Source organism: Patella vulgata, chromosome 6, assembly GCF_932274485.2.
Source record: "Patella vulgata chromosome 6, xgPatVulg1.2, whole genome shotgun sequence".
Classification (NCBI taxonomy): domain Eukaryota; kingdom Metazoa; phylum Mollusca; class Gastropoda; family Patellidae; genus Patella; species Patella vulgata.
In genome coordinates this window covers 22,718,294-23,006,651 of record NC_065884.2, presented here as the reverse complement: position 1 = coordinate 23,006,651, position 288,358 = coordinate 22,718,294, and the positions used below count along the sequence as shown (strand labels likewise).

Sequence of the window (288,358 nt, the reverse complement as noted above, 5' to 3'; positions counted from 1 at the left end):
TCAATGATATTTCCCTTTTTATGAGACTGAAACCAAGCATGCATTTCTAAAGATTGGTTGAATAGAGATACCTAGACCGCTAACACGCCAGTCGATATAAATTTGAATTTAGATTAATTATTGTTAATATTATTGAGTTAAAATACATAATATGTAACGTCACCCTTTGATGTTTGCGTACCATTATTTCAAATAATGGTAAGGGTAATGCGCCAAGCGTACATTATTTAAACTAGCTTAAATTTTAGACTCGCGTGACGTATTTTATTGCAAAGCACGTGCGAGTGTCTGTATCTTTAGTTGTTTAATTGTCTCGAGCTTAAGACATTGCATAATATATAGAAACAACAACTCCGAACTGGTGTCATAATGTCTCGCGCTCGACCATTAAAACATACCAACAGACAGACGGGTGGTCGGTGGAATAGGCATGCTTCACATCAATATCAAACCTAAATTGCACCAAATTTAATTTCATAAATGATAAAAACAATTAATTTATTCTTTCAGGTTTTTTTTAATAACTTCCGGGACTATGTGTCCGCATGCGCTTTAATAAATACAAAACACAATTTCCACGCTTTAAAAAAAAAATACAAAACACACATAAAATACATATAAAATAAAAATGTAAAATAAATAAATTATAATACAACCAAGACTATCGTAAATTACAATCTGATTAAAATACAGATCTATATTTCGTTTCGTTTCTTTTTATACTTTCGATGTAGTGGAAGTTCGCGTCGGGTTTCATACGAGCGGTTTTTGACCTTATGACGTCAGACTTTTGATTAACTAATCAGCTTTGATGTTTCTACTACATGGCCTACACTACATGAAGATCTGACCGGTTGTAGTGGAAGGTCGCGTCAGATGTCACACAAGTGGCTTTTGACCCTATGACGTCAGACATTTGATTAATCAATCTGCGTTGATGTTTCTAGCGGGTTACCCACAGTTCCGTGCACCTCACGCCAAAAACTCGGGGTAACAGAACGCTTCATTGACTGATTCCTCACGTGGGTAATTTAACAACTCTTCCAGATCCTAGTGTAGTAAAGACAAGTAAAACGAAATTTTGAACTATAAAAAACGAAACGAAATAGGATCTGTGATTTAATCAGATTGCGTAAATTATTAATACTTCATCTCGTGGTTCCTCCTTGTCAGTGGTGAGCCTGTCAAGGGACAACGTATAGTTGTTCGGATGGGACGAAAAAACCGAGGTTCCCTGTACACATTGCCGTGCACGTAAAATATCCCTTGGCAGTTCCCTGTATACATTGTCATGCACGTAAAAGATCCCTTGGCAGTTGGAATTCGATATAAGAGTAGGCCGTAGCGCCGCTGTCGGAGCAGAACAGTAGGACGTTAAACCACATTTCATTTAATTGTATCTCAATTTACGTTCCCACATAAAACTTGCAACAGACTGGACCATTTGTGTTACGGTGGGTTTCCCCGTCGAGATCTGGTCGAAATCATTCCATTAGTTGATTTGTATGACTGACAGTAGATCAACCTGGGGTGGTGGGTGGTAAACAGACTAAAAAGGTTTGGATCTTAAACAGATCCCTGTGGTACTCCTTTCCGTTTTGTGATATATACTGTAAGCACACTGATGATATACATGTAGTTCTATCAAACAAAGTATTTAGATAGATAAACAACGAAGGTTTGATAATGAGAGAGAGAGAGAGAGAGAGCGAGAGGGGGGGAGAGAGAGAGCGAGAGAGAGAGATTCTGACATAATTATCTAACTAAAATATTTGTAGGTAATTATTTCAGAATAAATATAAATAGCGAAGTAAGTAATGGATGGATGAGCTTGAATGTACCGGTTGATGATAGTTGCATACCTTGATAGATACATACATTGATTGCTTCACTGGTCAAATGTGTAATATTTCAAAGGTCTTTGAAGTGCGAGATAATAAGGGGGGTATTAAAGTCAGGGGGAGATAGGTTAACGTCCGTTCGACACAAACTAGGTCATTTGGGGACTAACATATGGTTGAATTTTATTTCAATAATTCGCTTGCTCGTAGGGGTTTTTATCACTGGGAGGAAACCGGCGGACCCGTAGAAAACCCACTAGGTTGAACAGGCGACCCTACTCCTTGTCACGTACAACCGGGGAATCGAAAACATGCCAGTTGACTCAATGACGACTTTATGATACAGCGGGCACGCGCAAATCATTCGGTCCCCCCCCCCCCCGCGAATGGCCTTTGATCACGATTAAGATTTATCCTTTTGCGTAACATGGTATTTTACTTGTTGTCTTTCCAAATGCATGTACCGTAAACATTGAGGCAAGGATTACAACATTCTTAATATCTGCAGCTGTAGTTTAAAGGGGGGATTTGGTGGGTTCTTGGCAAACCTGGCTATATGGTGGAGGAGCATCAGTTGGAATGTCGGAGTTACAATGTTGAGGATAGGAGCTCAGCTGGTATTGCCCTGCATAGGCGCCAGTTACAGATTGCTGTGACTGGTATTGTCCCTGTGGAGGAGGGTACTGGCTTAGTGGAGGATACTGGCCAGATGGGTGATATGGCCCAGGTGGTGGGTATTGCCCAGGCTGGCCAGATGGGTGATATGGCCCAGGTGGTGGGTATTGCCCAGGCTGGCCAGATGGGTGATATGGCCCAGGTGGTGGATATTGTCCGGTCGGGGGATACTGTCCTGGTGGTGGGTACTGTCCTGGTTGTTGATACTGATACGGTACAGGTTGCTGATTAGGATAAGCAAGATAACTTTGTGGTGGTGGTGCTTGTCCTTGTGGCGGGTAAACTGTCTGTGTTGGCTGCATTGGTACACTTTCATTAGTCTGTAAATAGTTATTATAACACTTCAGATGAATGATAAATAAAATATATTAAAACAAGTTATTCATTACATTGTTGAAACAATAGGGGGTGGGTTTTCGGGTTGTTTTTTTTTAATTTTACAAATATTTGTTATTCATTATCCGTTAGTTAATAGTAAGTGCAGGGGGACTGCACCACACATAATTACACAAAACAAAATTACGGATAAGACACAATATACAGAAATCACAAAGGTACATATCAGATTAAGTGAATGGATCTCGGGGCTAGCCGTAAGCGTCCACTGCGCTATACAGTCCCGAGCCTGTAGTGATACAGATATCACCCAAAATTGAAAAGACAAACAATCAGGAATATAACCCAGAGAAAAAACATAAGGGACTGGTTAAAGTTAATCCAAGAGAAGACTGTTTGTTCATTGGCTGAATTTTAAAATTTTAAATTCAATGTACGTGTATAACAACTTCATAGAAGTTAGTATTAATAAGAAACTGAAGACAGTGGGACAACTGTGCAGTCTCTACACAAAACGTGATGAAATACAAAACGGAAACTGTAGAATTTCCTACAGCAAACAATATCAAAACCAGCGGCTGCCAGGCAGAATACGCCCACATTTTCGAGAGATGGATAGAGAACAAGCTAAAAAGAAAGTGATTTTTCCTACAATCAGGGGCCATAATTCAGGAAGTTACAGTCCGATATGCGCGAATATCGAAAGGAACCGAGATCTTTGGGTTATAAACTTACATTTCAAGTTTCAACAAAATCGGATAAAAATTGTGACCTATATAGGGTCCACAACCTTGAAATACCCAATTTTTACGCTATTTGAGAACGAAGGGCAGCCATTTTGTCTGTCAATTTTGGGCCGATTTTCATGAAATTCAAACTCAGTCGTCCTTAGGGTGTAACGGTGATATAATAATACGTTTTTTTAAATCGGATAAAAATTATGACCTCTATAGGGTCCACAAGCTAAAAACGCGATTTTTCGTACAATCACGGGCCATAATTCAGGAAATTACAATTCGATATGCGCAAATATCGACAGGAACCGAAATCTTTGGGTTATAAACTTACATTTCAAGTTTCAACAAAATCGGATAAAAATTGTGACCTCTATAGGGTCCACAACCTTGATATACCATATTTTTAAGCTATTTGAGATCGAGGGGCGGCCATTTTGTCTGTCATTTTTGGGCCGATTTTCACGAAATTCGAACTTAGCCGTCCTTAGGGTGTAACGGTGATATAATAATACGTTTTTTAAATCGGATAAAAATTATGACCTCTATAGGGTCCACAAGCTAAAAACGCGATTTTTCGTACAATCAGGGGCCATAATTCAGGAAGTTACGGTCCGATAAGCGCGAATATCGAAAGGAACCGAGATCTTTCGGTTATAAACTTACATTTCAAGTTTCAACAAAATCGGATAAAAATTGTGACCTCTATGGGGTCCACAAGCCAAAAACGTGATTTTTCGTAAAAACAGGCGCCATAATCCATGAAGTTTCGATCCGATACATCCCAATATCGAAAGCAGCTGAGATCTTTTGGAGATACACCTATATTTCAGGTTTCGTTAAAATTGGATAAGAATTGTGACCTGTAGAGTGTCCACAAACAAATTGTGGACGGACGGACGGACGGACGGACGGACGTCCGGACGGACAGGGGAGACGACAATATCCGTCCACATGAAAATATGGGTGTATAAAAACGTGATTTTCGTACTATCAGGAAGTTTCGGTCCGATATGCGCCAATATAGAATAGGACCGAAATCTTTGGATTTTAGATATACATGTACATTTTAAGTTTCATCAAAATCGGATATAATTGTGACATCTAAAGTGTCCACAAACTAAAGTCACGATTTTTCGAAAATCAGGGGTCATAATCCACGAAGTTACGATCCGATACATATCAATATCGAAAGGAACCGAGATCTTTTGAATATAAGCTTCGTTTCTTGGTCTTGATGACTGCCCAAACATCAACTTTATCAATCTCAACATTTCATATATACAATGATTTCAATGATCTGTTCTGCCTCTTTCGCCAATTTATCATTGTTTGTTTTTTTATGGTAAAATGTTGTTTTTAGATGCGGGTAGTAACGTTATCAACGCTCTAGACTCTGTGTAGTATGAAGTTGTAACTCTTCATTATGACATTCATACTGATCTCCTTTATCTTTTAATTCTTCCGTTGTTATCGGAATGACTTTGATCGGCTTGCAATCACCATGGTAGATATTGTTATCTGTTTGAAATACCGTACAGTCACTATTATTTCGTCGATTCCAATTACTTTCAATCGCTCCATTCCATTTCAAAACTGGTTTTTAAAGCTGTATTGCTGTTTGAAGTTCTGCAAGTGAGACAATGGCACCGCCAGGAACGTCGGAACGTCTGGGAAAATTAGCGGCAACATTGCATTTACTCCAAACGCGATTTCTGGTCATACCTGTGGCATTATATAGTCCGTGGTCTGGTGTTGCCTTCCATGGCTGATATTCTTGTACATTAGAACTGGTATCTCTATAGGTAGGTGAACTGGTTTAAATTTCCGAATAACCCGTTGAAGTTCTTCGAGACTAAGAAAGGCGCCATCGGGTGTGTTTTGACTTTTTGGAAAAGAGTTTCTATTACGCCGAACCTCCAAAGATGCACCAACATCCTGATAATTGTACTGTTGATTTTGAATTCCGTTTCCAACGGCGTTTTCCAAAATTGCTTCATATTATGAAAATAAGAATCGCCCATAGAATAATAATAATTCTTGGACATGTTTTTATAAATGCACGGTGGTACGATTATCTGTCATATGAAGATCAATCTGTAAGATGCTGGAATTGTCAGACTACGACTATCTGTCATATCAAGATCATTCTGTAAGATGCTGGAATTGTCAGACACCACCAATTGTCGAGAATCTGATAATAGAGAAAACCGCATATTAGGAATTTTAAAAAGCGTCAGATTTTCGTGACATTTGACTGAAGAAAATTAATTATCTAATCTTACTTTATTAAAAGTCAGATATGTCTAATTTTTTGACATAGAACTTTCTAGTTAGGGGTCTAGGCTGAAATCTGCAAACATTTGTTATGTTCGCCATAAAGGAGAAACTGAAATCTGCTGCAATCAAACATTTTTTTTATGGTGTCGTAAAGGAGGAATTGTATAAATATGTCTGTGTCTTCTATCTGAACCGATCTATTTCACTCTCACTGATTTTTATGTATTTACCCAATCTAAATGTTCTTTAATCTTGGCGGATGAGAGTTTAGGCCTACTCTTTCCGTAACATTAATATGCAAGAAGTAAAAACATTTTGTAGTTCTAGTCTGCCAATTTTGAAAGCAAATATATGTACAAATGTTTAAAAATAAGATCATGAATTTATTCATGTCTAGTAGGTTAATATTCATCTACTAGTAACATCAATGCTGATTGGTTAATCAAATGTCTGACGTCGTATGACCTCTGACGCGACCTATCGTTACAACCGGTAAGATCTACTTGTAGTGTAGTCTGGAGGTTGGGTGTTTTGGCTGAGAAAGTTCATCCAGATTTTCCGGCGTGGTTCCCCCTGGACGGAGGGCCTGACAAGGATAGCTGTCTAGTCCTTCGAATGATACGAAAAACCGAGGTCCCGTGTATACATTGAAATGCACGTAAAAGATCACTTGGCAGTTGGAATTCGATATAAGAGTAGGCGATGGTGGTGCTGCTGCCCGGGCAAAATTTCCCTCATAGCACACTGTATGGATTATGCCCATCTTCATTAGCCCAGCATAGGAGCAGAACAGTAGGACGTTAAACCCCAATTCATTTCATTTCATTTCTTGTAGTGTAGGCCATCGAAAGTATATAAAAAAAGAAACGAAATATAGATCTGTATTTTAATCAGATTGTAATTAACTTGAACCGTTCAATAAATTTGTGAAATCTTTAATAAAGCTACGTTTTCTGAAAAAGAAAAATTTGTGTGGATATTCTTAGAAAATTGATTATCATTATGTTATTTTGATTGTATGACGTTATCACATTGTTTACGTCATAATGTCCTATTATAGTCGAAGAAAACTTAATTTATGACAAATATTTTGTTTATCTTGTCGCTAATTTTAAGTGTAGATATCGTTTAGGAAAGCTCATTTGACCATCTTATCACTAATTTCGACAAGGTTCCTGTTTCTAACTAGCCAAACAGTCCTAGAAGCGACTTTTAAAACAATTAGATCACGCTGCAGCTTCTGCATTATCATTAAAATACGTCAATCTTTTAGAATAAAAGCCACGGTGGTTCAGTGAGTAAGACGTTAGCTCGCTAATCTGGTGGTCCTGTGTTCGATCTCTGTGTTGACCGAGAAAGTTCATCAGGATTTTCTGGCGTGGTTCCCCCTTGCTAGTGGTGCAGGACAGAGGGACTGGAAAAGGACAAGATAACTATATAGGAGGGGTCGACATATTTACATATTTGAAAAAAAATAAATTATGTTTTTGTGACTAATAATAATAGGTTAATGATATTAATACCATTAGAAAGACAAAGTATATATTTTCATTACATAATGTGTAGGTTCAATTTTTTTTTCAGGATATGTTCCAAATGTTCACCTTTCTGTTTATTCACTAACAACATCTTATAATGTCTGGAAAATTGTAAAAGATGTCTCAAAAAGTTTCTTCTGTTACTTTCTCTCTAGGAAGAGTAGAATAACCCCTTAAAGGATTCCCATAAAAAATATATGTGGGGATCAAAGCAGGAAAATGTGTTGGGTCATTTATTTTCAATTTTCGGGAGGTCTTCAATTTCCAAATTGCTTCCTACACTGTTTAAGGGGTTTTCTTTGATAGTGACTGTAGAATCTATCACAGATCACTGTTACAGTCCCTTTTATTGATGTTAAAATAAATAAATTAAACAGAACTATAGGTTGATATGGTGCTTTATTGTGACTCAAGAAAATGGCCCAATACAACTCCAATACAACAATGATTACATTATGCACTAAAAACAATGTTCATATAACATAGTTTAACATTGATGAGATGATACCCAAATAAATAGCTTGAAATTTCAAATATTCTTAACTCCCAAGACATGGCAGAAAATACATATAAAAATTCAGACCTTTGTAAAATTCATTATAGATCTGAATACACTAGGCAAGCTTTTATCCAAATCAGATACAAGAGTAATGTAGGGTGTCGACATCTCTGCCTTATACGAGTCTTGTCTACTATGATTTTTTTTATTTTTAAGTCAGATCAACTTTTAATAGTGCAACCATATTTTCTATATTCAGTCTTATTTTTAAGCAATTCTTCTTTTTAAATTTCTTTTATTGATAATTTTTATACTTTGTCTTAGATTTTACAACTTGAATTAAAACAGAAAATGCATTATCCTGTGCATGAAAATGACCAGCTTGACTGAAAGATATTTGAGGAGAATTATATACATACAGTAAATCAGTCATAATGTGTATTTCCCAATATAGTTATATGGCACTCTAGAAAAAAAAAACTGCCAGAAAAATGTAGAAAAAGATTTTGATTTGAATAAAATGGTAGTTTTGAAGATTTATGAAATTAAATATTTTGAAGGTATGAGGTACTTGTTTTCTAAAAATGTTGATATTATAATAATGTATATCATAAGTATATTACATAGTGACTATAAATGATCAGATAATCTAAGAACATAATTTAATATATATCACATATCATAATATAATAGTTTTTAAAAATGTATTGTTCAAAAATAATATGTCTACACTAAGAAGCAATGCTTAATTTATAACAATATTATATTTCAATATAAATACTACAAAAAATTGCACTCTTTTGTCCAAGTTCTTCATGATTTCCACCTATTAACAAAGAGAGATCTAGAAAAAAAATGACAAACTATTTCAGTAGGAGCAGAGGACATTAATAGACCATTCTACTTTTATCTTAGATTTATTCAGTGACATAAATTAATGTATAATGTATAAGATTGTAATTCAACTGACACTTGTTTGCAAGTCTTTAAAAAGTTTTCATACCTTGAACAAAAACCAACATACATTGTCGCAATGAAACATGCAGCCACTAGCAGCGAAATTGTCCAAGCATACAGATTTCAGACTTGGTCATGATTAAGTTTGTATGGTGCTAAAGGGGAATAACTCTGAAAGTTATTATTAAAGTCTAGAATATCAACAGGTAACCAGCATAAATTTCAGGAATATAGGTTTAATAATTGCAGATTATACAGTTCTAACAACAACATTTTGTAGTAAAAGAGGTTATTATCAAAAAATGTTGAGAATCAATAGATTTCTTCATTTTAGTAAGATCAGTGATTCTCAACCAGTGAGATCTTCCCAAGTGTGCTGCGAAATTTTTAACGGCACACTAAGAAAATGCGAAAAACCATGTGATCCCAATTTAGTATTCACTGATGTCTACTGATAAGTTCTTAGCTGTGTTTTCTTTATTTAGTTTGAGTCATTCTACGTGTCTATGACTAGTCTGTGTCTACGGTTGTATGCGGTCTATGACTTGCCATGTTTTTATTTTTCAAAATTCAAATATTTTTCATATATATTTAGCCAGGTGTGCCGCAATTTTTTCATGTGTTCCAAGGTGTGACGTTGGCAAATAAAGGTTGAGAACCACTGCAGTAAGATAGACAACATATATCAATTGTTGCCTATATTGTGCTAACAACAAGAAATGTGAATTACAGACCAATGGACAGAGACGGTCGACGGCAATATAAAGTGTGGGTGTTTAATCATATAAGCTGCTAACACTCTTAATTTTGTGTCTTGTTCTATCAAAATATATGTGGAAACATTTCCTTACATTAAATATTTTCTTAATTCCATCAACAAATTTTTGTTTATGTATATATTTTTAAATTAATATATAATCACTGATTAAAAATAATATTTCATTTTTCTTTCAATACATTTTATATATGTATGTTGGAATTGATACAAATTTTATATTTTATTTACAATTATATTGTGTCATGAAATATATAAATTGTAGAATGTTTGTATGTATTGTGATGAATAGAATTTTTAATGATACTATAGAATATCTAATTATTATCAGAAACTTTTTAAGATGTGTATATTCAATATACACATATAACTCATGACCCATTTAATAATACACCAATAGACCTACATATGTTTTGAAAATATCTTGTTGTCTACTTTGGGCTATATTTTGGTTTGATATTTTTTTTCCATGTAATATATATTTAACTCTTTTCTTCCGAATTCAATATGTTCAATAACAGACATACGTAATAGATGATTATTTAAAAAGATTATCAAAAGGCAAACAGTTGCGCTGCAAAAGGTTCTGGGACCATTTGTTTTGGGACATACCAAGCAGAGCATTAAAATAAAATTTACAGAATAATAAAGAGGACATTATTCATGTTAAATGTCATCATTCTCATTCCCGGTCCCTGTGATCTGGCAACCCATCTAATCTCCAATCTTATTGTTTGTTACTGTATTCATATATCTAACTATGCATAATGCATTGAATTCTTGTTATCTGTTATTTAATTTTCCTTATCAAATAATGTTTAGAAAGAAAAGAAAAATCTGATAATAGATATATGACACATATATCTAGAAAAGTGGTTTTACATTAAAAAGGGTTTTATTATATAAAGACCTTCCAAACAAAATAGCATGTGGACATTGACAAAACTACTATCTGTTACGAAATTGTGTGTTTTAAATTTGTATTTAAGTTTATAAACACAGAACAATCCAGTATAATTTAATTAATAAATAAACCAAATAAGCACACAAACTGTAAAGAGTGCACTTATTGATTCACCTCTTGAAAATGGAATCCTTCCTTTGAGAAAATGATCTATTCTGGACTTTGAAAAACACCCCTTTCATATTATAACTCCTGTCATTATTTGATTTAAGCAATGATAAACCTGCTCAATTCAGATTAGAATAGCATTCTTCCAAAAGTGCACCAATTCAATTGGTAATTTTTAGTTTAAGATTTCAGAAAGGGTTTACAGCCATTTTGTTTGGTAGGTACTAATATCCATCAATCAGCCAATAACTGTATAATAAAAATATATATATATATTCATTTAAATACAACATAACAAAGCCGACTTCAATAAGCTAACAACAATAATCAACAACACATTTTATCATTTCACAAGGCAAAAACTTGGATAAAACATTTAATAATCTTAATAACGACACAAAAATAATATTATTATAATGCCATCTGAATTGTCTTTAGGGAATATAGAGTTTCTGCGTATGTATGTGTGTATGATAGCGCTTTTCATATTGTATGATGAAATTCGTGTATAACAATATCAGTGTAAGAAGTTTGTACATCAGAATATAAATGATTAATTGAAATTTGATATGTATGATTTGACAAAAATGAAAGTTGACCAACCAGGTATAATATACAAAGTCCATATAACAACATAACCATTAAAAAGATTTACACCTAACTTTTGAATGATACTTTGACAACAAATTCATTTTAAGTTGAAAGTTTATAACAGGATGAGTGAGTTTTTGGCAACGATTGCGTATAGATATTTTAACTGAATAAAAGTTTTTGAAGAACACATGGGTGTTTAAACTAGCGTCATTCACAGTGTAAACGATAAAACAACCATCTTTCTTCTTGATAACAACAAGTAAACAAAACATAAACCACATTATTATTCTGCCTGCTCAACAAGTTTCTTTTTCTCTTTCTGTTTAAAGCTTCCGGTTCTATTTTTGGGTGGCAAGTTATTAGCTGAGGAGTGTCGCATACGGTTGCCGTTGGCAATATTTTTGTCGGAATTATGATTGTCTTTATCAGTTGGGGAATGCATGCTGCTGACACTCAGGCTTGACATGGAGCTTGAGAGGTTTAAATTAGATGAGATTCCAAGGTTGCTTGGATAGGGGTTAAGAATGTCAAGGTCATCACCAGGGAGACACGATTCCACCATCATGGCCTTTTCCAGACAATTGACAAATAACTGAGGTGTATCACTACTACCAGCATTCTGAAATTACAGAAAAAAATTGTCACTAAATAAACACAGACAAAAAAAATGCACTTCATAAAAACATTGCTTTTAATTTTTTTTTCATTTTTATAAAATTTTCTTTACAAAATCAATTTTAATAAGAAATACCTTAGTAAATGTTCCTGCAAATCTCCATAAACCACCAAACCCAATACCTAAATGAATGAAAAGCAAATTAAAAGAAATTTATCAACAATAAAATTGAAAATATTATCAGATATATTTACACTCAACTATATACAGCTTTACATTCCAGAAGTGTAGATATATGCTCAGACAAGTGTTAGAGAGTAATAGAATGAATGAAGATCGGAGAGAGTAATATAATTTAGATCATTGCTGCATTTAATTCCCTTTTGGCAAAGTATGAACAATTGCAGACGAACCCTCTAAATGAGTTATGTAATCTTTGTAACTGTTTTGGCAATCCTTTCCTAATGACTCACTATTTTTTAGCTGAAACCTTCATACAAAGTAAGTTTTTCGTATAAGGCGCTTTGATTTGCATACTTAAACTCCTCCTTAATAAAAAAAAAAAGAGAAATATTAGGGAATCTTACTTTGTAAATAAGAGAGAGATTGTGTGGCATCTTCACAGGCTATCATGTTTTGTATAATACTCTGTACCGCATTTAATATAGCCTGATCATGACACAGCGATAATACATTATTAATTTTAGCATCCAATAAACTGTGACTGAAAAACAAAAATAATAAATATTATCAAGTAAATAACAACACTCGACAACAAAAATGTAACACTGTACAAATGAAATGGAGTTTCACGTTCTAGTTTTCTTCACCAACTGGGGTAATGAACACAGGCTTACGCCATACATTGTACCATGGGGAAATATTTTCTGGGCATTGGGGGTACAGCGTACTCTTATTTCAAATGTGAAGAGTTTCTTTTACTTGCACACCAATATGTGCCTTTCGAACAACTATACGTTATCCCTTGCCAGGCGCTCCGTCCTGCACTACTGACAAAGAGGGAATCACACTGGAAAATCCTGATGAACATGGGACATCCACAGCTCATAGATACTATACAATTTGCATATTATACTACATTCCTCTTTTAACAAGCAATAACACTACCTGTGCAGCATTATCCCAGAAAACAAGCAACAGTGAGGCTGATGTCCCCTCCCGAAATAAATAGATAACACATTAATTAATTGCATGTTTATCATTTTTAAAAGTATTGAACAATCAAAATGATTATCAACTATACACTAAGTTTCATCACTGTCTATCAGATAGAATCAAAGTCAAAGAAATTGCTTAGCTCTGCTTAGGTTTAGCGGGAAATGTTAATCATTGAACTCAGTTAAGACATTCACCTAATATCAAGTTTAAACATACTACCTCAATTAAAAGCAGAGTTGTTATGTTCCAGAGTCTTGACCAATTAAAGATACATTATGGGAGATTCGATAACGAGTTGGCAGTTCTCACTATAATAGTTAAAATCTAGATAACGTAATGGCAATTTGCTGAAAATTTCATTCAAATTGATCCACTATGAACCGAGAAAGACCTGCAATAGACAGATTTAGCTCTTGCATAATGTATGTTTAAATTCCTCATTGCTCCTTAGCCTTTTAAGCAGAAAATTCTCATCAAACTTAGTCAAGGTAATGATATAATGAATCTATACTCAGAGTTTCATAGCTCTCACCTAATTATAACCAAAGTTATCATGCCCAAAAGCATCAACCAATCAAATTGCTTATCTCTGCTTACAGTTAGCAGACAATGTTCATCATCCAACTACATCAAGACATCCACCTAATAAACACCTACTCCAAGTTTGAACATTCTAGCTCAATTAGAACAAGAGTTATTGTGTCCCAAGGAGTGTGACGGACAGACAGACGAACCCATTTTAATAGTCCCCTGTTTTCTTCGAAAGGTGGGGACAACTAATTCTTTATATTTAAAGTCTTATAATGTCAAGAAAGACCAATGCGTATTGAGTTCGATTTGTGGTTGTATATGTATAATTTTGGATATATATGTATAATTATATATTATTCAATACATGTGTATACTAACATGACTGGAAAAACACGAGGGAACACAACAGAAGCTTCTGCTAAATATTCATATAAAATTCTAGTTTCATTTTCATCTGTTGTATTTCTAACAAGGGTAGCCTAAAATAAAATAGAATTATAAAACAGGTCAAGAACATATAAATCACACTATGATATTGGGTAGTAATTGGACATTTGTTAACAAATAACATTTTAAATGTTTTCAATTCGTTAAACAATAAATGTAAAAATTCTGATATTTCAGAATTCCAAATATTTGATGTTTTTCCTATTCAAAATGATACAGTGGAATCTGTCACATTCGGCTTCTGAATAGAGAGAGAGAAATGGGGTTTTAACATCCACTCAACACAAACTAGGTCATTTTGGAACTAACATGTGGCTCAATTTTATTTCAATAATTCGCTTGTGCGTTGTGGTCTTTAGCAGTGGGAGGAAACTGGAGGACCCGATTTTTTTTTCTCCTTCTTACGTCAATGTGCAATGTTTTGAATAGTCGGTATTTGGAATATTACACATTATGACATCAATTAGCGGTCCCGTCACACAAACTGCATTCAATTTACATTCTACAATTTGACCGTTAATCAGTGGGTGCTAACCTACAAAAGATTGACAAGCAATAACCAATTATTCATGAGATTAAAACCCTGTCATGAGATTAAAACCAAGTCAGTATTTGCTGATTACCATGGTAATTAAGATGTCTCAAAAGTCGTCTGAAAACATTCTCAATGTTTTAACTAGTGCACACATGCATTCTGTATCTCTGTTGACAATCTCAACAGATTTTCTCGCACGTGTTCAAGATAGGTTGCCAGGAAATGAAACATACGCCCACAGCAGCTAAATCGTCCAAGCACTCGACAAAGGTCGCATATTTATTCATTTGTAGGTAATCGAAGGCATTTACAAGACCATTTCATACATATCAGATTATAAATTTTGTCGTTTGAGGGTTCAAAAGGTTATGCAAACTGAAAAACAGGCCTTAAAGTAACTAAGTCTCTAACTCAATATCATCCAAAGTCTTACACTTTGAAAACAGGAATTATTTGTCAATTCAAATCAACATTGATGTTGTGATCTTACCGGGAAAAGGTAGGCTTCTGATATCCAATATTTAAGACAAAATAAACATTTTACCATTGGTACACGAATCGTGTAACATAGTGCGTTTTAGTGTCATTTGTAACAAGTGACCAGAAAGAACGAGGCTAGACATATTCCATAACTCCTGTCAAACGGTGACACCACATCTTATCTGGAGAGCATGCGCAATAGACTGGAATAACCAGACGCTAGAAATTGAGACTCATTATTATATGCGTTGCGACCCATTAGGGTCAATTTCTAGGTCCCAAATATTAACGATTTAGCTCCTTTAAGTAATTAGTAATAGTCTTACTAATTCAGAGTGAAACAAGTGCCATCTAGAAGTAATGGATGGAAATTGCTGAAATTCAATAGGATTCTTCCTTTCATACAGATTGCAAGATGATAACTTTTGTTGATAGAGAATTCATTGGGTTCAACAAAGTGAAACAAGGGGCATGACTCTAGACACAATTAACGGAAATTGCTGAAATTCAATAGGATTCTTCATTTTACTAATTTAAAGGATGCACATAAATTTCATACAGATCGGATGATAATTTTTGTCATTAGAACGTTCACAAGGTGCAATAAAGTGAAACAAGGCCCATAACTCCAAAAGAAATCAACGGAAATTATTGAAATTAAATATGTTTTTTCATCTCAATAAAGTAAACAACATATATTAATTTCAAAACAATCAAATGATAAATGTAGAGTGTTCACTAGAAAGTGTGGATGATGGACTAGCAGCACGATGGATCGTCGGATGGATGGACAGGGGTGACAGCAATATACAACCACATTTCTATGTGGGTGTATAAAAATGGATTTTAATCACTGCAGATCTTTGTCTTTGAATTTGGATGTATGACTGCACAAATAATATCTTTTATAAAATTACGCCAACTATATTTAGCATTATCTCGTAGATCATTATATGTGCTGTACTGATGTCAAACTGTCGGCGACATGCAATTCCAAAATTGGTCATCGATCTATTGTGTACATTCTGGTATTGAGTATTACATCAAACTGTGTAATACTGCATATTTTAATGATCTCCTACGATGTCGGAAGTGACAGATTCCACAGTTTCTCTTTTTTTACTTACTAAGACAGTTAAAACCAAAGCTTGGGTAGGGTAATCATTGAGAACTTCAGGGTCTAAAAGGACATTATTTTCATTGGACACTGAACTGCGACCACTTCGGGGTTGGGGAATAACTTTTGCTGTTTCTATTTTTTTAGTTCCAGGAGTGGGAACAGAACTACTTCGCACTTTAAATGGTGGTCGGGAATTAGGTTCTGAGTCTAAACTTCTCCAAAATTTTGGACTGCTCGCCTGTAAAAAAAGATATATTACTTTTATGAACAGTGAGAATAAAATTAGCATAAGAGTTATTAATATTATTAAACAAAATATTATCTGTAAACACTACTCTAGTACTATCAAAAATTCATTAACCATGCATGTATTGCTATTGTAGTACAATGTGTATGTATATGAATGCATTATAAAGCAATTGTTATGTGAATTCTTTTATGGATCCTACATAAAACTATGATCACTTGTGAGTAATTTTATAACTTTGTATGCGTTGTCTAACAGATAAACCTGTAGCTTTATCTAGAATTTACATTTAACTGTACAATAACATCATTCTGGTTCTCAGACAATCCTTCAAAACATTGGATGGATCAGGGAGGTCTTTACTTTGTCAAACGATCATCTGGTTATCTCATCATCTGTTTATTCATACTGTTAACATAATTACTAATTCCTGTGTTACATATCTTCACTGTGCAAGTTATGACTTTCAATAACCTTTGTCCGGGTTTTGTAGTCGGGAAATATGAACATGCAGTAATCAATGAGGATGCTTTTATCAAGTTGACCTATTTTTGTGACACAGTGGTTTCTGAAAACCAGGATTTTTTATTTTGTATGGCCTTACAAAGAAAAGGAAATATTAAAGGGTGTATAGCTCTATTCTTTTGTACCTTAAAGGGACAATAACACTCTTGCTGGCTTGAAAGCTCCAGAAAATAAATAATATCTCTATCTAAGTACTAGATGTTTAAGTGTCCTACCTGTTGTGTAAATTATCCATTACATCCTATTTTACTTGTCCAGAGGGTTCGAAAGTATTTTAAATCGAAGTTTCATTTGAAAAGGTTTACGTTAGACGTTTCAAACCATTATGTTGAATTTTTCAAATTTTTTAAATAAGGTGTGTTAAGATGAAATTTGTATCATCAATTAATTGAAATATTCTAAAATAGTACAATTTGTTGACCAGAATAAAGATTGGGACATATTATTCAGTTACAACAAGAGTGGTATTGAGCCTTTAAAATAGACGAAAATGTGTCACAAAGTACATTTTAATGTAATATGAATATACATAAACTGATTTACCTTCAATTTTTAAGGTTTTTTTATTGTCATTTGCAACTGGTTAGTCCAGTCTAAAAGTTTATCTTTTTGTCGTTAATGGATCTGCCATTTTTAATTACTTCTGCATTGATCTGAGGAATACATTTTGCTTTGTTCATCAAGCCGTCTCATTATAAATGCTGATTGAGACCTTTGAGAACCCAATGAAGGGAAGATGTTCATTGTGTTGTTAATATTGAATATAACTAGCCCATATTTTCACAGTAAGATAACCATGAATATTGATTGAACTGGACCAATTCTGAAGTTTAATTCGTGTTTTTAATGCCGAATATAAGGGATAATACTGAGTTAGAGCTGTACATCCTTTTAAGTTTCTGTGTATAGTTTCAAGACACATGTGAGATGGTTGAGTAATTCTTTGAAAATTTTTAATAAAATACTTGAAATGAATTAAACTTAAACAAAAAATGTTACTACACTTTTTACATATAATCACAATATGGACAATATAAAAACAAAAGCATTATAAAATATGGGTATGGAAAGAAATGGTACTTGGAAGCCTTTCAGAGTAAGACTAGAATAATCATATTTGTTGGTTTAGGGCAAAACTTATAATTTTGTTTGAATTCAAACAATTACTGTGCATAATTAACAATCTCAATATTAATTAATTGTATATCTATAACTTAACCATCATGGAAGCAATGGCTTTAACCTTAAAATGGTGATCTCAAGATAATATGACAACTATATCCTATCACTATCAGTAAAATGATTGTAATTCTGGTCAATATTTATCCCACAATCGCCGTGCTATCAATAAGATGATATCTATCCCACAATTGCAGTGCTATCAATAAGATGATATTTATCATACAATTGCAGTGCTATCAATAAGATGATATTTACCAAAGACTTGCAGTTCTATCAATATGATGATATTAATTATAGGCTGGCACTCCAATATGATACCTATCCTAGAATGACAGTCCTGTAAATCAGTTTTTAAATCTAGATATATAGAGGGGGTGATAATAATTTTAGGATGGCGCTCCTATATACAATATTTATCCTAGAATGGTAGTCCTATACAACATCTATTCAGAATTGCAGTCCTGCCAGTAAGATGGTATTTATCTCATGGTGGCAATCCTATACATCAGTATATCCTATAGATATGGTGATATTAATTCTAGGATGACAGTCCTATCAATAAAATATTTATCCTAGAATGATAGTCGTATAAAATGGCAGTTCCATCTACATCTACCCTAGAATTTGTTTTATCAGTAAGCTAGTAATTATCCAAGGATGGTAATCCTATTAACCAGCCTATAACTTTGATCATAGGACAAAAGATGATAATTTACTTTAGGACAATCTCCTAACTAAGGCAATATTGACATCAGGATCTGTAACTAAGACGGTGATCTTTATCATTATATGGCCACCCTATCAGAAGGTATATTAATGAAAAGATGATGATGCGTATCAAAATAGAATGATATTCAGGATGACATTTAGAGCTTTCACATTTATTCTTAAAGATCCAAATAAATTGGTTTAATCCAGGACATGTTTCAGGCTACAGCCCTTCATCAACTGGTACAAAATAAATAATCCCTCTGGGGGGTATATAAAGACAGGATTTTTAGTGTGTAATTATATCCTCTTGATATAAACTACAAAGAAACCTTACACAGTTCTTCTACAATTACCTAGTAACTTTTCTATGGTGCAAAAAAAAAAGAACAGCTAACAAATTGTAACTGCATTAACATTTGAATTACACTAGACCTATGCTTCAATAATCATATACAGATGCATATAATAACTTACCAACTGAAAGAAAATATATAAAGAAAGAAAGTGCTTCAATCAATGATAATGAGTAGTGCAGTTTTAATATGAAGCTATTTTTTTCAGGAAGGTGTATTAGTGCAAGGTTGATATCTATTGGATCATACAGATACAGGGATATTTAAAGTGACACTATGCAAATGAAAATATCAGTGACCAGATTTAAAAATTAATACCGCTTTTGTATCAAATAATTCAAATTCTGTACTGACATAAAATATCTTTAACTAAGCTTATAAAAATAACAACCATGACTCGTCTTAAGATATATATACTGACTTTAACTTTGAGTCTGTTAATATACTGTGTTTTACTTTCGGGAACTGAATGTATTTTGATAAATATTTTCCAGAAAATTAAACAATTGTATATTAAAAATAGTAGATATATTTTGAGGGCACTGGACATAGTGTCACTTTTTAGATAAAAAGTATAAAGGATTTAAGGATCTACCAACAATAGATGAATTTTAAAATATTGAAGACATATAGCCCATAAACCAACAAATAAAACATAAACTAGTACTACCTGACTCTGACTAACTTGAGCACCTTTCTGTAATTTGGCCGAATTGACAGCATTTTGATCTAAATGGTCCCAACTTTTCTGTCGTCGAGGAGTGTTGGTTGGAGGTGGTAGGACCTGTGAAGGTGTAGGTCCTGCAGGAGGCGTAATAGGAGATGTGCCTTGAGCAGCATTATTTACCTCAGCATTAAGACTGTCATTTGATGTGGATTCTGAGATCATGTAATTTGGTGTGCGATGTTTTAAATGACATCGACTTCTGACTTCTTCTGACACGGACACAAGCGCTGTAAAATAAAATTACCAAAACAACAATTAATTCTGTTCATTTACTTTTATTTTAATTTTTCTTTGAATTTATATTTTAAAATGTTGCAATTGAACTGCAGTCTAAGCATGAAAAGTTAGTTTTCCTTTCAATTTAATAACTTTCCCTGTGTTGGCTATTAGAAACAATTTTCCCCGAGAAGTAGGAATTGGGCTTGGCAAATCTTGGTACATGATTATCACATTAATACATAGAAACTTTTTAGACAAACCTGTGGGCAAGACATATTACACATAAGACACAGCAAGCAACAAACCATAAAAGGCATTGTTTTTGTCTCTCTTTTGTTCGTTCAGTGTAATGCACACAGTAACACATTTTAGTTGCATTTTTTTGCTCATATTTTTTGATATAGACAGATTTCACTCAGAGTCATAGCACACCACATGGCATAGGCTGGTCTTCATTATTAGCCTTGCTGGTACAGAAAAATCAAAGCCCATTTCATTTCATTTATAATGGATTTTTTTACATTAAATGGCTTTTAACCCATTGTAATTTGACACACAGAAAAGGCTTGTGAAGTTGTGTTAACAGTGTATAAAATGGAATCAAAGATTGTATAAAATGGAATCAAAGATTGTATAAAATGGAATCAAAGATTGTATAAAATGGAATCAAAGATTGTATAAAATGGAATCAAAGAATTAGGGAAACAAAATGAAACTACATGTACTTTACAAATGATACTATATCATTGGTCCAAATTCAGAATTTGTTCATTCCAATAACAGCATCCCTCTACAGAATGCCAGCTTGTGTAGTAAATGAGAAGGGTAAAAACCTACCTGCTAAATATGGTACAGTATGTATGGTAACAACAAATTTATCTCTATTTGTATGTTTAACAGTGATATTTAACAGTTGATGTAGAACACGAATAGTACGAGATACAGTAGTAGCTGATGGATGACGAAAACCTACAAATACAATTATTTATAACCTAAATATTATACTAGGAATAGTAAAGATAAGAATGTTAATCTAACTAACAGCTCATTTTCAATTGATATATATCTCAATAATTCTAAACATATATTTCAATCAAAACTATAATGATGAGAAAAGACTGTTCGTCGAAAATAACTTGTTGATTATCTAATTCAGTATTCATGATAGTATGCAAGTTAATTGATATTATTTTTTACATATATATGTAAAAGAAAATAAATACATTTTCCACAAAAAAAATTTGTGTGTAAATTTTATATACCTTTGAGTAAATGTCCGACTAGAGCAAAGTTAAAGTTATTAATAAAGCCAAGACCCATGTCATGGTCTAATTGTTTGAAGTGCCATTCCAGAGGTTCTCTTATACCCATAACACATTCTTCTAAACTCTGAAAATATACAAAACACATAATTTTTGAGTTCAAGATTCCAAATTGATACAAATATACTCAAGAAGATTGATTAGAACAACTTTGTGAGAGGCTACCACAATAATATAATTGTATAAAGCATTTATGATATAGTGAACTCAAACTTCAACATCAGGTTATGGTGAATATACTCATGATAAATCATGACATACCATAGTTGGCAAGAAATCATTGACGAAAATTTAACATTATGTGGCTACAAGAAATCAAGCTTTCAAGGATAACAAGATGACTAGTCATCAACATCCCGCGCCCTTGCACTTGTTTGGAAGAAATAAGGAAAAATAACTTCTTTATGCTATTGGTAATGTATACATGTAGCTGTTTGTATTGTTACAAATTTTTGAGCCAATCAATGAAAGAATAGTACATTTGCCAATACCCAAATAACCTAGAACAGGAATCATATATCCTATAATTTATGCAATGTATCATTACGATTGTACTGCAGACATTTACGCTGGCATGTAAATGATTTAGTACAATCCTCACATTTATTCATCTTTCTTCCTCTCTGTAACAGTAATAAATGTACATGTATACAAGCAAGGTTTTTAAAATTAATGATGAATAGTTGAACAGGGTTCCTGCGGCTTCGTCAAACATTTTTTCAAGGATATTCAAGGATAAATATACGTCAAATTCAAGGATTTTCAAGGACATTTTTTAGCCTAAAGTTACAATTTTTCATCTTAAAAATAACCAAAACATTACAACTATCGTTATAAAACTTCTAATCTAAACGGGATTTTCATATCAACTTACTATTATTACCAATTTGAAACAAAATTAAGGATCTCAACTGAAATTCAAGGATATTTTCCTATTTCCGCGAAAATTCAAGGATATTCAAGACCTTGAAAATGAAATTTTAAATTTAAGGATATTCAAGGATTTTCAAGGCCCGCGGGAACCCTGTTGAATGTGTATTTAAATGAGTTTTATGAGTAAATGATTTACTGATGAGAAAATGGTTTATGAAAGCATAACAATGAAGTGGTAAAATATAGATATTCAAGTAACAATTATACAAAAAAGTGAACTTAACAAAATACAATATGTTGATCATGTTAGACTTTCGTAAAGTAAATAATGAGTGAATCATATACTATAACTGAAAAAAAATTGGTATTACAGGTGCACATAATGTAAGTTCTACATCCTCTTATTTTGAATTTCTCAGATTTGATAATTTTATGTGTTTCCAGAAATTCCTAAATAGCAAAAGGCACAACTAATGTAATAGGTTGATGTGTGTACAAAGTTTCAGAAAAATATCTTGAATAGTTTATGAGATATGCTCCGGAAACAAAATTGTACACCAAAAACTAAGTCAAATTTGTTTCCATGGAAACACACAAAATATCAATCCCATAAATTCCTAAATAGCAAAATGCACAACTACTGTAATAGGTAGATGTCTGTACAAAGTTTCAAAAAGATATCTTGAACGGTTTATGAGATATGCTCCGGAAACAAAATTATACACCAAAAACTAAGTCAATTTGTTTCCATGGAAACACAAAAAAATATAAATCCCAGAAATTCCTAAATAGCAAAAGGCACAACTACTGTAATAGGTTGATATGTGTGCAAAGTTTCAGAAAGATATCTTGAACGGTTTATGAGATATGCTCCGGAAACGAAATTAGACCGGACAGACGGACGTCCGGACGGACAGACCGACGGACGGACGAACCCCGTTTCAATATCCCTCCCTAACTTCGTTCGGCGCGGGATAAATATTCCAAGGTATCTACTGCCCTTGTGATTAAAAGTTATGATGATTATTTACCTGATGTTCAAACAATCCGATGTTATCTAATGTATGCAGATTCTGTTCTAATAATGATAAACCAGCAGCATACAGAGATACTTCGTCTAACTGTAATACAGATATAGCTACCCAAAACAAAAACCTGTGTATAGGAGAATCCTGAAAATACAATTGAGAGTTAGTATTTAACAAGATGTTGCCATGCAAATGAAATGAAATGAAATGGAGTTTAACATCCTACTGTTCTGCTCCTAAACTGGGCTAATGAAGATGGGCATATGCCATACAGTGTGCGATGAGAGAAATTTTGCAGCGGGACTACGGCCTACTCTTATATCGAATTCCAACTGCCAAGGGATCTTTTACGTGCATGCCAATGTGTACACGGGACCTTGTTTTTTTGTCCCATCGGTTTTTTGTCCTGCATCACTGACAAGGGGAAACCACGCCGGAAAATCTGGAATAACTTTCTCAACCAATGCAGGGATCGAACACCTGACCTCCAGGCTAGGAGCCAGCGTCTTACCCACTTAGCCACCTTGATCCCCCTGTTGCCATGCAAGATACACTACATTTTACAAAATATGGAGAAGACAAGCCAAAAAATGAGAGTGATTTTTGTACAATCAGGGGCCATAATCCAGGAAGTTCCGGTCCGATATGCACCAATATCGAAAGGAACCAAGATCTTTTGGATGTAAACATAAGCTTATATTTTAAGTTTCATCAAAATTGGATAAAATTTTTGACTTCTAGAGGTCAACAACCTTGGTATAACAAACTTTTACACTATTTGTGTACATGGAGCAGCCATTTTGTCGGGCAGTTTCGGGCGGATTTTCACGAAACTCGAATTCAACCATCATTAGGATGTAACGGTGATATATTTTATTTGCATATGAGGAGTGGCTTCGAACTCAACTGTCATTATGGTGTAACAGGGGCACTAATCCAGGAAGTTACAGTCCGATATATGCCAATTTCGAAAAGAACCAAAATTTTTGGGAGATAAACCTTATTTCAAGTTTCGTCAAAATCAGATAAAATTTGAGACCTGTAGAGTGTTAGCAACTCAACACATGACAGTCGTGTAGATGGATGAAGACTATATTTCTATCAATCTAAATATCTAAAATGTAGAACTTACTGATCTAAGTAAAGGTTGTAATCTTGTTAAACACATCACTACAGCTTCTATTAATGTCAGATCTGTATAAGATTCTAAAGCCTGAAACCATTTGTTAAAATATTATTCATAATGCCAACACTTTAAATCTTCAATATTATATTCATAGTACTGCCAACCAATGGTATCATCTAATAGACCTGTCAAATTTCCTATGTGCTGAGCCCATTTACTTTGCTGAATTCAACTTTATATTTTGTATTTAGGCCTGTGGTTTTGATCGATTTTGCATGATATGTATATCCTAATCCATCTGAATAACCACCAAGACATTTATTATTTAGAAACATCCCACTAGTCAAACTTGTACAGGGTCTGTCATTTCTTAGTAAGGAAAATTAAGAAATGAATATAAATATTTTTACATCAATCTATACTGACCTTCATCATTATTTTGAGTAATTGTTTTATTTCGGAGTCTGTAACAGTTTTACTGATACAGCCTAATACTATAATAGCTCGAGGCTGTAGTGCTGGGTTATACTGGAATGCAAATCTACAAAACAAATATATCATATTCATTTCAATTCAAATTTGAAATAGAGATTCTCAAATGGCCATTCATATATTAAAGCGGCATTATAGAAGATTAGATAAAGAGCTATAATAGTTTAAAGATAGGTTGCCAGGCAACGAAACATACACCCACATGTGTTGTCGCATATTTTTACTTTTGTTGATAATGAAACACTTATAATACACTAAAATCTGATTAAGAGTAACAACTCATTAAAGATACATTATGGGAGATTAGTTAAAGAGCTGGCAATTCTCACTATAATAGTTAAAAACTAGATAATGTAAAGGCAATTTGCTGAAAATTTCAGTCAAATTGGTCCACTGTGATCCAAGATTTTAGCGATTGAATATTGAGGCTAGCCTCAATCATCATTACTAAAGTCGGTAGGATAAAAAACATAGTCTCGATTATTCGCTTTTTGATTTAATTATGAATGGAAATCGAACAGCAAATCGGAATGTAATCCAATAAACATCACAGGCTAGCGATGCATTCGAGAGTTGATCATGGTATGGATAAGTTAATTAATGTCTAATTAATAATTTAGATAACATTTCAGGCCTAATGAAAGACCTGCAATAGGCAGATTTAGCTCTTGCATAATGTATGTTTAAGTAATTATCAGAAAATCATTAAAATTTGTTTGGCCCATGCTAATGTTTAGTATACAAAACATTTAATACCATGGATTTAGCTGTTCAAGTTACCAAAAATCATTGAAAATCAATATACTTGTTCATCTCAAGACCTTAAACTCTGTGCATCATTCAAAACAATTATATATATATTATGATAACTATGGATTGGTCTCTAAAGCATCCACAAGATTTTTCAAAGTGATCAAGGGCCATAACTCTGGCAGTAATTATCGGAAATCGTTGAAAATCAATAGGATTCTTCATTTCACTAATCTAAATAATGCATACAAATTCATACAGATAGGATGAGAAGTTTTGTCATTAGAGTGTTCACAGGGTTCTACAAAGTGAAAGGGCCATAACTCTTAGACATAATTAACGGAAATTGCTGAAATTCAATAGGATTCTAATTTTAATAATGCATACAAATTTCATAAAGATTGGATGATAACTTTTGTCGTTACAGCCTTCAACAAAGTGAAACAAGAGCCATAACTCTAGACATAATTTACGGAAATTGCTGAAATTCAACAGGCTTCTTCGTTTCAATAATGTAAAGGTTGCTCTTCAGTTTGATACAGATCGAATGATAATTTTAGTCGTTAGAGCATTCACAAGGTGCAAAAAGTGAAAAAAGGGGCCATAACTCAAGAAGAAATTAACGGAAATTATTGAAATTAAATAGGCTTCTTCATCTCACTAATATAAACAACATATATCAATTTCAAAACAATCAGATGATAAATGTAGTCTGTTCACAAGAAATTGTGGACGACGGACAGGGGCGACGACAAAACACTGTAGCCTCGATTGTCATTGTTACAGTTGTTATGATAATAAACAAAGTCTTGATTATCCATTTTTACGGTTAACTATTTGAACATAGCCATACAGTGTGCTATGAGGGAAATTTTGCCCAGACAACGGTGCTACAGCCTACTCTTATATCGAATTCCAACTGTCAAGGGATCATTTATGTGCATGCCAATGAATGTGTACACAGGAACGACTAGACAGCTGTCCTTGTCAGGCCCTCCCGCCCTGCACCACTGACACGGGGAAACCACACCGGAAAATCTCGATGAACTTTCTCGGCCAACACCGAGATAGACCAGCGACCCACAGGCTAGCACGCTTGTTTCCACAGTGGCTCCCCTTATCAATAAATAAATTACAGAATACAAGTAATATTTTACCTCTTGGCGAGGTCAGTCCATTGTTGTAACCAATCACATTGTGGTATATCTTTCATGCAGGCCTGTTAAATAGTAAGAAAAGAGAGTTACCGAAAAATAATATCAGCAAATAATTATATTCAATTTTACTTGTTTGGTTTAAAACTCAAGAAGAGAGGCTTGGCTAAGTTTTTTGGTCTAGTGTCTTTATCTGCCTCATGTAACTGGTCTTTAATTCTTACCTCCATTATTTCTAGCAGGGCATCAGAAATAGCTTCTAATGAACTCAGATGCATCTTCTCATTTTCAGGAGGTGCCATGGTAAAAGAACGGTCTCCTGGGCGATAACTGGTACGGAAAGCACTGACGGCAGCAGATTTTACTTTACTGATGCCAAATAACTGATAAAATTTAGGTAATGAGAATTCAGCCAAACTCAGTTTGAGAATTTGAAGGGTACTTTCTGAAAACAAGAAACGTTAAACCTAAGTAACTGACATAACAATTCCTTAAATCAAATAACATAATACAGCTTTAATCACCTTTACAGTTTTATGAACTAGCAATCTGATTAAAATACAGATCTATATTTTGATCCTTTTTTTTTTAAAACTTTCGATGGCCTCTACTACATGAATATATGACCAGCTGTAGTGGGAGGTCGCGTCAGGGGTCATAGAAGTGGCTTTGGACCCTATGACCTCAGACATTGATAAATCCATCAGTGTTGGTGTTTTTAGTGGCTTACCCACAGTTCCATGCACAGCATGCCAAGAACTGTTTCATTGGCTAATTCCTCACATCAAGCAGAATGCCTGTTATATAACAACTCTTCCAGATCCTAGTGTTGTGAAGACAAGTAAAATGAAATTTTGAACTATAAAAAAACATAACAAAATAGGATCTGTGTTTTAATCAGATTGATGAACTAGCAAAATTAATTCTCTATATTATTACATGATTTCTGAGTCTGAATGAAATACACACAGATATGTAGATTCAGTACATTTATAAATACATACCACTGAAATGTAGCTGAGCACATGTACATAGAGAATGAATAATATTTATAACCAGACCATGATGTGAAGCTCTCAATGATAATGGGCCAGTAGATACTAATAATGTTACAATATGGAATAAAAATGGTAAATGACTAGCAACTGAAAGAGAAAGGAAAAATATATGTAAGATTTATAATATTTATAGGATTGCTCTGATGCCTACTTTGTTGATTTAGTTTTGAAAGTTTAAAGTAGATCTAAAATTAATACTCTATACAAAGTTTCATTTACAAAGCATTTCACATCATAATTTTATAATTATTTTTTTGTAAATTTAGCAGAGACCTGTTAGTGCCAAGTAACGGTCATTATATGCGTTTTGCAAACCCTGTTACAAAATCATTTCATTATTCATATCGTCTTTGGGGTAGCTATGATATACTTACCATCAAGTGAATTATTAAATGACAACATAAGTAGATATCTGGCTAAGATGGCAATATCGTCCCACATCAGATGTTGTTCTAATGTAAGTGTTGGAGATGTACACGTCTTGTCTATCAACTAAAAACAAAAAACTTGTATTACTATAAAGACTATTACTGTAACCCACATAGTAAATACATTGAAATAAATAGGTCAATTGATCTATTTTAGAGGTTGCTATTAGTATATTCGATTTCATGACTCCATCTTTATGGGATGTGAATTTAAATTCAAGCTATATTTTTGTATAAAAGGAATTAAATTTGATGAAACAATCATAAGATATAATTTCTTAATGTATACTTACACGACACAATCTACCAATGACTTTCCTTGATACAAGTTGAACATTAGCAGATGTCAATGCTACAGCTGTGTCAGCCATTATTTCTGCTTGTATTGAACCTAGACCTCCGGTAACACTTCTCTGTAGTATAAAGATAAATTATATAGTAGCCTTTGAGAACTTTCATACCAAGTGTGAGGAAACTTATGTTCAAGAAGCAGCATTCCAACATAACCCTTTTTTATGCATCATGTATACACTGTCAATCTCAAAAGGAAACCATGCTTTTTCCATCTAATCCGGATAACTAGATACCTTTCTTGTCAATGTCGAGGACAGCACTCTTGACAAGGCAGAGCAAGATTGAAATTTCTCAACCAAGATATGAAACTTGAATGTTTCTGACTATAAGCAATTATTATCATATAAGGTGATACTATATAAGCTAATTGTAATTGATCACCAACCTTTATAAAACTATCTAACACCATGTCCAAGAGATCTGCTATCTGTCCAATGTTACCCCATATTTTAGCCTGGATAGACGGGTACATCTCTACTTCTTCTATTGTCATGGTGATGAGTTTATCAAGGATGAGCGCAACCTTCTGACGTTTATTTTCATCATTGTGTTTACAGAATCTATCAATAAAAGATTAATATCAAGTTATTTCCTGTTACATCTACTTCTATAAATACACAATCTAAGGTAAGTGAAATAGGATCAAGTAAAACCTGGACAAATATATCGTATATATCTTTATTTTTTTAATTATCCTGTGCCCAGGTTTGTTAAGTTTTAAAGTATTAAACCAGGGAACTCGGAGAGACTTGTCAAAATTAGGCAGTGACTTTTCTTTCGGAACTAAAATCTTCAGTACAAGACAGAACGGGCACAACAAGCATGCACTTATATTTAGGTTCTTGTAGATTACCAGGTAATTATGACTTAACACGCTTACAACTGTGCCTAATTAATCCAATTACAATTGAAAAATGTTAGTTTACCTGGTTAAATTTGGTAACCATGGTGTAATATACTCTAAACACAAATGCTTCATTTCAATGTTAGAATTACCAAAACCTTGTATACATTCTTCCAGAAACTCTAGTGTTAAATGTGGTTCTTTTTCTGCTAATTTAAAACTGATAGATTTGATGAAAATGGTATTATTAGCAGGAATACAGAGACCTGAAAACAAAATGAAAACTGTCATCCACAAAGTAATTCTGTCATATTAAAGTATACTTTTTAATTTTCTGATCACAAAAGACAGTGCCACAGCCAATATTATTATGGCAAACTATTTCAGTCATTTTTTTAAAAAAAACTTAGGAAATAATTATGCACTGCCAATCTGTGAATAAATATTGTTCAGAAAAAAAAAATGCCAATCTAAGGAACCAGATATTTGTTTTTCAATCCATCTCAAAGACAGCCTGCCAGGAGCGGGTTAGTAAAATGTGAAAATCTGTTTTGGATATACTACAGATTGACATTAAAAAATAATAACCCTCTTAATCGCAACACGAAATTATCATGACCGGCTGTAACTGTACTAAAATCAATCAACAGCCGTGATGGGATTTTGCCCGTATATTCCGGACATGTCCGACGCTATTTTCTGAACTTCCAAAATTGTCCGACCGGGAATATGTGCAATCAGACATCAAGATATGGTGAATAATATTCAAAATTCCAAAATTAATATATTGTACTGAGTGTATAACTACCACTCAACCCGATTATCGTTAATAATAGGCTGGATTGATTAGGTAATTAAGTGATTATTGTATTTATCGTGTTATACTGTCTATACACCCACCTTGATTAACTATTTAATCTGCCATGATTGACTGGCTTAATCTTTTATCGGACAATTCATCAATCTAATCTTAAACAGATGTCATTGCTTCTCCTTTGTCGGGCTATTCATCAATCCAATAACAGCGATTAGAATTTTAATCACAGCATGTATAAACTAGTCTTAGATGTCACATATCATTAGAGTACATGTATATAACACCCCAAATCAATGGATAGTCATTTTGGCTACGATATCTTTTACGTCTTTTAAGGCTCCATATAGAAATTCTCATCAACAGTGGCACTTTCCAGCAATCTCCATTGCCGAACGAAAATCGCTTACAAGCCAGTGCTTACGATGAAGCTATGTGCTTTGAGTCACGTACGCCATACGCTGAAGGAAGCTTAATTAAGTAGTTACGGATCGGCAAACTTTCCTTCTATCGTATTACGAAAACACATAATTTTATAGGAATATTACTGACAAAAATTTGAACACCACACGGGAATTAAATATGAAAAATAGCGAGGTGTTTCTATTTTAATTACGCGCGGATTTGAATATTTTGTTGACGTTAAGAAAACGATTCTTATTCCGGAAGTTCTGCATTCATTTGCTGCCGTATAAACAAAGACACGTAATGCATACTATTGTGAATTTGATGCCGAAGCAGGAGTTTGTAGGAATGTTACTGAGTTAAATTTAATTACCGTACTGGAATTAAATATGAAAAATAGCGAGGTTCACCTATTTTTATTACGTACGACATTTGAATATTTTGTTGACAAGTGATTGACACGTTCGATTGTCGAACGAAAATCGCTTACGGGACAGTGCTTACTATAAAGCTATGTGCTATGAGTCACGTACGCCATACGCTGAAGGAATGTTACTGACATATATTTGATTACTGTACGGGAATTAAATATGAAAAATAGCGAGATTCACCTATTGTTATTACGTATGGCATTTAAATATTTTGTTGACACATGATTTTTAATTGTGGTATGAATCCGTCTGTTTATATATCGATAAGAGTTATGCCCCTTTATTTTCGGTAAAATGTCCGACAAGGAAAATTTTGAAATCCCATCACTGATCAACAGCCTACAAGTCAGGTTGTTTCAAGGAAACAAACTATAATCATATTCAATATTGCAAACAATATTATTAAACTGTTAAACATACCATTGGTTTCCAACAGCTGACCATCTATTTTTAGATCAAATGTCTGAGTTAAAGCACAGAGCAGATTGTACGCAGCTGATCGTAAACTTGGATCAGAGCTACCTAAATTTAACAACGCCTGAAATGAAAACACATTGATAAAATAAAATGTTTGTACCTCATTTAATCTGTCAGTTTGAATTAATAATCAGAAATAGATAATTCAAGTACCAGTAATGTTGAGATAAGATGTTATTTTTTTTTAAAATATTGATCGTGTAGCTAATAATTTTACATGTAAGTATATGTAATGTACATACCACATTGAGAAGTGTGCCTGGAACATCTTTAGGTCTTATCTTTGTATGGACAGTAACAGTATCCTAAAAAGCAAAACCACAAGTTTTTATAAAATGATACAGTTTTAATTCGGTTAAGATTTCCACAATTTGCTTGATAATAAGACAAATATATAGAAAATATACATATTTTCCGATTCTTGCAGCTTTAAACAAGATTTCCAGCTATACATGATTACAAAAATGGTGTACTTACTGGTTGAGATAGTTCCCATCTGGTTCTAATATGTATAATAGCTTGTACTATATTATCACAGTCATTATGGATAAATGATAACGGACCACTTTCATTAGCTATCGTTAATGTAAACTGGTTATCATCTACAAGGCAAACCTATAATACATACAAAACATATCGAATTTATAACATCAAATTATTAAGCATTCTGGTTGTATCTAATGAATTAAATCAACACTATATTTCAGTCATTTTGTGGTTAAAAATGTTAAGATACAATTTCAAATCCAATACACCAGAACTTCACGTGTTGGAGCCCCCCCGATACACATATTGAATGAACATTTCACCAACACAATACTTTGTTTATTTTGCAACTAATAAGGTAACTAATAAGAAATTTGCTGTTAACTTTCTATGAATTCCAGCAGTCATGGTTTCATTTATGTGCACAGCAATCGGTACACAAAGAACCCTGTTGTTGGTTTTATGTGATCTGACTTCCTTGTCATCCGAAACAAATGAGAACCAAGCTTGAAAATGTCCAGTTGGTATATCTTGGTAAATGTGTGGATAAGAATTAAGGACAATCTAGTCATACAGTACACAACAAACCGGCATACTGACAGACATTTTAGTGAACTGTACCATAGTCTCAATTCACATGAATCATACCAAACAATATCTCAAGAAAAGAACAAATTTATATTAAAAAATAACAAAATAACAACTCACCTCTTCAATTTCAGCAGCATAATAAACATCATTTAACAATACATTGTGGTTTAAAACTCGACTTTTTTCTGATGATGTTACTTGAATGGCATTTGGGCCAACCTAAAAGACAAACACATGCAAATCTTCATCAATATACAAAGTAAATGGAATTAAAGATTTATGTTAAAATTTCAACAGTTTAATTTTATTTGATTGTCCAATTTTGTAAGAAGAAAGAGAAATTCATTCTAAAATTCACAGGTTTTCAAGTCAAAATGCTTTCCGTGTTTAATTTTCCATATCTGAAATTGAGTTCATTTCTTTCTTTTACTAGGGTTGTGGTTTTATAACTCATTTTTGAAATAGGACTGTGGTTTTATAACTAATTTCTTAGTACAGTAATACGATTACCTTAATAGCAACTTTGGTATCTTTATGGGAGAGTTTAAGCGCATTATTAAAGACACGAAGATCTTCTTCCAATGCCACTGTAGGCCCAGGTAGTTTCTGATGATCTATATCAACATATTCTTGTAGTTTAGCAGGATGATCAATAAATATCAACTTACGATTATTCTGAAAAATTTAATACAAAACATAGTCTTTATCGTAAGTCAAAGAACATTGAAAATACTATTTGATTTGATATATTATGCTTTAACTGAACAGAAATAAACAGAAGTAAACAATTATTTGCAAAAATGATATCACACTATTGTTGAACAACATTTGATACTATAGTATATACCAGGGATCTCATTACAGTTATATCTATAAGTATTGATTTGATATTTATTTTGTGCAATGTCTATTTTCTGTCATGTCCGCAGGTTTATCTTGTAGATTTTTGTTTTACGTGCAGTGCGATCCTCCTGCACTTACTATTAGAAGCAATTGTCTAACCATTTTCAGGTAAATAAAAGGTTGACAAAGTGAGAGCCCTGCTATAAACTAATAACAACCACATTTAAAATTGGTTGTTTTTCTTTGATGTCTACAATTGGTCTATTTTCGTCTATGCCGTCACTTCCTGTCTTGCATACATTTCACAATCACACTTACTCTTAAAGGACTTAAGATTCTATCATGATATTTTGTATATTCTCGAACCCAGGAATTACAATTATAGATGTAAGCTGCCACAATATTCTGATACACACTTTCCGGCATAACTACAAACCATTTGGTCAAGAACTCAGTCTGAAAATAGATTATCTTTATTCATTTACTAGATATTTACATAACCAAAGTTTTTGCTAACATTAACGATAGACTGCAGTTAATTGAACATGCATCCAATCAGATTGAAGTATGGCATTGATATCAGTTCACTGTAAATGATGTTATTGTGTTTCAAAGAATGTGATGCAACCACTACATGACCAATATAATGGTCGTCTGCTCTTGTTAAAAGGAGAATGAGATAAATGGGATTTAACATCCACTAGACACAGGTTCAGTTATTGCAAGACTATAACATATTCAATTCTAGATCCCAGAGAAACCCACACAAGCTTATGATTTCTGACTCAATGACAGAACTTATGATCTAAAGTGCATGTCTTAAACCATACAGCCACTCTTGCGAAAGGGCAGAAAATAATAAATAAATCAAAATGACTTACCCTAAATCTATTCTCAGAACATGTATGAGTAAAATCTAAGACCAGTTCAAATGGTTTATGTAAAAATGGTTTTAATGTTAATAGAACATGGTATATTAAGACATCTCCATTAATCTCACCAACTCTATAATAGAACAATAGCATAACAAAATAAATATCAAATGTAGATCATTTTGTGACACTTCATCCAAACATAGGGGCTTGTCAGACCCCCTTCTTGCCCACCAGTAGCAAAGCAGTCCATGCTTAACCTAAAATCACTGTAAACAAATCCCACAGGAAAATAACTCTGCAAAATGTTCCAATGAGGAATCCCACAAGGTTTCAAATTTACAATACAAAAGTTGTGAAATTTGATAGTATTCTTTCTTATGCCAGAATGAACAATCATAGGTAACAGAGGGAAATAACTCGGAAATTATTATAAGAAATCTTTTAAAATCAATAGAGTTATGATCAGTTGTTTAGCTTAGCTGCTGGTGGGCATGTATTGTTGGTTGGCAGCCTATGATTAAATGGCCAAAAATAAAATTTTAAGAATTTTAAGTGTTGGGTTTTTTTAAGGGTGACAATCTGGCTTTGTTCAAAATTTCATTTTTTATGTAACGTACATACAGATAAACCCAGTTGAACTAAAATCAGTAAGCAAACTGACAAAACAAAATTTAATCATGAAAATCTTGTCCCACTACTTATCAAAAAAAGAAAGTTTAGTTTCTTTATGTTATTAGATTCATTCAATTAAGGCATTTCTTTTAACTTTGTTTTTAAACTTTCTGACAGACTTAAAGTAGCTAAGTCTCTAACTCAATATCATCCAAAGTCTTCCACATTGAATACATGAATTATTTGTCAATTTAAATCAACATTGATGTTCTGGTCTTACCGGGAATATGGGCTTCTGATATCAAATATTTAAAACAAAATAAACATTTTACAATTGGTACCCGAATCGTGTACCAGGGCCATTTGTAATAAGGGACTCGAAGAACGAGGATAGACATATTCCACAAGTCATGTCAAACGGTGGCATCATCTTATCTGGTGAGCATGCACAATATATACTTTCGATGTAGACTGGAATAACCAGACACTACAGATTGCCATTCGATTGAGATTTGAAATTAAGAGTAAACAGTCCTTCATGTTTAAGGGGAGCTTTTGCTCCTGCTCCTCTCGACGCACGTCGGCTTTCCTTCGAAGGAGTCATTAAAGACTCCTGCAAATTAGCTAAATCGCTAATAAACTACTTTCAGTTTTTGTTTACTTTTAAATTGCATACATTCAAGGTATCAGGAGCTTTTTATGGCTCCTGCACAATTTTATAAACATGAAGGACTGGAGTAAAAAACAGAAACGATTTAATTTAAATCAGTTTATATACATTCATATTACATTATTATATATGTTGCAAACTATTTGTGTCAATTTCTAGGTCCCAAATATTAGGGATTTAGCTCCTTTAATATTTGAATTCAGTATGACTGAGAGAAGAAAATAAACTGATACAGTTTTGTTAAACTTACTTGTATCTACGAGCGATGTAATAAAATACAGGATTGCCTGATTTACTGGTACCAGCTTGATAAAATATATGTAGATTCTTTAACGATTTAAACTCGTCTTTCTCATGCATGTTTTGTTTCAACATTATTTCTTCAAATTTAGTACTTGTCATATCCATACTACTCCATCTGAAAAACATTTTAATTTACTTTAAAAATCTGAACAATTTTACAGGTCTCCATTTAAGACTTCTTCTACACACTTTGTTAAATGCAGACCTAATCAACTTAAATAAATAAAAACCACACAAACACCTGTACACCACACAAAATGAAGATGTAATGCCAATGACAGGGGTCAAAATATGAAATTTGAGGTTAATGTGTAATGAAAAGAAATGATATTTATCTAATTATCTTAAAAGAAATTAGTTGGTTTTATATAGAAATGAAAGTAATGGTAAGAGATCCTTTATACCTACTAGGGTAAACTAGTTTACTATAAGCTTGATTAAATAAGCTGGAAAGGAAAATATATTCAGCAAGTGGTTATATTTTATTTCCCGCCACCATATTGCAAATACCCTATTTCAAAATAACGCATTTCCAATTTCAAGTTTCTTCAATGGAACTACATTTTTTCAGGAATTTAAACCAATCAAAATAATAAAATGAAATGAAATTGGGTTTAACGTCCTACTGTTCGCTAGTATTATGAAATAATGGTATTCACAATTATAGATTTAAGTACAGTGCTTACTGTGAATCTAGAGGCCTATGTTCTGGAGGTCCAAGATATGCCAACAAGGTGGCCATTTTGTCAAAAGGCCGTCTGCCTACTGCTTTATGATCCCTGAAATTAAATACATTGCTCAGAACTGGTCAATGAAAAATATAATGGCTCCTTAAATAAGTAAAGAAATTGTTCTTAAAGGATTTTTTAATATTCCATAATTTAGATTATTTATTCTAGAACTAGATTCCAACCACAAAAAGATGTCATGAAGTTTTAGTCATTAACATTTTACTTCATTTTATTTAAATTTTGGAAAAAAGTGAAATATGGTAATATAGTAAATAGCGAGCACAATAAACATGTTTAAAATACCATTCACCATTTATTTAATATTTGCATAAAAGAATAAGCAAAATATAAATAAAATCACAACATGAACACTAAAATAACAATAAAAAACACCACACACCAAATATGTCATCAACTTAGAAACTTGTCACATTATACAGTTTATGAAGTCAGATTTCAATAGAATTACAAGACAATATTGCTGTCCACGAATTAAACATGATTGCAGATATAATTTTAAATTAATGATCTTTGCTTTGGTTGCTCCGTAACATCTGCATGTAGGTGGCTTAAACATAGAAATCAGTTATTATTATGGATTAAGTCGAGAGTGACAACAGGTATAAATTTGTCATTCAGTTTTCTTATAATTCCTCTAAGGGGATGTTTAATGGTCAGTCCAGAATGTTCTGAAGTGCAATCGAGTAATCACTATTTTGGAGATTGAGAGAATTGAATTTTGGAATGTTCAATCATGTATCACCAATGACAATTCAGTTTTTTAAGTTTGAACCCAAATATCAACCGATAGAAACAAAACGATAGAAGTGTATGAAAATGTTGAAGAAAAAAACGTCAGTGCATCATCAATTTGGCTACTTTTGGTCCATCTTGTGATATTTTCATGACAGCACAAAACTGACCAAGTGTAGGTGATGTACATGTTTTCAAAAGTTTCTGAATTTGCCGCAATTGTTCTTGGTGTGGATATTTGGATTCAAACTAATATTTTCTGACAGTCTCAGAGGAATTATAAAGACAGCTAAAAGTCGACTGTGTATCTATTATCGTTCTTCACTAGTACGAATAACTAGTTACTTAAATAAGCACATTGTGTATGACATCTGATAGTACACTGTTAAATTAACCAAAAAGACAGACTTGAGATGTGTTCAAATTGTAAAATGTGCAAAAGTCTACAGAATAGCCCTTGTGAATAAACATTCAAAGAATAAGTAGATACATACAGGGAAGATTTGTTTTAATACAGGATTTAAATTATAACAATTTGTTTTGATTATTAATTTAATACCATAAACATACCAAATACAAATGTGAACGTGCCTCATGTTCTAAAAACAATAGGCGGCGAATGAACCTCAATCAAGAACTGTACAAATTAGATTGATTTAAAGTAAAATGGAAATACAATTTTCGTTTTAAAAAGATGAAAACTATCTGTTCTGTAGTGTTTGTGAACAATCTCTTTTCACTTTGATTGTGGAGAACATGAAGCATTTAGGTTTGTAAGAATTTAAACTTACATCATCACAGATATTTTTTTCATTTTATTGTTTTTACAATATCTTACATAATTCAATATTATGATAAATTAAAACTTATGTGCCAACATGCAAGAAATGAAAGATTGAATGTGGGACTTTGTCAGTAAAGTTTCACCTTTTTAATTTTAAGGTATAAACAATTAAGGATTTAAACTACTCTAATTCTCAATAAAAGGTTCCAATTTTCCGAAAAAAATCAAGTTCTAACTATTTGTCAATTCAATGTTAAAATCTATATATTGTATGGAGATCTTACTGGGGAACCTCTCCATATCTTTGCATTATGTGCTTAGAAATGAATTTCTAGCAGAACATAGATCTCCATTATCACAACGTTTTAAATACTTTTTCAAACTGCATATGCACATTTGTACTTCTACTATATAATAACTTATCCAAATTTTTTATCTTTGTTGCTTTTTAAGTGTACAATTTCAACACTACTGTTCTACAAAGTATGAGTCATGTATAAGAAAGATATAGTTATCAAGAAATGCATGTTTGACTAACAACCCCACAAGACATGACAAAAACCTTAAGAGAAGTATGAATCTGGAAGTCAAGCATAAGCATCCATTGCACATTACTGTCCCGGGTTCTCAAACTCGAGTCAAAGTCATAGTGCTGTAAACAACCCATAGTCGACAGAATCCCACTGACAAAGATTAAATTAGAAGGATTAGTATTAATAAATATTAAAAAGATATTAGTATCTATATAGACTAGGATACATACAACAATATCTAACCATACATTAATATATATTTATACATATATATATATATCTATATATTTAACTACACAGATAGAAGACGGTTAGTATACATACAGACGCGGAGGACCATCCCCGGCCTCGCACACAAAGTTTTCTGTGTGTACCTCCAAACTACAAGATAAAGATAACATCCATCTAATACAGTTGTTCTTTAATATAAAATACTACAACTAATGCACAATAGGAAAGCATTTGTAAAGCTGTAACTCTGTTTTTACTTCCGTCTGAAAATAATTGTTTTCATTGTTTCGTAAGTTCCAGTTCTAGCTTGTTGACAAAAACAATAAGGTAAATAATTAAAAGTTGTGTTTCCAGTGGAGTACTGAATGGAATATGTAAAACATCAATCTTCGTTCAAATACAGGAAGTAATTTCATGAAAGGTAAATAATAAAAAGTTGTGTTTCCAGTTGAGTACTGAATGGAATATGTAACACATCAATCTACGTTCAGATACAGGAAGTAATTTCATGAAATGTCTATAATCTAAAAGAATTCAGTATGTAACAGGACATCTGTCTTAATTGATAAGGTTTCCATCTGTCTGGTCTGATGTGCTATATAATTATTCTGATGTGCTATCTAATTACGTCTGATGTGCTATCTAATTATGTCTGGTGTAATCTAATTATGTCTAATGTGTAATCTAATTATGTCTGATGTGTAATCAAATTACATCTGATGTGTAATCTAATTATGTCTGATATGCTATTTAATTACATAGTCATAGCTAGCTGATGTCCAAACACTTTTAGCTTTGTTAATTTGGCTCCAACTAATTATACAATTATTAGTGGCAAAATTAATAAATCAAACTGCATCCATCTCACACCATAATACATGTATGTAAATCTATTACATATTTTTATGACTCAATTTCAACTTTCATCAAAAATACAACTACAATTTTTGTTATTATAGTAAAATATCAACGCACTTTGATCAGGATAATAACTTATTAGCTTTCACAGATTTTACAAGATTTCATTAATTTATTAAGGGGAATAACTCAGAATCTTAAGACCGAAATCTATAATTGTTTTCCCACCAATCAAGATAATGTACAACATATACTAGCTCTAAAATTGTTGCCATAAATCCTGCAGGGCAAGTTTAACGTTTAAAACAAAACCACTATGAGTTCTCTACCTCATGCTTTAATAGCCAATATGTGAACAGAAAGTAACTCTTCAAAACTGATTTGAAATTTAATAAGTTACTTCCTAATATTTCAATAAACAATTCTGAGGTTTTAAAATATCTGTATTACATTCACAAGATTTCTTCATAAATTTGAAAGTAAATCTATGACCAAATTTTTGTTATTTTTGATGGTTGTCTTCCTTATAGGTCAATTGGTAAAGATCTGTAGGAGTGGACACAAGAAATAGTGGATGAAGAATATGACAACTTTATCCATATTCAATGTGGGCATATAAAAACAGGATAATAACTATTATAATGTTAGCTAAAATTGTGGACTACAGACCGACAGGCAGGAGTTACAGCTACATTTAAAGCTATATTTTGAAAAAAAAAAAAAAATTTTTTATTTCATCCATTAGGTTATACAGAAAGCAGAGGAAGTTAAGCTGCAAAAACTAAAACCCAGCAACCACCCCATATCATGCGTGATTGTAACTCGTAATTATCAAGCCAACAATGAGACTGATTTCCCCTGCCGAAATCCCAAAATAAATAGAAGACACATATTAATTAATTGCACATTTATCTTTTTCAAAAGTATCAAGCAATCAAACTGATTATCTATACTTAGTCTAAGCATAATATGTTCACGATCAAACTCAGTCAAGGTTTTGAAGTACCTGGTAGTGAAACTATACACTAAGTTTCATCACTTTCCATAAGTTAGAATCAAAGTTGCTTAGCTCTGCTTAGCTTTAGCGGGAAATGTTAAAGATACTCTCCCACATACAAACTGTGAGATTTGATGATATATTTGGACTAAAACCATATTCAAACTATTTAATCTATCAAAAATTTGATTCAAATCCCTCTCAAAACTTTGAATTCCCAGAGAGATACCTCAATAAACTGTTGTTAGCAACCATGTATGTCACCTAACTTCATTGAGGGAGGGTCCATTTTGCAGAATGTATTTTTCATTACTTACTGTCCATTTACCATACATATTGAGGCCTAAGTAAATTTTTAATTATTTTCTGTCAACTTCTTTTTCTACCGTTTAGTTGCAGAGTCTGTTATACTTTTACACCCGTCAATGTTCCAAAACCGCCTAACCATTTGATCAAGAATTAACAACTGCTCCCTTAGTCAAGCTAGCAAACAATAACCTGGCAGACAACAGTCGGGTTACCAGATACATGTACCCTGACATTTTTGCTCAGTGCTTGCCCCATAGGCATTTTTCGGGTAATCCAGTATTTTTCTAGTAAGACTCGGTGTCTATACTTTCCATATCAGGGGCGGATCTAGGAATTTTGAAAAGGGGGGGGCGCCTTAAAATGAGGGCACTGACCGCAGAGACGCGACACGCCGCTGAGAGGGGGGTGTGGGGGCCCAAGAAAATTATCCGTCATTTCCTTGCATCTGTAGCCATTCCAAGAGCTATTTGGGTGATATTTTCGTCTAAGTAAATGTTCTGAAATCGTTGAAAATAGCCTTAAAATCGAGCAAAAAAGCCAGTTGAACATGCGACTCGAAAATTGTCAAGGCGAACGAGGCATTATGATGGGGAAAAAAATGAATTTATTCCCTAGCCACTTCACTATTTAAGCTTTGTAACTTGTACTGTCCACACATGAAACGGTGCTACATCAAGTTGCACTCATACGCGTCGGTGATGGACATGAGTGTATACGCCGCCGATTCCACAAGATGTCTGTCTATAGTCCCTCTATAGGATTAGGGTACCGTCAGCTAAACAACAAGAAATCGTTTGAAAGTGGAAGCATTAATTAGACCAGACTGGTGTGTTTGAGTCGATGGTTTGAGTCATTTAGGATCCCTGCAACGGGTTGGGAACGGACATATTTGGGTCTGAGAAAAGGCACTTTCAGCAGTAAAAAAGGGCACTGTCGAAAATTAGGGGGGGCGCGCCCCCCCCTTGAATCCGTCTCTGCATATATAGGGCTACCAAATTTGCCATACTTTTATTGGAAATAACCACCCATAAATACTTTCAAGACAATGTATCTTTAATCATTGAACCCAGTCAAGACATTCACCTAATGAACATCTACATCAAGTTTTGACCAATCAAATTGTTTATTGTTACTTAACCTAACCAAAAAATTAACATCATCAAACTTGGTCAAGGTATTGATATAATGAATATTATACTCGAAGTTCCGTTGCTCTCACCCAATTAGAACAAAAGTTATCGTGTTCCAAAATCTCAACTAATCAAATTGCTTATTTCTGCTTAGCCTTAGTGGAAAATGAGCATGATCGAACTCTGTCAAGGCATTCACCTAATAGACACCTACACTAAGTATCAATAGAGTTATTGTGTTCCAAAGTCTCAACCAATCAGACTGAAGTCTCTACTTTGCCTAAGTAGAAAATGCTCAGCATCGAACTATACATGAAGTTTCACCACTAAATCAGAATCAAAGTTTCTGAGCTCCAATGTCTTGACCAATCAAATTGCTTATTTTATCACTCTGTTTACCCCGAGCTGAAAATGCTCATTATCGAACTTAGTCAAGGTATTGATGTGATGAAACTATACACCAAGTTTCATCACGCTCACATAATTAAAACCAAAGTTATCATGTCCCAAAGTATTAACTAATCAAATTACTTATCTCTGCTTACCCTAAACAGAAAATGTTCATCTATGCACTCAATCAAGGCATTCACCTAATGAACGCTTACATCAATTTTGAATATTCTACCTCAATTAGAATGAGAGTTATTGTGTTCCAAAGTCTCGACCAATCAAATTGCTTATCGCTCTGCTTACCCTGAGCAGAAAATGCTCATTATCAAACTTTGCCAAGGTAGACAGACAGATCCATTTTAATAGTCCCCTGCTTTCTTCGAAAGGCTGGGGACAATAAAATTGTTGCTGTAACAATGTGGTAATAAATAAGGCATTTGATATTTGTAGTAAGTTTATGTTAGATCATAAATCCACCTGGGTCTTATAAAAAGAACATGGTTTGATCTGTTGTAACACATGTAAGGTTTATCATTAACCAATTAATAATGCATAACATAAGAACTTGGATAAAACAAGCCAACAGTGAGGCTGATGTCCCCCGCCGAAATACCAAAATAAATAGATGACACATATTAATTAATTGCACGTTTATCTTTTACAAAAGTATCAAGCAATCAAACTAATTATCAACTATACACTAAGTTTCATCACTCTATCAGATAGTATCATCCTAACGAACATCAACATCAGGTTTAAACATTCTACCTCAATTAAAAGCAGAGTTGTTATCTTGCAAAGTCTTGACCAATCAAATTGCTTATCGCTCTGCTTACCCTCAGAAGAAAATGTTCATTATCGAACTTAGTCAAAGTATTGATGCGGTAAAACTATACACCAAGTTTCACCACTCTCACATAATTATAACTAAAGTTATCGGGTCCCAAAGCATCAATCAATCAAATTGCTTATCTCTGCTTACCCTAAGCAGAAAATGCTTATCTTCGAACCCCATCATGGCATTGACCTAATAAACACCTACACCAAGTTTGAAAATTCTACCTCAATTAGAAGGAAAGTTATTGTGTCCCAAAGTATCAACAAATCAAATTGCTTATCGCACAGACGGACGGACGGACAGACAGACGGACGAACCCATTTTAATAGTCCCCTGCTTTCTTCGAAAGGCAGGGGGCAATAAAAATATAGTTCTTTCCATGTTTTTAAGGAAGTGACCTCTTTGCACCAAAAATTATTAATTAAATTAATTCTGATCCTGGTTAGAATTCCCAATTGATTAGATTGGAGTAGTGACAGAGAGTGTACGAGACAGGTTATGTTTATTCACTCTACTTATTGCACTGTATGTTTTCCTACATTAAAAATTCTAACTATGTTATTTGATTAAACGAATGTTGAGACACAATTGATCTTTTTTTTAACTGTCCAGAACTAAAATAAGTAAACAGACTGACTTTCTGCTGAAATAAAAACATAATTGTATAGAGCATATTCATCACTATTCACTTAAAAAAAAGAATGCACTTTACACTTCATTTTGACATTATTAAAGAGGTCCCGTTCCTTAAATACATGTATCAACAGCTGTGCAGGTTTAAAGTCATGTTGGCACACTGATCACATACTTACCGCTTGAAAAACAGAGAAAACAGAATTGGAAGTGATGAATGATTTGACATGTACATATACATTGTAGCACCTCATATCAGCATACACTGTTACAATTTTTATTCATGCACAGTTTAAGGCATACTCTGAGGATGTGCATTGACCTGTTGATATAACTCCTCAGTGTGAACATACAAGGTTAGTTGCAAGAGCAAGCAACTTTAATAAATATATATAGGCCAGTAGAAAATTGTTTTATGGATAATGTATAGATTTTCTAAAATAATATAACTATCAACTAAAGCTGTATTTCTTTGGAACCAATTCCTCATTTTGCTCAGATCTTGTCTACACTTTTTTTAAATTCTGTTATTGAATCAATACCCATTGGCTTACAATACCATTTGGAAGCCAAGAGACACTTTTCTTGTCAGACCAGATAAGAAGGGACCTGGTTTTCAAATTGAGGGTATTAACTATTATAGCCATGTTTTATGAAGCTTGTCGCAAAATAAATACAGCTTTATGCATGTAGAATTAATAAAGGCTTTAGAATTACTAATAAGGAAAGTAGGAAGGCATCTAAAATAGGTTGATGATAGGTCAAATGTTACAGAAAAATGTTACATTTGAAACATGTACATTTTGGAGGTTCCTTTTATAAATGGCCTGAAATCTTTTATAAATCATCAATTCTTTTTTTTTTCTTTGCTATATTCAACTTTGACAAGACTTTAACATAACCTTTATAAAAGAAAGCTCAAATTACATGCATGATAGTTCTGCTTCTCTGCCTAATTAAACTTATGAAATATGAATCTGCATCAGAAAAAAAAGCTAAATGTTGGAAAGGAACACACACACACACACAAAATATCAACCTTATAATTATGACAATTCTGAATGTTAAGCATTCACTAAAGATATCTGCAACAATTATTTAATTCTTTTTACATAATATATCACTATAGGTCTTTTGTCTCAACTTCTAAAACAATATTCATTTTTTTTCTGATGGAAATAGAGTAAATCCCCCTACCTGCTACTAGATAAATAGTCTCCAATTTTCTCCTGATTATTCCACAGAAGTCTGTGTAAAGCTAAAACATTGGCATCATTTATAAAAGAAAGGCTGTGATTTCCTGTATCTAATGTTTCGCAGTCTGAGGCTATTTCTGTAAAAAACCTGTAAAATATGTAAAAGAATTTGAATTTAACTCAACTATGACACAGCTTATGTTTGAAATTTGATAGATGACAATAATATGCCATTCAAACAAATGTATACCCAAAATCTTATATAGTCTTTTGATTTCTATGAAAAAATAAAAGTGTCAACTTTTTATATAGATATTTTTACAGAGATGGAATCTTGCTTAGTAAAAATGTCTGTATCTTGAGATTGGATTGTTTGGAAAACTTGTTCTTTAATATTTTCACAATTTTTTAATAACAATTGATTGACTTACCGTCTACCTGCATCAAAATTACTCTTTAAAAATTCATTAAAGGCTGTCATATGTTGTTCTTTGGTAAATTGAAGATGATTGGCTATATTCTGCATTATCTTACACATCAATGTTAGACCTCGCTTCATTCTGGGTGTAGGTTCTTCTTCTACGATATTTGACTCGTAGGGTGACACTAGTATAATAATATTACATTCCATATAAATATTTTGTAAACGAAACAAAACATACACTACTATATTATATTTCTGTCAGTATTTAAAACATCTACATTTCGAAAATTACCATAAATATATATTGTGAAATATTTTAAATATTTTTGCTTTGTAAGCTACATAATATGTTAAAGATTCTTAAAATAGTCTAATCTCTATATTTTTCCCATGCAAAGAGGTAGAGTCCTGTACTATTTTCTATTGAAATTTCCAAGAAAAACGAGAAAATCATGCACAAGAAAGTTCATTTTGAAGTCTGAAATTGCCATTTTTAACATAAATGGTTTAAGTCTTTTATAATATTAATATTTAAATTGCATGGCAAAGAGGGAAACTAATCTTGGTTAGGTAAAGCGAATTAAGGAATTTCTTTAATGGTTAGCACAAGCGTTAGAATTCAAACTTCATTGTTCAACGACTAGCTCTTAGATATCTAAAATACAGCATTCATGTTAATGTTTCCATTCTTTTTAATATGCAAGTATTGGACTGTGACGTACGTAAATTCTCTTTAAGATCAAGATTAATGTAGAGCACACACAGTCGACAGCATGCTGACAGATTTGATAAGTATCACAATTTTTCCTTTCATGTGTTGGCTGTGAAAAATACTTCAAGTAAGACAAATCAATTACAAAATTAAAATTAATAAAAAGAAAATGGCACAAAGCAAAACAAAAATAAAATAACGTAGAATAAAGTCTCGCAGACAGTTACCTATGGCAGGATTGATGAAGCGTAAGAAAATAACAGTGCCAATTACAGTCCACACACTGTCGGCACTACTTTGTTGAAAGCGTTGAGTGACAACCTGGTACAGTGTATGACACATACTTCGTAATTTGGGTGGAAACCTGACAAATATTGAAATTATTCAGTCTTACTGTGGCCATGGATTGCAAGTCAATCAATTCATGATATGGTATACATGCATTCTTCTCTACTACACTTCACTATCCCTCGATATTCTGCATTAAATTCAAGTTTTATAACTCAACCAAACATGTATATTAATATTAGCCATGTAAAGGATTTGTTCAATTGAAGCATCCTATACATGTACATCCCAGATCTATATTTTTATTAACCTAGATTCTATAATGTTCCTCTTTATATTCTCTGGGTACATGTGTAACTGACTGCTCTTCGGGACCAATATGATTGAACTCAATGTGACTAAACTCAATCATCAGCTGGATTGTATTTTTTAACACAGCAAGTTATAATACAACAGAACAGTAAGTACAGCTTGCAACCATCGACTAGAAATAATAACTGAAACAAGAGACACTAGGTGATTCATGACGGTGGTGAAATGTAGTAGAGATAGATCTGTTGATGAAAACTAAACTATTTTTCATGAAACATGCTGGTTTCAAGAGGCAGCCATCTTGCTGTAAATTCATAATCATTTAAAAAGCAAAAGTTAGATCTATGGTGAATTAGGATGAAGCATAGAATATGTATACATTTAAGTATGTATTTACCATCAATTATCATTAATATACAAGTGTTTCATAACAAACAACTAAAAATATGGTTGAGCTTAGTATTTTTCGAGTAATAATAAAATATTCTTAAACTTTAGAAAACATACCACAATCGAAAAGAGCAGATGAAACATTACGTAAAGAAAGAAATAAAGTTCACAAAGTCACTTAATCATAAAGCAAATGAACGACATATCTAATGTAATAAAAGTTTGGGGGTTTTTTAAGTGAGAAAATTTATGAATCACTTGTAAGAATAGAGAATTCCTATAGATGTAATGATTCAGATTTTAACTCTACACGTTTAAATTTAATTTGATCGAAACCAAGATTTACATGAACATTTCAGTATGAAATTTTGTTTAATGCCAAATTAAATCTAAAAATGCTTACTGAGCATTTTCAAGATCCAAATAAAAAATACTGAAACTCCATCTAAAATATTATTGCATCTCTAAGAACAACCATATGATAAATAAGTGAAGCAGAATATAATGATGAAAGCAATGAGAGTGAATTAGGGCCAATAGTCTACATTCTTTCTGCTTTATTGCAGAGCAGGTTTGGTTACCTAGCGCTGGGTTGAAAAAACGCAGAAAAATAACAGTTCCTGTTGCCGTGATAGCTGTACTCTCTGGTGGAAATCGTAAGCTGATAACCTGATTGACACAATGGCACATGGTGCGGAGTTTGGCTGGAAATCTATGTAAATGGGTTCAATTTAAAACAAACAAATATTCTTTTTTTAACATCGTAATTAGACTGTTAGTGAAGTTTGCTAGTGTAATTAGAGACCTAGTGCTGCTCTGCACTGTCTTTTTCGCATTCAACTGAATTTTTAAAGTTGCAATGTCTGCATCCAATAAGATGCGGTATAAATACTTGATCAATGATATCTAATTATAATTAAATAACAGTAAATGGAAAATATAGTAAAGCTTATTGTTCGATATAAATATATTTGATGATGTAATGGTTAAAAGCTGACACAGATTCCAAAAATTATATAAAGAAAAACAACTTAAACAGCCATTATGCAAGAGCTAAATCTGCCTATTGCAGGTCTTTCTTTAGGCCTTAATTTTTATATTAACATGACAAGACTATAATCAACTCTTGATGCCATCTGATGGGTCAAATTTTAAACAGATTTGAATCCGATCAGCCATTCAACAACTGTTGATGATCAACCATAAAAATGGATAACCGAGACTTTGTTTATTATCATAACAACGGTAACAATGACAATCAAGGCTACAGTCTTAGTGAAATAAGGTTTTCTCGTTTCAGGGTGAAATAATTTGACTGAGATTTTCCACATATTCTCTTTATATTATCTATTTTTAACTATTATAGTGATAACTGTCAGCTCTTTATCTAATCTTCCAAAATGCTGCTTTAATATAGAAATAATCATAACAACTAGGTTAACTTTTTCATGAAATGTAATCAACTTATCTAATCTTAATATATAGCAAATAATTTCTTAGGACTCAAATAATTATTAAAACTGATACAATAAAAGAAATGTTTGTCTTACTTTGGTGCTGAATCAACAATAGCATTAAAAACTTTCTGTGTAACAAGCAATAAGTTTGCTTTATTTTCATCTATATTTTCACCAGTTTCCAATCTAGAATATATAGACATTTAAACTGCAATAAGCGACTTTAATATTTTGCATTAAAGTACTTATACTTCATATCTCTCACATAATTTTTCATAATTAATAATTACCACAAAATAGTAGTATTAATACATGTACTTGTAGTTCTCAAGAGAAGACACTATAAAAATAAAATGGTATCTTTGGGACATTCTGGAAAAAATGATTATTCAATTTCAATGTCCCTTTGAATGATGTCAAGATGCAGGATTATAAGCCTGGAACTCAAATGTCAGAACTGCCACAGAGTGCTGATTCGGTGGTACAAGCTCAGTTATTTGATGGAAATTTGATCTGAATATCCATAGTTAATGAATGGCTATGACAACAACCTGGATATATAAAACAAGAAGAGGTAATATCCTTCTTGCAGAATGAACTGTGGTCATGGACTAAAACAACTATGAAATACAAAATAAATGGGGAGATGAGTTATAGATTTCAACATTTATATATTTCATTAAAAATAAATGCAGTTTACATACCGTGCTGGATCAATCTCATATATTGTTCTATGTTCAGCATCTAACATAAACATTTCCATTATTAACGGCTGTAGTAACTCACGCAAATAATTCTGGCCATAGAATCGGAAACAATACGCCATGATTTTACTGGCTAGACTGTTACCTCTAAACAATGTCTGCATACAATCAGCTATTTCAACCTGAAATAAGACCAAACAAAATCTGAGAGGGTGATTGGAAAATTATCATGTTTAAAATGTCATTATTTTCCATAATCTGCTTTCTTCAAGGAGTGTGTGTGTGTGTGTTTTTTTTTTAAATTGAAGTTAAATGAAAAATGAAATGGGGTTTAACATCCTACTGTTCTGTTCCTAACCTGAGCTAATACGCCATACAGTGTGTTATGAGGGAAATTTTGCCCGGGCAGCGGCGCTACGGCCTACTCTGATATCGAATTCCAACTGCCAAGGGATTTTTTACATGCACGCCAATGTGTACACGGGACCTCGGTTTTTCGTCAAATCAGAATGACTAGACAGCTGTCCTTGTCAGGCCCTCCATCATGCATCACTGACAAGGGGAAACCACGCCGGAAAATCTGAATGAACTTTCGTGGCTAATGCAGGGATCGAACACCGACCTCCAGCCTAGCGAGTCAGCGTCTTACCCACTTAGCCATGGGAGTTAAATGTAAATACATGCGCAAATGAGTTCTATCAGTGCCTTCAATAATAATAATACTGGTAGCACATATTTAGAGATGCCAAGTACCTACACATAACAATTAATGGAGTCAATGGGGAAATCTTTAGTGATCTGTGTCCTGTCTGTGTGTGATAAGGCTGTCACTGATATGCCTTAGTTTTGAAAATATGAAGATTAAATTCTCAGAAAATATGAATAAAATAGTTTGGCTACAGAAAAGCTAAAAAAAGTTAATTAAAAAAAAAAAATCAAAGTTTTGAAGAAAAATTGTGATTTTACTGCAAATTTCTCAATTTTCAATTTTTATTGAATTTTTAACAGTAAGTAAAATATTCTAATGCCCAATGTTGGCTTATTCAGTCTCAGAAAGCACAGATAAAGTGAACAGTATTGAAATTTCACCAAATTTTGTCTAAAGATCAGGAATATTCACAAAAAATCTTGAGATTCCCCCCATTTCGATGTAGAAATTAATATTTTCATGACTACTAAAATGAGTCAAAATGTCTAAAAATGCCCATATTTTCTTTGCTAATATAACTTAGATGGGATCTACATGTTTGTCAGGTTTAGAAATAGCTCCAGCTTTCCTACAGAAAATTGAAAATTGGTAACACTGAGTTAATAATGTACAGCAGATGGGTTTGTACAAAATGTTCAAAACAGGGGTTGGCTCAATTTTGCCACTATTTTACCCAGAATAAGCATTTTTTTCTTCTTTGAAACATTAAATTCTTGCATTTCCTTCATGTAGGAAGCAATATCCCAGCCTTTCTAGACATTTTTTACTCCATCATTCTGTTTAGAGAGGCAATAAATGCCCCACCCCACCCTTTTCTATTAATGTGTTTTGAGGGATTTAAATGCACCTGTGTTGACATGTAAATGATCTTAATTGGAATTTGTGGTTGAATTACAGCTAAGAATGTTATTTTTCACCCCAAAATATTTTTTTTGTGCATTTCAAGGATTTCTAACCCTTATTTGTTCAGAGTCAAACGTAGAACCCTGAGGCATTTCAGGCCAATGAGACCAGACCCAGATATAAAACTGGTGTAGATGTGTAAATGTCAGTTTAATGTTCAATATTTTCTTATGTTGCCTATAAAACAATAAAATGTTAATTTTTCTCCTTTTCAGGCCTCTTTTTATGTTGTCAACTCTGTCATGACTACTTTTTTAACTTCTTTTTTCAGGAAATTAATGTAAAGTTCCAGACATCTTGCTTCAGCACAAGGATTGCAATACAAATTTGTAACATGCCTCTGAGGTTTGAGATGTTGGAAACATTGAAATATTCCCAAATTTGTGAAAATTGTGTATTCTGTGACCCTTCTGTTAGAGAGGGGTGATCATAGACCAAATATGGCATTTTTTTCATTCATCAAGGCCTATTTTTAACCATAATTCATATTTATTGCACCTATTTTAGTTTATATGTGCATATGTTAGCCAGGGATGGTAAAACATAGCTGTTAGACAGATTCCTTTGGTAATGTAAGTTCTGCAACCATAGATTAGATTAATTCAATCAGTATCATGTTCAGGGGGTAGGCATGCATTTTTTCTGTTTGCATATTGTCCACAGATTCTAAAAATATATTTCTTGTCCGTCCGGATATTTAAAAAAGTGGAAAATTATTGGTATTTTGAGAGATGCTACATGTAAATTTTGTACATTTTTCATCACATGGCAGTAAAAAATTATATTTTTGAAAAAAATTCCATATTATGAGTGTTTTCTATGTAGTTTCTTTGTAACTTGTCTAATTTTTTCACAGAACTCAGATACTGCCTTTAATAAGAAAGATTTTTAAATTTTAGCACAAAAGGCCTATGGACCTGAGATGCACCAGTGTACATAAAGCAGCATGTGTACTTAAAGGGCCATCATTTTTACAGTTATTCTTTGATTTTGATTTTCTTTCACCGGCATGTTGCCAGAACACATGGGAAGGAAATAAAAAGGGCCTTTTGGTGATACCTGAAGTTTCACCCCTATATAGGACACAGATCACCAAATATTCCTACGGCGTCACCCACGAAACAAGGGCCAAAGCTATTTTTAGTCTTCCTCTCCCTTTTCCTTTTTCCCCCTTTTGCATGGCGATTTTTGTTGACTTTTTGGTGTAGAATCGAGGAAAAGGGTTTGAAAATACATTTTCTGCCAGGTTTTGGTGAATATTCATAATTTTGATGCGGAAGGTTACAAGAGTTGAGAGGTTGGTTAGGTTGAAATGTAGGGCCTGAAATTGCATGTTTACTTGTCTCTACTTCCAGCTTGTGTATCTCAAGTTTTTCATGAAGAACCTCATACGTGCTTTTGGGCAAGTGGTTGCCACCTGTTGCTCCATCTGTGGTAGAAAGCGTTCTACCCAACGAAAATTTGGGAAAAAGTTAGAGCCGGTCTAAGATACGAGAATTAACATTGGAGTCAATGGGGAAATCTTTAGTGATCTGTGTCCATATAAGTCATGCGAGACGGGAGTTATCTGCCCCTGTCGACTCTTCACTGTAATATATAGATTGAAGTTAATAAAAACAGACACATACTCCGGAGTGTGCTTGTTGAAGTACGAACATGTCTTGTGTTAATATATAGGGGGGTTTGAGATATGAATATGACCGTCCATCCACGTGCTGATATATAGAAGGCATCTAGAAGGTAGTGATCCCAACACAACAATAAGTGAAATATTCTAGTCCAGTACATTTTTATAGAATGAAATTTTCAAAGTAACTACCGAATCAATTTCATTCAATTTTGAACATTGGTTATAACCTACTGAAATAAGTCTGGAAATTGAAGATATCACTCGAATAGCCAATGAATGAAAAATGACTCGAATTTATGTAATAACTTGCCTCTTTCATAAACATATTCCACAGCAACTGATACAGAAGTCTTTTAGCATCAAACAAATTCACAAACACACGAGCTAACTCATCCTGTAAATAAAAAATATATATATATATATATATATATATATCAAAGCTATCCTCAAATAGAATGTCTTCCCAGGCTCTCATTTTCAAAAAAATCCATTTTCCATGAAAAATGACAAAACTAAGGCAACACAAATAAAATAAGTTGTTTCTCGGGCACCGCCCGCACGCAAAATTGGTTGCGCGTGCGGCCTATTTATTAGGCTTGATGAAAAATAAAAAATATGTAACGCCCGCCCGAACATCGATAAGCAAGTCATAAAAAATATATGCCGCATGTATCTACATGCCCCATACGTGAATATCCATTCAATTGTATTAAACTGATTCAGATGTAAACGCTCATTTACGGGTCTTTTTTATTGATATCGAAAGAACCTCCATTTTTGTATCACGTGATTTTAATTACCTCCCCTTGTGAACTAGAATTTGATTCGTGTTAAACACCGAAAGTCATTGACAACAATGCAATGTATTTCAATCATTCGATCTTAATCGGCTCATTATTGCCGGCTTCAGTCGGTCCATGTTTGAAAAAATCCTACTTATAAAACAATGAATCGTAGAACAGGTTAATTATTATAACTTGTGGCTACGAATACGATACGATGATAGTCACCATACCTTAGTCAGAATCTGGGTCATTAGCACATTTAACGGTAGTTTTGATAATCCGGAAAATAATTATTGGATTACACATTTGATGGTTTTACTGACGAGTTGTTAGTTAAATTTAAATAGTCATTCGATATAAACCCCAGATAGAACACCGAATATCCTGAGAAACACACCGAATAACCTGAGAAACAGTCATTTCCCGAATCCCGATGACATGTGACATGCATTGGTTGGAATTAGGTCAATCATTATAAACCAGCGATACTAGATTTAGATCGAAGTGTCGTTTATCGTGATGATTATTTTTGATACACATGCTGTCAGAAGCTTACTCTTTAAAATATTGTCGTTATTATGGGCGGCTATTAATAGTCGTACGGAATTTTATTTTAAACCAATTTCAATTATGGTTGTCACCATTACCATTAGTAAGCTAGTACAATACGTGAATTAAATATGGAAAAATATTTTCCTTTCAGTCAGTGTACAGTGTTTGAGTAGACTTGATTTTTGGGTTTATGTTCTAAGTATGTTTAATATATAACTGAAAGCAAAACCGTAGACAAGTAATGACTTTCTCATTAAAAAAAAATAAAAAAATACAAGGCCGCCCTCCCGCCCCAACAATTTTCAACAATAGCCAAATTTTATTTTGCACCATCCTCTAGCCAGAAATGAGGTAAAAAAAAAAATAAACCGCCCTCCCCCCCTACAGTTTCAGCTGTCAGTTGCCCGAGAAACAAGACATTTATTTTGTGTAGCCTAATATGATGAATGTAAAAGATCATCACACAAACACACACACTGTATTGAAAGGAATTTTTTTGTTCAAGTTTGATTTGAAATTATATATATATCTAAAGAGCATCAAGTTTTTTAGTTTATAATGAGAAAGCTATTTATCTCGCGTAGATTTTTATGTTTATCATACATATTTCTTTGAGTTGTAGAAATAGACTTTTTTTTAGTTTATACTAAAACAGCCAATTATCTGACAGATTTATTTGTATCTCATAATATACGTATTTCTTTGAGCTAAAGAAATAATGCTGTTCTGTTTAGCAATTACTGACACTTTGCTAAATATTTGAGAACTTTATTTCTACATACCATTTGTGAATTAGAAACTACAGTAGCTAAAGCCATTGCAATTGGCAATTCTCCTTTATCTCCTATCATTGTAACTAACTCCACTAATCTTTCAAATCTATCGGCTAATGCGGTTTCTGCTAATGTTTCAAACTCTGTTCCTTGTTGTAAAATCTTGGTTAAAACTTCCATGAAAGCTGCTCGTGTCTGGGGATCTTTGTGATATCCCAAGGCTGTAAATATAAAGATTGCAGAACTTTGGTAAAATTAGCATCATTAATTATACAGTATTCCTGTCAATCGATATATCAAAAGCAAAATTTCTCAGAGCAACGGCACCCCCATGTTACAACCAAAGTCTGCATTATTGCAAAGTCTTGGTAAATATTTAAACATACATTATGCAAGAGCTAAATCTGCCTATTTCAGGTCTTTCTTTAGGCCTGATATGTTATCTAAATTATTAATTAGACATTAATTAACCTATCCAGACCATAATCAGTTCTAGATGGCATCGTTAGCCTGCGATCTTTAGTGGATTATGAGCCGATTTACTGCATAACTTTCCTTCTCGATTTAATGATTAAATGGATAATCGAGACTATGCTGTTTATCGTACTGACTTTAGTAATGATGATCAAGGCTAGCCGGAAATTTCAACCGCTTAATTCTCGGTTCATAGTGGATCAATTTAAATGGAATTTTCAGCAAATTGCCTTTACATTATCTAGTTTTTAACTATTATAGTGAGAACTGCCAACTTGTTATCGAATGTCCCATAATGTATCTTTAAGTGTTTTATTATGATACCTACCTATAGAATGCATGAGACCACTATCTATATTAGCATTGAGTAGATTAGACATAGCCTGAACAGTACAATTTCTTAATACACTTAAGTTAGACATGCTTCTTTTTCTATTTGGATCTAAAGCTTTATCTTGTTCCTCTTCTGAACAATCATTTAGTAGATTCATAAATAATGTCAGATACCTGAAATAGATTATTGCACAATTATAATCTAACACATTCAAAATATAGAAAATCATCAATAAATATTCTAAACATTTACAAAGAAAGCTGTTTATTTTTCCTTCTAAAATCGGGATTGGTATTTCATCACTTTATTGAAAACAACTTTAAATATATTAATTTTGTCCATGTCATAATACGCATACCTTACAATGTTATAAAACTGTTGTACTTACTTTAAGAAAAGTTGTGATTTAGCCTCCATGAGATCACCTCTATCACTTTCTTCTGGTTGTAATGGTAGACCTGCTAACAATGCAGCTACAGCTTCCATACTAGCTTGATCTAAATCTCTATAAATATATACACAGACAATTTGACTGGGGGGGCGGTGGTGGTTGGTGCCCAAAAAATGTAGTTAGGTTCTTAGTATGTTACATAATAATAATAAATTTGCTGTTAATTTGGACACATTCAAGAACGCAATATTTTTTTATACAACTTTTACAAATTACAATTGTGTGCCCAAATTTTCCCAGCATTTGGTGCCCAAAATGGGGGGCGGCCGTCCCCCCAGCTCGCACGCCTATGTTTGAGGTACCTTAACAAGAACCCTGTTCCAATTAGTTAAAGCAATGACGAAAATTAATAAAACATATCAACCATCTCATCAGGTGGCGGACATAATATGATAGCTGATAATGAGTTTATTTTAACAAGGGAGCCATGCTGGGTCACTAACCAGGCTTTTAGGGGGTTCCATCCAGTTGTTAGCCTAGAAAGTTCCACAGGATTTTCCAGCATGTTTCTCCTTGTCAGTGGTGCAGGATTGAGAGCTTTGCAAGGACAACATCTAGTTGTTCCGATGGGATGGGGAAACCTGTGGTGTGCACATAAAAGAACCCTTGAAATTTAGAATTTGAAATTAGTGTAGGCTGTAGTGCCACTGTCTGGGCAAAATTTCACCAATATCTCACTGTATGCTAGTTTTTATTAACCAAGTTGGTGCAGAAAAGTAGGATGCTAAACCACATTTCATTTCACTTATTTCTATAAACTTTATTGACATACCTGGACATACTACAGATATCACCCTGTATATTAACTTGATGTGAATTACCCATAATCCAATCTGTTAAATATTCTACCAATTTATTTCTAAACTTCATCTCCTGTCTGAATGTCAATTCATCTCTCCTCTGCATCATCTATTGTACAAAAAAAATAGTGGAAAAATGTATTCTCCAAAATTTGTCTAATTAAGACAAATTTTAACCTCTAGATATGAAATAAGATAATCGGTAAATAGTCAATACTTACAACTTCTACTAACTGGCAGAGTTTAGTTTTAATCTGTATGGCGTGCACTGATGAATCTAAATTTCTCACATATCTACAATTAAATGTCAAACACGGTTTAAAATTTCAACTTGACATGGTTAAAAATTGAATTGAGTACAATTGTTGTCTATAATTCAAATGAAGAAACAGAGGACAATTTTTCCAGGACAGTCAATTGTTTTGGAGAACCACATATCCTTGCCAGCTTACATCTAATAGAAAAATCTGAAGGTTGTTTTCAGATTATCACATTCGAAAAAGGTCATTATTAACCACACGACTAAGAAAATCCCACAATGTACAGATAGTAAAGTAGTTATTTAATTCAAGATCTGCAAGGCTCACATGTCAGTGAAAGAAAAGTTGCCAGTTAACAAAACATTAGTCCACATGAAACATTTTTGTGCATATAGATATTGTAAAGATTCAAAATGTATTTCTGTACCTTACTATAGCCAACATAAGTGATTCTATACTAGTTACACCCAGATATTCACATGGTTGATCGCCTTTCATCTCTAATATATTTTTTAATATAAATATAATATTTTCTATACACTGGGTGTTCATCTCTGTTACAATAACCTGTAATATAAATATAATGTTCTCTATACACTGGGTGTTCATCTCCGTTATCTTTCATAATAACCTGTAATATGAATATAATATTTTCTATACACTGGGTGTTCATCTCTGTAATAACCTGTAATATAAATATAATATTCTCTATACACTGTGTTTTCATCTATAAATATGATATTTTCTATAAAATGGTTGTTCATCTACATTACAATAACCTGTAATATAAATATGATACAAATCTACAAATAAATCTTGCACAGTGTATACTGGCTGCCAATACCTTTCAGCCTTTCAGGTATGAAATACTGACAAGTGGAATATACACAAATATTGATGGTGGTATCCCAATGTATTTCCATTAGAGGTACTCCTTAACACCTAACACAGCCATTAAGTGTTCAAACCCAGCTCAGCTTGTATTTATTGACTGACTATATTTTATTTATACGCAGGTTCCAGTGTAGTAAATAACATTACTTAATATTATTTAGTCTCTAGCCATTATACGCAGGTTCCAGTGTAGTAAATAACATCACTTAATCTTATTTAGTCTCTAGCCATTATACGCAGGTTCCAGTGTAGTAAATAACATCACTTAATTTTATTTTGTCTGAAATTATCTCTAGCCATTAGTGCTTGGAGACATAAACAGGTCTTCTGAAAACAAATATTTAAAAATCCTACAGAAAATAATAACACAAACGATACAGTCTTGCTTAAATTATTAAAAACAAAAATTCAAAACAAATCAAGTATACATTCAATCAACTTACCTGTCCACCTGAATCAAAATATTTATCAACACAGACTTTAGTTTGATCAAATAATATTGGATATAATGCAGGATTTAATTCATGTCCAACTAATTCCTTTACATGTTTCTGTATCTGGGCTCCAATCTTTTCATTTTGGAATACTAACAACTTGAGAAGATATCCAATAAACCTGTAAATATTTACAAATTTATTCATGTTATTTATTTGGTTTATCTATAGGATAATATCTTTAGTTAAGATATTGAACTAAATGAATACAAGTAGATTTTACAAAAAATACCTAAAATTATTTTTTACTTACTGAGTGACTGGACAATATTGTTCTGTAGTTACTGTCTGCATGATACTACTCTTTCTACCAGACTCAAATGGTATACCAGTAGCATTAGAGTTACTGAAAGAAAAAAAAAAATCAAATTATTATTCTGCAATTGACTTTATAACAAAATGTAAATAAAAGCAATTGTCGTATTTCTAGAGTAAACTTTCAGTTTTTAATTAATGAAAGAAATATGTGTACAAAAAAGACTGGAGTGAAAAAAATTATCTGCATAACAATTAATATTAGTGGATATGATAAATTTAATAATATCTGGCTTTCAGAGATAATGGCACAGATTTATAAAATAGAAAATTAAAAATAAAATTGTCGAACCTGGTTTTTGATGTTTTATTTGATAATCTGACACTACCTAAGGCACACAGAAAACCAGTCATATTGGCCCACTCATTCAACTGATCCTGTAAATAGGTCATACATTTCATTCAATCTTTGAATAAATCATGGGAAAACGTGGATAATTCACTATACTTTTTTTTATTACTATACTCTTAATTCTATAGTCAACAAACAATTGAGTCTTTTAAGAAGTATATAAAAGCCTACCTCTAGTTCATGTTCAGTATTAGCATGGTGAGGTGGTTTACGTTTTAGTCGCATCATTTCAGCTATTTCTCTTCCACCATCCTCAAACTTTTTGGGTGAAGATTCTATGTTTCTTGTTACATTTTCCCAGTTTCTGTAAGTATCTTCCCATGCCTGTGAATTACCTGGTGTTGATACCTCAATTTTTCTTAATAATGCCATTATTCTTTTCTGTAGGGCTGCTCGACCTTAAAACATGATGAGTGGCATTTTTTAGGAATATTTTATAGAAATTTATGATAAAATATGGCTATTTCTATTATATTTGTCTGTTTTATATACTATGCTTGTAAATAATATTATTTTAGTGTAAATCTAATTGAAAGAATAATTTTCATCTGTTTTGTTGATATAATCGGGAAGAATTTTGGTCACCTTAAGCTGCTTCATTGTGAAATAATAAAATAAAGGGAACATCTGCTCCTTTGGCAATCAAGTATCAGTTTTCTAAAATTTTAGAAACTATGAAATGTTTGTTACTGTTTTAATCGCCAAATCATACAATAAAAGCATTCTAAAGTAGGCTGGATCTCAACCTGGAAGACTCTCGCAATTAATTCCACTTCTAGTCTTCCCCTTCCACAGTAATTTCCATGGAATTGCCCCTGTCTCCCTGGATCAACCAAGACTTACCTGTAGTTAAGACAGTACTAGCAGCGGCTAACTCAGAATAAACATTATAATTAGGTAATAACTGTGTAACAGCCATTTCATCCGATCCACACCGAATATCAGCTTCTTCACACAATAAACGAAAACACGACATAGCCGTTAAAACTGCATCAATCTCAAAACTCCATAAATACATAAAAAACACAACCTGAAATAAAAGAAACATAAAAAAGATAATGGAGATAATTTATAAGTTGACAACATTCTCTCGGAGTATGAGCCTTTGTCAAATGACAACCAAGACCAGCAGATGACCAGTAAATCATCCACACAACATAGTGCATGTAACAATGTGAGGATACAGCATTATTCCTTTTAATTAGTCTTTTAACTTTTAAAAACAGAAACTTAAAATCTATTTAATAATACTGACATATGAAAAACAAATAATGTCAATTCAAACTTATTTCTGTTTTTTCTTTTCTAAAAAGAGTAATAAAAATCACTGTTCGCTCCCCTGAATGTTGTTAATACTTCGTCATTTTGTGCTTATCATCAGTATAAAACAGTACTTGAAAGAAAACAATATAAATATAGTCACCTCTAGTTTAATATGGGCTTGTATACAGATAGCTATATTACTACCAATATTAGCTATAGTACTATATTTCTGTAAAAACCTATTCCTACAAACTAAAATATCTCGTAACCACTTTAATATATCTGTATAATTAACTATTTGGTGCTGTATTAATCTTTGACTGATGTAAAATAAAACTTGGGAACTGAAATACAGAATAAAACATGCTGAATCAATATACAAAAACTAATGTGTTTTGGGATAAACCTTGAATCTAAGTGGGGTTCTTTTTTGTTTTATATCTAAAATAATAATCCTCTTTTCTACCGATCAAAACTAAGCTTTGAAGCAAGTTTTAAAATTTGTTTTGTCAAAAAAGAAGATTTTCTGTAAATATCTCCATCTAAAATCATATAATATACTGAAGTCCAAAAGTAAGTATACACACTAAAAATATGACTAAGTTTTGTTAAATCAAAAAAATGTGATAAAACTACACTGAACACGTCTCGTGCGTCCAAACTCACTATTTCTAAGCAAATAAACGGCAAAACAAATGGACATTGTACCCAAATACCGCATACAATGGAAAAACGACTTTGTTTGAAACAGGACGAAATGAACAGTGTATACTTTCTTTTGGACTTCAGTATATGATCTTATCAAGCAAATCTTTGCCAACATAAATGCAAAACAACCAGATATGCACTTTTCCACAGTCAATTTTTAGAATAACTTCATAAAATATTCTTTCAGGAATATTGACAGTAAAAACACTCAGACCTGACATGAAGCAAACTATTTTCCTTGGTGGAAATACTATACGTCACCTGTCTTACATGTCTGTTTTCAGAACATATTCTTTTGAGGGGATCTGCTCATTTTAATTAATACATTATTCTAGTTAAATTGATTATCTTAAATACCTAATGTCCCAAAATGTATTCATTGGAGCTTCTGGATTCCATAATTCAATATTTTCTGGTCGATGGAGACATAACAAAGCCTAGAAAAATAAATTGAATAAACATGTTATATAGTCTAAATAAATAACAGACATTGGACATGGTTATTTAATATCAATAGCACAACATGCAACTTCAGGTGCTGCTAACAAATTTGAATAACAAAAGTTACACTACTTTACATAGTACGATAAAGCTAGGATTTAGAAAAGAAGAAAAGTATTGTAAAAAGTCTACACAAGGCTTTTTGTTTATTTTAGCGTTAAGAGTATATACAAATTTAGACATAATGGATTCTAATGACAAGACTTAAAATAGTTTTATTAACCAGTATTAAGATGACTGATATAATTTACCTTCATAGCTTTCTGTGCTACATCTGTCATCCATGGCTGATGTACTAATGAGACTAGACCAGTGATTAATTCTAAAGTACTTCTTTGGATTTCATGCCCTGGCTTCCCTTGATTCTGAAATTAAAGACAACATTGATTATGTAGTAAATATCAAATGGCAATTATCTGGCTGATTATTAGCTGCCTTATATGACTGCAATTTTTTCTATCACAGATCAATTCTGTTAAAAGCGGGAAGATACTATTAAAAATAAAACCATGTAATTCATAACCTCAAGTAGTCATTGGTTACTCTCATATTTGACACAAATTTTTAAAGGCTTTATAAGCACTGCAATTATGTACGAATACTTGTAAAAACATCAAACATGTTAAACACAATAATGTTTGGTGGCAATATGAGATTATCACGACACTAGGCATATTCTTTATTAAGACCAAGAGACAATAAAATATTTAATAGAAAATGAATATACTTACATGTAACATAAGATATGGATCAGCATGGATAAGTTTAACAATCCATAATAAGATATGTTTATAATTACTTAATGTTTCATCTGCTGTCTTCGTCATTTTAAATGAGCTTGTAACTTTTGTTATTTGCTATAAAAAGATATTGTATTTATACTTGAATATTCATTCATGATTTTAAATAAATGTGACAATGATTTCACTTGTATTTGAAAATAAACTAACATAGTTTGCAAGTATTTTTCCTCGTAGGGCCTGAAATAGTATTCTTGTAAAGATATACATACTTCAAATCAGATATGACAGTAATAAATTTAGAAATTCAAATTCTACATTAGTAGAAGAAGAAAAATATAAAAATAATAATTTAACACACTGATAAAGTTGTTATTTTTCGTCCAGCCTTTAATAATAGAATTAAAAAAGAATCCAAATTGGTGAGTTTATAAAGTTATATTTTATAAGTTTATAATTATAAATGTTGAATAAATTTGTGAGTCTAAAACTATGAGTGAATGAAGTGAATGTATGAATGTTTATAATGTTATATTTGATTCATATCAAACTTATAAATGTTAAATAAATTGGTGAGTCTAAAACTATGAGTCAACAAAATGAAATTAATGAATATTGACAATGAAAAATTTGATTCAGGTCATAATTATATAAATATTGATTAATAATTGAATAAATGAGATATAAAGAAAGATCCTACAACCTGTCATAAAATCCCTGTCAAGGGATAAATACTTACACTTACATTTGACATTTTTTGACAATGATTACTAAAGCCCTGTGTTACTTTATTAACTGTATCTGTAAACATATAGCGTAATTCACCAGCTTTACCATATATCAATGTTATATTTGGCCACCATGGTAACTGGGGCTGTAAAAAAAAAATATGACAATTCATAGTATCATTTCAATTTATAAATCTATTTATCATGTCTGACCTCTTTTCATTAGGGAGTGCTGTATATGTTGATAAACATGATTGTGAGCAGACATGGGAAAAAAGGAGAGACTTAAATGTACAACAGATTCTGAGGGCAGGGGGTACTCACAGAATAATCTCATGAGAAGGAAATTCTACAGTCAATTCCATTGCCAGCCAATGAAGTCTGTCAAATATGATCAAATTGAGAGCACTGATCAAGAGCTATTAAACAGTACTGATAGATTGATAATAACATTCTCTACACTTACCTGTGTAATTATCCTATGTAGAGCGTTAACCAGGACATAATGATATAGTGGTGGAGAATTACCATTAATACAAACTTTTAAAACATCGTTATTATGAGGCGTTATACGGAAACAAGACACAAAACAATCAATATATAAATCATAATCCTGGCCAACAAGACTCTGCGATTTTGTAAATGGTTTACTATTTGGTGGTGGGTTAAACAGCAATGTCTGAAAACAAAGCAAACAAATTGTGAATAATAGTACAGTGTAATTGACACAAATAATTTTTCTAATTAGCAAAAGGCACAACTAATATAATAGGTTAATGTTTGTACAAAGTTTTATGAAGATATCTGAATGGTTTATGAGATATACTTCAGAAACAAAATTATGCACCAAAAACTAAGTCAAATGTGTTTCCATGGAAACACAAAAAATATAAATCCAAGAAATTCCTAACTACTGTAATAGGTTGATGTGTGTATAAAGTTTCAAAAAGATATCATGAACGGTTTATGAGATATGCTCCAGAAACAAAATTGTACACCAAAAACTAATTCAAATTTGTTACCATGGAAACACAAAACACATAAATCCCAGAAATTCCTAAATAGCAAAAGGCACAAATACTATAACAAGTTAATGTGTGTACAAAGTTTCAAAAAGATATCTTGAACGGTTTATAAGATAAACAAAATCGGGACAGACGACCGGACGGAACCCATTTCAATATCCCTCCCTAACTTTGTTCTGTGCGGGATAATTAGACAATAGACATTAATTAACTTATCCAGACCATAATCAAATCTCGATGGCATCGCTAGCCTGCAATATTTATTAGGTTTGAATACATCCTGTGATGGATGATTTAACATCAAAATGGATAATTGAGACTTTGTTGTTTACCGTACCGACTTTAGTAAACATGATCGAGGCTAGCCTAAAATTCAAAAGCTAATATTTTTTTCAGCATATTGTATCTATGTTATCTATTTGTTAAACATTATAGCAACATTGTATAATCTCCCATCTAATCTCCAATAATTCCTCTTTAATTATTCATTTGAATATGGGGAAAAGTTTTGCTGTGTTTATCACAATTTCTATATAGAATATTACCTTTAAGTCTTGTATCACAGATTGTACAAGAGTAAAGAGAACATTAAGTCTGTCATTAATGCTGATATAGGTTGAAGCTTTGCACAATCTAACACAAGTTACAGCTGCTCCTTCTGCTAAAGTTTTATAACTCCCATGATGTGATCCTATAGCTTTCTTTACTTCATCTATAAATTGTTTCTGTTATAAAAATTAATAAATAAAGAATTAAAAAATAAAAGCATGGTCCACCATTGTCATTAAATTAACATTAACTGACATCATGAATGGTGGAAGTGTGACTGAACAAGGACAAAAGTCTATGCAAAGGTGGCAGAAATGGGCATCAGTGTTTGCCAAGTTTATATTAAGTTCACACAAACTGGTTAAGTCTATATCTTATAGATACATACAATGCTATGATTCTTCGAATGCAGTGGTTTTCAAACAATGAAAATAGATGACGTACTTTGTGGAGTGGTTAAGGCAGAAATGAAAAATATTATTTGAAGTATTAGTTTTTCAATACAATATTATAAGATAGGTTGCCAAGCAACAAAACATACATCCACATCCGCTAAACTGTCCGGGCACTCAACAAGAGTTGCTGCATATTTTTACTTTTGTTGGTAATGAAATATTTTTAATACACTAAACTCTGATTAAGAGAAACAATTCATAATTATCAAAAAATCATTAGAATTTGTTTGGCCCATGCTAATGTTTAGTATACAAAACATTTAATATCATGGTTTAGCTGTTCAAGTTCAAAAAACATTGAAAATCAATATACTTGTTCGTCTAAAGACCTTGAACTGTATGTATCAATCTAAAGTCAATAGAAACGATTATATATGGGTGTAAACATGGTGTATAAATATAAAATCAATCAGATGATAGCTATGGTCTCTAAAGCATCCAAAAGATTTTTCAAAGTGATCAAGGGCCATAACTCTGGCAGTAATTATCAGAAATCATTGAAACTCAATAGGCTTTATCAATAGATATTAACTTTAGCCTCTAGAGCGTCCACAAGCAATTGTGTACACCAGATGGACAGACTATCCGACGGACAGACGGACGGAGGGGGGTGACGACAATATACGACCACATTTCAATGTGGGCTAATAAAAATGTAAATTCTATAGCTGTTCAATTTAACAAGAAACCAGCAATAAACAACAATGCCAGAAATAGAATGTCTTTGAAATTTTGAGCAATGTTCCCATGTTTATAAACCAGTGACTCCTTGCAGACTGACAAGAAAACCACTGATTTTAGAGATATATGCAGTAGCATCTGAAGATCATATAATGAATCAGACCCATTGATTTCTCAAGAGTAGAGTTCATCCTAATTCATCTTGCTTGCTCTTGAGAATACTGACAGAGTTCTCTGCCCCTTTTGTTTACTTCCTGAATATACATGATCATGATTAAATTTGTCTGTCTGGTTAAATCTGATTAAGCACTGGTCTACAAGGCCATCGAAGTCTACATACACCATCTTAAAAATCCATACAAACAACTAACCTACCTTTTTCATATGCTGCTGGGAGCATGGAGCCCCTGTATCTGCATTATTGATTTCTTCTAAAATTTTCTGAATTAATAAAACATTTCATTGTCATCAAATTTTACTACAAGGCAGAAAGAAAAATAAAGTATTAACAAAAAGCTACATGAGAATATTATAAAAGCTAATTGAGTCCAGAGCAGTTTGGAATTATCTATTATCAAATGCTGTTAACTCAGTATTCGTCACCTCAGTCATTTTCTTTAAGACTAAGATTTAAATAATTTTAAATATAATATTATTCACCTGACATGTTACTCATTTAATTACCGTTAAATCTGTAAAAGGATTTCTTATTGTGAATGTTATTTAATGATTACATAATGTCCAAATGTCATGGAATTCTATAAACTACTATCAAAAAAAGGAAAATCTTACAGGACACAGTATTAAAAGCATCATTTGTAATGGCCATATAGAAGCCTTTCTTCGAGCTGAACCTTCAACATTATTAAAATGTTCAAACAGTTTATCACAGCAATCCTGTAGTTCATCATTTGGTTTTTTCTGTAGCTCTGTAAATTCTGATGGATAGTTGTCCATCCAATTCCAAATAGCCTGAAAAAACACAACCATAAGATCAGATATGAATGAAACCGCAGAATCTTCCTATTTGTACACAAAATAGTAAAATACACAATAGTCAGATACCCTTTCCACTTTTTGTTTGGGCAATGGCCTTGAAGTTCCTTCTGTTGCTTCCAGATTAATAAATGAGCCATTTATTTATATGTAGTTTCATGGACTGAAGATGTGTATATGACTACTCTATTCAATGTGTGGATTCACCTTAAAGTAGCTAAGTCTCTAACTCAATATTATCCAAAATCTTCAACATTGAAAACACAAATTATTTGTCAATTTAAATCAACATTTATGCTGTGATCTTACCGGGAAAAGATGGGCTTCTGATATCCAATATTTAAGACAAAATAAACATTTTACCATTGGTACACGAATCGTGTACCATAATGCGTTTCAGCCCCAGTTCTAGCAAGAGACTCGAGGAACGAGGCTAGACATATTGCACCAAACCAAACGGCGTATGTAGACTGGAATAACCAGACGCTAGAAATTTGCATTCGATTGAGACTGCTGGCTTATTTCGCGGAACATAACTGATTTGAATTTAGAGTAAAAACGGAAACCATTGAATGTATATCAGTTTATATACATTCATATTACAGTATTATATGAGTTCCGACCCACTTGTGTCAATTTCTAGGTCCCAAATGTTAGCGATTTAGCTCCTTTAAATAAACCTGGTCATGCATGTATTTAGTGGAACATATACTAATCCTACTGTCAAAGAAATACAATAAAATAGTGAGGGAAGGGCATATTTTGATAAAAAAAAATACCAACCTTTTCAAGATTTTGGCTCAGAGTAATAGCTACTGGTTTTGATTTAAGATTTCTGAACTTAGATACAACTTCTGCAAACAAAATTCACTCAAAATGTTAAATACAAGAAAATGTAATTCTATTTTGATGTTTTGGACCTTTCCTGGCATATCTATCTATAGGGTCATTTTAATTAAGGCAGGACACTACCTAAGAATTTTACATTGATAACAGAAACTTGCCATTTAGTGTAATATTAGTATATGATGTCCCAAATCAGATTTGATAATTTGAGCGCAAAATGTTTATTTGTTGTCATGGAAATGGTGGCCATATTGGATTTTTTTATATATTCACGGTGGCTATGTTAGGAAATCAAAATCTTCAACAATTTTATTGAAACAAACTATTTGTGATTTGGAATAACATATATAGGCATTAAAGAGTGCAATAAGGCATAAATTTTACTATTTGAATATTAATAAAGAACATTATGCATCCCACATAAAACAAGTGGGTGTGGCCGAACACACCACTAAAAGGATTTTGTACAATAAAATGTCCAAATGTATAACAAACACTTTGAAAATCACCTTATTGCAAACAGTAGCTATAGCACTAAACGTATTCCAAAGATGAGACCATTATCTCTTGTAGATTTTGAGAATTCGATTTTCTAAGACCTGATATGGGTGAAAAATTGAGTACGGAAAAAAGCAAGTTAAAAGTTAAAAATTTGAATTACCTATACAAATGACTAAATATTTAACACTATATAATATAAAGGCTGGACACGACTTGAAAAATCAACAAATTTTAACTATTTTGGGCAATTTTAGCTGATATCAAAATTTGACAGATCAATCTATACAGAGTGTTTTATAAGGTAGTGTCCTGCCTTAATCAAAACGAAATATTTCATCAGTCATTTTCATGAGATAAAATTTACAAGCCAAGATGACTAGCAGCAAATTATGTACTCATTAATGACTTACCATTCAGTAATTTTGTAAGACGTACAATATCCATATTCATATGTTGGATCAGTTCAAGATCCGAGAGGTCAGAAGGGTCATCACTGGGATTAGTTAGGGCTGTTAATCTGGAATATATTAACACTTTTTAACACTATATTTAACAACTAACTCTAAAATAATTTTATTTGTGCTTTTATTTTGGCTTTCAGAATATTTTATGATATACAGTCTTCTTGTTTCTCCATTCCAATTCGCCACAAAAATTCTTAGCCTAACAGCCAGTACATTAAATATTACACAATGTCACAAAAATAAAAAATATTTTGACCTACAACCGATTGTGTAATTTGATTGGCTTTCCAATGTCAAGCAGATGCAGATTCCAGGGCACATGATATTGTGAAGCCATCTCCTGAGCATACCTGACTGAAAGCTAAGCCACTATTATCAGTTCCTGATATGAAGGCGATAAATCCTATAATACGGGTGGGAGTCGACAATACCTCTTTGAAAGAGTAACAAAGTAAGTGCCAGTTGATAGATATCTGTATCTGTTGGATCAAAAACTGTTGCAGACAGAGAGAGTAGACTTGAATAGACGAATGAGTGCTGAAGTCAAAAAACAGTTAAACATTTTTCAATGTAGCAAACGTTCAAAATTACACATTAACATGATCTGATTCAAATTCTATACTGGTATACAAACACATGGGTTTTTAATCTGCACATCTGATCATGCAGATCGACACAGCGTACTTACCGTGCTGAGATACGGTTAAAAACGGCGGTAAAATTATTTAAACTAAGAGCAAATAGAACTTCAGATGCTAAGTTCTTCAGTTGACTGACTAGTAAACAATTTTCCATTGGGTGGTTCAAAAACTGAAATGAATAAACCTTTATGAATTTATAAATTATTTCTCTCAAGTACATATATTTAGGATTTATACAACATTTACCTACATTACTAATATTTAACATTTCATTATAGATTGGCTACAAATTGAATGTAGATTAGAACATGGAAAGCAATGTTTTCCTGGCTTCTCTTTATAAATTGGAAATTACTTAATTACTAAGAAATTCTACGAGTTAAAAAAATAACACTAACAACAATGAAACAATCAATGTTTTAATACCTTGCAAATTTCTGGTAACAACAATTTAACATACATGGCTTCATCATATCTTGAGGTATCTTTTGGTTGCTGTTCAAAATAAATTCATTATAATTATATCTTGATATATTAATTTGGCTAAATTGAAAGACAATATGGGGAGCAATTACCTAGATACAGACCTTTCTAATAGATATGTACAGAATATGCAATGATAAACAAAGGATAATGTTTCAAATATCACAAAGGAACTATACAAGTTACTCACTCAGAATTCTTATAAAATTTGTAAAGAAATAAGCATTTTGCAACATCGGGTGGATTGGGCACTGATTTAGCCTTAATCTATAGAAATAGGGAAATTGTTCAGATCGAAGTACTTGAGGCTATACAACTAAACAAATAATAAGGGGAAAGGAAATAAATTATAATTGAGCTATATTCCTAATTTAAAGGGACATTATTGTTTCAAAGGTTTGTGGTTTTCTCTTGATATGTCCATACAGTTATATTATGCATGTTGAACATTCATTGCAAATAAAAGTTTGAGACAAAGCTGCTGTACCAGATACGGTTTTTAACTTGAACTATCAATTTACAAATACGCACAAAATACCATTCTCTTAGTAGGCAAGTGGTTAAATTATGGGTAATTAGGTGAGAATAGGGTTAGTCTAAAATTAATTGTGATACATCTATTTCCATGGTGAGAGTTAAAATGCCTTTTTAAAACTGAAAGATCAACTTACAGAATTGAGAACATCTTTAAGAGTGTCTAAAATAATCAGCTGAGACTCGAAATAATTCCTTTCTGCTTCCGGTCCAATTATTTTCTGAAGTAAACAAAATAACATAATACAAACACTATAATATTTCTCAATATCATAAAACTTTTGTTCCAAATCAGACAACAATGACAACAAATCTGATAAAAACATCACATCTAACACAAGTGAACTTGTAAAATAGTGAACTTAAAAGTTCTGCTATTGGCCTTTGGCACCAATGTTACCTATTAAAAATAGCTTCGGCTTTGATAAGTTTGTTTATAAATGCACATGTAGGTGATGGCAGGTGGTGTAATGCTTTCTCTTTCTACAATATCTGATGCCACTTCCAAATATATTTCGTTACACTTTTGTATTCTTTTTTTTTGAATCACATACCCATTTAACAGAATTTAAAAATTTATAAAATTCAGTTTCTCCTTCAATTTCTTACAATCTACTTTATCTGTAACATTTACACGGTTTATCGGACGAAAATATCTTATCTATAGATAAGGTATTTCTACTATGACAAAATGATTATATGTTGTGTATGAATATTTATCTTTTCAGTTCAATCACATAGATCTCATAACTTATTACAATGGATTGTACTTTTATTTTACACCACATAGGATGGATGATCTAAAAATATTCAGAAAGCTTATCGGTAAAACTTTATTTCTGAAACAATTTTACATTCATAAAATTCTTAAATGTTAAAACGTGTTTGTGTAAAAGTGACTTAGCAGGAAATTGAAAAATATGAAATCATACCAAGTAACAGTACAACCAGAAATTCCATTAGCAGTATTAAATGTTCCGATCACGGACATGGAGACTGTGAGTAATAGTAAATATTTACCAACATATAAAAATGGAATAGAAAAAAAGGAAATACCAAGCAACAGTAAGTAGATACATGTACCTTTTTCAATCTTTCAAAAAAGTGGTACATTTTTTTTTAAACTTTTTTATTTAATATTACATGTATATCAAAGCACTAATATCGCACTTCCAATTTGATGACATCAAAAATGTTTTTAATGCTAAATTGTATTAATGGCTAAAATTACTCTCAGATGTTAGTTTTATTGCCTTAAGTAATCTGTTTAAACTGGTGATTTGATTACACGTACATAGGGGTCAATGGAACTTGATATACACCCAAGTTTAAGGCAGGTTAAAGAGTTTCTGGAGACCCACGAAATAGTAGTTAAATCGTATGTAACTGTTTAAATTCTTTCATAACAAGCTACCGTACTAATATTCAGTACTGTGTAGAAACATTGATCACCACATAAAACTGATATGAACAAGTGGTTGCTATGCAAGATACGCCCACATTTTGCAAGAGATAGCCAGAGAAAAAGCTAAAAAAAAAGGGATTTGTCGTACAATCAGAGGCCATAATTCAGGATTTTATGGTACGACATGAGACAATATGAAGAGGAACCTTTGGGATATAGACATACATATTCAGTTTCATCAACATCGGATATAAATCGTGACCTCTAGCGATTTTTCGTACAATCAGGAACCATAATCCAGATAGTTACAGTTCGATATGCCCGAATATTGAAAGGAACCTGAGCTCTTTGAGTTGTAAACACAGATTTCAAGTTTCATCAAAATTGGATAAAATTTGCGACCTCCAGAGGATCCATGAACAAAATATATCCAATAAATACTACACAATGCAGGTTCGGTTACTAATCGCACGTAGTTATAATACAATAACTCAAAACTAAAGCAGAAATCTCACAAGACGCGTGAAATTACGAGAGATGGAAACATGACAATGTTGATGAGAGTAATGTTGGAGAAAAGATTATATTTTGATGGCATATTCTCTGGTTTATGACAATATTTTGAATGGGGGTTATGTTTTTAAATAAAGAAATAAACAAGTCCAGAAATGTCAAGAAATAATTTATCAGTAATAGTGTAAGTAGTTAATTGTTTTAGACGATAGTGCATGCGAGAGTCGATGTTACTCATTCGGCATCGAGGAACGACTGTTAATGACAGAAACATTTTCGGGATGTCATTTTTTTTTTTTACCATCATCCGTATGCAAGTCAAAGCAGAGTATAACACGAAGGCCGGACTTCGGCTGAAAAAAGTATCGACTTATACCCCCCAAACATACAGAAATTTTGGAGGAATATTACTGGCATGACGTTGAAACAGGTACGGGTTGGCAGTAGTCGGCATGCTTTCATTCTATCTTATTATGACAACAATTAAATTTGTAGAAATATTACTGAAATAAATTTGAATAGAGTTTGGGAATTAAATATGAAACATAACGATGTGCACCTATTTTTATTAGGTACAAATTTGAATATTTTGTTGAATTGTGGTCTGAATATGCCTGTTTAAAGGACCCCTTATTTTCGGTAAAATGTCCAACAAGAAAACTTTGGTATTACATACGTTTACACTATAATTTGTGTACGAGGAGTAGCCATTTTGTCAGGCAGTTCGTAATCGATTTTGACAAAATTCGAACTCAAACATCATAAGAGTGTAACAGCGATATATTTGAACAGTTTTTTAAAATTGGATAAAAATTGTGACCTCTATAGTGTTCACAAGCTAAAAACATGGTATTTCAAGTTTCATCGAAATTGAATAAAAATTGTGACCTGTAGAGTGTCCATAAACAAAATGTGAACGGATGTCAGGATGAACAGGGGCAACGAAAAATGTGGGCATACAAAAATGTAATGTAGAGCAAGCACATCAACTAAATTAAACTCTCATCATATCTACTTCAGTACTTTTCTTGAAAGATACAATTTTATCAATTGTCTTCAAACAGTCCTGTTTTCTCACCCCCTATTGATCATTAGAACATCTTTAAAGATGGGTGCCCGCATACAAACTGGGTGATTTGATGGTATATATGGACCAAAAACATATTCAAACTAATTAATTTGTCATAATTATGCTTCAAATCCTTCTCAAACATTGTAATTGCGAAGGAATGCCCTGCTATTAAAATTCGATCAAACCAGGTCATGTTTACGTCACGTCTTGGGAGTCAGAGGAGAAATCATTGCATACATAAGACGATGTTGTCTTTAATCGCTTACTATTTATTACAAATATCGAATCCTAATTAAATTCTCGGATTATCCCCACCCGCCTCTTTTTCCATCATTTTTATCTCAGAAAGTATTGTACGTCTAACTCTTCATTAAGTTTATCAACTTGTACATCAAGCGCTCAATGTTCGCTTGTGACCTTTGACATCGTGCGTTCAGAAGGTCATAATCGTCGGGCTGTTGATTAGGGGAACCCTTACATTTTTGTCCTGTATACGCTCCATAAGTGTTTTTCGGGGAATCCAGTATTTTTCTAGTAAGATTGGATATCTCTACTTTCCATATATACCAAAATTGCCATAATTTTATTGGAAATAACCACCCGATAAATACTTTTCTGGGAACCCATCTTTAACATAACTATTATTGTGCTGAAGCCTTGGGTTGGGACTGGTCGGACACTTCTACTATACTACTTCTCTCACTTAATATGAAAATATTGACTATCGTAACATTGCAAATCATAGATACATACATTTAATGTGTGTAGCGTTTACAATAATTTGTATTATCATGTGAAAACCATATCAAATTGTGATAACAAACTGCACTTCAACTGATGAGATTTTTGTATCTATGGATGTATTTTTTTTTTTAACTCAGTCATAATCAGTTAATGAAAAGTATATTAAGGATCTACTACAGTATCAAAATAACATGCATGCAAATATTGATATTTATGTTGTTCACCTTATGAAGTCACTAACAATTGGAATCTCTACAAATTCTAATAAATTAGAAAATTGATTGTAAAAATGTTGAAAAGTAATCAGCTGATTTGAACTGAAATCATTGGTGTATATTCCAATTTATTTGAAAAAAGGGGCAGCTAGAATATAAATTGGAGATAGAGACAGATGTCCTGTGCAAGCAGGGTGAGCTTATCCTTTCTGGAACAATTTGTATCCATAAGTTACTGTTAAATTTTTCATCAATACATAAATAAACTAGAATAAAATGTGTTTGCTTGTATCTAAGGAAACTGATGAGCTTTTCTCTCTAATGCTAGGGTCCCACTGTCACGATTCGCGCCATGATTGAAATCGTGGTGTTAATCTTGGAGTAATCGTGGTGATCCTGTCAGGTCTAATCATATATATTGAGGTCAGTTGTAGCAATTGTGTTGATTGAATTGAAATGCATCCGAACTTATCTGCACATACCAGAGTGTGGACTAGATAGGGACAATTCTATCGTAATGCATCGCATGACAGTGGAAACCTAGCACAAGGAGTGAAGGACAGATAATAATTTTAACATTAAATGTATATAGATAGGATTGCAACAATACCGTCAAATATGCAATACAAAATATTACAATACACAAATCATATTGTGATGCATATTCAATGTAAACCGTATTATTTTCAGTTAGCACATACATTTTTAATATTTAATACTAAAGAATATGCCATTAATGGAAGAGAAACTTGTTTTCTAAAACAAGTACATGAATTATTAGGTCTATAAAATTTTTGAAAAGTTTTCCTCAAAAATTTAAGGATGAAAATAATGTTGCATTGGAAACAGCTTTCTTTAAATCAATTGATTTCCACCACTTGAAAATCTGATACGTAACAACAGTATCGTGATATTTCCATACATTCAAATATATCACCATATTGTTGTATAACTATATTTGTAAGATTTACAATACACGAGGGTAAAGTCATGTCAAAATATATTCTTGCGAACATACTATAATTTTGTCATTCTAAAAGCAACTTTTGTGTACTTACCATCTGAGCCACTGATTGAAGGGTTTTGGTAAGTCCATTAATGACTAGAGAGAACTTGTACTTGCTAACATTTATTAAACATTCTTTATTCTGTTCCACATTCTGCATGGACTGGGTGGTGTGAAGACCAGTCTTTATTGGCAGCTGAAGGAATACAAAAATATGATTTTTCATACTGACTATAATTTTTAAGACATGGACAGGCCTTAAAATCAATTTGTAAATATTTAGAGGGTCACACTCACTTTGACATACAAGTACCTGTGACTATACTTTTCACAACATGTGTATTGTTGTGGGTTCATGAGGTTTCTATTTGGCACTCTATTTGTGTATCCTTTTTATTTTTCCATGGGATATCTAAATATATGTTAAATGATCACTGAATACACTATATTATGGCCAAATTGAAATGCTATGCTGTAATTGCCTTTACATTGTCTGTTTTCCAACCCATTTTCAAATGAAATAAAATATTGTTTACAAAAAAAAAAAAAAAAAAATGTAAATAATTTTCCCCCTAATTTGAACAAAAAGACAATTATTATCTTAAAGCTTATCAATGACCACGAAACTTGGAAGATTATTTCCGTGACTTGCTACTTCTATATTAAGTTTATGAATACAAGTAAATGAAGATAACAGAATGTAATTTCCCAAGAGTTGTGTTGAAGTATTGGGTAGAATAGCCGTCAATGGGTTGACTTGGTACACAAAATAGAGGTCCTTGAAATGAAATTTAACGTCCTAGTGTTCTGCACCAACTGGGCTACTGAAGAAGGGCGTATCCCTTACAGTGTGCTATGAGGGAAATATTTGCCCGGACAGCAGCACTGTACTACCACCTACTCTTGTATCGAATTCCAACTGTCAAGGGCTCTTTTTTACATGCATGCCAATGTGTACACGGATCTTCGACTTTTTGGCCCATTTGAACAACTATACACTCTCCCTTGCCAGGACTTTTTTTTCGCACCTCTGACAAGGAGGAACCATGCCACAAAAACCTGATCGAACACAAGACCTCCAGGTTGGCAGGGCCAACATCTTATTCACGGAGCCATGGTAGCTCCTACATTAGCTTAAAATTAATGTATTATAAAATAATAAAACAAAGAGCGACTCATTGGTTTTTTTTATTGAAATAAGTAGTGATATCGCAACCATTAAATATTAATTTACACATAACATTTTGTCATTTAAGGAGTTTGAATACTACTTGATATATAATGAATTGCAACCATACAGAAATTTACACATTACAACATAGACAGCTCAAAACAACAAGAAAATAGTGCTCCTTAGATTGCCCCAATTCAGATGACTCAGGTGGTTTGAGGCTGTCTAGTAGGCAGCAGTAGTTTTGGACGGTTTCATGCTGTCCGCGGATACATATAAGATTTATCACATTTCGCTTCATTTTCACCAAACTGGAGTAATCAATATTTACATGTCCTGAATGTTAAAGTGTTAATGTCCTGAATACCAATAATCTAAAAGATTGAGTACAGTGTCCTGATTACTGATATTTTCTATTCTACATTATGATAGTACAACAAAGAGTCATTATGGACAGACATGAGTTGTGGGAGTGGAGCAAAGGTCAAGGCTCTTTATTTCATACTTCACAATGATAAATAAAGTCTGTCATTAAAGAAAATCTTCCAATTATTATCCAAATAAATAATCATCTACTTTATTTCTCATCATAATTACTAATCAAAATTCACACCTATCGTCACTGACAAGCTTAGATGTCATATTGTTAATCTGTGCCATGTAAAATATAAAATGAATAATCTGCAGTATCAAGCATAACATTTTGTTATATTTCTCCTTCTTTTGCATCTCCTGTATTAAAATGCTGATAAAATTTTAAACACTTCTAATGTAGGTTGATGTACAGTATTTTACACATACATATGCACTAGCCTATTAGCTGTCAGTGTCAATGGTGTCATAGCTATGCCATCTCTGTCACTGACATCAGCTAATTATAATTTGCAGTTCCGAGCAATTCTTTCATAAATAATACGATCCTGCTCGAAGATAAATCAATTCAAGAGACAAATCGAAAGAAATTGATACCATAACTAAAATAGCTAATCCATTTGTCAATAATTCATGCCGAGGGATTGGTTTTATGCTTTAAGCCCAAAAACATTTTAACTGTGTGGGCCTTATCGCAGCGATTTTCATTCATAAATTTTGTCGGGAAAATGGAACACATCAGAGATGATAATCTTTCAGCCAACTACGGGTGTTTCAACAAAACGACAGTCATTTTACCTGTGCGTCGAACCGAGTTATGAGCGACTGTACCCATTCGCCAGGTTTTTGTGTCGCCATTGTCGATAAATTTAAGGAAGACTTGGTTTTTAAGTCTCTTCAGCCAGCCCGATCGCCATGTTTCTTATTTTGATTAGATAAATGACGCATGCGCAGAAGACTATTTACCTTCCTTATATGGTAAAAGTACCTTAGTTGACATTAATGACGTCATGGACCGAAGTTCATTGAAAACGAGATTGACCTATATTAATGAGGTTAAGTTTTGTCTTTCCGCTTCCGTGGGTCGTGTCTTCTAGCCATCCAATGAGAGATACAATTGTATGCCATACCATCGTATTTTTCGTGGTTTTTACAAATTGAGAAGCAAACATTCATAAAACAATCCGAATGACACATTATTATAATTACATTTCAAATATAGTATTAAGAAGAACTGTCTTAATTGAACTATAAGACGCAGTAGTATTTTCAACGTGAAATTCTTTTATTTTAGTTATTGTTTATATATCCAAAAGAAGTAATTCGTTTTCTATATTTCGCTTGGATCTTGAGCATTGCAAATTTGGAAACTTAAAAGTATTCTCATGAAGTAAACAACAGTTGACGCTGTATAATAAAACTGGTGTTAGGAAGATTAGTTTCATCCTTATCGCAATATCCGTCTATAATTGTTGCTTGCATGTGACTGAATTATAGATAATGACAGAAAACATCAACAAATGATTACTTTAGCGCCCCCTTTTGACGACACATTTCATTTGGAAGATATGCCTGTTGATTTTTCAGACACCCAACTGATCCTACCAAATGACGAAGATGAAGAGATCGATGCTGTTGAATTGCGAACACATGAAACAATTAATAGTAATGGCATCAGCAGAAAGACCGCCTATATAACAGTGGCAACACTTTTATTAATTAATCTATTAAATTATATGGATAGATTTACTGTTGCAGGTAATAATTACAATTTACATCATCTTTGAGTGGCATTTGATTTAGCGATCGGGACACAGTTTTTATGGGAAACAATCACTAGTTTATTCTATTCAATTGTTGTTTTTTGTTAGAATCTTATTTTACCTTTTATAAGCCTACGATGAAATGTGTTGTCACCGCCGTCTGTCCGTTCGTTCGTCAGTCCACAATGAGTGACAATTGCTTGTAAACGCTCTAGAGGCTAAAATCTGATTGACTTTAAATTTATAGGCCTACACAGTGTTTAAGGTCATAGATGAAGAATCCTATTAATTTTCAATGATTTCTGAAATGAAAATGAAGTGAAATGGGGTTTAACGCCCTACTGTTTTGCTCCGAAATGGGCTAATGAAGACGGGCATACTGTCAATGGATCGTCTACGTGTACGCCAATGTGTAGGCCTACGTACACAGGACCTCAGTTTTTTGTCCCATCCAAACCTTTTATAAGCCCACGTTGAAATGTGTCGTCACCCCCGTCTGTCCGTTCGTCAGTCCACAATGAGTGACAATTGCTTGTGGATGCTCTAGAGGCTAAAATCTGATTTGACTTTAAATTTATACACAGTGTTTAAGGTTATGAGATGAAGAATCCTATTGATTTTCAACGATTTCTGAAATGAAAATGAAGTGAAATGGGGTTTAACGCCCTACTGTTTTGCTTCGAACTGGGCTAATGAAGACGAGCATACACTATACAGTGTGCTATGAGGAAAATTTTGCCCACTCTTATATCGAATTCCAACTGTCAATGGATGGTCTGCGTGCATGCCAATGTGTACACGGGACCTCAGTTTATCGTCCCATCCAAACAACTAGACAGCTGTCCTTGTCAGGCCCTCTGTCCTGCTTCACTGACAAGGAGGAACCACGCCGGAAAATCTGGCCAATGCAGGGATCGAACATCCGACCTCCAGGCTAGCAAGCCAGCGTCTTACCCACTTAGCTACTGCCAGATTTATGGCCCTTGATCACTTTGAAATATCTTGTGGACACTCTAGATATAGAGGCTAGAGTTAATTTATAAACATTGTTCAAGGTTATGAGACTAAGAAGTCTATTGATTTTCAACATTTTCCGATAATTGCATGGACCATACAATATAAATACATTTATATTTTCATAAAATTTTGTCATATCTCATAAAATTATCATAAAATGGAAAAATATAAAAAATATAAAATTTCACTATTTCTGATAAAATGAGTCGAGAATGTTTTCAAAATATAAAATTAACCTTAAATCGCTACTCCCAATGATAAATTTCTATACTAATAAATCTAGTTTTGAATACGAAAATCATCCAGTAGTCAGGTCGATATATGGAAAATAGCCCCTCAACCCCGCCAATATTGCTACAAAAGGTTTCTTGACTGATTCTGGTAGTGTTTAATGTACTTTACAACATACTAAAAGTAGGACCCCCCCGGAAAAGTGGGTTTTTTTCAAGATGGCCGCCGAAACGTCTTAATGATCATAACTATTGTAACCGTCAACTCAAATTTGATGATCTTGGTGTCTATCACTAGGTTTTGGGGGGCAAAGAACACATTAAGATCATTAGAAATGATGTTAGCCTATTATGTAACACAAAAATCCAATATGGCGTCAAAAATGGTCGCCAACACCTCCAAATAACTATTGACTTAAATTTGATGATCTTGATGTCTATCGCCAGGTTTTGGTGGGCACGAATGAAAGTGGGCCATTATCGAACAAGTAAATCCAATATGGTGTCCAACATTTCACTACCATGTGACCAACGTTTCAGTCTAATTTGATTAAACTTGGGTCTAGATCTATCCCCTAATTTTGGGGACAAGGAACACATTCTAACCATATTTTATATCACATAGCTGAAAATCTGGAAACTGGAAAGCAATGGCTTTCCATATATACAGTGCTGCCATCAGTTGAGAGACCTTTTGTAACAATGTTTTGGTAAAAACACTTTTCCGGGGGTCCTACTTTGGTGAACTTTTTGTATGTTAAAAAGTACACTAAAGCCTACCAGAATCCGTTGAGAAACCTTTGTAGCAATTTTTGAAGGGTTAAACTGCATTTTGACCGGACTACAGGCATTTTATGACCCCCAGCCTGCTGCTCTCTTTCATTTTCTGTTTGACAGTGTTCAGTTAATGTTAATGATGGTATATGCATATGAAATGGAATTAAATGAAATTTGGGTTTATCGTCCTACTATTCTGCTCTGACTGGGCTATAAATGAAGACGAGCATACTCCAGACACGCCAATGTGGTCAGGTCTGTGTCCTGCACCACTGACAAGGCGAACCACGCTGGAAAAACCTGATGAACTTTTGCAGCCAACACCGGGATCGAACCTGCATCCTTCAGGCTAGCGAGCCAGCATCTTACCTGCTTAGTTACCGTGGCTCCTCGTGAGTATATGAACATAGGATAAGATGACTACGACCATTAATACTACTGATGGGACGTTCTTATCCGCATAACACTGGCTGAACACTACTTCATGAACCAGAGATAACATATTTACTGTCAGTGCAGTATTATAACAAAAAGTCATAATATTTGATGATAAAAACATAAAACGTCATGAAATGTAATAGACACATTATAAAAATATCATAAAATTTGATTAAAACAATCAAAAAAACATAACTTTCATAAAAATATAAATTTATGACAAAAATCTGTGTACGGTCCCTGTAATCACTGCATGAGTTATGGCCTTTGATCACTTTGAAATATCTTGTGGATGCTCATGAGTCTAAAGTTAATATCCAATTGATTTTAAATTTACACACAGTATGTAAGGTCATGAGACGAAGAAGCCATTTGATTTTCAATGATTATCGATAATGACTGCCAAAGTTATGGCCCTTGGTCACTTTGAAATATCTTGTGGACTCTCTCTGTAGGCTAAAGTTAATATCCAGTTGACTTTAAATTTATACACATTGTGTGAGGTCATGAGATGAAGAAGCCTCTTGATCTGCAACGATTTCCGATAATTACTTTGAAAAATCTTGTGGATGCTTTATAGTCTAAGTCACCAAGAACCTCCTAGTCTTCAACATACGGAGGGTCTGGGACTGTTGTAAATTTTTGATGAAAAGTTCCATCGCCCATGCGTAACCGGGAGGGTTTTTTTTATGTGGCTGATTATCCTGTATCTTTGGCCAAGTCAAGTGTAAGAGTTGCACCCCTTTGCACAATAAATCCAATAATTCTTGCGTTATTATGAACAAACATGAATCGTGACAACGAATTAGGGTCGATTAAAAAAACAAAACATAGATATGGCCCATATGAAGAGAGAAATTTTACAATAAAAAGAATTAAAAGTGTTGGATATTGAACTGGCAATGCAATCAAATGGATTTTCTGAAATGGCAATCTTAAATTAATTTCATCGTGTTTTAGGACTAGTTACCTCCCATAGCCAATGACCTATTATTCTCAAACGTTGACAACACATCCAGACTAATATTCGTAGAATGTTTTTTTCTGGATGATAGAGACTAGATGCTTTAGAGACCATAGTTATCATACACTGTGTTTACGGTCATGAGACGCCTGTTTAACAGAGTTTAAGGTCTTGAGACGAACAAGTATATTGATTTTCAATGATTTTTATACGCCCACATGGAAATGTGATCGTATATTGCTGTTGCCCACATCTGTCCATTCGTCATCCACAATTTCTTGTGAACACTCTACAGACTACATTTATCATCTGATTATTTTGAAATTGATATGCATTTCAATTTCAGCAATTTCCTATAAATATGTCTAGATTTATGGCCCTTGTTTCACTTGCCTGGCAACCTATTAGGGCTGTCGAAAAAATGTTGCCATATCGATACATTATTACAGTACATTTGTCCATGATACACTTTATCGATACATTTTTGCTGTATCGATATTTTTCTACTTTTATAATATATTCAAATGTTTGCTAGACTGTCTATAAAGACTTCATAATCAGTCAGATTATTTAGGCTTTGTAGTAAACAATATGTCTGCTAAGCCAAGACCAAAGTTGAAAAAACGAATAAAGTGAAATGTGTATTCACATACATGTAATCAGTCATATTGCAGGCTTTGCAGTAAACAATAAGTGTCTAAGACCAAAGTTGTAAAAACAATAAAGCCATTCAAAATAAAACTGTGCTTTGTGATAAACCCCATACTCCTCGCAGTGTTTCGTTTGATTAGACCTAATTCCACTCAAACACTGCTGTAATGAAAGCAAATTTCTGTTCCAAATTATGACTGGTCAATACCTATACCGAACTGCGTAACAATATCATTCAAGTTTTAAAAACAGAGCTCCATATATGTTTACATAATGTTACGTCTTGACTCAAAAAATTTATTACGCCCAATTAACCATTGCATAGCAGATTATTGTAGAAAAACTAATTGCGTGACAATGGCTACAATGTAAACAATACTGCTTGGACACGAACAATACTTTCGCCGTTTTTAATACCTTAAATCACTGTCCAAAGTTTTAGGGAAGAGCCCAGATTAACAAAGGGCTGTCATGTTGCTGTACTTGGGAGAGATTTGATTGAACGGGAAGAATAGACACACTCTCTCAAAAGCTCAAGTATCAGAAGTCAATCCAGCAATGGGCAGAGAGGGATTTCTCGGGCCATTGCTTCAGGAATATGGATAAACCTTGACTTTATCGAAGTATTGCAGTACTTTTGCAGTACTTTTGCAGTACTTTTTGTCACGTATCACAATGTATTGCAATATGATTTCTGACTGCAATACCCAGCCCTACAACCTATCTTTGATAACTTGAACATCTAAATCCATGATAAAGTTTTGTATACTAAACGTTAGCATGGGGCAGAACTAGAAACCAAACAAATTCTAATGATTTTCTGAGTTGTTACTCTTAATCAGATTTTAGTGTATTATAAATGTTTGATTAACTACAAAAGTAAAAATATGCGACAACTCTTGTTGACGATTTATCTGCTGTGGGCTTATGTTTCGTTGCCTGGCAACCTATCTTTGATTCCTATTGTTACTGTTATTTAATTCTCTGTAAATGGTTTCACTATGAATTTCATATATATTAACAAACTGACCTCAATTTACTAAATGTCATTGTGCTTGATAACGATAAGAGGGTACTTGTCAAAATTTCATGCTTTAAGAATAAAACTAGTGATTGTTTCCCATAAAAACTGTGTTCTCTTAATATTATAATAATTACATTGTCAATGGGATTAAGCTTATTTTAACCCCTTTTAGTGTATGAACAAATTATAATTATGGTTATTATAAAGTGATCTATGTTTTTGAAATCACCACTTGAAAAATAAAATCCATATACGATGCAATATCCCAATATGTACTATAAGGTAGTTGTCTCCTGTTTACTTGTATTTACAATACAAGTGACGGTTAATATCTTTTCATATACAAAACTTGAATTGTCGTACATTGTCAGTTATGATAAATATGGCATTTCATCCATTGTATGAAATGATCTATATCCCATGGAGTAACGTAATTTTAGCTGACGTTTCCCGGTGCCAAATTGGTGATGAGTCCAATTTTTCAAGACAAATCTCTTTTGTGCGATGGAATGTTTTAAGTGACACTAGGCATAATCCCAAATATTCAGAATAAAAGAAATTTGTTTGTACATGTGCAGCCTACTGTAATGCGAGTAGAAACAGTCTTGAATGAACTGTTTCACTAATTATTTTATATTTATTTCTAGGTGTGTTAAAAGATGTTATAAAATACTATGATCTGACATTTAGTGAAGCTGGGTTAATACAAACATCATTTATTTGTATTTATATGGTATTTTCTCCAATATTTGGTTATTTGGGCGATAGATATACAAGGAAATATATCATGGCTTGTGGTATATCACTGTGGTCATTAGTTACTCTGGCGTCATCATTTGTACCCTCAAATGTAAGTTGATGTAAACCATTGGTAAACTGAAACCCTATTATAGTAGTAGTAATATTCTGAATCATATTGAATGATTTGGCATTAGTTATCTGACAATGTATATAAACATGATATTTATACATTGAAATATGAAAATAATATATTTTTTGTGAAAGTAACCAACATTCTTATTATAATGACCATAAAAAGAAAACATTTGCAAAAATTCTCAGAATAACTTGGGTTTTCATAGATGTACGTCCGTTACTTTTCACAGTATTTCATGTTACCAAATATTTACCTTTTATCTCTCTCATTCATATTTATTTATGGAACTGTTCAAAAACTCATATTTAAAGCTAATATCACCCATTCTTGTTATTATGACCGTAATACGTTTCACAGTATTTCATGTTACCAAATATTTACCTTTTATCTCTCTCATTCATATTAATTTATGGAACTGTTCAAAAACTCATATTTAATGCTAATATCACCCATTCTTGTTATGACCGTAAAAAGAAAACATTTGCCCGAATTCTCTGAATCATTTGGAGTTATATAGATGGATGCATGTCCCTTACCAAAATTTTAGGGTAAAAATGTACGACCGTTACCCAAATTTTTAGGTCACAATATTTTAAACAAGGAGTAATGTTTTCAGGAAAGTAACTGCTCCATTAATTCATATGAGTTCATTATTATTATTATCTATCAGTCCTATTACTTAAAAATTTACATATCTCATGTAATGGGTTAGCAATTTGCATTCGTACGTCCGTTACCAGAAAATATGTACGGCCGTTACCACAATAATTTCTAATTTACTGGGTTACAAGAATCCAAATGTGAGAAGTGATCATACAGTACACATCAAGTATTAGTGCCTTTTCTTACATTTTCATTCAGGCAAATCATAGTGTTCATTTCTGTATGTCCGTTACCTATACTTTGAGGAGCCAATATTTATTTCAGGTGTTCATGAACAAATTAAATCATATATCAGCTTATACTTATAACATATGTCTTTAATGCTATATGAAACCCAAACAGTTAATTATTCATGGTTAGATAATATTGGAAGTATTCAAAACATGACGAGTTCAAAATGTACCTCCTTACCGTAGAATTGCCCTAGTAAAGACTTATTGCCCTTGATTATATCATATAAACTTGTTAATGCAGCAGTGATATTATACAGTATAAACTTTTTGCTTTTTACCTACATGTATGTAGCTAGTTCAGACTATTGTTGTTTTATTTCAGAGTTTTTATGGATTTATATTATTACGTGGGTGTGTTGGTATTGGTGAAGCAAGTTATTCTACCATAGCTCCAACTATTATAGCTGATTTATTTTCTAAAGGGATGAGAACTAAGATGTTAATGATATTTTATTTTGCTATACCCGTGGGAAGGTTAGTTATTTATGAAGAAACAGAATTGAAATGGGCCACCACACTCTCTTGTATAGTACATGTAAAATATTTGCTCCTAAAGATTTAGGAGGTGAATCCGTATCCCAGGAGAAAATTAATTTTGCCATAATTAAATAATGGATATTCTGCATGAAACTGAGTAGTTTTATTCTATCCAAAACACCCAATAACACTTCTCTTACTAAGTTGAATATTCAGTGTACTTTAGAATTGATACACCTTACTTTTACTTTTCAGTGGGTTAGGATATATTATTGGTTCTAATGTTGCTAAACTACTAGGAGCATGGCAGTGGGCATTACGGGTAAGAAAAGAATTAATGTACATATTAACGAATTCTATGAAATTTAATATTTTTACACTCATTGTGACAAATAATGAATGTAGACAAGGCTCTTATTTTATTCTTATTCTTAAAGTACCTGATCGTCATTTGAGGGATTTTTATGGGCGTATAAAAATCCCTCAAATGACGATCAGGTACTTTAAGAATTGTCATCGCCCCTGTCCGTCCGTGCACAATTGTTTGTGAACACTCTACAGGTCACAATTTTTATCCGATTTCAGTGAAACTTGAAATATAGGTTTATCACCCTAAGATCTTGGTTCCTTTCGATATTGGCATGTATCGGACTGTAACTTCATGGATTATGGCCCCTGATTGAACGAAAATCACGTTTTTAGCTTGTGAACACTGTAGAGGTCACAATTTTTATCTGATTGCGTTTAAACTTGAAATGTATGTTTATAACCCAAAGATCTTGGTATAGTGTAAACATCTGGTATATCAAAGTTGTCCCTCTAGAGGCCACAATTTTGATCCGATTTTGATGAAACTTGAAATGCAGGTTTGTAACCCAAAGATCTTGGTTCCTTTCAATATTCGCGCATATTGAATTTTAACTTCCTGAATTATGGCCTCTAGTTGTACGAAAAATAGCATTTTTAGCTTGTGGTCCCTCTAGAGGTCACAATGATTATTCAATTTAAACAAAAGTTCGAATATATCACTGTTACACCATAATGTTTGTTGACGTCGAATTTCGTGAAAATTGGGCCAAAACTGCTGAACAAAATGGCCGCCCCTCGTACACTAATAGTGCAAACATCTGGTAAAACAAGGTTGTGGACCCTCTAGATGTCACAATTTTGATCCGATTTTGATGAAAGTTGAAATACATGTTTATAACCCAAAGATCTTGGTTCCTTTCGATATTCGTGCGTATCAAATTGTATCTTCCTGAATTATGGCCCTTGAATGTACAAAAAATCGCGTTTTTAGCTTGTGGTCCCTCTAGAGGTCACAATTTTTATCCGATTTTAAAAACCGTTTAAATATATCACCATTCCACCATAATGAAGGTTAAATTTGAATTTCGGGAAAATCAAAATGAAACTGCCGGACAAAATGGCCGCACTTTGTACGCAAATCATGTAAAAGTGGGCAACGAAGGTTGTGGACCCTCTAGAGGTCACAATTTTTATCCGATTTTGTTGAAATTTAAAACATATCTTTATTTCCAAAAGATCTCAGTCCCTTTTGATATTTGGGCATTTCAGAACATAACATTCTGGATTTATTGCCCCTGATGGTACAAAAAATCCTGTTTGTTTTCAGCTTGTTCTCTATCCATCTCTTGCAAAATGTGGGCATATCGTGAAAATTGAATTTCTAAGAATACTATCCGTCCAAAAATATCTCAGCTCTGTTCGGTATTTACAAAGATATGATGAATTAAAAAAAAAAGATTGTCAACATGTTTTATCCATAAACTATAACACATACTTATGGATTGATAACGTTGAGAGAATACTCTTCAAAACATCGCCTAAATAAATCAGTAGCTGTTTTTCCATAAGTATGTGTTATAGTTTATTTATCTACCCATTTACTAAATGCCACTAAAAGAATATTGTTTTATCCACTGCACAGATGAAAAATAGGATATGGTCAAAACCATCTAGCACCACCTATAATTTTCACTGAAATTTTGGATGGACGCTTTTTATTCTGATTGAATCCCAGCTGGGGGAATATCTACTGTTGATATTGTGATTTTGTTTTTATTAAATGTTGAATAATAAATTTTAGTAAATTTTAATGTGGATTAAAGATGCATTATGTAAGATTTAGATAAAAAGCTGACAGTTCAAAGATAGATAATGAAAAGGAAATTTCTTGAATCTTGAAAATTTCAGTCAAATTACTTTATTCTGAGCAAAGTTTGGACTGTTTGGAGAATAGCAGATTCTTGATTGTCATTGCTACCAATGGTATCGAGAGTTGATTATGGTCTTGGCAAATTAATAAACATCTAATTAATAATTTATATAACATTTAAGACCTAAAGTAAGACCTGCAATAGGAAGATTTAGCTCTTGAATAATGCGTCTTTAACTTTAAAGGTTCAATACCACTCTTGTTGTAAGTGTAACTGAATAATATGTCCCAATCTTTATTCTGGTCAACAAAATGTACTATTTTGGAATATTTCAATTAATTGATGATACAAATTTCATCTTAACACACCTTATTTAAAAATTTTGAAAAATTCAACATAATGGTTTGAAACGTCTAATGTAAACCTTTTCAAATGAAACTTCGATTTAAAAATATTTTCGAACCCTCTGGACAAGTAAAATAGGATGTAATGGATAATTTACACAACCGGTAGGACACTTAAACATCTAGTACTTAGATAGAGATATTATTTATTTTCTGGAGCTTTCAAGCCAGCAAGAGTGTTATTGTCCCTTTAAGCTGTGAAAAATTATCTATTGTTCGAAAATTGCAAATAATTAAAATAACTATCAATATCAGCGAATTTAAATTGTAGGGAGCTTGACTTCTTTAATCATAAAGAATCGATAACCCACATCAGATAATTTTAAGAGAAACTTAAAATATTTACAAGTGATGGTATATTTATTATATACCCATATTTTAATGTGGGCAAATATTGTGGTTACATGCATCAGGTATGTATTTGGATTCTTGACTGTGGAAGAAATGTGCATTAAACTCAAGTCAGCTGTATCCTGAATTCTAGATGCAATTGAAATAAACAAGGAAATAAAACGAATGTCATGTCCTTTGCTCAGTTAAGATTTCCTTGATACCCGAATTCAGATTAATGAGTATTTTATTAAAGGAAATGAAATGAAATGAAATGAAATGGGGTTTAACGTCCTACTGTTTTGCATTTTATTAAAGGGACAATAGAGCTGTAAAAAAGGAGCATTACCAGTTCTTATTCTTCAAGACAAATCCACTGTGACGCGTTTCCAGAGTTGGGGGGAGAGGGTTGGGGCAGGGGATCCTGCATTCATCAATAGCGTCGAAATAAAAATAACTTGTGAAGCATTGCCACCATGTATGCACCTAATGAGCAGAAAATCAGAACTTCTGATTTTATCAAATTCGCAGGTAATTCCCCAGACCACTGTTCTTAATCGGTTGTTTTTTGTTGGCTTCAGCGGATTAATGTTTAATCTAGCCGATTGGTAAAACAATGAATCAGCCACTATGGTATCATAAATCAATCTACTTTCGGCCAATTTACAAAGAGTTAATTATCAAGTCGATTGATATAACAATGAACTGACCACTGTAGACTATGGTATCATAAAACAATCTACATTTGGCTGATTTACAAAGAGTTAATTATTAATTGTTGATTAAGAAACCCATGTGATAAAACTTGGTGTATAGTTTCATTACATCAATACTGGCACTAATGGACACAATGACTTTAATTCTAGTTGAGTGAGTGTGATGAAACTTAGTAACACCTGGATTAGGATTTATATATATTTATATATATGTGTTGTATTGTATTGTGATATTATTTGATTTTGGGTAACACCTGGATTAATATTTATATATGTTATATTTATATTGTGATATTTTTTATTATAGGTTACACCGGCATTGGGATTATTATGTGTTATATTAATCCTGATCTTCTGTAAAGAACCAGTTAGAGGTATGGCTGATGAAGGAGAACATTTAAGTAATACAAGTGTTATGACAGATATCAAAGAATTAGTGAAATGGTAAGTGATCTTTATTATTATGATATTAATTAATTACAAAGTTCTGTTTATGCTTTGTACATGTAATCTAATTTGATAATATTCATCTTTATGACATTATGTACAGGTATGTCTATAAGTATCTCTCTCACTTGCTAAGTGAGTTAGACGTTGGCTCTCTAACTTGCTAAGTGAGTTAGACGTTGGCTCGCTAATCTGGAGGTGCCGTATTTCGATCCTAGTGTAGGCTGAGAAAGTTCATCTGAAGCCACTAGAGGTCACAATTTGTATCCGATTTTGATGAAATTTAAAATGTATGTACATATATTTATCCCAAAAATCTTGGTTCCTTTTGATATTGACGAATGTCAGATCGCAACATCCTGGATTATGACCCCTTATTGTACAAAAATCGCTTTTTTAGCTTGTTCTCTTTCCGTCTCGTGCAATATGTGGGTGTATCTTGCATGGCAACTGCTTGTTTTTTTATTAGAATAAAATCCCATATTGTTTTGTCTTTTCAGTAAATCTTATGTATTATCAACAATTGGATTTACATGTGTAACATTTGTAGCTGGAGCTTTAGCTTTATGGGCTCCTGTCTTCATGTTAGATGCTACTGAAACACTGGGTCAATCAACATCAGAAGAGCAGTAAGTTTGAATTAAAAATATTAGCTTGTATCTATACTGTTTGCATAATGTAATATTAACAAATTTTGCAGAACAAAAAAGACAGTGGGCTCTGCAGTTTCCTTTATAGTTTCTGTATACTTCTTTTCACAGAGTGTTGTGAATATATTTATTTGAAGGGGTGCATCCAAAGATGGGTGGAAGTGTGCATATTCCACAATCCAATTATTTTCTCCCGGTTGACATATATGTGACCATTGACAGCAAAATGGGCTGGGATTCGCAAATCCTTGTATACAATATATGAACAAAAATGTGAAACTTTCACCTTTCGTGTTATATCATTAAAAAGATATTTCTGGTCAAATTTAATATGTTTGACTTCCTACTCATTTTGCTATTAGTGTGGTATGAGATGTCATCCCGTTGGATTTGTATGCTAAAATTGATTTTTTGTTGTTTTGGGTTGATGTGGGATCAAGCTATCCAAAAATGTTGGAGTTCAAATGTTCCGTCCCCTTGACCCCTCTTGGAGAGGCCTTTTTATAATCGGGCCCCCCATCATCGAGGTCATGACTGTCGCCGCCAATAATGGTTGGATTTTCAAGATCTGAAGTTGATTCTAAGGATTTGTCATCAGAAAATTTGAACCCTGACATTTTTGGATAGCTTGGTCCCAAATCAACTCAAAACAACAAAAAAATCAATTTTAGCATACAAATCCTATGGGAGCTCTTTTGATTAACATAATTTTGACAAACATGCAATACCTTTAACTGTATTTATTGTGTCATGGAGGAATTCATTGAAATATCTAATGTTATGGCATGTGAATTGATTAATAGGTATATTATTCATAGGACACTTTCCTTTTTTTTTTTTTTTTTTTTCTGTTTAGATCTAATATATGTGTATGTTATGTATAATTGTAGGGTATCACTGATATTTGGTGTTATAACAGTAGCAGCAGGGTTTATAGGTGTAGCTGCTGGTGCTGAATCAGCCAGACGATATAAAGTATACAATCCTAGAGCCGACCCATTGATTTGTGCCCTGGGAATTCTAGTCTGTGTTCCATTTCTTTACTTCAGTTTAGTTTTGTCGCAGTATAACATAATGGCGACATGGGTAAATATTACTAATTTTGTTTCTCCTATATTGCTATACATCATAAGTTCACAACACATATTTATTTACAAACATAAATGTCTTCAAACTGGATTTGAAAAAAATTAAAGATGCATTATGGGATAAACAGCAAAGTGTCGATTATCCAGTTAATCGTTTAATCGAGAAGGAAAGTTATGCAGTAAATCGGCTTACAATCCACTAAAGATCGCAGGCTAGCGCTGCCATCTAGAGTTGATTATGGCCTGGATAGGTTAATTAATGTCTAATTAATAATTTAGATAACATTTCAGGCCTAAAGAAAGACAGGAAATAGGCAGATTTAGCTCTTGCATAATGTATGTTTAAATGTTTTTGTTCTTTATAATTTTTGGGGGACAATTGGTCCATAACAGAAATTGAATTTGTCCATGGTGTATTACTATTAGCAAAATTGCTCGGGGAAAATAGTGTTATCTAGTTCAGAGTAGGATTCATAAAGCAATATAAGAAATAATTCTGAACCTAATATAAAAGGACAGGAAAGGGGAAATAATTGTATTAATGTTGGGGACAATATTAGGCCACACAAAATATTCTGGTTCTCAGACAATCCTTTGTAAAAAATTGATACGGGGAGGGCTCTTTTTGTATTTTTTGTTTTAATTTGTCAAAATTCTAGCTAGTTTTTCATTTTTATACGCCCACATTTTCATGTGGATGTATATTGTCGTCGCCCCTGTCCGTCCGTCCACAATGGTTTGTGAACACTCTACAGGTCACAATTTTTATCCGATTTCAATGAAACTTGAAATATAGCTTTATCACCCTAAGATCTCGGTTCCTTTCGATATTGGCATGTATCGGACTGTAACTTCATGGATAATGGCCCCTGATTGTATGAAAAATTACGTTTTTAGCTTTATCCGATTTGGTTTAAACTTGAAATGTAAGTTTATACTTTATAACCCACAGATCTCGGTTCCTTTCGATATTCGTGCATATCGGACCATAACTTGACGTGTATTTTTATACGCCCACATTGAAATGTGGTCGTATATTGTCGTTGCCCCCGTCCGTCCGGCGTCCACAATTTATACACAGTGTTTAAGGTCATGAGACGAAGAATCCTATTGATTTTCAGCGATTTCCGATAATTACTGCCAGAGTTATGGCCCTTGATCACTTCAAAAAATCTTGTGGACGCTCTAGAGGTCAAAGTTAATATCCGATTGACTTCAAATTTATACACAGTGTTTAAGGTCATGAGACAAAGAAGCCTATTGATTTTCACTGATTTCTGATAATTACTGCCAGAGTTATGGGCCTTGATCACTTCAAAAAATCTTGTGGACGCTGTAGAGGCTAAAGTTATCATCCGATTCACTTCAGATTGGTACACAGAGTTTAAGGTCTTGAGACGAACAAGTATATTGATTTTCAATGAATCTTTATGACTTGAACAGCTAAATCCATGATGTTAAAAGTTTTGTATACTAAACATTAGCATGGGACAGAACTTTATAAAAACCAAACAAATTCTAATGGTTTTCTGATAATTACATAATGAGTTGTTACTCTTAATCAGATTTTAATGTATTATAAATGTTTCATTACCGAAAAAAGTAAAAATATGCGACAACTCTTGTTGACTGCCCAGACGATGTAGCTGCTGTCGGCGTATGTTTCGTTGCCTGGCAACCTATCTTTTTGTCTTGACATGTGAAAAATAATTTTGTTGAATTGTTTATAAAAACCGAATATAGTGATAAAATATTTCTGTGAACATGTTCAATGCAAAAAAATCGGCCAGAAAAAATGAAAAGCAACCATCTTTGTTTGCAGTGACGTCATCGGTTTTTGTGGTCACGTGCTCTTGAAGGGTCACATGCTCGTGATATATGATTTTTTTTTCGTCTTGACATTTGAATTTTTCCGTCTTGTCATGTGAATTTTTTACTGTTGACATATGAATTTTTTCGTCTTGACATGTGTATTTTTTTTGTCTTGACATGTGAAAAATAATTTTGTTGAATTGTTTATAAAAAACGAATATAGTGGTAAAATATTTCCGTGAACAGTATAAATTGACTTGACTATAACAAAATACAAGAGCAGCAATGGAAAAAAATAATTTTTATTGAATCTTTATACGTCGTTTTGTACAGAAAAAAATGCTTGGAAGGTGATGAAAAAATTGTTATATACTCGATTTTTTCTTTTTTCATGCAGAAAAACGGTCTTGTAATTAATCCCGCTTTGGCTTGCCATAATTTTTGTTCCTTATTTTTCAGATACTTATATTTATTGGTGAAACTATGTTATGTTTAAATTGGGCGATAGTAGCTGATATGTTATTGGTATGATGATTTTTATATTTACATCTTAGCTATATGAACTTTCTGTTGTGATAATTGTGATTACTGAATTATGAATTCGCAAATGTGTATACAGAAATTTTGAAAAGTGGGGATATTAAACAAAGTCTTGCAGAGCATAGCAAGTCAAAAACAAATTGAGGGACCCCTGCAGTAAAATTTTGTCAATATTTCATTACAATTTGGGTGTCCCAAAGATCTTGGTTCCTTTCGATATTTGCGCATATTGGACCGTAAGTACATGGATTGTGGCCCCTAATTGTACGTAAAAATTGCAATTGTAGCTTGTGGACCCTCTATAGGTCACTTATTTTTACTGGAAACCATCTTTGGTACACTTTATTATCAGAATTATTAACTACCAGTACATGTATAAATTTATTTTCAGTATGTAGTTATACCCACAAGAAGATCAACAGCAGAGGCATTCCAAATATTGTTATCCCATGCATTTGGTGATGCTGGTAGTCCATATCTCATTGGTCTGGTAAGTTTACGACTATCCACAGATGAAAAACAATTGTGTCTATCATTGACTGTAGATTGATTAGGTATTTTTCTGTTTAAAGCCTATCAAATTAATCCTTAAAAAAATGATTCCGGATAGAGGTTTTTATTTTGTACAAAGTATCGCGATTTGATATTTTGTGTGACGTTATTTCATTTATAATTAAGTCTATATATCGGATTCGATCATATCTGGAATCGTGTTATAGAGTTACTTACCTTTACCGCAGGATCAATGAATGTGTGCTAGTCAGTGTGATTGTTTAGATGACCTGGTAGACAATAAGACCTTCCTTTCAGGTTTATTGGGTCTGTTGTCCATCAATCTGTTTGTCTGTCTGTCCATCACAAATTTTGGGACGCACTAACTCTCCTTCTAATTTAGTTAGAATGTTCAAACTTGGTGTAAGTGTTTATTAGGTCAATGCCTTGACAGAGTTCGAAGGTGAGCATTTTCTGCTTAGGCTAAGCAGAGATAAGCAATTTGATTGGTAGATGTTTTGGGACATACTTGGTGACATACCTGAAATTGTCATCCCGTTGCTCTCTGCATCGAGCCTTAACAGCTAGAAGTTCGATAAGATTCACTACTCTCTTGTAAATTTCACATATTTTGACATTGTTTCTTTCTCAAAACATAAACATTACAGACATAGGCGTACGGGGAAATTTTTGACTGGGGGAGCGGTGGTGGTTGGTGCCCAAAAAATGTAGTTGTTTATGTAACTGTAACTCGTGGCTTACTGTACTCCTAACAATAGAGGGTTTGAGTCTTTAAGATTTCTATTTAATTGCCTAACTATAGACACTCTGAATTTAAATTCGCTCTTAAATTGGACACATTCAAGAACACAATATTTTTTTATACAACTTTTACAAAGTACAATTGTGTGCCCAAATTTTCCCAGCATTTGGTGCCCAAAATGGGTGGGCGGCCACCCCCCCCCCCCCAGCCTCCCCAGCTCGTACGCCTATGATTACAGAGTGTGTCTGCGTAATGGGACACTTGCATTTCGTCTAAAGGGTAGACAGGGATCTCCAAATCAGGTACATTGATGAAGGAAAATTCGCCTATTTCTTTTGCGACAGTAATACTTATTAAATTTCACACCTTGAATCTTGTGTTAAACACTCATTTTTTTTGGGTCGGATTAATATTATGTTTTGTTTCCACCTGCTTATTTCGCAGTAACTGCTCATTAAGCCACTCGGTTTTTGAGAGCAAGGTCTGGAGATGTGACTTTTTTATAAACACTTTATTAGTTTTCCAAAGTACATAGGTTCTGATCAGCTGTAAATAAATATTTAAAATATATTTATCTCAATTATCTCCCTTTGGTGATACAGTTTTTAGCGCATATACTAGAAAATTATTGTCTGATTGACACAGAATCAACAGCATAGTATACACGATGCCACTAGCTATAATAATTATTGAATCAAAATATTTCATCGCAATTTAGCTAATATATATCTAATTGATTTTCGTATTCTGTTTTCCTGCAAATGTTATTCAACTTCTTTATTATATAATATTTGTATATTCTAAACATTTATATACACGTTGATATATAAGATCAACTGAAAACCCATGAATCATTCTGAATTTTTGCCATTTGTGAGAAATAGGCGATTTTGTTGGGGTCACTTTTCAAAAGAATATAATATTTTTCTAAGTACCTTTTACATTGTTTTGCCCAGTGATTTTGAAAAAAACCACCTATATTTTCAACCCTTAAAGCAAACATGTTTTTTTTTTTTAAAGAGTGTTATTCTATACTCTTTAATAATAATGTTTATTAATTTCCTTTAAGTAATATTGTGTAGATATATGATCAAGCATTGGTTACTTTGTAAAGGTTTCACACGTCAACATGCTATCATAAATGGCCATTTCGTGTAAATTTCTTACATGTGTATCATGCTCATGTGAATATGTTAAGTGACGTCCATTAAAGGATAACGGGCACCGACGAAACCTGTCATCACTGCATAGCAGTTATAGTTATATAATTTTCTGAGCTGTTTCTAAACCTTTTTTTTTGCAAAATAAATGCTGGTGTTTTAATATTCCTCACAGTTCACTGGATCATAGATATTCTTAGTAGAAAAGACAAAAAAGTGAATCTTAGAAAATACAACCCCTTGAATAATTGATTATTGTTATCTACAATTTATTATTTCAAGATGAAAATTATGCGAGATGTCAAGGGATGTACCAAAGTATTATGCAGTTATTTCAAGAAGCAGAATTATTTACAATATACAAGTTCAAAAAATGAGATTGCCTATGCATTAATTACATCCGTAAAATCCATTTAAAAGGAGGACCCATCTACAAAACCGTAAAAGGACAAATTATTTCGAGAAGCAGAATTATTTACAATATACAAGTTCAAAAAATGAGATTGCCTACGCCTTAATTACATCCGTAAAATCAATTTAAAAGGAGGACCCATCTACAAAACCGTAAAAGGACAAAATTATTTAATAAGCGAAACCATCCACAGACACATGTGCCGTGTTCTGCAATGCATAACCTTGATTGAAGAAATGAAATGATGTAATTGATGTTTAATGGCACACCAGCATCAACTGGGCGATAATGCTCCAGACATAATTATTATATAAAAATCATTTTTGCATTTGTTGCAGGATACATGAGAAATTAGGTTACGTATACAATTAGTTTGATCATCACTCCAGTCTAAATTCAACTTTAAAATTTCCGAGGGTTCTCAAGATAAAGTTTTAAGCAAAGGCATAATTATGCAACCCGCGATTACTTTCACATTATTATTATGATCCAAGTTGTTATTGTGTACGCCTATAGCCTCCTTTCAAAACTTCCATCATGTGTCAGTTCAGGATATATTTGTATGTAGTTTATATCAATATCAAAACACTACAGCCCTTGGGGCCAAATAAATATTCAAGTCAGTTGGACAAACAACTGTGTTCTTAAATCACGTAAAAATGAAAGTTATATTCTACTGGGCCGAAACAACTTCATTAACATCCAAGTAGGCCGCAACACCTCAAAACCAAATCGACTATTCTTGATAACTAGGTCAAACATAGCTGATGTTCAGTAACGCGATGTAAACAAACCATGATTTTTCAAGTATAAGTTATATAGCTTGATCTGAAATTGGTTCCCTCGTGTAAGAAAGTAATAGGATGGAAATTCTAAGTATGTCACTAAGTTTTAGCCGTTTTAATTAAAAATTGAAGAAATAGCAAGCAATTTTTGTGTCATAGTGTCACCTGGAACAGACAGTAAGTTTCGATAATGAGCATTTTCTACTCAGGTTAAGCAGAACTATAAGCAATTTGATTAGTCGACACTTTGGAGCTCAATAATTTTGATCCTTATTGAGTGAGAGTGGTGAAACTTGGTGTATAGTTTCAATGCATAATACCTTGACTAAGTTTGTTGATGAGCATTTTCTGCTTAGGCTAAAGTAGATACTTCAATCTGATTTGTCGAGACTCTGGAAGACAATAACTCTCCGTCTTTTTGAGGTAGAATGGTCAAACTTGGTGTAGGTGTTTATTAGGTACTGATAAGCAATTTGATTGATTGAGACTTTGGAAGACAATAACTTTGGTTCTAATTGGATGAGAATGATAAAACTTGGTAACATCTCCATTAGGATTTATATGTGTTGTATTGTGATGCTATTTGATTATAGGTAACACCTGGATTAGGATTTTATTATTAAAATGGGTCTGTCTTGTCCATCATACTCTTTGGGACACAGTAACTCTCCTTCTAATTGAGCTAGAATGTTCAAACTTGGTGTAGGTGTTTTTTAGGTGAATGTCTTGATGGAGTTCAAAGATGAGCATTTTCTGCTTAGGGTAAGCAGAGATAAGCAATTTGATTGGTTTATGCTTTTGGACGCGATAAATTTGGTTGTAATTGGGTGAGGGTGATGAAACTCAGGAGTATAGATTCATTATATCATTACCTTGACTAAGTTCGTTGATGAGAATTTTCTGCTTAGGCTAACTAACCAGCAATAACCCATTTGATTGGTCAAGATTATGGAACATAACAATTTTGCTTTTAATTGAGGTAGAATGTTTAAACTTTGTATAGATGTTCATTAGGTGAATGTCTTGACTGAGTTCAGTGATTAACATTTTCAGCTAAAGCTAAGCAGAGCTAAGCAATTTCATTGGTCAATGCTTTGGGACATGATAGGTTTGATTCTAACTGATGAAACTCAGTGTATAGTTTCACTACCAAGTACTTCAAAACATGACTGAATTCGATCGTGAACATTTTCTGCTAAGAGAAGATAATCTGTTTGATTGCTCTATACTTTTCAAAACAATAAATGTACAATTACTTAGTATGTGTCATCTATTTATTTATTTCAGCCTCATTGTTTACCTGGGTTTTTTTGCTGACCCAGATGAGATGATATATAAAGAAAGAGAGAGAAATAGGGTTTAACGTCCACTCGACACAAACTAGGTCATTTCGGGACTAACACATGGTTCAGTTTTATTTAAATAATTCGCTTGCGTGTAGGGGTCTTTAGCAGTGGGAGGAAACCGGAGGACCAGGAGAACGCACACAAGGTTGCACAGGCAACCTTCTCCAGGTCACGTACAATCGGGGAATCGAAACTACACCAGTTGACTCAATGACAGACCTTATGATACAGGGCCCACATGCTAACCACTTGGCCATCCAACCCCCCAAGAGATGATATATAATAAACCTAATATACATAATGGTTGTATAGTATCAAGAGCAGTATATGGAGATATACACTAAAGTAGAATAATATAACACCTGTAGGAAATACTATACCTATATTTTTGCCATTATTTCTTTCCAGATTGCTGATGCAATATCAGCAAAACATGGTTCAACATCTAAAAGTACACCAGTACAATATAAATCATTACAATATTCACTGTTTACTACAACGTTTGTGTGTGTAATAGGAGGAGCTTTCTTTCTAGCTACAGCCATGTTTATACAAAAAGATAAGAGAAGATGTGAACAAATAACAAAAGGTATATATCCACATAATTACCTGTCTTTTGCTTCTGGGGTGATAAGTCATTTTATCTTCTTTCTGGACTAGTACTGGACCCCTGCACTACTCATCTTGTTATTATAGACGACACTCTGCTATTTCAAATACAATCGACATGAAACTTAGCATGTGTGTTCCTTGGACAATTGCACATCAATTTTTAATATATCATAATTCCAAGATGGCTATGATGACGTCTTGCTTGGTTCCAGGTCCATATATTATGCTTGTACTTGTAAGTCTGAAGGTCATGTCCACTGGATGTGACAACACCATTGACAATGAAAATTTCAGTCTTTTTCTCATGTCCATCAGACGCAACAATTAGAGAAAAGTCATAATTTCATGTTATCTTCATGTGAAGGTAGCAATTACCATGGCAACCAAGGAAGAAAATGTTGTTTGCAGTTGTAATTTCTGGTAAACATTGGCTGTTAGTCTTATCCCATACCATCATACCTAATAGTGGTGCGTCTTTGTGACTATGATAGGATATATATTGAAATAAAAACATTGCTCTGTAATATATATTTTGCGATCTAATTCACAAGAAAGCACTAATGAACAGACAGTATTCAGCATATTAATAGACTATAAGTTTTAAGTAATAATGTAAATCCATTTGTCATCTAAGCTTCAACTACAGGGATACTTGCGAACTAAACTTATTAAAACATTTTAAAAGTTTTATGGGCGTCATATTGACTTGATTGGAAAATATAACATGTCTCTCTCGGCTATTATTCTAGATATATTTAATTGACGTGTATACAATCTCCCTGATTATGTCTGTCTACTACATCGTTAACACTGTTCATCACGTGCATTTTGCATACCGATAGTCTATTGGCCAATCATGCTATTTTACCGAGATTTCGCCTAATAGTTTGGATGCAGCTAGGGCGGGTGTGGCGCCAGACAGGGTAAGCTTACTCTTCCGGACACCTGTTACCACTGTTTGTCTTGTATTTTGTACACGGTGAACAGTCCATATGCTGATTACACTATTTTGCCTTCTTACACTATTTTGCCTATACCGTTTTTTTAGGACTTCGAATTTTGTCTAATGGTTTGGATTGTTCGTACTTGGTTTTATTTTATAGTAACCTGTGTAAAATTTAAATAATACTGCTTATTAGGGAAAATTGTAAAGTATTCTACTGTAGATAATAAAGAAGTGTGGTTTTAATGTATCAAGTCAAGATATTTTAATACTAAATAACAACTATTTAAGTGGTGGACACATTAGTCAAATGCCCGAATGATTCACCTGATTCAAACATGGTTGATATATTAAACTGAATTATATTCGCCTAGTGTGTCCGCTTCGCCGAAGCATTCATTTGCAAATCACCACTCATATCGAGAAGTCATGTGGTTGTTTGAAGACATGGTTTAATCATGTGACGTGAATGGTGATGCAATCAACTGGTGAGTCGGATGAAGCATTTGCCTAGTGTGTCCACCCATTCGGCCAAATAATATTCAGCGCACGTGTCCACCACTTAAAGGAAATTGTATAATTTTTTCAGGTCTTTTAGAAAGTACAGAATCGTTAGATGATGTAGTATCTGGAGAGCATGCTGTAAAGACTATATCAAGAGATATTCATGTTATAACATGAGATCTATTATTTATTAAAGCTCAATATATTTAAATATTTTTTTACTGTATGAGAATGTGTGATTTAGACATACATGTACTAGAAACCACATTGTCCTGAAAGAATGGCTGTACCATATGATATTCTGTTTGTATGCAAACATTTTCATGTGGACATAAATTGTTGTCCCACTGTCCGTCCATCCACAATTTATTTGTGGACACTACAGGTCACAATTTTTATCCAATTTTGATGAAATTTGAAATGTATGTTTATAATCCAAAGATCCCAGTTATTTCAATATTCGCACATATCGCCCCATAACATCTGGATTATAGCCCCTGATTGTTTACAAAAAATCGTATTTTTAACTTTTGGTCCCTCTAGAGGTCACAATTTTTATCTGATTTTTAAAAAACTTTCAAATATATCACCATTACACCCTAATTATGATTGAGTTTCAATTTCGGACCAAAACTGTTGAAATTTATCACACCATAAGGATGGCTGAGTGTGAATATCGTGCAAGTCGGACCAAAACTGCCTGACAAAATGGCTGCTCCCTGCATGTAAATAGTGTAAAAGTATGTAATATCAAGGTTCTGGACACTCTAGAGGTCACTTTTTTTTTTTTATCCCATTTTGATGAAACTTAAAATGTATGTTTATATCCCATAGATCTTGGTTCCTTTTGATATTGACATATGTTGGACCTTAATATCCAGGATTATGGCCCACTATTGTAGAAAACCCTTGCAAAATGTGGGCATATCTTGCATGGCATTTGTGTGTTGACATGACTTTTCATACAGCAAAGAAATGTACATCATAGCATCGATGAGTGCATAACATGGCAGCTTTCAAAAGCTCCTACAGTACTTGTTAGGAGGGGAGGAAATTTTGTACAGAATTATCATATTCCTAAGTCTCTGTTGGTTTTATTGACTGAAATATCTAACAATTATTCTATACAGTACATGTTTAATATAGGCATTTGATTATATCTTTTAAATTCATTTATACCTGTAAATAATAAACCATATACCTTTTGTAACTTCATTTATAGCAAATAATATGTACAAGTATATTTATATAAAAAAAATTATAATTTTGCATGTGTGCTTGATATAATAGAGATGCATCATAGACAAACACAAACTTCAAATCAGACAATTGGTATATCAATCTTCCTAACCCAAGATAATCAAAGATTTTGTTCTAAAATACCAGCCATATTTTGTGCCTGGATACCTATGTCCATATACTTACTGAAGCTAGAGTTGTTAGGGACTGTCCTGACCCGATTGTCTATTCACTGAAACTGAGGATGGTAACCATATCAAATCTGGAGATCAATATTATGATTTGATAATTTCAGATAATTTAATTGGGGTATTTCTTCACATTTTGGTATTTTATTTGGCATAATTAAAACAGACATTATCAAGAGATACCCAATGAAATCTCGGACTGCTCCTTGAAGAGTTTGGGGGGGGTTGGATGGCTGAATGGTTAGCACGTGCGTGCTGTATCTTAAAGTCTGTCATTGACAAGTACGTGACAAGAAGTAGGGTCGCCTGTCCAACTTCGTGGGTTTTCTCCGGGTCCTCCGGTTTCCTCCCACTGCTAAAGACCCCTACGCGCAAGCGAATTATTGAAATAAAATTGAACCATATGTTAGTCCCGAAATGACCTGGTTTGTGTCGAGTGGACGTTAAACCTCATTTCTCTCTCTCTCTTTCTCTTGAAGAGCTTGTATGCCAAATGTTTTGTGAACATTTGATGTGGAAAGAGTTTATTATATTGGATGAAAGTAATTAGAAGAGCAAAACATAAGATAAATTAGTGTTAATTTAAAGAATACAAAAAAGCTAAAACTTTTATCTCATTATTATAATGGCCGCATCTCTTAGCAAAAAAAATCAAAACAGCTTATTTATTAATTGTGGCAAGATAACTTTGATCCTAAGTTATAGAGAGTGATGAAACTAAGTACTTAAAAATCTTGACCGAGTTCGATCGTGAACAATTTATGCGTAGACAAAGTATAGATAATCAGTTTTATGCTCCATACTTTTCAAAAAGATAATTAATGTGCCATCTATTAATTTTGGGATTGGAGCTGGGGACATCGGCCTCACTGTTGGCTTGTTTCTGTTATTATTGCATTGTTTGAAAGTACTCGGGCCAGGTGGTGCCCATTCGATCTTCTAAACATAATAGGTATATATGTGAAGTTTCTTTTAAATTTTTTTTAATAATATTCATAAAAAACATTTAGAATCTTGTAACATTGCATAAAATAAAGTCAAGAGTAGTGGATCAATAAGTTGTGTTATATCACTGTCTATTCGATTTCCAAAGTAGTTCAGGTGATAATGGTTAGCGTGCGCGCGCTGTATCAAAGTCTGTCATTGAGTCAACTGGCATGGTTTCGAATCCCCGGTTGTACATGACAAGGAGTAGGGTCGCCTGTCCAACCTCATGGGTTTTCTCCGGGTCCTCCGGTTTCCTCCTACTGCTAAAGACCCCTACGCGCAAGCGAATTATTGAAATAAAATTAAACCATATGTTAGTCCCGAAATGACCTAGTTTGTGTCGAGTGGACGTTAAACCCCATTTCTCTCTCTCTCTAGTTCAGGTGATAATGAATAACTTATAACTGATTGGATGTTTATAAGTTTACAAAAGTAAAACATCGTTCTGGAGTTCAAGTAAAAAAAAACCATCTTATTTTATTGAAGTGTAAGAAGGTAACTACCATTATAGTCTCCCCCTAGACCACGATTTTTCGCCTTATTTATTTCTGTTGACGCATAAGCCAGGTATATTATTTCAACCATGTATTTACAAGAGTATGAGAGGTATGTAAGATAATTGTGAGAGCTGTATTTTATTATTATCCAATAAGCTTGTTATGATTAATGTGGTTTTGTTTTCATTAAAATTAAATTCTCAATTTTTGTTTTGTTTTTACACCAAAAATCAAGCTGCAGGATATACTGACAGCAGTGTTGCCATCTCTTGTCCACATCTTACTCAATACTGGTATTTCTAAGGATTGACATTAAAGCTAGATTTTGTCATATTTTCATTCTGGACATGCCAAGATTGGTTTTCTATTACTTTTTATACATCCAGCTCAGTTTCAAACAATCATTTCAAATTTGGTGGGATGACCACCTAATAGATTATTTATCAGATTCTTTTCAAATTTGGTATGAACCCGATGATATTCAGCAATAGTCCACCCCATTGAACACAATTAGGCTTGCAGCCAAAATTTCTAGCTTGAAGTTCCGCTACAAGGTCCTCCCTAATAAACAAACTATACATTTTTGGAAAGCTTATAACACCAGGAACACAAATTCAGAGAGTTCCAAGCAAAAAGTTTGCACTAACTCAATTTAGGGCCAGATGAAAATTGTGATAATTGTCAAGTAAATGCTATATTTATACTAAGAGTTGTGAAGTTGACATAAAATTAAATATTGGCGAAAATACCCCCTTCATCCTATCCAAAGAATATGCTATTGGTTAAATTTTGATTTAAAGTATAATTAATGGACAAGGGAACATACAGAATTTCGGAAATCCATTTATGGGAACAGGAGTTATCTCCCTTTATGGAAATATCAAAAGTTCTTTTTTTTAAAGATTTTATTTGATAAACTGAATGGAATTTAATGTTTTACTGTTCTGCAACAACCCGTATAATGAAGATGAGCATACGTTATACATTATAGTTGGGGGGGAGGGGTAGTGTACGTGTACAGCTAATATGCAGGTGTCATAAGGGAGCCGCTACGACTCAGTAAAGGGCTGGCTCACTTATCCGGCGGTCCAGGGTTTGATCCAGGTCCGACGTGGTTTTCCCTTGTCCGTGGCTCACTAATCTGGAGGTCCGCGATTTGGTCCCCGTGTTGACCTAGACAGTTCCCCTAAAAATAAACCACCATCATAGCTTTGTGGAACTTCATTTAAATTAATGATCGATTCTTTGAGAAAATTTGGGTGACAAAGAAATTCTTCAGGCTGAAATAGGCTCAGCCTCCCACATCTCAACTGAGATTGGACCCCTACACCCATGTAGCCCCTTACCGGTTATTCAATCTGAATCAAATCTTGTTTAATTTATTGTTTTGCCTCCCATCCGAACGACTGGGCATTGTCCTTCCAGCCCACTCCCATTCCGTACCACTGACAGGGGGAAACCGCACCGGAGTTGCCTTGTACATTTACATATCTAATTTGTGTAATATAAGTGTAGTAAATGTGAAAATGAAACTAATCAACTGTTAAGAGAAACCGGATTTGATGTTTATAATAAACAATTAGTTTTTGTCTTTTTTTTTTTTTTTTAGCAAATTACACAATTATAGATAGGTTTCAGTTTAAATGTTTGTAATTCTGCCTTAAATATCTGAACTAGAGGTTTACAGCTACCTGTAGTAAAAATAATGTAGGGTCTAATTGAAAGGGGGATCACGGTGGCTAAGTGGGTAAGATGCTGGCTCGCTAGCCTGGAGGTCGGGTGTTCGATCCCTGCATTGGCCGAGAAAGTGCATCCAGATTTTCCGGCGTGGTTCCCCCTTGTCAGTGATGCAGGACGGAGGGCCGGACAAGGAAAGCCGTCTAGTCGTTCGGATGGGACGAAAAACCGAGGTCCCGTGTAAACATTGGTGTGCACGTAAATGATCCCTTGACAGTTGGAATTCGATATCCGAGTAGGCCGCTGTTCGGGAAAAATGTCCCTCATAGCACACTGTATGGCGTATGCCCGTCTTCATTAGCCCAGTTCGGAGCAGAACAGTAGGACGTTCAACCCCATTTCATTTCTAATTGAAAGGGTATGTTTTTATGTTTTACTGGGTAAAAAATCATGTGGTTTCAATGCGATTTACAAAACTACGGACAGAGTCTGGTCTCCATTACTTAGACATATTGCTTAACCAATGTCAAACATATCTCCTTGCTCATCAAACTAGGCGCTCCGCCCATAATTTGCCCATAATTTCCGTTTTAAACACCCGCTAACCAACCCTTGCAGTCCCCCCCCCCCCCCCGCCCGATACCCCATTAACAATATAAATATTGGGCTTTTGCGTTCACACTGGGCAGCGCCAGTGTGTTAGGGGGGGGGCCAAAGGCGATTTTAAAGTAATAAGGATGGGGGGTCTGAAAATGAATTTTAAAGTGCTTTTTTTCGTCTAATTTTGTCCCAACTTAAATTTAATTTATATTATTATACCTCTATCATTTACAGAATACTTACTCAACTATGGATCCGTTCTTTTGATTGTGTTGCTCTAATTTCACCACCCCCTCACTCCGTAATTAATATTAATAATTAAACATACATTATGCAAGAGCAAAATCTGATTATTGCAAGTCTTAATTTAGGCTTCAGATGTTATAGAAATTATAAATTAGATCTTTATTTAAACAACAAGCCCAAAATCAACTCTGTAGACCCACGGATGGCTCGGATTTAAAAAGGATTTCACTTATTGATAAATTCAAATATGGCGCACCCTAATGAGAATACGTCGGTTAGATCGAGGCTAAATGATAGAGTGTACTTAGCGAGGCCGCTGTAGAGCGTTTCCGCATGCCATTGAAAACTTTACTTGATAATCGAGATATGTAGGTGGAGTTAACGCCTGTCAATCAAATGTTCGGCCAAGGTGAAGGCACATTTCACTATCATTTCTAGTCAAATATTACGATGATAACTATGTTCAGAATAAAGTAATTTGACTGAATTTTTCAATATATTCTTCTTTCATCATCTACTTTTGAACTGTTATAGCAAGAATGGCCAACTCTCTATAAAAATCTCCCATAATGTATCTTTCATGACTCTTCAGCCATTTACTTTACGAATAGAACGTCTCACAAGCTCGCCTTCCACCTTCCGTTCCAACTTCCATACATTTTAAAGTCCTTTGTCTAATAATTTAGTGTCGACGTCTCGACCGACTAACTTAGCCATGACGCAAAAGAAGTGGAGACGAATATGTACCATCATAGATATGGTCTAATAAATAAACTATGTTAAGTACACAATGACAGATCTCATTCAATCTCGCATGAATCTACAATATTGTTAATGTTTATATATAGCCGACATCCAGTTAGCCGATTTTAGAGTAATGGATAGATATTTTGGAGTTAACCAGCTACAAATTTCGTCAGAAAAAAAATTAATGATTTCTTTTATATTACGCTTTTGAAACAAGGAGTTAATGGCTGCTCACCTTTACTCGACTAGATTAATACGAAGGTTGTTGACCCTCTAGAGTCACAATTTTTATCTGATTTTGATGAAAGTTAAAATGTTTATATCCCAACAAGCTTGGTTTCTTCCGATAATTACGACCGCAACATCCTTTTTTATAAGCTTGTTCTTAGTCCCATTTCTTGCAAAATGTGGGCGTATTGTGTATAGCAACCGCTAGGTATGTTCACAGATGGACCTCTGCAAGAATAAATCTGCTAGAAATATTCCAACATCCGATGCTCAAAATACAATTTGAGAAATTCTAAATGTCAAGTTTTAAAAAAGTGACATGATCAATATTTACATTTATTTACTTTTATGTTTGACAGCACAAAACAAAGACAATGATAACAATATAGACATTCTTGATTCACAAAAATGTTTACTAAAATGATATAAAATATGAAGTTAAATGAGGTGTGAATGTGATGTTAAAATATCTGTATTTAATATGGCTTTTGTCTTCTATCCATTCTTCCTCGATCACCTCCACCCCTGTAAATACAATAAAGAGTTTATTAATATACCATAAATAGCCTTTGTCAGCTGATTAATAAGTCTTTTGTTAGGTAATTGCTTCTGATAGCACACATTAAACACAAACACCTGTAACATGAAAAAGCTTCCTAAAATAACATTAAACTGGGGTCAAAGTCTATTAAATTCATGTTTATAATAGAAATTACCAAATTTATGTTTGTAATAGAGATTATCAAATTAGATTAACAAATTCATGTTTGTAATAGAGATTATCAAATTCATGTTTGTAATAGAGATTATCAAATTCATGTTTGTAATAGTGATTATCAAATTCATGTTTGTAATAGAGATTATCAAATTCGAGAGCCAATAACTCATCTGAAACAATTCTTTATCTGGAGATATTTGAGAGACAGGTAAGAATCACACCCACCATGAAAGGTGGGATCAAATTCCTTGACCTTACTTTTGATTAACCAGTTGCAATCGGCACTCATTCTTGCCGAGTCGATTTGAAAAATTATGACAATCAGCATTTTTTTATGTTTCTGACCAATATTAAAGATACATTATGGGAGATATTTATAGAGAGTTGGCCATTCTTGCTATAACAGTTCAAAAGTAGATGATGAAAGAAGAATATATTGAAAAATTCAGTCAAATTACTATATTCTGAACATAGTTATCATCGTTGTAATATTTGCCTAGAAATGGTAGCGAAATGTGTATTCATCTTCGCCGAACGTTTGATTGACAGGCGTTAACTCCACCTACATATCTCGATTATCAAGTAAAGTTTTCAATAGCATACGGAAACGCTTTACAGCGGCCTCGCTAAGTACACTCTATCATTTAGCCACGATCTAACTGACGTATTTTCATCAGGTTACCCCTTATCTGATTTAATCAATTAGTGAAATCCTATTTAAATCTGAGCTGTAGCCGAGCCATCCGTGGGTCTACAGAGTTGATTTTGTTGTTTAAATAAAGATCTAATTTATAATTTCTATAACATCTGAAGCCTAAATTAAGACTTGCAATAATCAGATTTAGCTCTTGCATAATGCATGTTTAATTTAACATACCTTCCACCACGATCGCCGCCACGAAATCCGCCACCCCCTCGTCCTCCACGATCACCTCGATCTCCTCCACGATCACCACGGTAACCACCTCTTCCTCCACGACCACCGCCATCTCTATCTCTGTCTCCTCGGAAACCACCTCCTCGACCACCCCGATCGCCTCGGAATCCTCCGCCTCGCCCACCTCGGCCTCGTCCACCACCACCAGCACCATCTGGACGTGCCGTGTTACATAAATTACAGTTGCTACGCCATCCAAAATTATTATTACTGCATGATCTGGAAAACATAATTCATAAATCCAAATTAGAGAAACCCTAAATACATAATCATCCACTTAAAGTATATTCAACATTAGGGCTGTGTCGATACAGTTCATTTTGGATCCGATACGTATTGAAGATACAGCTAACCGATACGTGATACGTATCGCGATATGATGACATCACGAATTATGCCCCAAATAATCTCAAACTACATTCTGTTTCAAGATGTTTGAGATGGATAAGCATCAGGGTTCTTATTCCATTTTGAAACGAACCGACCAGAATTGGGTCAATTGAGGTCCCGTAGGATAAGGGTTAATTTTAAGCTCCATTCCCTTTAATATAACTAGACTTCAACAAAAATAATTCTTGGTAGTTTGCTGTGGAGAATGTCGTATTTAAATGTATGTGATTACCACAAAAATAACGACAGGTACACCTTTTGAATTTTCCATATTTAATTCAAGTACCATCACCAAGTTCACGTCCGTAATATTCCAGAATAAATTAATAACTGAAGTCTACGACCTAAAATATTAGCATTTTTCAACTATTGCCAGTATCAGAAAATGCCGTACGTAGCCAAAATAAGCTGATACGGCACCATGGCATTTCTTCATGACATTTGTAGTCTTTGTCTATCAGGTAACTAGTCACGTAACTTGGCAAAATTTTTTATTCATTCGTAAATTGATAAGTCTCGGTCACCCAGAACCTCCTAGTCTTCAACATACGGAGGGTCTGGGACTGTTGTCAATATTTGACATAAAGTCCATTGCCCATGCGTAACCGGGAGTTTTTTTTTTTTTTAATGTGGTTGATTATCCAGTATCTTTGGCCAAGTCAAGTAAGAGTGCACACCTTCCCATAATAAATCCCATAATTCTTGCATTAATATAAACAAACATGAATCGTGACGACGAATTAGGATTAATTTAAAAAGCATAGATATGGCCCATGAAGAGAGAAAATTTGCAATAAAAAAAATTAACTGACATGCAATCAAATGGATTTTTTGAAATGACATTCTTAAATTAATTTCATGGGTGTAAACATTTGTTTTAAGAGGAGTTACCTCCCTTAGACGTTGTTTATGATAATGTAAAAGACCGGATAATCTAGCCAATGACCTATTATTCTCAAATGTTGACAATGCATCCAGACTAATATTCTTAGAATATTTTTCTGGATGATAGAGACTAGTCAATTGATAGACACACAGCACAATTTATTGTCACGTGACCTCACAACCATACTTGAAATTGCTTTAAAATAAAAATTCCGTACGATGATATAGCCATCAATAAAAACATTATTTTTAAAATTAAGCCTTTGTCAGAATGCGTATAAAACATAAAAAAATCATAATGATAGGTGCTATTTAGAACTGGTCTATTGACCTAATTCCAATCGATATGTCACGTGTCATTGGAAATCTATCAGGAAAATATATTATTAAATGACTGTTTCTCGGTGTATTCGGTGTTCTATCAGGGGATTATATTCAATGAAGATTTAAATTTACCTCCCAGACGTTATATTACGCCCTACACACACAGTGATTGGCAGTTGTCTAGGACGTAATAACGTCCTACACATGCTGCGATCGTGGGGGAATTCCCAAGGGATTCCCCCAAGTGACGAACTATGTTCTAAGAATAGGTTGGGGAAAATATCTCCAAGACGTTATATTACGCCCTACACATAGTGAGTGGCAGTTGTCCAGGACGTTATATAATGACCTACGCACTTAACAGGTTAACTGGAGAATTTTTTCAACGATACGGCGACACAGCTATATTACGTATCGATATAAATATCGCTGGAAAAGTATCGATACATATCGGTGTATCGATATTTTGACGGCCCTATTCAAAATGTGATCAACAATAAAGCAGACCCATCTTAAAAGATACTATTACATCATACAAATTTAAATTTGAATTTGATTTGCCATTTTCATTGATACGTCACAAGATTTGCAATACAGAGAGAGAGAGAGAAATGGGGTTTAACGTCCACTTGACACAAACTAGGTCATTTCGGGACTAACATACGGTTTAATTTTATTTACATAATTCGCTTGCGCGTAGGGGTCTTTAGCAGTGGGAGGAAACCGGAGGACCCGGAGAAAACCCCCCCGAGGTTGGACAGGCGACCCTACTCCTTGCCACGTACAACCGGGGAATCGAAACCACGCGAGTCGACTCAATGACAGACTTTATGATACAGCGCGCGCACGCAAACCATTCAGCCATCCAACCCCCCGATTTGCAATACAAGATGATACCTATATCATATGCTCAAAAGATTGATTGACAATCTGCACAAAAGAAAAATATTCAAATAATCTTAATGTATCAAATAGTCAAAGGAAATATTTTTTGTGTTTATTTGAACGAAATAAATAAACCAAATAACTTACGGATTAGGACAGTCCCAATCTCCTTGTCGTGGTGCACCACCCCCACCACCACCTAAAATAAATCAAATCGTACAAAAAAATTAAACATACATCCACCAACAATATTGTTATGTAATACATAATGCTCTACCTCATTCTAATGAGTATGGTATTGAAACCTATAATGATTTCAGACTTTGATATATGACTAATAGAATTTAATTTAAGGTGAAGAAATTATATATGAACAAAACATACCATCTCTATCTCTATCTCCACGATCACCTCTATCTCCTCCACGACCCCTACCACCACCACCTCTACCACCTCCTCGTCCTACAAATATAAGGTTATCATTGTCATCTGTAATTATTGAAATAATTAAATGTTGAGCACTTTTACCTCTTGACAGTTTTAAATGTATTTCAATAGTTCTTAAATACATTTCTATCTGTTAAAGAATCATATCTATCATTTTTAGGGTGACCCACCATAAATAAATATCTCCATATATCTCGACAATTTCGCCACAATATTTATATATATGCCAAGCCTCAAATCAGTTTCACACAATTATAGTCACTAAATAAACGATCATGTTGTTCTTAATAAGCTATGACCATTAATCATCTATAAATAATAGACTGAAAACTGGTTCCATGTGTCGTCCATAACATCCAGACACTTTTGAGTAAAAGATAGGTTACATGCCCTTGTTTTGAAATAAGTCTCGCTTAACCAGTCTATCGACCATTCTAAGGCTGATTGACAGGTCGGGATAATCAAGACTACTTTTTTACGAAACATAACAGAAAGCTAGAACAAAAAATTGAATTTAGAAATGAGCACGTTAGCTAGCTCAACAATTGTTTTAAGAAGCTTGTAAAAGTAAAATGAAACTACTGCTAGTATCATGTTCCTGTCTAACCCGAGTGTTTCAGAGATTTGTACTAAACCAAAAGATGCAGCTCTTAACGGTACAGTTAATGATAAAGCGATTTAAAAAATGAAACGAACGTAATTTCTAAATCTGCTGTAATAACCAAGAAGCTTAATTTTACTGCTATTAATGATAAAGCGATTTAAAAAATGAAACGAACGTAATTTCTAAATCTGCTGTAATAACCAAGAAGCTTAATTTTACTGCTATTCAAAATCGTCAACAATAATTTTTTTACGGCTGTAATAGTTGATAGATTTGTAGAGAATTGCACGTGCCATGGCTATTTATAGTATCATACTGTCAGAAAGTTGGCCTCGACACCGCGAATGTGCACGCTTCAGTGGTAGTCTCGAACTATCAGCGGTTGACTGTATTTCTGTAGGTGCATGGGTCACCCTATCATTTTGAAATAAAACGAATAATACAATGGATAATATGACATTGATCGTTCTAGATGACAATATTTTCATGGTAGTAATCTTGTCTTGACCTACCAGACCATATCCTGCTAGTCTCTAGGATCAGAATGCAGTATTAGCTAGCGGGAGATTTGGTGAATCTAGCTGCGATTGATTTGACTTACATCTTGGCAGTCGAAGGCCTACAGTAAGTTCTTTCACTGGTGCAAATAGTTAAATGCTAGTAGCTTTTTTGTTTAAGTCTATATGTTTTAATCTTTTTTATATCATTATTTAATTTTATTATTGTGTCACAGTAAATCTACTCAGAAACAAAGTCATATCTAACCAACGAAGAGTGTCCTTATTCTTGGTAAGAATGACAATAACCCTCCAGAACAGATTACAGATTTCTCTGTAAATCTATTCAATGTTTCATAGCGATACTAAACCGTATCTTCAACTTACCTCTACTAGCAAAAGAAGAAACTTGTCTTTGAGCCAATTCAACTTTTATTATAGAGCCATTAAAATCTTTACCTGAAAAAATAATGTTTAGTTGATCTGCTTACTAAATACCCAGAAAATTGGTTAACATTGTATGTGAAGCTTCTTAAGACTTGATTATGTAGGTGTTGAAATTTAAATTTCATAATCAAAATCTCAAAACCATACAGAGTGATAGTGGGGTTTTAATAAGAACAATAACTAATTGATTCACACTTTGAATTTTGATAGGGCTCTTGCCAAATTGTAAATATGAGTATGGCCATCTATAAAAGAACCATATATAGAGCGAGTACAAGTACGCCAATGTATATGAGAATGACAATGTAAGTTATGGATAAAACGTATGTCAGGGGCAACAACAATACTGGAAGCACCTTTGGGGGAATGCTTAAAAAGGTATAGTTCCCACTTTCATCCAATATTAACTTTTACTGAATATAGTAAAGAGCAAGTACAAGAAAATATGTATAAAAACACATAAGGAATATGAATGAAAATTACCATTAAACCAGTCAATAGCTGCTTTAGCTGTAGCAGGGTCATCAAATGTAACCGTCGCTTCTCCCTTAGGAATGCCTGTTGATTTATCTTTGTAAATCCATACTTTAGCTGAATCTGTTCTTTTATCCATCTTAAAAAAAAAACCCAACAAACCTATTATCACCAATAGGGACAGCATAGAAAATTTGCAATCAACTAAAAAGCTGCTGAAAGAGTAAATTATAAAATGGTCATGTACAGTACAAAAGATAAGAGTACAAATATGACATGAAAAGATTTTCTGTATTATAGAACTTTTATTAACATGTAGTGGAGTAAACAATTCTTTAATACCTTAATAATACCAATACTACCAAAATGCTGAACTAAAGACTGTTCTGTAATATCACTACCAGCACCAGAAACAAAGATAGTGTCTTGTTGGATCTCCATTTGACGATCAGCTGCAAAAAAAAAAAAAATATTTAAATGAACTTTATTGCCATCCTTGATAAAAACTGTTTCGAGAATGAAAGAAAAAGAAAAAAAAAACTGTAAAATTTGTTATATTATAAAATACCTACCTCCATAAGTGCTTCCTCCTCCTCCTCCTCCCCGGTCTCCACCTATAATAAATGCACAATATTGATCAATAACCTCATACAATAAAACAAATTAATTAAAGAAATTTAAAGTACTTAACTCTCACCAAAGTTAGTACATAAAATATTTTCCCCCTGATTTACATTTATCAACAGATTTCATATTTTAACCAGGTTTTACCCATATATTTATAAGCCCCATCATTTTAACACTTTATAGTATAATACCCTTTTAAACCTTGTTTCACTTCTTTTTAAATTCAGAACGACGGGTATTAAAACCCTAGGGAAGAGCATTTTCCTAATATCAATTGCATGAAACAGTTGTTACCAACTGGCTACATTATCATAAACCTAATTTAAGTAAACCATCAAACTACAGCGGAGCCAGTACCCTTTTAAAAAATTATATATAATATATTATACACTTATTTTATACCCTCATGCAGTGTATTTATGTCAGTACATTTTAAACGTCCTCCAATTTCAACCATTCTACTCATATCTTATGAGGTATTGTGTAACCAGAACACTTATTGATGGCATATTTTTCACCTGGTGTAACCATTCCGTAGACACCCCATTTTAATACCACATTTCTATAAAACAATCTACTTGTACCATTGTTTTATTTTGACAGAACATGCAGTTCACTTTGAACTTGCATTGGTGTATGGAAATATGATCCATGGTTTACTTGTGTACTTCCCCTTCCCAACCCCCATACCCCAGACAAACAACTATTGACAATTAGCATGTAGGTTAGGGCAAATAAACTAGATATTTAAATTTTGATTTGCATGCCTATTATATTGGAAATGTCCATCAATACAAATTACTGATTGAATGTACATACACCTGACAATCTATTAGTCTAGGTATACGATATATGTACACAGAAAGTTACCTTTGCATTTTTTGTTAAATTTTTCTTGGTACAAGTATCATTAACTTGTCTTAAGATTACGATATATGTACAATATATTAAACCCTGTAAGTTTCCTGTTGTGTAGGTTTAGTTGTAAATGGCCCCCTAATCAAGGTATTCAGTTTTAATTGTATTTGATTGTTATTTTTGTTGCATATTCTGTATATATTTGCCTACTAATCACATATCTATATCATTTGCTTGATAAAGACGTGAGCATCCTCGTCGAAAAGTCGCTTAGTAATAAAGTAATTGTGTATCCATAAAATCGTACCCTGTGTTATGTTCCAATTACTAAATGCCAATCAAAGAAGATATTAATGTAGGTTGGATGTGTACAATTTGAAATCTAGATTAAGAATATTTGCACAACTCTTTGACTTCCATTATTGGTGAAAATGAAAATATTTCAAATTATGAAAGTAACGTAATGAAATATAAGTGATTGCTTAAATCAAACTGATGGGATTTAAGACTTCTGTGGTTGTTTCAAGATATTCCTGTTAAATACATTACAAATGCTTGCATTCAAATATTTGTAGAACGTGACTTGTTTAAGCTCTATTTAAATGCATTTTACACAAATAGCGAGGTATCGCAGATTCTGTACCAGTTAACAATTCCACGATTGTTTTGTGTGACCCATTGCCATTGTTTATTGTAGTCGAGATTATTGAATGCTCTTCCCTTTTAACACAAAATACAAAAGAATTAAACCGGTGGTACAACAAGGTGCCATGACCGGACTTACCACTACTATAACCCTTGTTGTAGCCGCCACCTCGGCTGCCTCTGTAACGTATTATAAAACATCAAACTTCAGTTATTACATCTCCATTAGTTTCAACATAGTAGAATTACCAACAATACTTAATCAACCCTGCATTGTTTGTAATACCCAATAGTTTTCTTGTGTTTGTACCAACATTTTTGCACAGTATTTGTTTAGTGTGGCTCTGAGATATCCAAGCAAATAACCAACCTTAGATGATTGTTACGAATATAACAGTTAATACAATAATAAAACAAAACAACAGCATGAATGCAAATGATACAATGGTTCAACATATGGTTAAGTGGCAATGTGCATTTAAGTCTAAGATGTGAAATAACCACTTTAAGAATTTAATAAATGACAGCCAAGGAACAGTATGCACATCACTACTTTCCCGATTTCTAAACAATTACCAACATAGTAAATAAAGAGAAAAGGACATAGTGCAGCACTAGAAATTTCAGAAATTATTCGAGAAAAGAGCCACAGACATCCTTTTATCTCTCTAGGGAACACCAGTTTAATGACAAGCGACAATGAGAAAGCAAAATTTTATAACTATAGAAAGGGTGACTGTTAAATTTAGTAGAAAGTCAAATTAAACTGCATGCCAAATTTCATTTATTGCTCTCCAAACTTGTCAATATATATTGTCTAAGTTGAGCCACAACTTTCAAGTCTATATATAAACATATAGTAATATCCTATCCAATATGTGTCATTCAGTACCACTCTCTTCCGATTCCACTTGACAAAGTATGCTTTACTTAATTCATTGTACCAAAACCAAGTAGGTTCAAAGTACATTTAACTTTGATGGCAACCCAGTCTCACTACAGGCATGCTACATGATACAACTGTTTGATGGGTATATGAAAACCTGAAAGACGGCCATTTAACAAAATTGATAGACATTTTTTTTTATGAATTTTCATGAAATGTTATGATTACTTAAATGTCACCAAAATACTTCAAAATACATATAGACACTGACATAATTCTAAAGACATTTCGCCAAGATTCTTTATAACTAAAATATTCCAAATGGGATGCATAATACTGGGATGTTTAATACAGGTTTGTGTATAATTTTGATTAGTGCATACCAGTTTCTGCTCATAATTTTTAATTCATATATATTGGCAAAATCTCTTTCCAATATTGAAATTATGTTGTATTTGAAAATGATATAAAATGAAATGGTGTTATATATTTCTGTACCAAATGGATTAATGAAGGACATACACCATGCAGTGTGCAATGAAAGAATCCTGCCCTGCTACCAGCACTACACCCTACTCTTTAAGTAGATTTCCAACTGTCCAGGAATCTTTTTTTTGTGGCCAATGCTATACCATTTATCCCCTGGTAGGCCCACTGTCCCATACCACTGACAAGGGAAATCTAGTTTTGATTAAAATGATATAACTCTCTAATATAGCAATGCATTCATTCTCCAAAATCAATATCAAATAAAGTATCCTAATAGCTAGCAATAAGCTTGATACTCAGAGCCACTTTTCTTTTTAAAATGTGTTTTAGATTAAATACAGTAGAACACCCAAAATAGTTCTACCACTTTCTTCTACCATTGAACTATCCTAGGATCTCACTGGACAAACTAATTTTATAAACCCACAAACCATTAAACTGTTCTATTAGTAATTCAAACCACTATATGTGATTGTTTCGCAACTTCTTGGTCTCCTAAAGATGGACCAGTATTTTCCATTCTGCTCTCTTTTGGCCATTTTGTATTATTTTGTGTGTAAAATTATATTAAGTTCTATATCACATCAACATAAAGGTTAACATTTTATAACCAGCTTTTCTGTATTATACATGTATAAGACAATTCATAGCTTTCATTTAGGATCCAATTTTTGGCAACACGAGTCTGCTAGCAAGATCATTTCAGAATATAAGAGATAACTTTTAGTAAAATTCTCCTTCGAAGTTGCAGAATTTGAATGGGGACTTATTTTACAAAAATATCTTACTACCCCATAATTTTTAAGCAAATTCTGTTGGAAAAGTATTCATTTTATGACAATTTGTAATATTTTGGATAATGTTCTATTAGCTATAAGATCAAAATAATCAACTTGGAATCCAATTCACACATTTTTAAATTAAAACTAATTCTAAATCGGCTATTTTACTTTTCTGTTTATGTATAAATAAAGGGCTGGGTATAGAAAACCTTTTAGAATTTTATATGGCTGGATAAGATGCCTGGAGTGTTTGAATAATCTTTGGACAAATGTTATTTTTGTAAGAATCTTTGGTTATTGTCTGAAGATTATCCTTCCCCATCATTTAACCATTCAATTAAATGGAATATGTTTAAAACCCTTAGTTTAGGTATGCTGTAAGCAAAAACTAAGGTAAATCTGTTCAGTTCAAGATCTTGAGATTTACACCAAATAAACAATTAAACCAACAATATCTCTTGTATGTTTTAACTGATATCTATTTTGGATATATACATACATAATTATATAACGGACCAAGAGCAATAATGAGTATATCAATGCTCAAGCCCTGCACCTCTTCATTCCAAAAATTCTTTTATAAAATTATAACTTTAATTTATTTACTTCTTGATCCATGAGTTTTAACATTTAAAAAGATCAATTCATATGAAACTTAAATGTTCATATTTCAATACCTAATATTTAATTTTACTCGTAATTTAATGTCCAGTGAGTCCTGATTTGTTTGATGTTTGATATACAAATATTTAGGTATAGCTTTACGAAACCCTTAAGTATGTTGTTGATTCAATGATGACAAACAAAATCCTGCTTAAAAAGATGACTTGGTTGACATGGCAATACATTACAAAGAATAAATAATAGCCCCTGGGAATAGCAGCCAATCCATTCACTTCAACTTAATTCTGTAAACCTTTCATATTAAGTAATGTGAGAAAATCTGTTCCATTGTATGCCGGCCACAAGTCAGTTTGAGTCCCATTCAATCAATTTATATTATCTCCCCAGATTTCACTCAACTTTGTCTATAGAGAATCATTTCATCTGTAGATACCAGTTATTTGCATAACTTGTACGACATACACACTTCCATAGGTTAACCTTTTCCAGGTCCAGTTTTTACCCATTATCTGACACCTTCATTTGTCGTACCTGAGCATTCTTATTTCATTAATATGATACCCACTACAAACATTTAACGGACAATCACTTTAGGAATGTCAATATAACCACACATACATATATATATATTCAGATGTTAACATCTTTATTAATATTCACCATAAACCCCCAGCTGTTTGTGCACTGAGGACCCAACCATGGTTCATAATGATAAATATTTACTAAAATATAAGTATAGGTAATTAATTGAGATACATTAATTCAATGGTCATATTGAAAAAATGTGCCTAAAATTATCCAGAACTTTTATTTTAGTATTAAATATTTTTTCCTGTAATAAGACAACTATACTTAACCTCAATATTTACTTCACTAAGCCGATATTTCCATCTCACACATCTTTTTTTTTAAAATATGAATTGGAGAATTTAATTGGAAATTCAAATAGGAACAACTAAACAGTGCATTGTATTTTAATAAATACTTTCATTCCTTTTATGGTTCAGTATGTTCTCACTATGAAAGCCAATTTTTATTGTTGGGGGTGTTTTAAATGCGAAAGTTTGATTTTACAATTAAAAGCCAATTTTTATGATGTTGGATCAGCTGAGTTCAGTAAATTGGGATAGTGTAGAAACAAACTTTGATCTTACCCCATGCCTCCTCCACTACCGCCACCACTTCCTCGTCCTACATTATAAGAAAAATTTTGAACAAAAAAGTAATTCCTATCCAAAGAGTGATATACAAGAACTGAGTCAATATGTAGAATCTGTTTCTACGGTTTTTCTGCCTATAATATACTTTCTTTCAATATTTAAAAATGCCTTCCTGTGTACAAACTGTGATTGGATGATATATTTGGACTAAAAACATTAATTAATACCTCGCGAGTAAATACATGTACTCCAAGATTTAAAAAATCTATTTTTAGAAGCCATGTTGTAACGTAACTTGATTGGGGGATGGCCCATTTTAAGAATCTATTTGTTCTTAATTACTGTCCATTTACCAAATTGGACATATTGAAGCCTAAGTAAATTCCTGGATTATCTTCTGCCAACTTTTTCTGCTGTTTAAATGCAGAGTCTGTCATACGTTTAAACCCCTCAATGTTCCCAAAACTGCCTAACCATTTGATCAAGAAATAACAACCGACCCTCTAAGTCAAGATGGCAGACAATAAGCTGTCTGGTTGACAGTGATACCCTTACATTTTTGCCCAGTACTTGCTCTCATGGGTGGTTTTCAGGGAATCCAGTATTTTTCTAATAAGATTGGGAGTTTCTACTTTATACCAAATTTGCCATACTTTTATTGGACATAACTACCCTATAAATATTCAACGCATTGGTAAGAAAATTTTGTCTATGATATCAACCTTGGTGGAAGTGGATGTAAAACTCCGCGAAGGAATGAACGGAAAAAAATAATGTACAGTTTGTATTCACATTGCTAAAATATATTTATACAAACCTCCATATCCTCCTCCACTTCCATAATCACTGGAGCCACCGCTACCACCGCCACCTCCTCCGTATCCTCCAGACTGCCCTCCTCCATATCCGCCAGTATTACCTCCTGAACCACCATACCCAGATTGATCGCTACCACCATAAGTATTGCTTTGTTGACCATAACCTCCTGATGATCCACCTTGTTGACCATATGATCCTAAACAAAATTGATTTTTACAAAAATAAATTCAAACTGTACAATCTCTTAAATATTACATGATCCCTACCACACTTTATTAATATATTATTTATGGACAATTTGAAAGATTAGAAATTTACCTTGTCCATAGCCAGTAGAAGGCTGACTTTGTCCACCATATCCACCTGCTACAGATGGTGTTGATTGTCCATATGCAGCTGGTTGTTGTGGTGGTTGTTGTTGAGCATATTGTCCATAACCACTTTGACCTAAAAGCAATTTCTTCTATTACAGACAGTGTAAATAAATGAAATACGTTAGATAATTAATCATTGATTGAGATTGGTCCAGGAAATAAAACTGCAAAGATTTCAACAAATTTTGAGATTGGCTCGACTTTCGGACTAGATACAAATTTTTGTTTAGAACCAAAGTTATCGTGTTCCAAAGTCTCAACCAATCAAATTGCTCATCTCGACTAAGTCTTATTATGTAATGAAACTATACACCAAGTTTCATCAATCTTAATTAGAACTAAAGTTACTATGTCCCAAATTTTTACGACTTTCGAACTAGATACAAATATTTGCTTCACCATGAATATTTTCACACCACATAAACTGGCCAGTCGTCAGTGTTATGATTAGTTGATAGTAAACTTTTGACCTGTGTAACTGTACTTACCCGTTTGTCCATATCCTTGTTGATCATAACCTGTAGCAGCTGGTTGACCTGCTGATGTAGCAGCTGCTTGACCACCTGTTTGTCCATATGAGTTAGGATCATATCCGTATCCTCCTTGCTGCTGTGCATATCCCTATAATACAAGAGAATATAGGCCTACATTAGTAAATGAGTACTAAATTCAGACTTCAGTAGTTTACATATCATAGGCATTATTTTCTCTAGTCTATAAACAGTATAAAACAAAATTATTTTTCATTTTAATAAAATAACAATTAAAAGGAGGTCAAGATTATTAAAATACTAACCCCTTGTGAATAACCTTGGTCAGCTCCTCCATACCTTAAAAAGAAAGCATATACACATGTAGTAGCAATGACTAGTCTTTTGAATCGATACAGGGATAGTGCCATTATTTTGTTATTTTTGTGTCATATTCTGTATATATTTGTCTTCTATTCAAATTTTCGTATTACATGTATTTGCTTGATAAATACACATCGCTTAGTGTCAAAGTAATTGTGTATCCATGAAATTGTACCATGTGTTAATATGTGCAATTACTAAATGCCAATCAAAAAAGATGTTATTCTGCATTACCTATTTTTATCTAAATCTTGCACAATGTATCTTTAAATTTGACTTCATTGAGAGGGTTGGCAATTTTAAATTAATTTTGCAGTGATCATTAATCCCATGCTTTTGACACTTCTGGCTGTAACGATGTGATATGCACCCGATTCAAAACATTATCAATTACATGTACTCCATAAATCAAATATACTTTTCTTCCAAGTACTCATTAAACAAAATGCTTTGGCAATAACAGGGCCACATACTTCATTCTGATTAGATTCTCAAAGAGATTCAGTCTGGGTCAATAGATTGTGATGTAAAAACTGTGTTAAACATTCATTGTAACTTACCCAACTTGAGCTGAAGTGGCACCATACCCCCCATATTCTGAAATAACAAGTGTTTAAATATTAACATTCTCTCTGAATAAAACAGATATAATGTAAATTGTTGGTATTACAATGTACATAATGTTTGGATGATTTACTCAATACTACCACCAATAATACCATCACATACATCATTTATCAAAAACTGTCAAGACTACTTCACTTTTTATTGGCCGTAACCAAGGATAATAATCTTTTTAAAAGAAAGAACCCTTGTGTGGTCATTTTAGAAACGGCACTTGACCCCCTTCAACAATCAGGGCTTGCCACGAGACTCGCGCCCGCGCTGTGCTCGCGTAAATCTACTTTTACGCGAGCGGTTCATTGCTCGCGCAAAATTTTAAGAAAACCCTGTAAAAATAATCAAAATATTGACAAGTTTATTGCCGAAACTAACCCAACAATGTCAATAACGTCATAAATTCGTCTGTCAAACTGAGATTCACCCAGCTGCACGCGGCATTTCCTCCTGAAATTTGATTGGCTAATAAAGTTACTCGCAACTTGTGTTACTAAAAATACACTTTAGACCTGAACGTCATGACTGGTTTTCCTATGAACACCAGTAACAAACACGTGATAATTGAGTCAAAAGTAAAGAATGTTTACATCCGGCATTTGGCATTCACGCTAAATGAACACGTTTCAAACTAATATTTATCGGTATTTCCTATTTTATCAGAACTTCGGTTTTTATTCCATTGTGCAGTCGTATAATTTTCAATCTAAGCGTAATAATGGCCAAAGGCAACCTGATTGCCCTATCCACATTTATTTCATGGGGTGAAGAAATCCATACGGAAATTGGTTTTAATAAAGAAGAGTACGTATGACTGTCAAAAACAGAAAGCGATGGTCACACATGTTTACTGCAAACTTTGTGCCAGGAATAGCAATTTTCTTATGATTTTAAATTGAAACAATGTTACAAAATGTGTGCTCACGCAATTTTTATTGCTCGCCTTGCTCGCCCAAACCTAAATTTGCGTGAGCAGTCATCTGCTCGCCATCAATTTATTCGTGGCCAGCCCTGAACAATAGTGTAGTTATTGAATGTCTGGATAAAAAAACCTACATGTACGGATACTATCGCAGCTGTGTGTAAACGTAGATAGACTGATGACGTTGTGTACAAACTACAACAAAGGTATAATAGAATAATTATTCTCCCATCTGGTGTAAATTTCGCAGTGTCCGTCAAAATTTGCATTTATTTTGAAGAGATTGCATGAAAAACAAATTTTTGAGCGGTTCTCGCGTTACATTTTCTGCATGTAAATTATACAGAGTCCGCCAATATTTGCGTTTATTTTTAAGTAATTGTGTGAAAAACGTGGATTTTGGCGTGACTGCGACCTTTTGTTGCCAGCAACAAAAGCATATGCCCACAGAAGCGAAGTTGACCAAGCAGTCAACAAGGGTTGTTGAAGGTCTATATTTTTCTTGTCGGTAATGAAAACATTTACAATGCACTAAAATCTGATAACAGCAATGACCCATTAAGTAATTATCAGAAATCATTAGAATTTGTTTGGCTTCTAGTTCTGCCACATTCCAATGTTTACTACGGTATACAAAACATTTAATATCATGAATTTAGCTGTTCAAGTTAACGGAAATCGTTGAAAATCAATAGGCATTGCTAAAAATAGAGGAACTAGATTTATGTAACATCATGAAATCAGGGGAAGCCATTTGAATTACCAGTCATCTTACTCTAGATAATAAACCTGTTCTATCAACCCTTCATGTTTAGAGATATGGTACTACCTGATAATATAGTTTTACCTGGCAAGACCCTAGTATAATGCGAATCGGATCAAACTTCAAAAAGCAAACCTTTTAATTTTATCTTCAAAACAATGATTGACTACATTTCTGCCACATCCAGAATGACACGGGTACAAAACATCTCTTTCAAATCGAAGCGATAATCGCTGGGTTTGCCAGACATTTTAAATTGACATCAAGTCATGAAGACGGGGCCAAGTCGTGAACAACAGCCAATCAAGATACAAGATATAAAACCACAATCAATGTACTGTAAATACGAATGTATATCAATTTTGATAAAAGCACCACTTGAGTGGTCTTCTGCCTTGGACCTCGTCTTGGTCCAAATGGTCTTCCGTCTTAAACCTTGTCTTGGTCGAGTCTGTCTTGGTCCGAGTCACGGGTGGTCTTCTGTATTGGTCCGAGTTGTCTGGTTACCAAACAAACACATCACAGTACCGGTATATAATTTATTAAAGTATTTTATCATATTTCTTTCGAAGTAATGAGGAAATATTCGGTAGTTTGGGGCAATCTTTTCCGTGAAAAACGGAGCCGACCTTCACCTTAAATTGTTTTGTTCTAAATAAATGACTTACAAAGCTTTACATACACGAACGGAATGCGGGGAGTAGATATTCTTCAAATTACCCACTTATACTGATATGAAAGTTCTACCGCAGAAACGTATCTCAACTTATAACGAATAAAGGGTACAACTCTACCTGGCGTTGCTTAGCTGGGTATTTGTTGTATCCCGACAACAAAGCCAGACAAAATGCAAAATGGCGACGACCCGGCATTTTTTAGCCACGTTTTACACATCATAATCATTTGGATAAAACTCGTGCGGAGACCGGCAATTCCACGCTATTTGATCAATCACAACTGTACTACAACAAAGTTCAGTCTAGTAGTTAGTTGTGTGCTTTCAAATACAAATACTTACGTTGATTTGCCATTTTTCTGTGGCAGAAACGCTTCTTCCGAATATAAAATTAACTGGGACAATTAGCCTCGTTCTGAATAATAAGGTTAACCGTTCGGTCACGTGACAAGCACCTGTCTGCGTATTCTATTGAACTCTCCAGTATCTCTGATTTCTGATTGAAGCGTCCTAATAATTACTGCCACTGCATTGTTTTAATTAAAACCTAATTGGCACATTGCTTATCCAAGCAGATTTTTAAACGTTTATCATTTGTGCGTTGACTTCCAAAAAACAGTACTTTATAAACAAATATAAAGGAACAAATGCATTATATAATGACTGGTGTAGGCTGTTCAGAAAAAAAAGTTAATAGTAAAATAAGTTTAACTTATCAGGTTCAGTACGTGTATAACTTTAATTCTGTAAGATCTTGATATTTCATGGAAATATGAATGAATACGTCTAGACCGTTTCTTAATATATTAGACCGTTTCTTAATATATGCATGTACATTTTTTTTTTTTTTTTTTTTTTTTTTGTAATATGTTGATTATGATAGCCGAGACCCATTTAAACTGTCGAAAGTTTAACAAAAAAAAAGTTTCAAAGTAGTAATTAAACTGACAACTGATAATATTTCCGAAATAAATTTTAATTATGTGTGTATCTACAATTAATATATACGACACCAAATGTATAATTGGGTTCCTATAATCAATTCATTCTTTTTTTCCTCTCTCTTTTTTTTTACCAGGAACTGGTCGCTAACCGCGACTCATCTTGTTGTTGTTCTTATTCTTGGGGTGGTGCTCCGCCAATTCAAGTCTGATCGACATGAAAATTGGCATGCGTCTCCTTTGAACAATTCTGCATCGATTTGGTGAATTAGATTTTTGAATTTAATCCGACTAATTGGTCAGTTCCTGGTCCATAGTACGATCGTACTTGTTAAACTTAAATGTATTATGACAAAAACACATGGATTATGAGTTGATTTCTTTTTTCTTTTTTTAAATTTTGAAGGAAATTAATCCGAAATGTTTTCTCATAATCTACTTGATTTCAAATTTATTTCCTGTCTATTATTTTTAGACGGCTTGTTTTTTGGTCTTTTTTTCGATTCCCTATGTGAGCCAATTGGGTCTGTTATTGTTTGTTCTCTTTTGGTCTGTTACACAATGAATAAGGGTCTACTTTCGGCAACTTTATAGTCTCTATATAGTTTATAATGGATTTATTGTATAGGTGTTAATGGGTACTGACACTGGCTTTAAACAATCCCATTGTCTTAAACTTTGTTAGTGAATGTGTGGATTATACGGTAGACGCGTATAATCACAAATGAACCAGCTGTCACAAATCATCGAATTCTACCTTTTGTTCGAACCGTCATTTTTTCCACGCCAACTTAAATAGAAAATGGCAATGAAGAAGAAGGGAGATTTTTTTTATTATTATCATAGTGTCTCACATCAATAACAACAAACAATATTTATTTATAAAATTATTCATGTTCAGTCAGGCTTATAAGGAACATTAACATTCAAATAGTTTAACTTATAGTTTATTATTATTGCTTTTTTAATATATAGTACACATTTTGTAAAAAAACCTCACAGGCCAAAAGTACTTAGAAGCTGTAAAATGCCAATCCGTTTCACAGAGAATTACGAGTCTAGTAATATATCACTGTCAAAGATGACTGCCTTAACACGTGCCGTCACAGCACGCGGCGTCAATCATTGGCTGAATGGCGCGTGCATTGTTTACATAAGACGTTACTGCTTCGGAGAGAATGCTGCTTTTTAGTCATTTTAATACCCATTTACACTAAATAGGAAATAATTTTTACCTACAAATACGTCAAACGCCTTTATTTATTTTTCCAATACATAAAAAAAATGTTTTAGAATTTAATTTGTCGCAGGAAAAAAGTTAATATTAAGCCGCATCGATGTCATCCTTATCAGTGATTGTAGCGGCCTAGCAAATATTCACTGCGGATCAGTGTGGTAAAATGCCTGTAAATCAGCAATAAATCGGATTTAACTAAGTTTTCGGAAAATGTAAACAAAATAATAAAATTTAAAAATAACGCCAGTTCCACAAACATTAATATGCTATTTTAAAAAAAAAAAAAATATACTATAATAATTTGATGCAGAAATGGAAAAGAAAAAATCTGAGTACAAGTTATACGAGACGTAATGGGATACCGGGCGACACTGCCCGGGCAAAATTAACAAGTAATATATGTATAGCTCTACAACCAATAAGTATTAATGAGCAATTAACACACCAACATGGTCTGCTGGTTGGATTTGTTTGCTTACGTATGCAAATATTACGTATATATAACGAATTTATGTTCAAAATTGAATCACACCATGACAGTTCAAAACGAAACGTAAATGACATCAAAGTGGTTTAATTAATTGATGTATATAAACCAGAACCGAGTCTACTGTAGTTATATTATGAAACAAAGTGATGAATTCTTTGTCGTGTTTAAATCACTTCACCATTGCTGACGTTATACAGTAACGAATCTATTATACATGTATCTAAATTAAAGGCTGTATAAATGATGTCATGTCACATAATGGCTGACGACTGTCACTAACTTGTCATATGTCATCGAGTATAAAGTAATTGAGTACCACCCTTTTCACTTATATATTAGTATTGTTTATATTGGAAATACAACATGTATAGTGGTACAAACCTATCTTGGGTTTATGAAGTAGGCCTAAATATCTATAACCTTACGTAAAAAACAACTCAATATGAATGGTTTAAGAGACGGTTTTACGTAGACCTACAGCCGCTTGTAATATGGAAAATGTCATTCAAAAATAAACTATTACGTTCATATTCATTTACGCGAGAAGTCGGAAAACTAGCTTATATTTTATTGATTTACCATTATCTTAGTCCAGATATCACCTGTTTACTTTGAATTTGAGACCCACGGTGGCTCAGGGAGTAAGTATTCGCTCCCGCTGTTGACCGAGCAGGGGCGTGCTGGCAGGGAGTTTAGGAGGACAGTGTCCTCCCAGGCCCCCATTAAACAATAAGCCCACCCGTATAAGCGGGACCCTTGGGAGCTCCAATTTTCACGCGGAATCCCCTCAAAAAATTGAGAGTGCGCACGCGAAAAATCATACATACACAACGATTAGTAAAATATATTATGCTGACGTGCAAATGTCTGTCACCTTAAGGTGAAATGGTCTTTGATTAAAACAATCGGTGGTGCTGATAGCATAATTGCATTTCCTGCATTTTTGTGTTAGTATCATGTCTCATAGAGACTAAAGATTCATACATGTATTCATGCCTCGATATGTATAAGATGCAATTTATTATTTGGATAGAAATACATTGTATTAGCATTATATTAAGCAGACCTGTCATGAGTGTCTTGTGTAGTACAGTAGTATGTCTTATAGTCAAAATAGCAGCATAAATTTGGAAAATATGATACCTAGATTCCTCCCAGAAGTGCTTGCAAAACGCGTTTCCCGTTGTCAAATTTCAAAAATTTTCTGGCGGGGAGACCCCCCCCCCCAGAACCCCCTACCAGCGGCGCGCCCCGACGGGCCCGTCTTCACGGGCCCCTTCGGGGCCAGCACGCCCCTGTGACCGAGAACGTTCCTCGGGATTGTCCTGCGTGGTTTCCCCTTGTTAGTGATTCGGGCGGGGGGGTGGGTGGGGGGTCTGGCAACGAACAATGTCTAGTCGTTTGGATGTGAAAAACAAAACGAGTCTCGCACACACGTTGACGTGCAGGTGAAGAACCAGCATTGACAGCTTGGACTCGAAATAAGAGTAGGCCCTAGCGCCACTATCAACAACAAAAAAAAAATGTAAGCATGCAACTAAGGCACTGAATTAAAACTCACAAGATTTGTAATAGCACGTTCACATTTGTGCAGATAAACACCGGAATATAACCTGGCAAAATATATAATGGATTTAATCTAAAAGGATTATGGAACTTTTAATAACAAAGGAGAAATGATGCTTTACTCTTATTATTTCGATGGGCATGTGTGCAATGAGAGGTTAAAAATTCTGCTCGGAATGTAGAGTTCCTGCAAGCTTTTCAACGAATTCTAATGAAATCCAGAGTTCAAATCTGTTGAAAATCAAAACCATCCGAAATTTTAGGGGGTTGATTAGGGGCTTGGCATGTGAATAAATGTCTAGTTAATGATTTATGTAACATTTAAGGTCAGACGAAAGATCTGCATTAGGCAGATTTAGCTCTTGAATAATTAAGTAACTATGACCAAGGTAAAGGTAGGAATGTTCGAATCCCGGTTCTGACTTGTTCAATGGTGGCGCGGGGCTGAGAAATATTGTTTACGAGACCAAAAACCGCACTATTTCGCATTACGTTTAAACTTTAGCAAATATTTTGTTTCTATAGTCACTCATGTGTATAACCTATATTTATATATCAATGCATTCATATACAAAGAACCACAAAACATGTTAACCATTAATATCCGGTTGGATACATCTGTAATGGACTTGCACATCAGTAGGATCCGCTATCCGGCTTTATTATTCGTGGAAAGGACATTACCAGTTCATTAAATCTGAATGCTCAAAATAACATTATAATACCCCACAAAGCATTGACCGACATAGAGCAACAAAGTTCTCGGGGATCCGGTAAAGATCCTTGAAAACAACTAAAATATTTTCTACTTAAATTTTAAATAGATTAAAGGTGTATATCTGAGCGATGGCTTTGTGGATTTGTAGACTGTAATGTAAAATCGAAACATGGATAACGTGTTATCAAAACCTCAATTAAAACAGCCATTTGCCTCTCTAAATGACAACATTTTGGTAAATATTTTGTTCTGGTTTCGTCGAGCTATTTTCATTTTATTTGATTCCCACCCTACATACTCACATATCCCATGAAGGCCATGATAAAACTAAAAATAAAACCGGAAACAGTGACCACAGATTCCAGAAATATGTCTATAATCATTCATTTCATTTTCACTCCGGATGTCGTTTTACTGATATGTAGGAAACCTGCCCAAGCTCGCGGGTTCTCCGGTTACAATGCACATTTAGAGATCACTGCTCGCAATCAAATATGTTAGTCCCGAAATGATCTAGTTAGTGTTGAACTAACACCCCCCCCCCTCCTCCAGGGGCGTAACTAGCGCAGAGCAACCAGGGGGGCGGAAAGTGTTCTCAGGGGGTGCTGTAAAATTGACGGACAATGTATATCTATTGTTTTTATGGTCGACAATTTTTTCATAGGGGGGGGGGGGGGGGCTTTTTACTGGAATAACTGTAAACAACATTTTACACAACCTAACATGACTTAGACTTCCTGTTCTATGGACATCATGAATTGGATAGCATCTATTAACTTTCGTAATTGAGAGATCCGGGACCGAGAAAAGGATACACTTAATAAACAACATTTCCAAAATATCGACAAATTGCATTTCCCTGCTCGAGGCCTTTGTAAGGAATTCACCGCATTCTATAACGTCAGAATATTAAAAAAAATCCACAATTTAGATTAAGTTAAACAACAAATTAAAATGCCGCAATAGGCAGTCAGGTTTGGTAATAAAAATTTCTTTCTGATAAAGCAATAAACCGTCTTAATATGTATGTTTGCTTATTTCCTGTTCTCTATAAGCAAAGTATGTGGTGCTTGTGATATGTTGTGATAAGTTATGTTGTCGTCCACCCACGTCATTTTCCTGTTAGCACGTTATCAGTGGTTATTTGTGAGTTTATAAGTTCAATAGTTCGATAGAGTGCTGTAGTAAACTGTTCGATTTAAGTATACGGAAATCTTAGGATTGCCTTTTGAAAAGGCACACTTTTTGTAAACATATTATAGCAAAACATCAAATTCTGATGCATGGTTTTTCATACACCATTTTTAATTTGAGATTTCCCTCTAATGTTTATTTTTTTAACATAATTAAATAATCTATTTCAAGTCACTGCAGGATTGAACTTTATTTGATTCTTCTTTAAAGGAGAAGTACCAGACAATGAGTCAGACATCAAACTGAGTCCCAATTTTGAGCCAATCATAAATTGGGGGCTGGGGATGTGGGGGAGGGGGGGGGGGGTATAATTTCAGTTTTCAACTATACTAGTAATTTGGTAATCGCAATGATCACTTACCATAACATCAGCAAATATATATATAGATACTAAGACTATGTATTATGCAAGAGCTAAATCTACTTATTGCAGGTCTTTCTTTGGGCCTGAAATGTTTTATAAATTATTAATTAGACATTAATTAACTTACCAAGACCATAATCAACTCTCGATGACATCGGATTGCTGCGATATAATTAAATATAAATACGTTTTGTGATCGATGCGGTTACCGTAAAAATTGATAATCGATACTTTGTTTATTATCGTAACAACGGTAGTAATGACAACCGAGGCTAGGCTACAATCATTGTATCGCCGATATCTAGGCTCAGAGTGTAGTAATTTGATTGGAAATTTCCGCATGTTCTCTTTTCATTATCTATTTTTTAACTATTATAGCGAGAACTGTCAGCTATTTATATAATCTTACCTAATGTCGCTTTAAGATTTGGGGACATAATTACCCCACATGGAATCTGAACACATGTATTTATTCATAAAAGGGTCATTGCAGAAGAGTAAGGCATTAATCCCCACTTCATTTCATTTATTAGTAAAAGTATCACAGAGCTTCTGATAGCTGCACAGGAACAGAAAAGTGGTTTTAAAAAAAAATCTTTCACTTCTAATTAACCAGTCTTATTCGCTAAAATATATATGGGAATGATCCTTTAAACATTACAGAAAAGAGTCAGCACAAACATTAGGAATACCCAATTTAACTAATTAAAGAGCATTAATTATAGAACGTGTGCTAAGTATAATTCTGACAACAACAACAAACATTAGCAGGGTCATACTGGGATTTCAACACCATTTCACATTGTAATCCATAAGTCGTTAGACCGGTTAACCATCAAGCCCGATGCTTTAAGATACAAACTGTTTTTTTTTGTTTTTTTTATAAATGAAAATGGATCATATTAGTACAGCCCACTTCCAACAAATAGAAACAACCGAGTTCACTTGTCAAAAAAACGCCATGTTTTGATTCAATGAATTTGAATGGTGTAAGGGAATAATACGTGTATAAAAGGGAAGCAAAATACCGCATGTAGAGAGTTCATATAGATATAAGTCCACACGGTATCTACCTGATTGTTTAATAGTACATATACATGTATATATACCTATTACTGTTTACAACACGGATCTTATACTATAATAACTACAGTCTTCAAAAAGTAAGTACATGTATATATAACATATATGGAGCTTTAATGTTGGTATAAAGTAGCTTGTATTTTAAACCGAGTTTTTTATAACCCCTATTTTATTTGTTAAATTTTACAAGAGAATGTGTTTGTATTCTATATGCAGTGTATATCATGAATATGGGCGTTGTTTATTCTTTAACAATGTCAGGACAGGATTTGCGATTACCATTACGATTTGTATAAAAATGATAGTGACGATGTAATTAAACCAGAGGTGTTCAATCATTCTTTCGATATTTAAAATGTTTAAACCGTCGATTAAACCGATTTTGAGCTTTTGCCGATTTTGTTTTAAACAGCCGTCGGTTTCTTTAAGTAATAAAAAATCGAAACCTACTGTTAGTAAACAAACCGACTTAGCTGTAGAAAAGAATACACCATAAACCCTGCACAACACACATTTTGATCTTTTTCAAAGGGGTCTCGTTACTTTTAAGTTAGATCTACTTGTTAATACTTATAAGGGTTTATGAAAGAGGTTTAGTTATAACAATAACTAAATCAACAGTTTGTGTAATAAACGGGCGGGACGATTTACCCAAAACTGCCCAATACCACCCAATATCACGACACACTACTTTATACAAAAGTATCGCGGGAAATGTAACACGTACTTCTGGAAAACATCTACTAATATATTTAGGCGACGTTTCGAAGAGTATTCCTCCAAATTTATTTAGAATAGTCTTCGAAATGTCACTTAAATATGTTGGTACCCAGGTACTAGATGCCACAAAAAGATAAACATTTTGTGTGGTAAGTGTTGCAAGTAAATGACGATGTTAACGGGGCGTATAACTCTATTCTTTCGAACCTTGTACCAGATGGCAATGGTTCTAAAACTACACATTAATGTAATATGCATGTATATAAAGTTATTTATATTCAAATATTGTATTATCTAATCAAATATGTTCGGTGAAATAATGTGAACAGTCCAAATTGAACGGTAGTCGTTTACGCTTGCTTCGTCGATTCTTCACGTTTTTATTATTATTATTATTTTGTCGTTTGTAAATCAGCCATTACTTATTACTTCTGCATTATCTTGTTTAGGATGTGTTTTCTATGTTTATTACAAATGGCGCCCGAAACCATAGAATATATAAATAGTGTACTGATTATAAAATGTTCATCGTGTCTTAAATATTGGAAGAATTAGGATCCCATATTTACACGGCAAAATAACAATATCAATATTGATGGAGATGGACCAATTTTGAACTCTAATTCGTGTTTTTAATTTCAAATATTATGGAAAATATTGAGTTAGAGATTTGGCTCCCTTAAATTACGTTGTTTTAATGAAATATGTATAACATCCCAATTGAGAATCATATTGAATTGGAATTGTATTTATAAAGACATTTAAAGCAAAGATACAATTCAGCACCTTGTTAACACAATGCCTCAGTCACTTTAAGAAAAACATGTGGTTATCACATGGTTGCATGTTCAGTTAAAGGAACAGAAAATGTTACTTAGACAGTGGCAACAGTACAGAATTTTACGTGCAATACCAATTTCCCTAAAGCTAGATTTCGTTCGTGCAATTTTGCTTACACAGACTCTCATCACCTTTGACCCTTTATATACAAACTCTTGACGGGTATCGTAGACGAGGCAGGATATCACTTGCCAGGTACATGTACATGTAGAGTGATGATCCCCCGAGGCATGGCCACGTAAAGCCGACGACTCCGGATTGACCTTGACAATCAGATAATGTTTTGTTCCTTCGGGTACTGCAGGCAGAGTGCGCTGTAAAGGGCTTTCCAACATTGCAAACTCAGTTAATCTTGAATTGTGAGATACCCTCCCACCTTCCCCATATAATAACTTTTCAACTTCAACTGAATTATCAGTCAAATGAAATTCGATCGTTTGTCTGTTATCGCTCGTTACTTTAATCAGATATATAGAAGGATAACTCGTGTTTGTCATGTCTGGCGTCACTTCCCGTTTCTTCACGTGCTTGTTACACATCTCCCGTAGCAATGATCTCTGTGTTAAAATAATATTTGGAATGTATTTAACCAGTTCTATCACATATTTTATAATGACTGACACCAATATTGTCCTTTGATGGAATTATCATATTTGTTTTTAAATACTCATACTTGTTTTTACCTTATTTACATTTTTATAGACGTTATCCTGACCATTATCCGCAGGCCGTGTTTTTGATATATGCCCGATTATATCAAAACAGGCAGTTGACAACCATAGCCCATAAATAAAAAATCTTACCTCATATGCGACATCCGTAAAATTCCAAGGTACAATAATATATTCTATATAATAATACTTTAAAATAAGTTAACTTAAGAATAAGTTAACAAGAAAGGTTAACTTGGCCGTTAATTAATTCTCCTAACCATTACATCAGCGAGAGCGAAGGGCACCTTTTCTTACAATCCCCCACAAAGTATACATAACTCCAGTCGTTTCAAAATTTCTTTGACGTTTAAATATTTGACCAAAGAAATATTAACTTCTAACCAAGTTAAAGGACATACTTAATTTTCGCTAGACGCCCACATACGAACATTTTGTTTAACATATTTGCGTCTGATAAAACAAAGAGGTTATATATTAATTTTATTTCATTGAGTTAACATAACTACGACAGTTTTACGAAAATATCAGAATGAAAAATCTGCAAAAAACAAAAAAGTATAGAAACAGACATAATGCTTTACTAAATATCAAATAAAACATTAGCTGAAATTGTTTACTGTTAGCTACCTTTGTTAATAGAGAGCCTATGTTATGTGAGTTTGACCAGTGGTAGCTAACGTTTGTGGACTTGGGGATAAGTAAAGATGGGTGATATTACAACGAACAACACAGTAAATAATCCAGCTGTAATTGAGCGGTTTACTAACGTGTTTTAATGGCATTTAGTAATTGAACTGAAAGGTACGTCTTCAAATGATGATGATGACCATTTGTTCATGCTTAAATGATTAAAGTGCACATAAGGTCACCAGAGGAAATTTTCTGTACTTATAGTCAGTGGTCACTGTATACAATTTACGACAAGCCCACACTAATCTGATTAAAATTATTATCCACATCACTAGTTGATTAGTGTGTATCGACGGTTTAATTGACACACTGACTAAATGACTATAATTATCTAGTGTAAGCTACAAGTCACTATAATTAAAAACATTTTTTTAAGAGCTGACCTTTCTCGTCTTTTTGTTCGTTCGTTTCTGACATTTTACATCTACTTTGACCAGTGGTGATCTCGTCTTGAATTGTAATAGATGGTAACGTACTAATTCTACTGGTTTCTTCCTGTTAACAGAACAGTTCTTCGTTGTCTGTGTCGCCTGTTCTGATGTTGTTGGGCAAACTGTAGACGTTCACGTCGATGGCGAGAGGTGGAGATGGGTCCACGGTAAGGTCTAGGGCAATGGATGTTCTCTCTGGTGAGACGTCGGCGCACTGTATCGGTACTGATGGGTCTTCCGTGTGTTACCACTGTCTATAATGGGCTGTTGCAGATGCTTGTGTAAAGGGATTCTGCACGTGCTGTCGCACAACATGACATTCTTGTCGCCTTGTCGTAACCCCTGGTCTATCAGTTCGGGGGCGATCATACGTGGTGTTGGTGGTCCGAAAGCGTTGGTGAATCATGTAGATGGTCCGAACATTGGCCTGAAAGTGATTAGCAACGACTTGAGCAGTGTGGCCAGAGTCGATTCTTCCAAGCGCCTGGTTCATCTGAGCTGTCGTGAGTCATGGCATGCTGCTGACGTTGTAGTGTGAATGATTCAACCAGGTATGGGGGTGCGTTTTATAGGGCTGGTCCTAGTGAACAGCAGGTGCAGCATGAGTTACATGAAAATCATGGAGAACGAATTACCATTTTAGAAGTCAGGTTACGTTTTTTGAGAACATTTCCTAGGTTCAATTCTGTGTTTAAGAAGGAGCCTTATTGCTCAGGTAAAGTTCGAGATGTGGTCACAAATATACAATAAAAACATCTGGCAAGTTTTATACAATGCATCTATTCAGAGAAACATACCAGCCGGACGTTTCTTTTGCTGCTTGGTATATATCCCTTCTCATATGCGGGGGGGGGGGGGGGGGGGTGATGGTCTAATGTTTTAACGAGAGCGCGTGAAATTACTAGTTCTGTCATTGAGTAAAAAGGCGTGGTTTCGACTTGTCTTGTAAAATCTTAAATCTTGTTGACTTTTATACCCCTCGACACCACAGCAGGTATATCATAACTTTATGAAGAAACATTTGTAAGTGCGTTTTATTAGGTTCTCAAGCGACCCAAATAGATACTTGATATTTTCATTTGTTTAATACTTGCATAAATATGAAGATATTACACAAGTCAACCGTAACTTTTGTGATTTTATCCGGCACACGTTTATTATTGTTACGCAGTTATGCAAATTCGCAAAGGTAATAGTAAGTAGGCCACCCTTCAAACTGTGCCTACCTTCTTTAAAACATGTCCTTTAAAACTGCATAATTAAATACTAACATTATAATTCTAAATTGATTAGTGGCATAGTATATTACTAAACAGTTAAGTAATAGACATGGATATACAATTGTGTCCAAAAGAACGTTGTTATAAGAAAAAAGACAGAAAATAAACATTCGAAAGTAATGACAAATATCAGTGCTATCGTAAACGACTATACTTTATGATTCAAGAAATAAACTGCCATCAATAACTTTGTGGCTTAATCGTATGTTGTTTTTCCATAAAGACAACCCACATTATACTAATCGTAGAAGGGATATTCAAATTAAAGGAAGCGAAAATCAGTCAAAGGAATCCTCCATCAATACGCACAGGGATAAAATACAGAGTGCGCTGTAAAGGGCTTCCAAACAACGCAAACTCAGTTAATCTTAATGGAATTATCATATTTGTTTTTAAATACTCATACGTGTTTTTACCTTATTTACATTTTTATAGACGTTATTCTGACCATTATCCACAGGCCGTGTTCTTGAAATATGACCGATTATATCAAAACAGACAGTTGACAACCATAGCCCATGAATAAAAAATCTTACCTCATATACGACATCCGTAAAATTCCAAGGTACAATAATATATTCTATATAATAATACTTTAAAATAAGTTAACCTAAGAATAGGTTAGGGTTCGGGTTAGTATTCCCCTAAATACTCATTTGTATAAAGCGGCCATTTTGTTCTGAATTTGTTGCTTCTAGTGGTGATAATATTTGTACCGTGCGGTAAGGACGGCCAGCCCTCGATAAACTACTAGAAGGTTTTATTACTCAACAAATACCTTCTCGAAGTATGTAATAAAATCTAATCGGGTGAAAATACCTATCTTTCATAAAGTAACAAAATTAGTTAACCTTCGATTAAAGATCAACACATTAGGCTACTTAGAATCCCGCTAAACAATGAATATAACGCCACTCTGTGCTAGATCAAGAAAGATAACTTTAAATGGACGGCACAAGTTAATGTATTTTATCGGCTAAAATTGCTCTTTTGAATGATGTTATATAAAATTAATTAGATAATATTTCCTGGATGAAAGTGATAATGCTACCTTGGTTTACACGTATGGTAAGTGGCTATATAAACATTATAAAGTAGAGCATAATTTAATAAAGTTTCGATTGGGGGGGGGGGAGTCTTATTTCATACTTTTTGCGTTAAGAAGTTAATATTTTATTTAGAATCCGGACGTTCCCAGAAGAATATATTTTTATAATAGTGTTCATTCATTGTTTCAGAATTCTGAATAGATAACAAAAGATAATAAAATAGGTCATAGTCTGATTTAAATGACCGATTCGCTTTGAATTTTTGTTTTGTTTTTTTGTTTCTTTTAAATAGATCTTTAAATGATGAGTGATCCGCCCGAACAAGACTATCAGGTAGAGAATCAAGAGGACACGTCGACAGAATCACCATCATGTTTAAAACAAATGTGGGCTTTACACAATTGTTTTGTATTTTTGGCTCCTGTAATACTCCTACCATTACCTCTTCTAGTAGACAGACCGGTAAGTTCATTTGATATAACCTTCTTCGTTTCCCGGATATTTCTGATTAATTCGGACTTGATTATCATACGCAACCATTTAAACCAAATATTCAAATCAAATCAAATTTCAACTAACCAGTTAATATTAGTCGTGTTTAACCAAATAACGTATCGCCATCACATTGAAGAGGGGAGCAGAAATTTGCTAAATCGAATGTTTCTATGGGGAACTACCAATGCCTGAGTTATAGGGTTGTTTTTTTTTTTTTAAAAAAGAAGATAGAACGGGACGGGACGTTAATGTGGTCGTCAGTAATAATATGTATAAATCATTCTGTCATCATAGTGATTATTATTATTATTATTAAAACTAGGGAATAATGTTAATTGTTCATTTTATTCGTATACTGCACGGATTGCTATTAGCGGGTGGGTGGTGCTAGTGCTGAGATGGGCACATATTCAGGTTGTATGTAGGGGATATTGAAATGCAAATACCTATGCTGCTGGTTGTGATATGATAAATAGTCATGGACACTTGACATGCTTTGAGAGTATGTTTACAGATGAAGAACTTATCGCCCCAACAGAACCACTGAGCTGCACATGCGACACGCAATAGCGCCGTACACGTGGTTGGGTTTCATTGTTAAAATTGACACTTCAAGGAAGGGTTGATGAAAACTGCCGCGTGCTGGTTTATCTATCCATGTTTGCTTTCCTATCGGCTCTTGCATAAGATTTACTGTTTAGCGTATCTTTGCTTTACTGTGTTACGTTTAATTTGATCGGGAGACATGTTCGTCGACGTCAACGTCAATCGACAACACTGCAAGAATTGGCCGTGGCACTGCAAGCGGAGTGGGTCAGATTGCTCCAAATCGTGATTGGACGGTTGATTAGGAGCATGCCACGAAGAATTGCTGAATGTTTGAGGATTGGTGGAGCAATTACTCATTATTAAGACAAAAATCAAAAACGTCCATTTTCACTTTTGACGGTGTATCTCTTTGCGAGTGAAATGGGGCCGTCAGATAAGCCGCCCATATTAACTGTTTATGTTCATGTGTAGGCAATTGGCCTGTTATTAACATACACTGGTTACCTCTAATAAAAACAGCAGTGCATTTCCGCGGTTTTGTATTGTTTCTGAATATCCCCTACCTTTTTTGAAGAGTATATATAGATCTAGTTAGGGGTTCAAAGAAGAATTTCCGACTTTGATATTTCAAAGCTCATTTTATTCAACTGTAGATTATTTTACTGGCTTATCCGAGATTAAAATCCTCAAATGTGTAAAAACAAAGTTCTGAAATTAAGCGAAATTCAGATGAAATATCATCAAATTCAGTTTTCGTAACATTTTATGTTCAAAATTTTGTTTCTTGATCTAGTTTTCGATATATGCAGTTTCATAAATTAACTGTATTAACTAAACGCCGAAAGGAATAACTTTGAAACAGCACCAACAATATATAAAGTTGGTGGCTAAAAGATGGTTAGATTAGTTTTACAAGAATAATTAAATTTACAAAAATGCTTTGTTAATATTTATTCCTATTTTCTTAATCCATTCTCAAGTCTTTCCTTTTTGTTACAAAATGATTCCCAAAAAACTTAATATCTTTGAGGAAATTTAACAGGAATAAGCCTATTATTCGAAAACAGGTCACGTTTAATATAGATTAACTTGATCCTAAAAAACTGGACCAACGAAAGAAAGAGTTACATTACCTATGATTTTTGTCATATTGCTCGTACTTTATTCGTCTGCATGAATGAATAAAATAATGTTTAAAATCTAGGACGACCAATTTCAATTAATATTTATTTATATCTATGAATATTAGTATTTTGTTTGTATTTTATTATTTCGCATGAATGAATGAATGATCAAAATCAAGGACAGCTAATTTCTAATTTCGAGAAGGAAAAACAAGGAAACATATATAATGTGTGAACATTACACATTCTTGGTCATCGTGTTATTGACCACGGTTTCCTCAATGGTCAGTTGAATAAATGCTTACTGTCCTGTGGTTAATATATTTTTCTTTCTTTTAAATGTCAAAGGTGAACGCCCGGGTTATTGAGGCCATTTTCTAATATTGTCTATCTTCTAAATCTATACCGATGAAAGATTTTCTGGTTGTTTTTTTTTTGTCCAAGATACAATACAATGAACACATGACGCAGAGTGAGCATTTAAAAATAAGGCCACTAAGAATTACTTATTAAATTCTAACCGAAAGAATTCATAAACTTTGATTTCGGATATTCCTTGTTGTCTGGCGCGTATTAACTATAGGTTTCAGACAGTAATCAGCAACACTTAGAGAATGAATGAATGAATTTTCCCGGACAGTGGCGCTACGAGCTACTCTCATTTCGAATTCCATCTGTCAAGATTTTTTTTACGTGCAATGTGTACACGGGGGCTCAGTTTTTCGTCCCATCTGAGCGACTAGATACTGTCCTTGCCAGGTCCTCCGTCCTGTACCACTGGCAAGGTGAAACCACGCCGGAAAATCCAAAGGAATTTTCTTGGCCAATACTGGGAGCGGACCTCCTAGTTAGCAAGCCAATTTCTAACCCACTGAGCCACCCAAGATGCGAAAGTTGGCCTTTATAATTTTAAAAATTTATGAGGGGTAACAGAAGAAAATAATAATGTAATTAAAGCCCTAAACAAACCATGCACTGTGGCTGCATCCTAAACGTGTTCATTAAAAACTTATAATATCTGACAAATACGAAACTAAGTCACTATAGTATATAATATTATATTACACACATATAATTTATGAATACCTTGTCTGTAGTAATATACATACAATTAACCTCAATAATTGTTATAATTAGTGGCAAATCATGAACAGAATACTACTCCAGATATGGGCTTTAAGAAATGTAATAGGTTTCATTCTTACACCAATTATATTGTTACCTTTTCCATACTTTGTCGACTTACCGGTAAGAAAGATTTATTATCATTTAAGAAATATGATTGTTTTTATTCACTTTGCTCATATTTATGTACCATGTTTTGCAGTTTCACTTTTATATACACAAAGCGCAATACGTTTCCATATTGGACCATTGGGCCAGTCAAATCACATGTATTAATGATATGTCGCCTGTCCAACCTCGTGGGTTTCCTCCCACTGCTAAAGACCCCTACGCGCAAGCGACTTATGTAAATAAAATTAAAAAAACATATGTTAGTCCCGAAATGACCTAGTTTGTGTCGAGCGGACGTTAAACCCCATCTCTCTCTCTCTCTCTCTCTCTCTCTCTCTCTCTCTGTGTTAATGATATATAGGTCACAATTCTATGGAATACAATTACTGCTCAGTGAAAGGGGTCGTTGATAACATTTTATCAAATTTCATTTTCTTTCAACGTTTGTCATTATTTAAACCTACTAATCATTGTATATACCCCACACACAACTTATCCATTAATCAATTAGTCAATTTTTAGGTTAATTGGTATTATTGAATGTTCTTATTAGCGTTTAACTTTATTAAATTAGATTACCTTTAGGTAACTAAGTATTGTTGTGTACATGTATATATTGTCCTGTCATATTTTCATTTTTTTTATCATAGCTTGATAATGACTAGAGAAGCCTAGTCGAAACGTCGCTCGGTAATAAGCAGTAATTGTATTCCATAGAATTGTGACCTGTATACTCTAGTTCAATTACTAAATGCCATTGAAACAGTTTATGTATAATGATGTTTGAAATGGATTTAATTTCTGGCTGCCAGTGTGCGCGCCAGCGTGGCGATGACCAAAACGACATGTACACCCAGTTAAAGGGGAATATTAGAAAGAATAAATAATAAACAAAACTGACTCAGGAATGTAATTATTTCCCCTTTATTTTGTAGTTATTAGACATATTATCAATTCCTCGTTTTCCATCATCGAAGCTTTTGGGTGGCGTTGTTTGTCTACCCTTGTTTGGTCTAGAATTGAAGAAGAAAGTAGTATGTACATGTAGTTACTTTGGCGCATTGAAGGGGGTCGTAAAAACCTAAGTTATTCCACATCTGTCTATTGTTCTATTCTATAGATTGAAAAAGTTATTGTTCTCTGAAAAATGGATTATGAATAATAGATGAATAGGTACTGTTATAGTGAACAGGTGTTTATCCAGAGGTTATAGATCATTTGGTTTCATGGATGGCACGTGATGTCTGTTTTATACGACCAGCATCATCCTCTAATGTGGAGACCATGTCGACATGTATCTGTGTTGGGGTTAGTCTTTTCGGTTGCAGGTGCATGTACTTGATGACAGACCTACAGCCAGTTGTCCATTTTTGGTGATTTCAATGCGTTTGTTAACAAGAAGGTCTGGTACGCATACAATAATAACACTACAGTCGCAGTCTTATGTCTATGATTCATTCAATGATTGTGCCTGTTGGTAGCAAAAGTTTGTTTCAACCTAATCGGTCTATCCTTTTCGGGCTTAGAACTTTACAGCCAGCCCTCGTATTATACCCCACCAAAACCGCCATTTCTGTTTCTTCCATCAGTGAACTGTTCTCACGACAATAAGACCAATCATGTAGACCTGTTTGACTTGGGTATGGTGGTTACAAATGCTAAATAATAAACAAGGGGCAATTATATTATAATGACTTGTTACTGCGTGTGTAATAGTACTCTCGTTCAACTCAACAAACCGATCTGGGAAATGCGTTTAACTAAGCTATTCCTATAGGTGTACATACGAAACTCGGGTTCGTCAAAGACGCTATAACAATTATACAAGAAACTTTTGAATTGGTAATTTTTTTTTTGATAATCTTGATTCAAAGCTATGTGACGTTTCAGCGTTATGGTGGTAGTGATAGGATCACCAAGTCTGTAGTGGACTTCAGAAGGTATCTTTCACCCATTCCACTGTTTGTACTGAAATGAAATTGTAATAGGTCTATATATGATATTTATACGTTGCTTTGAAGAATGTTGCAAACGACAGATAACATAGTTTTAAAAAGATAATTATTTTATAACCCTTTTCTTTCTTCAGGAGGCAAAATGTGCTTATGTCATAGCTATCATGGCAGTTTATTGGACGACGGAGGTTATACCAATAGCCGTGACGTCACTGATTCCAATATTTCTATTTCCAATGATGGGGTTACTGACAGCGAAGACCGTCTCTGGTGTTTATATGAATGTAAGAATAATACTTAAATAAATACAAATTTGTTAGAAAATGAAATCTCTTAAAATATTTAGGCTCCAGACTCTCAATTCCCCAATTTGTAATATTTTTGTGAATCCTATAGAATTACATAAGCAATGTTTTTAAGTACTCTACATACATTATGTAATTCTTAAGTTATGACTTCATTTGCAAGACACCTCATACTATATTAACATTATATCACCTACTTTTTCTTACGATATACGTAAAATCATATTTATATATGCTTACACCCTACATTTGAATATCATTCTGTCATGTATCCCGTGTACGTGCTACCCTAAACTGGTGTTTTGATGCAAATAAAACGTTACAAAGTTTCCTCCATCTTTGTTTATGGTGCATTGATATGCAAAATTTCTCATTACACAGGATACATCCATGTTGTTTTTCGGAGGTTTACTCTTAGCAGTTGCCATTGAAGTCTGGGATATCCATAAAAGAATTGCCCTGAAAGTGTTGATGTTAGTCGGATCTGAACCTAAATGGTAAGGATATGTTGCCGTCAGATTACGGCTCACATATTTTACTCGTTGGTAAAATGGAAAAAAAAAATCCTAAACGAAACGAAATTGTAATCGAACTTTAATTATCCCAGCTGGTTATACGGGATTAAATATGTTCAACCATAGACGACCATCTATTTAATGTGACATAGTAAATTTTTAAAACTAATTAGGCCTACATAATAATATTATTAATAATTACTGTTTAATGCAGGTTATTATTGGGTTTAATGGGTGTCACGTGGTTTTTATCAATGTGGATCAGTAATACAGCTACAACTGCTATGATGATACCCATAGTCCAAGCCATATTACAGCAAATAAAACTAACAGACATTACAAATGATGACGGAAATTTAGCTGGTAAGTGCTTTACAATTTCTGGAGGTCGAGTGTTCGATTCCTGTATTGGCCGAGAAAGTTCATCGGGATTTTCCGACGTGATTTCTCCATGCCAGTGGTGCAGAACGGAGGGCCTGACAAGGACAGTTGTCTAGTCCTTCGGACGATACGACAAACCGAGGTCCCGTGTATACATTGACATGCACGTTAAAGATCCCTTGGCAGTTGGAATTCGATATAAGAGTATGCGAACGGAGGGCCTGACAAGGACAGTTGTCTAGTCCTTCGGACGATACGACAAACCGAGGTCCCGTGTATACATTGACCTGCACGTTAAAGATCCCTTGGCAGTTGGAATTCGATATAAGAGTATGCGATAGTGTAGTTGCCCGGGAAAAATTTCCCTCATGGCACACTGTATGGCGTATGCCCGTCTTTATTTGCCCAGTAGGACGTTAAACACCATTTCATTTCATTTCGCTTTAGAATTCGTAGTCCACACACATACAGAAGCTTCACATGTTTGCATTTGTTTATAGTGTTCAAAATATATTGCTCTGCAATATTTAAAAACTGGATAAGGCGACGGAAACCTGCTGTTCTGACAACTTCCGGTCATTTTTTGATAAAAATATAAATTTTATGTTTCCGAAATCTTTATCAGTAGTCAAAGCATTTGCGTGAACTCCATACAAACTTTATGTCAGGTTCCGTTAAAATAGGGTTTGCATTCGCGTCTTCTCGAATTATTACGGTGGTCTTTTAGTGTCATGGGTTGAATTATACCCTTTTCTTGTAATTAACCTCATATGAGAAATCGCAGTGAAAACCATGATAAATCAAAAAACATGAAAAACCTTTTCTCCGCGGTGTAAACGTTTACTTCGCGATGTAAACATTTTTGTTGACCGTGTAAAGTTTTCTCCGCGGTGTAAACCTTTTCACCGCGGTATAAAGTTTTCTCTGCGGTGTAAACCTTTTTCTCCGCGGTGTAAACTTTTTTCTCCGCAGTGTAAACCTTTCATGCGCGGTTTAAACCGTTTCTTCGCGGTGTAAACCTTTAGACACTTCTCCGCTGTCGCTCAGTTGATGAAGATTGATACCATTTGGGACACAACGTCCAATATTGTCCCACAGATGGTCCATTGGTGAGACGTCGGAGAGAACTTTAGGGAGTTGTACTAGTCCAATTTTTTTTAAAGCTACATTATATACGTGTGAAATTAGTGTTTTCTGCGTGTTGAAAGAATTGATGTGTGTGCTGCGTGTATGCGATCTTGACAACATCAATTTCAAGTGTAGCCGCCGTCATCTAGTATTGTTATAGTCAGAATTGCAAGATTGGACGAGATTTATTATCATCCTTTTATAATACCATACTGTAGTTAACAAGAGATTAACAATCACTAAAACGACGAACTTAATGCATGTATACACTGGATAGCCCGATAACAGCTACCAATTGTAGATGTTTGTTAATATTTAAATTACAGATCCTGAAATGCTTGAACTTGAACCGAATGACAAATCTAAATCCTACGAAGTCACGGTAATATCAGAGGTAAATGGGGGACCAAATGGAGAATTACCACCAAAGTACAAGTATGTGTTCTAAATATTTTATTATTAGTAATTAGTTTTTCGTTTTGTTGTCCCTCGTTTGTGTGTGACAACGAGAAGGGTTAACTGCCTATAACAGAGTATCATTACAAAGATTCCTAGGTGTATACAGATTCTCATATGATTAATAAAGATTACGTTTTATGCTGAAAAGCGAAAACATAACCTTCGATATACATATGGGAACCATGGGAAACCTACTGTCTAAGAGTTGTACAGCAATCGGGTAGGTGTTACATTAAAAAATGCCAGTTTTACTCTCTGCCTGTCTGTCTACATACAATAATCATTGTTGATGATAAATAAACGAGATTATCCAATTGTCACATGATTATAGGACCATTTCAGAGTTCTTGGTACTATCATAGTCTGTTAGGATTATTTCAGATTTTATCATATTGTTGTGAGCTTATATAATTATTTCAGAGTGTATCCAATTGGTACAAACTTACATAATTATTTCAGAGTATCCAGTTGTTACAAGCTTACATAATTATTTCAGAGATTATCTAATTGTTACAAGCTTTTATAATTATTTTAGAGTTTATGCTGTTGTGATAAGTTTATATAATTATTAGAGAGATTATACTCTTGTTATAAGTTTATATAATTATTTCAGAGATTATACTCTTGTTATAAGCTTATATAATTATTTGATAGTAATGTTTATCTTATTGTTAGAGTTTATCCCAGTTGTTACAAAGTTATATTATACTAATTTCAAAATTATTGTGGTATTCCGGTGAATTAAGTTAAGAGTTTATCCTATGGTATGATTATATCACAGCTTATCCTATGGTATAATTATATCACAGCTTATCCTAGTATTCTCAGATAAAATGATTATTTCAGAATTTATTTTATTGGCATAGGGTTATGTGATTATTTCGGCGTTTATTCTACTATTCTGAGATTATGTAATTATTCCAGCGTTTATTCTACTATTCTGGGATTATGTAATTATTTCAACGTTTATTCTACTATTCTGAGATTATGCAATTGTTTCAGTGATGTTTTAGAAACGGATAAAAGGGAAACAGATGCCCGCCATGCTAGAATGGCTAAATGTATGTGTTTAGCTATAGCTTATGCAGCTAATATTGGTGGCATAGGAAGCTTAACTGGCACCGGACCAAATTTAATCTTGAAGGGCCAGGCTGATATGTAAGTTAAATTGTATACATAATATCATCAACATTGAACTGGGCCATTCTGAAACACTAACACTAATTTAAAAACTAAAGCCACTCAAAATTCTATATCTAGGGATAAGAACTATTCGCGGACGTAGTTTTCTTTTTAAGTGCACTGCCCATGAATACAATACACGATTGGTTACATTGTCAAACGTCTTTTTAGCCATAAACTTTAACACATACTTATGGAAGAACAATTACTGATTTATTTGGGCGACGTTTCGAAGAGTATTCTCTCAACGTTTTCAAGCAAGTACAGTACAGCCCATGCCTGGATTAGAACCGGACATTCCGTTCCTAAGTCAGCCTCTAACTACATGACTACTTGACACTTGATTCTTGATTGGATTAATTAAATCAAGAATCTTGCGACACCCTTGCATTTTCCAACTGATATTAACTGCATTAGAAAATGGTATCTGATTAAAATGATATTAATCCCGTTTCATTTCATATGTTACACTGCATTAACATGTGGCATATTATGTTTTGAAGTTGGTATTCAGGTCACATGGACATTTTAATTAATCAAATTGTTTCTATTGGTATACGGGGTTGCGTTGATTTTTTGTTTATGCCTTACAACCATTTGGAATACAACGAAAAGAGATGACAATCTAATTTCAATTAAATTACAGGCATACCTCAAAATAATAAGCGTATTATTTTGTTTACCGCTTTGCACGACGCATGAAAAACCACCTAGTAAAGTGTGTTTTCGTTATCCTCCTTATGTGGGAAATGCTATCGGGTGTTCTAGAAAGATTAGCTAGTCTTCATTTTCAGAAATTATAACATGTCTTTACAACCTCTCAGTTTAACTATATAGAGTTATATCCCTTGATGTGATCACTTTAATCAAGTATATATTTTATGTATTTATTTTAGTGTATTTGGAGAATATAATTTAACATCACCTATAACATTTAGTACGTGGATGATCTATGGTTTACCATTATCGTTTATACTTGTTATTATTTTATGGGTGTGGCTGCAAATCTTCTTCTTACGTTGCAAGTAAGTTTTTTTTTAAAATTAAAGTGAATGAACATCTTTACAATCCCCCTGTATTAGCCCATGTTCTTGGTGTGTGGAAATTTAGTCTTTATTATGCTGGCGGTTCAGCAGCATGAAGAAACAGGCTTGCAATTGGGAAAAGACATCTTGTTGAAAACTGGTAATGTGCGTCGTTGTTTGTTGACTTGTGTGATCTTATTAGCTGATCTGTTATCTTACCACGGTACGTTATATTTTTTAACGATTTAATAAAAAAGAAATACCAAATATAAATAGAGTATCCAAGACTTCCATAAAACTGATTATGTTCACAAAAAATGTTATTTTAATTGTAGAGGCTTTACAACTTGTAGAAGGAAAGTTGAAGGAAAAGATCGTGTTGCTGAAGTCATTGCTTCCGAATATAAAAAATTAGGCCCCGTTAAGTAAGTATTCCTGAAAACACACTATATGCATTGTTTTAATGGTTATACCCGGTGGTTGCATGACCTGACCATTCAGATACATAGCATTACTAATGTTACTTTCAATATTATAGTAATTTTTAATTTTGTGATCAAGGGTACCGTTAGGTATTATACAATCAGAGCCGGTGCTACTATGAGGTCGACTAAGCTGCTGCCTTGGGCACAAACCTCAGAGGGACACACTATTGCCCTTGGGTTCGCAGTTTTAAACAGTCTAACTACATTTCTGGTTTTGAAGATGGGGCGCACGTATTGGCCTTACCTAGGCCGAGCCTGGTCCCGGCTCTGTATGCATTTTAATAACTTAACTTTTATCATTAATTGAATGTACTTGCTAATCACAAAACTGGTACCCCTGCTGACCTTGGTAAAATTTTAATTGGAAAAGGTGCCAAATATCTGTTTAAACCGATTCATGTGTCCTTTCCAGTATGTACCACACATTGCCACCCCTTGGGTTACACGTGACTTCACAGAATCTGTTCCTTCTGTCCGTAGGCAATGTACTGTATAGACCAAATAATATGAGAACAATGCGCTTGATGCCCGGATAAAGATTTTTTCGGAGCACTAGAAGTATAATTTACAAAATTCTTAACTTAAGTCTGAGCGTGCTTTGTGAATTTGGGGACTGGAAGTCGGTAGCGCCGTGTTTTTTTATCATTCAAGTACAGTAATTCGTATCATAGTAACACGATATATTTCTCAAATTCTAAAGTACACATGTCATTTGAAAAAATTTAGATATTTTTTTACATTACAGTTTCCCACAGATATCGGTAATGGTATTTTTTGGAATATTAGTTGTTTTATGGATAACAAGAGATCTAGGTGGTATTGGAGGATGGGGAACATTATTTAAATCTAAGTAAGTTGAAAGAAGATGACAAAATATAGCTTATTATGTCCATCTAATGTTGAAATTCAAACTTTTCCCAATCAAACTTTGTTGGAGCCCAGGTATGGATTACCAATCGGCACCGCGAACCTGATCTTCGTATTTCATCTCACTAAACTACTATTTGAAAAAGTATCCTAATGTTGGTGAGACGGATTGTCACCCAAGATATACTTACAGCTCTGTATCACCTCATTCTTTATTACCTCAATCTGGTTAAAACAAAGATCCTATTTCGTTTCGTTTTTATAGTTCAAAATTTAGTTGTTATTTAACCCGTGTTCTGAATGGTGTCAGGGATAAGCCAATGAAACGGTCTGTTACGGCGAGCTTTAGGCGTGTTTTTCACGGAACTGTGGGTAATCCACTAGTAACATCAATGCTGATTGGTTGATCAAATGTCTGACGTCATAGGGTCATAAGTCGGTCTTTTGACCCCCGACGTGACCTTCATGTAGTGTAAGCCATCGAAAGTATAAAAAACGAAACGAAATATAGATCTGTATTTTAATCAGATTGTTATTACCCCTAAACGTTCAGTAATCTACTGATATAACGAGTGCCTTTATGTATATCACAAAACAAACAGTTTAGTCAAACAATTTTTTTTTCATGTAAATAATTGGATAATTTGTTCATTTATAGATTTGTGTCTGATTCCACGCCCGCCATTTTCATGGGACTTTTGCTATTTATTTTTCCTTCTGCTGTTCCAAATATTTTCTGCTTTAGAAAACGTGGAGGTAAATATATTTATAACTCTTGTTATAACTCTTCAAAACATAGGTTATCAGACAATGAAACGTACACTCACTATAATATAGTGAGGCAGATAACTGTGACAATAGTTCAATTTAATCTGGATATAAGAACTATAATTTGCATAGGTGTCCCGTGTCCGATTATTTGTTAAGTATAAAAATATCTTGCAGGAGTTCTTTTTTGGTCTGAGATTGCAACTTCTTGGGTTATGGCCCTTGCCATTTACGAAAAATGCGAATTGTAAAAAGTCTGTGGCCCCTCTTAGAGCCTCCAATGTTTGTTCGATTTAGACGAAACTTAAGATATAGAACAATTTGGTGTAATTTATCACAAACAATGGTATTTCGTTGCCCATGTGCTCTTTTAATTTCTTTATATTTTACAGCGTCCTCTGTCATCCAACCGTTGACATACTTAAGTTTGACAAATTCATTAAAGTTAGCTATAGAAATGTTTTAAATTTCCTTTGTGTCTTATTAATTTGTTTTCTACCTTCAGACAAAAGTAAACCTCTTATTAAACCATTACTAACTTGGCAGTCAGTTCACGAGAAAATGCCTTGGACATTATATCTTCTGTTAGGAGGTGGATATGCCTTAGCTAAAGCATCATCGGTAATAACTCATCACATATATGTATATAATATGATAAAATTATGTATAATGTATTCGATATTTTATAATATACTCGTACTCGAATTAACATTCGCAACTTAGAAAGTGCGAGCGAACGAAAAAAAACATTTGGGCTGTGAATTAGATATCTTTTTACTTTTATGTATTATATTAAAGGTCCAAGCGAGGCCAATAGAACTGTATACATTAGCCAAAGAACAAAGCGATTGTTTTTATTTTGATATAAGATGATTTGAACCAACACGTGTTCTTATGCTCTCACAATGTCAAACAATGTTTGTTATTTATTTGTTTAAGGAAACTGGACTGTCGGAACTGGTCGGAACATCTTTAAAAGTTTTTCAAGATTTGAACCCATGGTTAATGTTAATGATATTATGTTATATAATCACATTTCTAACGGAAGTTACAAGTAATACAGCTATAGCAACTTTAATGATGCCTATATTATCCAGATTAGTAAGTATTTATCGAGCAGAATTATTCCCCTTCTTTTGTGTCGCACTAAATCGATCGTCTAACGCCTAAATCATGATCTGACTTTATAATAATGTTTGCGCAGATTTCTATTTTTCCTCCGACATTTAGCACCGTTCCTCATTACACATTGCGGTGGGTTGAATGGATGTATGGTTAGTACGTGTGCGCTGTATCGTAAGGTCTGTCATTGAGCCAACTGGCGTGGTTTCGATTTCCCAGTTGTACGTGACAAGCAGTAGGGTCGCCTCACACTGATCAGAGGTGAATATTCGCTAGGCCGCGACAATCACTGATAAGGAAGACATCGATGAGACTTAATGAGCCACAAATATTAACTTTTTTCCTCCGACAAATTTAATTCTAAAACATTTTTTTATGTATTAGAAAAATAAATAAAGACGTTTGACATATTTGTAGGTAAAAATTATTTCCTATTTAGTGTAAATGGGTATTAAAATGAGTAAAAGGCTCCATTCCGCCCGAACCAGTAAGGTCTTATGTAAACAATGCACGCGCCATTGAGCCAATGATTGACGTAGCGTGATGAGACGTCACGTGTTGAAGGTAGTCATCTTTTACAGAGATATTAAAAGACTTTCGTAATTCTCTGTGAAACAGATTAGGGTCGCTGTCCAACTTCGTGGGTTTTGTCCAGGTCCTCCGGTTTCCTCCCACTGCTACAGACCGTACGCACAAGCGAATTATTGAAATAGAATTGAACCTTGTGTTAGTCCCGAGATGACCTCGTTTGTATCGAGTGGAAATTACCCCTCTCTCTCTCTCTCTCTCTCTCTCTCTCTCTCATTACACATTGCGCTCAAGGGCATAGAGTACACGCCGATTTGTGCTGGTTTAAAACTGTTCCCCGTAATTTCTTTCCCCATCACTATTGATTGGAATACTATGAGTTAGAGCTTTACACCCTTTAAAGAGGTAACATTGCACTGGGCATTATAGGATTATATATCAATCAATGTTTTACCCTGGACCAAGTTAACTGCCTAAATATAAGTCTGATCTATAGGGTATTAATTATAGACTAAAATGTGGACTTTTTTGATCAATTGCACAAATTTCGGTATAATTGATGCCTTTGATTAAACACCTTATATCGCTTCTGATATTTTTAAAGCCCCCAAAAAATGACAGTGAAATGTAATTTAATCCATTGTATATTTTTTTTAGGCTCTGAGTATGCAGGTTAACCCTTTGTATTTTATGTTTCCGGCAGCCATTACTACGTCTTTTGCTTTTATGTTACCCGTAGCAACGCCTCCCAATGCTATCGTGTTTTCGTACGGTCAAGTAAGAGTTATAGACATGGTTAGTATGTATTGAATAAAAAAATATCTTTTTAGAATTATCGTTATTTATAAATTTAAGCAATAAAATGTAACAATTATTATATCCTTCATAAATATATATTTGTAACGCAATATTACAAGGGGTATCCCCCAAATTGTACACCTCAGAACAATAATTTACAAATTTCTGACTTTACGCATGAAATACGAGATTACCTTATATTTCCCTGATACTGTGTCATATTAAAAAGGATACGCTGTTGTATCATGTCACCGTCTGGTTAATAGCAGTATATTCAAGATGCATTCATTTAAACAATACTATATTCCTCTGGCCATTAAATGAATGTTTTATTTGGTCTTATTTCAGGTACTTGCAGGCTTTTTTATGAATATTGTTTCTGTTCCCATCTTGTTATTAGCAACAGCCACATGGGGAAACGCCTTCTTTCATTTTGATCAAGTTCAACCAGAATTTCTAAACCTCACCACATCAATAACTACTGTAACACCCATTTGTGGATCGTAATGGCGGTGGAGGTAACAAATGAGACGTGTCAGTTCACAATAAAGATAAATGTTTTGTAATGTTATTAAAAGACTAAGTTGTGGGTTGTTTATTGCCATGCCTCTCTTCAATCTGGAACTTTGAATGGACATAATGAAGCCTTTTACCTGGTAGTTTCAGCTTTCTGAAATCAAAAAAACTCTCTCTGCAATTAGCTATAAGAACACCCGATACCACGTCTAATGTGGCACTGTGAGTGTGTGCTGGCCAGTTAAAGGAATGTCAGTTTCCACGGTCTCCACCAACTACTAACTTCAACTATGTAACTTCCACAGAGGCAAAATCGCAAATAGGCTTCAACCGGCCATCAGGCAAGCACATTAAATCAATGGCCATCTCCATATAAGGGAGAACACGTCATGTTTGATAGGCAATAAGGGACGAAGCGTGTTTGATAATCACGTTGTATATTTACATAAAACTAATGACTGAAACTATGAGATACATATTAAAGGGGACGTCAAGTAGTATGTTCAGTTTCTTTTATATCATACAATTACAGCGAAAAAGTTTCAGAGAAATGTGGATTAGGATGATACACGTTTGATTGTGAAGTACATTTAGTTTCATACGATACACTTTTTATGATTAAAACCATTATGACAGACTTTCACAATCTGATTAAAATACTGATCTATATTTCGTTTTTGTTTTTTTTATACTTTCGATGGCCTACACTACATGAAGATCTGAAAAGTTGTACTATAAGGTCGTCTCAGAGGTCGTACGAGCGGCTTTTGACCCTATGACGTCAGATATTGATTAATCAATCAGCGTTGGCGTTTCTAGTGGTTTACCCACAGTTCCGTGCATGACACGCCAAGAAGTCGCCGTAATAGACTGTTTCATTGGCTTATCCCTTCCTTCAACCAAAACGCCGATAATATAACAACTCTTCCAGATCCTAGTGTAGACAAGTAAAACGAAATTCTGAACTATAAAAAACGAAACGAAATAGGATCTGTGTTTTAATCAGATTGAGATTTTCAGACACGTTATGTGCGCTCTAACTTTCTGAGATGTATGCAATTACGTAACTCTTATTAGTAATAAATTAAAGATTACCATTTCAGGGGTTTAACCACACGAATGAAAATTCTGAATAGATCTATAGATTATATTTTGTACTGTATTATTTTTTACAAATGTAACCATAGTGTTTAAATTCCAAGCACCCTGTAAATACCTTATAATAACGGTATAATATACACAGACATACAATGATTTATCACGTAAATGTTTGGGCGACGATTTGATAACTGAGAAAGCTAGAATTATATAATGTGTGTTAAACATGCATTATGCAAAAGGTAAATCTGCCTATTGCATTTCTTTCTTTTGGCCTAAAATGTTATATAAACTATTAAGTATACAATTATTAAAATGAATAGACCATAATCAACTCTCGATGCCATCTTATCTGTCCGACTTTCAATGGATTTCAATCCTATCTGCTGTTCAACGTCCGTTGATGATTAAACGCAAAAATGGATAATCGAGACTTTGTTACTTATCGTGACAGCGCTAACAATGACAATCGAGGCTCCAAAGATTTTAAAATAAGGTGTTCTCGGCTTAGAGTGAAGCACTTTGACTGAAATTTTTAGCATATTCCCATTACATCATCTAGTTTTTAACTATTATAATGAGAACTGTCAGCTCTTTATCTATCTAATCTCCCATAATGTATCTTTAAGCAAAAAGCCTGTTGAGCGTTTTGAATAAATGCTTGTATAAATTCATATGAAATCGAGGAAATATTGATTGTTTCTAATTAATTGTCGCTCATTCTATATTATAGTATTGTTTCATTGTTCCATATTGTATATATCTATCTTCACTGTACTGTGGTTGTCATTCTTTGATTGATAAAGATGACAGGACACTGGCCAAAGCGTCTCAAGAAATAAACTTTTAAACAACTTGTGTCATGTCTGATAAATATGTCATAGAACGTAATCCAGAATTTTGTTCTTAATATGTATGTATCGATATTCAGCTTTCCTCAATGTTCCATTCCAGAGTTAGTCCACTTTGCCGAACACGACAGCGACTTTCGTACATTTAAAGGCACCGTTCGTTAAATACTGTCGACATATAATATTCGTATTTAATAAACAGTTGGTAAAACGCTACATTAAAGCCTAATCCGCTGGTTATTAAAAAGCTCCCGTGCAGATTTTACCTTTACAAACCAAACATTTACTCAATCAAAACAATCGCCCATTTGTATAGGCCCACATTTTAGTGTGGGCGGTATTATGTCCGTCGGTCCGCCCCTCTGTCAACAACTGGCTTGTGAACACGATAGAAGCTGTATGACGGTAAGTGATATGTACCTAGGCCTATACAAATGCGATTTACTTATTAGGAAAACTTGCCGCTTTTAAAAAGAAGTTATCAAAATTGCGTCGGTCGAAGCGTGTGTAGAATTTCAGTGCAAATTAAGTTGTCCTTGTTTGACGAAAATCGGATAAACTTGAAAGAAAACCAGCTTCAGACTTTGAAATATTTGTATAATAAAACATTCTTCAAAGGCGTCGTCATGGATAACCCCGTTGGTAATCCGGGAACTTTAAAGTAGTTCCAATGGCGGAATTCGTCATACAGCCGAGGCTAGATTGTGGGCACTGGAATCTGCTTAGGTTTGCCGAGTGCATTGTGGTCACGAGAGAATGAACCCTATCGATTTTCAGCTTTCCACAATTTTCCTTTCCATTCCGGAGTTATCCCTCCTGTTCCGAAAACCTTCTGGTCCCGATAAAGGCTATTGTTTTCAGTGGTTGTTTTTCAAATTTGGTGGGAAGCATTGGTGTCATAACCGGATGAACACTATCAATATTTTAGCGTTCTGCGACTCCCCGTGTGTGAGTCACACCACCTTGTGAACACGACAGAGGCTATAGTTTTTAACATATTTTTGTAAAATTCTTTCCCGAAAAACCTCGTGGACGCGATAAAGGCTATAGTTTTTAATGGATCCTATTAATATTTGCTATGAAGCATTTGGGCCATCGATCCCTATCGATATTCATAATCCACAGCCTTCGGTTCCTGAGTTATCCTCCTTGTTGTTATCAAATTTGGTTGGAAGCAATGGTGACATATGAGGACGAACTTTAGAGATTAGACTGCTTCAGGGATCCTAGATTCTTTTCAAATTTACTCAACATCCAAGTTTTCCTTTCGGAGAAACTGCATTTGAGAAAAAAAACCTGATGTGTGGGAGTATTCAAGCTTTGCGTGGATATCTTTTTAGAATTTTTTTTTCGGTAAATATTCTACTCTGCACCACCCTGTTTTTATTACATTGCATTCATTAGCATTTACAAACTTTAAAAAAATTATATGGTTCGATTGTAACAGCTCCGTTTTAAATTTTTAGTAAAGAGATCAGTAGTTATATCAACTTAATTCATGATAATATTTTCCCTTTGTCGAACAGCTTGTTATCTGTTCCATACAAAATAAATATACAAATGTACATTTTATAATGTCGATGATGCTAAAATTATGCTATGAAATTCATATTAAAATCATTAAAGCTTGGGTGTGTCTTGTTATGTATCACTATACTCTCATAAAAGACTATGTTGGTGTCCACAAATATTACATTATAAGTGATAGGATAACTACATTCCCAATATAATTTAAAGATACATTCCCGCGTACAAACTGGGTGATTTGATGATATATTTGGACTAAAAACATATTCAAACTAATTAATTATCATAATTTTGCTTCAAATCATTCTCAAAACATTGTAATTGCCAAGGAATACCATGCTATAAAAATCGATCAAAAGAGGTCATGTTTGTGTCACGTGACTTACCTCTCTCGGTACCAATAGCAACGGGGGCGAAGTCGGAGGAGAATTCATTGTATACACAAGACGATGTTGTCTTTATTAATCGCTGACTATTTATTACAAATATCGAATCCTAATTAAATCCTCGGATTATCCACTGCCCGCGTCTTTTCCGTGATTTTTATCTTATAAAGTGTTGTACGTCTAACTCTTCATAAAGTTTATCAACATGTACACCAAGCTCTCAATCTTCGCGTGCAACCTTCGACGTCACACGTGCAGGTATTCCTCTAATCGTCAGGCTGTCGATTAGGGGAACCCTTACATTTTTGTCCTGTATACGCTTCATGAGTGTTTTTCAGAGGATCCAGTATTTTTCTATTTAGGGAACCACGGTGGCTAGGTGGTTAAGACGCTGGCTGGCTAGCCTGGAGGTCGGGTGTTCGATCCCTGCATTGGCCGAGAAAGTTCATCTGGATTTTCCGACGTGGTTTCCCCTTGTCAGTGGTGCAGAACGGAGGGCCTGACAAGGACAGCTGTCTAGTCCTTCGGATGAAACGAAACCGAGGTCCCGTGTATACATTGGAGTGCATGTAAAAGATCCCTTGGCAGTTGGAATTCGATATAAGAGTAGGCGATAGTGCCGCTGTCCGGGCAAAATTTCCCTCATAGCACACTGTATGGCGTATGCCCGTCTTCATTAGCCCAGTAGGAGCAGAACAGTAGGACGTTAAACCCCATTTCATTTCATTTCATTTCATTTCTATTTAGATTGGATACCTCTACTTTCTATATATACCAAAATTGCCATACTTTTATTGGAAATAACCACCCGATAAATACTTTTCTGGGAACCTATCTTTAAACACAGATATTTTTGCTATATGGTTGATCCGTAACAGAAATTTGGACGATCGGGAAGTGACGCAATAAAGTAATACAGTTACTGTTACCGGATCAACTGTAGCAAAGATGTATATGTTAAAATTATTATTTAGAATCTGTCTAAATGATATTAAAGTTTTTTAAAATGTATATTATGCAGCGATGAACAGTTATCGTTGTGTTGTAGGTTGCCACCTGATTGCAATTTTAAGCTATAGAAGAAGAAACATATATTTTTTTTAAAACGCTGTATATGTATTTCCCCTGAAATGTTTTAGTTCCCATAGTTGATAGTTTGATGTGCTTTCTGGTTAAACAATAGGTAGCAGCACTGGAAGTTTAGCCCATCCAGTCAGCCAGTCTCCCCCATGCCTGACACCATGAAAGAAAAGAAAAAGGGAAGGAGAATCTAGATCTCCATCAACACCGGATCACCCCAATGATAACAGATTGGAATTACCAGAACCCCAAAATACCAGGCATAGAGGAGGCTGCGATATTACCTAAGTGGAAGCGGACGTAAAACTTATATTTCACCCCAACCCCCACCAGACACACACACCCCCATTACCTGCCAACGTATAATTAGTATACAACAATCGTGGCCGTATGTTCCATGTTCTGGCAAGTTCTGACGCAATGTAATATGAATTTCATATGAAATACGCCAGAAGAAGTCTCAATCGAATGACAATCTCTAGCGTCTGGTTATTCCAATCCACATCGATAGTATTTATGGCGCATTATGGTACACGATTCGTGTACCAATGGTAAAATGTTTATTTTGTCTTAAATATTGGATATCAGAAACCCATCTTTTCCAGGTAAGATCACAACATCAATGTTGATTTGAGTTGACAAATAATTCGTGTTTCAATGTCGAAGACTTTGGATGACATTGAGTTAGAGACTTAGCTACTTTAATTGAATTTTATCACAGGAGGAGCAATTATAGAACTAGTGACTCATGTTCTCATAATTATTATCAATATGAAACAGATGACTAGTTGAAATTCCAAGTTTTTGTATTGACGAAAAATAGTTTCATAAAATTTCAGGTTGGATTATTTTTTGACTCGTATTCCTAAATGTATGTACTGTCACCCTATTGATACCTCAGTTTGAGACTACGACATTTAGTTGTTTTTCGTGTAATTCTGCATAGTTATCTTTCGTTTAATTTCATATTCTTGTCATTATACATAGACAATTTTGTGAAAATCCCATAAAATAGTTTAGATATACAGACTAATAACTATATGTAGTTCTGAAATTGCTACAAGTTGGCATTCTTCAAAACCTGCAAGTTTAGTCAGTATCGGAGTTGATTCAGAATAGTTGACATAAAATGGCGAGAAAACGGTCAAAACAGAAAGATCCCACAACGTGTTGTTTTTTTTTGGTTTTTTTTTGTTTTGCTACCACAAATAATACTAGCGGATTTCACAAAATTTGATTGTTGATGCAGGGAAATATCATTCCCTTTTCTGATATCATCTCCTAATGGTCAAGTGCCGGATTATTACATTGGCCGAGAAAGTTCGTACGGATTTTCCGGCCTCAAAATATCTGCCTCAAAATTGGACGACGCTTTATATCTAAATACAATGAATAGATCACTTGTTAGTAGCTGCAAAGAATGTAATTTTATACAACCTATGATTGTCTCGCAAACATCCAAGTATGATTAATTGGACCGGTCCCAGTAAAGTGGAATAACCCGTAGATTGGCATTAAAATGATGCAACATTTTGCTGTTTATTGAGTTAATGCATTTAAATTCAGAATTTGTACGTACCTATATCAATATTATTGAGAAAGATATTTATTCCCAAAGAGTTTGAAAGGATCAAATTGAAGGCGAAAGCTAATTATTTTCTTGTCATCCAAGTGGCGGATTTATTCATTAGTGGTAAATACGGAAATTGTTGTTGATATGGGGACAGGGAGGAGAGTTCCTGTTTTCGGTATAATTTAATGGTGACTATAAATAGGCTGAGGCAGTTCTGGCTGTATGTATGGCGGTATTGTAGAAAGGTATTTAACTCAACTGAAAAAAAAAAGCGATTTACTGTCTACGATATCACTCTTGGTGGAAGTGGGCGTAAAATTCCAGGAACGCACGCGCAATAGCGATTGGGGAGGATCTGGGGCCACCATATTAACTCTGAGCAAACCAGTGTTAACTGTTAATTGTCACACAATCTAGGATTAAGATTTGTGTATATCTGTGTATTATTAGCTGACAAGTCTTGTATGTGTACTTAAAAATGATATTATCAATCTTATCAAAATTCCCCGTGGGAAATGGCACACATCGACAGATGATTGGCCATAAGGAAGCATCTATTTAAAAAACTGTAAGTGGGACCTGTTTATATTATTAATGTTTTAATGTTCCCAGTAATTGTATTCTCTCTAAATAACACAACTTTTTTTAAATCAAAGTTCTACTTCTATAATGCTGATTTCTCTCATAACTATTTACTGGCGGAAGTGGCAACAAGGTCCTTTGTGGTGTTTCAGAAGCCCTATAACTATACACACAGTGGAATCAACTCAAATGTTATTTATTTAAATTTTGCAGCAACATGGGTACGATGGTTTATTTTCCTTTCTTCCTCTATCTTCTCTCTGCAACGACCACCGGATTTATTTTAAGCGACCGGAATTTGTCACGGGAATTTAAAGTGAAACCATCTCCCTCCATAGAAGGACATTACAAACAGGCAGCAGTAGCTTCTGATACCCAGATATGTTCTCCTATAGGCATGTAAGTCACTCATATAAACAAATCACAATATCAATGTCAGTTGTTATGGGAAACTGTTTTCTGAAACGCCCTTAAAGTGAAGGTTTAAGTCTATTTAATAAAACATCGAACCTTCGATCAAACAGGGCAATCAGAATCCAGCTCAATACAGTATGAAAATGCCATTACGTCTAAAATACGGTTGAAATGGTTTTTCCGTTTATCCTACTTCCCCTTTCAGCTGTGTGCATGAATTGGCCAGCGAGGATTGCAAAAGTAGGATGTTGACAAGAGAGAAAAAAAGAAATTGATAATCCAGAACATATTTATAATATGTATTTCGTTCATGCTAAATGGGCACCCTTTTAATATAGATTTATCTGTGTTGTAGTGATATAATGAAGAATCAAGGAGGAAGTGCTGTGGATGCTACAATTGCAACTCTTTTATGTGTTGGTGTAGCTAATTCTATGAGTACTGGTATTGGCGGAGGTCATTTTATGACAATTTACAAAAAGTAAATTTGTTCCTTTTATAAGTAAATATAGTCTACATTCACATTTTAAAACTTTAAACTCCGGTGGTGATTAGGAAAAAGCAGATTTCATTTGTAAGAGAAGAGATAACCGCGAAATCACCTGGCCCAGTCTTAATTCTTTAAATGTTGTATATTATCCATAGATCATAAGACCAAATGCTGAATATAGCATTTTATTGTTTTAACAGAGATGAGGGTAAGGTATATACTATTATTGCTCGCGAGATGGCACCAGGGGCAGCCTCTAAAGAAATGTTTAAAAACGCATCATCTGAAAAAGGTAAGAAATAGTTTTTCAGTTTAAATAACAGTTTGACGACTTTATTTTTTTTTATATAAACGTGGCCCAATCCGGCGATCGGAATAAACAAACGTATGCTTCATAGTCTAATGAAAAACTGGTTATATTTTATATAAACTATTAATTAGATATTTATTAACAAAACAAGACCATAATCACCTCTCGATGGCATCGGATACTCGAGATTTTAACTAGATTAGAACGGCTTGCCATTTATAAATTTAATTTAAAAATGGGAAGGCGAGGCTAATTCTCGAATAAACCAGTGCCCCGGTTACCACAAAGCACACATCTTGTCAAAACAACAAACATTGATAATGTGGCTCTGAAGTAGTTTGAATGGAATTTTCAATATTTTCATTTTACATTATCTATTTTTGAGCTTTTTTAGCAAAAATGGTCAGTTCATTATCTAAATCTTACATAATGTATATTTAAATTATTTTACGAGAAAATATGCATTAACCTATATATCTTTTCGTTAGTCAAAAAATTGATTTGCTCAAAGTGACACCACTTCAGTTGCCAACAAAATATTTTAAAACGATGCTAGAAATAATGACTTTTAACAAATTTTTCATAAAACTGGAGAGTAATTAACTTTATATCACCACTTACTACCATGCTAAAAGATGTTACATGTATGATCATTTCAACTTGTTTTGGGATAATTTTACCTATCGTTATATCCGAATATATACTCTTCAAAAAAAAAGTAGGGGATATTCAGAAACAATACAAAACTGCGGAAATGCACTGCTGTTTTATTAGAGGTAACCAGTGTATGTTAATAACAGGTCAATTGCCTACACATGAACATAAACAGTCCATATGGGCGGCTTATCTGACGGTCCCATTTCACTTGCAAAGAAATGCACTGTCAAAAGTGAAAATGGACGTTTTTGATTTTTGTCTTAATAATGAGTAATTGCTCTACCAATCCTCAGACATTCAGCAATTCGTCGTGGCATGTTCCTAATCAACCGTCAAATTAAACGTAACACACTAAAGCAAAGATACGCTAAACAGTAAATCTTATGCAAGAACCGACAGGAAAGCAAACATGGATAGGATAAACCAGCAAGTGGCAGATTTCGTCAACCCTTCCTTGTAGTGTCAAATTTTACAATGAACCTCTCCCACGTGTATGGCGCTATTGCGTGTCGCATGTGCAGCTCAGTGGTTCTTTTGGGGCGATAAGTTCTTCATCTGTGAACATACTCTCAAAGCATGTCAAGTGTCCATGACTATTTACCATATCACAACCTGCATAGGTATTTGCATTTCAATATTCCCTACTTTTTTTAAGAGTATATATAACTTATATTCTTCAATAGATATCTGTATATATAATTTGATATTCTAGGGTATATAACTACTATATACAACACACGTTAGTAGTGAAACGACAAAAACTTTGCGTAGAAAAATGATAAATGAAAAATCCCCAAAGACAATGTCATGACCAATGTTTATATTGTATGGCACTCGTTTTCTTTCAGGTGGCTTATCAATAGCCGTGCCTGGAGAATTAATGGGTATGTGGGAAGCCTACAAAATAGGAGGTAAATTACCATGGAAGAATCTATTTACACCCACTATTAAACTGTGTAGAGATGGTATTCCAGTTAGTCCTCCGCTAGCATCAGCCATAGTTAGTGAGGCTCAAAAGACCACCTCGTCCTCTCTAATGTAAATATTAATTGTATTACTTCATTTCATATAATCATTTTTATCGTTTCTCAGTTCGGAAATAGTTGTTATTTAACCTTATTATGTTGGGTTTTTATTGTTCAAAGGAAGTTGATTACAAATCCTGAGACCAACAAACTTTATGTTGTTGGTGAAAAGATGAAACGACCAAGATTAGCTGCTACTTTACAAACAATAGCTGATGAAGGGGTGATGGCTTTTTATCAAGGTTCATTAACAGATGTTATTGTAAGAGAAATACATGATGCAGGTAGGACTCAATTAGTATACTGATTTTCTTTAAATGTGAGATACGACATTCACCTAAAATTTATGGATCTTTATAAACTCACTATATTTTAGATTCGCCTGTTGTGTGATGTGCAAACCCAATATAAGTTTTTGGTCAAATTGTGTAAAACCATTACACCCTATATAATATTGATCAAGTTTCATGATTATTCTCATAATTTGATTATACAATTCTGATTACGACTTTTGTAGTCAGCGAAACTGTAGGAACTTTTTAACCGAAAAGATTGTAACTGGGATATATTGTGACATCTCACCTTGGCATTTGAACATTTTAATGTTTACTGTCAGAATCATGACTCTTGGTTTACATTTCATGCTCAAAATATGACACTTTACCGAATAAAATTGTTTTCAGTTTAATATTTACGACTTTTGATAATACATGTAATTGGCGTAGTTTTTGAACCGGTTTAAAACATACGCGAAATGAATTGTTTGACATAAAAACTAACAGGCGTGAATAAGTTTGGATCGTATTGGATAAAACTTACGTATGTTTTATACTTTTCCTGCAAAGTACGGTTCTTTGTAAATTTTCTCGAATATTCGAGCATAGTGTGTAACAGTGTAAAAGAGATCTACTGATTTTACGGATTATCGTAAAAGACGTTCCATTCTAATTACCATGGGGTTTTTGTCAATAAATGTATATTTCAATGTTTTAGGTGGGATCATAACATCAGATGATTTAAAGAATTATGTTGCAGAAGTAAAAGATCCTGTCTCTATTACTATACATGACAATATCAAGGTTTATTCCCCACCCCCACCATCTAGTGGTGTTGTCTTTCAGTATATATTAAATATACTCGACGGTAAGCTTTAAAAATAATATACCCCACCATCCATTTCAGTGTGTATTAAATATACTTTAGAATCAATATCATAGTACTCGATAGTAAGACATTATAATAAGTATTGACCCAATAACGACCCAAACATAGCAACAATATTAAATTACTAAGGTTAATGATAAAATGTTTAGCTAACATATTAGTCGTTTTTCGTTGTTTGTGTGTGTGTGTGTGGGGAGGGGTCAAGTTTATCTGATTTGATTCTAAAAACAATATTTAAGGTATTTCACTCATGTGTTTTGTTTAGACAACTTTCGAAAAATTCGGCTTATTAAAAGTTAAATTTATAGGAGTTTTCTTTTGTTTTTAAATGTCAATTTCTTATTATATATTAACTTCTTTGTAGACGTTTTCTTGTTTTAAGGGTATGATATGGATGCTAGTACACTGTCTACTGTTGAAAAACAGATATTAACATCGCATCGCACTATAGAAGCCTTCAAATATGCCTACGCTAAACGATCAGCACTGGGAGATCCATCTGTTGAATCAGATCATTTTAAACAGAGAATAAAAGAAGTAGGTAAACTGGGAATTATGTCCTAAATCTTAATCTAAAAAGCTAATAAGATATCATTACAGATACGATATGATTCAAATAATTGATTTTAAAGGAAAAGTTCACACAAGCTTGTTATTTTGCGTAATCAATATTAAACATACATTATGCAAGAGCTAAATCTGCCTATTGTAAGCCTTTTTTTAGGCCTGAAATGTTATCTAAATGATTAATTAGACGTTAATTAACTTATCCAGATGATAATCAACTCTCCATGTCATCGCTATCCTGTGATATTTACAGGATTAGGATCCGATTTGCTGCTCAACTTTCATTCATGATTAAATTATGAAATGGGTAATCGAGACTATATTTTTTATCGCACCGACTTTAGTAATGATGATCGAGGCTAGGCAGAAAATTTAATCGCTAAATTCTCGGTCCAGAGTGTATCAATTTGACTGAAATTGTCAGAAAATTGCCTTTACATTATCTAGTTTTTAACTATTATAGTGAGAACTGCTGGCTCTTTATCTAATCTCTCATAATGTATCTTTAAGTAAATTATTAATAAAAGGCTTACTACAATGGACGGCGCCTCATTCCGAGTCACCAATCAAACCTTAAGAACTGCTGACGTCAGAGTCACTAGCTTATAGATGACATGTCCGAATATGTAGCTTTTGGGTGTTTGAATAAGACCAGCAAAATTGGAAAATAACCTATTTCAAAATCCCCCCTCTCTTCCAGAGGACCAGCTGGAAGCCTGACTTGCGTGGTGAATTATTGGGGCTACACTTAGTTTAGAATTAAAAAGTTTTAAATCAGATGTTTTAATGTATTTTCCGGAGAATGTCTTGTTTACATGAATCTTTCCTTTAAGGTCTATAAATGTCTTAACATGAAACAGCATGCAAAATAAATTGTTTTTCTTTATTCAAACGGCAATACTACCGCTGATAAGAATTACGATTAATGTTATTCATTTATTTAGTCTTACATTACGTAACGATCAAATTTCAACGAATGGTTTCACTTGAAATGAAATGAAATGAAATGAATTGGGATTTAGCGTCCTACTGCTCTGTTCCGACTGGGCTAATGAAGACGGGCATACGCCATACAGTGGGCTATGAGGGAAATTTTGCCCGGACAGCGGCACTACGGCCTGCTCTTATACCGAATTCCACCTCCCAAGACATCCTTTACGTGCACGCCAACCGTTTTTCGTGCCATCCTAGCGACTATATGTTGTTCCTTGCCAGGCCCTCTGTTCTGCATCACTGAAACGGGGGAACCACGTTGGAAAATCCCGATGAACTTTCTCTGCCAAGGTTTCACTTAAACTATAATCCTGCCTGCATTGACTTTTATTCCAAAGCCATTTTTCGGCTGTATGGTAACACTTTGGTCTTTTTTATTGTTTTAAGTGAGGATTGTGATGGGCGTTGGTCAAAGGAACTTAGATGATCATTCTCATTGCTTAGTAAATATTTATAATGGTGCTTGTTGTTTTTCAGTTGGTAAAAGAAATGACCTCCAAAGACTTTGGTGAGAATATCCGAGCCGAGATATCAGATACAAAGACGTTTAATTTTACTCATTATCACCCCGAGTTTAATTTAACCGAAGATCATGGAACAACTCACCTTTCTGTTCTTGGACCAAAAGGTGATGCAGTAGCTGTTACCAGTACCATCAATCTTTAGTACGTTATGCTACACAATCCTAATAATGTTCAGTCTCTTTGTACGTGGCAAGGAATAGGGTTGTCCCAGTGCTGACATCTATTGCTGTCACTCGATCACACTAAAGCGTTCTTTAATATTACTTTTTTAGACGGAATTCAGTGGATTTTATTTTGTTTGTCTTAATATTCATGGGGGTTATAGAATTCGATACGTTCTTAATAATTATTAACCGTTATAGTTTTGGTTCTGATGTTGTTGGTGATGATACTGGTATTATCTACAACGACGAAATGGATGATTTTTCTACTCCTAATACAACCAACTATTACGGTGTGCCAGCCTCTCCAGCTAATTATATAAAACCAGGAAAGCGTCCTCTGTCATCCACGTGTCCTTCGATTCTGGTTGGTGAAGATGGGCATGTAGTACTTGTTGTGGGAGCTTCAGGGGGAACTAAGATAACGACAGCAGCTTCATTGGTAAGATATACAATTCAGTTATTAACATTAGAACCAAGCTATCGATATATTATGTTTTTGGAATGTATGATAGGCGCATGTAAGTTTCTTTAAACAAATCTGAATAAGCGCAATCCAAGCAATATGCCTACCAAAGTATGCTGAATTCGAAGATGGGCATTAGCTTTCTGGGCTACTAAATGATAAAAGAAAGAGTAAAATACACGGTTTCGTGAATCTCGCCCACCATCCATTCATTTGTGTGGATGTCTGCTTTGGACATGCGACTAATCGATATTTTACTTCAGGTAACAACAAAGACCCTTTGGTTTAAATGGGATGTTAAACAAGCCATAGATTTTCCTAGAATTCACCACCAACTTGTACCTCAGACTACTCAGATAGAGTATCCTTATCCCAAGGTAAGTGATATTCATCTAGATTTCACTATACATTGTATTACTCTAGCTGAATATGTCTACTCTTAAAAATATTGTAATCTTGAGGTCCCGTGTTCGATCTCAGTGTTAGCCGAGAAACTTCATCGGTATTTTCCGGCGTGGTTCTACCTTGTCAGTTGTGCTGAACGAAGGGACTGGCAAGAAAAGCCAGATGTCCTGTGTAAACATTGGCGCGCACGTAAAAGAACCCTAGACTATTGGAATTCGAATAAAAGTAGGCCATAGTACCTACGCTAAACCTCCATTTCCTTTCGTATCCAGATCAGTCATTAATGAATTAAGTAATGATGTTCTCTATAACACTTTCAGGCTGTTGTTGAAGGATTGAAGAAAATAGGTCATAATGTAACAATGATAGCAGGAGGTTCCAATGTACAAGGTATTTTACAGTTAAAACCAGGAACTATAACAGCAAATTGTGATTATCGTAAGGACGGAATACCAGCAGGATATTAATATTATTCTGCATTTTTATTTAATATATAGATTGCGTTTACTCATTTATTTCTGTTTTTTATGACCTGTTTGAGTCATCTCGGGCATATTTATGCAAAATACGAAATTAATCGTATCAGTGTAACATATTGAGAATTTTAATTTGCTCCAAAAGCACCATTACAACAGTTATCACTATTCTATTAGTACAAATGGAACATTCACACAGATCTGTCATTAAGTCAATTGGCGTGGTTTCGATTCCCTACTTGTACGTGAACTAGGAGTAGGGTCGCCTGTCCAACCTCATGGGTTTTCTCCGGGTTCTCCGATTTTCTCCGGGTTCTCCGATTTTCTCCAACACGCAACCGAATTATTAAAATAAAATTGAACCATATGTGACCCATGTGGGCTAAATGAGTCGGAATGCGCAAAGTCTAATATTGGGCTACAGACAAAACACGTGACAATATTGATTTTGGTCTAAATTGAGATAGTCACAAAAATGAGTCTATAAATATACTATCTATCAACCTAAAAGATCAAAATAGCAATAACACATTTTGAAACACCTTTATTTGGACGTTTTGTAAGAGTACCGAATTCATATTTTTTTCCTTTTTCCTAAAATTATCAGCGAATTAGTTATTTTCTTCGCTTGCTATGGGACGATCAGGTAATCCACTTGCGTATTACTTGGCATCGTTGTGAGGCGTTACATCTCTAGTTTATAAATATGACCGAAGTACTACCGGTGATATAATTTTCATCGAGTACAAACGAGTTTAAAAACGTAAACACCCATAGCCTGTTTCTAGTCAGCCCAGCGTAACTCGTTCGCCGATTAGCCCAGACATCCCACGTGGCATATCATAAACTAATCAACTAGGTTCATTGAAAAATAAATCAACTGCCATGGATTAATGAGTAGTTGATTGATAATTGTCTGTGATATACATGAAACCTTTCTCAGGTCATATTTACCCTTGAATAATTATTTGGCATTTCGTTTCGTCTTTAAAAAAAAACAACATTTATTTATATTGATAGTTGAATTTCGTTTACCGTGGCTAATTGGATATTATTGATTCAAATTTTATTATCAGGAAGGTTCGGAAACATTAGAACAACGAAATGATCTAGTTTGTCTCTCTCATAATATATTATATCTGGGGTAAATAATATAATAATAATAATAATAATAATTGATTTATATAACGCCAACAATTCAACTCAGCGAGCTGCTCTCGGGCGCTTTACATGTCCTGCCACGACATCAAATATCCCTGTCTCAGAATTTGCGGCAGACGCCAGCTGGAAAGTCCTCATAAAATGTTCACACGCTAGCCGTGTAGGAAATCGTGGAAAATCCACCAGGTTAGGTAGTCGATCCCTCCCCTTGTTACTTACAGGAGTGATATCAATACCAAAACACTTGACTAGATGACAGACCGTATAATCCAAATAACACACTAGCACTAGCAAGATATATTTATTGATTCAAAATGGTAAGCGTTCAAATGAGTTTATTAAATATATAATCACTTTTTCGACGCCTTAATTTGGTTTATTTCCAAGTAGGCTTTAATTACATTGTGGTGATCTGAAGCCTGGTTTAATGATTTTGTGATTCGCGTCTGCTTCTTATAAGATGATCTGGTAACCTTAACTGAACACATGTGTGTCAGGATGTGATATTAATGTCATATGTTGATATTTATTAAGAACCGCCATAAGCTCTCGGTATGTGAAGGCATTTAATTAATGACACCTGATAAAGATTATATCTAATTCCGTGTTAGTGCAACAGATAACTGCATTAAAACAGGGAATTTGTTCAAATGTAAATGAGGGTATCAAACTTGGCACAAATACTCCTTGGGGACTACTCTTTTACAAAACCCCGTTAGTCACTCTAAAATCCAAGATGGTGGCCATTTTCAAGATGGTCGACTTTCAAGGCAATGAAATATCTTTATTTTTTTGCGATAACGCCACAACAAATTCTTCTATTTTATTGATCCATAACATATATATATTTTAAGTTTCATCTAAAACGTTCAAACATTGAAGGCTCTAGAGGGTCCACAAAATGTCTACAATTCGCATTTCGCATAAACCGTAAGGACCATAACCGTATGATGCAGACCGAAATCGATCTTCCCCAAGATCTTTTGCTTTGGTTAGAAGGGGTTTCAGTTTATGTGGCTGTCTTTGCGATTATGATTAAACATTGCCAAATTTCATTTGGACATTGTTGTTTGAAGTCAGGATTGTCCTACTCCTGTGCAGAAGTTTGGATATTGGAGATTATGGGTAATGATATTATCCGAACTGTCCTTTACTGTAGTGAGAGAGAGAGAAATGGGGTTTAACGTCCACTCGACACAAACTAGGTCATTGCGCGTAGGGGTCTTTAGCAGTGGGAGGAAACCGGAGGACCCGGAGAAAACCCACGAGGTTGGACAGGCGACCCTACTCCTTGCCACGTACAACCGGGGACTCGAAACCGCGCCAGTCGACTCAATGACAGACTTTATGATACAGCGCGCCCACGCTAACCATTCAGCCATCCACCCCCCCCCCCCTTTACTTTAGTATCCCTTAATGTTTGGATATCAATTGCCAAAGCATTACCTATCCCAACTTCTATTACATCGATGGGGTAATGCTGTTTCAATAAATTTCCTTTTAGCCATCTTAGAATCCGGAGGCCTTCATCTATCACAATGCTTCATACTTTTCTAGTTAAAAAATGGTATATTATTTTTTGTATATTATTTATAGTTTTTGGTATCTTTGTCTTTAAAATACATATCCGATCTACAAATCGTTGGTATAAATTGTGAATTTCATATTTAACTCTAAACCATTCATTATTTCTTGAAAATCTGTAACGTCGCCAATTCGTTCATTCCAAATAGAGAATGCATCGTCCAGGAACCGTTTCAAATGATTTTCTAAATATAATTTGTAATACACGTCATATTTAATTTCTACAATTGAGTATAATTTTTCCTCTAGAAATTCCATTGTTAAATCACGTAATTGTGGAGCCGGCTTGGTACCCAATCTGATTAAAATACAGATCTATATTTCCTTTCGTTTTTTATACTTTCGATGGCCTGAACTATTTGAAGATCTGATCAGGGGTCATACGAGCAGCTTTTGGCCCTGTGACGTCAGATTTTTAATTAAATAATCAGCGTTGATGTTCCTACTGGTATACCCACAGTTCCGTGCAACGCGCGCCCAGAACTCGCCGTAACAGACCGTTTCATTTGCTAATCCTTCACATCAATCAGAACGCGGGTTATATAACAACTCTTCCAAAACCTTTAACATAATATACTAGCAGGATACCCGGCTTCGCTCGGGGGTCATAACTCCAAAACCGGAAGTGGTAGACTAACGCCACCTGGCCTATGCTACTCCCCGGTCCGAGCTACCCCTATACCCAAAATTTCAGACTCGGGGCAGACCTAGTGTAGCCGCCAACCCGAACAGACCGGCTTCGCTCGGGGGTCATAACTCCGAAACCGGAAGTGGTAGACTAACGCCACCTGGCCTATATTACTCCCCGGTCCGAGCTACCCCTATACCCCAAATTTCAGACTCGGGGCAGACCTAGTGTAGCCGCCAACCCCGAACAGACTTCGCTCGGGGGTCGTTACTCCAAAACCGGAAGTGGTAGACTAACGCCACCTGGCCTATGTTACTCCTCGGTCAGAGCTACCCCTATACCCCAAATTTCAGACTCGGGGCAGACCTAGTGTAGCCGCCAACCCCGAATAGACCGGCGCTTCGCTCGGGGGTCATAACTCCGAAACCGGAAGTGGTAGACTAACGCCACCTGGCCTATGTAACTCCCCGGTCCGAGCTACCCCTATACCCCAAATTCAGACTCGGGGCATATGTAGCCGCCAACCCCGAACAGACAGATTTCGCTCGGGGGTCATAACTCCGAAACCGGGAGTGGTAGACTAACGCCACCTGGCCTATATTACTCCCCGGTCCGAGTTACCCCTATACCCCAAATTTCAGACTCGGGGCAGACCTAGTGTAGCCGCTAACTCCAAACAGACCGGGGTCGCTCGGGGGTCATAACTCCAAAACCGGAAGTGGTAGACTAACGCCACCTGGCCTATGTTAATCCCCGATCCGAGCTACCCCTATACCCCAAATTTCAGACTCGGGGCAGACCTAGTGTAGCCGCCAACCCCGAACAGACAGACAGACAGACAGACAGACAAACGACAGTCTCAAATATATATATAGATAGATAGATATGTAATTATAAAACGATCAGTTATCTGTTGTATGGCTCAGCAAAATTTAGTCCTCAGATAAACACACTTATTTTCCAAGAAGTTCAATAATTTATCAAAAAGATTTAAATCTCCATAGAATAATTTTTAAGATATTTTCAGCCAAGCACACCATACAATGATCGTATATCCTCTCTCTCTCTCAACTGGTTTCTGAGATTTGGGGTATTAGATGATTGTATCATACCCAACAACAAATACCAAACACTACTTTCAAAATAAATTTCTTACGGTTGAAATATTTTTTAAAATGTCTCTATATTATCCATTATATGTATCCTATGCGATCTATATTTATGTAATTATGTATGTATATATATACTGAATATTTAAACTGTGTACATATATTTAAATCAGAGTGGGGGTTACACATAGACATAGCCTGTTCTCCAATCCAAATCCAGACATTTACTGAATAAAAATATTGATTATAAAAATAAAAATGGGGAGATCGTCTGGTTGGAGAACACTGATGTATTCCACATCCGTGGATCAAAAACATAATGCATAATAACGCTGGGATAGTTCGCAAAACCATTAGGATATTCAGAATTGATTGACCCCGTCACACACCGAAACGTCTTCAATGCTCTGTCATTTGGGAAATTCTGAGATTTGACAACATAAGCCCAAGTCTGGCTTTTTTAAAGTTTATTAAGTTGGCTGCTGGGACAACAGGGGGCGAATGATTAAGATTCCGATGCGGGATGTGAAGGGCACGGAAACCTTGGGAAGTCCCCGAAAACCGACAACTCTTTGACAAAACCATGGACATGTCGTCTCGCCCCTGCCCCGGCCCTTCAACCATCAAGCCATTGAAAAACAAAACCTGATTCGGTCCTGGTTTCTATTCATTTTTCGGCGAAACAGTTTAACATCAGATTTTGTATGGTTGCCCATTGATTGTTAGTACACAAAAGTAACCGAGTTTCTCCAGTTTTTATATTTAACATACCGTTACCCCTTCTGTCATTTCAGAGAGAGAGATGTGGATTAACGTTCACTCGACACAAACTCGAGACCAACATATGGTTCAATTTTATTTCAATAATTCGCTTCCGCGTAGGCGTCTTTAGCAGTGGGAGCAAACCGGGTGGGGGTGGAGAAAACCCACGAGGTTCGACAGGCGACCATATTCCTTGTCACGTACAACCGGGGAATCGAAACCACACCAGTTGACTCATAATTGTTAGGGTGTCCGTGCAGCGAAAATTTCCTACTGAAAGTTGAACTCCACACGGCGAATGTGCACGCTTCAGTGGCGTGTCTCGAAGTGATTTCTGGCTAGTCACGCGGCGCGATAACGCTCAGCACAAGAGTCTAGGAGTCTATAAATAGCCACCGCAGTGAAATTCTCTACACATCGATCAACTATTACAGCCGTAAAAAGTCTATTATTGACTATTTTGAATAGCAGTAATATTTAATCTTTTGGTTAGTGCAACAGCTTTAAAAATTACGTTCGTTCTATTTTTTAAATTCCTTTATCATTAATTATACCGTTAGGAGCGGCATCTTTTGGTTTATTACAAATATTATCTCTGAAACACTCGGGTTATGCAAGAACATGATGCTAGCAGTAGTTTCATTTTACCTTAAAGGACAATATTGGTGTTAGTCATTATAAAATATGTGATAGAGGGTATCTCACAATTCAAAAATAGAATTGGCTGTCACTAGATAAGGGAAAACGAGAAAAATAGAAAAATCCCGTGCATTCCCCCATTTTTATTCATTCTGCTCTTAATAAAAACATGGTAATGCACGGACTTTTTCTAATTTGTTCGTTATCTTTTATCTACTGACAGTCAATTCTATTTTTGAATTGTGAGATACCCTCTCACAGTCCCATATAATAACTTTTCAACTTCAACGGAATTATCAGTGAAATGAAATTCGATCGTTTGTCTGTTATCGCTCGTTACTTCAATCAGTTATATGGAAGGATAACTCGTGTTTGTCATGTTTGGCGTTACTTCCCGTGCTTGTTACTCATCTCCCGTAGCAATTATCTTTGTGTTAAAATTATATTTGGAATGTATTTAACCAGTTCTATCACATATATAATAATGACTGACACCAATATTGTCTTTAAAAAGGTTCTTAAAACAATTATTGAGTTGCCTAACGTGCGTGTTTCTAAATTCATTTTCTTGTTCCAGCTTTCTGTTATGTTTCGTACGAAAGTAGTCTTGATTATCATAAACACGTTGGTTAGTTTTTATGTAAATATTTTTATTCATTGTTAGTTTAGTATATTCAACTATAATAGTATATCTAATCTCCCATAATGTATCTTTAAACGCACGAATCGTCACATAGAAAGTAACATAAATAAATGTGTGCATTGGGTATTACTTTCTAATTTATTGTATGTGTACTGTAGGCTGTTGTCTATTTTTTACCGGTATTTTGCCATTAATATAGTTCTTCGGAATGTTTATTTAACAGGTATTTATGAAGTACATATCAGAGAAGAAGTCTTACAATTTAGTAACTAATAAACATAGATGCTATAAAACTATGTTTACTGCAGTTGCTAATCATATAGTTGTGACATCCGCATTTTGTGTCACATTCATCTTAAATCCAGGTGGTAAGACATCCAGGTTAAAAACAGCATTACCCCATAAATAAGTCGCCATAACTAAGAGTGGCACTGCCACAATGTTGAGTACAAACCCAGCAGACACCTGAAGGAATAAAAATGATCAGATATGTCGGGTATTTCAGCGAAAGATATGCCGGCGAGGATGTTTCAACCTTCAATGGGTACCAAGTTCCACATTGCAGTATCGGATTTAGATGAAGAGAGGCCCTGCCCTGTATTCCACTTATGAGGCACCCCCAACCCTATCCCCCACTCTCACGATTATAGGGGGTGAAAGTGTGATTTAAACACTGATGAGCAAAGCCAAGGATGATGAGGGATGTTTAAGAAAGGTTTACGACAGTGTCAACAATATTATACCACTTGGCCGGATATCTCTTTGATTATGAGGCTCTAGTCTTCAGTCTGCCTTGGTAAATCCGACACGGTATATATTTATTCGGTTTGCTATCGATTTTGTCAATAATTATTGTTTAATCGGACATGTATCGCTTCCAACGTTTTTGGAGAGTATTGATATACGATTAAAGTGAAAATAAATTAAAGCTCTTTTGACGCTTAGAAACTTCACACTTATCAACTATTTTGGTCCCATAGTGTAGGATGATATTAGAAGGATATGTTTTACACATACATAATCACTGATGGGGTATAATTGGATGATTTATTAAATGAATACAGGCCCGGATCCGGGGGGGGGGGGCATAGATTGGAGCAAAGGGTAATCATCAGAGTGCCGCATGCATTAGTGGTTTGGTGTAGTCCCCAGAATCTTCGTCGAGGCCTCATTAAACAGAAACTAAAATATGGGAATCCCATTGCTGGCTGCAGGTGCTGGTCTGAACAGTGATGACCAGTCTCACTGGGGCTGGAATAAACACGTGAACAATCACTTACCATATCTGTGATTTTAAGATGGCCGTATGAAAAAGCCAAAGCATTAGGTGCTGTTGCTACTGGTAACATAAAGGCAAATGAAGCAGAGATAGCTGCTGGGATCATGTAGAACAGTGGATTAACACCCGTATTGATTGCCTAAAACAACATTATTATATAGATAATAGACATTTTCTATTGAAAGATATGGAAGAGTGTTTCTTTTCGATTTTCATATTTGGCATGAAATTGCACATATTGAATATGATTAAACTGGCTTTAAACATTAGAGTTAAAAAAGGCCTTATTTTATACAATAGCAAAACGCCTTAAAAACAAAACGACAAAATAAGTTTTAATTTGTCAAATTCCATATGATTATTGCAAAACTTACCAGTGTAGACAAAATAGGCATGATTATTGTTGCTATAGCGACGTTGCTTGTAACTTCCGTCAAAGCAGCAGTTAGATAACAGAGTATTATTAACATTACATATGGATTCAAACCTTTAAACACCTCCAACTGTTCTCCAATCCACAGAGACAAACCAGAATCCTAGATAAGTAAAAAAAACCCCGTAGATCACGAAATCGGAGCTCAATAATATAGTTAGTCTGTTTCCGAGAAGTACAACAGTTTTTTAATTCCAGGTGAAATCTTCCAAAAAGCATACCATGTCTCGTACATGACACCTGCAAATACCGATGGCTTAATAGAGCGACGGGTAATTCATTCACAGGTGTGCACTGTCAATAAGATGATGCCTTTATGTGCCACGTGAAAATGAAAGTAGAATGGCCGAGTAACTTTTATACGCCCATGTCACCCATTAGAAGGTAAATCACATTATTCGATTGGAAGCACCGGTCGTATGCTATAAACATAAAAAAATATTAATAAACTTTGGATACAAGTAAAGTTTTAATAATTTCGTTAAAAGCTTTTCGCAAAATAAATTAAAAATTCGGTCTTCTAATTTAACACAATTTTCGAATTTGAAGTAAAGGTAATAACTGTGTGTGTGTGTGAAATAGCTTTGTTTAACGCCCGCTTCCATCGCATTGATATCGGCGACAAAAGGCAATAACCTCTAATATACATACTTGTACATCTTTAGTGCTGACATGAATAGAAACCGATTGCTTCGTACCGCCAATCCCGACGATTAAAAGGGTTCCAAGAAAGGGGGATAACCCCATGGGAAATTAATTCACATTTCTTTAATTTATGGGATTCTTTCATTCGACCCTATAAATCACAGATATAGAATGCCTGAGTAAATAATTCAATATTATTTTGATCTCCAGTTTTTGTCTGATACATTACCTTACAACCTTTAGCTAAAGCAAATCCACCTCCAAGTAACAGAAATAGCGCCCATGGTAACTTTTCGTGTACATCATTCCATATTAATAATGGTCGCGGTGTCCCAACCTTATCGTCTAACAATGTAAACAATATAATATAGAATAGTAATTTAATGTTAGTATAATTATTCAAATCTATTAATTTACGATCAATAAGCTTTTAAACGAAAATTTATGTCATTGAAAATAATAATACTCAAGATATAAAATGAAATGAAATGAAATGGGGTTTAATGGAGAAGTATGATGGGGGACTTCGAGTCAAAAGTCAGTGTTATGTTGTTAGTGCCTTTACATTTCCAATGTTGTAAATGCTAAATGTTACGTGTAAATTGAACCAAGTTAAATGTAAAAAATCTTGTCCTACTCCGAAAACTCGGAACAAATAATAGCGTAAAAACGAAAACTCGGAATTTTCTTTATTATCGCTTTCATTTCTAATATATGTATTAATCAGTCTTTGGTATGTAGATCTGTATCAGCATTTTTATTCAATTCTGTTCTGTAATTTTAAGCATTTTTCTAAATGGGATTTCAATGGTGTACGAATGTCTGAGGAGATTTCAGTCTAAGAAATTAAAATTTCTGCATTCGGACTTTTTCTGTTTTTCTTTCGTGTTCACTTATCTAGTGACAGTCAATTCTTTTTATGAATTGTCAGATATCCTCTCACAGTCTCACACAACAACTTTTGGTCTTCGAAGTAATTATAAGTGAGCAAAAATTCGCCCGTATATCCGTTATCATTCGTCACATCAGTCAGTTATTTAGAGAGGTGACTCGTGTTTTCCTTTGGCGTTCGTAATTTCCGATTCAGGAAACCTGTATTACTCAGCTATCGTAGCAATGATCTCTGAGATAAAATTATATTTGGAATGTGTTTAACCAGCTCTTTCACATATGTGATAATGACTGGCACCAATATTGTCCTTTAACGTCTTACTGTTCTGCTCCGACGGCATTTCTGCGTAAAGTATATATGGGCACGGCATTGTTGGCACATTCACTGACGTCTTATCACTCGAAATTGAAAAGCGTTTATTTTTATCTTCCTCAAAATCCGAAATATGTCTGAGTACATTAAATCCTTGTTAAATATTATCTGCTTAAATTCTTCACTTTGACTAGCTTTAAAAAATTGTTTGTCAGAATCAACATTTTCAACTCTATTTTCTGCAAACTGACTTGCTCGGATCAGTTCGTGGTTCGAATCGTTTGACAACATTGTACAAACTGAATCACTCGGCAAACCTCGGCAGATTCCGGTACCCTACATCTAGCATTAGATGTAGGGTACTGGAATCTGTTGAGGTTTGCCGAGTGCAAACTGAATGTCAGTTTGTGAACACGTGGTTACTAAAATGGAATGCACGTGCAGCGTACGACATGTTTTCTTAATTTTGTCATCAGTCGCAGGGCCGATTTGGGCTAAACCATTGGGCCTGCTTGATTTGTCCACCGATAGGCGAGCCGGTTTCTACATAACGTACACCTGTCAGGCTACCGTATCATTGGGCCTGCTTGATTTGTCCACCGATACTATTTCTACATGGCGTACGCCGGTCAGGCTACCGTATCAAAGTAAATCAAGTGAGCCGGCCGATAAACAATATGGCGTCGGATAATATTACAATATTAAACTGGTTACATGACATGTTTCAATTAAAAACAATATTCTTGACATGACTATCAGTAAGTGACCGGAAAATAAGCAGAAAATTATTATTAGTAATATTACCGAGAAAAAATAAATGACATATGAACATCTGGTTTTAGGAGGCTTGAATTCAACTTCAAAACATTTGGTTGAATTTTAACGCTTTAAAATTAGTGTTTTATGGGATTTCTATATAATGTTCACCATCTTGCGCCGGTGATCGCCGCTGCCGGCAAAGCAGCAATTTTTGCTAGACTTTTTGGTCTGGAATTGGAGAAAAGGGATCAAATTTCATGGCAGTTTTGGTTAGTACTGATTATATTACAGCGGAGGGATAGGGGGGTGTAAAATTTCTTTCTGCAGAGCAATCATTGTGTCGGAAGTGAGATTTTGACCCCAGTCAACAACAAATCCCCGTAGCAAATCTAAACGGTCAACCCTCTACAAAACTATGATGAGGAGATTGACAAATGCGGTCCCCATTGTGCCTATATAGATTGGAACCAACGGAATGTTGATAAAAAAAACTACAACCTATGATGTTACAGCTATTTAACATTAAAGTCAATGGGCAAATAATTGCTAGTCTGAGCCCGTATACGACATTGATTCTAAGCTTGAAAACTATTTTTCCTTCACGCGAGATCTCACGTGATTAAAAAAGGTGCAACGTGAACTAATTTGCATGCTGGCTGATCTCGTGTTCTATGTAAAATGTTACGATACCAAAGACATACGTTGAAAGGTACAATAGTTAGTGCGAGTGCCAAATGAGAAGATGTCAGAGTTCAAAGTTTAAAGTCCTGGGTAAATGGAGTTAGGCGTGTAGTGGAAAGTTTGATAAGTCTAGTGTGAAATGTTAAATGATAAAAAGTAGATGTCATTTAACACGATGTATTAGAGCTAATTATTTATGCACAGAACAAAACAAAATTTGTTTTTGTCAGTATTACAAGATTTTTTACATTTTACTTGGTCCAATTGTTCATTCAGCATTTGCAACATTGGAGATGTAAAAGCACTAACAACATAGTACTGACGTTTGACTCCAATCCCCCGTCATATGATATGGCCTATGTAACCGCTTTTACGTGACCTGAGAGGGGCTTGGGACGTACTTGTTGATGAACAGATTATTATCCTTATGGTGTTTGTATATTCTGAGAAACGAATTACCTTGGCTTGCAGTCCCTAAAGAGTTACTCAAATTTGTCACATAAACAAGCAACTGATACGATATCATTATTATATGAGACGTGACCAAGGGCGTGGATTTGTATAACTTTTGGGCGGGTGGGGGGGGACGAATCCTGGAACCTGGGACATTTCATTACCAAACGTAATAAATAATTACGAACAGTTTACTGAACCACTGTTATTTCGATGAAGGCTGTAACTAGGGGTAATATGGTGACAGTGTGGAAAAATTGACAACCTACATCAAAGCTGCATAAATATTAATTGTTCATGAATCGTCCAAAGAGGTTCGTTCTACGATCAGGACTGTTCACTTTAAATATATTTGGGACATGAAGGGGGTCCTTATGCACCGCACACGCCATCAAGTGGTTCAGTCGGTTTTGCGTCATGGAGTTGCGCAGCCAAGTTTTGATACGGCGCAGAGTGCTGAATGATCGCTCGACTGAGCAGCAACTAACAGGGTTCAGCAGTGTGAGGTGAGAAGAGCTTCGACAGAAGGGAACATCTGCCTCACTTCACGTGACATAAAGAGGAACGCTTTGTGCACAAGTGAAATAGAATTGGCCGAAAACTGGCGCTTGAAGAATGGCAATTCTTGTTCCAAGTTCCGATTCAGTTCCAGATACGTAAAACAAGCCCCCCCCCCCCCTAAATCCACGCCCATGGACGTGACTAAGAGTTTTTGTTTGTGACCTATGTAGAGGCCCAATGACCCTTTCTGATCTTTCGGTTTAGTTTGTCTTTATTTGCACAATATATTTAAGACTGAAAATGGAAATAAACAATGCCTTCGAAGTTTCTGGATGGGTTTGCAATACAATCAATTGATTTATTACGCTCATTTGTGCTGACAATAGGTTATTTTGACATAGGAACACTTTAATGTTGCTCGTGGATTATACATTAATAGACGGAATTGAGAGATACGGTTATATTGCACTTACTATATTTATCTGCCATACAAAATACTTTTGGTGCCTTTGACGGTAAAAAGAACAGAAGAAGCACCAGTAGGAGGGCTGGTGTTGAATCTTTTACGTAACTGTTAAATATTAATGCTATATTCATTACAAATTTACAGCTACATTGTTTTTGTTAAATGTTAAAAAATGAGATCTGGTGATGTATTAACTGTGTGCTCTAAAATCAATTAAATTATAATGATTGACACGGGACGTTTTTTACGACTGTAATAACAGCGGTGAGTTTAGTCAAAACAATTGAAACCGGCAATAGGCGGATGTTTCAAAACCGGTTTGTCCAAAATTGAGATCCCCTTTACTCACCAGTTATTTAGTTTACGACACCACAAATATTTACTTAGTTATATATATTACTCAAGGGATAGTTAAGTAATTATAACTTATATCTTAAATATCGGTTGTCAGCTTTATTATATCGGATGTCCCAGAACGAGTACAGTATATCATTCAAATTCTACATGTCGTACAAATTTCAGGCTCATCGCTCAAACGAATGTCTTTTGCCGGACTGAGACGGCGCATCACACACACCCTACTACAATTACATTTAAACAAATGGTCAACGTGTCCTTCTACTTGCTTGTAAGTTGTAAGCGCATTTTCTACCCAGAAATCGAATATCTTATTTCTTTTAATTTTATTTCTGCCCACTTTGCCTGAATTGTATCCGTTAGTTCATTTTCTGTAAAATGTTTCGTCCGTCCTTCATAAACCGTTTCCGAGAGAATCAGGGGCGGATCCAGTCTCCCTCCTGCTTAGCTACATAATTCTTTTTGTAAAACAACACTTTAATGAGAAAAATGTCATGGTTGTGTGCTTTATTCAAAACGCGAGATACTGATATAGGCATATGTAATATCACTAATGCTTTGCATCAATGGAATTTAATCACAATTTAATCCTCTTAATTCAAAATAAAAATTAACGTCAAACGGGATGTTGGATTTCTCTCTTTAAAGAGCCCAGTGTGTATGTATGCCTACATAATTTGAAGACGATGATGCCATCATGCATTGTCAACTGTCAAATTTCCTTAACAGGAACATGGCAAACCCCCTCCTGCAAAAATTCCTGGACTCGCCACTGGAGAATGTTCCAGATGGCGTAATTCCTTGGGTTCAAATCCCGGCCACTGATCTTATTTTAAATAAAATTTGGACAAAAGGGGCAGAAATACGCTTAGAAGAAATACGAAATTCGATTATTGGGTTGAAAGGCGCTCTGTGCAAGAGAAGGGACATATTGACCATTTGTTTATGTAAACTGAGATGAGCGTGATGTGACTTTTCAGTCCTGCAAACGATCATTTGATATTCTTATTTAAAACTCGTACTATGTTAACGTTATTTGAGCGATGGATCTACATCTACATCCATATTTGTACGACGTGTGAAACACAGACGTACAATACTGTGTGAATCATTCCGCTTTAAATAGTGTACTCGTTTTTTTCTGGGCCACCCAATATATATGCAATGAGTCGGAACGCGTAGACTCGACGAAGATAAAGTTAGACGGAAAAAAATAATTTTTATTTCGTAACGTATTTGATGAAAAGATACTGTCATGGAAAATTTGTATTAATGTCTAAAGAACGAACATTTGATACAGAAGCATAAAAGTAGATCTCTTTCGATACTGAATATCTAGCAGATAATGTTTTGTGATTATCCAAATGAAAATGTAAAATATTATCTGTTATATTTAGCACACTGAATATAGAATGAAATTCAATTCTGGTTTTTGTATCAGAATTTTCCCCCCTTAGACATTAATACATTACCAAATGGAGACTAAAATAATATATCACAGTAAAATCTGTACGCCAGTCCATACATGTTTAAAATCTCTAACACGATATTCACTGTTTAAATAGTAACTGATATTGACAAATTATTTAAATTACATGCGTTACTGACATTTAGTAATTGAACTGGAAACTAGACATAATTCTGTGAAATACACTTACTGTTTATTACTGAGCGACGATAAAGCAATAATTACAAATAGAGAAACCTGGTCGAAAAGTTTTTCAGTAAGAAACAGTTGTTGTATTAAGTATGATTGTATGTATATGTTACTACATCGATTGTCATTTTGTATCAAATCCTTTTGTATTCTACCGCAAGCAATATGGTTAACAGATAATGAATTTGATGACTTACTCATCTCTGAACAGATCACCCCAGCCGCCAATTCCACCCAAATCTCGGCTAATCCAAAATATAACCAATAAACCGAACAGAAGCATCACAGAACCCTGGGCGTAACTGCATGGATAAAAGAAATAACGCAAATATTTGTATACTTTAGTTTTAAAGATATATCCATTTTAGGGAATTTATTTTTTCTGTTAGCTTTAATATTCGCGGGGGAATGACCAAAACCTTGGAATGGAATTGGGTTTAACGTCCTATCGACAATTTAATTATAAGTCATTTTGAGACAATCATGTGGTAATTTAATTTCTATGGTTACGCCATCGCCGTTTCCTACTAATAGTTGATCTTTAATGCACATTGCCAATCTGTACAATAAGTTCTCGGTATATAAATTAATAATAAAACTTGCGGTTTACAAATAAACGTAGGATGTTAAACCCTATTTCATTTCGTTAACGGTCTGGTGGCAGTCACATGCTATCTGACTTGAAACCAAACCAAGAAAAAAAGCAAGTCCATAAAGCTGGCTCCATCATCAACATCTCGCACACTTGCGCATTATTTGGCAAGTACGTTTATAAATAATATCGTTGTATTACTGTTAATCATCGGTCAAACACTAATAGTTTACGGTACGCATAAAATACTAAATATTTCTATTTTGTTGGTAATAAAAACCATATAAAGAAACTTGAAGTACTCTCCTGTACCCCCTTCACCTTGTAATTTATATTTTATAGGTTCTCGTATAAGTTAGGTGCACTCCTACTAACAAAGTGTGGTGGAACTCATAAGGTAGTTGAGCAAGATCCATCAAGATGACCCCGTCATCAACACACCATACAAGCTGCAGGGATAAACAATCATGAATGTACGCAAATGTTCGTTGAGGATACTAAAATCACTATCGTTAAAAGAAAAGCTGTGTTTCTTAAATACATTTCCCCTTAAACTTACGTGACAGGACCAAGAGCTTCATATTGTTCCCGGATGACTTGTTTCACTCTTTCACCATTACTTTTACGTAGAGGGTCTACCGAACAACAACTACAGGCAGTTCTACAATTTAAGATTTCTCATTAAAATATTAGTAGATTTTGAAAACTTGGAAATGTTTATGTCGTGCCAGAATAAATCTCCATATAAATTATACTCAAATGGTAATTTGAATTGATCTATTGTATAATAAATCTGAATAATAAAACTTTTTTTGAATTGTTTGTCTGTGTTTTCCTAAGTATGATGTCTTGTCCGTATATTTGTTTTTGTGTAAATTTTGTGTGTTGTGTAAATTTTGTGTGGTGCAGTCCCCCTGCACTTACTATTAGAATTACTGCCAGATCTCTAAAATTATCACGCGAACATCTGGTTTATTTTCTTGTATGACTGATTATCAACTCATCAAAAAGAAAGTTTTAAAATGAATACTATTTACATACCTGCATCTTAAATATATAATCTGTAACCAACCCCAACACGTAATCATCAATATAAACGACAGAGCAAACCCAAAACTCATCCAACTTGTAAAACTGATAGGAGATTGTTCATTGTATTGTGCAAATACCCTGGAATAAGGATACCCATTTAACGACTTGTGTATGAATTATAATCTGAACGAAATTGGGCCTCAGTTGAGAACATTAATATCTAGATACCTTAAAGATAGTTATGTAAGAGGTAAATATCCCCGTTGCGGGTCTATAGCTGGCCTCATATGTTATATGAATTAATGATACATTTATTCACATGTCAATCCCGTAATCTTTTCCCTTGACAACCTGGTGGCTTAGATAATAAGGGGATTAGACAATATCCGCCATGGGTGGAACTCGCGCAGACTGTCGATTGAAAATATTTTTTTGGGCCCTAGTCAGAAACCTCCTCAATCCTACTCTGATGCCATCGTGCATTCCAATGAATCATCTATTCATATTCTTACCGATTAGAGAAAAAGAATTGTACGATTCTGTGCTCAAGTCATGTAATACTGTTTACGATTATATAAACCTATCCGTTTTACTTACGTTTCTGCTTGATCCCGTACAACAAGATTAGGCCCCGTACCAGTAAGACTTGCGATACCACCGGAATTGGCAGCATAACAAATGCACAATGAAATAGCTTTACAAATCTTCTTGTGTTGAATATCACCATCATCACCATCATTATCACCACTATTTATATTTTCAGTTCTACAAAAATAATACAAACAAATTAAAATTCAGTTTCCACGACAAGATCCATTTTATTTTTCGACGTTTTCGTTTAAGCTTCTCTTCATTTCAAACGTCCATTATCGAGTTCCTTCGATAACTATCGAAAAAAAGTACCATAAGAATCTTACTCACATGGGTAAAGGTGCTGTTTGACTTTTTGAGTTTACTAACTTGGAGGTAAGTAATACTAGTTAAACGTAAAACAACGATGTTTTTTTTTATATTAAAACAACTTTTATTTTCTTTCTATACTTTACCCTTTGTCTGAAGGACGCGTCTTCTTTTCATCACTGCCTTGGTTACCTTCCTCTTTTAAATAAAATAAATGCAGAATTACGTCAGTACTCTGTGATTATATCTTATGGTTTTTGCAAGATCTTCATTTATTGTTTGTGTATTTTAACTGTCAATAAAGCATTTCAAATTTACCTATATGATCAGATTGTTCTTTCAGTGCTTCACTGGTTCCCTTGAGTTGTATTAATATAGCTTCAGCAATTGGTATCATCATAGCAGTTGTTGCTGAATTACTGATCCACATAGATAAAAACCAGGTGGAAACCATAAGACCCAGCATTAGCCTATGACAGGAAATATATACTACAAAACATTAGATTTGTGCAGAAAGCGTTGGGTCAATGGCCCAGTTTATGGTCTAAGGTTAGCTTCGACTTTGTCCCAACTATTGGCTCATTAAGCTATAAATATACATGAATTATGATGATGCAGGATGTACTTAACCTATACAGACCATCCGGTAGCACTAGTCATTGATTTAGAAACAAACATCTCACCATCTAGGTTCCGATCCAAATAATAAAAGAACCCTCAACGCCATTCGTCTATGTATATTCCATGTCTCTATGGCAACAGCCATAATCAACCCGCCCATAAATACCATGATAGTGTCCTTTAAAGAGATGAATAAATAAATAATTAAAATCACTTTGAATCTAGGCGCTATCAAATACCAATTAATGTTTAAGCTGATTTACAATGTATACATGATTTATGTATATGCAATAAACGCGTTTTTTAATATACATGTAGTTTGGAAATCTCCGCACAACAACAGTTGCATGCATGAGATCATTCATTTTCTTCTATTGAATTTATCTTTTAACTGGTATTTGAGTCTTATGCCGACAGATTGTCAGTGCAAATGTCGGGTTTACTATAGTGTCAGTTAATATAATTTAGATATTTTAAAACTAACAGTTATGGCCTACTTACGGATATATACGCAGGGGCGATATCTTTAGCTTTCACAACCCCTAACATCGGAAACATAAAGGCTGGTAGTAAGGCAGTGACAGCTATTGGTACAGCTTCGGTTATCCAGTATACAGCCATCATTATCAACACGAAAGCAGCCTTTGCCTCCTGTAAATATTATTTATTCGTGGTCTAGTTGAAAACATGTATCATCTTTTCAAAATTGCACCATTGATGGTCTTAACGACATTGTTGGATTGTCTAGTTGCAGGGTAGGGGCAAATGCAGGCATTTCAAAACTTTTCGACATTTTCTGCCAAACTAAATTACAACTTTGCTTAAATGGATATTATGTAGATTTAAAATACAGATGTGTCGTCACCCTTTGATGTTGGCGTACCATTATTTCAAATAATCGTACGGGCAACTTCCCCATCTTACATTATTTATACTAGTGAAATATTGGACTCGCATGACGTATTTCACCGTAAAAGCACGTGCGGAGTGTCTGGATTTTAAGTTGTCGCGGCCCTCGTCTCGTATCAATATATTACTTAATGTCTCACTCTCGACCATTAAACAATACTTTTGTGGTTGAGGCGGTTACCGTAAACGTAGATAATCGAGACTTTGTTTATTATCGTAACAACGGTAGCAATGATAATCGAAGCTACAGTATCATTGTAACGAAGATAACTCGTCTCAGAGTGCAATAATTTAACTGAAAATTCTAACAAAGATGTGTTGTTTGGATGATAACTTATTCAAATACAATTCATCGGCACCATATAGGTTTAAACTATTTGCTACACTTCCACATTATCTATTTGAATCAAACGTTTTGCTTGGTTCCTATTCAGATCAGATAAATGAAATACAACGACTGGGCTAATGAAGACACTGCAAGAAAATATTTAGACAGATTTACAGGTTTTCGACAACTTCTTCTAATCCATTTCATAGCTCAAGCTTATCCAGACGATGTTCACTGACATCATAGAGGCGGATGGCGCAATCTTTAAAGGGATCAATTTATATCTGAATGTTGAATGTTGGCTTCTAGCAAATGTGTCCAAAATAAAGTTGGAAGGCTAAAATGAACAGGCCGAAGGGAGCTTACATGGAGCAACTGGCTGAAAATGTCTCAAGAGCCCTTGCATCATCAGTGAAACGGGGGACTGATCTGGTGATTGTACGTCACACTGAGTTTGGTAGACAGATTAATTTAGCACAAACATCTACAACATAGTATTTATGGTACAAAATATTTCGTTAGAACAAATTTGGGGCTGCCCCCCCCCCACTTTAATTCAGCCCTGTGAACATGTATATACATTTTCTTGTAGAAGGAGAAAGTATTAATCTAGTGATATCTACCCTGATCTACCGATGAACGATTAAACGCACTTGGCTGTCGTAGGTTTTAATGTAAGCGCAGATAAATGTTGTGCAGTGTAGCAGTGCCATTAAAACACATTTTACTATCATTCAAAAGAAGTTCTTGTGGGGCATTAGTACGTGAATATATTTGACAAGTAAGCCGATACATTTGGCTAGTGCAACCTATCAATCATTTATTTATCGGCTTTCGTCATTTATTTTTCCATGTGGAGTGTCCAGGAAAAGGTGATTTATTAACCAAACACGAATAAGCTACCAAACAGTTAGAGTCTAGTAAGCCCTAAACTGGTAAACTGGAGATAAACATCATGTCACACTCTGCTGTGATCAGCCTTGACCAGTTCGTGCCCCCGTACGAAATTTTGTTTTTACCAAAGCACAGTGGCATCGCCGAATTGTGAAATCCATGATGGCTCACGGTACGTGCTTGATCCGCTTATTACGCTCTCACTGACACCCCATTTGTTCCCAGTTTGATCATTATTGTGCTCCCACTGCGCTGTGTGTGTTCTCGGTGCGCCCAAGGTGCTGCACTATCACTTTGCTCGCAATACGTTTGTAACTCGTGCATTGCGCATGTACGCCGTGTATAACACTAGAGTCTCCTGCAACCCATACTCCTCGTAGTGTTTCGTTTGATAAGACCTAATCCTACTTAACACTGCTGTAATGGAAGCAAATTTCTGTTCCAAATTATGACTGGTCAATAGTCTGATTAACAACCAATAGCTAACTGCGTAACAATATTATTACGCTTTAAACAGAGCTCCAAATTGGACCAAATATGTTTACATACCGTTACGTCTTGACTCACGATTTTATTACGCCCAATTAATTAACCAGTGCAAAGCAGAATATTGCAGAAAAACTAATAGCGTGACAAACGGGGCTATCAAAACAAATAAAATATAAACAATACTGTTTGGAGACGAACAATAATTTCACCGTTTTTAATACCTTAAATCACTGTCCAAAGTTGTAGGGAAGACCCCAGATAAAACGAAGGGCTGTCATGTTGCTGTACTTGGGATAGATTTGATTGAACAGGAAGAATAGACACACTCCCTCAAAAGCACATGTATCAGAAGCCAATCTAGCAATGGCCAGAGAGGGATTTCTCGGGCCATTGCTTCAGGAATGTGCCTGCAACCAGGAGTTCCAGTGTTCAGAGGACAAGACAGGGTCGAGGAAGGCCAACTTCATCACAGTATGCGCGGTCAGTGGAAGTTTGACCTTAATAAGAACGCATTATGAACCTATTGCAAACCTCGAAACAGCGCCTTGGACGTACAACGAGCGTCGCGTCATAGCCTCTGAACCAGTGCAGCGTGGAGTCAGAGAAGGATTTATAGTAGCGAACGTTGATAAATTACAAACTCAGTAATACGATATATTTAACAAGTCTGAAGAAATGTATCTTTAATATTATTTCCATTCAGGCTTAGCTTACTATACAAATAAATAAGTAGGTCAATGTTAAGGCACGCTTTTGTATCTGAATATGCGATAAATGCAGTGGGATTAAGAGAATACTATGGAAGAGCATAAGGGCCACCAGCTTTGAATACACATTAAGAAATGATGCCAGAGAGAGAGAGAGAGACTAACATGGTTCAATTTTATTTCATTAATTCTCTTGCGCGTAGCGGTCTTTAGCAGTGGGAGGAAACCAGAGGACCATGAGAAAACCCACGAGGATTGAAAGGCGACCCTACTCCTTGTCACGTACAATGACAGACCTTTTTAATCCAGCGCGTGCGCGTTAACTTCAAATGCTATAAACTCCTCTTAAATTATGAGGACTGTACCTCAACTCGTAGATTGGCCCTGGGTCTTTATGAAAGAAACTTCTTTCTTCCAATTTCATATTTCATTTACTATTATATTTCGTTTTTGTCTAAATGCACTCCAATGGTTTGGTGGCTTAGACGTTCGAAAATGCATTACAGCATTCAATTTGAAAGTCACCGAAGTTATATTCATGTAGGTAAACTAAGATAATTTAGGTTATTTCACATATCAACCCTCAATTAGGGTAATATTTATCTCGTAACAAGGGCATCGCTACCGCTGCAATATACGTCCACATTCCTGCTTTTATTGATATGGTACCAACATCATGAAGGGCATGAAATATGAAATGGCTGCAATGACTGTAAAGAAGGTTAGGTTTGTTTAGCCAAATTTACAGACTAAATGTTAATTTAAAAAGTGGGTGTGACACCGCCCAGGGCGTCTTGGCTTGCACTAAAATAACAAGATGCTGTCTTTACGGTTGTGTGTTAAAAATGGGTGTAATTAAATACTATAAGCAGTGTTAATAAAGTGTAAACTTTACATCACAGCTAGCGTTTTAAAAATGTAATACTTTTGTATGGGTAAACAGCTGAATAAGTGTAATTATGGGGTGTTTTGGATGAGCAACACCACTACCAGTGTGATACTGCATTTACACCAAAGGGTGCAACTATTATTGGAGAATAAATCCCAGAACAGTGTTAATTTTACAGGAAAGGTGTAATTGTAGCCGGTAAACGGTGTTTGGGATGAGCTACATCTCTACAACCGCTTTATTGCATTTACACCAACAGGTGTAATTATTTTAGGGAAACATTCCTCCAAATAAGGTGTCAATTTTACACCGTATCTTGCGTTATAAAAGTGTTTGTGTACTCCAATTCGAGTGTTTTTTTTTGTAAAATATGGCGTTAATTGTATTAGTAACACAACTATAACTCATTTGAGAGTGTTTACTCATAACGAATATAAGTCTTCCAGAATATTATCATGTATATTAACCTTAATAATTTTTCATAAGGCCTCAAATATAGATTATTTTAGCTTATATACACTTACAGGCGTGTAAATGTTCCAAAATATTGCCAAGCACTATATCTTTAATTAATTATTATTAATTCAGGTGAGGTGCATAAATGAATAAATCACATTATTCAGATAAGTTATAAGGACTTGTGTATTGATATTTCCTCATGATTTATATTTATTGTAAATTGATACAGATCGTCTAATTGCCTAACAGCAGTTGAATTTGAATCAATCTGGTGGATATTTGTCAAAATTTAATGTCGTTGTAAAATGAAACAAATAGCAAAAGAAACCCATGCAGTTTGGTTCAATTATACATATGACAACATCATACTCAAATTCGGCCGAAATCGACCAAGGCGAAATAACGTAATTAACATTAGTCAATATGACGGTCTTCAGGAGGTTTCGGAGAGCGATATATATCGTAACCAGTGTCTTTTAGTGGTGGGAGAATAACTATTTTTTTTAAATTCTTCAAAAAAAAAAGTTGTTAATATCGAGGCGAAATACGCAGAAAAAACTAATTTGAAGAAAGAAACCCCCAGAAAATGTATTTTTCACATGGCCGGCTAATGGCTGCCAAATTTATAATAGAAGGGGCTTTTTTCTACATATAACCAGCGAGAATCTCGTGAGATGTGACTTTTACTGTGTCTTTTACATGGTTTTCGATGTCTCTGAATTTAAAGATAATTTCAAAAACATATCTTAGTAGCAATTCAAAATGGCTGCCAAAATGGAATCCAAAAAGACGGATTTTAAGTTAATCGTTGTTTATTCCTGTTGGATATGACTTGTGACATGAATTTCGAGAATCCATGATGGTAGAAATTCCAATTTGCCGCCAAATAAAATATCCGAAACCGCGGATATTAATTAATTTATCGTAATAAAATAGTATTTTCTCCATATACCAGCGAAAGTAACGTAAGATATGACCTTTAATATGCCTTATATATAGTTTTCGATGTATCTGAATTTAAAGATAAATTTAGAAAATCCAACATGGCAGCAGTTCAAAATGGACTAAAAAATGGCGGATTTTAATTTAACCGTCATATTTTTCCTGATGGTTATGTGGTTATATTGTATCATATCTATTGTGTGACCTACATATGTGTTATGTACCATATTTTATTAAAGAATATTATTAAAAGGTATACAATTTACTATTCCATTTTTGATAAGATTTATTTTTAAGCATTTTGTGAGTTAGATGCAAATTGTTGTTTGACCTATATAATTACTTCCCTTTCTTTTACAAAAACGCTTCCCGAAATTGATACTGAATGCATCTAGTTCGCGCTAGTAGAAATAATTCCTTTGTTCTGTAAAGACGTGTTTCATGTCGTGTTCATTATACCCATTATTTTAGGGTTTATACATATCATGTTATTATTACTCTTATTTTGTATATTATATTAGAAGAGTTTGTATATATTTGGAACCTTGTTGGGTAATATTTTAGCACCGATAAATCGATATTCTGTTCTTGTCTGTTCGTTTAACTTATCACACGTTGAGTACGTAACAATATATAAAAAAAAAATATGTTTCCGTTTTATCCAATGAACAAATTATTGTTAGGTCGTGTAGAAAGATATGTTGTTAAAACGTGTTGCAAATTTCCATATTTCAAGGTAGACTTTAACTTATCATATAAATTAATTGGTATATTATTTAACAGGTATACAAATATTCCCGTTTTATTCAATGAACAATTTATTGTTAATTCGCGTAGAAAGATGTGGTGTTAAATTATGTGTAACAAATTAACGACTGGTATATTAGTCGAGTATTTTACAGCTAAAAGAAAGTTTACGTTTAATCGAAAATTCCAATAAACAATTTATTTTTAAGTTGAAGGGAGAGTCCTACAGGTGGTAGACCATGTTAATTGTTATTTAAATATTATTTTTATAAACTTTGTATGCAGATAGATTATTATACTAAAGGACCGTCTGGTTCTACAAATTGTATTTGTCCCTTCTAAACTAATTCCTGTGCAGAACAAATCATTCCGTTTCATCCAAAATTCCAATAAATAACCGTGTGCAATAACCTGGAGAAAGGAGTACTTGCGGTCAAATTATTTGGCAAGGAAAGTTTATATTTATCATCAATCAACAGTGTTAATGTCAAGACTCGCTTTTTTTCTAAGCATAAAATTACAGCTGTTTCACGATCTGTCAAGTTCGCTAGATAGAAAACTAGAGACGAGACTGATGCCCTCCATCTAAATTAAATACTTTTATACATACCTGTGTTCCAATATATAAAGGTAATGGAAGTAGGATTAAAGGAGTCAAAAACATAATCAACATCACTCGAATACTCCATATCTGTCTTAATACATTAGACATTTGGAACTAGGCGGTGCATTCAAATAACAATTTTACATAAAACACAATTCCTCACAGTGCTTGAAGGTATGGAAGCCTATAACTACCATTCATTATTTTTTCGCTCCTTCAGAACGCGAACGTCGATCGAAAAGTAGAAGTTACGACAAAATGTGAGGCGACAGCACGCTATACAAGCCAAAATCGACTTGAAAATAGGAAATTAAGAAATAATACACAGCGATAATAGCGCCGCTCGTTTTTTCCTAATTTCTAATTTTCGTCTTGCCTTTTGGCTTCTATACTGACTTGTCGAGTTTCGACTTAGTCCTATTGATGGCAGTAAGAAGGCGCCAACGCGCTATACAAGCCAAAATGCAACGCGAAAAGTAGAAATTAGGAAATAAACTCATCGCGCTATAATTCGTGTTTTGAAGGAGCGAAAAGTAGAAATTACGAATAGTAGTTATAGGCTTCCATATGAAGGGTTCAATACAGGGTCAAGAATGGTTGATACTTGGTTGGTTTCGTGTTTTTGTTGTTGTCATTACAATAATGTGAATATGTTATCCTCTGAATAATGTAAATATGTTATCCTCTGCGAACCAGCTATTCTTGATGACAAATGAGCTCATATAAAGAGATTTGACTGATACATGTCTATTGTTATCCAACATTACTACACATTATTTTGCAAGGAAAGTGTATATCTATCATCATTCAACAGTGTTAATGTCAAGACTCGCTTTTTTTTCTAAGCATAAAATTACAGTTGTCTCACGATCTGTCAAGTTCGCTAGTAGAAAACTAGAGACGAGACTGATGCCCTCCATCTAAATTAAATACTGTTATACATACCTGTGTTCCAATATATAACGGCAATGGAAGTAGGATTAAAGGAGTCAAAAACATAATCAACATCACTCGAATACTCCATATCTGTCTTAATACACTAGACATCTTGAAATAGGCGGTGTATTCAAATAACAATTTAACATAAAACACCCTTCCTCACAATGCCTCAAGGGTTTAATATACAGGGTCACCAGTAGTTCATACTTGGTTGGTTTCGTATACTGAAGTTTGTAGTTTTATAAGCAAGGGGTGAAAAAAAGTCAATGTGCATGTATGCACTTGAGGGATAAACTATATTCTAATCCAGTGTTCTCATCGTCCATAACCTATATGAAGGCGTGTTTATTAAAGTTTCACAATTAACATTATTTAGTTAAAAACTTAATTTAAAAGAACATCTATGAGACACTAGATATATCTATATAATTCTAATATACAGATTAGTATTAAATAAAACCTATCACATTATAGAATAAAATCACATAAACCGAGATATTCTTTATAACATGTGACATATATAACTGCATATTATACTGGGGTTGATATCACTGGACAAAATACCAATAACTTTCTATTTTATTATATTATAGAAATTTACATCTGTCTAATGTATTTCTTTAAACAATCCATAACGAAGGGCGGAAAACATTTGACATTCAATTAAAAAATGGGGTCCTGTTTCAATTTCTTAGAGGAGAGGCATAATCGACATAGATTTAGCTCGCTTGGATGACCAATTACGCATAATATCAATGAATAATCTCAGTGTTTCGGTCCTCTATTTCGTTAAGCACGAAGCCCATTCCATCTGTTTGGACTGTTTCGATTTTCGACAATTTATGATGCTTAGTAATGCCCCAAATTCCCGCTCCAAAAAGAGTGATGGGTTGAACATACCATATGGCAACCCCACTACCTGAAAATATTTTGAACAGAGGGCCGCTTCTATAGACCCCTGCTAGCTCTGCTAATTCATTAATACACAATTTAAAATTCAGACGAGCATCTAGCTAGATAGAGAGACGGAGAGAGAGAGGAATGGGGTTTAACGTCCACTCGACACAAACTAGGTCATTTTGGGATTAACATATGGTTTTAATTTTATTTCAATAATTCGCTTGCGCGTAGGGGTCTTTAGCAGTGGGAAGAAACCCACGTGGAGAAAACCCACGAGGTTGGACAGGCGACCCTACTCCTTGTCACGTAGAACCGTGAATTCGAAACCACGCCAGCTGACTCAATGACAGGTCTTATAATACAGCGCGCACGTGCTAACCACTTGCCCCCCCCCCCTCTAGCTATAACCCTGATTACTTATATAAAATGAAATGAAATGAAATGGAGTTTAACGTCCTACTGTTCTGCTCCTAACCTGGGCTAATGAAGACGGGCATACGCCATACAGTGTGCTATGAGGGAAATTTTGCCCGGACAGCGGCACTACGGCCTACTCTTATATCGAATTCCAACTGCCAAGGGATCTTTTCCGTGCACGCCAATGTGTACACGGGACCTTTCCTTGTCAGCCCCTCCGTCCGACAAGGGAGAACCACGCCGGAAAATCTGGATGAACTTTCTCGGCCAATAGCTTTTACAATAATCAATATTTAAATTTCCAATAGTAAATACTCTTTTGAATAATTTCCACATAGCTGGTCTAAAATGTACAATTTCATTTTGTATGGTTTGTAATGTGTCTTCTGGCGGTGCAATTAAAACGGTGTCGTCTATGTACAGTAAAATACCGACATTACTACAATTATCAATATCAACACCACAATTTAATTCCTTTATAGCTGTAGCTAGAGCGTTAACGTACATATAAAAAGTAGTGGCGATAAAGGACAACCATTTACACGAACCATACACCTATCATCGTTGTATAGTTCCTTTAAAGCGTGGACAGTTTTACCACTCATACCCGTTTTTCGGATTTTATACCACAGACAATGTATATTTATGTTATCGAAGGTCGATTTAACAACTGAAACAACAAAAATATGGATTGCTTAGCATTGATTCCGGTATACTAGTGAACATGAGCACAGCTGATTGGAATATAATTCAATTTGTTAGGTCAATAATAATTGGACTAAACCTCGAAAAATACGAGTCCAGAAACCAACATTCCTCGATTCACCGGCAACAAAAAGAAAAAAGTACGTTCGGAGATTACCAATGACATTTTTGACAGGTTGTAACTAAAATAATGCGTTTTCTAGATACACTTTTCCCGCTAAATAAAAAAACCCACAACAGAAACACGGATTACACCGAATTCTCAGATTTCAACTGCAACACGCCCTCACCCCCACCATGGATTGTAGGGACCTCAATGTCCAGGACTTTGAAAATCCGATGGAGGATCTCGAGGGGTCCCATCACTGCCGCAGATGGAGTCCGCGGTCCGACCACGCTCTTTGTGCAACTGAGATTTTTAGTGGGGTCCTGGGGCCTGGACCGCATCGTACGCCGTGGTTAATCCGGCACTGTGTTGCCAAACCAACACACTTAATCCCCGGAACAGCCAGGTACTAATTAACAGAATAAAAATTAACAGAATAGTTACATAAACAGAAAGGTGTCAGAGGTTGCTAATGTGTAAAACTTAAGGGCCGTTTTCTCTTTTAGTTGTTCGAAATGATAACACTGTGATTGGAAATCATATTTTAGTGCGAATGCGAAGATGCCCCATGTCTGTGATCGAGGGTTGGGAAGTTCCCTCAAATAAAAAACAGCTATAATTTCAATTTTTCGAAAGGCAAATCGCGTGTATGAAGAATTCAAATCACGAATGATAACATACAGTTATTACAATGACGTCCACTGATCCACTGAATATTTTGCGAACGAGTGATATTGAGACGCCGATTTCTGAGTAAGTGACATAATGAAGATTCGTCACTTCGTCTGCATTAATAAATCTCGGCTTCTAGATCATATTGGGAATTACACTTGAATAAAACTCAACTACCGATAATATACAAAACTATAGTTGTATGTATAAAGACATTTACATTTGGTGCATGTGACGTCCCACACGTATGTGGATGGGGTAAATTCGATTGGCACACTGTTTTCTTGGGTATTGACTGCTTTAAGTGAATATGCCCCACTTAATTATAAATGGGTTAGAATGAAACACATACCATTTTTATGCATTTACGTTATGTGTTCTATAATATCTATTTGTGACCCACTTTTTTTTAACCCATCTATATCCGGGGTCATTAGTATCATTATAAAGCGTATTTTAATCATTTCATTTTTTTTAGAATGATATAGATTAAATTTATCTTGTTTTCACGGCATCTTGTTTTCACGTGTCGTGGTATATTCACCGCACCGATATGAGGGCGGGGATATTAATCGTATAGTGTACCCTTTACCTAAAACTCAGAGATCTTTTGAAATTTTTCGTATAATTCAAGCATAAATATGTAGAATGGATTTTATAATATTATAATATAAATGTAATTTGTCGGGTATAGTTTATCAACTCTTTATTACAATAAATCAGCAATTAAATGAATATACACCCCAACTACTGGAATAACTATAGTTGCTTTTTAACTGATGACTACTTCAAAGTCAAGAGTTTATAAGTAAGATTAATAATACTTAAAGGATTAGGAAATTTAATGAAATATCAAGAATAATGGATGAAATTTATAGTTGTCAATGACTCGAGAGATGATAAAAAGTTTAACTGAAAATAAAGGATTACCACGTTATAATAGAGCCGATGTCGAATTTTCATAATCAGTAACCGTAGTTTTTATTGTAATGCGTTGATTTTCTTCTATTTTATCAAAGTCTCAGTCCGCATGACAATTTTTTTTATGGCAACCCAGGAAGTTATTCATGGATTGTGATGTAGGAGTGAATGAAATGGCTGTTTTATCCCAGTGTTTGATCATGCCAAGATACAATAACATAAGATTAAAGCCAGGAAAGATATACTATTCTGAGGCTACTTCCTCCCTTGACCGAACCCAATATAAACTATAACAATCTTTTTTACAAATGACAAATTTCCTAATAAGATTGAAATAAATCTTTGTTGGATTTATTATAGAGTTTGTTTTTGTCGTATTAAAAAATATACAGAAGAAAAGATAAAGTCCACAAAGGCAAGGTCAAGACTTTTCTATTGGGAGTTATCAATATTTATATCACATACTAACTGCAGGTATAATATATTAAGAGAAAATAAGGAGATACTCTCAGTTTGTAATCCTAGTCAAGTTACACTCTTGTATATCATTAGTCTATGAACCTACATGTAGAACTAGTTGGATTATATTTGTTTGCTCAGTATTTTATCCATCATTATTATTATTAAAGTGGATCCCATATGGACACAACTAGATATTTTATACGGCAGAGGATTGGCCCAGTTTATTTAATTATACCGTCCCTATGAAATAGAAGGATCAATGTTTTTTGTCAGCTGAAACGAAAAGGACATGCTGCATTTTTTAAAGGAGTGATTTGAAGTAAATTAAATCTGAACATTAATTTTGAATTGTAGACAGACTCTTCGTGAGTATTTTCAAAATGTCTAGTGTATTAAGACAGATATGGAGTATTCGGGTGATGTTGATTATGTTTTTGACACCTTTAATCCTGCTTCCATTACCGTTATATATTGGAACAAAGGTATGCAATTATTGATTTTAATTATTACATAATATCTATTTTCATCCCTAATTATTTGATGATTTTTTTTTAATAAAGCTTAGACAATTACTACGGCCATACTTATATTATTATGCGGGAGACTTTGTATTCATATAGAACGAGTCCCTCGAAGACGTTAAAATGATAGATTTGGGATTTAACGTTTCCTCAACATTAACTATGTCATTTCAAAACTACTGTGGAAATGAAAGAAAACCCTGTTGACAGGGGGTAGAAACATAAGTTTGCAAATGTCATTAATGAATGTTCAGAAATAGCTAAAGGAAGGTCAGAACCTTGCGGAATAAGAAATTTTGGAATTGTCAACGCAGACAGAATACTATATCAAAAACCAGTGCAAGAAAGGGCTTTTAGTTCTGCATTGTTATAAAATGACCCAGTTATATTAGGATTCACTTTAAATGTCAACTGACATAAGTCGAGTATCTAATCTGCATAAAATAGTCAAACGGATTCAAAAGTAAAAACTTGACGTAAATAAACCTTGACAAAATTCCGCCGCAGTACACTGTATGGCGTACGTCCGTCTTCATTACCCCAGTCGGCGCAGAAAAGTAGGACGTTAAACCCCATTTCATTTCATTTTGGTTTATAACAGAATACAATCTGAAACAAAACAGCATTTCAATTAAATAAGGTATACACACTGACTTCATCATGTTAAGTAAATTATAACATGTTTTATTCTATCCCCGAGATGGATTAAGAAATAGTTCGGTCATAACTATGCACATTTTCACAGGATAGTTGGTAAGATGGAGTGTAGGGCATTGTTTAGCTGCAATATTGTAGCATCAACGTGGTCGCCACTACAATTGGCACATTCACTAATGCTATGCGACAGTAAAGATAGCCCAAAACGAATAATTTTCATCACATATTAACAAAATTTGTATTGAAATAAATTTGTATGCTTTTCTTACAAATAGTAATGTATGAATCACTAAAATAGTCACGGAACAGTATCCTGTGTGGTAATGGGTTTTAAAACTTCAAAGCGATAATTTTTATGTACACATGTGGCCATGGCGCTACCCCGATAAAATCTAGAGTACCTGTTAGATTTTTCAAATCATAGTATTGTGTGGTAAGCTATCACTTATATTTCAATGTGGATTGGTTAATTATATGTTAAGCTACGTGTAGTACCTTTTGGGGCCAGATTAATTGGAAATTCGGTCTCTGTGACGTCATACGGGTATATGAATCAAAGCCCTATATATGGCGTTGATAAGGATGAGACAATTTTGAGTGGCAAAATCCACTTCTTGGGTAGACCCATACTGTCTACTTTGGGTGAAGATATCGCAATTAATTATGAATAGATAGATTACACGAAAACACAAGCCCTTCAAGCACATACTAATTTTATGATGTTCTGGTCTGGTCGGTTGTAACCTCAAAGCTAGGAACTCTTCATAAGATGTACACGCTCAAGGAAGATATCTAACCGAGACACAGAGAAAGAAATTGGGTTTAACGTCCACTTGACACAAACTAGTTCATTTCGGAACGAACATTTCGTTCAATTTTATATTTCAATAATTCGCTAGCGCACAGGGGTCTTTAGCAGTGGGAGGAAACCGGAGGACCCAGAGAAAACTCACGAGATTGGACAGGCGACCCTTCTCCTTGTACAGCCGGGGAATCGTAACCACGCCAGTTGATTCAAGGACAGACTTTATGATACAACGCGCACGCGCTAACCATTCAGCCACCCCAACCCCCTTATCTGAGACAGGTATACTCCATAATATTTATAAAAGTGAAATATATTGTGTTTCAGCCTTATGGATATATTTTGCATGTTACGTGATATGCCCAGCCTTTCATTTGTTTCATTCACTTTACTCTTTTGTTGAGCTTACGAACGAAAACTGGTAACTGATAATAGCATGCACGTATCTTATATGAATCAGTTTGTTTGGTTCATAATTTATCAGCACATGTAATCAAACTGAATACACTATATGCAATTTGAATATACATATATCTACGATATAGACACAAGTTCAAGGCTATGCTTTTATTTAAAAAAATCACAAATCTTTCCTAGACACTTGTAATGACAGATTTACGATATCTTCGACTGGCTATTGACTTGTGCATGCGGTAGTCATAAATTGGCCATGTTCACCATGTCAAATATCTCGACTGTGTTAGAGAACGACATTTTTCAGGTCATTGAAGTCATAAGCGTTTGTTTTGCTGTTTATGATTTTTTAAGTGAAAAACATGCGTTTCTTTTGCTGTTTATCATTTAACGTGTTTACTGGATTCTAATATTTGCATAGATCAATAAAAAAACACGACAGGGATAAGCATACACACGTTCGTCTCCATTTAAATAATTCACAGATTTGAACAGAATGAATAGTCAACTCATGCTGGGCTGTATTACATTTATACACTAATTGTTTACTCTTCACAAGCAATAGGATATCTTTTTGTAAACACGTCTTGTACCGATGGTTACCCTGCATGGTTATTTAAATAATAATATTATTCTCTCAATTTTTACATGTATGATAGCTCAAAAAACCCTGCGTCATTGTAATGTCATTTGAACTTGAAAAGTCAACGTGGTCATATACTCTAATATTATCGAATGACTAGACAAGATTTTCGTGTCAGGCCCAAAGGTACCATCCCTGGAAAGTGTCCTAACCACACAACAACCACTAAAGTATCTTTTACGTGCAGTACTTATTTTTAATCGCCCAACCAGCGCCGAATCGCCCATCTGTATACAGAAGTCGGCTTTCTTACTGTCCGACAAGACAAATTTATATTTGACGATCCAAACTTAAAATTGTCGCGATTGTTTTTAAGCTACGTTTATCGATATTAATACTAACCGGAGAAAACTAAAGACAAAGTTGTTCTATTTCCAGTCATCGACAAAAGACCCCCCCCCCCCCAAAAAAAAAAAACCCCCAAACAAACAAAAAATATCTTTATGATATAGGAATAGCAATATTGACAAGCTTGTAATAAAACCGTAGCCTTAAACAAGTGTACTAAATCACATTTCTTTTTAATCCGGAAAAACATTTCCTAAATCACTATCATTGATTTAAAACTATTTCGTAAATCAAAATATTCAATAACATTTTCTGGGTTCGCCTAAACAGTGAAATATGCTAGGTTTTACTATTTTTGTTTGACAGATAAATCTATTTAATTTTATTCTGATATTATATAGAAACGGAAATAATTCAATTTCGAATAGATTTTTGGATGTAAAAATCTTTAATTTAGTAATGGTAATGAAATATCCACGAAATATTTCTCAAATAAAACTTGAGTGAAGGGTTTAAACCTAAATGGAGCATTTTAGATGGATTACATACGAAGCATTTAATTATAAAACCAGTTCGGAAGAGTGTATAAATAATATCAATAATAAATATGTAGAGGTGGAAACCAGAGAATCCGGAGAAAATCCATGGGGTTAGGAAGGCGACCTACTCCTTGCCACACGACACCACTTAACCCAATGACATATTTTATGGCAGTGGTTCTCAGCCTTTTTTGGGCAACGACACACCTTAGAACACCTAGATAAATATATATGAAAATTATCTGAATTTTGCAAAATAAACACTTGGCAAGTCATAGATGGCATACAATTGTAGACACAGACTAGTCATAGACACATAGAATGGCTCAAACTAAATATTGTAACACTACCTTTCACACAGGCGCATCTGTTGTTCTACATTCCCCCCTTTACACAAGACATGTCAACGATGTGGTCATTGAAATTGTGTGATTTTATAAATTCGATTATAAATACACTTTTACTCCTTCATTTAATACAAAATTTCGTCTTTTGCTGACATTTTTTCAACTTTTCCCAGAAATGATTAAGGCAATCTGATTAAAATATACATTCAGAACACGGGTTAAATAACAACTCTTCCAGATCCAAGTGTAGTGAAGGCAAGTAAAACGAATTTTAAACTATAAAAAACAAAATAAAATAGGATCTGTGATTGAATCAGATTGCGATTAAGGGATGTTGATGAAATATTACAAATGGCAACAATAAACTTTTTCGCACTGATCTGATTTCTTCTTATGGGGAAAATAATGTACCCGTGCTTATCGAATTAATAATCATGTGGGTTTTGTTTTCTATATTATAATGTATACATCTAGAATTATACAAGTTTGTAAATGTCATAAATTTTTCAGGAAGCAAAGACAGCCTTTGTTTTAATCATGATGGCTGTTTACTGGATAACAGAAGCTGTACCAATATCTGTCACTGCCTTGCTACCAGTCTTTATGTTCCCAATGTTAGGTGTTGTGAAAGCTAAAGATATCGCCCCTGCTTATATGTCGGTGAGTACTGACTAGCGTTTAAAAACAATTGCTGACTTGGAAACAATTGCAAATGGGCGTTAAATGGCAGCTTTGTTAAGAAGCAATTTAAAAAGAAATGCAAACTTAAAACACATTTAAATTTTATGGACGACTACATTTTATTTTCAATATTGGTATAAAAACAAAATATAGTGTTTAAAAAAATACTCATAAAGAGTAATAGTTACGTCATTTCAATAATTTTCTTACAGGATACCCTCATGGTATTCTTGGGTGGCTTAGTTATGGCTGTTGCTATAGAAACCTGGAACATTCACAGACGAATGGCTCTACGTGTTTTATTATTGGTTGGTTCGGAGCCGAGATGGTAAGACGTATTGATAGCAATAAAGTTGACAATAGTTTTTTAATGTTTCTCGCTGAGGTCCTCTGATTATCCACAGAAGAATTTTAAAGGCGTTGATTCTGCCATTATTCACACTATATTTGGCTTCTTTGCCATCTAAAAGCTGTTTAAGTCCTTTCTAATATGTTTTGTCATCATTATGTACTTCCTACCAGACGAAAATGGCTGGTCATATACCAGTCTAACGGGTCTAGAGTTCTGAAAATGACCATCGAGTATTTAGGTGACAAAGAGGATTGGGGTGGGAGAGCTTTTTGTTCTACACCAACCGAAATGTGATTAAACAATATTTCACATCTCCCGTCAGGTTGATGATGGGTCTAATGCTGTCCACGTGGTTTTTATCAATGTGGATCAGTAATTCAGCAACAACTGCTATGATGATACCAATTGCTGAAGCTATATTAATACAACTCAAGGGAACCAGTGAAATACTCAAGAAAAGTGAAGATACACCAGAAAAGTTAGGTATATAATATGTCCTCATCATTACAATAATCTACCAGGTAGAATAGATTACGTTAAAACAAACAATGCTATATCTAGTGTGATTTCAGGACTAATATCATCTCGGTTAACCATCGTCAGTATCCCCAGAGCAATCGTTCTATTATACTCCATTAACCCCTTGGTCCATATACGTGGTTGTCACGAACTCACGCCTGGTGATGTCATTGACCACGTGGGCTGGTGCTACGCAGTGCCGGATTCAGATGAAGAGAGACCCTAGGCACTGGACTTTTAAGCCCCATCCCACATTCACGACTAGAAGAACATGAAAGCAAAGGATGGTGGCGGATTTTAACACTACGGTGTCCGTAATAAAGGGTTATGCAATTTAAAACATATTACACACCATAACAAGATCCCCCCCCCCCCAATATTGAGACCCTAGGTTTAAGCCTGCCAAGCATATCGATAAATCGGACAATGATTCTACAAACAAATCAAAAACAGTTTGCAAAACAGCCTTAGCGTTAATGTTTAATGTTTATGTTCACAACAATATGGCGGCTTTCACGCTCGATTCTGAGCACGTTTGCAATATATTTGATAACAAAGAAGTGACATGCAGACAAACAAGAGGTTCAAAAACTCTTTTTGGGTGGGAAAAGTGTTAATGTCAGTCAAAACGTATCCGGTTAACGAATTTTTGACTGTTTGATAAAACTAGCACAGTTATCGAGGGCGGATAATTTGAATATATGTCTTCCCCCGCGAATGTACCTAGGTGTTAGTGTAGTAGAATGGGAATATTGGGGATGTTCTTCGATTTAAAGTGGGGGGCTGGATCATGAATTTGATTTTTTAATAATTTCAGACGATGTAGAACTTAAGGAAATAGATTTGAAAGAAAAGGAAGTTTCAAGTAAAAGGTATTTTTCCAACTGAAACATCTGCTAACACCAGAGAATTATGTTCCTACGACAACCGTCTGGGGCCAATTACGGGGTTTTTACTTCCTGGAATCCACTTTTAAAGACAAAAGTACAACAAAACTTCGTTTCAGCTAAAGTGTCGCACAATTTAGCATAAAGATCTCCCAATTTCGCCAAGGCAAAAGTTCCCACCAATCAAGTTCCAGTGCTATAAATACCAGCAGATGCTGGCTTGAGACATGTTGCTTTGAAGCAAAACTTAATATTAAATCGTATTAAAACCTATATTTGTTTTAAGTGTTCAAGTAGATAACGACTTTTTTGAAGATGCTTAGGGTGTTTGCTTTCTAAATTCAGTGACGTTGACAGTGAAACAGGCGAGGGCAAAGAAGATGAACATTATAAAAGAATATGTAAAGCTATGTCACTATGTATCTGCTATGCTGCTAATTCAGGTGGTATTGCTAGTTTGACTGGTACCGGACCAAACCTGGTCATTAAAGATCAAGTTGATTTGTAAGTGTTTCATATAATGCCTTAGTTGTGTTGTAAGTGAACCACGGTAGCTAAGTGAGTCGCGGGTTCGAACCTGGTGTTTGTGGAGAAAATTTCATCAGGATTTTCCGGCGTGGTTTCCCCTTCTCAGTGGTGCATGACGGAGGGCCTGACAAGGACAGTTGCCTAGTCGTTCGGATGGGACGAAAAAACGAAGTCCGTGTACACATTGCCGTGCACGTAAAAGATCCCTCGGCAGATGGAATTCGATATAAGAGTAGGCCGTAGCGCCACTGTCCGGACAAAATTTCCCTCATAGCACACTGAATGGCGTATGTCCGTCTTCATTAGCCCAGTCGGAGCAGAGCAGTAGGACGTTAAACCCCATTTCATTTCATTTCACTTTGTGATGTTGCAAGGCTGCATTGTCTGCAAAGGATACCATGTGACAATTAAAGTAGACGGTAGCAAACACACATCCCCGGCTCTTCTCTGGACGTTAGTCTAATCCATCTTTGACTGCAATCATTTCTTTATTATGCGCGAACAGGTAGCGATTGGTCGACTTCATGCGAAACAATCAAAACCCATGACACAGCAAAATCCGCTAAATCGCTTGAAGGGCATTGGATATCCAGGAATTGGATTAGCGATCTAATTAACGTGTTGCCAATCCAAAAAAAAAAAGAAACCCAACGGACTGAAATAATATCTAGTTTCAATTAGAGTTGGCATGTTTAAACAAAGCATAATTGTTTAAAGTAACATACTTTAGTTTTACAATTTCATAATAAAGCATAGTTATTGAAAGTAACACAATGACAGTTTCGCGATCTCGTAAGTATACTAATACCGATCAGTTAAATAAGATTCGATAGAATACTATAATTTAATATATTTGATTATTTTTTTAAATATTTTTAGAGTGTTTGAAAAATATAATGAAGAATCTCCCATAAATTTTGCAAGTTGGATGAGTTTTGGTTTCCCGTTGTCATGCATACTATTGATTGTCTGTTGGGTTTGGTTACAGATACTTTTCTTAAGATGCAAGTAAGTCCAATCTGGTTAAAACACAGATCCTATTTCGTTTCGTTTTTATAGTTCAAAATTTCATTTTACTTGTCTTTACTACACTTGGATCTGGAAGAGTTGTTATTTAACTCGTGTTCTGAATGGTGTCGGGGATAAGCCAATGAAACGGTCTGTAACGGCGAGCTTTAGGCGTGTTTTTCACGGAACTGTGGGTAATCCACTAGTAACACCAATGCTGATTGGTTAATCAAATGTCTGACGTCATAGGGTCATAAGTTGGTCTTTTGACCCCTGACATGACCTATCGCTATAACTTGTCAGATCTTCATGTAGTGTAGGCCATCGAAAGTATAAAAAAACGAAACGAAATATAGATCTGTATTTTAATCAGATTGCAAGTAAGTCATAAGTCTCATATATCCCACATTAATAGGGGAGCCACGGTGACTCAGTGGGTATAACGTTGGCTCGCTAACCTGGAGGCATTGGCCGAAATGGTTCATCTGGATTTTCCGGCGTGATTCCCGCTTATCAGTGATGTAGGATGGAGTTTCTGGTCGTTCGGATGGGACGAAAGAACCGTTGACAGTTGGAATTCGTAATAAGTGTATGCGGTAGTTCCGCTGTCCGGGCAAAAGTTCCCTCATAGCACACTGCATGGTGTAGTCTTCATTAGCCCAGTAGGCGTAGGACGTTAAACCTCATTTCATTTCTACATAAATAGGTAAAATGCAGATCCATGTAAAATTATGAATTATGGCGAAATTCCGGTCTGTTTTGTTAATAAAGTGATGACCAAAAATATAACTTTTAGTTTTCATAAATTATAATTACTTATATTTTTATTTTATCAATTGCAGAGGTGCTTGCAGTTGTTGTTCATCGGACCCATTTCGTGAATCTAGCGGTGAAAAAGTTAAAGCCGTGATAAGACAACAATATGAGGACCTTGGTCCCATAACGTAAGTTATATAAATGTTAGCTATCTATATTCGCTGTCTGAGATCAGGCAGGCTATTACAATCCCGAACCAATTTATATGCCCTCTTTAACTGAACAACTTGCCACCAATATTGAACTTACAGGAGTGTTTTGGTTGGCCCCTATTCTTGGTGGGCACCGATGCTATGGAACTGCGTACAGGAACCTTTTTCGTATTCAGTACAAACACCCTGGATCTAGTTTAGGTGATATCATCATAAATGTAGGTTTTACATTTTTGGGCGAATGAAAGAAAAAGAAGTTTATGAGTAACCTGTATTCACAAACAGGAATTAGGCAACAAAGAATATAACACTAACGAAACGTTCTACCCTATTTCATCTTTGTTGGTGGTGAAGTTTTTGACACAGAAATGACATTCAAGTATCTAACTGAATCAAACTATTTGAGTCAAACATTGTGCCGGTAAAACATAAATAGAAATATCAATACTGTTCACAATAACTCCTTGATTAATAAATTTGATTTTGAAATGCGAATTCCCTCCAAAGTCAAAGAATTACATATTTGTTAAATTGGTTTTATAGACGCTAAATCTCTTGAATGGCCGTACACTGAAAACGCCCATACAAATTCAATGTTACGGAGAGCTATTGTTTTCATAGTTCGTCTCTTCTGTAAATTATATGCATTAACCACAAAAGCCCTTTAAAGATGCATTCATTATGTAAGAGCTAAACCCTCCTATTGTAGGTCTTTAGTTTGGATTCCAAAGTATATATACACTTATATTTAGACATTTATTCACATGGCATGCCCATGATCAACCCACTAGAAATCCACATGTCGGAGATTTAAAGGGATTAAAAAATCCGCGAGATTTAAACATTTAATAATAAAATGGATAACAGAAACTTAGCCTCTATTCTCAAGTACCGTAGCTACGATAATACACATTCTACGCTACATCTTCAAACAGTCATTCATTACAATAAAGTAATATAAATGACATTTTCAATATATTCATTTTTCATAGCAAGAATGATCAGCTCTTTAACTAAATATTACATAATACATCTTTAAATGTCTTTATTGTAAATATATGATTACGTAACTATATATTATCTTATCTTGGAGTATACAGCACAAAATACACAACTTACAAGTGGGATAGGGTCAATAAACTGTATTTCACATGATATCCTGAGTAAATATGGGCTCACAAAGCTCACTATGAATACACACTTTTTTTTAAAAAATAAAAACTCCTTTTATCTTTCAATCTGATTAAAACACAGATCCTATTTCATTTGTTTTTATAATTCAAAGTTTCGTTTTACTTGTCTTTAACACTGGGATCTGGAAGAGTTGATATATAACCCGCATTCTGGTTGATGTGAGGGATTAGCCAATTAAACGGTCTGTTGCAGTGAGTTCTTGGCGTGCTATGCACGGAACTGTGGGAATTCTACTAGAAACATCAACGCGTATTGGTTAATCAAATGTCTGACGTCATGGGTCAAAAGACTCCCGTATGACCCCTGACGCGACCTCCCACTACAAATGGTCAGATCTTCATGAAGTAGAGGCCATCGACAGTATAAAAAAACGAAACGAAATATAGATCTGCATTTTAATCAGTTGGTTTGTTTAAAAATTCGGGCAAATTAATTCATTTAAAGATTAATTTTTATACGTGTTTACAATTTTTTATTTAAAAAAAAAAAAAAAAAAGTGGCCATGCTTGGATTTATAAAACTACCAAGTCATAAATGAAGACAAATGTGCAACATAGATTTTTTTCGTTGTCGTATATACCATTGCGCAAAAGGTGTGCATATTATTACAAAATAAGCTTTATTTACTTCTTCTTGATAACCGTTTTTATAAATCACGTTTCCTTCTTTTCTATTTTTTGATTTCTATAGGATGTAGAATTCTGTTAGCTAAACTGTCCATACTGTATTATGCGTTGCTTTACATATTTTATATTACTCGGTATTAGAAAGTTTTAATGTAATGAAAGTTTATAACCGTATGTAAAGATGAAAAAAAAAGTTATGTGGAGAAGAGGGGACTGGCTCATGTCAACTAATTAAACTATGTTTAATTTGATGGTCGACGATTGTTCTGCTTTTGCGGGGGTCAAGGTGGCTAAGTGGGTAAGACGCTGGCTCGCTAGCTTGGAGGTCGGGTGTTCGATCCCTGCATTGGCCGAGAAAGTTCATCCAGATTTTCCGGCGTGGTTCCCTCTAGTCATGAGTGATGCAGGGCGGAGGGCCTGACAATGACAGCTGTCTAGTCGTTCGGATGGGACGAAAAACCGAGGACCCATGTACTGATTGGCGTGCACGTAAAAGATCGTTTGAATTATATATAAGAGTAGGCCGTAGTGCCGCTGTCCTGTCATAATTTCCCTCATAGCACACTGTATGGCGTATGCCCGTCTTCATTAGCCCAGTTCGGAGCAGAACAGTAGGACGTTATAATCAAACCTCACTTCATTTCGTTCTGCTTTTGCAGTGAATATAGAAGCGTGTAGGGGTCAATAGGGCGATTATACCGTGATATTAATAAGGTAATTTGGCAATATATTGTGACCAATGCGATTATTTTAACTTTGAAAACACAATTTATATCGAGTTAATTGAATGAAAGTGCTGTGTAGTATGTAGTCATTTTGTTTCAAGTACAGGTGTCGACACAGCGCATGGCGATATTTTGCGAACATGTCGATACATACTACGGCGAAATGAAATGAGTTGACAAAGAGTCAGAATAGCAACATCTTAACGCAAAGAAGCACATTAATATTGCGGTATCCAGTAAGGGATGTTGATCCGTCTGTGTTTTTTAGCCTATTAAAGAGTGACGTTTGCAATTATTCGACAGAGATGAAACCTATAATCATGCTTCTCGATGATACTTGTTTCATCTGTGAATTTTAACAATTGATTTTCATTTCATTAGATACGCCCAAGGTTCTGTGATGGTTTTGTTCGGTACATTAGTTGTATGTTGGATAAGTAGAGATATAGGAGGAATAGGAGGATGGGGTGATCTGTTTGAAGAAGGGTAAGTAGTCATTTTAATAAAGTCTTGTCCACAAGTCCTATAAATTTCAAAATTCTAGATTAAAATGTAGAAATTATTATTTATATTTTCTGAGCTAATTCCGCACATTGAACATAAGATATTTTCATAATTGATTTTACATTATGGACTTATAAATAAATAACATCCCATTTTATGTAAATTGATGGTTATACTATGGGTCTTCAGAGGTAGATTTTGTCTAAAAATCCGAATTTTGTTTTTGTTTTCAGTTATGTAAAAGATTCAACACCAGCTATATTATTAGCAGTTCTCATGTTTTTCCTACCTTCTAAAGCACCGAAAATTTTTTGTAATGCTGACAAGGATGGTGAGTAAAACTTTAATTATTTGTGGTGTTTCTGTATTTCACTAATTGTGACAGCTACAATTTTTACAATCTGATTAAAACACAGACCCTATTTCGTTTCGTTTTTATACTTCAAAATTTCGTTTTATTTGTCTGTACTACACTAGGATCTGGAAGAGTTTTTATATAACATGCATTCTGGGTGGCGTGAGTTTAGCCAATGAAACCATCTGTTACGTCGACTTCTTGGCGTGCCATGCACGGAACTATGGGTAAACCACTAGAAACGTCAACGCTGATTGAATAACCGATGTCTGACGTCATAGGGTCAAAGCCGCTCGTACGACCCCTGACGCGTCCTTTCAGTAAAAATGGTTAGATCTTCATGTAGTGTAGGCCATCGAAAGTATAAAAAAACGAAATGAAATATAGATCTGTTTTTTAATCAGAGCACCCCCGCCCCCTTGCCCAGGATTAGTTTAAGGGGATCCGGGCCCGAAGTACATGGAAATGGCATCTACAGAGTTCAATTGTTTTTCTAATTGTATTGGGGTAGGTCCACCAGCCCCCCCCCCCCATGCGTGTGCTTTTGTAATACAACCTATTTCTCCGACACAATTTACTATTTTTGTGGAACTATTTACTGATTATTATTTTATAAAACTATTTACTGATTATTATTTTGTAAAACTATTTAATGACTCTTTGTGAAACTATTCATAGTCATTTTTGGTGAGAGTAATTATATTTTATGTGACAGTAATTGTATATTTCATTACTATATTTATTTGAAAGCATCATGTATGCTTTGGCGATAATAAGGCATTATATATTTCTGTTCCTCAAATAATTAGTTAGTAGTCCTAGAGACTTTAGGAAGTGTTCATAAAATGCTACACTTTAGACTTTGGAAGTTCTGTTTATTATTTGCATAATAATTAATAGTTTTGTGGCTGCCTTTTTCGGTTTACAATTTTAAATATTATATTTTCATATCTAATAGAAGACGATGTTGAATCTCCACGACCACTGTTAGTCTGGAGAGAGGTACACGAAAAGATGCCATGGTCTCTCTTTATTCTATTGGGAGGTGGATTTGCCTTAGCTAAAGGATGCCAGGTATGATGACGAAACGAACTCAATCCTAACCAGCTGTGAAATCCAAAGTGTAATGAAAGAATTCAGTAAATTCCTGACTTCAATTGCCACGTACGAAATATATCTCTAATAGGAATGGGAAATGGTACCAGGTGTTCATACAACTACCCACTACTGTCATTTAGTATATGACAAAGACGTTGTTGGACCAAACATATCCGCAAAGATAACATACCCAGACTTTTTAGACAATATCATACTGCCGATATATGTACTTTATTTTGTCAAAATGGACAAACACTAGTCCTTAGTGAATCCCTTTTTAGTGTTTCGTATTTTTTTGAATAGGTAATCCAAGCCTGTCTAAATATATTCCTTCTATTAGTGTATACGATATTGTATAGTCTCACAAAAATATAACATGACTACATTGACATAAGGGAGTATATATAAATATGCAAACAACTAAATTAAACATGGACAAAGTCCATTTTAGCATCAGCGCGTTATATCAAAATTAATGTCAAATAAGAGTTTGATATTCTTCAAACAAAATGGGTAGATATTTAATTCGAATACATATTGGGCCAAATGTACTGGATAAAAAATTGTTCCCAAAATAATTCGGCTACGATCGCTGCGAATAACTGGTAATTGTTGATGTTAAGTTCAATAACATACCGAATTGTGGTATAAAACAGCTGAGAGTATATTGTTTGCAATACCGTATAGGGTGATAAGAAAACATTGAAATAACACAACCTCAACTTTATGGATAACAATTATTAGCAACACTAATAGTGCAACGTTTCAACAAGTCTCTTCTTGTCGTTATCAGATACGCGGTAAACAAAAGTACCTGAACGATATAATTTACCGGGGTTTTAGTTTTCTATTTACACCGCCATACTTAATTCTTCTATATGTAACATCCTCGAACAAAAGTTCAAATTACATTCCCTACTCAAATGATTATTACGAAAAAAATACAGCCATTTGTTTATTTAGTGATAATCTATATTATATTCACCTACATGGCATTAATAATTCACGCTACTTGCTTTCAATATTATGTTTTATTTTGTCTCTTATCTAGAAGGTAGGTTTCTGTACTGTCCAAGGTTGACAGAGTTGTATTACCCCCGCATATCAATGAAACGTAGCAATACGGTTATCATTTAACATGACATGTATTACTGCGTCCAATACTTTGACTCCATTAACTGATTGCGTCAAGGCCACGACCAGCATGTCAACGAAACGTATAGCAATACGGTTGTCACTTTCACATGTCAAGGTATTACTACGTCCAATACTTTGACCCCATTAACTGATTGCTCAAGGACCACGACTAGCTTTAATAAAACGGCGAAAGCCGTGTAATTAAAACCAATAATTATTAAAAAGTGCATACCCGAAATATCTAACCCATCAGAAAATCAATTAGTATTTTAATTCTCCTGTTATCTAACGTATAGTAGACATATGGAGACATTATCCCCCCCCCCCCCCGAGAATTCTCCTGTATTAGCTTTGGTTAATGGAAAGTCGTATCTACCAAAATATGTAATATTTTTGTGTAACGGTGTGACAATTTCTCGGGTGTTCCCTTCAATAATTTCTTGATAAGGCCAATTCTATTGGAATCGCACAACACAATATCCAGTTAATGTTAAAGGTTCCATGCCTATATCTATAATATAATTTTTAATAAAAGAATTCGCTTGATATTTTCTTATAGTTTTCCCTTTAAACAGGCATTATGCAAGAGCTAAATCAGGTTTTTCTTTATGCCTTCAATGTTTTGTAAATTATAAATTAGACATTAATTAACTTACCAAGACCAAAATCAACTCTCGACATGTTTTACATTGACTAAGCCTGTTCCCCAATGCCATTCAGACAACCTGAATAAAATATTGTTTAAAAAAAAAAATAAAAATACAAAACAAAACAAAAACAAAGCTCGACGCCAACGTACAGTCTCGATTATCAACATATATAAATCCTATCTGTGGTTGATGAGTTAACGTAGAAATGGGTAATCGAGACTTTGTTTATTATCGTAACAACGTTAGCAATGGCAATCGATGCTACACTATTATTGTAACGACGATAACTCCGCTCTGAATGAAGTAATTGGACTGAAATTTTCAACATATTCCCTTTTCATTATCTATTTTTTGAATTATTATAGTGAGATCTGTTAGCTCGTTATCTGAACTTACATAATGCCCCTTTAAGCTAAATTCAAACGACGTCTTGGTAGTTAAAATACATGTAGTCAACTAAGGCAGTTAAAAACACACTCTATAATATTATCAAAATGCAACGATTTAAAGGACAATATTGGTGTCAGTCATAATTACATATGTGATAGAACTGGTTAAATACATTCCAGATATAATTTTAACACAGAGATCATTGCTACGGGAGATGTGTAACAAGCACGTGAAGAAACGGGAAGTGACGCCAAACATGACAAACACGAGTTATCCTTCTATGTATCTGACTGATGTAACGAGCGATAACAGACAAACGATCGAATTTCATTTCACTAATAATTCCGTTGAAGTTGAAAAGTTATTATATGGGACGGTGAGAGGGTATATCACAATTCAAAAATAGAATTGGCTGTCACTAGATAAGGGAAAACGAGAAAAATAGAAAAATCCCGTGCATTCCCCCGTTTTTATTCATTCTGTTCTTAATAAAAACATGGTAATGCACGGACTTTTTCTAATTTGTTCGTTATCTTTTATCTAATGACAGCCAATTCTTTTTTGAATTGTCAGACATCCTTTCCCCGTCTCATATAATAGCTTTTCATCTTCAACTGAATTATCAGTGAAATGAAATTCGATCGCGTGTCTGTTATCGCTCGTTGCTTCAATCAGTTATATAGTAGGATAACTCGTGTTTGTCATGTTCGTCGTCACTTCCCGTTTCTTCACGTGCTTGTTACACATCTCCCGTAGCAATGATCTCTGTGTTAAAGTTATATTTGGGATGCATTTAACCAGTTCTATCACATATTTTATAATGACTGACACCAATATTGTCCTTTAACAGTAGATTGCAGTACACACATAATTATATACTTTTCTTCAACACATTTTCATCATTTTGCAGGCTTACTTTGGTGTTGACGTTTAATAAACAATGATTTGCGTTCTCTATGTGTTCATAATTTGAGTACGGATCGTATGTTCCGTACACACAGAATCAAATCGACATTTATTTAATTTCAGGACTCGGGTTTGTCAGAATGGATTGGAGAACAACTGGATTTTTTTAAAGACCTACATCCGTATGTAATGTTAATCGTTCTCTGTTATATCTGTGGATTTTTCACCGAAGTTACAAGCAACATTGCTATCGCAACAATAATTATGCCTATCTTGTCTACCTTGGTGAGTACAACAGAACTTATTAAAATTTTTAAAGACCTACATCGTTCTCTGTTATATCTGTGGATTTTTCACCGAAGTTACAAGCCCCTCCCTCCCACCTCCAGCCCCCCCCCCCTCGAAGGTACCTCTGACGAAGGTACCTCGGAGCTTTCCCGAGCACTAATCGGGGGATATTCCTAGGAGCTTTGTGGCTATAGCAAAATCATTGCCGATGCCTTATAAGTGCCCTTTATCATTGGACTACTTCGTTTTTTTGTGCAAAAACACTGTGAGCATCGGGAGATCCATCAGGAGAAAAATATCCACTACGCCGATGATTTTTTTACAGTGGAACCTAAGGATTAAATCAAATGCTTGTGTAATTAACTGTGAGTCATGTGTTTGTATTTATAATAATTCATGTTTGAAATGCACATTACAGGCTGAGAGTACAGGTGTCAATCCAATATTTTATATGTTACCAGCCGCCATTTCTACATCATTCGCCTACATGTTACCAGTAGCAACACCTCCAAATGCGTTGGTTTTTGCATATGGCCATTTAAGAATAATAGATATGGTAAGTTTTTATTTTGAAACCATTGTTCCAAGGGCCATATCTATAGTCCGTCTAGGGGTTGGTATAATTGCGTCTTAAAACGAAATTGTAGACATTTATACAAATATCTCCTAAACCTAATATCTGCCTTGGTAGTCATATTGCTTGCCTGGTGTTTAATCAGAATTGTTTAAATGAACTTGATTACTCGTATCAGGTTGAAGGCCGGTGGCACATCTTTAAAGGGGGAAATTTAATTTGTTCAAACATTTTCGTCTAAATTGTTGTATGTATTTCAACCAAATTAGGTAGATAATGTTATTCCGATTTGTTTCAAGTAGAGACATGTTCTCCTAAACAGCATGACCTTTTTTTTATTTTCCAGGCAACCGCTGGATTTGTACTTAACATCGTAGCCATACCACTTTTAGTTATGGCTGTATATGGCTGGGGAGACGCCATCTTTAATTTAGAAACGTTACCGCCTGGTTTCGTAGTTAATACAACTCAAACAGCCAATCTTACTTTTATTTAGTGATTTTTTAATGTGTTCATTTAGATGTATATATTTGTTATAAAATATCGATAATGGTTGTTGAACTTTATAAATATTAGTAGATACGGTTGTAAATGTCCCCCCATAATACCCTGTCTATCAACGGTACTGAGGAACAGTTAATTTTCAGCGTTAGTTTTATAGACTGGGTGTGAGAAGGACAGACACTTTAGAAGAAATATTATGCTAACCTAGAAGATTAGTTTATTTTATACAACGGTATATGAAATAATCGAATTTGCTTTTTTGTATGTTTCATATTGTTTTATATTATATGTGTATGTCATGTAATATGTGGTTTTATAGGTTTTTAGTGAACCTGTTTGGCGTGGTCTCAAAGCCTTCATGCAGGAAATACTATCTTTTATTGATCTACCGAAATTCCATAAATTTTAAAACATTAAACAAATAGAGAAGATTTACACGGACTTAACTGTAATTAGATAAGGTTAACAATAACAATTTTAAAAACAAATCCTTTAATCTGTTTAATTTATTTTGTTACGGTGACTCTTTAATTATCTCCCTTCAATTACGCTTTTGAAGTTGAAGGCTTGAATGAACTATTTAACCAAGGTCGGTTCTGAGTGACTTTCCTATATGCTTTGAAAGATTTGATTACGTGTGTGATTTCTAATTTAGTCAGATTAATTAAGGATAATCGTAATGATTGTCTATTTCTGAAACAAACCACAGAAACAATATTACTACACAATTTATAGCCCAAGAAACCCCAGCCTTTAATATGACCCACTGGAATGGCTAATTATTTAAAGTCAAGAATCATTTCTTTCTTTTCCTTTCGATTTTGACCAATTAAATTCCCAACACTAATTATTATTCCAAGTCACATCACATACGAATACAAGGACGAGTCCCATTTTTTACTTATCCTGAACCTGATGCCGTAATTAAGTATTTGTAGTGAGTTAGCGACAAATGATTACATTTGTTAATGAATGTCAACAGCGGCGCTGTAGAACAATGTATGATTTTGTAACGACTTACTCCATACCAGTTGTAGGTAATGCGATTAAACCGTTCATTGGTCCCAACTGATTAATAACGGACTACGGGAGTGCAGTGTTTACATATCTATTTTTTTAAGATTAGACTGACAACTAAAGTGCCGCAAAGTTTGGCAGTTTTTGGTAGTTTATTTTTCTGTAGCACAAAACCATGGAAGCGTATCAGTTTTATATGGAAGCGTATAGGGGTCAATAGCGCGAAAGATATCACGACATTAATATGGTAATATGTCTTCATATTGTGATTGATGCGATGATGTTACCACTCAAAAGACAGCTTTTGCCGAGTTAATTGTACTAACCCGCTATTTTGTATGTCGCCATTTAGTTTTAAATGCGCCCATTTGAGTTATGATATTCCTCTTCTCAAATTTTGGCAACATATTCCATTATCACCGTGCGCTATATACCATTATGAAATGGAATATGATGACAATGCTTCAGAATGGTAATACCTTAACGCAAACGTGCACATTTAGAACGAAATGACGGCACATAACATGGAGCATTGATTCAATTAACTCAGCAAAAAATGTCTTTTCAGGGTTAAAATCACAATATCTTGACATCATATTAATATCGCGGTATCTTTCTTGACATTGAACCCTATACGCTTCCATGGTTATGGTGCCACGATTCTTGAAGGATCGTCTTTAAACTTGGGATATGTATTCCTTATAGCCTAAGTAGGACGACAACTGTGCATTTATAGTTTACAGGCCACAATTCACAATCGATCAACTTGGTACTTGGCATATGTATTCCTTATAGCTGCAATTTTTAGCCCTGATAATTCTTATCTACGGCTGGAATTGATACACTATTCAACTAATTCAAGGCTTTGAGCAAGTAAAATTAGGTTCAATATCTTCACAGTTTGCATGGAAATAAGTAATTATCTTACAAATAGTCAAGAATGGAACACTGAAATCATAATCTTATCTTACCGAACAGTTTTTTGAGTGACATGACACCCCATGATTCTGGTTCGGCAGCCATTTTAAACTGAACATAAATTTCGCATAGCAGTTGGGTTTAATCAAATCATATAATTATACGGTAAGGTTTCACCTTTATTTCAATGGAAATTGGTTTATTATATGTTAAGCTATGTACAGTACAGTCTGGGGTCAGTGTTATTGGAAATTAAGGGAGTTATAGGCCAGTAACCTTTTATAGTCAATTGACTACAAAGGAAGTCCTTAGGACGGTCCACTACTGTGGCTGGAGCAAGACGGAAGACATCAGTAGTGGAACCATTTCTAGTATTCCTTATAGCCTAAGGGCGTCAACTATTGATTTTGGTGAATGCCCCGACCCACAGGGAAAGAGTCACGCCCAATTGCATTTATTAACAGATTTGGATCTAATTCGGAATGATCCAGCATAGGGTTGTACCTATATATATTGGTCCATGTCCAACACCCAGGGACAAGGCCACGCCCAATTTTGTGGGTTTTTTTGTCTACAGACTGGAATTCTAAATAGTTCATCTTGGAACTTGGCATATTTATTCCTTATACTGTAAGGATAGCAACTATTTATTTTGATGCATATCCCGACCCCCAGGGATGTGGTACCACACCCACTTTTTTGTTAGTTTTTATCGGTAAATACTCTACAGGTTGCAATAATTAACAGATTTTGTTCTAATTCAGCATATCAATCATTTCAATAACAGGGTGGTACCTATTTATATTGTTCCGTATCCAACCCCCAGGGGCAGAGCCACACCCAATTTTTGTATTTATCGTCTACATTTATCAGAACATTTCAGTAATAATTCCGAATGTTCACGAGGTATTCATCACTTTAGCTACATAAATGGAATAAGTAGGAACGCATTACCCTTTCGCTATATAAACACACTTATGTCGGAATACACCGGCATTAAAGTGGAAATTGCAAATTTTCAAGTTATATTTTTAAAATGTATTAAAATAAAGCCTTAAAATAGATGGTATCCATAAACAGTCCTACCTTGTTAAAGAATAATCCTATTAATCCTATAATTCGCTATTGCCTGCTGAGAAATTGGCAAAAATATCATTTTTAACTTCAAATTCCAACGTTGGAAAATGGCTGCACAATGTTGTCAATAGCAAAACAGGGGAGGTAACTGTGTTGTTATTTCCTGTGTCATACATTTTTAAGGGTGGGAAATAATGCCCATGATCGTATAATAGTGATTTGATAACCTATTGAGCAAAAGACATAGAAATAATTATGTTTTGACTTTCTTAGAAAATTTGAAATTCTCGCTTTAAACCCCTAATATCCAAACACATTATGTAAATGGGTTGTTAATTGTGTCTGTCAATATTATACCCGTGCAGGTTAAAGTATTTATTTGTTACATTTTTATCTAGAATATTTCAAATAATACTTTAATAATTTAGAATATTTCAGATAATGTTAGTTTTAAAAGTGACAGCTTTCAAATTGAACTCTGTATAATTTTAAACTCTATTATACGGAAGAGGGGTTGGATGGCCGAATGGTTGGCACGTGCGCGCTGAATCATAAGGTCAGTCATTGAGTCAACTGGTGTGCTTTCGATTCCACGATTGTACGTGACAAGGAGTAAGGTCGCCTATCCAATCTCGTGGGTTTTCTCCAGGTCCTCCGGTTTCCTACCACTGCTAAAGACCCCTACGCACAAGCGCATTATTGAAATAAAATAGAACCATATGTTAGTCCCGAAATGACCTAGTTTGTGTCGTGTGGACGTTACTCCTCTCTCTCTCTCTCTCTCTCTCTCTCTCTGTATTATACGGTATGATGATGAGTGTTCGATAACCGATGCAAAATGTCATTGAGTATTACTATCTTGTGTTCGTGTCTAACGATGGAACAGTCAAACATAAATTCATATTTATATGTGTTTGGTTAGATATTTCTAATCGAATAAAAGCCAATCTGATTAAAACACAGATCCTATTTCGTTTCGTTTTTTATAGTTCAAGATTTCGTTTTATTTGTCTGTACTACACGAAATATAGATCTGCATTTTAATCAGATAGGATAAAAGTTCAAATGAAAGGTTAATTTATTAAACCATAGTAGTATTCTAGTTCTATAATTAAACTAGAACTGCGATACAGTGACAGGTCACTGATGTGACTTCCGGTACGAATGAAACTGTTTAACAGATATGCATAGAATCAAGACATACATGTTAAATAATGGAGGCAAATAATCATTGATCAAAGCATATTCACGTGTTACTATTGTGAAATCAGACAATTCTCGACAATAGATAAATTTAGAAATTATTTCTAATTTTTTTATTTATTTTTTTTATTTTTATTGACCGTAATTCGTAATATAATCCAGATACATTAACATACAAGTACATTAAACGAAAGCTATTATAGACAGATTCAGCGTTACAATCTGTTCAGTGACTCAACCGGAACTTTCATTGATCAAAGCATATCCACGTGTTATTATTGCGAAATCAACCACTTCTCGACAATAGATAAATTTAGAAATTATTTCTATATTTTTTAAAACTGGTTTATTGACCGTAATTCGTAATATTATCCAGTAATATACATTAACATACAAGTATATAAAAAGAAAGCGGTTATAGACAGATTCAACATTACAATCTGTTCATGATGTTCGTAAACTTAAAAATCTCAACATTTCGAGTGGGATCAGTGACTCAACAGGAATTTACACTTTTCTAATTTGTCCTTATCTACTTGTGGGTCTACCTTTGCGTTTGAATGTACAAAAGCGATGTACCCGTTTTTAGTTGGTTGATTAGATACAAGTTTTGTCTTATAAATATGATATTTGGTTAATATTATTGCATAGTTCACAAAGGAAAGCTCAGACTGGTTTGTGAAATTGCCGATGTCTTCGTGTGGATAACAGGAGAAATCAGGTTACAATAGATATCGTTTTTTGGCAATATTTCATCCAGTAGTTCCTCTTTCCATTTAGTAATGACGCATGGAATAATAAATAGAGATGACCAGATACTGTCTTCGCCAAATCACTAGCTTATCCGATCAGAGAAGGAGCTGTGTCAAACGAAGGTACTGATTATCAAAACATATCACAAATATTTTTTTTTCATTTCTTAAAATTATTAGGAGGGGAGTTGGGCGCAAACAGAGGGCAGACCAGATTTTTGGGAGGGCAAATGACGCCCCCCCCCCCCGCTTGCCCCCTTGGCGCCGCCACTGGTTACGCGTGAATAACACACAAACGGTTTGTTTTGAATCATTTGTATTTTTATGAAGAACAGCTCTTAAAATAATAAAGTGTTCTCGATATGTATATTGCGAAATCTAACAAGTCCTCGAAGAACCCGACATTATTTGTGAACAAAAGCAGTCACTATTAATGCTTTGAATGTTTGACAAAGTAGATAGCGCGTCCAAATATTTACTTTACAAACACAGCCCATTACCAAGACAACGTTATTAATACTGCATACCAATAAAGCTTTTTATTTTTTCAGTCGAAAACAAACATACGCTTTCAAACTAGCAGCCTAGTCTTCCTTGCTAGCTCCACAATCAATGTAAGCTAATCCGGCACAGTCATTTATTACAAAATGGTATACAGATGAACATTCATCACGTTGGTTGTAAATTTGAACGAACTGAAACAAGATCACCATTTAATAATTTAATTTAAAAATGGATAATCGAGACATTTGAAAACGATTATAACTTTGCTCAGAATATTGTAATTTTACTGGAATTTATTGTTTATTTTTAAACTATTATAGCGAGGCGAGAACTGTCAGCTCTTTATCTAATCTTACATTATGCATGTTTATAAAATAAAAGAATAAAGAAACGCTTTCGAAATTTACTATCACAAACTATTGAAATTCAATTGTGTCATCAGCTTTAAAAGTCAAACGTAAAGACGACTTTCAGGAGGTTCTTTTATGCTGCCCCCAACCATACCCAACCCATGCCGTCCGTTAATATTCATTTAGGTAACGTAGAAATACTGTGCCACACAATCTCACCGATACCGCCTTATGGAATATCATCTTACTTCATTGCTCTGAAAAAAACTTGCCTGAAAATTTGTAGGATATATAACTTTGATAAAGTACAAAAAGCAAACCCTCAAACACAAACACGGAGATAATTCAGAAGCTCGACAATCCTCAACGTCGTCTAGAGTATACAAAGGAGACACCTTTATAAATCAATTTCGCAATATTCGTTATTCATTATCTCCAAGTAGCTTCAAGTACAATTTATGTTGTGAAGATATAACATTTATTTAATTATAAAGAATGGCAAATATAAATAATTTGATAAAAATAGAAATCGGTCATATCCAACGTAGACAAATATGCCAAGTAGATTTAACTCTCAGCACAGCTTTAATGAGACAGATATTGTACAAAATGTGGAATCTCCTTAAGGGCTTGTTTATATCACCTTTATTATTTCGAAATAATGAAATAATAGTTTAAATAAAATAAATAATATTAATTAATTCAAGTAAACGACTAAATATAAAATTTGACATATAATGAATACGTTATTTGAAAATAAGGAATAAATTATTTTAAAATAAGGAATAAATTATTTTAAAATAAGGAATAAATTATTTTAAAATAAGGAATAAATTATTTTAAAATAAGGAATAAATTATTTCGAAATGAGGAATAAATTATTTAGCAGTAATATTTCAGTACAAATAAATAATTTTGTAACCAACATTCAGTTTCGAAATAGGGAATGATTTTTTTCGAAAAAGGGAATGAATTATTTCCAAATAAGAATTGAATTATTTCCAAAAAAAGAATTGATTATTTCCAAAAAAAGAATTGATTATTTCGAAATAAAAAATTAATTATTTCGAAATAAAAAATTAATTATTTCGAAATAAAAAATTAATTATTTCGAAATAAAAAATTAATTATTTCGAAATAAAAAATTAATTATTTCGAAATAAAAAACTAATTATTTCGAAATACAAAATTAATTATTTCGAAATACAAAATTAATTATTTCGAAATAAAAAATTAATTATTTCGAAATAAAAAATTAATTATTTCGAAATAAAAAATTAATTATTTCGAAATAAAAAATTAATTATTTCCAAATAAAAAATTAATTATTTCCAAATAAAAAATTAATTATTTCGAAATAAAAAATTAATTATTTCGAAATAAAAAATTAATTATTTCAAAATAAAAAAATAATTATTTCCAAATAAAAAAATAATTTTTTCCAAATAAAAAAATAATTATTTCCAATAAAAAAATAATTATTTCCAAATAAACTTTTTTAAAAATTAATTATTTCCAAATAAAACTTTTAAAAAATTAATTATTTCCAAATAAAAAATTAATTATTTCCAAAATTAAAAAAATTAATTATTTCCAAAATTAAAAAAATTAATTATTTCCAAATAAAAAATTAATTATTTCCAAAAAAGGAATGGATAAATTATTGCGGTAAAAATAAATAATTCTGTCGAAATAATTATAAAATAAAACATTTAGTTTTATTTCTTACCCCAACAGTAAAGTATTTTGGGTTATTTTCAGATTAACACGCATGCTGATTTATTGTGGCTACGTGCAGATTGTAAGTGGGCTTTATTTATTTCCACCCGTCGTTATCAGACTAAAAATCACGAGGAATCTTCTCGGTCTACGAAATGATTTAAACTTTATCCATTTTAGGCGAGTGCTCTAACCTCTTCTCGTATATGCTCTTCTAGGTATTTACTGTCTTCAGACCTGTCGCCGAAGTCAAAATAGAAGCTTATGGCTACCGCAAAGAAATCTTGTGAACGTCCTGCAAGTTGAAGTTTTTGAAGTTCTCAAACTTGATGGGATTGTTCAGCCAGTCAAAAGGAGACAGGAAACCTGTCCACATTTGATCGAGTTAGTGCCACCTGGTATGGAAACATGTATAGACGCAACACATTGCGACATACTTATCCTATGTTAACGATTTCTCAGTTATTGGTAATTGAAGGTGCGCCGTGCAAATATTTTTTGTTGATAGTAGATATTGCTTGGTTACCTCAATTCGAGTATTATCTAGGGTTCATATAAATGAGGGGGGATCTGGGTAACTAGTACAGGACGTCAGGAAGATATCATAACAGCTATCTCAGGACCTCACCAAGTTGTTTAGAACAAGAAAAATCAACATGAATTGGTGGATGCTTGTCGCACTTTCTGGTAACAAACTGTGTTCATTATTATTTTTGCGATCGAGGAAATTGGTTGAAATCGATCAAGGTTCGAAAGATCCTTACGATTTTAGTTAAGTATTATTTGCAATCGTATCGGTTTTAAAAATTAACGCATATATAATAAACAACTGAAAGATGACAGGAAAATTAACAATAAAAGCCTGCCAATAACTTTCTTCTGGATCCTTCTTAATTTCTTCTGAACAATAGTCATTGTTCTCAGGTAAAATACAGGTAATGTGATTACAGATGGTGGGCACATTCTGGTATCTAACCATTATGATATTAATAAAAGCAGAATTTGTTTGATTCTGATCAAAATAAAGTTTCATTATGCTATAAAAAGTTTCGGAGTTGGGGGTGGAGGCGTCTCAAAAAGGACAACGAATATGAACATTATACATAATAATGACTTAGTAATATTATTATATATCTTGTAATTAAAAAAAATCAAGGCAATAAGTTGGCATCAGTAAAAAAAAACAAAAAACTAAAGAAATATGAGAGTATAATACAAAACAATCTAACGAGCTTCGTCAAGTTGCGGTCATGAACGGTTGATTCCGCTGACAAAATCAATTTGCGCCACTAGACGGTGATAAACGACGTGTCAAGAAGAAAAGGAAGAAGAAGAAAACGCTATCCGTGGTTATACCCAGTATGGTGCTAGATCTACGGGGTAAAATTTCTCATCGCATTTGTCATTGAAAGACCAATATCACCCACATTCCAAAGTCACGTTTAAAATTGAATGGGTAACAGGAGCGCTGATCTCCATTCAGTCTGATTGTTGTGTAACTTGATTATATATCAACTTTGTGGCCTTTTGATTCTCACAGACATCTTCGAAACAGAGTATACAGTTACAACAAACCGTGATCTTGAACGCTTTATTTACAGTTCTTGATAATCGACGCTCGAACTATTGAAATAACTATAGCTGTTTGATAAGTCGGGTTTGAACACGAGCTCATTGCTACCATGCCCCGTTACCAGCAACTTTGACAGTAAAGACAATCAGGAACACATATATTGCAAACACGTGTCGCGTAACAGGTATGCACTTATTTTTAATCTATATGCACGAAGATACATTTTGATAGTTTTAACTAAAAAATAAAATTAGAAGGAAATTCTAGCTTATGCTAAACCTCCATACACTTCGTATGTTGTTTTAGAATTGTGATATACATTGTGATGTACGGAAATCATTTTGAAGGGTGAATATAGTTTGGCTGTTGGGAACAGCAGATTAGCCAACACTGACAACCGATTTCAAGAAAACAATAGCAATCGGAAATGTATTATATTTTGCAAAGTTCAAAAATGTGTAGCCAGAATAAATATATATTTGTCAGAATCCTTACACGTTATTTTTGGTTTTATCTTTCTGACAAATTTGAAATGGTTTAGGTATGATTAAATAAAATGAAAGTCGCGGTTTTGAACATATATTTATCAACGAATATCGACTATGTTTGCGATCATTTCAACGCTCAATTCATTTATGTGAAGTGTGATTTAATAACCACACCGTTAACCAAGCATCATTATTACATATATACCACCCCGTTCCGCAATAATTATTATATTTCCACGTATTTACGGAAAAACTACCCATTTGGTCATAAAGGGTAATTTCTGTTTATTTTCTTATTCTTCTTTTGCCAATTTATTCTGATTTTTCTACCACTGAAACACTATGAATATTATGTCCAGTCGGCGTTTCTACTGGTTAAACATCTAAGTTATATCAGCATATTATATTCACGGCAACATCAAGGGTATATAAAGGATGGCGTTGAAACAGTGACATTGTTCAGCGTACAATATCACCGCTATTTAAACATAATATGCCAAGTGCTCGTTAAAACTGCCAGAATGTAGCTTCGTGCATTAATAGTTGAACCATTACATCTCCTTTTGAATACAAATTTAACAGTACGATAGCAGCAACATTAATGTAATTTGGAGAAAAAAAGTATTTACCTGGTACCTCGCGACATGTTTTTGCAATCTGCGCTCCGGATTACTACTTTCCATGTCTAATAAATTCGCCTGTCCGGTTCTCCACCTACTTCTTAAATGGTATTATATGTTAGCCCATTTTTGAAAGTGTCAAGTAGACTTTAAACCCAACTGTCCTACCTCGTGGGCCCCCTCCCTTACCGCTGAAATTGTATTATATGTTAACCCCGAAATTACCTAGTTTGTGTCAAGTAGACTTTAAACCATATTCCTAAAGCAATGACCCGAGAAATCCCTCGCTGGCCATTGATGGATTGGCTTCTGATACTTAAGCTTTTGACGGAGTGTGTCTATTCTTCCCGTTCAATCAAATCTATCCCAAGTACAGCAACATGGCAGCCCTTTGTTTAATCTTGGTCTTCCCTAAAACTTTGGACAGGGATTTAAGGTATTAAAAACGGTGAAAGTATTGCTCGTCTCCAAACAGTATTGCTTACATTGTATTCGTTTTCATAGCCTCGTTTGGCACGCAATTAGTTTTTCTGCAATATTCTGCTATGCACTGGTTAATTGGGCATAATGAAATCGTGAGTCATGAGGTAACGTTATCTATCTATCTATCTATCTTCTATATATATATTTGTGACTGTCGTTTGTCTGTCTGTCTGTCTGTCTGTTCGGTGTTGGCGGCTACACTAGGTCTGCCCCGAGTCTGAAATTTGGGGTATAGGGGTAGCTCGGACCGGGGAGTAACATAGGCCAGGTGGCGTTAGTCTACCACTTTCGGTTTCGGAGTTATGACCCCCGAGCGAAGCCGGTCTGTTCGGGGTTGGCGGCTACACTAGGTCTGCCCCGATTCTGAAATTTGGGGTATAGGGGTAGCTCGGACCGGGGAGTAACATAGGCCAGGTAGCGTTAGTCTACCACTTCCGGTTTCGGAGTTATGACCCCCGAGCGAAGCCGGGTATCTGTCTGTCTGTCTGTTCGGGGTTGTCGGCTACACTAGGTTTGCCCCGAGTCTGAAATTTGGGGTATAGGGGTAGCTCGGACCGGGGAGTAACATAGGCCAGGTGGCGTTAGTCTACCACTTCCGGTTTCGGAGTTATGACCCCCGAGCGAAGCCAACCTGTTCGGGGTTGACGGCTACACTAGGTCTGCCCCGAGTCTGAAATTTGGGGTATAGGGGTAGCTCGGACCGGGGAGTAACATAGGCCAGGTGGCGTTAGTCTACCACTTCCGGTTTCGGAGTTATGACCCCCGAGCGAAGCCGGGTATCCTGCTAGTGTAAACATATTTGGTCCAATTTGGAGCTCTGTTTAAAGCGTAATGATTTTGTTATGCAGTTAGCTATTGGTTGTTAATCGGACTATTGACCAGTCATAACTAGGAACATAAATTTGCTTCCTTTACAGCAGTGTTAAGTGGGCTTAGGTATAATCAAACGAAACACTGCGGGGAGTATAACCCGTCTGCCCAACCTCATGCCATGATTTTTCCCCCTCCCTCTGAAATTGTTTCATATGTTAGCACCGATATGACCTAGTCTGTGTCGAGAGGACTCTAAACCCAGTAACTCCACTTTTTGTTGATTGTCATTCACATGTAAACATTAATTTTTCAGCTGTAACGACAACATATGTTCAAGCTGAAACATGTGCTCAATGTATAACCGTATACGACACGAGTGCAAAAACATGCACGTAAGTATATATTACTCATTTTGATGTTAGAGGAACATGTTTTATGTCATTGGCATACAATTGCATTATTGATTGCTAGCCATACAGTGCTTTTCTTTACCTGGTAAGCTTGGTTCCAGTATGATAAAGGAGCCCCCCCCCCTCCCTCCACTTACTCAATAATATCCATACTCTTGACATAAAAAACCCCAAACAATTAGAATTTAATATTGGCCCATTTCTTAAATCAGCGAGCGACATCGTTTTCTCTATGGTCACAGGTTCAATTTGTAATGGGTGTGGTAGTGGATTGAAATAAAACTGGCCAATACGTTAGTCCCGAAATGACCTCGTTTTTAATGTTATATTAGTGGTGCAATATTTGCTCAAAGATATTTTACGGCCACATACCAGTGTGTGCGTATTACGTCGTCAAACATGCCTGTCAACAATAAAATTGATTCGTTAACGCGATAGAGGCTACAATTTATACTTTATAATATATTTGTTTAAAAAAACTTCGTGAGCCATGAGTGGACAAACAGCATTTTTCTTCAGCGCTTGCCGACCTTCCGTTCAGGAATTCCCCCATCCCACACCTCTCTCTTTACCGAGGACCCTGTTATTTCAGTTTTACTGTGAGGCAAATTGATGCAAATTTAAAAGTACCGATTAATTTGCTGTGTTCATGCTAATAAGAGATAACAAATATGATGCAATCGCTCCCTGGTTAACGAAATGAATTGGGGTTTAAATTCCTACTTTTCTGCAACGACTGAGCCACACTGATCAGCAGTGAATTTTCGCTAGGCCGCTACAATCACTGATAAGGATGACATCGATGCGACTTAATGAGTCTCAAATATTAACTTTTTTCTTCCGTCAAATTAAATTCTAAAACATTTTTTTCATTCATTAGAAAAGTAAATAAATACGTTTGAATTATTTGTAGGTAAAACATCTTTTCCTATTTAGTGTAAATGGATATCAAAATAAGTAAAATTCACCATTTAGCCCGAATCAGTAACGTCTTATGTAAACAATGCACGCGCTATTAAGCTATTGATTGAAGCCGCGTGATGTGGCGTCACGTGTCGAAACAGTCATCTGTTACAGAGATGTTAGAAGATCTCCGTGAAAGAGATTGCGACTGCGGACTGAGCTAATAAAGACGGGTATATGGAAGACCAAACAGCTCTTTATTCAGTGTTCTTAAGGACTATGAATTAAGAACTAAGAATTAAAATTCTTAATTCATAGTCCTTAATTCTTCTTTTTTAATTTGTTGTCGTATTTCGAAATTAACACTTTGTATCTTAGAAATCAATATTTGTTTCACAAATCAGACATTTTTCATATCAGAATTGTAAAATGTATTTTGTTTAATTCAATTGTGTCGAGTGGACGTTAAACCTCTCTTTGAGCAAAGAAATATGTCGCTATCAGACAAAACCTAATTTCTGAAAATAGACTACTTTCACTGTTTTCACTAGAGTCGCCGTCATCGAGCGATTTTTCTTATCGTACATACGCTTATACTTGATTCCCCATTATTGTATGATTACATAATGTATGCCAGGTTGATTGCCGCTCATGTCGTCATGATGTTCCGGTTCGATGAATTCCGAGAAATGTTTTTGAAGAAATGTTTTTTAGAGAAATGTTTTTTAGAGAAAAGTTTTTTAGAGAAATGTTTTGCAAGATTTGTATTTGGAGATTTGTATTTGGAAATTTGTTGTTTGAGATTTGTTTCTTGTTGTATTTCTCTGATGAAATGTAAATGTAAGCTAATTTTTTGATTTTCTAAAATAAAAAATTACCTTTATATTAAAATACAATTGTTTTTCGTTGTATGTATATGATGAAATGTAAATGTAGATTATTTATTATTTTTATACGCCCACATTGAAATGTGGTCGTATATTGTCGTCGCCCCCGTCCGTCCGTCCGTCCGTCCGGCGTCCACAATTGCTTGTGGACGCTCTAGAGGCTAAAGTTAATATCTGATTGACTTTAAATTTATACGCAATGTTTAAGGTCATGAGACGAAGTCACCTATGGATTTTCAACGATTTCCGGTAATTACTGCCAGAGTTATGGCCCTTGATCACTTCAAAAAATCTTGTGGATGCTCTAGAGGCTAAAGTTAATATCCGATTGACTTTAAATTTATACACAGTGTTTAAGGCCATAAGATGATGAAGCCTATTGGTTTTCAGCGATTTCTGATAATTACTGCCAGAGTTATTGCCCTTGATCACTCTGAAAAATCTTGTGGATGCTCTAGAGGCTAAAGTTAATATCCGATTGACTTTAAATTTATACACAGTGTTTAAGGCCATAAGATGATGAAGCCTATTGGTTTTCAGCGATTTCTGATAATTACTGCCAGAGTTATTGCCCTTGATCACTCTGAAAAATCTTGTGGATGCTCTAGAAGCGAAAGTTAATATTCGATTGACAGTGTTTAAGGTCATGAGACGAAGAAGCCTATTGATTTTCAGCGATTTCCGATAATTACTGCCAGAGTTATGGCCCTTGATCACTTCAAAAAATCTTGTGGATGCTCTAATGGCCAAAGTTAATATCCGATTGACTTTAAATTTATACGCAATGTTTAAGGTCATGAGACGAAGACACCTATTGGTTTTCAGCGATTTCTGATAATTACTGCCAGAGTTATGGCCCTTGATCACTCTGAAAAATCTTGTGGATGCTCTAGAAGCGAAAGTTAATATTCGATTGACTTTAAATTTATACACAGTGTTTAAGGTCATGAGACGAAGAAGCCTATTGATTTTCAGCGATTTCCGATAATTACTGCCAGAGTTATGGCCCTTGATCACTTCAAAAAATCTTGTGGATGCTCTAGAGGCTGAAGTTAATATCCGATTGAGTTTAAATTTATACACAGTGTTTGAGGTCATGAGACAAAGATTCCTATTGATTTTCAATGATTTCCGATAATTACTGCCAAAGTTATGGCCCTTAAGTTATCATCCGATTGACTTCAGATTGATACACAGAGTTTAAGATCTTGAGACGAACAAGTATATTGATTTTCAATGAATTTTTATGACTTGAACAGTTAAATCCATGATATTAAAAGCTTTGCATACAAAACGTTAGCATGGGGCAGAACTTTATAAAAACCAAACAAATTCTAATAGTTTTCTGATAATTACTTCGTGAGTTGTTGCTCTTAATCAGATTTTAGTGTATTATAAAGGTTTCATTACCGAAAAAAGGAAAAATATGCGACAACCCTTGTTGACTGCCCGGACGATTTAGTTGCTGTGGGCGTATGTTTCGTTGCCTGGCAACCTATCTTTTTTTTAATTTACTAAAATAAATTGTTATTCTTATATTTAAATACAGTTGAATTAAACAAAAATACATTTTAAAAATCTGATATGACAAATGTTGATTTGTAAAACAAATATTGATTTTAAGATACAAATGTCGAAATACGACAACAATATTAATGTAAGATGATCTAAAATTACCGAATTTTGGTTGTGCTTAACACTTTTTACTACAAATATTATTCTTTACTATAAACAGGGATGCAAATACTTACTCAACGTGTGCAACTGATGCTACTAGCGATGCTTGCTCTGAGGTCGAAAAAACGGCAGCCACCGCAACAATTTCAGACACATGTACAGATGGTGGTAAGTATAAAAAGGTTATTGATAAATTATGTGACTGACATTTTTCGTGATTCACTTTATTATTCCACTAAAAATACACTACACTGTCAGTAGATTAAATTCTGGGGTCACCTAAAGGACAGACTATAGAACAGTACAAGAACAAAAAAAACCCAGACATAACAAACGGCGTAGAAACACAGCCAAAACAATCATTAGAAAATACTCCAGATCAGAAAGAAATAAAATGAAATGGGGTTTAACGTCCTACTGTTCTGCTCCGGCTGGGATAATGAAGACGGGCATGTGCCATACAGTGCGCTATGAGGGAAATTTTGCCCGGGCAGCAGAACTATGGCCTACTCTTATATCGAATTCCAACTGCCAAGTAATCTTTTACGTGCGCGCCAATGTATACACGGGGCCTCGATTATTCGTACCACCCGAACGTCTAGACAGCTGACAAGAGGAAACCAGGTCAGAAAATCCCGATGAACACTCTCGGCCAATACAGGGATCGAACACGGCACCTCCAGGCTAAGATCAGATAGAACAAACGATATAAAAACATAGCCGAAACAAAGAGAGATGGGGTTAAACGTCCACTCGACACAAACTAGGTCATTTGGGGACTAACATATGTTTCAATTTTATTATAATAATCGCTTGCGCGGCGGGATCTTTCGCAGTCGAAAGAAACCGGTTTACCCGGAGAAAACCCACCAGGTTAGACAGGCGGGTTCTAATGTTTTCAGGGCCAGTTTAATATTAGTTTATGAAATCTAGCACACCACTCTTTAGGAGTATCGCTTATCAACAATTGTAACATGCTTAAGTTTGAATCTTGCGTTTTGATTGGTCAACTTCATCTTTTATCCAAACACATCCCTGACTTAACTCACCTTCTTATGGATATTTACATAAAGCAAGTTCGCATGACGATATTTGCACATGGTGCTGATCTGCACATATGGAAATATATAATATTGCACTACCTCCTAACCCCGTTCAGACGGCGCGATTTGCAGATTTGTACAGCATGTGAGTAAAAACATGTTTACTTGCTACCTGTGCAAATCTGGCCATATGAACGCACATCAAATTTACACACGGTTAGTAATTTCTCTGGGATACAGCATCACTGTTATTTTGAGTTGTTACCATTAGCAACGCCCCATTGTTGAACGGTGAAATTTGTATAAGTTAATGAAAAGGCTCAAAACTGTTAAACCATAAAAAAAATGGCAAGCTGTAAGAAGATAACTTGACAGTCTGATTCCTCAAAATGTTGCAAGACATAGTAGAACCATTCTACGTGTATATGTTGCTAGAACAAGGCCTAAACCAATTATAAGAAATATTTCTGTCTTCTGAGTCTTAAACTTTCCATGACAATACCAACAAGCGTTTGCCATGCAAGATACGCCCTCCAATGGACAGAGGACAAACTATAAAAAGCGATTTTTCGTACAATCAAGGGCCATAATCCAGGAAGTTATGGTTCGAAACACGAAAGTATCGAAATGAACCAAGATTTTTGGGATATAAATGTATATTTTAAGTTTCATCAAAATTGGGTAAAAGGTGTGACCTCTAGAGGGTCCAGAAACCATGGCTTTACACTACTTGCATAGGAGCGGTCATTTCGTAGGGCAATTTTGGTCTGATTTTCACGAAATTCGAACTCAACCGTCATTATGGTGTAACAGTGATATATTTATACGGTGGTTGTTTTTAAAGATTGTGAACCCAGATCGTTTGGAAATAAACATATATTTTAAGTTTCTTCAAAATCGGATCAAAATTGTGATATACAGGTATATACAAGATGTCACCGTATGAACGGGGCTTAAAGGAGCTCAATCGCTATTCTTTGGCATCTAGAAATGGACACAAATGGGTCGCGACGCATAAAATAATGTAATATGAATGTATATAAATTGATTTACATTTAATCGTTTCTATTTTTACTGTAATTTATAATCTGTTATGTTCGGCGAAATACGTGAAGGGTGCAAATTGAATGGCGGTCTTAGGCGCCTGGTTATTCCAGTCTACTCCGATAGTCTTCCCTTGTGCGATATGTTTAGTCTCGTTCATCGAGTCGCTCATTACAAAAGGCGCTTGCAGGCATTCAGACGTGTCAAGTTTAAAACTTTCATTGTGTCTTAAATATTGGATACCAGAAGCCCACCTTTTCACGGTAAGATAATAGCATCAATGTTGGTTTGAATTGACCAATAAGTCGTGTTTGTAATGTCGAGGACTTTGGATGATAATGAGTTAAAGATTTGGCTACTTTAAAATGATGTAAATTTACTGTATAATATAGCACACCTATGTAAGGCTCCGTGCGAATAGATTACAAAGTAACAAATTAAAGTTGCAATTTCATATTTTTACGTTATATTTTTAAAATTTATTAAAATAAAGCCTTAAAATAGATGGTATCTATAAACAGTCCTACCTTGTTAAAGAATAATCCTATTTATCCTATAATTCACTATTGCCAGTTGAGATATTGGCAAAAATGTCATTTTCCTCTTCAAATTCAAACGTTTGAAAAAAAGCTACTCCATGGTGGAGAATAGAAAACAAGGGAGGTAATTGTGTTATTATTTCCGGTGTAAATGAGTTTTAAGTGTGAGAATGACACCTATGATCGTATAGTAGTGAGTTGACAACCTATTGAGCGAAAGGCATAGAAATAATTATGTTTTGACTTTCTTAGAAAATATGAAATTGTAACTTTAAGCCGGGAGTAAATCTTGTATTTATATACCTAACATGTACTTTAATAACATTAAGCTCAAAAATAGCGCTTAATGTTTTATTTTTATTTTTAAACACAATCATTTTATATCCTTATATTATACAGCTACATGTGATATCTGTACCACTACATATGATACTGATGTGGCCGTGACTGATGCTAATAAATGCACGTAAGTAATATTCTAAACATTATTATATACGTGCAATATTGTTATTAATTTATAAAAAAAACAATCAAGGAATTAAAGCATGCAATATATTGTATGTTCATCTACAAACAGATTGAATCTTATAAGCCTCTGCATGTCTCAAATACAAAATTTGAAACTCTAATTTTTAATTATTGTTTACAAAGTCGTTGCGCCATACAGACATAAACAATGGGCATTATTCAAGACGGCTTAAAACCTGCTAAAATTTCGAAATTAAGATGCAATTTGTATGATGAAAAGATGATTCATAGCGACAAATAATTCTGACTAGCATCGATTTATTTATTACCGCTTTAATATAATTGGTAGCTAAAACGTTATGGTTTTTCTCATCGGTTTAATGGCCAGTCGTTTCAGATGTTTTATGTACAGTTTATTCACTATCTGGTATTAAAATAGCTGTGACGTTATAGGGAGGAACAGTAATTTCATCCAGCACAGACCAGCAGCCTTAGAAATAATAGCTGTATTTGTATTTCGTGTTGTGCATTATTGAAAATATTTTAATATTATCGCTACCATAATATGACTAAGATAGATTGTAATCGAAAAAAGAAACGAAATTGTGAGGGTGGTTTAATTCTCCCCGCATGGGCACCATGACATCTCGGCTACACCCCGGCCTTAATCCCTTTTCCACATCAGAATTGTGATGTCAAAATTACATATTACAATATAGCATGTTTTATGTCTTATAGTGTAGCAGATACATATGTAACATGCTTAAATGGTGTAAATGATGCCTGTGGTACTACTACACTGGCTGAGACCAAAACTGCAGCTGCAACAAACAAGGAGGAATTTTGTAGTAAGTTATCAAATTTGCATTCAAATGAAATGAAATGTAATGGATTGTAACGATCAACATTTATACACCGACTGTACTACTGCAATAATCTCAGAGAAGAAAACGGAAGTTGCAACACAGAAAACCGAATTCTGCAGTAAGTTACTCGGCTTGCTAATGAATACCTGATGAGTCAGAGAAATTAATTTTCTCCCCAATACATACCCGAAGTTTAATATGGAGACTTTTTATTACCTCTTATTGTTAGTGCTCATTTCCCCGTAACATAGTACCTATTCTGCAGCTTTATGGTCACCGTATAATACTTACTTGTATTATTTAAAAATGTCAGTAGGTTAGATGATATGGTCACCTAAAAGGCTGAATTATACTCTAATTTGTGCGACATATTTTCGGGCATCGATTATTATTTGTGAATGCAGCTGCAACAGTGTGATTGGGTGGTTGGAATTCAGGTTGGAATAGAGTGGGATTTTGGTTACAAAACCATTAGAGACTTGCTTCACTCGCGGGCTAGAGAAGCAGAAAAACGCATTTGCGGTAGTTAAATGTTCAAAATTTCCTAAGTGAGGGCGAGGCCCCCATACCCCGAGACGATTGATTAGTTGTTGGGGATTCAGATCAGCCACCAAAAGTAAGCTATATTGGACCACATTGAAGTTGCTGGATTCACAAAATGAAATAACAGGTAAACGCGTTTGCAGCAGTTAAAATTTCAAAATTTTCACCCGACGGCCCCGTCTGCGTGGACTGTAAACGATTGACTGGTTGATTGGAATTCGAGTCAACTATCTTCAGTAGGCTATATTAGACCCCTTTGAAGTTGCTGTATTTAGAGTCTGGAATAGCAGGAAAACGCGTTTGCGGCCGTTAAATTTTCCAAAATTTTCTTTGGGGGTTCCTACACGGTATGCTCCCCTCCTCCGCTCTCACAGAAAACCGGCACCGCCATCTGTAACCCGAAATTATTTCGGGCATTTCGGATTCTGCCCCACTAACTGTCATCGAACCCGTACACCTATTCGAACAATGTAGAAACACAGCCAAAGCGGTCACTAGAAAATACTCCAAAAGAAATGGAACGTAATGTGCGTTTCGCAGGGGTGCTATTAAATTTGGGGGCACATAGCGAAGGCCTTATAGAGCTTTTATCTGCAAAATGCTTTTAAACTTGTGCATTTTTGCCTCTGTTACAGAAACCTAGTTAAAACAAATGTACGTCTAGTGATGTAGATGAACATTATACAGTCTACATATATGTTGATATCTTTACAGGACACTACCTCCTAAGATGATCTAATTTTACTCTTAGAGCAAACCTTTACGTGTGCAATTCCGATAGCATGACCCGTTTTACATTATCAAATACATAATTTTTGTTGATTTATAGCCCTTGTAAACGCTTTAGACGTGGAATTGTTCAGTTTAAAAAATCATGACCGTATTAGACACATACATTTTATGAATTTAACCATTCTACAGATCAGAGTTGTTGCTACGAATCATTTCTCATTTGATTTCCATGACAACATACAGTGATTTTTGGATCACATAATGAAAATGTTGGTGGAGAGTGACGTTATGTGTTTAATGTTCCTGTCTCGTAACGTTATGTGTTTAATGTCCTTTGTGGTAACGTTGTGTGTTTATTGTTCTTGCCTGGAAACGTTATGTGTTTAACTTAATTATCTTGCCTGGTAACGTGTTGTCTTTAATGTGACTGGTAACATTATGTGTTTAATGTCATTAATAATTATGTAAACTATAATATTATTTTAAGCTACTGGCTGTAATCAATGTAAATCTACATATGAGGCCAGTACAAAATCATGCACGTGAGTATATTTACTTATTTTGAATCTAAAGTGAAATAAATTGTCAGCTTTGGTGCTCTTAATGATACAAATTGTTGATTCAGAATCTACAGTTTAGTGGATTTGTTTTTCAAAATATTAAGGGGATATACACATTGTTTCGACAACTTTTTACGGAGGCATATCCTGGTTTCGTTAAAACTTAGGAACGTTTGTGAACGCAAAACTGAATTGCGTTATTTGTGAATTTAAACTCCTCAGTAGGATATTTTGACAAGGAGGAATCCTATCGATATACATATATGCAGACAATTATTTGCTGTCACCTTTCTATTGATAGTCTTTGTCTCTTTCTTCTTTGCATAGCGAGTTTAGTTGACTTTACATTTTCTGTCTGGTTTGTGTTTATTCATGATTTAGAGGCAGACGATAAACTAAACAGACATGAACTGAGTCTAAGAGTCCTACTTTTCTGCTCCACCCTGTCTACCGAAGACTGTCGCCCCCCCCCCCCCGTCCGTCTGTCCACCATCCATCCATCCATCCATCCATGTATCTACCTATTCCATTATCTATTTATTTAAAACAGAGATGCAACGACCTACGACACTTGTGCTAAAACTACATGCAGTTCAGAAATAATGTCAGAAGCTTCATCTGCGGTAACGACCACATGTACTGACGGCGGTAAGTATTGAAAAGGTTTGATGTGTATTATATGTAGATATTCAGATTGTTAAATTACAACTATGGTTATGAAAACGATGACAGTTAATGTATGCATTGACATAAACTTGTCAATTCAACAAACATTTTAATAACTATTTAAATTCCTCAATCTCGTGGATAGCCTGACAGATTTGTTTTAACAAATATGAACAAAATCCCCCAGTATAAGCAGTATCCGTTATAAAAATCTTTTATATATAAATCTTCATATGCTTAACAGGGGACTATATACGTCCTTAGATGATCTAAATTTACTCCTAGAGCAAACTTTTACGTGTGCAATCCCGTTAGCATGACCCGTTTTATACAAATGTACAAAGTAACAAATTAAGCCGAGAGTGAATCTTTAATTACATGCAATTACGTGTATTTTAATGTCTTTAGGGTCAAAAATACCGCACACCCACCCCCACTGTTTTATTTTTATTTTTAAACACAATCATTTTATATCCTTATATTATACAGGTACATGTGATGACTGTTCCAATACATATGATACTGATGTGGCCGTGGCTGATGCTAATAAATGCACGTAAGTAAGATTCTAAATATTTTTATATACGTGCAATATTGTTATTACTTTATAAAAAAAACAACCAAGGAATTAAAGCATGCTAATATTGTATGTTCATCAACAAACAGATTGAATCTTATAAGCCTCTACATGTCTCAAATACAAAATTTGAAACTCTAAGTTTTAATTATTGTTTACAAAGTCGTTACGCCATACAGACATAAACAATGGGCATTATTCAAGACGGCTTAAAACCTGCTAAAATTTCGAAATTAATTCTGACTAGCATGGACTTATTTATTACCACTTTAATATAATTGGTAGCTAAAACGTTATTGTTCTTCTCATCGGTTTAATGGCCAGCCGTTTCAGATGTTTTATGTATCGTTTATCCACTATCTAGTATTAAAATAGCTGTGACGTTATGGCAGGAACGGTAATCTCATCCAACACAGACCGGCAACCTTAGAAATAATAACTGTATTTGTATTTTGTGTTGTGCATTATTGAAAATATTTTAATGTTATCGCTACCATAATATGGCTCAAGTAGATCGTAATCGAGAAAAGAAACGAAATTGTGAGGGTGGTTTAAAACTCCCACGACATCCCGACTCCACCCGGGCGTTAATCCCCATTCCACATCGGAAAACAATATAACATGTTTTATGTCTTATAGTGTAGCAGATACATATGTAACATGCTTAATTGGTGTAAATGATGCCTGTGGTACTACTACACTGGCTGACACCAAAACTGCAGCTGCAGCAAACAAGGAGGGATTTTGTAGTAAGTTATCAAATTTGAGTTTAAATGAAATGAAATGAAATGGGCTGTAACGACCGACTTTTATGCAACACTCTCAGCGAAGAAAACTGAAGTTGCAACACAGAAAACCGAATTCTTCAGTAAGTTACTCGGTTTGCTAATAAATACCTGATGAGTCAGAGAAATTATTTTTCTCCCCACCACATACCCGAAGTTGAATATGGGGACTTTGTACTACCCCTTCTAATTAGTGCTCAATCTCCGAAACATAGTACCTGTTCTGCAGCTTTATTGTCACCGTAAAATATTTAATTGTACTATTCAAAAATGTCAGTAGGTTAGATTCAATGGTCACCTAAAAGGCTGAATTATACTCCACTCTGTGCGACATTTTTGCGGGCATCGATTATTATTTGTGAATGCAGCTGCAACAGTGTGATTTTGTAGTAAGTTATCCAATTTGAATTTAAATGAAAGGAAAAAGGTTGTAACTACCTACTTTTATGCACCGACTGTACTACTGCAACACCAAAAGTAGGTTATATTGAACCACATTGAAGTTGCTGTATTCACAGACTGTAATAGCATGAAAACGCGTTTGCAGCAGTTAAATTTTCAAAATTTCGCCCGACGGTCCGTCTCCGTGGACTTGATCGGTTAATTGGAATTCGAGTCAGCCATCTTAAGTAGGCTATATTAGACCCCGTTGAAGTTGCTGTATTAAGAGGCTGGTATAGCAGGAAAACGCGTTTGCGACCGTCAAAATTTCCAAAATTTTCTATGGGGTTTCCTACGCGGTAAGCTCCCCTCCTCCGCTCTCGCAGAAAACCGGCGCCGCTGTCTGTAACCCGAAATTATTTCGGTCATTTCGGATCCCCCCCCAAACTGTCATCGAGCCCGTACACCTATGCGAACAATGTAGAAACACAACCAAAGCAGTCACTAGAAAATACTCCAAAAGAAATGGAAAATAATGTGCATTTCCCAGGCGTGCTATTAAATTTTGGGGGCAGATAGCGAATTGGAATTCGAGTCAGCCATCTTAAGTAGGCTATATTAGACCCCGTTGAAGTTGCTGTATTAAGAGGCTGGAATAGCAGGAAAACGCGTTTGCGACCGTCAAAATTCCCCAAATTTTCTATGGGGTTTCCTACGCGGTAAGCTCCCCTCCTCCGCTCTCGCAGAAAACCGGCGCCGCAGTCTGTAACCCGAAATTTTTTCGGTCATTTCGGATCCCCGCTCCCCCCCAAACTGTCATCTAGCCCATACACCTATGCGAACAATGTAGAAACACAACCAAAGCAGTCACTAGAAAATACTCCAAAAGAAATGGAAACTAGTGTGCATTTCCCAGGCGTGCTATTAAATTTAGGGGCAGATAGCGAAGGCCTTAAACAGCTTTTATCAGACTTTAGGAACTGCAAAATACTTTTAAACTTGTACATTTTTGCCTCTGTTACAGAAACCTAGTTAAAACAAATGTACGTCTAGTGATGTAGATGAACATTATACAGTCTACATATATGTTGATATCTTTACAGGGCACTACCTCCTAAGATGATCTAACTTTACTCCTAGAGCAAACTTTTACGTGTGCAATTCCAATAGCATGACCCGTTTTACATTATCAAATACATTATTTTTTCGTTGATCTATAGCCCCTGTAAAAGCTTTATGTTGATTTATAGCCCTTGTAAACGCTTTAGACGTGGAATTGTCCAGTTTAAAAAATTATGACCATATTAGACACATACATTTTATGAATTTAAACATTTAAACATAGAGTTGTTGCTACGGAGTCACGTCTCATTTGATTTCCATGACAACATATAGTGATTATTGGATCACATAATGAAAATGTTGGTGGTGGGTGAAATTGTAACGTTATGTGTTTAATCATAGAAATATTATATACTCTGTATATATTCTATGGTTTAATGTTCCTGCCTCGTAACGTTATGTGTTTAATGTCCTTGTGTGGTGGTAACCTTGTGTGTTTATTGTTCTTGCCTGGAAACGTTATGTGTTTAATGTCCTTGTGTGGTAACGTTGTGTGTTTATTGTTCTTGCCTGGAAACGTTATGTGTTTAGTTTAATTTTCTTGTCTGGTGAACTTGATGTCTTTAATGTGACTGGTAACGTTATGTGTTTAATGTCATTAATATGTAAACTATAATATTATTTTAAGCCACTGGCTGTAATCAATGTAAATCTACATATGATGCCAGTACAAAATCATGCACGTGAGTATATTTACTTATTTTTAATCTAAAGTGAAATTGTCAGCTTTGGTGATCTTAATGATACAAATTGTTGATTCAGAATCTACAGTTTAGCAGTTTAATGGATTTTTTTTTTCTCAAAATATTAAGGGGATATACACGTTGGGTTTCCTCCCACTGCTAAAAACCCATACGAGCTAGCGCATTATTAAAATAAAATATAACCATGACAGTCCCGAAACGACCAAGTTTGTGTCGAGTGAACGTTAACCCCCCCCCCCCCCCCCAGCAAAAAAAAAAAAAAAAAAAATAATGTATATGAAAACTAGCAATACATGTTACATTATGATAAACGGCCATTTCTGTTAAGGGTAACGTTATCGCACCGAAAAATAGTTTTAGTTTTAAACCGATGTTTTTATTATGTGTGATTTAGAAACTAAACAATTGTTGACAAGCGATACTCCTAAAGCGTGGTATGTTAGAGTAGATTTCATAAACCAGTTTCCAACTGGTACTGAACAAAAAGGAACTATTTTAAAACTGGCTTAATGCGACACACGGAAAGCATCTTTGTCCTATTGGTATCCCTCCATTTTGTTTCCCAAATGTAAATTTGCGGGGTTGGTTGGTCGAATGGTTTAACGTATAGGCGTTAGATCATAAGATCTGTCATTGGCGTGGTTTCAACCTCGGGGGTTTTCTTCGGGTCCGCTGGTTTCCTCCGACTGCTAAAGACCCCTACGATCAAGCGGATTATTGAAACATGTTACTTCCGAAATTACCTCTCTCTCTCTCTCTCTCTCTCTCTGGTTTGGTTCGGTTTGGTTCGTCTGTCCGTCGATTGTTTGTTTAATTTATTTATTTATTTATTTATTTATTTATTTAAAACAGGGATGCAACGACCTACGACACTTGTGCTAAAACTACATGCAGTTCAGAAATAATGTCAGAAGCTTCCACTGCGGTAACGACCAAATGTACTGATGGCGGTAAGTATTGAAAAGGTTTGATGTGTATTATATATGGATATTCAGATTGTTAAATAATTATAACTATGGTTATGAAAACGATGACAGTTAATGTATGCAGTGACATAAACATGTCAATTCAACAAACATTTTAATAACTATTTAAACTCCTAAATCTGGGCGATAGACTGACAGATTTGTTTTACCAAATTTGAAAAAAATCCCCTTATATAAGCAGTATCCGTTATAAAAATCTTTTATATAGAATGTCTACATATACATTACAGGGCACTACGTCCTAAGATGATCTAAATTCACTCCTAAAGCAAACTTTTACGTGTGCAATCCCGTTAGCATGATCCGTTTTGCACAAATGTACAAAGTAACAAATTAAGCCGGGAGTGAATCTTTAATTACATGCATATACCTACCATGTATTTTAATATCTTTAAGGTCAAAAATACCGCTCACCCACCCCCAATGTTTTATTTTTATTTTTAAACACAATCATTTTATATCCTTATATTATACAGGTACATGTAATGACTGTTCCAATACATATGATACTGATGTGGCCGTGACTGATGCTAATAAATGCACGTAAGTAAGATTCTAAATATTATTATAGTTCTTTAAAGGTGCAATATTATTATTACTTTATAAAAAAAAACAACCAAGGAATTAAAGCATGTTATATATTGTATGGTCATCTACAAACAGATTGAATCTTATAAGCCTCTACATGTCTCAAATACAAAATTTGAAACTCTAATTTTTAATTATTGTTTACAAAGTCCTTGCGCCATACAGACATAAACAATGGGCATTATTCAAGACGACAGAAAGAACCATAGCTTAAAACCTGCTAAAATTTCGGAATTAAGATGCAATTTGTATGATGAAAAGATGATTCATGGCGACAAATAATTCTGACTAGCATCGACTTATTTATAACCGCTTTAATATATTTGGTAGCTAAAACGTTATGGCTCTTCTTATCGGTTTAATGACTAGCGGCATACCGGCTCCACCCCGGCGTTAATCCCTACATCAGATTTGTGATGTCAAATATAAAGTTACATATTACAAAATAACATGTTTTATGCCTTATAGTGTAGCTGAGGCATATGTAACATGTTTAAATGGTGTAAATGATGCCTGTGGTACTACTACACTGGTTGACACTAAAACTGCAGCTGCCACAAAGAAGGAGGAATTTTGTAGTAAGTTATCCAAATTGCATTCAAATGAAATGAAATGAAATAGGTTGTAACTATGGCGGTATATTAGATTCAAAATTCTAACGTGCTATCTTCTAATTTCTAACTCCTTTTCATGTAATTTATAACTTCTATTCTTGTAAATTTTAACTTCAATTCTTGTAATTTTTAACTTCCATCCATGTAACTTTCAAATTAAGACAATAATAATAATAATAATAATATGTCCATTTATATAGCGCCAAATCCACAAATCGTGCTTATAGAATCCAAAATCTTTAGTTGTTCAGTGTAAATTTTAATTCTATTTTATTTAGAAGAAAAACGTCTTCTTCATTGATGCTTTACAGGTTTAGCATGAGCATCAACGAATTTATCATTTTTACACTTCTGCCTAGCAACCATCATTATGAAGTCGTTTGGTGTCGCCATTGCGTGCTCAATTGCGCGATTGAGCACCTTATCGATTATTATTTGTGAATGCAGCTGCAACAGTGTGATTGGGTGGTTGGAATTCAGGTCAGCATAGAGTGGGATTTCGGTTACAAAACCATTAGAGAATTTTAGAGTTGCTTAACTCACGGGCTAGAGAAGCAGAAAAACGCATTTGCGGTAGTTACATTTTCAAAATTTCCTACGGAAGGGCGAGGCCCCCATACCCCGAGACGATTGAATGGTTGTTGGGGATTCAGGTCAGCCATCAAAAGTAGGCTATATTGGACCACGTTGAAGTTGCTGTATTCACAGACTGAAATAACAGAAAAACGCGTTTCCAGCCATCTAAGTAGGCTATATTAGACCCTTTTTCTAGTGGCTGTATTTAGAGGCTGGAATAGCAGGAAAACGCGTTTGCGGCCGTCAAATTTTCCAAAAATTTTTTTGGGTGTCCCTACACGGTAAGCTCCCCTTCTCCGCTCTCGCGGGCATTTCGGATTCTACCCCGCTAACTGTCATCGAGCCCGTACATCTATGCGAACAATGTAGAAACATAGCCAAAGCAGTCACTAGAAAATACTCCAAAAGAAGTGAAACATAATGTGCATTTCGCAGGGGTGTTATTAAATTTGGAGGCAGATAGCGAAGGCCTTATAGAGCTTTTATCAGACTTTAGGAACTGCAAAATACTTTTAAACTTGTACATTTTTGCCTCTGTTACAGAAACCTAGTTAAAACAAATGTACGTCTAGTGATGTAGATGAACATTATACAGTCTACATATATGTTGATATCTTTACAGGGCACTACCTCCTAAGATGATCTAACTTCTCTCCTAGAGCAAACTTTTACGTGTGCAATTCTGAAAGCATGACCCGTTTTACATTATCAAATACATTATTTTTTCGTTGATCTATAGCCTTTGTAAACGCTTTAGACTTGGTGGAATTGTTCAATTTAAAAAATGATAACCTTATTAGACACATACATTTTATGAATTTAAATATTCTACAGATGTTGTTGCTACAGAATCATTTCTCATTTGATTTCCATGACAACATTCCATGTTTAATTAACTTGCGTGGTAACGTGTGTTTATCGTTCTTGTCTGGAAAGGTTATGTGTTTAATGTGGTAACGTTGTTATACGCCCACATTTTCATGTGGACCTATTATGCCGTCGCCCCTGTCCGTCCGGACGTACGTCCGTCCACAATTGTTTGTGGACTCTCTACATGTCACAATTTTTATCCGATTTTGACGAAACTTGAAATATAGGTTTATCCCCAAAAGATCTCGGCTGCTTTCGATATTGGCATGTATCGGATCGAAACTTCATGGATTATGGCCCCTGATTGTACGAAAAATCACGTTTTTAGCTTGTGGACCCTATAGAGGTCACCATTTTTATCCAATTTTTTTGAAACTTGAAATGTAAGTTTATAACCCAAAGATCTCGGTTCCTTTCGATATTCGCGCATATCGGACCGTAACTTCCTGAATTGTGGCCCCTGATTGTACGAAAAATCTCGTTTTTAGCTTGTGGACCCTATAGAGGTCATAATTTTTATCTGATTTAAAAAACCGTATTATTATATCACCGTTACACCCTAAGGACGGTTGAGTTCGAATTTCGTGAAAATCGGCCCAAAATTGACAGACAAAATGGCCTCCGTTCGTTCTCAAATAGCGTAAAAATATAGTATATCAAGGTTGTGGACCCTATAGAGATCACAATTTTTATCCGATTTTTTTAAAACTTGAAATGTATGTTTATAACCCAAAGATCTCGGTTCCTTTCGATCTTCGCGCATATCAGACCGTAACTTCCTGAATTATGGCCCCTGATTGTACGAAAAAGTCGCGTTTTTAGCTTGTGGACCCTATAGAGGTCATAATTTTTATCCGATTTAAAAAAAACGTATTATTATATCACCGTTACACACTAAAGAAGGTTGAGTTCGAATTTCGTGAAAATCGGACCGTAACTTCCTGAATTATGGCCCCTGATTGTACGAAAAATCTCGTTTTTAGCTTGTGGACCATATAGAGGTCATAATTTTTATCTGATTTAAAAAACCGTATTATTATATCACCGTTACACCCTAAGGACGGTTGAGTTCGAATTTCGTGAAAATCGGCCCAAAATTGATAGACAAAATGGCTGCCGTTCGTTCACAAATAGCGTAAAAATATGGTATATCAAGGTTGTGGACCAGAGGTCACAATTTTTATCCGATTTAGTTGAAACTTGAAATGTAAGTTTATAACACAAAGATCTCAGTTCCTTTCGATATTCGCGCATATTGAATTGTAATTTCCTGAATTATGGCCCTTGATAGTAGGAAAAATCACTTTCTTGTTAGCTTGTTCTCTATCCATCTCTCGAAAATGTGGGCGTATCCTGCCTGGCAGCCGCTGGTGTGTTTATTTTTCTTGCCTGAAAACGTTATGTCATTGTGTTTAATTTAATCTTCTTTCCTGGTAACGTGATGTAACGTTATAAGTTTAATGTCATTAATATGTAAACTATAATATTATTTTAAGCCACTGGCTGTAATGAATGTAAATCTACATATGATGCCAGTGCAAAATCATGCACGTAAGTATATTTACTTATTTTGAATCTACAGTGATACAAAGTGATAATGATACAAATTGTTTTTTTCAAAATCTACACTTTAGTGGATGTGGATTTTTTTCAAAATATTAAGGGAATATACACCTTGTTTTTGTAGGGTTTTTTTTTTTTTTTGGGGGGGGGGGGGGGTAGTTACTAAGGTTATGCTTTATTCCAAATGAACTAATTCGGTTGAGCAGTGTTTCGGTATTTTTATACCCCCATGGGCTATATTATGGTGGATATCCCTGTCCGCTGGTTGGTGAACACTTAGTGGTACTTTTAGATTTGCCGCTTTTGTTCAAACGATCAAACGGAAGTACAATATCGAAACCCAGAATGTTTCGACCACTTTTTACGGAGGCTTCGCCTGGTTTCGTTAAAACTTAAGAACTTGAGTGAACGCAACACTGAATTGAGTTCGTTGTGAATTTAAAGTCCTCAGTGGGATTTTAGGACAAGAAGGAATCCTATCAATATACATTTATGCAGACAATTATTTTCTGTCGCCTTTCTATTGATTTGATTTGGATTGATTCGTTCCCCCGTCCCTCCGCCCGTCCGTCCGTCCGTCCACCCATCCATCCATCCATCCATGTATCTACCTATTCAATTATTTATTTATTTAAAACAGGGATGCAACGACCTACGACACTTGTGCTAAAACTACATGCAATTCAGGAAAAATGTCAGAAGCTTCTGCTACGGTAACGACCACATGTACTGGCGGCGGTAAGTAACGAAAAGGTTTGATGTGTATTATATACTCTTCAAAAAAAGTAGGGGATATTTAGAAACAGTACAAAACTGCGGAAATGCACTGTTGTTTTATTAGCGGTAACCAGTGTATGTTAATAACAGGCCAATTGCCTACACATGAACATAAACAGTTCATATGGGCGCTTACCTGATGGCCCCATTTCACTCGCAAAGAGATACACTGTCAAAAGTGAAAATGGACGTTTTTGATTTTTGAGTAATTGCTCAATCCAATCCTCAGACATTCAGCAATTCGTCGTGGCTTGCTCCTAATCAACCGTCCAATCACGATTTTGGGCAATCTGACCCACCCCTCGTGCAGTGCCACTGCCAATTCTTGCAGTGTTGTCGGTTGACGTTGACGTCGACGAACACGTCTCCCGGTCATGTCCCAGACATGCTCTATAGGGGAAAGGTCAGGACTCATGGCTGGCCAAGGCATATGGACAATATGGTGACGCTGGAGGTAGTCAAGTTACGACTCGAGCGCTGTGGGCACGGGCATTATCATCTTGAAAGATGAAACCTCGACCTGCACGTTGAGCAAAGGGCAGAACTATCGGTGCCAGGATGTGGTCAGGGTAGTACACACCAATGACCCTTCCTTGAACAATATGCACGTCCGTTCTGCCAGTCATGGTGATTCCTCCCCACACCATAACAGACCCACGCCCGAATCTGTCATGCTGTCTGACGTTAACGTTAGCATGACGCTCATTTACACTCCTCCAAACGCGAGCACGCATATCGGTGAAATCCAGAGTAAATCTGAACTCATCTGACATTACACACGCGTGTCGCAAGTGCTGCTCAGTGGCTCTGTTAGGGCGATAAGTTCTTCATCTTTGAACATACTCTCAAAGCATGTCCAGTGTCCATGACTATTTTTCGATATCCCCTACTTTTTTTCAAGAGCATAATGGATATTCAGATTGATCGATAGATTGGCAGGTTTTTTTTTTACCAAATTTGACCAAAATCCCCGAAGATAAGTAGTATCCTTTATAAAAGTGTTAAAACAATGACAGCTAATGTATACAGCGACATAAACTTATCAATTATTCAACAAACCTTATACTTACTATGTAAACGGCTGAATCTGGGCGATAGACTGATAGATTTTTAACAAAATCCTTTAAGATAAACAGTGTCCGTTTTAAAATAAATATATATTTTCCGTGACCAAGGAACAAATTGTATATAGGTCTACATGTATTATGCTCAATACTCAAGAGTAATGTATTTTTTTTAAAAATACAATCATGTTATATCCCCGTATTAATACAGGTACATGTGATGGCTGTTCCACTACATATGATACTGATATGGCCGAAGCTAATGCTAATAATTGCACGTAAGTAAGATTCTAAACATTACTGTTGTTTTACAATTCTCATCTATGTGGTAGCTAAATCAAACGTAGCGATTCTTCTGTTTTTAGCGGATTAGTCGTGTGCTGTTGAAGGCCAACGCACGGAACTGGTTCTAAAACATTATTCTGAGATAACGCTTCAGTTGTAATTCGGCATTAACCTCTAGTAACGTAGTGGGTTTGGGTTAAAGTAGCTAAGTCTCTAACGCAGTATCATCCAAAGTCTTCAACATTCAAAACACGAATGTCAATTTAAATCAGCATTGATGTTGTGATCTTAACGGAAAAGGATGGGCTTCTGATATTCAATATTTAAAATAAAATAAAAATTTATTTACCATTGGTACACGAATCGTGTACTTCGTGTACTATAATGCGTTTCAGCTCCACAAAACAGTAGGACGTTAAACCCCATTTCATTTGTTTCAGCGCCATTTGTAACAAGGGACTCGGAGAACGAAGCTAGGCATAATTATTCAACATGTCATGTCAAACGGTGACGTCATATTCCTATCTGGAGTGCATGCACAATAAATACTATAACCAGGCACTAGAGACAGCCATTCGATTGAGACTTATGGCGTATTTCGCCGAACATAACTGATTTGAAATTAGAGTAAAAACGGAATGTGATTGTGAATCAGTTTATATACATTCATATTACATTACTGTGCGTTGCGACCCATTTGTGTCAATTTCTAGGTCCCAAATATTAGCTATTTAGCTCCTTTAAGAGTACGATTGACAGTCGTAAAACCTTTCCTAACACAATATGAGAGAGAGAGAGAAATGGGGTTTAACGTCCACTCGACACAAACTAGGTCATTTCGGGACTAACATATGGTTTAAACATGCATTATGCAAGAGCTAAATCTGATTATTGCAAGTCTTAATTTAGGCTTCAGATGTTATAGAAATTATAAATTAGATCTTTATTTAAACAACAAGACCAAAATCAACTCTGTAGACCCACGGATGGCTCGGCTACAGCTCGGATTTAAATAGGATTTCACTAATTGATTAAATCAAATAAGGGGTAACCTGATGAAAATACGTCAGTTAGATCGAGGCTAAATGATAGAGTGTACTTAGCGAGGACGCTGTAAAGCGTTTCCGTGTGCCATTGAAAACTTTACTTGATAATCGAGATATGTAGGTGGAGTTAACGCCTGTCAATCAAACGATCAGCGAAGGTGAAGCCACAATTCGCTACCATTTCTAGGCAAATATTACAACGATGATAACTATGTTCAGAATACAGTAATTTGACTGAATTTTTCAATATATTCTTCTTTCATCATCTACTTTTGAACTGTTATAGTAAGAATGGCCAACTCTCTATAAAAATCTCCCATAATGTATCTTTAATTTTATTTACATAATTCGCTTGCGCGTAGGGGTCTTTAGCAGTGGGAGGAAACCGGAGGGCCCGGAGAAAACCCACGAGGTTGGACAGGCGACCCTACTCCTTGCCACGTACAACCGGGGATTCGAAACCACGCCAGTCGACTCAATGACAGACTTTATGATACAGCGCGCGCACGCTAACCATTCAGCCATCCAACCCCCCCTAACACAATATGACTGTGATGATAATATTATATTAAATTATAACATAGGGTAACAAAAAATAAATTGTATAAAACTTCCGATCTGTCAAACACGACACCCTTGACTTTATCTCGGGTAATGATTTCACACTAATCACTATTCCACATTAAACTATAACACATACTTATGGAAAACAGCAATTTATTTATTTCGGGCGACGTATTTTGATGCCTAAATTACATATTGACCATGTAGTAGAGACATTGTATAACATATTTTATGTCTTAATAGTGTAGCACAGAAATATGTAACATGTTTAAATGGTGTAAATGATGACTGTGGTACTGGTGATACCGTTACTGCACTTGTAGAAGTGAAACAGGAAGCTGCAGCACTGACAACAGAATTTTGTCGTAAGTTACATGTTCACGGCTTGCACATCCTGGACCCTGTTTCACAAAAACTTAAACAAATTTACCAACACCAACCAATTTTTTCTTATTTCATGAAAAGCTTTGCACAATAGATTAGAAACACCTAATAATTTCAACATGTCAACAGTTGTCAGTTTCGAAGCCTATAATTTGCTTGCACCCCAAGTGCCTGCACCCGAAATGTACACTGCGCGAACGTAAGCAACTTTAACTAAAATCTATTAAAAGTACATTTTAAGTTACAATATATCTTCGTGAAACGCATAAAATTTGAAATTTCATTTTGATTTTAGTTAAAATCTATTTTGGTGATTTTAGCTTTAAGTTTTTGAGAAACAGGGCCTATCCAAGGTCGCGGATTTATTTATCTCCTCTAAACTTACTAGTGCAAGTATATGCATCAGAAGAACAAACGATATAGGAACAAACGATATAGGAACAAAGTCAAAACACAACAAAATGAAAAAAGAAAAGAAAATGGAACAAAGATGTTAACGATAATATAGAGTGCAAGGGAACAACCCGAAAAACGTTGAACACTTTATTGCATTGTATGTAACTTTGGCGCCAAAATTTGACAGGTAGCAAAGGGATTTAGAACGTATTTACAGAATATAGGAACTCCAGATACACTTTTCAGTTATTTCGTAGACTTTGTTGCCTTGGGGGTTTTCGGTTCAGTCGTGCAGATGAACATTATCGAACATCGGGGTTTTGCTTTGATTTTTCGTTGATTTATATACCCCTTGACAGATCAACGCTTCTTAGATATTTTGTTTTCACTTAAACAGCATTATATATCACGGATTATTTTCATCTCCATATAAACATTCTACATTTTAGTATTGGGTTGATGCTTATTTGATTTCCATAACACACATTGATTATGAGATCACATAACATTTTTTTGGTGGGTGATATCTTCTTGCGGGGTAATGTTGTGTTTAATAGAGACTTTTGGCAATCGGAATGTTTACCATCTGTATCACGTATCCGTATCGTATACGTGATACGTTACGTCAATGTAGTTTTAGAGTTTTGGCAGATTTTCGCGTCGCGTAAGTATGCATATAGCTGAGCTGAACTTAGTTCTATTACAGCATGATGACAGATATCTACCAAGATCACCATCAGTATTAGTCAAGTACCTAGACTACAATTTCCCGGAGTTGGTGAAGTCACTCGGCAGTCGCTGGGCTATTCAAAAAAAAAATTAATGTCGAATCTTTTTAAAAAATCTTCGACTTCAACTCGACAGCAATTTTTGGTTTCACTAATGCATCATTTCAGAAAGTTTATACCCCTTTACCATAGAATAAAGTCATTTACAGATTTGCAAAGATCCACCTCCCTGAATTTAGCATGTAGATCAACCAGCATGTAGACCGACAGGCAGGAAAAGTATGAAAATTAAATTCCGTGAAAACCATCAAAAATAATGATTAAATTCCACTCTTTATCATTGTTAAAATCACATCAAATACACACCTTCGTGTTCCATGATACACATAGATTCATAAAAACGCTACGATACAACAATTCAGCGTCTACAATGACTCTACAAGTAGCACAAAAGACGGTAAAAAGACGACGATGTTATACGGACCTTCTCCGTATAAAAGCTGATCGATACGTGCTGCCGTATCCGTGTGCCGTATCACGTATGAGAAATACACACACACACTGATGACGTCACACACCAAATCCATACGGATACGCGATACGGACCAGGAATTCACTCTTGCCAAAAGTCTCTATTCTTCTTGCGTAGTAACGTAATAATGTTCTGGTAACGTTATAAATATGTTTAACGTCATTAATATGTAAACTATGATATTATTTCAAGCTACTGATTGTGACAATTGTAAAGCTACATATGATGAAAGTATAAAAACATGCACGTAAGTATTTAACAAAACTTATTTTGAACTTTATGTTAATTTCCAATTAAACCGGTTTATCAATGTTTCGGGATTTTTATAGGTCAGTGTTTTAATGTGGACGTATATTGTAGTTAACTCATCCGTTGGTAAACACCCCTTTCTTGTCCGAACCGATTTTATACATATTTACAGGTGTTGTAAGGAACTTATTCCCGTTAACAATATTTTGGTCCCCTCCCGATTTACGTTCTCGATGATTTTCTTTGCAAACATTAAAGATTTCAGTATGTAAATGCTACATTGATATTGCCTGCAAAAGGTTGCAAAGTTATTATGTAATTTTTGTCAAAATATTCACTTATTCAACCTCATTGTTTACCTCGTAAGTATTAACCTTGGTGATTGTGCTTTGACTCTTAAGGAGAATTATACTCGTCTGGCCTACTAGATAATGAATAAAATATTTTAAAACCCGACCTAAGTTGCCGTAAAACCTCAATATTTAAAAATGCGTGTGAGACGTTTTTGTGTGTTAATGTCTTGTAGTGTAGCTGAGGCATATGTAACATGTTTAAATGGTGTAAATGATGACTGTGGTACTACTACACTGGCTGACGCCAAAACTACAGCTGCCACAAAGAAGACAGAAATTTGTAGTAAGTTATCCAATTTGCATATTTAAATTAAAAATGAAATGGAATAAAATGGGGTGTAACGGTCTATTTTTTGCACCGACTGGGCTATTGAAGACGGACATATCTCCATAGAGACACTGCTATGAGGCAATTTTGACTCTGACAGCGGAGCTACAGTCTATTCTTATTTCGAATTCAATTTGTCATTAGCCCTTTCAAGTACACGGGGTCTCGGTTTATTGTCCAATCCGAATAACTTGACACTGTCCTAACCGAGACCTATGTCCTACACTCCTATGACAAGGGCAAACCACACCTGACAATCCTAAGCAACACTCTCGGGCAACACCGAGTTCAAACCCGAAAACTCCTGTTTAGCGAGCAAGCTTCTCATTTTCGGGTTCGAACTCGGTGTTGGCCGAGAGGGTTGATTAGGATTGTCAGGCGTGGTTTGCCCTTGTCAAAGGAGTGTAGAACAGATGTCCAGGTTAGGACAGTGCCAAGATAAGCGATAAAAGTATTATTATTACTTTTGTCGCTTATCTCCACCGCACCATATTTGTTTGTAAATGTATCTGTCTAGAACCGAGTTTTCACATTTCTAAATCTTAGATATGAATCAACACTTCGGAAACAAGTAGAAATTTAGCATTGACCATGTCTGTTTAGCATTGACCATGTTAAAATACTGATATTATATTAAGACAAAAGTATAGGCGTGTATAGGTAGACTAAATATCTTCATAAAAAGAAACCCTATTTACGTTCAAACCAAGGAAGAGATCATTCTTATAAGTATGTTATCAAAAGACCAGTCAGTTCGCTCCAAATATATTCAAATTTGAATTCCTAGCTTAAAACTCGTTGAAGCTAGGATATAAGCAAAGCAACTGTTAAATAAAAAAAAACAAATCGTAAATTTTCATACCCTTTTATATTCCAAGGGAAAGGCTATTGTATTTTAATATTCGTTATATTCATATGAATTTCAGATTCCGCTGGCAGTTTAACTGTTTCTGTGATTTTAACTTCATTGATGATGGCTGTCGTTTCTTTAGTTCGAGTATAAATTTCATAAATTCCAACACAGTTTTTTATACATTTCCAACAATGTCAATACTATAGCTTTAAATAATAATAATTATGTCGATTTTTAAAATCAAGGGTAATGTTTTATGCCAGCAGTGTAAAACTTATATTGTAGATTTAAGATCTTCGTGTTTACGTATAGAGAAAAAGATCTCAAATCTACAATAGAAGGTCTACGTGTAGATAAGAGGATCTTAAATCTACAATAGAAGTTCTACGTGTAAGTGTAGAGAAAATGATCTTAAATCTACAATAGAAGTTCTTCGTGTAGGTAAGAAAATCTTCAATCTACAATAGAAATTCTACGTATAGAGAAGAAGATAAAAAAAATCTACAATAGAAGATCCTCTTCTCTACACGTAGAACTTCTATTGTAGATTTGATATCTTCTTCTCTATACGTAGAACTTCCATTGCAGATTTAAAATTTACGTATCTACATAAAGATCTTCTATTTTTTACGACCCTCTTCTCTACACGTACCCTTCTATTGTGGATTTAAGATCCTCTTCTCTATTGTAGATTTTAAGATCTTTTCTTTACCAGAGATCGTCTTCTCTACACGTAGAACTTCTATTGTAGATGTACCTATAGGTAGAACTTCTAGTTGATGTGGGTTTTTTTTCTAAATGATGTTCACCACTTTAATGTTGGTTTGTTTCAACTGATAAATAAGATGGTTGTATGAATTTAGGATGTAAATGCACCATACGAAGTTAATAACAATTTTTATAACATTTTTTGAAACAATATTGTATGATACATGTACATGACTTTTATACTGTACATCATATTTGATGTGATATTTGTCTTCATTGAGATGTTTAACTGTAAACTATTATTTGTTTTTATGATCAAAGCTTTTAAAATGTTTTATATTATTGTTTAAGATTTATTTTAATACACGTAGAACTTCTGTTTGATTTTGTTTCTCGAACTGATGTTTAGCCGGTATGATGTTAGTTTGATTTTAACTAACGGATAAAAATAAAGGTTGTATGAATTTCGCGAAATAAAAAGTTAATAATTTGTTGCTTACAGTTTATATACATCATTCAAATAAGCATATAGTTATATACTATATATATTAGTTTGAGACAAACACTTGGAGACAGTTTTCAGCGGATTTCAACTCACAAGTGTTCTTTCTTTTTAACGTGTCCTGGTCGTCCTTAGTTTTTTGTCCAATTCAGATTGCTAGGTCAACCTTTACTTATCAGATCACACGATCAACCCAGGTGGGTACAAAACATAAAGGATGTGTTAAAATTCGAAGTTCCCCAATGGTCTGTACTAGATCCCTGGACATCTTCTCTGACATAAATCATAATGTAGGGGTATTGGCCGTCTGTGTCTCTTGTTATAGATATATTTGGCCTAAACCAAGGCTTACGTTTTCATAAACACGGTTTTCCATTTCACAACTATAGGTTAGGGCCGATTGTGTTTGATTTTTATTGTTATAGAAAAAAACTTCCAACTACTGGGCATAAATGGCTTGACACATATGCATTCCAAAGGTGGCCGAGAATATAGTACAAGATAGCGAATAATTCAGTGGGCAGGCTAATAAAAAGAAACTCTGTATTGGAGACCATTACATGTTTCGTCTTTCACGTCGAAGAAGAAAACAGATTTCTCTCCCAATTTTTTCTTTTTGGTTTACTTTTGGTGTGTGTGTGTGTGTGGGGGGGGGGGGTCAAATGGAAGTCTTGTTCATCTCGCTCTAGTTTTATAATAATAAGTCCACCATTTACTTGCTCAGTAAATCGAAGTTGTCTGGGTGTATAAGGTATGGGGTAAAATAATTATAAACATATTCACTATAACAATATACTAGATCATGAAAATTCATAGCTACAATTTGCTTGCTACTTCTATCTTTGGCTCCCGTTAAAATACCGGATCTGCTCTTCTGATTGCCTCATGTACCACTACGAACAGTGTTAATAATGATGGCCTTTGTTGTACACTGTTAACTTTTATGAAGAAATCTATATCACTTAGTCCTTTATTTGTAAAATAGCTATCCGTTTTAATTCATCGCGCCATCCGCTTGAATTGACTTCCAGTACTGTATTGCCCATATTTAACATTCGTGTTAATTATCTATACCCAGAGCCGTGAAATATATATTGGGGGGTGGGGGGGGGGGTCCGCAACCCTAACCCCTAACCCTAACCCTAACCCATTTTTTAAAACCCCTAAAAAATATAAACAAACACCATGTAGCCATGCTGTCTACCAAGACACCGCGTGCAAAAGCATTATGGTTACGTTGTTGGCTGAGCGGGCGATAAATATTTGGTTTAGGCGGTTATGTTTTTGGGTACCTACATGCGATTCACTCTGATAAGTGGCAGAAAAAAATTAACAAAATATTACTGACAGGCTAACTAGACACAATTTTATGGAACACAGGTGCTTTTCACTTCACGCATGTTTCCAGGATGATTATCTCTGTGTTTTATTTTAGCAGTACAAACCATATTGGGATATGTACAGGTTTTATACAGATAGAATCTTAACTAATCCTAATAATTGTTGTAAATAAATAGGAGTTTGGGCCTACTATGTAAATCTTTTTTTTTTTTTTTGGGGGGGGGGGGGGTCCAAGTATATTCAGCCCATGCTTATACCTGGGTAATATCTTTCTTTGGTACCTTCTCCAGCGTACTTTAGGGTTTTCCGCGATGAAATCCAACTTATTTCACTTAATCACATTATTTGTAGTTTATAGCGAGCCATTATATCGTTTTATCGTATTCTTAAATCACGGGGAAGGGGCGGTTCATACATGAATTTATACGCGTTTTCCCGGGTCCAGTTATTAATTGTCCTTATTTAATCGTTTACTCGGTTAAAGAGAGCGATTTTTATTGTGAACTTCATTAAATTGTTGGACTAGTTGCAAGGATAAACCTTATCAAAATCGAAATTCCATCATCCGTCATGGAGCTATTTCCTTGTAATTATGCCGTCATCCCTGTACGTCCGTCCGTCCACAATTTGTTTGTGGACACTCTATAGGTCACAATTATCACCCGATTTTCATGAAACTTGATATACATGTTTATAACCCAAAGCTCTGGCTTCCTTTCGACCCTCGTACGCAAATAGTGTAATTTTTATCCAGTTTCGATGAAACTTTAAATTTATGTTTATATCACAAAGATCTTGGTTGCTTTTGATAATCGCGCATATCTGAACGTAGCTTCCTGGATTATGGCCCTGGTTGTTCGAGAAATCCCATTTTTAGCCTGTGGACCCGCTAGAAGGTCATAATTTTTATCCGATTGAAAAAAAAACGCGTGAATATTTCACCGCTACACCCTAATGACGACTGAGTTAGAATTTCATGAAAATCGGACCAAAACTGCCTGACAAAATATTCGCCCCTCATACGCAAATAGTGTAAATATTAAATATATGGTATATCATGATTGTGGACCCTTTAGAAGTCATAATGTTGATCCGAGTTTAATGAAACTTAAAATATATCTTTATAACCCAAAGATCTTGGTTCCTGTCGATATTCGCGTATATCGGGTCGTAACTTCCTGAATTATGGCCCTTGATTGTACAAAAATTTGTTTAGCTTGTTTTCTGTCCATCTCTTGCAAAATGTGGGCGTATCCTGCCTGGCAGCAGCTGGTTATCCGATTTTAAAGATGAAAACGCTACCGTTACACCTTAATGACGGTTGAGTTCAAATTTAGTTAAAAATCGGACCAAAACTGCCAGACTAAATGCCGACTCCCTGTACGCAAATAGTGTAAAAGTATGTAATACCAAGGTTGTGGACCCTCTAGAAGTCGCAATTGTTATCAGATTTTGATGAAACTTAAAATATTTGTTCATATGTTTATGTCCCAAAGATCTCTGTTGCTCTCGCTATTTGCGCATATAAGACCATAACTTCCAGGATTATGGCCCCTGATTGTACGAAAAATCGTGTTTTTTTAGTTGTGGATTCTCTAGAGGTCACAATTTTTTTAACCGATTTTAAAAACCGTTTAAATATATCATCATTCCACCATAATGAAGGTTGAATTCGAATTTCGGGAAAATCGAAATGAAACTGCTCGACAAAATGGCCACTCTTTGTACATAAATTGTGTAAAAGTATGTAATATGAAGGTTGTGGACTCTCTAGAGGTCACAATTTTTACCCGATTTTGATTAAACTTAAAATGCATCTTTATATACCAAAGATTTTGATATCTGAACATTTCAGACCATAACTTTCTGGATTATGGACCCAGATTGTACGAAAAGTCGCTTTTGTTTTTAGCTGTTCTCTATCCATCTCTTGCAAAATATGAACTATCTTGCCTGGCAACCGCTGGTTTAACATTCCGATGATCTAAATCTTTATAACCAAAAATAGTCCAATATGTTAAGGGAATCTTAAGCCAGTGATGCCAATATAGTAACCGATCACCGACTATTTACTTCCTGATTCTTCTGCTCCAAAATCATAAATATTCACTAAAACCAGGCAGAAATGAAAATTCAAACTGTCTTTGAAAAGGACGCACTAATCGTCGTGTGTGTTCTTAGGTATGGGGCTGGATAATCACAATCTCTACATATATATATATAAACTAGAGTGACAAACCTGGAATTATAGTCCGCCACCCAGGCACCCTTGTGGAAATTTAAATATTCAAGATGGCCCGCATAAGTCATTTTCTGATTATTTCCTGGGGTAAAATTCGTGACAGATTCTCTCGGACCTCGGTTTGAATCCAATGAGCCTTGGTATTCCTCCTAAAAGTGACGGCTAAATTCCGCTAGGGGGCAAAATTCAAAATGGAGGCTCATTTTGGAGGGAAACTCATAAAGTTTCCTAAAAATGTGCATAATGTATTGAAATACATGTATAGGATTTCGATGGATTATATATCTTCAATATGTGTAGATTCAGATTCGGGATGATGCCCCCCTGGCAAACAATGAACAATGTGATAGTCTCCAGAACAGAGGGGTTTTTTTTATTAGCCTACCCACTAAATTTATCGCTATCTTATATTCCATTTATGTCTAGCAGTTAAAAGTTTTTCCATAACAATAAATATCAAACACAATCGTCCGTACCGTATTGTCGTAAAATGGAAAATCGTGTATAATGAAACGTAAGCCTTAGTGTGGACCAAATATATCTACAACAATAACAAACACAGACGGGCTATTGATCTCCAGTATGATTTATGCCAGCGAAGATGACCGGGTTAGGTTTTGTACATGGTAAACAGCACGGGATCTAGTACAGACCCTTGGGGAACGCCATATTTAACGCGTCTTTCAAGTCTGTTGCTCTCGACTCGACACAAACTATGTCATTTTGTGGCTAACATATGGTTCAATTTTATTTCAACAATTCGCACAGGTCTTTAGCCGTAGGAAGGAATTGGAGGGCTCGGGGAAAACTCACGAGATTGGATAGGCGACCATACTCCTTGTCACGTACAGACAGGGAATAAAAACCACGCCACTTGACTCGATGACAGGCATATGATCAACTATGTGACTATGTGACAGAAAGAAGAAACACTTGACAGTAGTTCGATGAACAAAGTCCTCACGTATTCCTCTTAAAATAAGAGAAGTGTTCAGGTATATAAAATGAAATTGAATGAAATGGGGTTGAACGTCCTACTGTTCTGCTCCGATTGAGCCATACAGTATGCTACGAGGAAAATTTTGCCCGGACAGCGGCGCTACCGCCTACTCTTATTTCCATTTCCAAATGCCAAAGGATCTTTTACGTGCTCGCCACTCCCATCCGAACGACTAGACGACTGTCTTTGTCAGGTCCTCGTCCTGCACCATTGACAAGGGGAAGCCACGCCGGAAATTCCCAATGACCTTTCTCGGCCACCACCGGGAGCGAACCCGCAACCTCCAGACTAGCGAGCCAGCATGGTCCCTGTTTATGTATATAACAGATTTGCTTATTTGGATGATGTATATAAATTGTTAATAACAAATTATTTACTTGTTTTCAGGTTTTATTTCCGAAATTCATACAACCTTTATTTTTATCCGTCAGTTAAAATCAAACTAACATCATACCGGCTAAACATCAGTTCGAGAAACAAAATCAAACAGAAGTTCTACGTGTATTAAAATAAATCTTAAACAATAATATAAAACATTTTAAACACTTTGATAATTAAAGAAATAACAGTTTACAACTATCACACCAATAATAATGTATTATATAAAAGTTTTTTGTTATACAATCCTGTGAGACTAAAATTTTTGAGAGGGTCTTAAATCTGCGATAGAAGTTCTACGTACATGTATATGGAAGATCTTAAATCGACAATAGAAGTTCTACACTGCTGCTATAAAATATTACCTTCAATTTTATAAATTAACAAAAAATTCACATATTTAAAGCTATAGTATTGACATTGTTAGAAATAAATAAAAACAACAGTGTTGGGATTTATGAAATTTATACTCGAACTAAGGAAACGACAGCCATCATCAATGAAGTAAGCATCACAGAAACATTTAAACTACCAGCGGAATCTGAAATTGATATGAATATAACAAATATTAAAATACAATAGCCTTTCCCTTGGAATACGAAAGGGTATGAATATTTATGAGTTGTTATTATATTTAACAGTTGATTTGCTTATTTCCTAGCTACCACGAACGTGAATCTATGATTGAAATTTAAACATATTTGGAGCGAACTAACTGGTCTTTTGATAACATACTTATAAGAAAGTCAGTGCTCATGAAAGATCACTTCCTGTGCTTGAACGTAATTAATTATGGGTTATGTTTATGAACATTTTTGTCGACCCATATCCCTTTAATACACGCAAAGGACTTTGTCTCAATATAATCCCAGTATTTTCAACATGGTCGCTGCTAAACAGAATTCGCAGATGTCTACTCGTTTCCGAAGTGTTGATTCATAATATGTTATACTTAGAAATGTGAAAACTCAGTTCTAGACAGATACATCTACAAAAAAATTTGGTGCTGTGGAGAAAATCGATAAAAGTAATATACACACCAAAGCATGTGTCATTGTCAGGAGTACCCGGGTTGGTCGAGAAAGTTGCTCAGAATTTTCAGGCGTGGTTTGTCATAGTGGTGTAGGACAGAGGAGCTGCCGAGGACAGCGCCTAGTCATTCGGATGGGAGAAACCCCTTGGTCCCGTGCACATATTGAACCCTGGACACATGGAATTCAAAATAAGAGTAGGCAGTAGGGACACTCACCGCGAAAAAATTACCACAAAGCACCCTGTATAGAGTATGTCCGTCTTCATTAGCCCATTCGGTACAGAAAATAGGGCGTTGCACCCCATCTCATTACATTTCATTTAAATGCAAATCGGGTAACTTACTGCAAAATTCTGTCTCCTTCTTGCCAGCTTCTGTTTTTGTGTCAGCCAGTGTTACAGTGGTACCAGTAGTATCAGTACAGTTATCACTCACACCATTTAAACATGTTACATATGTCTCAGCTACACTATAAGACATAAAACATATTACATAAATCTCTACTACACTATAAGACATAAAAAATGTTACATATGTCTGTGCTACACTGTATGATACAAAAACATATTATATATGTTTATGGAACAATCAAGGACAAAAACTGTTACATTGCAAAATGTAATTCAAACATCAAAATACTAATGTAGAATGATGTGATATCATTACCCGAGATAAAGTCAAGGGTGTCGTGTTTTATTCAATTTGTTTTTTTTTTCTTTTTTTTTTGATATACAGTGTATAATCTAATATAATTGTATCACAGTCTCATATTCTGTTAGGAAAGGTTCCACTTACAAATTTCAATTTTAATCTAAACCAAAACACACTACTACTACCAAGTCACCTTTTATCTCAGACATGTTTTTAGAACCAGTTCAGCGAGTTGGCCTTGACCAGCACACGACTAGACCAAGCGAAACGGTACCAAAACAAATGAATCATTACGTTTGGCTTAACTACCAAATAGATTTAAGAATTGTACAACATTTAGTATCTTGATACTCACGTGCAATTATTAGCATCAGCCGCGGCCACACCAGTATCATATGCAGTGGTACAGTTATTACATGTAGCTGTATAATATAAGGATATAAAATGATTGTATTTAAAAATAAAAACAACAGGTCTATTGAGCTTAAAGATATCAAAATACATGTAGACATATATTAGATTTACTGCATCTTGACTTGCTCATGATAAATAAACCATTTTAAAGGACAATATTGGTGTCAGTCATTATCACATATCGGTATAAAATGAATAAAAACAAGCGAATGTACGGGCTATTTCTATTTTTCTCGTTTTCTCTTATCTAGTGGCATTCATTTACTTTTTTGAATTATCAGATATCCACTCACAGCCTCACGTAATAATTTTGGATCTTCGAAGGAATTATTAGTGAGCAGAAATTCGCCCGTGTTTCTGTTATCACTCGTCACTTCAGTCAGTTATATAGAAGGATAACTTGTGTTTTCCTTTTGCGTTCGGCACTTCCCTTTCTTGAAAACTTCACAACGCATCTATCGTAGTAATGATCTCTGTATTAAAATTGTATTTGGAAAGCATTTAACTAGTTCTATCACAATGACATAATGTGATACTGACTGACACCAATATTGTCCTTTAAATACAAACGTGTGCAAAATAAACTTTTAGTGAAGAGATCAGCGCTTTCACGATTGTCTGCAAAATTGAGACAAATCTATCAGGCCAACTAATAGATGCATATGTTTACATAATAATAATAATAATAATAATAATAATCGCGGTTTTCTTTGAATAGAACTAAACTTAATAAACACAAAAACATAATATGGAACAAAATTACTGTTTCGATTAAAGCGACGTTTCGCTGGGGTCTCTCAGCTCCATTTGCTTGATAACGCCGTGTGTTCCAAATTATGAATTTTTTATTTTGTGTTTCGTGTATAAAATGTAAAATGTCGCTCAAAGAAGAGGAATAAACATGTTTAGTGTGTTTCAAGGCGATTTACATACGTTGTGTAAAATGATTTACTGAAAATTGGATAATGGATGAGTTTATTTTTTTAATGTGATATTGATTTGTTTTGTTCGGTGACAGTCTGATTTCGTTCAAAATTGTATTCCCATAGATAAGAAATCGTTGAATTATAACCAACTGTTTGTCGACAATAAAACGAAAATGAATTTTGTAAACAATCATATTTTTATACGCCCACATTTTCATGTGGACGTATTATGCCGTCGCTCCTGTCCGTGGACACTCTACAGGTCACAATTCTTATCCGATTTTGACGAAACTTGAAATATAGGTTTATCTCCAAAAGATCTCGGTTCCTTTCGATATTGGCATGTATTGGATCGAAACTTCATGGATTATGGCCCCTGTTTGTACGAAAAATCACGTTTTTAGCTTGTGGACACTATAGAGCTCACAATTTTTATCCGATTTTGTTGAAACTTGATATCTAAGTTGATAATCCAAAGATCTCGGTTCCTTTCGATATTCGCGCATATCTGACCGTAACTTCCTGAATTATGGCCCCTGATTGTACCAAAAATCGCGTTTTTAGCTTGTGGACCCTATAGAGGTCATAATTTTTATCCGATTTAAAAAAACATATTATTATATCACCGTTACACCCTAAGGACGGCTGAGTTCGAATTTCGTGAAAATCGGCCCAAAATTGACTGACAAAATGGCCGCCGTTCGTTGTCAAATAGCGTAAAAATATGGTATATCAAGGTTGTGGACACTACAGAGGTCACAATTTTTATCCGATTTTGTTGAAACTTGAAATGTAAGTTTATAACCCAAAGATCTCGGTTTCTTTCGATATTCGCGCATATCGGACCTTAACTTCCTGAATTATGGTCCCTGATTGTACGAAAAATCGCGTTTTTAGCTTGTGGACCCTATATAAGTCATAATTTTTATCAGATTTAAAAAAACGTATTATTATGTCACCGTTACACCCTAAGGCCGACGGAGTTCGATTTTCGTGAAAATTGGCCCAAAATTGACAGACAAAATGGCCGCCGTTCGTTCTCAAATAGCGTAAAAATATGGTATATCAAGGTTGTGGACCCTATAGAGGTCACAATTTTGATCCGATTTTGATGAAACTTGAAATACATATTTATAACCCAAAGATCTTGGTTCCTTTCGATATTCGCACATATTGGATCATAACTTCCTGAATTATGGCCCTTGATTGTACGAAAAAATCACTTCTTTTTTGAGCTTGTTCTCTCTGTCCATCTCTTGCAAAATGTGGGTGTATCTTGCATGGCAACCGCTTGTCAATTAATCTTTTAAAAATAATAAACAAATATATTTCGAAAGAATCTCTTAAAACATGTTAACATATTGTAGTACTATCAGATGTTCAGTCCTCAATATTCAATCTTCACGCTTCAGGTTCTTTTCTTAAAATACTTTATTTCTACAAACTGGAAGTGTTACAATTCTTCCTAGTCTCAAATAACTAAATGGCTGGTATGACCGGCGGAGTGAGCTCTCCCGAATGCTATTTCCCCACCCTATTTTATAGGTGCCTATTCCTTTGTTTGAGGTGTTAATCTAAAGACTGATAACAACTAAGTTCTAAATATGGAAAGGACATGCACCCCAAACTGAACATCGCTAGGGATTGTTACCTTATTTGGTCAACAAATATGATATATGTTTTATAACAAAGAAAAATGACCAACATGTTCATTAATCTATAGCTCAGTTAACGTATCAAAATAACCAGCATATACTTTCCATATTTGTGGTTATGAAGTAAGAATCAATAATATGAAAGATAACGCTATTGTTCTAGCCATCATATTTCTGCATTCTTGTCTTTAGACCCCATGTCTTGTTATTGTCACAATATTTATAGCCAATTTTAATTTGCGTTTCAGAATTTAACTTATACCATAGCTAATATTTTGACAATGGAGAATAATTAATCAAAATCCTAATATTATTTTACATAGATGTTTCAAAGCACAAATTCTTTCCCTCCATATTACTACAATATATTTCAAATTATTCTTTGGAAATTTTTTTTTTAAACTTAGAGACCGTTTAATCACTAATGGAAATAACACATTACATGTAGTTTATTTTGATCTAAATCAAAGACATTTAGGTCATTTAAATGAATTATTCCTGGAAGCTGGTGTAACACTACGGTGTCAGATTTGACTATCCTGGTCACATGAATGAGGAACTAATTTTGGCCTCCACGTTGTGTATAAACTATTTCCAATGATCATAATTTAAGTCTGAGACACTTCGCTTGCATAACTATATGAAATGCAATATCCATAACACAAAGGTTAAATACGGGAAATTACAACGTCTGAGTTTAACAAGTGTAGAACTCAGAACAAACGGCTGAAACACTACATGTTGTCTCTATCCCGGTCTCCAAATGATGTCTTAACCCTAAGCCGAGGAGGCTGTGGATATGATGTTCCCCTAGGAACTCCGAATGATGTCCGTTTCCCAGCCACTCAGCCAAGGAGAATACTAAAATTTAATGTCTGAAGGGAAATTTAACCCCGTTCGTTATTATATAGACAACCGTTGACGTAAAATTGGACTAATCTGTGCACGAGATGACTGGACGAGAGTACCCTACTTTCAGCAATTGATGGCAACAGGAACTGTCTGTGAGCTAGTCTAAGAAAGTTGAATCTTGCAAAATACCTACTTAGTCCATTTCTCGTTGTCATCCATTAGTTTAACCACCTCAATATATTAAACAGAGCATCTTATATAGAACTAAAATAGCCCCTATAGTATCAAACTGGTCGTAAGGATACACATGTGCGATGTGTCGGCCACAGTGGTTTTTAACCCCGATAACCTTATTGCTAACCAATTATCTCTCAGGTCAAATTATTCCCAGAATATTCACTGCTGACATGTACGTTTGTTATTTGTGATGTCTGTATTTTGTGTCCTGTGCGTAGATTTGTCTTGTGTAATTGTTTGTGTGTGGCGCAGCCCCCCCCCCCCCTGCGATGACTATTAAATTCTGTGACGTTTCGATTCTCCGCTTGTATGGGACAAGGAGTAGGGTTTCCTGTCCAACCTCGTGGGTTTTCTCCAGGTCTTCCCGTTTTCTACTATTGCTAACGACCTATACACGTAAGCGAATTATTGAAATAAAATTGAAACGTGTGTTAGTCCGGAAATGAGCTAATTTGTGTCGAGTGGACGTTTAACCCCATCTCTCTTTGTTTTAACCGTGTTCTATACCGTTTGTTCCATCTGATTTTGAGTATTTCCGAGTGATTGTTTTGACTGTGTTTCTTCGCCGTTCGTTCTATTGGTTTTTTTTTCTTGTACTGTTCTTTTAACTAACCCTAGTATCTAACCTACTGACTTTTTGGTCTATCATTGAACATTTATTTCCATACGTGTATTATGAAAAATGTCAGTCACAGAATTCATCAATAACTTTTTTTTTATACTCACCAGTTGTACATTTGGATGCAATTGCATCAGTGGCTGTACTTTTTTCAGTGGTACTGCAAGCATCGCTAGCAGAATCAGTTGCACACGTTGAGTAAGTATTTGCATCCCTGTTTATGGTAAAGAATAATATTTGTAGTAAAAAGTGTTAAGCACAACCAAAATTCTGAAATTTTACACCATCTAGCATCAACATTGGAACTATCAAGTGTTATCTGTTAACCAGGGAGGGAGCCACGGTGGTTCAGTGAGTAACATGAAGGTCCTGTTTACAATCCCGGTGTTGGCCGAGAAAGTTCTTCTGGATATCCTTGCGTGGTTTTCCTTGTCTGGTAAGTCCTGTGTACACGTTGGCGTGCACGTAAAAGAACCCTTTGACAGTTGTAATTTAAAATCAGAGACAGCCGTAGTGCCACTGCCCGAGCAAATATTCCCTCATAACGTACTGTATGGCCTTTATTATCCCGGTCGGTGCAAATCAGTAGGACTTTTCATTTAGTTAACCAGGGAGCGATGGTATCATTATGTCGTTACCTCTCATTAACATTAAGTATAGCAAAAGGCATTACTTTAACGAGTATGATTATTTACGAACGCGCGTTGTTGAAGTCTAGAGTCAAACAATCGAACACTGGAAGTCCAAAATAGTCCTGACCTGTCTAAACGATGTCTAAAACCCTTTTATTTTACCCAAACTTTTGAACTATAATTCAAATGCTTCCTTTTCTCCATTTGTATATTGTAACTTGACAATTCCTTTGTACTCTTTTGTTTTATTTGTATATACATGCATGATATTTTTTTTATCTATACCTACTCATATTAGAATCAGCGAATTTCAGTTCACAGCCCCGAGTAAGATGGTCATAAATTCATAATTTTATGAAAGTTTCTCGCAGAAGTTTATGATTTTTATGTTGGTTTTAACAAATTTTATGATATTTTTATAATGTATTTATCACATTAACATGGCTTTTTAGGTTTTTATCATTATCAAATATTATGCGTAAGATGCTGGCTCGCTAGCCTGGAGGTCGCACGTTCGCTTCTCGGTGTTGGCCGCGTGATTTTCTCTTGTCAGTGATGCAGGACGCAGGGCCTGACAAGGACAGCTGTCTAGTTGTTCGGATGTTACGATAAACTACGGTCCCGTGTACACATTGGCATGCACGTAAAAGATCATTTGACAGTTGGAATTCGATATAAAAGTAGGCCTTAGCACTGTTGTCAGGGCAAAATTTCCCTCACAACACACTGTATGGCGCATGCCCGTGAGGAGGAGAGTGGGACGTTAAACCAAAATTTCATTTAATTTCATTTCATTGAACTTAGCTCATTATACATTGTTCGTTTACAATATACAGTTGTGTCACGGTAAATTTCATATTAATGGTCTTATTGTGTTTTCGTACTTAATATAACTTTAAAATGTAACTTCAATAGAGCAGCCTCCAATGTGCAGAGTTGTGTAATGGCTGAAGAATAAAAATATCTCTTCCTTGACTCCTAGTAAGCTTCCTTATTTACGAACTGAATCCACAATCTCGACACTACAAATCAATAATATTATGGCAATGACATAAAACATGTTCCGCTTACATCAAAATCAGTAATAAAATACTTACGTGCATGACTGTGAACTCTTGCTGTATGCCTCTATACATTCGGCACATGTATCAGCTTGGACATATGTTGTTGTAGCAGCTGAAATATTAATGTTTAAAATGTGAAAGACAATCAACAAAAGGGGAGTTACTGGGTTTAGAGTCCACTCGACACAAATTAGGTCATATCGGGGCTAACAATGGTATAATTTCAGCCGTGGGGGGGGGGGAGAGAAACGGGGTTTAACGTCCACTAGACACAAACTAGGTCATTTCGGGACTAACATGGTTCAATTTTATTTCCATAATTCGCTTGCGCGTAGGGGTCTTTAGCAGTGGGAGGAAACCGGAGAACCGGAGAAAACCCACGAGGTTGGACAAGCGACCCTACTCCTTGTCACGTACAACCGGGGAATCGAAACCACGCCAATTGACTCAATGACAGGCTTTATGATACAGCGCACACGTGCTAACCATTAAGCCATTCACCCCCCCCCCCCCCCCGTATTGTTTAATAGTTGTGATATTGATCGGCGAACAATGTCCGTGTTACAACGCCACAATTTAAACGAAGTTAAAAGCAGATATAAGTTGTCCTTTGAACTTGTTGGTTAAAAATTTCTTCTTTATATACCCTTAATGTTGTGCGTGAATGTATGCTGGTATATATATATAACAATCATTTTCTAGAGCGCTGGACATTCAATCAGTTTGACTTCTTTGTGGCGCCTTACAAAGGATATATAACATAGACAACATAACAATTATTAAAGCACAATATTGGTGCCAGTCATTGTCACATATGTGATAGAACTGGTTAAACACGTTCCCAATATTATTTTATTACAGAGATCATTGCTACGATAGATGCGTAATCAATGCTTGAACAATCGGGAGTGATGAAAGCAAATTGAAAACACGAGTTATCCCTCTATATAACTGACTGAAGTGACGAGTGATAACAGATACATGGGCGAATTTCTGCTCACTAATAATTCCTTCGAAGATGGTAGGATTTCCTTCTGAATAGAAAAACATACTGTATGTATTCGTTGGGATAATGAGTTGTGCAATGGATTTTAGTTAACGGGAGTTGATTTCAAATACACAGGTACGTTTATAATAACCAAAGTTAAGTAGTTTGTTCATAATCGAAGAAATCCATTTAAAATTTACGAGGGTTCAGACAGTAAGTAAAAACTCAAAGTATGAATCTCCCGATCGACCTCAACCTGACTCCCCTCGACCAACCGCCTTATTTCCTTGCAAAACCCGTCTTCAATAGCCCAGAACGTTAAACCCCGATTCATTTCCCTGGAAAAAAAATATTTAGTTTATAATTTTGAAAAAAGAAATGTTAAGAATAATAGTGAACAGATTTTGTTACCAGAAATTGCGACAAGTATCCACCAATTCATATTAAATTTTCTTTTTTGTAGACAGCTTGGTGAGATCTGTATATCTTATAAGGATATCTTCCTGGCGTCCTGTACTAGTTACCCAGATCCCCTCTCATTTATATGAACCCTAGATAATACTCGAATTGAGGTAACCAAGCAAACAAAAAATATTTGCACGACGCACCTTTTCTCCAGTTACCAATCAATGGAAAATCGTAAACATTAGATAAGTATGTCGTGGCGATGTGCATTCTAAATAGTCGTCTATACATTTTTCCGTACCAGGTCACAATAACCCGATCAGATTTGAGCAGGTGACCGGCCGAACAATCCGAGATTATGTCCCATTTCTATTCTCGTTCACGAGAATTTGTTCCCATTTGCCGTGACATTGACTAAAATTTTCATATTCCATGTATTGCACAAGTCATGTCACATATTCTTATCTGGAGAGCATGCGCAATAAATACTATTGTTGTAGACTGGAATAGCCAGACTCTAGAGATTGTCATCTGATTGAAACTTCTGGAGTATTTCACAGAATATAACTGATTTGAAATTAGAGTAAAAAGGGAAACGATTGAATGTGAATCAGTTATATACATTAATATTACATTAGCATGTCTAGGTACCAAATATTGGCGATTTAGTTCCTTTAAAGCTTTATATTTGCACACCACCCCTTCCGTTATTAATATAATTAGAAACTATTTAATAATCAAACATCTTTAAGGTATACACATATAATTTAATTCTGAAGTATTTCCACACCGCTTACATTAACTTACAAAACAATTTGCTAAGTAAAATTAAACGTAATTTATATCTTGTCCTATAACTATCACGAACTTGGTTACGTCAAGGCAAGCTGTGGTTACGCGCATATTCATCTATATGGTCAACCAATTTTGTTCTGTTTTTTTTGTTCTGTTTTTTTTTTAATGGTTAATTTTAAAATCTGGCTTATCCCAAGGTAATTTACTTATACGTTTTTCATATTCCGAACATCGTCAACTGTGATTGATAAAAATTCTTAATAATTTAAAAGATTGCAAATCATATCGCCACATGGAAATCATATTTAATGCCATATATATTTTTGGACCAGGAACTGGTCTTGTTGTTCTTTATGTTGTTCTTGGGGGCGATGCTCTTCCAATTCTTTTTGTTTTTCTTGGGGGCGAGACTCTTCGAATTCTTTTTGTTACTCTTAGGAACGACGCTCTTCCGAAAAAGCCCAAGTCTCCGCTAACTGAAGTACGATCGACATGAAACTTAGAATGATTGTTCTTGAACAATTGCGCTCCGATTGACTTACTTCGATTTTTAATATCAATTCCAAGATGACGGAGGCTGTACCCTGCGGATGGATTTCAACAAATTCGGGAGATCGTTGTAAAATAATGACAGATGTGTGGTGTACGTCGCAAAAACACTGACCAATATTTGGTTGCACAACAAACATCGTTCTGACAGTTCTTGAAATAAAAGTAAAAAAAAAATAGGCAATAAAAAGGGAATACAGTATGTTGAAAATTTCACTCAACTTACTTCATTCTATGCGGAGTTATAGCCGGTTGAAGAAAAGTGTGCTCTTGATTTTCATTGCTACTGTTTTTTACGATAATAAACAAAGCCTCGGTTATCCATTTTTGAATTAAATCATTTACTGACATTCGTATTTAAATTTGTTGATTATTGGCTTGGAATGTGAATAAAATGTTTAATTGATTTATTGGGTGGGAAGTCTTATTATCTGCGACTCCGCACATTTTGTTTATTATATAAAGTATACCATTAGATGAGAAATACCAGACTCAGCGGATACAATCCTATCGTTTTTCGTTTTTATGTAGGTTCATCATTAAGAGTTGATAAAATGGTTCCCAGTTTTAAAAACGAAGAAACCCGATTTCAATCTCTGTAAATAAAGGCTGTTGAGATGATGTTGTTGACCCTTGTTATAATATCACCTAAGCTACAAACCCTATTTGAGATGATGTTGTTGACCCGTGTTATAATATCACCTAAGCTACAAACCCTATTTGTTAACATTTCTACGTGACGTTACTAATATATTCAAGTGGTTATATCTATCGGTGTTATTGCGTACGTCTGCATTACTGTTTATTTAAAATGATAGCAAACAGTTTAATTGAATACTAGCAATTCGTTGTCTACTTCATCAGCCAAACAGTGCATGTTAATCTAATATTGAAAATAATGCTTTCATAAGTGACATGCGTCTAAATCGAATATAAACATGCCGAACCCCTCATCGTTTACTCACATTATTACACAAAGGGCGCATAATCGTTATGTTTTGTAATGTACATGTATTATACTTTTTCCCTAAGATGAAATAATTACTCGTGTTGCGCTATTTAGACGAGACTTGTCGACACAACCAAACGTGTTATTTTTTTTAAAATTTAGCTTAGAAGTCTTTTGCTATACAGTTGGTCAGTCGCATTTATTTGGAATAGTTCCAACCTATTTTCACTTGTTCATGGACCCTTTGGTCCGGGATAAGATCACTGATAACGTTTCTGGAGTCATACTTTCATGGTAGGTTCTGTTTCTATCTTAGCAGGTCAATAACCCGTGGGCGTATTATGTCGACACCCAATCCGTCGGTCCCTCCTTCAACAAATGACTTTCGAACGCGATAGAGGCTAAGTTGTTAATGGATTCGTTTAAAAGTTGGTGTGAAGCAGTTTGGCCATGACAGGGCGAACCCTGGAGTTCCACGACTTTCCTTTCAAGAGTTATGACCCAAATCGATAGAGGCTATAGTTTATTATGGATCTTTTTCAAATTTGGTGGGGAGCATTGGAGTCATGAGCGGAAGAACCCAAATAAGCAACCCGCGGCATTCTTTTCCGGAGTCTCTCCCCCTTTGCCGAAAACCACATGGTGGCGATAGAAGCTATAGTTTTTAGAAAAATCTGTTTTATAAACTCTGGTGGGAAGCATGATTTGGTTCATGAGAGAACAAACCGTATCGGCATTCCGGAATTACCCACCGACCCTTTGCCGAAAACCTTGTGAATGGCATACATACTACAGTTTTTAACATATTTTGTTCAAATTTGTTGTGAAGTATTAAGGACACGAGAGGGCGAACCCTATCGATGTTCTGTGTTATGATGATCTTCCATTCCGGAGTTATCCACCTTTGCCGAAAACCTTGCAAACGTGATAGGAGGCTACAGAATTTAACAGATTTATTCAAGCTTGTGAACACGATAGAGATCAGTTTTCGGGGAGACACAAATGATTCTTATAATTTTGACCAACATCCAAGTTTTCATTTTCAGATATGCTGCTGCCAAGACTTACGTGCTGCATAGATGTATCTACACACCTTGTGTGGATTGTAATTTATTGTTCAAGATGAAATCTGGCGAGATGTGAATAATATTGTTTTTATGACGAAAACGGGACGATTTTAGAAGACCAATGTAATGTATCTACCAGTGCAATGTTTTTTAAAACGTATGCCTTGCCTGAACTTTGACCCATGTTTGTTGTGCGTGAAATACAGCTAATGTGATGGGTGGGATGATTCTATTTAAGTGAATATTTATTTTCAGAATTTAAAGTATTTAATCCAAGCCGAGAGATTGCCCACTGCTGATTTTTGCTATTTTAACTAAATGTTAAATAATTAATTTGAATACATTTCAGCACATATTCATATATGTGATACATAATAGTACAACAGATGACTGCATAAAAATACAGGCAAATCGTTCAAATGTGGACTACTCTTTTGAAAAGGCCCATTAGCAATTCGAAAATACAAGATGGCAACCATATACAAGATGACCGACTTCCGGGCATCGAAATATCATTTATTTTTGCTGCAAAATTGCACCAAGTTGTCCTATTTTATTTAGCCTTACCATTAACATATATTTTCATCCAAACCGGACACAATTTGAGGGGTCTAGAGGGCCCACAAATTTTGTACAATTCACAACATAGTAGTAATTTGATTCCATAAATAACTCGACACAATTCATCGCAATGATCAAATTGACATATTACCTCATTAATATTGCGGTATCTATCGCACTATTGACCTTTTATTCTTCAATACATAGGAATCACTGCCTGTGATATTTAAATATATTCCATGTTACCCTGCGATATACGCAAACAAAACAAGAATACTATTTGATGCGATGTGCATTTTAGATACCCGAAATGAAAGATTATTTATTATATCGCTGGAATTGGATGTAACATTTCATATATACCGTGGCGATAAATGAAAATAATTTCATTATTTCACCTTAATCGGGGGAGAATATGAAAGATATTTTCATGTACCACACAGTCTTTCAAATATCCCCTCCACATGGGACAATATCACGTTATACATTATGTGGATAAATAGCCTTAAGTGTAAGTAAATGTTTTCTGAAATTACCGGGAATCCTCGTATTTAAGCCCATGGGCTTCAATTCAAAATCATTTTAGAGTGGTACTGATGATTGTAAGATCTGATTTGTTCAAAGAACTTTGAAATTATAAGTTTATGAACAGTTTCTTTTTGTATTTCAGAACATTTATGTGACGGTGTATCACAATTGTGTTTTAAAAACCATTGTTGTTAATGAATTTTATTCGTTCCATTTAAAATTAAAAAAATAACCCAAATGTTTGTCATTTTTTCCTCTTTTCGAATTTAAGCCCTGGTCTTAATTTCAGAAGAAATGTTTTACCATTAACATGGTCAAATTCGAAATTAAGCCCAGGGTTTAAATACGAGAATTCCCGGTATTAGGCAACCATATTGTACCCAATGTTTATTTTACTAGCAAATAAATTAATAAGGTTTTATTATAACATGTTCATAAATATAATAGCACGTAAATGCTGAAACGCATAATTCTCTTTAGTTTTGACAACTGTTGGCGAAGTCATTTCATAGAAATAATATTACCAATCCGGTTAAAACACCGATCCTATTTCATTTCGTTTTACTTGCCTTTACTACACTATGATCTTGAAGAGTTGTTACATTGCCGGGGGGTCTGATGGACGAATGGTTAGCACGTTCGTGCTGTATCATAAGGCCTGTCATTGAGTCAACTGGCGTGGTTTCGAATCCCCGGTTATACGTGACAAGGAGTAGGGTCGCCTGTCCAACCTCGTGGGTTTTCCCCAGGTCCTCCGGTTTCCTCCCACTGCTAAAGACCCCTACGCGCAAGCGAATTATTGAAATAAAATTAAACCATATGTTAGTCCCGAAATGACCTAGTTTGTGTCGAGTGGACGTTAAACTCCATTTCTCATATGTGCTAAAATGTGGAGGACCGTCGCCGATCTAGCATTCACACAGATTTTCATGTAGTGTAGGTCATCGAACGTATAAAAAAACGAAACGAAATATAGATCTGTATTTTAATCAGATTGTATGACCTCATAGCAACCAAACAAAACCGAAGATCGGAGTTCACAAAAAAGACTAAAGCAAGTAATTATCGACCTAACCCTGTCTACGGCTGTTTGTACAATTTCCTACTGTTGTGGTTGCCAATGACTACTGCGACAAGAAAAGAAAAACGCCTTTTCGACCTTGGGCAACCATAGTTGTGTTAGAATACTGAGAAACTGTAACTGGATTAGTTAATTTAATGTTCATTCAGATAGCAAACCGAGGTTATAACTTGTATGTTCGATATGCTAACATTAAATGAAATGAAATGGGGTTTGTCGTCCTATTTTTCTGTACCAGCTGGGCGTGGCAAAAGACACCTTGACATTCGAAATTCGGTGAAGAGTAGGTGGACAAGCTACTGTCCACCCGTTTGACAAGATGGCCATGGTTAACATTCTAGAGTCGATTTGTAGCATATCTCAGCCACTGGGTGGCCATCATGGTTATGATTGTAGCGCTTAAAACTAATTGTATCCCCGTCACTTAGGGAAGCTAAGTCTCTAACTCAATATTTTCCGTAATACTCGAAATATTGATGTTGTTATCTTGCCGTGAAAATAAAGGATCCTGATATCCAATAATCAGTACACGAGTCTTTTCCTTCTATGGTTTCGGGTGCCATTTTGTAATGAACAAAGAATAACATAACCTACAACCCATTGTAGAAGTAATTAGTAAAGGCTGATTCACAACGGTTGTCATGCCAACATTTTGCAAGAGATGGACAGAAAAAACAAACTGAAAAAAGGGCTATATTTTCCGAACACTCAGGGGACATAATCCAGGAAGCTATGCACCGATATGCGCGAATATCAAAAGGAATCAAAATCTCTGGGATGTAAACATATATTTTAATTTTCATCAAAATCAGATAAAAATTCTGACCTCTAGAGGCTCCACGCGGCCAATTTGTCGGGCAGTTTTGTTCAGACCTCTTGCGGGTCCACAACCTTGGTATTACATACTTTATATTATTTGCGTTCAAGGATCGCCCGAAAAAATGTTTTGCCCCGCCGATAAAAACAGTTGCCGACCATACCTACTGTGATTATCAAAACCTGATCAAATCATTGAATATACTTCACAACAAGTTATACTTTAATCAATTTGTGTCAATTTCAGGTAAAGTGGTCTACATGCCGTATTGAATGTTGTTGTTAGCATTTAACTTTTATAATCCTTAACTAAGTTAGGTCTTCTTTAGGTACAGGTAAGTAGAAGAGTATCTCTGGTTGGTCAGCATTAACTAAGTATTGTTGTGTACATATATATATTGTCTTGTTATATTTTTTTTATATTTTATCATTTCTTGATAATGACTAGAGAAGACTAGCCGAAACGTCGCTCGGTAATAAGCAGTAATTGTATTCCAGTTCATTTATTCTAGTTCAATTACTAAATGCCATTGAAACAATTTAAACTGATTTACTTATTTTCATTTATTTTAATTGGGTATAAATCTATTTTAGAAAAATAAACAAAGAATCAGCACTATTATGTTCCTTTTATTTTACATTATATGTATACATGTGAATAGTTAGAGGCTACGTTAAAATGTAAAATAAATTTGATCATTCGCCTGTAAAAAAAACCTATAAAGGTTCTCAGCTGTGAGTCACGGCAAGGCATCTGGTCGTTTAAGAATATACAGTGCATTTGGGGATAAACGATAACAGATATTGTCCAGTTACAGCTAAAGACTCAACAAAAATCGAACACTGTATTTTAAGAGAATATTAATATGATAAAAAGATGAATAAGTAACAAAACCTCACGTAACAATAACGAAAGTAGATATTGTCCAGTTACAGCTAAAGACTCAACAAAAATCGAATACTGTATTCTAAGAGAATATTAATATGATAAAAAGATGAATAAGTAACAAAACCTCACGTAACATTAACGAAAGTAAATATAAATGAAGGAAGACCGAAGCGACATATAGCCCAACCCATACCAACCAACTTATCAATAGCTCCATTTCTTGTCGTGTGAAAATTGAAACGATTTAGAAAATTAGTCAGGAAATAAGACTACCTGTTCATTTCCCATAATATACCCTTTTTATTCTGGAAGGTTTTGGTGCTTTTGCTTATTTTGATTGCTCGTCGGCATCTAGGGTAAAAGATAATATAGGCCTAACAACACCCTTCCCTTCAGGTTGGTTCGATAAAAGTAAACCGATTGTCATTAAAACGTAAAATATGCAAGAACTGTAACATTTACTATTGTTCTATTGAGGTAATCTCTTGAAAACTCTTGTACATGTCAAGTAGTTATCTCCTACTACGATCCTCTGAAAAATACAAAACAAATCTGTTTAGTTATCTTGTGGTGCGGGAATAATGACAAAGGGTGACAACTCCGTTTTAGACTAGGATGCAGACCACCAAAATTATCACAATTTGCAGATTATTTAAAGCAATTATAGCTCTCTCCCTAATATTCCCTTTTGCATGGTCATTTTTGTTGATTTTGGGTCTTGACTTTTTCCCCGGACAGCGGCACTGAGGCATACTCTAATTTTTAATTTCAACTAACAAATGTTCCTCTGTCCCATTCGAAGGAATAAACGCTTTTGCTTGTCAGGCCTCTACCACTGACATGTGGGAATTACGCTAGAAAATCAACAGGAACATTCTCCGTATAGAATCCGTGGTATTCTGGCAAGCGATTAAGCGCATTACCTACCGCCGCCCCCCCCCCCCTCCTCCCGCGGCTCCCAGAAGTGAAATGAATTAGTTTTCTGCACCAACCGGTCTAATGAAGCCGATCATTAGTCATACAGTGTGCTATGGTAGATTTTTTCTTATAGAGAAAAACCTTTTATATAGAGAAAAAGTAGCCAGCATTGCCTGTCCCCTACTGTCACTACCTTCATTACTCCCCAAATTGAACGAGGGTTGGAGTTTTAACCGTCAGGAAAATTTGATGTTAGCTCTCTTAACTTACAAGGGTGGCTAAATTTAAGGCTAGAAATTGTTTGTAGTATTTAGACAGTACATGTAGTGGATAAGTGTTAATGGAACACGTTTCAGGCCAGTTGATATTCTTACTTCTAGATAATGTAAAGGTATTTACAACACCTTAAATACTTTACGCCAACTTGGCTCACATGTGGGAAATGTGGAGTGTTAATGTAAAGCCAAATATAAAACTGTAACAATATATATTAATGTATGTCAGAAACCAGTGACCAATCTAATCATTATTGCAAAACTATGTTGTTTCCCAAGTATTCAGTACTGTAAAGGTCGCTATCTGTTCACGCGTTGGTGTGCGTCCCGACAATGACAGTGTCTAGTCGTTCGGATGAGACAGAAACCTGAGAGATGGGGTTTAACGACCCCTTGACACATACTAGGTCATTTCGGTAGTAACATATTGTTCAATTTTATTTCAATAATTCGCTTGCGCATAGGGGTCTTTAGCAGTGGGAGGAAACCGGAGGACCCGGAGAAGACCTACGAGGTTAGACAGGCGACCATACTCCTTGTCACATACAACCGGGGAATCGAAACCAACTAGTTGACTCATTGACAGACCTTATTATACAACCATTTCGCCATCCAACCCCCGAAATCGAAATAAGAGTAGAATGCAGTGCCGCTATCCGGGCAAAATTTCTCTTATTATACAGCCCATTTTATGGTGCAAGCCCACCTTCATTAGCCCAGTTGGTGCAGAAAAGTAGGATGTTAAATCCCATTTCATTCCATATGTGTTGAACAAGTTGTATATACATACATAATATATTTTCAAATACGCTGAGTGTGAGAGGATGAACCGGTAAATATTGTGTGACTGAATAGCTAGTGTGTTATACTGAATCCCGGTAGAAAGTATACATGGCATATTTGCTATGGTGAATGATACCTACTACTATATGAAGCCATATTTTGGATCTGGATTTATGGTGTTGTAGCTACGGAGAGAATATGATAATTGTATGATTAAACGAAGAAAATGAATAAATATTTATAAGCTACTTCGATCATTGCTTACCATAACCATTTCATCATTAATAATTTCCCTGACTACGTGTTGTGGTTTGAAATCTGTTTTGTCTATAGGTTTACCATCCACGATCAGTTGACCATTCTCATATTTAGCAAAGCACTGTCAAAAAAATGTCAGAGGTAATGATAAATTATAATATGAATGTATATAAACTGATTTACATTCAATAGTTTCTGTTTTTACTGTAATTTCTAATCAGTTATGTTCGGCGAAATACGCCAGAAGTCTCAATCGAATTGAAATCTCTAGTGTCTGGTTATTCCAGTCTACACCGATAGTATTTATTGTGCATGCTCTCCAGATAAGAATATGATGTCACCGTTTGACATGACTGCTTAGCCTGGTTTTCCGAGTTCCTTGATACAAATGGCGCTGAAACGCATTATGGTACACGATTCGTGTACCAATGGTAAAATGTTTATTTTGTCTTAAATATTAGATATCAGAAGCCCATCTTTTACCGGTAAGATCACAAAATCGATGTTGATTTAAATTGACAAATAATTCGCGATTTGAATGTTGAAGATTTTGGATGATACTGAGTTAGAGACTTAGCTACTTTAAGTCAGGCATAGAGACGCATTGTGAAACCGATTAACGCGTATTATCTTCTGACAGCTAGTCCAGATATAAATAGATAAGTAATAGACTCTCTCCTGGATGACCAACCGTTACTCACCTTCATTTTGACACCGTCTCTATCTTCTTCATACTCTTCTTCCAATTTTATTTTTGACTCTTTATTCCAGAATCCGGCTTTTATACAAATAACCACGGAACCATCTTCTACGCGTACTTCCTGTTCTGGTTTAGAAAGCCCCGCCATTTTACGAATTGCAAAGTTCACTCCTGTAGAATTAAATATTAAAATATTACTATTTAAGTCATGTATACAGCTAGAGGGTATGATTTAAAAGGAGCCTTTATTAGGACCGTTCGTTGTCGTATGTATGTCTACACGAGTAATTTTTCTGAACCATAAGCATAATATATGGGAGTGAGAGAGAGAGAGAGAGAGAGAGAGAGAGAGGGGATCTATGTTGGGGAGCGCGCCTTAAGGCCCTGGGAACCCTCAAATATATCTATATGAAATTTACTTATTATTCCGTTTCTATGATATTAACGTTAGCTACGAGAAGGTAGCAAAAAACGTTGAGATATACTGATGTGTTTGTTTTAGCTACGATTGGGAGCCTTCAGTTTAAAGCGAGAATTTCATATTTTCTAAGAAAGTCAAAACATAATTATTTCTATATGTCTTTTGCTCAATAGGTTATCAACTCACTATTATACGATCATAGGTGTCATTCTCACACTTAAAACTCATTTACACAGGAAATAACAACACAATTACCTCCCTTATTTTCCTATTGAAAACAATGGTCAGCCATTTCCTCAACGTTGGAATTTGAAGTTGAAAATTATATTTTTGCCAATTTCTCAGCTGGCAATAGTGAATTATAGGAATAATAGGATTATTCTTTAACAAGGTAGGACTGTTTATGGATACCATCTATTTTAAGGCTTTTTTTTAATAAATTTTAAAAATATAACTTAAAAACTTGAAATTTCCGCTTTAACGTGGCAAACTCATTTCTTTTTTATTAATACATGTAACATCTTAAAAATAAAATAATTTTATATCATTATGACTAATTAAACTTACAGGGGCCAATGTAATGACACAGCTATCGCCTTTTCCAAATATTGGCGTTTAAATTAATGAAGCGTCGTTTGTATCCGACTTGAAAACGCCATTCTACACGCTTCTTTTCATTCGGAAAACCTCGACATCTGAACAACATCATGTACCCTACATCTATCCTCGGCTGTGCGAAGGTAAGTGATATCATAGACCGTAAATACGGTCAATGGTAATATGTAGCTACACCTACACAATTGTGATGCGGCTACCGGTTTACTTAGAAAGAAATACTCAAAATGGCATCGTTCGAAGAATGCGTAGAGCTTTCATTGCAGGGTTGTATGGAATCGGGATTAACCGAGGTGTGTCGAATGGCTTCTTTTAATGACAGACAGCTTTTCAAGATAGATTCCTAGTAACGGCTTACAACGGCTCGATTTAAAATGCGATGATTTCTACACATTTCAGGTAGGATTATATGCGTAATTGTAGTTGGATGTGGCAGAAATGTTATAAATAACAATAATCAATCGTTGTTTTGATAAAAAAAATGTTGTCAATTGCGCTTAATGAAACCCGATGTATTTCAAGTTGGGCTTTGCAATGTAGAACTATATAGGCCCATCTTTTATCTCGAAACACGGAGGGTGGAGAGATGAGGTTTGTTATCTATGATAACGTGTAAATTTGAACGTCGGAGCATATATTAGCCACAAGGGGTGTTGTGGGCTTATTGCCAAGGTTCGCTTACCCACAGGAATCGAACGCCAGGTGATATCACATTTTCTTGAATAAGGGTAGACAGGGAACCTTGTATAAAAATGACCCTTTTCTCGGCAACTAGACTAATCAAATGTGCTTAATTGCAACAATAGAGATTGAGCGTACTACGATAGCATTGCGTCAATTTAAAAAATCAAGTACTGCATTATTATGGAAGTGTATCAGATATTTAGTTTGGTGTGAAGTTGTTTTTCCCTGACGAGTGTATTTTCAAAATAGGATGTCACCTATATATACTTATATTTTGTTGAATCCTAGATAAAAATTAATGTACTTAATGGATAAGCTACTGATACGTGGCGAGACGTGACATCCTTCACGTAATCCCTAACAGTGTTATTACAGAGTTATGATGATGTGGCCACAATTCATGTTTTCCTGAATCACTATAATATGGCTTGCCAAATTAACATATTATTTCATTCAATTTGAGAATAAAATATTGTAATTTACCTTTCATGGTATCGTGCGCAATTAGTGTCGAGGCAGGATATTTGGTTAGGATGGGTCCCGGGAGGGGGAGTGGCACCTCAAAGAAAATTTTGAAAAATAAATCGGGGTGTCAGTGTGGTGATTTGTGGTGCACATTTGGATTCGTATATAACATTAAATTTCATAAGCTACAATCTGACTATACGGAAAGCAACAAGAATTTCAAATTGAAATATTTTACAGAAACAAAATAATAAGTGAATTTGTATGATGTTATTTACGGAGAGAGGTGGTCGGAACCCCCTCCTGGATCAGATAGAAGCTTGTTGGACCATTTTTTGAAACCCTACTACCAAGGATTCTGTAAGCGTGCACGACATTGTGTGCGAACGGTTTTCATCTCTGTGCATTGACAAGATAAGGAGTATTCGTCTCGATCCATAACGGGGGGTCACGGTGGCTAAGTGGGTATAAGGTCGGGTGTTCGATCCCTGCATTGGCCGAGAAAGTTCATCTGGATTTTCCGGCGCCCTTGTCAGTGATGCAGAGCGGAGGGCCTGACAAGGGCGTACAGCTGTCTAGTGGTTCGGATGGGACGAAAAACTGAGGTCAAGTGTACACATTGGCGTGCACGTAAAAGATCCCTTGACAGTTGGAATTCGATATAAGAGTAGACCGTATAGTGCCGCTGTCCGGGCAAAATTTCCCTCATAGCACACTGTATGGCGTATGCCCGTCTTCATTAGCCCAGTTCGGAGCAGAACCGTAGGACGTTACACTCATTTCATTTCATTTCGATCCACAACACCGGCCTGTGTCAATTTGACTTTACATTTACGTAACATGTAATACATTATACTTGACACAGTTTTCATGAGGCAGCCATAATATATAAAATGTGTTATTCAGGTTCTCAACGACAACAGCATCACTAAATCGTACTTAGTGTTTAAGAGCTGTCAAATCGGGTCGTTTCCCAGTTCAAATATAAACAACAAATATGTTTAATATATGGTGTACTCAATCCGATATACAAACAAATATGTCCCTACCCATTTCCTTCAAAAATTCTTCAAAGTTTTCACTTCGGTCTAGCTTCCATTTTCCACCAAATTTCGTCTTAATTTCTTCTAAAGCCATTTTGATTTTATGGAATTATCCTTTAAAATAAATTACTCTGATGTTCGTTATTTTATGCTATCAACCTCCGAGCAGAAGAACATACTTTTTAACCCTGTAAAACCTTTTGGAAGAATCCATTTGTTCGCTGTGGGTGGCAAGTGGCCGATCAAAAACAACTACCGATCTATAAATAGATCTTGAGGAAAATAGCATGTATTTATTTGATAGACTAGTCTCTTGATGAACCAGTATAACCAAGGTCAGTGGATGAAAGAAAGGGGGTCATGAGATGAATGCTAATTTTAAAGTACACATCTATTGAACTGTTCGTATAGATTCATAGTCAAGTCACGCATGGAGAGAAAATGAAATGAAAATTAAATGAAATGGGGTTTAACGTCCTACTGTTCTGCTCCTATACTGGGCTAATGAAGACGGGCATACGCCATACAGTGTGCCATGAGGGAAATTTTGCCCGGGCAGCTGCACTATCGCCTACTCTTATATCGAATTCCAACTGTCAAGGGATCTTTTACGTACATTCCAATGTATACACGGGACCTCGGTTTTTCGTCTCATCCGAAGGACTAGACAGCTGTCCTTGTCAGGCCCTCCGTTCTGCACCACTGACAAGGGGAAACCACGTCGGAAAATCCAGATGAACTTCTCGGCCAATGCAGGGATCGAACACCCGCATGGAGAGAGTTTGAGGACTATACACAGTAAAAAGTAATCATACCAAAGATCATTTTGGCCGAAAATATAAACAATTCAATCAATCCTGAAAATAAAAATCAGTCAACTAATCTATTATAGCTGATTTCATTTCTCCGTCTTTTTTTCTGCAGGACTAAGTGAGTAAGACGCTGGCTCGCTAGACTTGAGGTCGTGATTTCGCTCCCTGTGTTGGCCGATAATGTACTTAGCATTTTCCGGCGTGGTTTCCCCTTGTCATTGGTGCAGGACGGGAGACCTGACAGGGACAGATGTCTAGTCGTTCGGATGAGACGAAAAAACGATGTCCCGTGTACATTGGCGTGCACGTAAAAGATCCCTTGGCAATTGGAATTCGATATAAAATTATAAGAGTAGGCCGTAGCGCCGCTGTCCGTAGAATATTTTCCTCGTGGCACACTGTATGGCGTATGCCCGATTTCATTAGCCCAGTCAGGAGCAGAACAGTAGGACGTTAAACCCGATTTCATTTCATTTTTTTTTTCTGCAAGATTGTTTGGTGAACAATAATTTACGAACATCGACACCAAATGGTATGGTGGCTGAAATGAAAAGAAATGGGGTTTAACGTCCTACTGTTTTGCTCCGAACTGGGCATCACGTCATTTTAAAAATGTAATTTCGCGTACTGTCCTGTTAAAATGTCGTGACAATGGTATAGCAATATTAGGATTATGTCCACTGGTTCTGGTGTTGGTCAAGAAAGTTCCCTGGAATTTTGTAGCGTGGGTTGTCCCTGTCGGTAGTGCAGGACGGGAGCCTGGCAAGAACAGTGTATGCTGTGTAGATAGTCAAAAAACACCAGCCCCCGCGTGCACATAAAAGAACCCGCCACAGCTGGAATTCGATGAACAAACGCCACTGTTCATGCCATTCTTCAATGTTCCGATTGCTGCAGAAAAGTAGGACGTTAAACCGCGTAGAAACATTGATATGCTATATTATAAATTTAAAAAAAATAAAGAAAAGGTAACAATGAAAATGCAATTTATTATGAATAACAATATTATGGAGCTAATAAATTCTATATAATCGCAAAACATAAACATATATATTTATAAATTTGGGTTTAACATATCTTTTCAACACACTCAATACTTCAGTATTTCGTTAGGATAAAATTATCTTTTCTCTATGACAGTTTGTAAAATACAAAGAAGGAGAATTTATTTGCCCTGACAGCGTCCATGCTTCTTTAATTTTGAACTGGCAGGGGTTGTTTTACGTACATACTACGCACATGGTTCTCTTTCACATATACATAACAGGTTCTTTTACGCACCTGTTAGGAACAGGGCTCTTTTCTTGTTAGAACAATATTAATTACAAATATTTACACAAGATGATACCGGCACATAAAAAAGAACTCCTTTATTCATTTTTAACAATTACAGATATTAACAAATAACAATCCGATACATAAAAACAACTTCTTTATTCATTCTTATGCTCTTTTTTTTCGCCCGCATTCTCATGTGCCGTTGTCTCTGTCGTATCATGACGTCTGTTCACCTTTGTTCGTGGGAACTCTACAGGTCACAATTGTTATCCAATTTGGAGTAGCTTAAAATATATGTTTATTTCCCAAATATCTACGACACACGTCGGAACGTTATTCCCGGATTATTGTCCCTGATTTTACGAAAATTGGATGCACTCTATCGATATTCAGTGCTCAACAACCGTTCGTCAGTTATCTCTGCCCAAAGCTTTCCATGATACCAATCAGCCACCATAAATTTTAGTCAGATGACGCAACCATAGGGTCAAACTCGCGTCATCCCTGCATCACCGCCGGCAGTTGCAGCAAAAAGCTGCGCAAACCTGCGTCACATCTCACAACATGTGTTCCTCACATATCTATAAATTTTATATATTTCTGTTGCGTTACTCTTGGTGGTAACGACGATTTTGGCTAAATATAGAACATTTTGAAAAAACCCGACACGATTTTTTCGCCACTACTGCGCCACCTTTACATCACGCAACTGCCCCTACCTTGATCTCACGCAATGCATTGACTCAGGTAGGTGGCGCGAGTGGGTTAAGCAGAATCTATGACGCAGTCCTGAGAGCTAAGCTTAACATCGGCTTTGAAAAGCTGCCCCACCACGTCTATTGTTTATTTATTTTATTTTTTTTTTTTTGCTTAAATTTACCATTTATTTTAAAGAATGACAGAACATATTTTAGGAGCACTTTTTGTGAGATAAAATCAGAGGCCTTCAAAAATGGTGCACAAACGCAAATACATATTTTGTAGGTCACGGACATTAAAATTCTGTTTAGTTGCAAGTAGTTCAAATATAAAGAATTAGTTTAATGAATTTAAAATATGCTTAAAATATGCAAATTTGACACAGTAATCTCATGGTTTGCATTATACAACATGATTGTATAGTGTCATTGCAAATGTTAAAACTCTGATGAATTTAATAATATTAAAACGGCCCTGTCTATCCTTTTCAATAATGCATTCTTCCAGTGACCTCTGATTATTTTATCACACATCTTTTTTAAAAAATGATTTTATGATAGACATATTGATAATTTATGACTCGTGTTCATGTAGATATAATACAGATAACTGTGCAGTGTCCAATAAATGATTATGTTATCTTGCTTTAAACAAACATTATGCAAGAGCTAAATCTGCCTATTGCAGGTCTTTTTTTAGGCCTGAACTGTTATCTAAATTATTAATTAGACATTGATTAACTTATCCAGACCATAATCAACTCTCGATTTCATTGCCAGCCTGTGATATTTACTGGATTAGGATCCGATTTGCTGCTCAACTTTCATTCGGGATTAAATCATGAAATGGATAATCGAGACTATGTTTTTATCGTATCGACTTTAGTAAAGATGATCGAGGCTAGGTCGAAAATTCAATCGCTAAATTCTCGGATCAGAGTGGATCACTTTGACTGAAATTTCAGCAAATTCCCTTTACATTATCTAGTTTTTAACTAGTATAGTGAGAACTGCCAGCTCTTTATCTAATATCCCATAATGTATCTTT

The 288,358-nt window shown here is 34.8% G+C and overlaps 9 protein-coding genes and 1 long non-coding RNA gene across 16 annotated transcripts; 5 read left to right on the top strand and 5 right to left on the bottom strand.

Annotated features, from left to right (window-relative positions):
* Window positions 1–7,784: 7,784 nt before the first annotated feature.
* Window positions 7,785–78,048, bottom strand: LOC126824754 (neurofibromin). 6 transcript variants are annotated; one of them, XM_050554113.2, is made up of 61 exons: window positions 77,917–78,048; window positions 75,628–75,771; window positions 70,758–70,841; window positions 70,030–70,098; window positions 69,651–69,787; window positions 68,909–69,015; window positions 67,935–68,005; window positions 66,948–67,127; window positions 66,531–66,596; window positions 65,016–65,195; window positions 63,912–64,124; window positions 63,457–63,591; window positions 62,709–62,834; window positions 62,229–62,342; window positions 61,834–61,913; window positions 60,929–61,112; window positions 60,349–60,535; window positions 59,677–59,903; window positions 59,446–59,531; window positions 59,092–59,184; window positions 58,788–58,959; window positions 57,878–58,017; window positions 57,412–57,484; window positions 57,163–57,299; window positions 56,328–56,444; window positions 55,934–56,112; window positions 55,141–55,352; window positions 53,332–53,415; window positions 49,780–49,961; window positions 49,169–49,261; window positions 48,200–48,330; window positions 45,924–46,098; window positions 45,494–45,640; window positions 39,235–39,291; window positions 36,796–36,888; window positions 36,057–36,224; window positions 34,531–34,654; window positions 33,968–34,105; window positions 33,317–33,481; window positions 32,924–33,025; window positions 32,207–32,344; window positions 31,972–32,034; window positions 31,673–31,790; window positions 29,685–29,868; window positions 29,144–29,318; window positions 28,698–28,817; window positions 28,351–28,468; window positions 27,923–28,063; window positions 27,143–27,363; window positions 26,922–26,983; window positions 24,949–25,063; window positions 24,529–24,609; window positions 23,400–23,540; window positions 21,436–21,562; window positions 21,011–21,142; window positions 19,898–20,181; window positions 16,217–16,447; window positions 14,006–14,106; window positions 12,505–12,641; window positions 12,053–12,099; window positions 7,785–11,920 (listed from the first exon to the last, which is right to left on the bottom strand). In XM_050554113.2, exons 1-61 carry the CDS (start codon window positions 77,974–77,976, stop codon window positions 11,585–11,587), a joined length of 8,304 nt encoding a protein of 2,767 aa, XP_050410070.1. In that variant the 5' UTR covers window positions 77,977–78,048; the 3' UTR covers window positions 7,785–11,584. The 6 variants fall into 6 exon arrangements, with proteins under 6 accessions (XP_050410070.1, XP_050410068.1, XP_050410073.1 ...); XM_050554111.2 differs by lacking the exon at window positions 48,200–48,330 and adding an exon at window positions 46,856–46,992; XM_050554116.2 differs by lacking the exon at window positions 48,200–48,330 and adding an exon at window positions 46,856–46,992 and having other exon boundaries at window positions 20,075–20,181.
* Window positions 78,049–78,494: 446 nt separating this feature from the next.
* Window positions 78,495–104,531, top strand: LOC126824759 (protein spinster homolog 1). Its single transcript, XM_050554122.2, has 11 exons — window positions 78,495–78,876; window positions 84,630–84,832; window positions 86,078–86,229; window positions 86,488–86,554; window positions 90,170–90,306; window positions 90,810–90,938; window positions 91,850–92,045; window positions 94,319–94,384; window positions 94,791–94,889; window positions 99,766–99,946; window positions 101,502–104,531. The coding sequence occupies exons 1-11, from the start codon at window positions 78,639–78,641 to the stop codon at window positions 101,591–101,593; spliced, it is 1,560 nt and encodes a 519-aa protein (XP_050410079.1). The 5' UTR covers window positions 78,495–78,638; the 3' UTR covers window positions 101,594–104,531.
* Window positions 104,532–108,143: 3,612 nt separating this feature from the next.
* On the bottom strand, window positions 108,144–125,983 carry LOC126823262 (RNA-binding protein FUS). The gene is made up of 16 exons (XM_050551973.2): window positions 125,873–125,983; window positions 123,112–123,148; window positions 122,494–122,527; window positions 122,186–122,318; window positions 121,642–121,770; window positions 121,322–121,519; window positions 120,499–120,535; window positions 116,703–116,743; window positions 115,006–115,047; window positions 114,776–114,885; window positions 114,443–114,572; window positions 113,900–113,971; window positions 112,349–112,426; window positions 112,112–112,163; window positions 109,421–109,699; window positions 108,144–108,350 (listed from the first exon to the last, which is right to left on the bottom strand). Exons 1-16 carry the CDS (start codon window positions 125,883–125,885, stop codon window positions 108,302–108,304), a joined length of 1,434 nt encoding a protein of 477 aa, XP_050407930.1. The 5' UTR covers window positions 125,886–125,983; the 3' UTR covers window positions 108,144–108,301.
* Window positions 125,984–133,017: 7,034 nt separating this feature from the next.
* Window positions 133,018–156,201, top strand: LOC126825104 (Na(+)/citrate cotransporter). Its single transcript, XM_050554589.2, has 15 exons — window positions 133,018–133,203; window positions 139,100–139,269; window positions 144,301–144,450; window positions 144,853–144,968; window positions 145,201–145,349; window positions 146,822–146,930; window positions 147,957–148,112; window positions 149,033–149,161; window positions 149,497–149,586; window positions 150,392–150,496; window positions 151,172–151,269; window positions 151,787–151,902; window positions 152,221–152,382; window positions 153,589–153,726; window positions 154,078–156,201. Exons 2-15 carry the CDS (start codon window positions 139,108–139,110, stop codon window positions 154,234–154,236), a joined length of 1,839 nt encoding a protein of 612 aa, XP_050410546.1. The 5' UTR covers window positions 133,018–133,203; window positions 139,100–139,107; the 3' UTR covers window positions 154,237–156,201.
* Window positions 156,202–160,775: 4,574 nt separating this feature from the next.
* LOC126825105 (glutathione hydrolase 1 proenzyme) lies at window positions 160,776–171,267 on the top strand. Its single transcript, XM_050554591.2, has 12 exons — window positions 160,776–161,328; window positions 161,556–161,741; window positions 162,112–162,237; window positions 162,447–162,538; window positions 164,062–164,251; window positions 164,359–164,522; window positions 165,232–165,381; window positions 165,785–165,939; window positions 167,440–167,627; window positions 167,849–168,089; window positions 168,377–168,490; window positions 168,839–171,267. Exons 2-12 carry the CDS (start codon window positions 161,560–161,562, stop codon window positions 168,983–168,985), a joined length of 1,749 nt encoding a protein of 582 aa, XP_050410548.2. The 5' UTR covers window positions 160,776–161,328; window positions 161,556–161,559; the 3' UTR covers window positions 168,986–171,267.
* Window positions 171,268–175,506: 4,239 nt separating this feature from the next.
* LOC126825107 (Na(+)/citrate cotransporter) lies at window positions 175,507–195,155 on the bottom strand. Of its 2 annotated transcripts, none has more exons than XM_050554593.2 (14): window positions 195,014–195,155; window positions 187,602–187,751; window positions 187,163–187,278; window positions 186,798–186,949; window positions 186,626–186,677; window positions 186,177–186,344; window positions 185,589–185,717; window positions 185,107–185,208; window positions 184,153–184,257; window positions 181,949–182,046; window positions 178,107–178,222; window positions 177,174–177,335; window positions 176,801–176,938; window positions 175,507–175,985 (listed from the first exon to the last, which is right to left on the bottom strand). In XM_050554593.2, exons 1-14 carry the CDS (start codon window positions 195,113–195,115, stop codon window positions 175,836–175,838), a joined length of 1,740 nt encoding a protein of 579 aa, XP_050410550.2. In that variant the 5' UTR covers window positions 195,116–195,155; the 3' UTR covers window positions 175,507–175,835. The 2 variants fall into 2 exon arrangements, with proteins under 2 accessions (XP_050410550.2, XP_050410551.2); XM_050554594.2 differs by lacking the exon at window positions 195,014–195,155 and adding an exon at window positions 194,075–194,210.
* Window positions 195,156–199,211: 4,056 nt separating this feature from the next.
* On the top strand, window positions 199,212–217,558 carry LOC126825106 (Na(+)/citrate cotransporter). Its single transcript, XM_050554592.2, has 14 exons — window positions 199,212–199,672; window positions 203,915–204,064; window positions 204,298–204,413; window positions 204,760–204,920; window positions 205,774–205,828; window positions 206,189–206,347; window positions 207,251–207,379; window positions 208,222–208,323; window positions 211,274–211,378; window positions 211,630–211,727; window positions 212,710–212,825; window positions 216,056–216,217; window positions 216,639–216,776; window positions 217,141–217,558. Exons 1-14 carry the CDS (start codon window positions 199,571–199,573, stop codon window positions 217,288–217,290), a joined length of 1,743 nt encoding a protein of 580 aa, XP_050410549.2. The 5' UTR covers window positions 199,212–199,570; the 3' UTR covers window positions 217,291–217,558.
* Window positions 217,559–232,809: 15,251 nt separating this feature from the next.
* On the top strand, window positions 232,810–255,882 carry LOC126825108 (extracellular matrix protein A). The gene is made up of 18 exons (XM_050554595.2): window positions 232,810–232,860; window positions 235,718–235,784; window positions 236,525–236,634; window positions 238,415–238,469; window positions 239,038–239,135; window positions 239,643–239,709; window positions 240,370–240,479; window positions 242,647–242,701; window positions 243,575–243,672; window positions 244,185–244,251; window positions 244,765–244,874; window positions 247,853–247,907; window positions 248,560–248,657; window positions 249,972–250,038; window positions 251,899–252,020; window positions 253,888–253,942; window positions 254,471–254,580; window positions 255,552–255,882. The coding sequence occupies exons 5-18, from the start codon at window positions 239,090–239,092 to the stop codon at window positions 255,626–255,628; spliced, it is 1,137 nt and encodes a 378-aa protein (XP_050410552.1). The 5' UTR covers window positions 232,810–232,860; window positions 235,718–235,784; window positions 236,525–236,634; window positions 238,415–238,469; window positions 239,038–239,089; the 3' UTR covers window positions 255,629–255,882.
* A 5,767-nt stretch (window positions 255,883–261,649) lies between these two features.
* LOC126825111 (uncharacterized) lies at window positions 261,650–271,290 on the bottom strand. Its single transcript, XR_007681797.2, has 6 exons — window positions 271,132–271,290; window positions 269,766–269,844; window positions 268,144–268,250; window positions 263,689–263,755; window positions 263,027–263,151; window positions 261,650–262,190 (listed from the first exon to the last, which is right to left on the bottom strand). It is a non-coding gene; the product is annotated as an uncharacterized LOC126825111 (long non-coding RNA).
* Window positions 271,291–278,083: 6,793 nt separating this feature from the next.
* On the bottom strand, window positions 278,084–284,729 carry LOC126825109 (fatty acid-binding protein, adipocyte). Its single transcript, XM_050554596.2, has 4 exons — window positions 284,529–284,729; window positions 281,296–281,465; window positions 280,602–280,715; window positions 278,084–278,892 (listed from the first exon to the last, which is right to left on the bottom strand). The coding sequence occupies exons 1-4, from the start codon at window positions 284,614–284,616 to the stop codon at window positions 278,830–278,832; spliced, it is 435 nt and encodes a 144-aa protein (XP_050410553.1). The 5' UTR covers window positions 284,617–284,729; the 3' UTR covers window positions 278,084–278,829.
* Window positions 284,730–288,358: the final 3,629 nt, after the last annotated feature.

Excerpts from the sequence above, each read along its gene's own strand:
- LOC126824754 (XM_050554111.2), bottom strand. The coding sequence starts at position 77,976 with ATGGCGACACAAAAACCTGGCGAATGGGTACAGTCGCTCATAACTCGG. Across the intron at positions 75,772-77,916 it reads TAACTCGGTTCGACGCACAG|CTGCCAATAAAGACTGGTCT; the intron begins GTAAAATGACTG and ends GTATTCCTTCAG. Across the intron at positions 24,610-24,948 it reads TACTCAAAATAATGATGAAG|GCTTTAGAATCTTATACAGA; the intron begins GTCAGTATAGAT and ends AAATGGTTTCAG.
- LOC126824759 (XM_050554122.2), top strand. The coding sequence starts at position 78,639 with ATGATTACTTTAGCGCCCCCTTTTGACGACACATTTCATTTGGAAGAT. Across the intron at positions 78,877-84,629 it reads GGATAGATTTACTGTTGCAG|GTGTGTTAAAAGATGTTATA; the intron begins GTAATAATTACA and ends ATTTATTTCTAG. Across the intron at positions 84,833-86,077 it reads CATCATTTGTACCCTCAAAT|AGTTTTTATGGATTTATATT; the intron begins GTAAGTTGATGT and ends GTTTTATTTCAG.
- LOC126823262 (XM_050551973.2), bottom strand. Across the intron at positions 120,536-121,321 it reads AAGTGGAGGAGGATATGGAG|GACGAGGAAGTGGTGGCGGT; the intron begins GTTTGTATAAAT and ends CTTATAATGTAG. Across the intron at positions 114,886-115,005 it reads AGGAGGAAGCACTTATGGAG|CTGATCGTCAAATGGAGATC; the intron begins GTAGGTATTTTA and ends TTTTTTTTGCAG.
- LOC126825104 (XM_050554589.2), top strand. The coding sequence starts at position 139,108 with ATGATGAGTGATCCGCCCGAACAAGACTATCAGGTAGAGAATCAAGAG. Across the intron at positions 149,162-149,496 it reads ATCTTCTTCTTACGTTGCAA|AGGCTTTACAACTTGTAGAA; the intron begins GTAAGTTTTTTT and ends TTTTAATTGTAG. Across the intron at positions 151,270-151,786 it reads CTGCTTTAGAAAACGTGGAG|ACAAAAGTAAACCTCTTATT; the intron begins GTAAATATATTT and ends TTCTACCTTCAG.
- LOC126825105 (XM_050554591.2), top strand. The coding sequence starts at position 161,560 with ATGGGTACGATGGTTTATTTTCCTTTCTTCCTCTATCTTCTCTCTGCA. Across the intron at positions 161,742-162,111 it reads ATATGTTCTCCTATAGGCAT|TGATATAATGAAGAATCAAG; the intron begins GTAAGTCACTCA and ends TCTGTGTTGTAG. Across the intron at positions 168,090-168,376 it reads TAACGACAGCAGCTTCATTG|GTAACAACAAAGACCCTTTG; the intron begins GTAAGATATACA and ends ATTTTACTTCAG.
- LOC126825107 (XM_050554593.2), bottom strand. The coding sequence starts at position 195,115 with ATGTCTAGTGTATTAAGACAGATATGGAGTATTCGAGTGATGTTGATT. Across the intron at positions 186,345-186,625 it reads ACGCGTCCTTCAGACAAAGG|AACTGAAAATATAAATAGTG; the intron begins GTAAAGTATAGA and ends TTATTTTTGTAG. Across the intron at positions 185,718-186,176 it reads GTACGGGATCAAGCAGAAAC|GGTATTTGCACAATACAATG; the intron begins GTAAGTAAAACG and ends TCCTTATTCCAG.
- LOC126825106 (XM_050554592.2), top strand. The coding sequence starts at position 199,571 with ATGTCTAGTGTATTAAGACAGATATGGAGTATTCGGGTGATGTTGATT. Across the intron at positions 208,324-211,273 it reads GAGGACCTTGGTCCCATAAC|ATACGCCCAAGGTTCTGTGA; the intron begins GTAAGTTATATA and ends TCATTTCATTAG. Across the intron at positions 211,379-211,629 it reads GGTGATCTGTTTGAAGAAGG|TTATGTAAAAGATTCAACAC; the intron begins GTAAGTAGTCAT and ends TTTTGTTTTCAG.
- LOC126825108 (XM_050554595.2), top strand. The coding sequence starts at position 239,090 with ATGTCAGAAGCTTCATCTGCGGTAACGACCACATGTACTGACGGCG. Across the intron at positions 243,673-244,184 it reads GACCAAATGTACTGATGGCG|GTACATGTAATGACTGTTCC; the intron begins GTAAGTATTGAA and ends TATATTATACAG. Across the intron at positions 254,581-255,551 it reads AAAGAAGACAGAAATTTGTA|ATTCCGCTGGCAGTTTAACT; the intron begins GTAAGTTATCCA and ends TATGAATTTCAG.
- LOC126825109 (XM_050554596.2), bottom strand. The coding sequence starts at position 284,616 with ATGGCTTTAGAAGAAATTAAGACGAAATTTGGTGGAAAATGGAAGCTA. Across the intron at positions 281,466-284,528 it reads AGAATTTTTGAAGGAAATGG|GAGTGAACTTTGCAATTCGT; the intron begins GTAGGGACATAT and ends TTAATTCTACAG. Across the intron at positions 280,716-281,295 it reads GAGACGGTGTCAAAATGAAG|TGCTTTGCTAAATATGAGAA; the intron begins GTGAGTAACGGT and ends TTTTTTTGACAG.